The sequence below is a fragment of the Caretta caretta genome, chromosome 8 (assembly GCF_965140235.1).
Source record: "Caretta caretta isolate rCarCar2 chromosome 8, rCarCar1.hap1, whole genome shotgun sequence".
In the NCBI taxonomy this organism is placed as follows: domain Eukaryota; kingdom Metazoa; phylum Chordata; order Testudines; family Cheloniidae; genus Caretta; species Caretta caretta.
The window spans coordinates 73,229,221-73,517,578 of record NC_134213.1 but is presented as its reverse complement, the minus strand read 5'-3'; the positions used below and the strand labels follow the sequence as shown (position 1 = coordinate 73,517,578).

General features: G+C 41.8%; 2 long non-coding RNA genes across 2 annotated transcripts; one reads left to right on the top strand and one right to left on the bottom strand.

Annotated features, from left to right (window-relative positions):
- Nucleotides 1-76,867: 76,867 nt before the first annotated feature.
- LOC125641869 (uncharacterized) lies at nucleotides 76,868-283,381 on the top strand. The gene is made up of 5 exons (XR_007358176.2): nucleotides 76,868-77,080; nucleotides 189,365-189,534; nucleotides 218,874-218,951; nucleotides 219,486-219,607; nucleotides 283,103-283,381. It is a non-coding gene; the product is annotated as an uncharacterized LOC125641869 (long non-coding RNA).
- LOC125641870 (uncharacterized) lies at nucleotides 200,104-273,753 on the bottom strand. Its single transcript, XR_007358177.1, has 3 exons — nucleotides 273,611-273,753; nucleotides 200,726-200,972; nucleotides 200,104-200,201 (listed from the first exon to the last, which is right to left on the bottom strand). It is a non-coding gene; the product is annotated as an uncharacterized LOC125641870 (long non-coding RNA).
- Nucleotides 283,382-288,358: the final 4,977 nt, after the last annotated feature.

The window sequence follows — 288,358 nt, the reverse complement described above, 5'->3', positions numbered from 1 at the left end:
ACACTTGAGAGATGTTAAAGGACAATGCCTGAACAGTTAGCTTTGAAGAGTGTAGTGGGCTATGGTATGGGCACCTTGGTTTGAGGCTGGTGGGGTCGGACGGGCCACAGCGACAGGATCTCTTGAGGCAGTGTGCTTTGAGGAGAGCTTTTACCTCCTTCCCCTCCCCTCACACCGCCACAACTTGCAAAACTAATTTTAGTGCAGAAGGGCCAAAGTTGGCAACACAGAAAAACAAAAGAATTCTGGCAGTTTGAAAAGAATAGTTGTTCAGAGAAACCAGCCTGAGACAGGGACCCTCTAGGGTGATTGAAGAAGTTAAGCCTGCCTAGCTTACTATCAGGAGATAGTGTGTATATAAAGTCTGCTGCAGTTTCCACAGTATGCATCCGATGAAGTGAGCTGTAGCTCACGAAAGCTCATGTTCAAATAAATTGGTTAGTCTCTAAGGTGCCACAAATACTCCTTTTCTTTTTGCGAATACAGACTAACACGGCTGCTACTCTGAAACCTATCAGGAGATAGAAAGCCTGTACATAAGGTAGATGTGCAGACTGTTTATTTTAATATCCCTTTTATGCTTTGTTCCTACTGATGAAATAAACAATACTTTGGTTGCAGAAGGCTTCTGATCACCATACACCACTTGTCCCAGGGCCCCAAAGGGAGGAACCACAAGGATCTGAGCTTAGCTGTACCCTCAGGATGAGAAAAGTTGATACATAGGGTACTATAGCTCAGGTCCCAGTCTAAGAGTGGGAGAATTTGCATAATTCCACTCCAGGATAGATAAAGGCACAAGGCATGATACCTGAGAGAGTGCAGTGAGAGAGACCAGAATTGGGACAGAGGTGTAGTTAGCTCTGCAACTTTGAAAAAAGTGCAGAGATGTCTGAGAATAAGAGCATTCCAGAAGGCTCGGTAAAACTGCCTAAAGATGGAGGAAATATTGGGAGTTATCAGGTCAGATTGGAGTAGAGGAGATGTGTATGAGGAATCACTAATCAGTGGACTATTATTGGCATATTAGAATCATTTTCTTTGTCAGTGAGCAGACATGTTCACAACATCCTGGATTCTGAAGTTATTTAGTGTAGAGCAAGTCTCGGTGATTATCTTGTTGCACTTATTAATAGAATGGGACAAAACTTTCAACTGAAACTTTTTTGATGAAAAATGCAGATTTGGCGAAGCTGAAACATTTTTTTTCAAATTTGTGATATTTTTGCCAAATTGTTCATTTAAAAATAGAAATCCAAATTAAAATTCAGAAAAAAATCAAAACACTTCATTCTGACTGTTTCACAATGAACCATTTAGAAGTTTGATTCAAAACAATTTTTCTTTTGAAATTTCCTTTAATTATTTTGAAATCATTCATTAAAAAATCTTAACTGTTCAAAATTAAAATAAAACATTTTGTTTGACCCATTTTGATTGGAATTCCCAGTGAACTGAAAAATCTGTTATTTGCCCAGCTCTACTTCTTATTGTGAGTAGACCCATTTACTTCCTTGAACTTTGCCTGGTACAAGTGCTTGCAGAAGTGGGAACTAATGTTGCAATGGACAAAACACAGCACTTTTTGCAATGGGTCCTTTATCCCCAGTAGGATTGCTAGGCAAAAGGCCATTTGGAGGTATCTGGAAACCCAGCTGGGTGTGGGGGGAGGCAGCCAAGCTAATGGCTGGCGCCTTCTTGTGGCAGATGTTCAGTGCAGGTACTCCATAAATTAAGGCACAAAAGAACGAAAAAATGGCTCGGAAAAGGAATTAAGGAGAGGTGCTTGGTAATTGAGCAAGCTGGGGGCAGTTGGGGACTCCTATGACTGGTACAGCAGGGAGCCAACCCCCACATCATTATAGTCCATCTTAACCACCTTCTATGAGGGGGCATGGTCGGTAAGGTCCCAGCAAGGGAATTGCTGGAGGGACCTGGTCCCGGCAAGAAAATTGCTGGAGGGACCTGGATGAAAAGGGGGGGAGGAGGGGGAGGTGGTGAAAGTCCGTGTCCCCACCGCTTGGAATTGGCTGGAATTGGTAAGGTCCCAGCAGTGAATCTGCTGGAGGGATATAAATTTTGCACCTGCACTGCACACATTTTATCCGCCGGGTTAGTCCCAGACATCTGTCAATAATAAAGTTGCAGCCTGATTAAACCCATATCTAACATTTCCTGTCATTCTTTTGGCATAGCCAGACAACCAGTGAAGAGAGAAACTTTGCAAAAAGTGGAGGAAACGGAATTTGAAAACAAAGTTCAGGTTGTTAATATAAACACAAAAGTGTGAGCACATTTTCACTGAAGTGGACCATGCCAGCCATAACTTCTCTTTTGTATGTATACATTGAAGTAAATATTTCTTTACAGCATATGGTTTGTGATCATGCCATGTATAAAATACTAGGTTTTGAACTATTTGAGGGTGCATCTCTTATCACTCATCAAATTACATTTGCATTGTTCAGTAGTAGTTTTTCAGTTTTCATGATTTCATACAGCATTTTTATATGCGTACTTAGAGTATGTCTTTTGGACAATAATGGACTGATTCTGGTCCTACAGTGGTATAACTCAGTTGACTGAAATGGAGATACTTCTAAAAGTACACTTTCCACAGTATGCATCCGATGAAGTGAGCTGTAGCTCACGAAAGCTTATGCTCAAATAAATTGGTTAGTCTCTAAGGTGCCACAAGTACTCCTTTTCTTTTTGCAAATACAGACTAACACGGCTGTGATTCTGAAACCTTCTAAAATTTATGCTGGTTTGAGAGAGATCAGAATCGGACCCTTAATGCAGCTAAAGAAACCCAGTAAGGAGCTGTGTTGATCAGCTGACTTGGTCTTAAATTTTAAAATGTTTCTAATATGATTTGAAGGATGGACAAAGATATCTGCTGCTTATTCTAGTCAAACCATTTAGTCTCCCCCTAATTATACTCTATATGTGCAAATGGGAACCTTACATGGGAATTTTCCCACTCCTGTATTTAAATCCTCCGCCTTAACTTTTCATTAACAAATATTCTGTATGTTTAAGAATCCCTTAGATGTAGCGTTGCATCATCTCAACAGAACTACTTATGTATTTAGTCAATAGATAATTCTGTTCAGGAAGTATTTATTTTTTAATTGTACTGTAGGCTTAGCCTCCTTTTGAAATGACATAATTTTGCTCTCACTTGGTTGGGTTGTGTGTTGTTTTTTTAAATAGCAACAATTTCTGCAAAATTTTTAAAGCTAAATCATTCTTAGACCAATTTAAATAAAATAGTCTGAAATCATGAAAAAAATGTACCCCTCTAGAACATAGTTAATTGAGATAATCCATGTTGCATTTGGGGTTTATTGTTTTCCCAGAAAAAAGTTTGCATCTGAATTATCAATTTATATATCAAGATAAATCCAATTCAGATGGCTGAATTATAAGCAACATAAAATGGAGAAGGCAACAGACATTTAATTATAACTGTACTGGCAGTCACCAATATAACAAAAGAAAAAATGCTGACTTACAACACAAAGTACTGCCTGATACATTTAGTGTAATAAAGAAATTATATACAGTGAAACTGCATTATATAATTGGAAAAACTATCTTCTCTGTTTTTTCAGGAAAGGGTTTTTTCCAATTAACACACTTAATGGAAAAGAATAATTTTTATATGAACCTTTGATTCTGATCACAAGTTAAGAAAAACCCCACACACTTTACAGCAAAAAGATAGCAAGCCTTAGGAAGCTGATTCATGACACAGAAGAATGTATAATTGATGTGTGTGGCTGGTTGGATGGTAAAATAACAATACCATCCATTAGAGATGAGAGCTGTAACAACTCAGGCAGTGAGGCAGTATGTATTTTATAGGTCACCTGGGCTCCATTCAGATCTACAGGTTGCTATTCCTTCTCCATACTTGAAAGCATTTAATGGATTATTATAAAAGAAAAGATATGGTATGCAGTAATGGTTTAAATTGAAGCTCTGTGTGTGACTTCTAAATGAGTGCTTCACTTTTAAAATTCTCCCATGGCATACGTGAAAGTTTGCCAGAGCATCAAGGAATCAAAACAATGAATTCAGCAGCAGAGTAAAGGACACTGACTAGTGTTTTTGTTTACTTTCATAGTATAGACATATATAAATAAGGAAAGTTAATCAAGAAATAAACTATTCTCCCCACCTCAGAACTATTGTCTGTTATCTTTAAAAATGTTTTGCAGTTTAAACTTTCTTGAAGTATCAAAGCAAGAAAAAAGGGGTTTCAAAATGAAACTTAAGGAATCAAGAAATTACAGGCTGAAAGCTCATGATAAAATCATGGGCTGAAATCAGAAAATACCAGCTTGCCTGGAAAATACCTCCTTCGTACCAAAACTAATATAAGATGCAGGATGGAGAATCTTTTCTGCTTTGTTACTCTTGAGCCTAAGTTTTATTTCTGCCTTCAATAAGAAGTATTTTACAAATTTAATGAAACATAATTTTACCAGGTTTCCCTAAGGGAATGTCATAGCATGAATACAGTCCCATCAAATTTAGTATAATGCTTACAATATACAAGCAAATATATCTAGGTATATCTCAAGTTAGAGAGAGACTGAAATGACATTCAGACAATCACAGAGCAGTGCACATGCTGCAGAAAGATTTTGCAACAGATGTGCATTAAAATATCTGTTTCCTGCAGCCACAAATACCTTAAGTAGGGTGACCAGATTTTATAGGAACAGTCCTGATATTTGGGGCTTTTTCTTATATAGGTTCCTATTACCCCCCACCCCCTGACCTGATTTTTCACACTTGCTGTCTGGTCACCCTACCTTAAAGTGAATGCTTCTCTCTGGTATATAGACATGAACCCAAGTCCAATTCTCCTCTTTTATGTTGGTGTCAGTAGGTCTGAAGGCAATGGATTTACACAGGTGAGTTGAAGAGAAGCAGGCACAACCGTTTTTCCCTCCTAAGAAAAGGGCAGAACAACACTTTTGTTATGCTAACTTAAACTACTTCCCTTTTGAATCATTGTGTCCACACATGGCTGCACTCTTTTGAAACAAGCTGTCAGGTTTCCTTCCCCACTCTGAACTTTAGAGTACAGATGTGGGTACTCACATGAAAGACCCCCTAAGTTTATTTCTACCAGCTTAGGTTAAAACTCGCCCAAGGCACAAAGTCTTTGACCTTGGATTAGGTAAACGCTGCCACCACCAAGTGATTTAACAAACAACCAGGGAAAGGACCACTTGGAGTTCCTATTTCCACCAAATATCCCCCAAGCCCTTACACCCCCTTTCCTGGGGGGGCTTGAGAATAAACAAGATGAGCACAGACCAGCCTTGGATTTTTAAGACCCAATCAGATTCTTTAAAAACAGAACTTTATTAGAAGAACAAAAAAAGATAAGAGAACAACTCTGTAGATCAGAACAGAAGATAATCTTACAGGCAGTCAGTTTCAAAACATAGAGAATCCCTCTTGGCAAAACCTTAAGTTAGAAAAAGACACAAAAACAGGAATACACATTTTCTCCAGCTCAGTGAATTTCACAAGCCAAAACAAAGAAAACCTAATGCATTTTCTAGCTAGATTACTTACCAACTTTACAGGAATTGGAGGGCTTGCATCCTTGAGCTGTTCCTGGCAAAGGTATAACACAGACAGACAAAGTCAGAGTTCCCTCCCCCCTCCAGATTTGAAAGTATCTTGTCCCCTCATTGGTTATTTTGGGTCAGGTGCCAGCCAGGTTACCTGAGCTTCTTAACCCTTTACGGGTAAAAGGACTTTGCCTCTGGCCAGGAGAGATTTTATAACACTGTATACAGAAAGGTGGTTACCCTTCCCTTTATATTTATGACATGTCCCTCAAATCACAGATAGTGTTTGAGAGCTGGTTCCACACTGGCTGTTGTTTCTTCCTGGAGCTCTAGGAGAAAACAGAGTTAATAAGACACATACACCTTTAGATTCACTACTGACTATATAAAAACTAACAATATTTTCCACATCTCAAGGACGATTTTAACCAGTTGATTCTGGGAAACCTTCATGGGAGAGTGCATCAGCCACTTTGTCAGAAGTTCCTGAAATGTGTTGTATTTCGAAATCAAAATCTTGGAGAGCTAAACTCCATTGAATAAGTTTTTTGTTATTGTCCTTGACGGCGTGAAGCCACTTCAGCGCAGCATGGTCGGTTTGTAGTTGGAAACGCCATCCCCAAACATATGGGCGTAGCTTTTCCAGCATGTACACAATGGCGTAGCATTCGTTTTTGCTGATTGACCGGTGGTTTTCCCTCTCGGACAGTTTTTTTGCTGAGAAACACGACAGGATGGAATTCTTGATCCCCTTTATATTTATGACATAAGCACACTGCATTCTGGGCAGACATTCCATGGTGCATTGTTCTGCAACTAGGCTCTATGCATTCTGGGATTTTTCTTGCAGGACACGGCGGGATAACTACTGGAATTCTGGGACTTGGGGTGGGGGTCAAACTAATAAATTTGCATGATTGCTCTCCTAGTATCCCATGTAATTTGTCTTTCTCTGTGAGCCAGCACCACTTTTAAAGTGCTGTCAGGCAGCATAGAGGAAACATGTTGAGCACCATGATCCTGATGTTTATTAATATGAACAGGCTGATGCACATGTTTTGGCAGTCATAGAGCCAGCTGTCTTCAGATGCCTTGGGAGACAGCCCCGGCTATGCTGTAGTGATACAGATAAAGAAAGAGGAGGATGAAATCGAGCAGTTACTTGTGCATGAACTTTTTCTGGAGCAGCTTCATTCAGTGTAGCACTGCTTCTGGGCTCAGCCAACTAACACTGGCTGGGGGGACCAGCACTGGCAGCAGAACCTCAGGATGACAAAAGCTGTTTTCCTAGAAATCAGTGCATAGCACACCCTGGAGCTGCCGGGTTAGAACAAATACAGAAGAGCTGCCCTTCTTAATGACCGCAGGTTTCTCTATGCTATCTGGAAGCTTGCCACCCCTGATCACAACTCGTCAAGGCCTAACAAGTTTGGTGTTCGTGAATCAGCTGTTGGGATTCTGACCACTGTTGAAAGTCAGGATACTGGGCTAGATGGATCCTTGGTCTGACTCAGAAAGGCCATTCTTATGTTCTTATGACTGTTGTCATGGAGGTGTGCCTTAGTATCAAGAAGGTTCTGTTGCCTCAGGTCATGAATCTTAGAGGTTATTGATGGATTTCATAACTGGGGTTTCAAAATTGTATTGGGGTCAATGATGGTACCCATGTGCATATTCTTTGTCCCCACACCAGGCCTCTCAGTTCTTCAACAGAAAGAGGTATATTTTCATGATGCTGTTGAGCCTGGTTGATCACCATGGAAGGTTCACCAATAGTAATGTAGGCTGGGCTGGAAAGCTCCATGTTGCCAGGATCTTTAGGAACTCAGGTCTGTGTACTGCAATGAGATAAGGAACTTGTGATCCCAGGACCACTATGGACATTAATGGTGTGATTCCTACTGTCATTCTGGGAGACCCAGCGTATGCTTTGCTTCCCTGGCTTATGGAGCTGTTTACTGGACACTTGAATAGGAGAAAGGACTTGTTTAACTATGCCCTGAGTAGCTGCAGAATGACTGTGGAATGGGTACTTAAAGTCTGAAATAAAGGTGATGGTCCCTCATGACCAGGCTGGAGGCTGCTGAGCAATATATGTCTTGCGTGATAGCTGCTTGCTGCATTTTGCAAATACATCTGTGACAGCAAGGGAGAGAATGTCACTGATGGGTGGGAGGTGGAGAGACTTTCTGAACAGATGTTATGAACAGCCAGAAAGGTTGCCTCTATTGCAACTGATCAGCGGCACAGGGCCAGCAATCACCGTGCTCATACTTGGAGGCTAGGTTGTAGTTGAAAAGTGTGTGTGTGTGTGCGTGTGTGCAAGCACCTTTTTGCAAGGATTTTTTTATTCTTTTTCAACCAAGTAGTAAATAGAGTTGTAAATAATCTTTTTTTGACTATAACACAGTACAAACTAAAAACTGAAAGTGCTGAGTGAATACATATTTGTACTGATGAGGTAACAAACTTGGGTTGGTGGGGGAGCCATTCTCATTTTTTGGGATGTGGGACAGCGATGGAAGGTTCTGTCTCTTTTAGTTGTGCGGGTGCCCCAGTATTCATTGCTCTCCATGTTTTGAGCTGCGGAGAGGGGAGGCAAGGGCCTGTTGGAGAAATGATTCTCTCTTCACTTCCTTTCTGGATATCTGTCCGAGACTCATCTCTATGCACTGCTGATACAACAGTGGTTTAGTATTCCCTTGATCAGACCTGCGAAGGGTAGACCTTGCTAGCCCGGCTGGAGGCAGGCAGGGGCGTTTCCCAATTAATAGTTCTCGATTTTTCTCTTAAAGAGCCTTATCTCTAACATTGCTTTGTTTCCTGTTTGTTTTCCCTCAATAGCTCCTTTAAATGCAGTAAGGCTGGATAATATCAATAAACTGAGGTGCATATGATATTTATAAAAATAATACACAACTCCCTCTTTCTCCACAGAAGAGAAAAATGGAAAGGGATACTTAGGAGAGAAAAAAGGAAGGGGAAATGTGAACTGAGAGGGGAAAGAAGAAAAGATGAGCACAGAGGATAGAAGAAGTCTTACATACATTTTGGCAGGTTTCAGAGGAACAGCCGTGTTAGTCTGTATTCGCAAAAAGAAAAGGAGTACTTGTGGCACCTTAGAGACTAACCAATTTATTTGAGCATGAGCTTTCGTGAGCTACAGCTCACTTCATCAGATGTTTACCGTGGAAACTGCAGCAGACTTTATATACACACAGAGAATATGAAACAATACCTCCTCCCACCCCACTGTCCTGCTGGTAATAGCTTATCTAAAGTGATCAACAGGTGGGCCATTTCCAGCACAAATCCAGGTTTTCTCACCCTCCACCCCCCCACACAAATTCACTCTCCTGCTGGTGCTAGCCCATCCAAAGTGACAACTCTTTACATAATCAAGTCGGGCTATTTCCTGCATAGATCCAGGTTTTCTCACATCCCCCCCACCCCCATACACACACATACATTTTGGCAGTGGCAAGGGGAAAATTTGGGAGAACCACCCAAAATTCTAGTCAGTCAGTCACTTGTGTGTATATATTTAATAATTGTGTGTGGGTTTTTTTAAATATTTGGATCCTCTGCTTGTGTAAATAGGCATAACTCCATTAACTTCAGTGGAGCTATAGCAGTATACAGTAGCTGATGAGCTGGCTCTTGAGTTGTTATATAGTAATTTATGGGGTGGTGTGACAGTACATAACACGTGTATTTGCCGAGCAATGGAGTGAGTGAATAATTTCACAATAATTCATTCTCTGGAATATATTTGCGGTTAATTAAAAAGTACTGTATCTAAATGTATGTATGTGCAAGAGAGAGAGAGAGAGAGAGAGTGCTTGTGTATGTGACATAAAAGACATTTTAGTTTCATTGTCCTCAAGAACATTTAACAAAGTTCTGCCATTAGGATCAGGTGGACATGTTAATTTGACTTGGTATACTCTGTTTCCAGGTTCTTTGTTCCTATTCAATCATGGTAAAGCATACCACAAACTCTAGAACAGTGGTTCTTCAACATTTTTAATTCTGTGGATCAAATCATAAAAGTCCCTTTTCAAGACCACCTTCATTCCTAATCCCTACTCACGCCTTTCTTGGTCCTCAAAATCTTTCCATATGATAGCTACCATAATCACTGGCATTCCATAGACCTTAAGTTGAGAACCACTACTCTAGAATAAAATGGACTTTCTATGATATGCTATAGACATACATATATATGATATTCTATAGACATAGAGTGGTGGCATCATAAAATCTCACATTCTGAGTCACTCATCCATGTGATGGGTAATGTATGTCTCACATTATTTCAAAATAACGGCTCATGGTCAATATTTCACTGGACATCCTATATATATTATGAAATACTGAGATTTCTCCCTAGCCAGGGTGAATTTGTCATGAGTAGACCAGGATAATTTCTTATAATTTCTTTACTTTTGGGCAATATAACATTTTATGGGGGAGGGATATTCCTCTTTAACATTTTCCTTTATATTATGAATGAAAGTTCTCCAAGGACTGTTTCTTTAATTATTTTAAAATATTCCATGACTGTTAATTGCCATTGCCTCTGGACCATGCAGACTCTGATGCCATACATTTTAAGGTTTGAAATATTTGGCAACCAAGCATGGTGCTTATAGGGTTAGAGTCTCAGCTGAGGTAAACTGCATTCACTTCAGTGGAGCTACACTGATTTACACCATCTCAGAATCTTGTCTGTCCCATAATCCTGCAAGATGAGAAACTTTAAAAAATAAAATATCTCATCATCAAAAAATCTTCAAAAGAGATGTGATGTGAGCTGGCAGCCTAGGAGACTGTCCTTCCATGATCACACCAACTTTGAAAAGATAGAGGCTAACAGAGAATTAGATCTGCTGGGAGCAGCGGCAAAGCCAGAGAAGGAATTCAGTCACAAAGCAGAATTAGCAACTAAGATCAATAAACTGTATACTTTGAATAGAAATACAGGCCAAGGAAAAACATGATGGACAAACAGCAGGGCCTAGAACAAAGAAAAAGCTATAAAAACAAATTGGCTCAGAGGCTACTAAGTAGAAAACAGTAGAGAGCAGTATGGAGCCATCTTTGACACAGGAGCCCAGTTGATGAAAGCTAGGTATCCCAAAGAATAACACAGAAGCCCACATGCTGATGGAGGTCCTGATTTCTTGTTCTCTTCATGCCTGCTTTCTATTACCTTGTGTAGGCAGCAGGGCCAAACTTGCAAGAAAATACATAAAATAGTCAATAGTTTTATGATTTTCCATGTGTCTCTGCTTTCATTCTCCTAAAAGCTGGGAGCTGGGTCTTGTTTGAGGAAATATTTTTTGTCAGCTGAGAACAGCTTTGTGAGGACACTAAGTATGTTTGGTTTCATTTAGATTCTGTAAAGGATATATTAATCAACATTCCATTGCCTCAAATCCATACAAGCCCCAGTCAGAAACAGAATATACACTATATTCATTGTGGCATAGCTGCCCATTCTCCCTTTGATGTCTGGTTTGTTTTTAGAATCCTCTCATATTGCTAATCTGTTTTGCTGGATTTTAATCTAATTGATGTGAAGATTGAGAACTATTTAAAAAGATAAAATATAACACTGCTTTAGAGGACAAAAAGTGTCTCTTCTGCCACTGTACTATTGTCAGTAGATATCTGTGCCTTATTCTCATTAAAAAGTATGAAGGAAATTAGTCAGAACAATGTCTGTAAATGACACTCTGGTCCTGCCTTTATTCATCATTATCATAATGTAATACTGGCCTTCCAAAATTATTAGCCATAGTCACTCAGTATCAGTCACAGAATGGTGTATCTTTCCGAGAATCAACCCTTAACTTTAACAGGTATATAATAAAAAAAAGAATGTGAACACTGAAACACTAGAATCAATGTTTCTCATAGTTATGCTGGGTCCTTCTCTCATGCAGCATTTATTGTTCTTTACCGTGTCATTAAGGAGCAGGACTGTCGTTTTCTGGGTCTGAAGTTGAAATGCAGAAACCTTTAAATAACAATCAGGATTTCTCCTTTCTTAGAATGAGTTAAAGGTCATCCACTACTTAAGGCCACCTCTGTCAAATTAGCACTAGTCATCTTCCATCCCTGCATCAAGTGAGGTTTTTAGAATAAAATGGATATTCTCCTAAGACACATACCCCTGGGTATTAAAGAAAGATGCTATGATATTCTGTATCAGAAAGGTTAAACTCATAGGATTATATGTAAACATTCATTTTACCCTGGGTAACCTGTAAAGATTTCATTTTGCTTCATTTATCTTCTCTCTTACCCTATGCTAAACCATCCCTGGCTTCGATGAAAGAATCATGTCTCCATTCATTTCCTATCTTGCTGAATTGCCTTCACATTTCCTATCGTCTGCACATAATCCTATTCTCTCCATTATTGTCTTAATACCAAGTACAGCACAAGATAATGGATAGGCACTGTAATAACAGTGTGGCCTGTAGGAGCCCCTCGAGGGAAATATCTTTGACGCTGGTTGAATATTAATGTATCCCAGGTCCCTGATCTTCCTCTTTCACTTCATCTCCTGTTTTCTAAACTACATAATGACTTTCATATACATGACAAAAGCATTAGAACAGAAAAAGACTCATTGATGAGCAGCAGGGCAGTGTGATATTAAGAAGTACTATTCTCAGTTCTTTGTATGATTTTTGACCACCATCAGAGACTGTGTATGCAGGTAATTTCTGATTTGAATGATACAGGCATAAAGAAACATTATCATACTCTGTTAATCCAAATGCCCATCACAGGCACTGCATGAAAATAAATTAAAATGTAATTCTTCAATAATGCATCTGTCTACAGGATAATTTTCAGCAGATTAAAAACAAACAACTTGATATCACTTAGAATAGCTGGTGGATTGTTTCTGAGAAGCTTAATCATCAACAGATTATGAATGGAACAGTAAATCAAACCAGGGTATGTTAAACCATGTAGATTGTGTTGTAGCTACAATTTACTGCACATAATTTTTTAATAAAAGAGAAAGAATTGATTTTTATGAGCATAAACGTTGAGTCCTATGAGAATTTAGCTGCTGTTACTGAAAAGGTAAGGGTAAGGGTATTATGCCTGTCATGCAGTAGCAAATCTTTCATTCCCAAACAGAAGTTTGTTTCTTATGGCTTTACCTTAGGCAATATTATCCCCCTTTCATTTTTCTTTTTTTTCTTTTTTGACAGAACCCCCTTCTTTTGCTATAAGTGGCTGTTAACAAGAACTAATTCTAGTACAGAAGGTGGCAGGTAGGACATTCTTTCTGGAGCCTGAACACAAGGATTGTTTAGAAGGTTGGCCAAGTAGGGAGTAGCCCAAAAATTCCCCTCTTTTAGGAAAAAAAATTGACAAACTTGCTTATCCCCATGAATTCTCTTAATTTCTAAAAATGGAGGACTACTTGCAAACTTCACCAATTGCTTGTGTACATGAGGGATTTAATTTTTTTTTTAGTGAATCTCATGACTTGCAGGCTTCTGCAGAAATCATGTCTGTCTGCCTGCCTGCCTGATGTCAGCAGTGTTAGAAGGAACTCAGCTATTGACCATCAATCATTATAGATAATATCTGGAGAAATGATTTCAAATAGAGGCAGCTGAAAAAAAGAATTCAGGGGGTGCAGAGGAGAATAAGAGGGGAGAGAAGAGTCTGGGAGAATTTAGATCAAAAGCAAATAAATGACACTTTAAAATAACAATAAAATGAATTTTGGGGTGAACAGCAGAATCAGTGGTGTAAAAGTTTGAAAAGGCAGAATTATCAAAACACAGACAGGGATGAATAGAGAAAACCACTATAAAAATGCACAGACGTTCTGTGCCTCAAGAAAGCGCTGCAGCTTTTCCCTCCACATCTCCCAGTGAATAGATGCTGCCTAAGTACCTTTCCTTTCCAGGACCCTGTTAATTAGTGCTAGGTCCTTACTCAAGCTAGCAAGGGGCAGCAGTGGGTCCAAGAAAATGCCACTCCAGGGGAAGTGGCTGAAGCCATACTAAAAATAAATCTTCCCCAAGAGGAAAAGAAGAGACAGTCTGTCTACCCCTTTGCCTACGTTGTTTTGTTTTTATGCTTTAACTCTAAGATAATTAATTTGATTTTTTTTTTAGTTCTTATAATGTTCCATTTTGAAAATGTTGAGTAGTCTAATATTAGATTACAATGCTCCTGCATTTTAAACCATGCTCACAAAGAGAAAAAAAAATTAATATGAAACTACAAGGCATTGCACTATACATCAGAGATCAGAAGCTGTCCCTTTAAAACACTGTTAATATTGTTGCCAAGTCCTGTTGCTTTCATTATAAATGTGATGTTTTTATTTCACATATGTTTGCTTGCCAAGAAAAAGTGACACCCATTGTAACCCTGGTAGCGTGGGAAACCTGTGTAAGATACTGTAAACAAGAAGGGGGGGAAACCAGGGGGAACTTACTTTACTATTTTTAGAACTCACTCTAAAATTGTGGGGTCTAAATTTCGAGTATTTCTCAAAGGTTTTGAGATCAGTTTCATTTGTCTCTTGAAAAATGCAAGTCCTGGGCTACTATTTGTGTTATTCCTTATTTATTACGTTAGTTCTCCAATTGCCCCAGAGGTGAGGAAAAAAGTAATTTCCAAACAAGGGTCTATTGTTTACATAGCCTGTTTTAGGCACATAGCAACTGTTATATCTCACAAACTGCACAGGAGATAGCCATAGAGATGGTGATGTTGCCTGGTTCTCTCATTTTGTCTGGTCAGAAATAGAAAGGGGCAGAAAGCAGTTTTCCCATCCCAGGAGAATTTTAGAGATTTCAAAATTTTTCTCATCCTGACCTGGGACAAAAAGTCATAACCTTAAACATTTTCATGAACCGATAATCTGAAAAAAAAATCATATCAGAGGGACAAGGTGGGTGAGGTAATATTTTTTATTGGACCAGAATCTCCAATGAGAGATATTACCTTACCCACCTTGTCTCTCCAATATCTTGGGACCAACAGAGCTACAACAGCACTGCATAATTCATATCAGGTCAGTTAAAATGTTTCTTTTCAGTTTTGACCATTCACTTTTTTTTATTATAAATTAACTGAAGTTCTGAAACAAAAAGTCACTTTGCACCAAAATTGGAACTTTTGTCTGAAAATTTTCCAAATGAAACATTTTGACAATTTCAATTTTTTAAAATATTTAATCAGGAGATTCACTGAAATCTTTCCCATGAACAGTTTTGACAAACCAATATTTTCTAGAAAAAAGTCTAAACATCTTTCAGGATCAGAAAAAAAGCCCAGCACTGTGGTGGCTGCTCCTGGGGTCCCTGCATGTGGCAGTGATGGCCATGGCAGTTATGGGCTATTGCTGATCAATAGAATGAGCATGCTGCTGCCCAAAGGAGGCTGCTACACTGAGTACATTGCCTAGTGAAAAGAAATGTCCAAGAGGGGTAGCATGAAATTGTACAAATATCTTATTTCTGGGACTTAAAATGTAGACATTTCCTTCCAGCTGAAGAAGATTCTTGTCTACTGCTGTAACATTTTTGTAACTTGCTGTTGTGACCCAGGTAACTCTTGATGCCAACAGAGGGCATAATGGGAGCATAAGGGTTATAGGAATCCCATGTACCTGTTATGTACATTCTAGTTCACCAAAGAGTGTCATGTGAGGTCTCTAATAAAAACTGGTGTCACACTGGTCATCATGATAATTGTGAAATGTATGTATGTACAGATACTATATAAGGAGTTATATATATTTCTGAAAATTATATTCTTATGAAACTTGGGGGTTGGTTACCAGCAAAGGTAAAAATTGGGTTTTTCTCCAGGAGAGAGATGTTTATCCATCAGTCTGTTTACGTGTAAATTGCGTATTGTCTGGTTCACAGTGGGCAGCCATTAGGATTCTAAGTCAAATGCTAATGAAAAGCTGATGTGGGGGGGGGGAGCTTCAGAAGGAAACCTACAAGAAGAGGTAAACCTTGGGGGAGAAGGGGAACCCTATCTTGAGGTGCACATACAAGGTGTGTTCTGGTATATTTGGGGTACAAAGAGAACACCCTGGCATCCTGCACTGGGATGTAAGCGGAATGAAGTTTGCTTCAAGAAAAAGGGATCTCAGTCAGGTTTGGCTGAGAACGCTGGTGAGAACTTTGGGTGAGATCAGCTTCTTTAGGCAGGAGGCTAACTTGTTCGTTAACTGCAGTCTCCAGAAAGTGGGTTATGATTTTGTTTTATACATAAACATTTGTTTCCAATATTCTTACTCACTATCACTTAAATTTCTGTTCTTTGATAATAGTTATTCTTTTCACTATAAATCTATCTAAACATTGTGTGTTTAGCAGAGCTGTGTCCTAAGGTATAAATGATAAGGCGCGCTGTATTGTTCCTTTGGGAATAGCAGACCTGGTCATTCTGGGAGTGTCCAGTGAAACAAAGGTTGAACACTAGAGAGAATGATCAGCAGACTCTAGGGTTGTTGTGTGCCTATCACTAATCTGTACAGAGAGTGAGGCCTATAGAGGCCTGGAAAGTAGTGTTTGTGTTGCCAGAGGTTGATGGTTTCAAAGAGCTGATCCACAGCAAGCACAATAAGAGCAGGTGGTGATGAGGTGCCTCACAATCCATGGTACTGTGGTGCTTCCTATCAACAGTTGCTTTAGTCCACACGTTCACTTCACATCACTTTCATTTCAGTTTATGATGAACTCCACATGTGAGCACAAGGGTTGGGAAAGAAGCTCCTTGTAATTCTTCCAACTCCATGCACATCTTGCATGTGTGTTCAGAGAGCTGGTCTTGGCTCTTATTGTTTCATTTGTATATACCACATTTACCCCACCTGTATTATTACTATGAATTATTATTTGTAATATCGTAGCACATAAAGACCCAGGTAAGAGCAAGGTCCCAGAATGCTAGGTTTTGCACAAACACAGTAAAAGACACTCTCTGCCATAAAGGGCTTACAATATAAATAGATAAGACAGCAAAGGATAGTCTCTCAGGATGGACTGGGTCCTTTCAGAAGGACCTGCTCCAACCCACCTGAACCTTATTAACAGCCCCTTGATGGGAACTGATGGAGGGCATCTGGTCTCTTTAGAGAGCCAGCTGGAAACAGAAACGGAGAAGAAGCTGTGCTGGAGTGAAGCTGAAGAGAGTTTAGATGGCTCCTGCAGGCTGCTAGAGATCCTGAGACTTCCGTGATCAGAAGACTCCAGCCAAGTAGGACTGGGAGTGGCCTGCCAAAAGCAAGGGAAGACTGCAGGGGGGAAGGTTTGGGGGTGGCCCAGGAGAGAGGAGGATTCTTGTCTGGGAGAAACCCCAGAACTGAGTGTTGTTTTGAATTGTATATAAATAAATTAGATCCATAAGGGAAATGTTTCAAGGACTCTGGACTGGTGGAGCTTACTTAAGAAGGCCTACAGAGGGGAAACCAAAGCAAAGTGTTGCAGAACTATCCCAGGCCCTCAGGGGATGCTCGAGTGGTAGCTGCCCTGTCACAGGAAGGACAAAAGAAATATCCTCATTTTATAGATCGGAAACTGAGGGACAGAGATATGAGGGCCCCAATTCTGAAAACAGTCGCACATGCGCTTAGCTTTATGCATTTGAATAGCCCCACTGAAGCCAGTGGAACTACTCAGGAAGAAAGTAAAGCGTGCGCGTAACTGCTTCCAGGATAGGGGCATAAGTGACGAGCCAAGGTAACACAAAGGCTGCGGCGGAATCAGGAACTGAACTCGGGTCAATGAGTCCTAGTCTAGTGTGTTAACCACAAGACTACTCTTCTTTGTATGCATGCTAGATCAGTTTTAATGTCAATTAGAAATAGATGTATAGCCTCTTGCTTTCGACTCCAATACCTATCCTCTCTCCCCACCTTGGTCGGACTGAAGGGAGAATGTACTGTCCCTGGAAGAGACATGTGGGGGAGGAGATCCTGTGCCTGAAAAACACCTTCATCTGACCTCACTGGGTCTTGGGACAGTTGCAGGTTGGGCCAAGAGGGAGGGGGAAGAAAGTGCATGCTTCAGCTGCTCTCCTTGGGTTTCACTGCATACTTTGGGCAACCAGGAGAGGCGGGTGGTAGTGGATTAGCTCCCGTGCTCCACCCCTAATAATTTACATGTTTCCCTGCACTGCTCCAACCGCTGACCATTTATTTCCCCTCCCTGTAGCAATGGATAGGGAGCTGTATTTCCAGGATGCCGTGGGTCTGCCTGATCACCTGTTTTTCAGGAATGGGAGGGAATTTTTCTCTTTGGCCAAAATGACTGAGGTCCAATGGATTTTTTTGCTTCCCTGGCAACCTTGTGGAGGCACATCTGGGATTTAGAAGCCTAATATTAAAAAAAGAAAATAGGGAAATAGAATCACAACTTGTTGCCTGCGTCCACTGTGGATAAAGGTGAGAAGTGTCAGCTCCCAGAGTTAAATGATACCTGGGATTTTAACTGATGGACCTTGTATCTATAAGGAGGAGACAGAGGCCCCCTTTTGGGTGAAGGAGTTAGAGGAGTGAGCTGAGTTTTAGGAGCAGGCAAGGGCTCTACCTCCAAGTTATACGGTTATAGGGTAGGAGCCCTGTAAGTCACACTGTACCCAGTTTCAGAGTAACAGCCGTGTTAGTCTGTATTCGCAAAAAGAAAAGGAGTACTTGTGGCACCTTAGATCAGGGATCAATGATTCTGGACCATCATATTTTGCCTATCATGTCTGATGTATAACAGAAAGATCTTGTACATGGACTTCCAACAATTAGGCGCCACATTGCTGTTCAGAAATGGTTTTAGGAATTAAAATAACCTCAGTTTAAAAGCATTGGGTCAGATTTTAAAAAAAGATTAGATTCTGAATTATATGGCTGAATTTAGCAGTTCTTTATGGGAAACTTAGAATCATAGATGATTAGGGTTGGAAGAGACCTAAAGAGGTCATCTAGTTCAACCCCCTGCTCAAAGCAGGACCAACCCCAACTAAATCTGTCAACTAAATCATCCCAGCCAGGGCTTTTTTAAGCCGAGCCTTAAAAACCTTGCATCCGATGAAGTGAGCTGTAGCTCACGAAAGCTTATGCTCAAATAAATTGGCTAGTCTCTAAGGTGCCACAAGTACTCCTTTTCTTTTTGTTAAAAACCTCTGTGGATGCAGATTCTACCACCTCCCTAGGTAACGCATTCCAGTGTTTCACCACCCTCCTAGTGAAAAAGTTTTTCCTGATATCCAATCTAGACCTCCCCCACTGCAACCTGAGACCATTGCTGCTTGTTCTGTCATCTGCCACCACTGAGAACAGCCTAGCTCAGGGACTGGCAGCCTTTGGCATGCAGCCCGCCAGGGTAAGCCCCATGGTGGGCCAGACCAGTTTGTTTACCTGCCGTGTCCACAGGTTTGGCCGACCACGGCTCCCACTGGCCGTGGTTCACCATTCCAGGTGAAAGGGGGCTGTGAGAAGCCGCAGCCAGCACATCCCTCGGCCCCCGCTGCTTCCCGCAGCCCCCATTGTCCCTTGACACAAGACTGAAAAAGTGGTCTGTAGGAAATAATCATGCATTTGCAGGAGATAGATAGAATGATCTGATATGTCCTCTGAATTATATGATCCTATGTACGGAAGCATAATCATTGAATCAACAGGCTTTAAATTCTGGATTGGTGTGTACATGGTAACATGTTCTGTGAAACACATACCACATACCATGTGGAGCCACCAGACATACTATTGGACAGTACAAAAACTGCTCAGGTTTACAAATTGTTGCAGTAATAGGTTATATGGTGATAGTCAGATACTGTAGAAAGCTGTTGAATAGTTTGTGTTTATGATCAGCTTAATGAATAGCTTATGATTTATTAGGTGTGATTCCTGATTGATTTTCCTGCCCTCTGTTAATGGTAGTTGCTTATTCACTTGTCTTCTGAGACTATATGGGATACAAACAATTCAATTCTAGATCCTTTGGGTTTTTTAAATCTGCCTGTATATGTTTATATAAACATTCAGAATTCTTTGTGTTGTACAGATGACACATTAATTTACCACCACCAGTTTCCTTAGCTGTTTCCGTCTTTGTTTGTTCAAATTGTTATGAGCGATAAACATGTGAATGACATATTGGAAGTGAAACTGCTTTTGATGAATCCACAGTATAATGCTCACTCTCCTATGTACAACATTTTTCCTGTTTCCAAGGCTTTTCTACATAACCAGCATTATCAAAGGCTCTAGTTTAGTGAACTTATTTCTGCAGCCATCATATCAACCTTCCATTCCCTCAGAAATGCTGATAGACTGAAAGCTCTCCCTTCAGACAGTGATGCAGGATTATTAATTAATGTATTTTTTTTTAATTCCTAACCTGGAACATTATAACTTTCTCTCTAATGGACTTCTAGATTGTGCTATTTGGAGATTAAAAGAAATTCAAAGAACTCTGCCAGAATTTTCTTACTGGTACTCAACTCCACATTCAGGTTGTTCTCAAATCAGTCTGTAGACTCCCTCCTGGTAAAGCTTCAAATTATTTTTAAAAATGTGATTGGTCTCATTAAAAGGTTCAACATCTCTTTAATCCCGCCATCAAATTAATCCTGCTGATACTGTAAGTATTTTTGTAACGAAATGTAAAGATAAATAAAACTGCAATTTGTCCTTTTCAGAATTTCAGTACTGCTGAACTGTCATGCAAAATTGTACCAGCCATCATGCTGTCAAGAGATGCCCTAAAAAAGCTTTTCTACCTCATTATCAACTGGAACAATTGCTATGTCTCTAAATAATTTTAGGCAGACAGAAATGTCTGATTCTTGGCTAAAAAGCAGGGCATCTTACGCAGAATACACTTCTCAGGAATATGAACTCTTGTCTTCATGTTTAATGCCCTGTTGTTTACAAGCCTGAGATCCTCTTCTAAACATACACTTCCTCGCTGTGCCCTTGAACATCTCCAGAATTTAACACTGTACTATTCATGAACATGAATACTATATTCTTGCCTTTGTCAGTATTCAGTGCCCTGCTGTTTCTGTCTCTTAAAATAAACTCCTTTTTTTCATGTAAAAACCAAGAGGCCTGACTATAATTCTTGTACTGCTGCCCTCCTTGAAAGAATCTTTCATTTTGTCCCATAGCTCACATGTTCTTTTCTCAGAAATTCAAAATATAAACACTCTTACAGCACATCTCCTAAATCAGTGAATTACTGCACACAGTAGTTAAACTTTCATGGAAAAAAAATCGCTGTCAAGTGGGCTTTAAACAATAGCTATAAGGAGAGAAATTTGAAACTATGGATAATTGGTTTCAGAGTAACAGCCGTGTTAGTCTGTATTCGCAAAAAGAAAAGGAGTACTTGTGGCACCTTAAGGACTAACCAATTTATTTGAGCATAAGCTTTCATGAGCTACAGCTCACTTCATCGGATGCATACTGTGGAAAGTATAAAAGATCTTTTTATACACACAAACCATGAAAAAATGGGTGTTTACCACTACAAAAGGTTTTCTCTCTCCCCACAAACCCACTCTCCTGTTGGTAATAGCTTATCTAAAGTGATCACTCTCCTTACAATGTGTATAATAATCAAGGTGGGCCATTTCCAGCACAAATCCAGGGTTTAACAAGAACGTCTGAGGGGGGGCGGGGTAGGAAAAAGCAAGGGGAAATAGGTTACCTTGCATAATGACTTAGCCACTCCCAGTCTCTATTCAAGCCTAAGTTAATTGTATCCAATTTGCAAATGAATTCCAATTCAACAGTCTCTCGCTGGATTCTGGATTTGAAGCTTTTTTGTTGTAATATCGCAACTTTCATGTCTGTAGTCGCGTGACCAAAGAGATTGAAGTGTTCTCCGACTGGTTTATGAATGTTATAATTCTTGACATCTGATTTGTGTCCATTTATTCTTATAATAATATATAATTCTTGACATCTGATTTGTGTCCATTTATTCTTATAATAATATAATAATGCGTTGGAGGGGTTTTAGTTGGGGGCTGAAGGTGACGGCTAGTGGCGTTCTGTTATTTTCTATGTTAGGCCTGTCCTGTAGTAGGTGACTTCTGGGAACTCTTCTGGCTCTATCAACCTGTTTCTTCACTTCCGCAGGTGGGTATTGTAGTTGTAAGAATGCTTTATAGAGATCTTGTAGGTGTTTGTCTCTGTCTGAGGGGTTGGAGCAAATGCGGTTGTATCGCAGAGCTTGGCTGTAGACAATGGATCGTGTGGTGTGGTCAGGGTGAAAGCTGGAGGCACGTAGGTAGGAATAGCGGTCAGTAGGTTTCCGGTATAGGGTGGTGTTTATGTGACCATCGTTTATTAGCACTGTAGTGTCCAGGAAGTGGATCTCTTGTGTGGACTGGACCAGGCTGAGGTTGATGGTGGGATGGAAATTGTTGAAATCATGGTGGAATTCCTCAAGGGCTTCTTTTCCAGGGGTCCAGATGATGAAGATGTCATCAATATAGCGCAAGTAGAGTAGGGGCATTAGGGGACGAGAGCTGAGGAAGCGTTGTTCTAAGTCAGCCATAAAAATGTTGGCATACTGTGGGGCCATGCGGGTACCCATAGCAGTGCCGCTGATTTGAAGGTATACATTGTCCCCAAATGTAAAATAGTTATGGGTAAGGACAAAGTCACAATGTTCAGCCACCAGGTTAGCTGTGACATTATCGGGGATAGTGTTCTTGACGGCGTGTAGTACATCTTTGTGTGGAATGTTGGTGTAGAGGGCTTCTACATCCATAGTGGCCAGGATGGTGTCATCAGGAAGATTACCGATGGATTGTAGTTTCCCGAGGAAGTCAGTGGTGTCTCGAAGGTAGCTGGGAGTGCTGGTAGCGTAGGGCCTGAGGAGGGAGTCTACATAGCCAGACAATCCTGCTGTCAGGGTGCCAATGCCTGAGATGATGGGGCGCCCAGGATTTCCAGGTTTATGGATCTTGGGTAGTAGATAGAATATCCCAGGTCGGGGTTCCAGGGTGTGTCTGTGCGGATTTGATCTTGTGCTTTTTCAGGGAGTTTCTTGAGCAAATGCTGTAGTTTCTTTTGGTAACTCTCAGTGGGATCAGAGGGTAATGGCTTGTAGAAAGTGGTGTTGGAGAGCTGCCGAGCAGCCTCTTGTTCATATTCCGACCTATTCGTGATGACAACAGCACCTCCTTTGTCAGCCTTTTTGATTATGATGTCAGAGTTGTTTCTGAGGCTGTGGATGGCATTGTGTTCTGCACGGCTGAGGTTGTGGTGCAAGTGATGCTGCTTTTCCACAATTTCAGCCCGTGCACGTCGGCGGAAGCACTCTATGTAGAAGTCCAGTCTGCTCTCTCGACCTTCAGGAGGAGTCCACCTAGAATCCTTCTTTTTGTAGTGTTGGTAGGGAGGTCTCTGTGGATTAGTATGTTGTTCAGAGGTGTGTTGGAAATATTCCTTGAGTCGGAGACATCGAAAATAGGATTCTAGGTCACCACAGAACTGTATCATGTTCGTGGGGGTGGAGGGGCAGAAGGAGAGGCCCCGAGATAGGACAGCTGCTTCTGCTGGGCTAAGAGTATAGTTGGATATGTTAACAATATTGCTGGGTGGGTTGAGGGAACCATTGCTGTGGCCCCTTGTGGCATGTAGTAGTTTAGAAAGTTTAGTGTCCTTTTTCTTTTGTAGAGAAGCAAAGTGTGTGTTGTAAATGGCTTGTCTAGTTTTAGTAAAGTCCAGCCACGAGGAAGTTTGTGTGGAAGGTTGGTTTTTTATGAGAGTATCCATTTTTGAAAGCTCATTCTTTATCTTTCCCTGTTTGCTGTAGAGGATGTTGATCAGGTGGTTCCACAGTTTCTTTGAGAGCGTGTGACACAAGCTGTCAGCCTAGTCTGTGTGGTATGTAGATTGTAATGGATTTTTTACCTTCAGTCCTTTTGGTACGATGTCCATCTGTTTGCATTTGGAAAGGAAGATGATGTCTGTCTGTATCTGTACAAGTTTTTTCATGCAGTTGATAGATTTCCACTCCATACGGCTAAATGCAGTGACTTGCATAATGACAGGTTTCAGAGTAACAGCCGTGTTAGTCTGTATTCGCAAAAAGAAAAGGAGTACTTGTGGCACCTTAGAGACTAACCAATTTATTTGAGCATAAGCTTTCGTGAGCTACAGCTAACTTCATCGGATGCATACTGTGGAAAATACAGAAGATGTTTGTTTTTATACACACAAATCATGAAAAAATGGGTGCTTATCACTACAAAAGGTTTTCTCTCCCACCACCCCACTCTCCTGCTGGTAATAGCTTATGAAAAGTGATCACTCTCCTTACAATGTGTATGATAATCAAGATGGGCCATTTCCAGCACAAATCCAGGTTTTCTCCCACGCCCCCACCACACACACACAAACCCACTCTCCTGTTGGCAATAGCCCATCCAAAGCGATCACTCTCCCCACAATGTGCACGACAATCAAGTTGGGCCATCCCCAGCACAAATCTAGGGCTCAACAAGAACGTCTGAGGAGGGGAGGGGGGTTAGGAAAACAAGGGGAAATAGGTTACCTTGCATAATGACTTAGACACTCCCAGTAATCCAGGTTTTCTCCGCACCCCCCCCCCCCCACACAAACCCACTCTCCTGTAGCTGTAACTACTGTACCATTCACCTGTGACTATGAGAACCTTTATTTTTTAATGCTTTTTTTTCTTTTAGTGGGGAAGCTGTTGAGTAAAAAAAAAGTTGACCATGAGACCATAAAAGAAGCAATATATAGATTTGTAAAATGCCTGTTTTTAAAACAAGGGACTAAACTGTAGTCTCAGTAACCAAATGGAAACTGTATCTGGAGACACAGCATTCCCAAAGGCAAAAGCTGCAAGGAAATTATTCTCAGATCAAAATTGCCCTTAAATAATTCAGATTACTTGCTTTTAGAGGACAGTGGGTCTGCTAAAAGCAAGTACTAATTTTTGAAGTTTCATAATGCAGTTGCGTTGTGTTGTCCCAATATGCTATTATACCAATATATGCTATTGTGTCAGATTGTGATGCACTATCTTTCAGGTAATATACTCACCATTACTTGAAGTGATTATCTAGCACATAATGAAAGCAATGAATAGAAGTAGAGGAAGGTGTTATTAGTCAAGTAGCTAGCCACTTAGTGGCTCTTATTGTGGTTCTTTAACTTTTAAGGCATCTGTTATGCACCCAGCTGGTAGATCAGGAATCTATGGAACTTGCCAACGGGACATATGCTGACATTTGGGGGTGGGGGCAATATGATTGCATTAGCCAAAATAGCATCCTTTCCTTTGTTTATAACAGATAACATTTGTGGAGAACCAGCATACAAGAAACTTCTGCTTTTGCAGAATTAAAAGTCAAACCATGTAGAAAAATCTCACCAAATTCATAGAGATGAGTTGAAACTACTGTCTGAACTGCTCTTATCATTAAATAAAAGCTAGCCATTCTTTCTCATACAATAAAAAAAAACTGTGGTGACTTTAGGTGCCCACATCTAGGGACTACGAGCATGATACATTTGTTGTGCTCAGTGTGGAAGCACAGAATGAGTGATGTTTTCTTGAGTAGCCAGAACCCAAACTTTATAGGGTTAGTTCATGGAAGGTAGTCACTGCCTCGAATAGGGGTGGTGTGTAACTACTGTGCTCTGGAGAGAGCTCTGGGAGATGTTGGACTCCTTCAGCTTCTCAGTGTGCAGAGGGATGAGGAAAGTTGAACCATTCTCTTCCTTCGCCTTGCCTAGCTAGCTCTACTAATTGTCGTGTAGTGGGGGAGGACTGTGTCTATGATTCCCCTTAGCCTCTGCATGAGATACACAAGGGAGGGTGGGCTCCTTGTCTTTGCCTTCACTCCTGTACACTGGTACTATGTCATTAGGATATGGTTGCTGGAATGTCTCATGTGAATTATTATGTGATCGGTTTGGGATATAGACTGGCAACACATGATATTTTATCTCTGTCCCTCTGTACATACACCATATGTAGGGTATCTACATCACTCCAGTAATTGCATCCTAATAGCACTGTATCCTACTGAAATCAATAGTGCGAGCATCCTACTCATTCCAGTGCTGATGTAGATCATGTATTTAAGAAGTGTTTATTACAGATATATGTGTGGCAATTGTCAAAGTAAATATCTTGAGCCATCTGACACATTTTTTTCCAATATTCTAAAACACTAGGTAATACAGCCGCTGAACCTGTAAAACTTGGCTTTTCAAAACTCATTTTTAGGCTTTTCCTGCTGATCTTGGCAAAAAGAGGAGCATTTGAAAAAGAACTCGTTCTTTTTAATGCTCTGTTGCTCAGAATAGGTTAAACAGTCATAAAAATTTCCATATGCAGACTCGCCGTCTGTGTACTGAGCTTCAGAGAAATGCCATTATCATGGCCAAGATTTTGCAGTCTGGATTCTTAATGGGAATGCTGCTGACAAAAGTGTAAATTGTGAAAAAGCTTGTCTTTATTACAGATCAGCAATCATCAGTGAATATGCTGAAGGAGTTCTTCTTACCACATAGCTGGTACTAAAGACCTCTCATGATAATTAGGACTGTGTGGTTAACTTATTTTTTGGTTTACTGGAAGTTCTGAAAAATCAAAAAGGAAATTCAGTTCAGGTTGAACCGAAACTGAAATTTTTCAGAATTTTTGGCAAATTGAAAAAGCCAGAAACAGGTGTGTGTGTGCGTCTGTGTGTCTGTTCTGTGGGTTGAACAAAATGTTTAATGTGAAATTAAATATTTTGTTTCAGCATTTTAAACTTTTTAAATAAAAGCAGAGGAAATGAAGGATTAGATTCACAAAATTCTCTAGAGCAGGATCTTAAGCTCAGGTCTCCCTCTTCCCAGGAGAGAGCCTTAGCCACCAGGCAGTACGGTATTCTTGGGGGGGGCTCTTTCAGTCTCTCCTGTTGGAGCTGTTCTGCTGGGTAGAAATAATTAAATATTAATTAGGCCAGAGAGAGTGTGAAAATGACACTATAGCCTTGTGGTAACTGAAAAAAGAAGAAAAATCAGAAATGTTAAAATGAAATTTCAGAATTTTTTCCAATGAAAATGATTCGCTGAAATCAGCATGAATTGGTGAAATGTTTCAGTAAACCTGAAAATGCTTTTTTTCAAATAAAAGTTTTGGCTGAAAAATTTTGCCCTACACAATTTATAATAGTTTTTGCCCCCTATAGCATATGTGATTACTGAAACATTTTTCTACTATATGCTCTATTCCAGCCCTTTTCTTCCTTTTAGCATTGCTTGTGGCAGAATCTTGTGCATCCAAAGATGAGCCCCTTAGGGCTGAATCCTGCAAGTTTTGTCGTAGTCTTTAAAGGGAGCAGGATATGTGTCTTGCAGATTCTTCACCCACAGTTAGCTCTGTGATTCTGGCACAAGACGGTAGCTACTAAACTCAGATATAACTTCCATATAGCTATTCACAAAATTTTTCCAATAGGCCCCTGGACTATTGTCTTCATCTGGGTCATTTCCAATTTCCCATTAAATTCCTAGAAAGCAATTTAACTTTCAAAAAATGTTCACCAATTTCAATGACCCAGATAAGTACATTGTCTGTCAATTTTAGACTATGATACTACACATGTATTACCAATCCTAATAACATTTGGTATCAGTGGAAGAAATCATAATCTCACTTGGATTAAAATGTTGGACAAGGTCACGAGCCGAGGCCACTATAATTTTCCCCAGGTGTATTAGTAATTGCTTTTATCAAAAGATGACATTTAGCTAAAATGGAAATTTAATATAAAAGTATACTAGAGGCAAAATACAACATTTTATACTACCATTTATCTTTTAACACATGGTTTACTAAAAGGAATATAATATCTCTATGTAAGCAAAAATATGCATACAATATGAATACGCTTTCCTGTGGCTTAGCTGAGTGACAAAAGAAATTACTGCTTTATGTTGACAATGAAAATGGAATGAATCTCAGCTAGCCATTTGTGTAAGGTGAATTTTCCCACCCCAAAGCTATTTTTTCACTTTCAGTAAGGAGCAACACACTGTAACCTCACTTACAGCATAAATGATTGCAATGAAAGAGTGTTTTACTTGAGGGACCTTATGAATCCAGAAATAGAGAGAAAAGAATGGTTTGATAAGTAAACTTTCTATGCACCAGTCTAGCCTAGCTGGGTTGAATATAGTGAAAGAAACAGTTTTACAGATTGTAACAGAGTAACACTGAAGCAGTTATACATCTGTATCTCTTGCTGACCTCTAATAATTCATGAACTGAAATATATCGCTACTCAAGCTTGTCAGTACAATTTTAAAATGGGGAAAGAGTAAATAATTTGTTTGAACATTATAACAAGGTCACTTTAAATACTTTATCAGAATGATATTTAGTGGGATTGCATCATGCTCCTTAGGCCAAGCATTCCCTTAGATGTGACTGCCTGCAGATCCATCCTGATGCAGACCATGTTTATTGGAAGGAAGGAGGTGAATACATACATTATAGCATGGGAGTTCCTAGAATGAATAATACTTCCCAACTAGAGTAATCCTGGCTATGCCACATTACCCTGATGAAATCACTTACATTCTAAGTGCAGACTCAGAGCCCTGACCCTATTGACAGATTTTAGCTCAAATCTGTCTGTCACACTTACTTCTCTGATGCACTTTACTTTGTGAGCCTGAATGTGGGAAAAAAAGTTTTTGTAAATGACCTCCTTATGGTAGATTTTCCCTACATTTTTGTTTAAAACAAAGGCAGAATGCTTAATAGATTGTATTGAAAATATTTGCATCCTACTGAGGAAGCACAGAGAGAAAGGGAATCACTCTGTTTCTCATCAAGTGTAAACAGGAACTTTTCACAGTTATGTCAGATTCTTCAAGGGCTAGGATATTTAAACCAAAAAACGAGTGGTTTTGGCGTATAGCTGCCCTATTGGGCTGATGCATTAGATCCCAAAAGCAATTACACACTTACAGGAGGTGCTGGTTGGGAACTTGTGACAGGTTTCATTTCAGTTGAAAGTAAGTTAATCTCTTGACATATCTTAAAACATAAGCCTCCCTCGTGACTTTCCATTTTTTGATGCTTTACTGAAAAACTAATGTTACAATCTTGATTTAAAAAAACAAATAATTGGTCCAGCAAATGTATGATTTATTTACTTGACATAGCAGCTGGACTACTGATTTTCTCCTGGCTCATATGTAAAATCTGCATTTTCAGCTTAGTGTTTTGTTTTGCTTAATTTCTTGTAAGGTTAGGTGGAAACTAAAAAAGAGGATGTTTGCATGATGAATCATCTCTTTTTCATGTAACATCTTCAAATTATTTAACAACTTATTATGTCAAGACATCTCAAAGAACTTCACAAAAATGTGACAATTTAGTAATACAGTTTGTGACACTAATGCATGAAAGCAAAAGGAAAATAGGGGAAGTTTCAGTTTAAAATAAAGAATGAAAAGGTGGTTACATCACTGGGTAGAGAGTTCTAGAAACAAGGTGCTAAATTACTAAAGTAGTTCAATAATACTGTGTGGTATAGATGGAGCCTGCTGAGGCAAGTAGGTCAAACTCCTCATTTAAAAAAATCATACAAAAACAGTCCCAGAATACAGTAGCTAAAAATGAGGATCTCAGACTTTCCAACTTACATTAATGTTAGTACAATGCTTTCAACTATTACTGTGTTCTAAAAATACTGTTATTTTAAGGGTCGGGTGATATTATAGTGCCTTAGCATTTTGTACAAGTGGTGATGGTTTTTGATGTTAACTTTGCATGCGGGGAGAGCAGCTAAAAGGCATAGAAGAATCTAAATGGGACAAATCAAAGGAATGAATAAGAACATCCACACAAATCAGGCAGAACTGGGGACAGATGGAGACCAGTGTTTAAAGAAGAGCTAGTAATATGAGTAATAAATGGGGCTGGATCATTCATGTATTCAAGACCTATATTTAAAGGTCAAGGGGATGGGTAGTTCTTGTTTTATGTATGAATCTAGATATGCCAATGTCTAAAACTGTATGAGAATGAGTAAATCTGGATGCAACAATGGAACAAAGCAAGTGGTGATGTCAGCTAGATTAATGGTAAAAGCAGAATTCCTAATTGTATCTGTTTTTCTAGGGTGGAAGTTAGACACATTCTCCAATGGGAGGCAGGATATTATCACTATATCTACTGACCACTTACTGTACATGATAAGAGTACTAAAAGCAGCTGCAGAAGCATGTCTAATTACATACTTGTTACACTGATGAAAAACAATTTCTAATGTCTCTTAAGAACTGATAACTACTAGAGCTGGTCAGAAAGGGGAAAGGACAACCCTAAAGACAAAGAAAATGAAGATCCAAAGAAGCAGCACCGTATATTTATTAGACAGCCTACAGAATGAGGCAGAATAACCATCTTAACAAGCTTGGTAGGTCCAGTTGTCTATGTTGTCCTCCATTTAAAGCTGGGTTTCAGACTGAAATAAATTAGAAATATAGAAATTGTTATTATAGAAAGTATAAATTTCCATGATTCTGGAAGGGTGTTGCTGTAGCTAAAAGAGGCAGGATGTCCTGGAATGCCCTTGGAGTTAACTTTATGGCTCTTTCTTAACCTGGAGATAGTGCTGATTAACCTATAGTTGTAGAAGTGATTATGTGGGTCACTTCCAGGGCGTTGTTAGTAAAGCATGCATCTTTGTTGTTACTACACTTGCCTGTCTGTGCTCCTGGCTCCTGCCTGCACCAGACAGTGCAACATGGAAAACAAGGAATGCATCTTACATTTGAAAGCAAATGGAAAATGAAGGGAGATGAAGAGGAGTTGGACTATTGGAGCAGCAGGCAAGGCTGCTTTACTTGTTATAAATGCCTAATGTAAGAGTAAAGCAAAGTTTTTGTGCAGAAAAGTACAACTGATCTCAACAATCCTTGAGGTAATTCTATAGCCAGCAGAGCAGATGGTCAAGAGGCTACAGAAGGAATAAGTAGGGAGCTAGCTTTAAGCAAAGTGAGCTTTGCTACAGGCACACATTTCCAGCCAATGACTCTGACTCCTGTGGATGTCTAGCACACTTTGTTGTAGTTATGAGTTTTGGCTTTGGTACAGGAACACATTTTGGAGGAGACAGTTGCATAGGTAAGGGTCTCAGCAACAGGGGGAAGCAATGCCAAGTTGGTACTGAAAAGAAATAACATCTTCCAATCTTTAATTCAGTTCATTTGCTGTTCAGGAAAGTGAAAGTTTCCCCCAACAAGACCTACTCCTAAGGCTATAACTGAAGCACATTCTTATTGGAATGGGATATTCAGCATAGGATATTATTGATCAAGAGTTGTACACAGAGTGCAAAATATTAGGCACTGAAGTACTCTGTTTACTGAGATACTGACGTCATTCCAGGACATAATTCGTGGCACAGAAGATGTTATATAGAGTTCCCTGAAAAGTGCACTAAAAATAGCCTATGTTCTGGGGGGTGGCGATGTGGTGAGGTGAAACATTGATAAACACTATCCGTGGCCTGCTCCAACAATATTCTGTACCAGCTCTATGCTGGGAGAAAATTATAAGCTTTTTATAAGGTAATAAGAGAAAACAGAACAAAAGCAAACAGAATTCTGCCTTATCTGCTTCTGGCCTCTTCACTCACACAAATGTGTGTTGTGAAAGAGAAGTCCGAAATGGGGGGGGGGGGGAGTGAGGCGGGAAGGATTTTGATTGTTGGGGGAGGTGGTTTTATAGAGCAGGAGAGAAAATGATGAAAATCATGCTTCCAACATGATTCATGATGAAAAATAAAGTAAAATCCTCTGTTTCAAGCATAAGGGATGCATTAAATGAATGTTTAAGGGATGTAGTTGTCGGGTGCATAAGAAGTCTATACTCCTTGCAGGTTTTTACACATATCCTATTAATAAAATGTAGTAGCCTCTCTCGTAGGGCTTCAGGAATGCTGTTGGAAGGGGACCAGCACACAGAATAATAAATGCAGTTCAACATTACTATAAATTCTCATAAAACAAGGGAATGATAACTTTTGTTTCCTTTAAAAAAAATTATTAGAGGAAAGGTATCAAAAGGTACACAGGAAGTTCCAAGATCTCCAGTGAAGAACTGTTGGCTCCTTGGACTACTTACTGTAGGTTGACCCCAGGACTCTGACCCTGAAGCCTTATTCATAGCAGTAATACCAGAGAAGTTCAGGGGAATCATATACAGAATGTGTAGGATTGTAGGGTAGCAAACTGTTTCCACCATTTAGATACAATTCTGATACATACGTTTAGAATCATAGAATATCAGGGTTGGAAGGGACCACAGGAGGTCATCTAGTCCAATCCCCTGCTCAAAGCAGGACCAATCCCCAACTATATATTTATGTTTAGAAATATCTAACATAAATAGATAGGCATCAGTGGTTCCCTCCATTGCACTGACATGAATTTTTGTTCCCCAGGCTTTAGGAAAAAGAGAGTAAAAGTACTAAATAGACAACAGAAATGATACCATGATGAGGCCAAATTTTTATAAAGAGAAGATACATAAGGAACAAATATAAATGTATAAAGTCTAGAAAAGAAAAGTCTGTTAGTACCTTCAAGGTACTAACAATGTGAAAGAAAAAAGGGAATTATTCATAGTGTCCCATGGAGACTAGTGCAAAGGCAAGAAAAGTTTAGGATAAACATTAAGAAAAAATTTTCCATAGGGTGAACAGTTAAGTGGTTGGGTGGTAAGCTGCCAAGAGATGTGGGAAAAGCATCCTTGAAAAGATGTGACACTAGAAGGAATCTATTCTCCCAATGTGTTTATCTTTTGAAATCATGGGCTCTACTCCGGGTAGTGTTTTGCAACATTTTGGTAAGGTGAAACATGCAGTCTTGGAAATATTTATGAAAAATCATTTCATAGTAATGTGCTGCAAGGCTCTTGATAATCCCTTGATCAAAGTCCACTGCTAGAGTGGTGAGAGGGATAGGGTGACTTTCCTACTTCTAGTGAACTTTAATGCTTCTCTGGATAATGCTAAATCATCGTTGGTGGTGATAACTCATCCTGAGGCTTTGGAGCACAAAAATACATTTGAAGTGCAGATTTATAACCTGTGGATTGTGTAAGGCGTACATAGTATTTATGCAATGTTTGGAGCGCTTCCATTGTGCTGGGAAGCACTCCCTAAACTCCATAAGATATGTCATGCTCAGTTAAGGACTCCACAGAGCCCATGAATTACATGTAATAACTAATTCTGGTGTGGTCAAAAGCCACAGTTCTCAGAAAAACAAAAAGATTAACTCCAATGTGGGATTTGTAGACCAGGCCACTTTGGAATTATGATGAACCAAAAGAGTTAGGAAAGATGTCTTAAATAGTAAAATCAATTCACCTCATTTTTTAAAATGCTCCAATCTCCCAAATATCAAAATTTCAAGAAAAAAGTTGTCCTGCCCTAATATCATTAACGTAATATTTTTGGCAGATTAAGTTAGTTTTGGTGAATGAGACAAAATGAGGCTCATAAAGGAAAGTAAAAATCAGGTTTTCTTAATACAGTTGGAACTGTAGTTAGTAGAGTGTGATCCATGTCACATGATGGGATAGTAACGTCTTATAAACCAGACCAATTTTATGCAGTCAGGGCCAGGAAACAAAGACCTGTCTCTTACCATCCCTTCTGGGGACCACACTTTTACAGCAAAAATGTTAAAAAAAAAAAAAAAAAAGGTTAGAAAAAATGAATTCATTTAGTGAATTTTCCTGTCTCTAATATTTCTTCTATACTATAATTAAATACTAATGATGAAGGGCCATATGTTTCTCTCTACCTGTGATGCATGGAGGGATGCAGAATGGCTCCAGTCTTGCAGAGGAGAGTGAGACCGGGGGTGCCTGCAGAGGAAGAAAAGGTCCTAGGTAAGTATTATGCAGGGGTGCAAGGAGGGTGGTACTCTCCAATAAGCAGTACCGGCAAGAGATTTGTAGTGGATAGGGGTACTGGAAAAGCTTGGGCCTAGCTCCCTCCTGCCCCCACCCTTTAAAGGAGCAGAACGGGGCTAAGGAGGACATTCATTCTTTATATGGCTTTAACAGCACAATACATAGAGGTTAACAAACTTAAACAAAGGCTTTGTTTAAGTTTGTTAGCCTATGTTTTGTGTTGTTACATTGGTCAGGAGTCCTCAAGAGGGGAGAGGTGGCAGGGATGGAAGGTGTTTAAACAGCGTCTTTGATTCTGTTTCTCCCCATTGGTCTGAATTATCCATGACATCCATACTGCATCACATCAAGTCCAAATCATTAGAGAAATGCCTCTGCTTGCACTGACCAGACCATGTTTGGATTCTCATGTCAGCCCAGTTCTGCAGCCTGATGTGAATCAGGAGTTGTCCCCAGTGTACCTAGAATTCTTCTTTGCAGCCAAACTAGTCTAACATGCATTTTGTTAACTGGAACTGGAGCAGCAAAACAAAGGAAACAAATGCCTCATTTTCCAGCTTTGTGGGTGAGAGAACTATAAGTGAAGATTATAATGCCGGAAACTGTTGGTCTTAAACCAGATGCCTCAGGAATCTGCCAAGAACTTAGTTGAAAATATGTTTCTCATCTTAGCAACGGAGCTAAGACTTGTCAGACATTTGCCCACCTTTATTCATATGAAGCTCCTTCTGATCTGACAGCTCAGGCATTGTCAGTTTCATCCAGAACAATTTACAAACTTGGAACCTAATCCTGTAAACCCTTTATCATTTGATCAATCCTATTGAAGACAATGAGACTATTTGCGTGACTCTGGACTACTTTTGTAAGCTGGTAAGAGTTTCAGGAGTCTGTTCCTATAAAGGAAGTTGAATCCCCCATTGAAATACCATGTTTGGGTACAATACCATAAGGATACAGTTCTACTTAAAATTTGTCTTTTAATAAATCATACATATGCTGAAATGGCTCCTCACCCAACTCCCATATTCCATATAAACAGACTGAAGGCTACATATTTGGGGGGGAAAGTGAGTAGTTAAGCATGTTGATGTTTGTATATTCAAAGGGGGGTATCAGAGGGGATGGGGAGAGGGTGGGGGCCCCGGACTGGGGGCAGAGCAGGGAGAACTCACATGGAGGGTCACGTGGGGAGGTCACGTGCCCCCTTGTGTCCCTCCCATGTGTGCAGTACTGGCAAGAAATGATTTCTACTTGCACCACTTGTAATATGTTTCCCTCTGACTGCTTTTCCTTTGTAGCAGCTATGTAGGCACGCTGTGTCATGCAGCAGACATAGGAGGTGCCAGTGGGAGAGGTAAGTAAGTGGTGAAACTGACATTCATTCTATGCAGCATGTTCTCCTCTTAAAGGCACTTACTATGTACTTGTATCCGTAACCTCTCCAGAGCTTTCAAATGTCCAACAAGGTTTAGTGGCAGGGCCCCAGACATTGGCAGCATGGTAGACTAAGGGTAGACCAATATAGTCTGTAATCTGCTAGCTCTTCCCTGTGTATTCCCATGTCGGCCCTATGCCAGAAAACCTGCCCATGCTGCTTCCTGCTCCAGCCTATTAACCCTGAGTCGATGATGTCTCAGACACTGGTAGCTCTTCCAGGGACATGCTGCTTGGGAGATCTCCACTCAGTCTGTATGTGTTTGAGGTAGGCAGGGAAGCATATTGTCCCTAATTGTACCCTCAGATTCCCGTGTATTACTGATATGAACTTCAGGCCAATGCAAACTGTGAGTGTGTATGAACGAGTGATTTGGTTCTAAGTACTGCTGGGAGAATAGAATGAACACAGTTTGGTAACTGCTTCAGCACTATTAAACCAGCAGAGTGATCAAACCAGCCAATGCCTGATAATGTCATTCACCTGTTTCAAGGGTACATTTATTCCTCTGGTAGAAATGAATTCTGGCACTTTTTTATGTTGAGATTGTGCTGCATCAAGAATCTCCTAGAGAAGAGGGCTGGTGTTACCACTGTGATAGACCCACTGCATATATACGTGGGGTGGGGGGAGAGGGCAGGGAGGTCATTAAGATGTATATTTGTGAAAATGACTGTTTGCTGTGATAACTATGATAGTGAAAAGCTATCTGCCTTGTGTTCTTGTATAAAATGGTAATTTTCCAATAGTATGAGAAACTAGTTTAATGATTCCTGATGTACATGTTATTTTGAACTTGTTTGTGTTTAAGAATCACTGCACAAAATATATAGCATGGTTTTAGACATTGCATTTGAAATATAATTGTCCTGTCGCTAGTTTTAGCTTTCTAGGGGAAAATCAACACTATTTGCTGATTTTTATATTATTATTCATTTTATACATCTTTGATCATACTTGTCAGTAAAAACCCAGCAGCACAAAGCTGTGGCATTCACTTACAGTACTATAGTGACCAGTGGTTGGCAAAGTAGCAGTGTAAAAATAATTTGCATTAGAGCTAATAGCATACAGTGTGCTGGAAGAGACCCCAAAATGTGTTCAACAAACCAATAATGGTGTTGATTACACAGGTATTTTAGTCAGAGTAACTGGTTTTCATTTGAAGTTTTAGTGTAGTGTAATTGTAGACGGTAGTATTGCACCTATAATTTTAATCTAATATACTGTACAGTGTTTGCTTTAAATGTTAACATTTGTCAACAACTTTGCCACTCTGGTGTTTGAGACATTGCATTTCCCCCAAACTAGGAATAGGAAAATAACTGTAGTTCCCCCCTCCCCCCCCCCGGACTGTGTGGTAACTCTTGTGGTAACTCTTGTTAAATCGGACTCTCTTATTGTGACCACTGTAGGTGTCACTTTGGAGAATAAGCTATTTTCTTCATCTCTAGTGCTTAAACGTCTTTTCAGAAACCCACCAGGCGTAGCTCATGCTTAGAAAAGAAATTTTGAAGGGTGGAACATAGTACTGCTTGAAAAACTAAATGCCAAAACTATATTCTTGATTCCATCCCATTGTGAGCTTAATTTACCTGTTACAGAATAGTAGCTTCTTCAGAATAAAAGTGTCAGAACTGGGGAAGAAAATATCCCACAATACCTGGAAGTCTTTATAATGTATGCTCATTGTAAGACCATAAAATGGAAAGCATGCATACATTGATTTTACACAAGTGAACATGCACATTATTGTCATGTACAGTACACATTTGTGGGTTTTATGTGATGATAAAGATTGATTGGCACTTCTAATAGTATTGACAAGTAAATAACATCTCTTTTACAGAATCCTTGACAATACAAGTATTCTGAGTAGGATTATTATAGAGAAAAAGTTAACAGAATTTACATTTACTGTGAGCTATACAAGAAACAATGAATCAATCCATCCTAAGTTCATTTAACCATATTTTACATCTAGAACTGGAATTTTGTAGCCTACAAAACAATTTATATTTTATCTGTACCATCTAATTAATTAAATGGCCCCAGAGTACCAGACTCACAAATCTCGTTAATAGCTGAATACTGAAATAAAGGCTGTTCACCCCTACTAGAATAATATTTGCATATCCCCACCTGTGATGGGTAATAAGTACCTGCCACAAATCAGAATTATGAATTTTGTATGCCTAACAAAACCGCAGGGGAAATTATACCTCAGACATTCCATAATAATTGCAGCTAAGCTGTTTAGTGCCATCCATTTATTCTGCCTGAAGTGTTTAAAGCGGCAACAGTTGTAAATGAATTCAGGCACACATTCAAGAGAAAATGTTTTTAAAAGTTTTTCTGTCTTTCCATGTGTAATTATCTTTATAGAATGTTTAACTGTGAGTTAGTTAGAACACGCTCACATTTAAAGTTGCAAATTAAAATATAACTTCTTTTAAAGTACATTTTGTAAGAATTTTATTAATGAAATTTTGGCAGTAACTAAGGCCATAGTTGCTGTGTTGGTTCCCTAGAATGAGTGATGCAGTATATCAATAACCAGAGCTAGTTGTTTGATTTTTGCATTGCTTCTTTCCCCCAACATCCCAAATTCCAGAGGGGGGCATTAAATGTAAAATCTTGCACAAAAATATACTGCAGTGTAGATATTCTTTCATAGAACAGGGAATTGGAACAGTAGAGTAGGCTGCAGAAGTTGCCTCTGGCTTGTTTATTTTCATGAGAGGAAAGGCATCCATGTTTGTGGAAGGGAACTGAATGAAAGAGGTATGAAATGCAAGTGGTTTGTATTATATGTGCATAATAATGTTACATTTATGTAATAACCCAAAGGAACCCAAAGCACTTTATACAGCATGGGCCCTATTCTGCAATCCTTATTAAGAGTAAAAACTCAGACTGTGGAATTGGGTCTGTACATTATAAAGTGCTTTGGGTACCCTTTGGGATACAAGCTGCTGTATAAATGTACAACAATTATATTTGTGTGTGTGTGTGCGTGCACATATATTTGGCATATGTGACAGAGTGTTGTCGTGTGAATATTTCATTGATGAGAGGTGAAAGGCCTCTTCTGGTGGTGATCCAAAGAGCTTTAAGTAAAAAGACGGTTAGATTGTTCACAGCAAGTCCTTCAAAGCCCTGAAAACTTATTGGATTCCTGCCCGTGGTTAGCTTAGTATGTGGACCTGATCATTTAGCAGTGCTTACATGCCAGGAAATGACTTGATTAATGAATAGACCCACCAAGTCAATTTGGTAAAACCAGAGATACTCCTGAACCACACAGCTTGGATCTGGGTCCAAACTTCTCAAAGTTCTGAAGGTTTTGGACCTATGGTTTTGATTTGGGACTATCTCTATATCCCCACTGTGATGTGGACTAGCTTTCACAAGTGAGCCAATCAGAACTGCCATCTCTCTCTCTCTCTCTCTCTCTCAGCCAGGACTTACCCTGGTTATTTAATTTAGTCCCATCAGTAGACAACTGCAGCCAAAATCCTGGCAGCCATCTGAAGTTTATTTGTTTTTGTTATTTTAATAAAAAGACTCTGCCCCCCTCACCCCAAACAACCCATCCCATTGGCCTCCCACCGTTAGGGGACTCTCTACTGCACAAGACACTAGCTGCTAAATGTTTGCCTCCTTCCAGCCCTCTCCGCCACATCTGCTCTGTAAGCCCAGAGTGGAGCAGCTTAGACCTGAGGCAGGAAGGGGAGAAGCAGCCTCCTGCTTCCTGGCCAGTACAGTAATGTTGACAACATCAACCCAACCTCTCTTTCCTGCCTTCCCAGAATCAGTAACTCTCAACCACAAGGCTGAGGGGCGAAGGGACAAATGGAGGAGAGAATGGGGGATTTCAAAAGGGAGTAACGCAACCCCCTGTGTTTTAAGGAAATAAATGAAACCCATTTATGTATTTATTATTTAGCATTAGTGTATTTGACGAGCCAAGCATTAGCATTCTCAGTGACCAAGTGGAGCTCTCGGAGCCCACCATTGAATTTGGTTAGTGAGCACTCCTCGACAATGTGTATCATTGTTTGATATGAGCCGCAGCTGCAGCTTGGATTGTTTCGAAGACCCCAGTGGTGCTGGTTGGCTGCACAGTGGCTTTGCCCAGTCCAGAATCGGTTAAGAAGGGCCCACTGACGAAGTTGCAGGGTGAAGCCAGGCGGGTGAGCAGTAGGGTCTGTGACCAGGAACTGATTGGTGGTTGGTCTTAAGCACCAGCCTTCCTGCCACAGGGACTCCACTGTCACATCCTGGCGTAGCAGCCTCGACCGCAATGGGTGTTGTGATGAAAGATGTGTGACTGGTAGGTTAAAAAGGTCATTGAATAATGGCAAGTGTGGGCTGGCACATATCTTCTCAAGCAGTTTGCCAGCTGCAATCTCCCTCCTGATGTAAGGGGGAGCAGTGTGGCTCAGAATTGGAAGCCATGGAAGATGAGTTGGCCAGAGAGTTCCTATGATGATGCTCATTGTTGAGCTGAGTTGCAGGTCAACAAGCTTGGTGTGTGCCAGCCCACTCCATACTGGTGCACAGTACCTTGCTATTGAGTATGAGATGGCAAGGGGATAGCATTGTACTGTGTGTCATTTGTGGCTAGCAATTTGTAAAAAACAGATTTTTTTCCCCATATGCTGGAAATTCTGAAAAAAGCCAAAAACCTCAGCTTGTTTCAGTTCGACCTGAAACACAGACTTTTTGAAATGTTTGGCAAATGTTTCATTTAATTCTTGAGTGCTTTTTACAAACACCTGTCAGGGATGGTCTAGCTAATACTTAGTCCTGCCATGATGGCAGGAGACTGGACTAGATGACCTCTCGAGGTCCCTATGATTCTATGCTTGTTTGTTTTTTAAATAAAATTTTGAAATGAAATGTAGTTTTGAATTGAAAATGTCAAAACCCTTGTTTTGAAAATATTGAAATGAAATGGTTTGACTTTTATTTTATTTAATTTTTTACAAGAACAATTCAGTGAATCCTACATGAATTGGTTGAACATTTCAGTGTCGCCGAATCTATATTTTTTTTACTAAGAAATGTTTTGGCTGAAAACGTTCACCCAACTCCATTCATTGCATGAAACCACACATTTATTCAGTAGCACAGTCCTTTGCAGACCGTGTGCATTCTCTATTGATAGAGGATGCAGGACATTAGGCACGGAATCAAGGATGTAACATGGCCAGCTCTTGTTATTTGATTGCAAGTCTTGTTATATTAGGGGGTTTTTTTAATTCAGCTCCAGCTTAACATTAATACATGAAAATTTCTGCTTTCAAATATATATTAAAAAAAAGCTTCTGCCCCTCATGGTTGCGAGAATCATTTAAGCACCCTGAATCTGATAGGACCAGAAGGCAAAGAAAAAGGACCCATATTTTTTGTGTAAATCTTAGGATTTTTAAGTCAATCTCATGATTTTCAGGGTCCGACTCATGCTTTTTGAATGCTTAGAGTTGGCAGTGATAATGATCTCCCTTAAAATATAGGACTGGCAGCAGGGCCGGCTCTAGGATTTTTGATGCCCCAAGCAAAAAACTTTTTGGCCGCCCCCGCTTTTTTTTTTTGGTTCCCCCCCCGTGGCTCCGCCCCAACTCTGCCCCTTCCCAACCCCTTCCCCAAATCCCCTGCCCCGCCTCCTCCCCCTCCCCCAGATGTGCTACATTTACCCACCCCATTGCTTCCTGCGGCTCCTCCCCACAACCCCCTGCCCTAGCTCATCTCCGCTCTGCCTGCTCCCCTGAACACACCGCCACTCTGCTTCTCCCCCCTCTCTCTCAGGCGAGGGAGAGGCAGCGCGTTCAGGGGAGCAGGCGGAGAGGAGGTGAGCCGGGGGGGAGCTCAGAAAGTAATGGGTGTGGTAGAGGAATCGCTCCCCGACCCAGCTCACCTCTGCTTTGCCTCTGCTGCTTCCCCCGAGCATGCTGCTGCTTAGCTTCTCCTCCCTCCCTCCCAGGCTTGCCGCGCGAAACAGCTGCTTCACACGTGGCAAGCCTGGGAGGGAGGGGGGAGAAGCGGAGCGGCAGCGGCGTGCTCAGGGGAGCAGGCGGAGCTGAGCTGGATAGGCGGGGGCACATTTCTAGGGGTGTTATGACTGGTGCCGGAACGCCGCCCCTAGAAATGTGCCGCCCCAAGCACCTGCTTGTTTTGCTGGTGCCTAGAGCCGGCCCTGATTGGCAATCACTCTGGGCAAGGAGGAGATGGACCTAAGGGTGACAGTGGACGAGAAGCTGGATATGAGTCAGCAGTGTGCCCTTGTTGCCAAGAAGGCCAATGGCATTTTGGGCTGTATAAGTAGGGGCATAGCGAGCAGATTGAGGGACATGATCGCCCCCCTCTATTTGGCATTGGTGAGGCCTCATCTGGAGTACTGTGTCCAGTTTTGGGCCCCACACAACAAGAAGGATGTGGATAAATTGGAGAGAGTCCAGCGAAGGGCAACAAAAATGATTAGGGGTCTGGAACACATAAGTTATGAGGAGAGGCTGAGGGAACTGGGATTGTTTAGTCTGCAGAAGAGAAGAATGAGGGGGGATTTGATAGCTGCTTTCAACTACCTGAGAGGTGGTTCCAGAGAGGATGGTTCTAGACTATTCTCAGTGGTAGAAGAGGACAGGACAAGGAGTAATGGTCTCAAGTTGCAGTGGGGGAGGTTTAGGTTGGATATTAGGAAAAACTTTTTCATTAGGAGCATGGTGAAACACTGGAATGCATTACCTAGGGAGGTGGTAGAATCTCCTTCCTTAGAAGTTTTTAAGGTCAGGCTTGACAAAGCCCTGGCTGGGATGATTTAATTGGGGATTGGTCCTGCTTTGAGCAGGGGGTTGGACTAGATGACCTCCTGAGGTCCCTTCCAACCCTGATATTCTATGATTGCATAAGAAAGCATGGCAGCATGTGGTCCCGGTGTTTGCTGGCATTCAAGCAACATCCATTCTTTATCTCTCTGCGTTATCCTCAGGAGAGTGATATCATTCATGGTCACCTGGTTGAAATAGGGGAATTTTATTCAGGGGACATTCAGAGGTGGCCATTCCTGCTGGGCTGTTTGCCTGTGGCTGAAAAAAAAACCATCCCCGCTGTTAGCCACACGGTATGGGGTGGGGTGAAGCGATCATCCCAGAGAATTGGGTGTATTTGTGTGTGGGGGGGTAGTTGGGTTTGTGCTGCACATTAACCCGAAAACATCAGCCCCTCCTTTTAAATGGCCATTGTGACTTTTTCAATTTTAATCTCCCTTTTTTTCCTCCTGCAGCTGCAAATGTTTCAACGCTGCGACTAGCATCTCCATCCCAGAGGCTACTGCAGATAAGAAGGCAAAAAAAAACACACTCGCAATGAAATGTTCTCTGAGCTCATGCAGTCCACCCAAACTGAAAGAGCGCAGCAGAATGCGTGGAGGCAGACAATGGCAGAGTCCAGGAAAGCACAAAATGAACGCGAGGACAGATGGCTGGAACAACAGGGGAGGTGGCGGCAGCATGATGAAAGGAGGCAGGATGCAATGCTGAGGCTACTGGAGGATCAAACTGATATGCTCTGGTGTATGGTTGAGGTACAGGAAAGGCAGACTGCCACTGCAGCCCCAGTATAATCAACCACCCTCCTCCCCAAGTTCCATAGCCTCCTCACCCAGATGTCCAAGAACACGGGGGAGGGGGACCCTCTGGGCACCCAACCACTCCACCACAGAGGACTGCCCAAGCAACAGAAGGCTGGCATTCAGTAAGTTTTGAAGTGCAATGTGGCCTTGTCCTTCCCTCCTCCCCTCATCCACCACCCCACCCGGTGCTTCTCTCTTCCCTCACCCCTCCCGGGATACCTTGGCAGTTATCCCACTATTTGTGTGACGAATTAATAAAGAATGCATGAATTTGAAACACCAGTGACTTTATTTCCTCTGAAAGCGGTGATCAAAGGGGGGAGAGGAGGGTGGTTGGCTTACAGGGAAGTAGAGTGAACCAAGGGGGCAGGTTTTCATCAAGGAGAAACAAACAGAACTGTCACACCGTAGCCTGGTCAGCCATGAAACTGGTTTTCAAAGCTTCTCTGATGCGCACCGCGCCCTCCTGTGCTCTTCTAGCTGCCCTGGTGTCTGGCTACACGTAATCAGCGGCCAGGTGATTTGCCTCAACTTCCCACCCTGCCATAAACGTCTCCCCCTTACTCTCACAGATATTGTGGAGCACACAGCAAGCAGTAATAACAATGGGAATATTGGTTTCGCTGAGGTCTAACCGACTCAGTAAACTGCGCCAGCACACTTTTAAATGTCCAAATGCACATTCTACCACCATTCTGCACTTGCTCAGCATATAGTTGAACAGCTCCTGCCTACTGTTGAGGGTGCCTGTGTACGGCTTCATGAGCCATGGCATTAAGGGGTAGGCTGGGTCCCCAAGGATAACTATAGACATTTCAACATCCCCAATGGTTATTTTCTGGTTTGGAAAGCAAGTTCCTTGCTGCAGCTGTTCATACAGACCAGAGTTCCTGAAGATGTGAGCGTCATGTACCTTTCCTGGCCATCCCATGTTGATGTTGGTGAAATGTCCCTTCTGATCCACCAGTGCTTGCAGCACCGTTGAAAAGTACCCCTTTCGGTTTATGTACTGGCTGCCTTGGTGGTCCGGTCCCAAGATAGGGATATGCGTTCCATCTATGGCTCCTCCACAGTTAGGGAATCCCATTGCAGCAAAGCCATCCACTATGACCTGCACATTTCCCAGAATCACTACCCTTGATAGCAGCAGTTCAGTGATTGCACTGGCTAATTGGATCACAGCAGCCCCCACAGTAGATTTGCCCACTCCAAATTGATTCCCGACTGACCGGTAGCTGTCTGGCTTTGCAAGCTTCCAGAGGGCTATTACCACTCACTTGTGAACTGCGATGGCTGCTCTCATCTTGGTATTCTTGTGCTTCAGGGCAGAGGAAAGCAAAGTCACAAAGATCCATGAAAGTGCCCTTACGCATGTGAAAGTTTCGCAGCCACTGGGAATCATCCCCGACCTGCAACACTATGTGGTCCCACCAGTCTGTGCTTGTTTCCTGGGCCCAGAATCAGCATTCCACGGCATGAGCCTGCCCTATTGCCACCAGCATGCCATTCTCTCTTTGAGAGAAGTCTGTGTCCATGTCCTCATCACTCACGTCACCGCGCTGCCATCGCCTCCTCACCTGTTTCTGCAGGTTCTGGTTCTGCATATACTGCATGATAATGCGTGAGGTGTTTACAATGCTCATAACTGCCAGGGTGATCTGAGTGGGCTCCATGCTTGCCGTGGTATGGCGTCTGCAGGAGAGCAGAGTGGCAATGGAAGCAGTCGTTCACTGACGATGGTTTGCAGACCTACTGCACCATCTGCTGCCAGGACACAACAGCTGAGCGGGCTGCACGCTTGCTGTGTTATGGTGAGACAAGAACAGCCGAGCAGAGTTGCAGCGGAAGCGGCCCTGCGAGACCACCAGGAGAGCAGAGTTGCAGCAGAAGTGGGAGCCCATGAGAGACAACATGGAGAAATTTGCTATTGAGACAAGAGCAGGAGCGCAGAGTGGCAGCAGAAGTGGTGGTTCGATGATGACGGTTAGCAGTCCTACTGCACCGTCTGCTGAGAGCAGTATGGCGCCCGCACAGAAAAACGGCGTGAAACGATTGTTTGCCGTTGCTTTCACGCAGGGAGGAGCGACTGATGCCATGTACCCAAAACCACCCGCGACAATGTCTTTGCCCCACCAGGCATTGGGAGCTTAACCCAGAATTCCAACGGGTGGCGGAGGCTGCAGGAACTGTGGGATAGCTACCCACAGTGCAGCGCTCTGAAAGTCGACGGTAGCCTCGGTACTGTGTGAAATTTTTCCCTTTGCTTGGGATACAGGCTTCAGTTAGCTTCAGCAACTTTGACTTAAAGTATTTCAAAGTCTCCTCCACATTCAGATTCTAGAGTTCTTCAGTCCAGTCTACTTCCCTAACTATTTCCCTTAATTTTTTTAAGTTTGCCTTTTTGAAATCAAGGACCTATTATTGTTTATCCTCCATTTAATTTAAACTGAATTAGGTCATGGTCACTCAAATGAAGGCTATCCTCTACAACCAGTTCTTCTATGAATTCTTCGCTACTTACCAATACTAAATCTAAAATGGGATCCCTTCTTGTTGGTTTGGTGAGTATTTGATGAAGAAACCTGTCAGTTGTCACATCCAGAATAATTTGGGCCCTACCATTATTAGTAGCACTTGTCCATCTATATCTGGAAAATTTAAGTCTTCCATAATTGTACAATTTCCAGTTGTATTTATTTCATTAAAAATATTAGAGGTCTCTATCCATATCCAAATCGGATTCTGGGGGTCTGTAGTATATCCCAAACACTATTCCAGTGGCGCTTCTGTTAACTTTCTTCCCCAAAGTAATTTTTGACCCAAACAGATTCTGTTTTATTCATTCCATCAATTATAATTTCTTTACAGTCTACTTCTTCATTAATATACAATGCTACTCCACCACTTTTATCTTTATTTCTGTCTTTCCTGAAAAACACAGACCCTTCAATACCTGTGCTTTAGTCATGACTACTCTTCAGCCATATTTATGTTATCCCTATAATATCTGGCTTCACTGCCTGCACCAGTAGTTCTAGTTCCTCCATTTTGTTATCCAGGATCCTTGCATTGGTGTACAGATATCTTAGTTGTTTCTGCTTGGCTTTGCCCAGCTTCCTCGCCTGATTAGCTACAATCATTCTATTCCCAGCATTGCCTGCCTGGCTATTAGTCATTGTTATTGGCACTTTCTTTCCTATTGATGTCCATTCTCTTACCCTCTGTTCCTTTCTCCATTGCTGTATCCTCCTGATTTTCCTCTAGCTCAATGTGAGAATCAGGCATGGAGATTACATGAGCATCTCCCAGCCATCTCCCCCAAATTCCTAGTTTAAAACTCTTTTAATCAGTTATGCCAAATAGAATTATATGGCTCTGTGTGGTGTTACTGTCCCCCCAGTTATTCTGGGGGACCCTGCATAACCACTCCAAACATGGTTTAGGAAGCTGTACTCTGACATCGCCAATCCAAGAAAAATGGAATTCAACTATAGATTGAGTAGCTGCAGAAAGATGGTGGAGTCTGTGACTGCTTGTTGATGCTCGTGGACCCATCTTGATGCTAATGTAGCCAACATGGTTCACATTATCATGGCATGGTGTGTCTAGCGCAACATATGTGAAGTTAAACGGAACACGTCCACAGCAAGTGGGCATAGGACAGATCTGGGTTTCAAAGCACGTTGGCAGCTGGATCCTACCCACTTGCACATTGCTCCTGTTTCCTGGTGATCCAGGGAAATCTGTGATGCAATTTGCTTGCACATTGTGAATCAGAAGTCTGGAGCAAGAAGGTGACTTGGGATTGTGCCAATGGACACTATTGTGATACTATGGTCCTACATGGAAAAGCTCAATAGAGCATTACAACATACCTCCATGTGTTTTAATTCTCTGAAGCTAATGTTAATGTGCTAACTGAAAGCAGATAATTGAGTGAGGGCTTTTGAGGTTAACACCTTTTGGCTGTGGTTTTGTGCTGCAGACTATTTATATGCACTTTAATGTCATCAATGAGCAGTGTTTTTCTGTTATATGTTAACAACTCTGTTTCATGGTGCTTTATGGGGATTACTTAAGAATTGCCAAATAAATTTAAAAATAGTGCTTTAAGGTTTTGGTAGGGGCTTCACATATACCTTCTTCACAATGTTGCTCACAATGCTTATCAGGTGCTATGCACAAAGATCACTCCCATGAGTACTCCCAGAGTTGCAAGTGGTGACTGTGTAGTGAGGGTGAGGGAGGAGGGATTGTAAAAGCACTGTTCAGTGCCATTTATCTTCACTCTTAATGTCTGTTTGTTTCCTTTTTCTGTATTGTCAATTAAGTTGTTAACAGAGCCATAAAGACACTTCAGTTAACTTCACTTCTGATTTTTCATTCTGGTACCTCAGACAGCAATAGCTATTCCACAGCTTAGTTCGTTGTCATGAACTAGGGCTTTTTTTTTTTTTTTTTTTGGTAACAGTAGGAAATTCATAGTTGGGGTAGGGAATGGGACATGGGAAGGGTGGGAGACAGAATTCATTGTATTTCTTTGGCACCGTACATTTACAGAAACAGTCATGCTGTGAATCTTGCTGATCCATCCCAAACACATGAGAAATATAATTTTGATCTTACTCAGAAAGCAAAGTGCCACACAAATGAAATGAACAGCACTTTTTATTTGCAGACATACAATGAACATAGAGTTAAAACAGTCTGTGACAGGAATAAATGAACAAAAAGCCTAGACAAATTCCCTGAGAATTGGACAAACTGTAGACATGTCTCCTTGCCCTTCCCCTCCCCCTGCAAATTTAGATGTAGCCTAAGAGGGGAAACACGATCCTTGGATATATAAATAGGGAGATATCAATACCAAATATGGCAGTTATGAGGTACCATTACCTCTGTATTCCATATTAGTGGAATACTTTGTCCAGTTCTGGTGTCCACACTTCAAAAAGGATACTGAAATAGTGAATGGAGTTCAGAAAAGAGCTACAGGAATTATCTGAGGTCTGGAAAACATGCCTTATAGTGAGACTAAAGATTCTGAATCTATTTAATTTATCCAAAAGAAGGTTTAGGGGTGGCTTGATCAAGGTATACAAGTACCTATATGGGGAAGAGATTTTTTGATAGTAAATGACTCTTTAATCTAGCATTAAAAGGCATAACAAGAACTGATGACTGGAAGCCGAAGCTAGACAAATTCAGGCTAGAAATAAAGCACATGTTTTTAACAGTCAGGGTAATTAACCACTGGAACAATTTGTCTAGGAATGTGGTGAATTCTCTGTCACTTGAATTCTTTGAATCAAGGCTGGATTGCATTTTACAATGTGTATATTAGCTCAAACTGAAGTTATGGGCTTGATGCAGAAAGTATTGGGTGAGGCTCTTTGGTCTGTGTTATATAGGAAGTCAGATGATGCTAATGGCCCCTTTTTGTCTTACATTCTATGAATATGCTATACTATTCAGTAAGCTTTTCTGCTACTTTGTATATTGTGCTTAGAAGTGAAAAAATTAAAGATTATTGCAAGAGAAAAGGAATACCAGTTATTAATTCAAAATTTATATTTATGTGATAGCAATGGGATATAACTCCCCTGACACTGTCCCTTATGTAAGGGGTTAAAAGAAGCTGGAGTGCTCAATAAGTGCATCCAATTACACCTAGAGAAGGGGCCAGGATGAATTTGGGATGAAACCCCACTGGGTAGGGCTGTGTGGCTAAAAAATAGAGGAGGGAGAGGTCCCCGGGAAAGTAGGCCATGGGATTCTCTCTCCTGAGGGGAAGTGCTGGAAAACGGACAAGAAAGCTGGGTTGTAGGGGAAAGGTACATTCCTGGTCAGAGGGCCCTGAAAGAAGGGCATGACTGGTGAAAGTTTTGAAAAGGGAGTTAGGCCCTGAAAGAGGGGCAAGGCTTGGAAAGCTGAACTTTGGAAGAAGGACTGGATTAAAGGGGAAAGAAACAGTGGTGGGGCATGTAGAAAGGAGCTTGTACCCTGGTCAGTAGAATTGGAGTCAGAGGGAGTGTTATTGATGGGCAACTAGGTACATGGGAAATGTGGGGAGTTAGGCTGGAAGCAACTCAGCTGGATGTACAGAACAGTGTGCATGATGTAATAAAGTTCCACTTGGTCAACTCCACCTGCATTCAGGTTCCCTCAGCAAATGGAACACCCTGAGGCTGCCACTGCAGGGAGAGGGCAACTAGGGAGGAAGAGACTCCTAAGCCAGGCCTGGGAGAAGAGAACTCCAGGGAAGATGGCCTAAGGGCCAGTGGTTTGGGAGGAGCCAGGCCTCCATGAAGAAGTTCCTCAGAGGCAGCGCTCTGTGATAAAGTGAGGAGGAATTCTGCAGAGCCTGGGAGAAATTTGAAGAGTGTGCAGAGGACTGAGTTGGAAAAGGATAGAAGAACTTTGGTTCCTTTGAGTTTGGACATAATTATCCCAGAAGGGATTAACTTAAATTGTGACCTGGCTGGAGGGGCTGAGTCATAGGAAGAGGCAGACCACTGGAGGACCAGAGTGCTATTGTTAAGGGGTGCCAGAAAGGAAGAGAGCTGCTACCCCATACCTGGCCATGAGGAGATGCTGTCTCAGTGAGTCCCCTGCCTGCCCCCACAGTGATCATTAAAATAACTTGAAAAAAGGAGAACTTATGAATTGAGACATCTTGGGACCATCCCATCTTGTGCCCTGGAAAGATATTTTTCAGTTGCTGCTTGTGATGATTATAGCTTTGATTCAGTGATGCCTTCTGTTTTCTGTGTCCTACAGTTTTACATTTTGAAGAACATTCCCAATTCAGCAACCATCTCTAGGCTCCTTTGCAAGGTGATTTGTCCTTCTATGTACATAGTGCCCTACAAAATTTTATATTTTATTTTTCAATTTTTTTCTAATATAAACTAAAAAACCAGTGCCCACCTCTTAAGGCAAAATCTTGAGAAAGTTATAAGCCGCAAAAAACAGATTCGAATGGGAAGAGTTATGCAGCCTTCTCCAGAGCAGCTACTCTTCCTATAGTGCAAACTAGCTAAATGTTGTATAGCATTAGCAACACTGTAATATACATTTTATCCCATTTCCTGTTGTATTTGTATCAGTTTGTCTCTGCCTGGAAGGCAGACCAGAAGCTGATATTAGTGGGGTTTTTTCCATAAGCTATTATGCACACGATAATCTCTGATTGATGAGGTCATGCCCTGCTACCTACAAAGAAACACATGTTCCCCTCTTAGGCTGCACTTGGCAATCAGTCAGCAATTACTGGTTATAACTAGCAGGATTTTTGTTATGCTTAATTTTCTCTTATTTTTTTTTTGTATGCTACCTAAGGATTTCTGTTTATGCTTTTGAGCTATGAACTTTTTCATGATTCATCTTATGCCCTATTTTAAGATTTGGGATTGAAATCCTTTTGCCATGTGTTTCCTATTTATATTGTAATTTTGGTTTAAGCTTAGGCAGTCCATGTTTCATTTAAACCACCCCCAAAATCTATTCATTCTTATCAGATAGTAAAAGGCAATGTTGCTTTGATGAAATTTGGCAGGTAAGAGGATCTAGTTGAATCATCTCAAACCCCTGGAGTTTTGGGCTTCTAGCTATTCTAGTTGAGCAGCTATGAGTATTCAAAAATTGGTCCTTTGTTTGCACTAAATCTCTGAGCCATCTGTAGCACACAGAAGCCATAGCTCTCTATAGTTCAAAATGAATATTTAAAAGTTCAGTCTTAGTTTTTATTTGTAGCTTTTTAAAATCTCTTTATCCCATCTGTCTTGTCTGAGTAGTTATGTTAGACTTTACTGAAGTCAGCTCTGGGTCTAGAATTTGACATACACCTGTTTTCCCCTTTTTGTAATACATAGTTTACACAAAAATAATCAGGACCAAGGCAGATGCCTGCCTTTGAGCATTATGAAATCCAGTTTTATTTTTTTACACTAGTATTGTACTAATGTAATCATTTGGGCAATGAGTAGCTGCAGAAAACTGGATCCTCTCTTTTGAGTCCTGTGCTATGTTCTAGGAGTCCTAGCACAGATGTAATTTTCAGGATCAGGAGAAAGAAGTAATAAGGGCCTGTCTACTCTGGGACCTCCAGCAAAATTAATCCAAATTAACTAAAGGTATGAATTTGAAGTGGATTAGTTAAACTGCATTAAATCCCTGTGTGGACACTGTTGTTGAGACTTTAAGTGGCCTTAATTTTGTTTAGTTTAAACTGAATTAAAGCCACTTTAGTTCTAAATGACGGTGTTCACACAAGGGTTTAATGAAGTTCAATTGAGCCATCTCAAATTCACACTTTTGATTAACTTGGATTAACTTTCCTGGATGTCCCTGTGTAGACAAGCCCTAAGTGTGTGTGCATATGCTATTAGTTCAGGGTGGCTATGGCTGAGAGAGAGGGAGGGAGGGGAACTGTTTTGCTGGCCCCAGAAATTGAAGTAGTAGATTCAGTGCTTCTGGCTGACAGCAGGTGCTCTCATTTGGCCACTTAAGGGAGTGGGGCAGCACCTTGTGGGCTATAAAGTATCAAAGAGAGACTCTGAATAATGGCTGCCTGGGTCAGTCAGGAGAGACTTAGTGAGTCGGAGCATTCTAGTGAGTCAGTGCAGGCTGGCTCAGTCAGAAGGAGCAGGAGAGGCTGTAGGAGTCCTGGAAAGAACAATAGAAAATTGTTCTCAGAAGGTGGTTCCTTGGAGAAGACGGGAACTCAGCAAGAGAAGTTTGTTGGTCTGGCATAAAGGGGCAGGGTTGAAGGCAGGAGGAGGAGTGACAAGAGTTAGCTGCTAGTTCTAAGCTGGTGCTAAAGGGAGTAGTGGAGGAGTTTACCTGCTGATATCTCCTGGGCCAGAGACCTGGACCTAGAGGAACTGTGAGTGGGCCAGAGGGGGTGAGAGATGCTCCTAACAGAGGTTTTGGGGTTCCTTCTGAGAAAAATGCAGGTGCACTCCAGTTAGAAAGGCTGGGGTGGCTGTCCTTGTACAAGGACAAGATAGGATTGAGATAGTCCAACCATCAGTGTATGGTACACAGGGTGTCATGGCATGAGATGTCTTGAGTTTTAATTAATGCTTGTACTGGAGTGAGAAATGGACTATGTTTGGGACTTTTGATGGGGACTCAATGAACTGTTTGGTAATCAGCTGGCCCCAATGAGGCAAATTATTTAAGCAAGAGAACCTGAAGTGAATTTACTGGAGACTCTGAAAGGGAAAAGTGAGGTAGGCATGTTAGTCATACTCATAGGCACCAACTCTGTTGGTGCTCTGGGGTTGGAGCACCCAGAAAGAAAAATTAGTGGGTGCTCTGCAACCACCGGCAGCCAAGCACCCTGCCTCGGTTCCTCCCCTGAGCATGCCGTGTCCCTGCTTCTCCCTCCCAGCGCTTGCTGCCACTAAACAGCTATAGCAAGCTCCAGGAGGGACAGGGGAGGAGCGGGAATGTGGCCCTCTTGGGGGAAAGGCAGGGTCAGGGTGGGGATTTGGGGAAGGAGTTGGAATAGGGGCAGAGTTGGGCAGGGACTCTGGGAAGGGGTGGAGTCCAGGTGGAGTGGGGGGGGGGAGGTCGAGCACCCACTGGCACCAGTAAAAGTCAGCACCTATGGTCATGCTGCAGCCTGCGTGGGGTGGGGTGGGGGGACACTCCAAGTGGGGCTATCCTATGATCAGAATCTTCATGACACTAAATCCTGCTTGAGTCTTCACTGCAAACTTGTTGCTGCAGGTAAATCAGTGGGCAAAACTACCCACCTCTGCTTCCAGCTTTAACAGCAGCTATATGTGTACAGGTGCTGATCACAAGTATAGGAATACTGTTTAAGAAGCAGCCTATTGACTCAGGCTTTGCATCAATGCTCTTGCATTCCTTAGCTCTGTGGGGCCATGACACATGCTACAAAGAGATTCCTCCATCCCCTTCCTGTCCTGAGCAGGATGCAGCCTTCTAGTGAGGGTGAGGATGGGAATGGAGTGAGTTGCCTTTTCTATGATTTGGTTGTGGTTTTGTTTTTTCTGCTGATGCAAAACTAAAGGACAGAGGAAAAAAGCCTAGCATACTTGCTCTATGTCACAGGGAACTGGATGACACTCATGTGCTAGTTTATCGCAAAGGGGCCCAGGAGAAAAGAAATAGGGATGGCTTGATTTTTTTTTTAATATAGTGGGTATGTGTAATGGGGGGGAGCGGAGTACAGGCAACAGCAAGCTTATTCAAAGCACCAAATCATAAAATAGTAATTCAGTCTGGAATTTATTGTATACATTATCACCAGCTTGAGTCAGATTCAATATTTTACCTAAAATAGCACCTCAGATTAGAAAGATGATTATTAAAGCATTTCTCCATTCTGGTAAGTCATTCATCCTTTGCTTTCATGGTGTGTTTTGTCTTTGGTTGTGGTGGAATGTTTATTGGATTCCTGATGTCTAAATGAATCACTAACCATAATGGAGGTATTCTCTTGAATAAGTTATTACTCCCCCACCCCAAATCCCTGCCTGGAAAAAATGGCCTAAATAATCTCTTCTGTGGTGACTATTATAAGATGTCCGTTTAAAAAAATGTTTTCTTCATAGCCTTGAGTGCTTAGTCTGAAACCCCAGCAAGATGTACCATGTGGGGGGAAACTCTCTATCCCAACAGGGTATTAAAGTGTCACACACAAATTGTAAATTTACCATGTAAAATGCCTCCTGATATCCAATATTTCTGGATGAGGACTGAGATACTGGTTATAAGACATGATGGCAATACTGTAGGCCCACCACTTCACTTATTTCCCATGCGCCAAAGAAAATACAGAGTCATCTTGACTGATTATCAGATGTACATTCCTGAGTCACTAATGGCCCTGAAGTTATTGGTATTAACTGAAGTATTGGAGCCTATAAATCAGACCGGATGTAGTCTTAACAGCATTTTTTTTCTACATTTGTATAACCAGTAAAACTGAGAGGAGCAAGCAGAAAACTATTCAGGATTATGATGCCTTACTACTTCAGTACAGTAAAACATATTTTTCTATTTTATAAATATCTACAGTATTTAAGATTCTTACTGCTTGGATCTCATACTGTAGCTTATAGGAGTATGAGGTATTAATCAAGCTGTAACAAAAGTACAAGTAGGCTGTAGGCCCCAAAGCCTTCATATTGGGTATGTCAGCATAATTAAATGACAAAAGTGACCTTAAGTTGCAAGCTTAAGCATATTCGTAGACCGGCTAACTTGTGGGACACTGCAGAGCATGGACTTGAGAATTTTCAGGCATTTTTGGAGATGTGAAGGCATAGGCTCTAAGCATTGATCACAATAGTGGCATGGTAACAAATTGACTTATGCTTCATGATTGATACAAATGTTGAGTTGATGTAATCTACAGGAATTGGGGGACCCCACAGTTGTTAGGGCTTGCAGGCGTAGATAAGGCAAGGAGGTTGAAGTAATCCATTAATATGTATAAACTTCTGTACAAGGGCCTCCCCAGCTCAGATCTTTAGGGAATGTCAGGATGAAGGATGCCTGATATCTGTGACTGTCTCCTCTCACTTCAGGTCCCCCACCACAGACTGCATGAATAATGCCATTGCTGGACATTGTGTATTATCATTCTCTCCTTTTTTATGTAGCAGCAGGTGTATGTATACATATATATACACACTTTTTTTTTGCTTATTGTGGTAATAAAGTTAGTGTTTTAGAGCCTGTTATCTCCTCTGTACAGCCCCTGGGTTCGATTCAAATCACTTTGATACTATAGGCAGTCTGTGACTGAACCTCCTTGGACCACAACATGTTAAGTTCTAATCAATATAGATTAGGCTACAATACTCTCACTGAGTCAGAAAGCTCTTGAATATAGATACCATGCTTCTAACTTTCTGGAAGGGTGCTTACTGATAGATGCTCCTCAGACAATTTACAGCTTCCTAAGGAGGGGCATCTGTTCCATTGTTTTGTGCTAGCTCTTCATAATGAGGGCTGGTTGCTCCCTTGGGCTTCAGCAATCTTCAGTGTCTTATATGAAATTCTACAATCTACACCCATCTTTTCACTAACCTACTATGTCTTTCAATAACTTGAAAGAGCAGATGGAATAATGAAGAAGCTATTTTTCCTAAACTGAAATAAACCAGGGCTGGATTAATAATCGCTGCTGGTATTAATGCTTCAATCAGCAATGCTTATGGATCAGAGGCAGAGTTCTGGGCCTTTGCTTGCTTCTACATATTGTGAATGCTCATTCAACAATGATTCATACAAAGAGGTTCATTTGAGTGGGGTATTTCACATCTCACTGAAGACATGAGTCCAGCAGCAGATGTACATAATACAGAGAAAAGATAAACCAGACTTTTCTAGAAAACTATTGTCTCCTTGACAAACCATGTACCAACAAAAGCAAACTATTCCCATAACTTTACCATAGTTCTTTCCAAAAATCTCTCATGAAAATCAGAACTCTAATTCATTTACAGCCCTTGATTCTTTTAAGTTTTAGATCCAAGCAACTTAAAGCTGATCTGCCAAAATAATCACAAGTAGGCACTTGTTAACTGCAATTTCTTCCAAATCTGTCAGCTAACTCCATTCTAAATAAGTGCCAACTTTCTGCTAATTTTTCATAACCTTACTTTAATTCTGAGGCCTGATCTAAAGTCAATAGGAGTATTTCCAGTGATTTTAGTGGTTTTTGGATAAAGACCATAGGGCTTAGCTCAGCTGAGTCCTTACATAGCCCTTACCTAGGCAAAACACTGATTGAAGTAATTGGGGAATTTTGGCTGAGTAAGTGCTCCAGGTTTTCACCCATATAATGTAAAGTAAAAATGTAGCGAACATGTTAAGCTTCTGCATAGTGGGAGAAAATAGACTTCGCTTCCCAGAGGCAGATCCCATGTGCCGTCGTTGATCTGTGATGTGCAGAGACCATGATCTTAGTGATTGGTAGTGGGATTCAAGTTTACAGACACAAGGGAAAAATGACAGCAAATAAGGGCTTGTTTACCCCCTGACTGCAGCAAGTTTCAGTGCTGTAAAGCACCAGTGTAAACAGTGCACCAGCGCTGGGAGCCGCGCACTCTGTGCTTATAGCTACACCTCTTGTTGAGGTGCACTTTTTTTTTAAAGCACTGGGAAAGCTCTCTCTCAGCACTCTGCTGTGACCACACAAACCACATTAAAGCGCTCCTTTGTAAAGGCTGGCATGAATATTCCTCAAACGTTTGTTTGAGATTACATTCAGTGTATCCAGAACAGGGAAAAAAGGTAATGGTGTGTGGTTTTTGGTTTTTTATTTTTTATTCATTTAAATGGGTTGGCTAACATGTGGTAGGTCAGGCTTTGTCTACACTGCACTGATAATCTGGGTGATTGGCACTCAGGTCTGGACACTTGGGTTAGTCTAGTCCAAGTGGGAGCATCCCTACTGTAACACTCTAATTGTGTTTTGTCCTCACTGTTTCTGTGCTCATCTGTGTGTATTTGGGGGCATGGTCCCGTGGTTCTCAGTGCTGAGATGCTCCATAATTCTTTGCCTGTCAATTGTGGGAGAACTTCTGCCTTGGGGAGAATTGTGGGGAAGGGCATTGCAGAGCTGTTAATACGTGAGTGATTTAGCTTGCATCCTCACTAAAAAGTGGGTGGTTCCAGACTGAGTTAAAGCAAGGCCTTGACTGTAATCCACATCCCCAGGTGGGTAAGCTAGCCTGGGCTTAAACCACCTCTAAACCCAGGTCAGAGGTTTCTTTTGTGTGTGTGTGTGTGGACAGTTAGTGGAGTTAAGGTTCAAACCTGGACAAGAATGTCAGTTAACTGTGTGGTGTAGACATACCATAACAGGCGGTTAAATTACAACTGTCTTGTCCACACTAGTATTTGCACAGTTACCACCTGTCAGCTAACATGGTTAAATAGCTTTTCTGATAGCGAAGACAAGTTGTAGGTTACCCTAAGCAATCACTTTAAAAAAAAAAAAAATTCACACGTAAACATCCTGTGTGTTCGTTAGGAGGCAGGTATGCTTTTACAATGAGAGCTTACTCGTTACACAGCTTTCTTTTTTCTAGCGAAAACAAGTCTTCAGGCTCCTCACCAACTCTTAGCTTTGCACCTTCTTACATGAGTCCCTGTGTGTTTCTCATGCACTAAATGCTAAGCACTCTTTCAACTGAAACTCCCTCCTTCAAACCCTCTTTCAGTGCTATATGAAAAACAAACAATTACAAGTAGTTATTATATTGGGGGTGGGCAGGGGCAATGAGCACCTAGTGCTTGAGACCAAATTCTGCCTTTGCAAGCAGCACAGGTTCAGTTGAGCTCAGTGAAAATCTGTTAATAAAGGAGAGCAGAATTTGCCCTGAAAGGTTTTTGTTTAAATTGCAGATCACCTTTCAGATGGGGACTACCCAAATCAATCACATTTTAGGAACCTCTTTTTGTCATCCGTAACTATACACTGATGAACAGTGAAAAGATAAATGTTGTTTTATTTATCTTTAGTGTTTTCTATAAAGGTTACATCTTGCTAGTCTCTTGCATGGAAATGTGGAGTAAGTTTTGAATTTCAATTTGTAAAATTCAAGCTAGAAAACATTTAGGAAATGATTAACAAGTAGTACGTCAACTTTGTGTTCTTTGGGTAATTAAGGAAGCAAATGAAAAATAAGTTATGGTGCAAAAGAGGAATGAAATCTACTTTTCTAGTCAGTGCTTTCTTAAGGAGACTTTCAGAATACTGTTTAATAGGAAATTAGGGCAAACAGTTTTGTGACACAGTCAAAAGAGAAAATGCATTAATTTCACCATTGCAAAAATAGTAATTTTGCACCCATGAATTTCTGGGGGGAGGGGGGAATATAAGTAAGCCCTGGACCTTGCAGTTTCAACCCTAATGAAAACTAATTTGTTTTTCTTTGGGGGTGCTTCATACCCTCTAGGCTCTTACCATCCTACAATACCTCTTGAAGTCCCCCCAACTCCCTGGTGAGCAGCAAGGTCTCTTGACCCATCTCTGTTGTCACTGGTCTGACTAATAACTCCTATCAATCCACAGGGCTGTCTTTGTTCTCAAACTGTTTTTTGTTTTTTTTTGTTTTTTTTAAAGTGCTTTGTAAAACTCCCTTTCCACAAATACATGGCTGGCTGGTATGCTGCAAATCTTTGTTGAATGAAAAAAATTGAATCCTTTCACTCTAAATGTGTAAAAGGTGGTTTATCTCCTAGACTTTATTCATCTTCACTAATTACCTTTCATCATAGCAAAATACTAGGACAAAATCTCCACCATTGTACATTTGTAAGCTGATTGTCTTGTCACCGTGCAGGATTTTTTACACAGTTCTATTTGGTAGTGCACTTAGGAACGCCTAAGTTTGGCTCTAGGCCAAGGATTTCAGAAATGGGAGTCTAAAACTAGGTTCCTAAAGTCATATTTAGGCAACTAAAAATGGCATGATTTTCAAAATGCTGAGCATCTAACAGTTTCCACTGATATCAGTGGGATCTAAGCTACTGCAGCTACGTTGTTGTTTATACATGAGGTAGCTTGAGTAGGTGTGTTACTAAGGGAATCAAACAGACAGCTCGTAGTGTAGATGTAGCCACATGTACTCTTTTTTTTTTTTCCCTCCCTCTTATCTCTTATTCCAGGAACAAGCAGATAATAGTATTTTACAGCATGTACATTTGGGGGAGGGGGTGTTATACTCCACTTGCTTCAGTGCAAATCAGAAAAACTTTGTGACAATGTTAGTATTTGATATCTACCTAGAACAAGTGTTTGAAACTATACCAATTGCAAAATCATAACACAAGTTGTCTGTGTTCCCCACACCCCGGGGGGGGGGGGGCACAATCTAAAAGGGAGGACATGTGACCATCCCATTTGTCTCCTCTGCCCAGTGACCCCCACCACCCTGTGCCCAGCCTGAGACTGCCATGCTCTCCCTGCCCCACTTTCCCTCTGGGGGGACTCTGTCCTTCTCTCTCCCCCCGGCATGTTCAGCCGCTCTCCCTAGCAGCCAGGCGGGGAGTGGGATAAAGCTGCTTCTGCCTGCAAGAGCCTGGCTGGGAGACAGCAGGCTGCTCCCTGCTAAGGCTTGGCTGACTGGGACAGGGGCTGAGCATGCCAGAGAGGAAGCTCCTTGGGTGGATTTTAAGGAGAGCTGGTCAGATTTTTGACACAACTTTCTTCTGTTGGAAAAGGCTATTTCATCAAAATTGAAATGGTTTAGTGGAAACATCACTTTTGGCAAATTTTAGAAAAACATCCAATCTTGGTTTAAAAAGTCAATGATTGGAGAATCCACCATGTCCCTTGGTAAATTGTCCAGTGGTTACTCTTTTTTTAAAAACAAAACAAACAAAACTCAGAGAAAGTACTCCTTTATTTCCAGTCTGAATTTGTCTACCTTCTAGGGTTGTCAACTTTCTATTCGCACAAAACAGAACATGCTAGCCCCACCCCCTTCCTCAAGGCCCTGCCCCACACTACATTCCCCCTCCTTTGGTGGCTCACTCTCACTGGGCTGGGGCAGGGGGTTGGGGTGTGGGAGGGGGTGAGGGCTCTGGCTGGGGTGGCAGGCTTTGGGCAGGGGCAGTGCATAGAGCCCTGTGGGCCCCCCCATCTGGGAGTCAGACCTGCTGCTGGCCACTTCCAGGGTGCAGTGAGGAGCCAGGACAGGTAGGGACTAGCCGGCCTTAGCTCCGCAGCACCACCGATTGGACTTTTAATGGCATGGTCAGCAGAGCTGACCGGAGCCACCAGGGTCTCTTTGACCAGAGCACCCAGTCGAAAACAGGACACTTGGTCACCCTACTACCTTCAACTTTCATACACTGGATCATGTTATACTTTTCTCTGCTATACTGAAGAGCTCCTTATTAAATATTTGTTCCCCATGTAGGTATTTATAGACTGTAATGAAGTCATCCTTTAAATGTCTCTTTGTTACGCTTAAATAGATTTAAGGAGCTCAATTGCTACAAGACATGTTTTCTAACCATTTAATCATTCCTGTGACTCTTCTCTGAGCCCTCTCCAGATTATCCCCATCCTCTTGAAAATAAGTTTCATTCTGCACTGGAACAAAAACCAATCCCAAAATTCCAAAGCTTTTCATTAATCAGAATTGTTTGCCAGCCAGCCTGAATTCCAAGCTGCAGCTCATGATTTTATTTACTGAACTTGCTCTTTAGTGGTGTTTGCAATAGCTAGATCACCATGGCCACAGTTCAAATGAAGTTCAGCTTCTCTTTGGAAGAGAATACATGGCAGAGAATTTTGGGATGGCTTTTATTTGTTTGTCATATTCATCGATTGATAAGAAAACTGCTTTAAGATGTTATGTGATTTCAACACAGGTTTATGAAATCAAGACAGGAAGTACTTTGAAATATTTAGTTTTTATAAATATGAAGAGATTGGCTGCTGGTTTTAGTCTGCTAAACTTCTTGGATTTCACAGGTGTATGTGTGTACTAGTTTAATCTTTTAGAATGGGAAGATGTCATTAAAACATTTGCCAGCATGTCCACTGTCTCTTTTAAGTAGACCTTCAACATTACTAATTCAAATCTCCCTGCATTTGCATGCAGCACCTCAGCTACGTGGCTTTAATGCTGTTCTCTGTTTTGTTCTGCTGTGAAGTATTCAGCTATGGTGTCTTCTTCACTGAAGTATTTCTGTATTACAGCTCTGAGGTCAGATCTGCTTTGTATGCTCAAAAATTAGCTCTAGGACTTGGAAAAAACCTATTTTATATTCTACATTGGTTAATTTTTCATGTCTGTGGCACCTTGGTGAAGAGTAGTCAACACAGTTAACAATACATGTGCACCAATAAATATTTTATTGGTTAATCTGCACAATTTACAAGTTTGATTTTTTTCTGTGGGAGTTTAAATAAATCTAGGATTTGTAATATTTGGTGAATGCACACTTAATATGCTGCTCTAAAATCACCATGGAACAAATGACTTGCTCTTTAATAAAAGCTATAGACGTTATCTTCATTTTATCGTACACTCAAACTTTAATAAAGCTATTTTATGGAGGGGGGCGTGATTGAAGCAAGAAATATCACTGAGATTTCATAAGTAAATAGGAATTATCCATTATTCCCAGGATAGCATTTTATTTGAAAACTATAGCATATTCCTTACACATGATTTTCAGAGTGTTTTTTTTTAAGGATCTCTATAGGTTTATGTATGTTTTGAATTTGTGTGTTTCTTTTACTCTAATCAGAATTAATGATGTCATTTCTGGTATCTGAGTTTGCGGTTATACTATACTTCCAGAAAGAGTAATGTGTTACTTTTCCCTCCAATTTTTTTTACCTAGCTTGCATTCATGGCTTGATCTATAGGGACTGAGGGCTGGAAATTTTGTTCCATGCTTCAATATATCGGTAGTTCAGACTTTTTACTGTTGGGCACCCATGGAGGCTATACTTGATCAGGGGACATCTGTTTCCTTACTCATGGTAGAAATCTACCTTGGGTGTGTCTACACCATAGCATCTAAGCACCTCACAACAGCCTTGTGAGAGAGGGCAGTACTATTGCCCCATTTTACAGAGGGAGAACTGAGCCACAGAAAGACTAAGTGACTTGATCAGGATCACATAGGGTGTTTATGGCGGATAAGGAACTGAACCTAGGTCTCCTATGGGCCAGGCTAATCTAGCTACTGGACAATCCTTCCTTTCCACTTCAGGGGTTCTGCTCCAGCCCCATATACTGCAGTTTTATTAAGCTTGAATTAATTTCAGTTTAGAATTTTGAGTTCTAAACAAGGACATCATTTAGTCTGGTACCCCTTAAGGAACACTCTGGAATTAATGGCCAGAACATCTTGGGTACAATCAAGGAGTTCTCTGCTTGGGGCTGTGGTGCTACATAAATTATATAGTGTGTGTGCATGCATGCGCACTATTTTTTTTTTTTTAAACTAAAGCTGGGCGAGAGGAAAAAGAAGAGACCAGAAGCCCTATTAGCTGCTATGCAGAGTAGGCCTTTTCAGATTCCAGGACACTAGCCTGAGCTGTGCTTAGTCCTTTTTCTGACTCTCTAAGTTTGGTAGCTCTGACTCAAGGTTCTGAGGTAAAGAAAGTTCATAAGAACTTTCACGTGGATCCTTCCCTGTTCCATCTCCTAAGGGAAAGGAAGGAAGCCTGCCTACCTTCTAGAACAATAAGAAGTAGAAACTCTGACTTCAGTATCAATTTAGCAGTAGTCTTAAAGGGAATGCCATCTGGGTGGGGTGTGCAGGTGACGGGTGTTAGTTTTGGACACTGCCACTTCTCAATTCTTATACAGCTGCAAAATTCCCAGTAAACAATCTGTTTACCAGAGTAGACAAGACCATCTTTGCTGTTGACAAAGTATCCTTCCTGTCCCCTTTTTAACTCCACTCCTCTAAATGTCCTCATCCTTCCTGATGTTTTGTCTTTTGTATCTCTTCCTCTCTTAAAAACACTAGATCAAGTAACCACACTGAACATGAACAGTTCTTGATATTTCATAAACCCTCTTTTCCCATCTTGTGTGCTTAATGACTAGAACATCCTTAAAACTGCTTCAAAGATAAACCTCTTCCTGCCATGTAGGCTTTCTTTTGATAGTAAAATGTCTTTGCTTCTACTCCCATGAATCTCTCTGCTCAACCTTTCCCTGCTGTTTAGTTCCCCTCTGCCTCCTTTCTTTTTGGCCTTTTCTGTTCTTCTGCATTCTTTTTCCCTGTTCTTCCCTCCTAGTGTATAAAATATATAGAAAGTTGCCCCTCACTAGTCATAAACCCACCTTTTAGAAAGATCCACCTCTTCTCAGTATTTGAGGTCAGTAAGAGTTAGCCTTGTCATCCTTCATAAGAACCCCATCATTATCTATAGCCCCATGGCTGACTGCTGTATTGTTCAGAATGAGGTGTGCTGCAAAGACAAGAAATGCACTATTGAGTCTGTGCTTTGACAATTGGAAAAGAGAATGAGATTTCAGAATCCCAAAAGGCCAGAGTGATCAATGAATTCTTAATAAGTGAACTTCTGCTGATATAAGGGCAAAATCTAATTAGATCCTCAGCTGTATCTTGTGGATATCCACTGTCCTCTAGAAAATATACAATAAAAAGGTAATTATATCTGATATGAGAGACAGAGGGTCATTGTCATATTACAATAAACAATATAGCAATAAACCAGCTTTCTATAATATCAACATACTCACAAAAGCATGCCAATAAAGAATGGTTCTCATCTATATGTAAAATAGATGAAAATTATAAAGGGGAAAATTATTTTTGAAATTTTATTTCAAACAATCCTATTCAAAGCTCACTTAATGAAATGAGTGTTGGGGATTTGAGTTTTTTTATACTAATATGGCACCATTATCACATCATGGTGCACTATTGTGCCATGCGGCTGGTTATGGCTTAGCATTAATAAGTGACCAGTGCTGAAGATGTTCTTGGCTGAAGGAGCCCATTAGCAGAGCATTGTTTGTAGAATGCAGGTGGCTGCATGAAGGGGCTATCCCCAGAGCATGAGGCAAAGATCATGTGCACATCCACATACCCTGTTCTTAACTAGGCACATGAACATCCACAGGGTAGGGATTGGCATTGCAGTTGAAAAATGTTTGCCCTCCTTCCCTCATAACATCATCTCATTACATTCAGGATTTGACAGTTTTTGCCGTTGAACACCATATCCGTACCAGAGTGAATTTAGGTTCATCTAGTCTTTACATACAGAAAGTAATTCTCGGGGTACCTCTTGCTCATAATGAAATGATCTTGTATGCTTTTCTGTGGTAGAGACTTCACTGCTGTATCACATGGGATCTACTGTCTCTCAGCCAATGGAAGTGTACCCATGAATGAAAACAGTAGTATGTTTGTTTGTTGCTGTCTTCATTGTATATTGACACAAACTAACATAGACCCTAATCCAACAAACCACTTAAACAAGTCCTAATCTTTAAGTATGTGAGATAATCCTATTGGCTTCAGTAGGATTTAAGCCCTTTGTGGGGTTGAGGTAATGGTGGGGAAACAGGGCGGTAGTCAAAAACAATAGTTCCAGTTCTGTATATTTTCCTAACTAGCCCCATCTGTTTCTGAATTGAAAAGTTTCAGAATATTAATTTCCTTTTACAGAGGTGTTCTACTTGCCTGACAAATATCTTGTTTTAGCTTGTTAGCTAGCTAATTAAAACCCAGGCCTAGATTTTTTTTTAAAGGTGGTTGAGTGGTGCTGTGTTCAGTTTTGCAATGCCTAACTGAGTTAGGTCCCTAAATCTCATTTTTCAAAGGGGATTTAGGTACTTAAAAGCCTAAATCCCATTAACTTTCAATGGCATTTAGACTTCTAAATGCCTAAATCCTTTTTCTAAAAGAGATTTAGGTTCATAAATCAGTTAGGTATTGCAACAGTGAGCACGGTATCACCTCCATCCCTTTGAAAAGCAGGACCCTACTTCTTTATTTAGTGAGATGGAGAGTAGGAGTGGTCAGCCTCATCCACTATTCTTTCAAAGAAAAAGGGAGGGGCAGTTTCAGCCTGAAACATTATAATGTGCCAGATGGTGACCCCCACTGCTCTGACTTCTGCAATAATCCCCATTTATATGCAATTGGTGCAGAGGGTTGTAAAATACAGTGCAATCAATAGAAGATTAGGGTTGGAAGAGACTTCAAGAGGTCATCTAGTCTAACCCTCTGCTCAAAGCAGGACCAACCCCAACTAAATCATCCCAGCCAGGGCTTTGTCAAACCAGGTATTAAAAACCTCTGAGGATGGAGATTCCACCACCTCCCTAGATAACCCATCCAGTGTTTCACTACCCTCCTAGTGAAATAGCATTTCCTAATGTCCAGTCCAGACCTCCCCCACTGCAACTTGAGATGAGTGCTCCTTGTTCTGTCATCTGCCACCACTGAGAACAGCCGAGCTCCATCTTCTTCAGAACCCCCCTTCCGGTAGTTGAAGGCTGCTATCAAATCCCATCCCTCCACTCATCTCTTCTGCAGACTAAATAAGCCCAGTTCTGTCAGCCTCTCCTCATAAGTCATGTGCGCCAGCACCCTAATCGTTTTCATTTTCCTCCACTGGACTCTCTCCAATCTGCCCATCCTTTCTGTGGGGGTGGGGGAAACTGGATGCAATACTCCAGATGTGACCTCACCACTGCCAAATAGAGGGGAGTAATCAGTTCCGTCAATCTGCTGGCAATGCTCCTATTAATGCAGCCCAATATGCCGTTGGCCTTCTTGGCAACAAGGGCACACTGTTGACTCGTATCCAGCTTCTCGTCCGCTGTAATCCCCATCAATAGTGATGGACTATTACAACTATTTCTTAATTATTTGTGTTAATGTAGTGTCTGGGAACCATGATGAAGGATCAGGGCTCCTGGGGACTAGACACTGGACAGACATAATAGACATTCCCTGCCCCGGGGAGCTCTCACTCTGTACAACAGAGGAAATGCCATAGGTGGATGAAACAAATGGAATGGAGTGGCCGGGAACCAAAAAAGTAACAATAAAATGAACAGAGTTAGCGGAAAAGCAGAAGTTACAGTTCATGGCTTGGAACTCAATTTGCTAGAAGTAATACAGGGGAGCTGCATTGTCAGTGCTACTGCCTATGGACTGAAGTATTAATTACAGGAGCGGTAGGGACCAGGCAAAGATTGCCTTTCTAAGCAAACACTAATTAAAAGAAAAATTATGTTCATAATAGTTTTTTAGGCCTTAATTGTTTCACAATCAAACCGCTATTTCTCTTAGTTCTTTAGCCATCTGTTCAGGGGAGAAGGAAGGCTGAATTGTCCATCCGCATAATTAAAATAAACAGGTGCAGGTTATTATAACAAATATACTATGATCTATTTCACCAGTTTTTTCCAAGTGACTGGACAATATTGACAATAAGTTGTCCAGAAGAAAGTGTGTTCTGGATATCCAGAAATCTAGTAGCATTAGAATTAGTTGATATGGGTGGAAATGGAATAGGATGCAGACCCAGAGATAGCAGGGACCCTAGGAAGCAATGTGACTGTTCTTTCCTTTCCCACTTTCCAGTTAATTTCTTTATAAACTACTAGCCCATGACCATTAACCAGCAAGATGAGATTTCATCCAAATAATAAAACAAAAAAAGGACACTTGCAAAATACCAGCTTGTACTGGTACAGTAGATTGGTGTGGAGACACAGAATCTAAGGCAGCTTATTATGATATAGTGAATGGTCCCTAGATATTATAGTATATTCAGACCAAACATATTTTGCTTCAGTTCTTGTCTTAATTAGGAACTTTAAATAATTTTACTGTCATTGCTGTGCAATAACAATCAGGGGCAGGCATTGCCCCAAGTGCCTTGCCCTAAATATTGTAGCTCTAAATGTTCAAACAAAAAACACTTTCCCCTCTTTCTTTTGATTTGTTAACTTAAGATGAATGACTTTGCTGTCATAGCCTGTCAGTGCCATGCAATGAAAATGAAATCAATGGCAATGCCCTATGTGCTCAACCACTCAGTCTTTCTAGTCTTAGACATTAGAACAGAAACTTCAATACCAAAAAAAAATTGGTATTCATTAACTTTCTACAGCCTCTTGTCGTTGTGGAATCACTGCAGCAAGTTGAAAATGATGTATGAAAGGAAAAATCCTGCCTAGCTAGTGCAGAGAGGGTGGGAAAGGAGACAGTGCTGAGCAATCATTGCTGTGCTGATTCTAGCAATGTTTAGTGCAGCCTGTGAGAGGAAAACTCATCAACGCCAGAAGATTCAGGCACAAGAAGAAAACTAATTATTTTAAGGGTTTTTTTTCGTTTCTTTATGACTTTGCTCATTTTCTCCAGCACCCTTTTCCCCCAACCAACCAGAGTTATAGCTTTAGTTGGGCAGTGTGCTAACATGTATTTTTAAAGTTTTGTTATTCTTTAGAGGTCTCCTGGATTTTTACATCATAAATGAGACATTTGTCTTTCCCTTAGTCTCAAAATAGCTTCCTGAAGAGCCAGGAAATCAGGAAAGACCTCTCTATCATTTAGAACAGATGCTGTAGTCTAGGCTAAATCCATTTAGAGGGTGGGTGGGTAATAAAATATCTAACCATGGATAAATGGGTACCTCTGTATTGAGGTACTGACATGTTTAAGAATTGTGTAGGTTTGGGGAGGTGGAAGGGGGGAAGGGGGAAGCTTGTCTACCCTTGGAAGTTAATGCACAGTAAGCTAGGATGTGAATTTAAAGCGCCCTAGCTATTCTGCACTAACTCCCCATGTGAACACACTTACTGCATACTAAAGCCTGGTCTACAGTAAGTGGTTATTTTTGAATTAGCCAAGTTAATTCAAAATAAAACTGATTCCATCCACAAGACCAAACCATTTTTTTTTTATTTAAAGGGATCTTTAATCTGATTTCTGTACTCCACCTTGGCAAGTGGAGAAGCGCTAAAATCGAGATCGCAGTTCCAGGTTATAGGTACCGTGGCTGCAATTCGACATTATTGGCCTCTGGGAGCTATCCCAGAATGCTCCCTTGTGACCACTCTGGACAACACTCTCAACTCCAATGCACTATCCAGGTAGGCAGTAAAAGCCCTGGGAACTACTGAATTTCATTTCCTGTTTGGTCACCATCAGCACAGTCCACCATCACATGCGACCACGCAGTCCTGGATTCGCAGACGAGCTCCAGCATGGTCCAAAGGGGAGGTATTGGATCTCATTGCATGTTGGGGAGACGAATCCGTTATGGCAGAACTACGTTCCCAAAAAAAGAAACGCAAATACATATGCAAAAGTCTCCAGGGCCATGATGGAAAGAGGCAACTCCATGGACACAGAGCAGTGTTGTACAAAAATCAAGGAGCTCGGGCAAGCATACCAAAAAGCCAGGGAGGCGAATGGGTGCTCTGGGTCACAGCCCTATATGTGTCGCTTCTACCATGAGCTGCATGCAATTATGGGGGTGCACCACCACTGTCTGTGGACAACTGCAAGGGGGGAGTTGCACGGAGTGAGGAGGAGGAGGACAATGCAGAGGTGGCAAGTGGGGAATCCGTTTCTCCCCCCTAGCCAGGAACTAGTCTTAACGCTGGAGCCAATAGCCTACCTCCACTCCCAAGGCAGGCTCCCAGACCATGACCCTGGAGAGGGCACTTCTGGTGAGTGACAGCCTGATTGGAGCCGGAGGGTGGGGGGGAAACCCAGCTGTGCTGGGCTGTTCGCATTTAGTTTAAAGGGCTCATCCCTGCTCAGAGCCTCATCAGAGCAACGTGGTGTGTATGTGTGGTGTGAAGCTATCATCCCAGAGAGCCTGCAGGCCCTCCTTTTATATGGAAAACCCACCAGGAATTGCTTGCTATGGGAAAGGGGGCCTGGCAGTTTGAAAGCATTGAACTGAATGCAGAAGAAGTAGAACCCCGTGTGCCCCTAGGGCTTACCATGGCTGCCTGCAAGCTGAATTCTGTTGCCCAGCCGCATGTGATGGCTTACTTACGCCAAAGTGGCAGGCACTTCAGTATAAGAGGCAAAATGTGACCTTGTACAGAAAGAACATGTGCTGTGTACTATGAATTGCCTGTTTCACTGAGAAAGAGTGTCCCCTTGGTTCTCTAAAATGTATCTTTTAAAATACTACCCTCCCTTTTCCTCCTCCCACAAGTTCAAATGTTTCAACGCGGCCCCTATCTACTCCTTCCCAGAGGCCGGTCCAGATTAGAAGGCGGAAAAAATGAACTCGGGACGACATGTTTGCCGAGCTCATGTGGTCCTCCTGCACTGATAGAGCCCAGCTGAATGCGTGGAGGCAAACAATTGCGGAGTCCCAAAAAGCGTTAAATGAACACGAAGACAGGAGGGACGCGTGTGATGAGAGCAGGCAGGATGCTATGGTCAGGCTCATGAGGGAGCAAACTGACGTGCTCCACTGTATGGTGGATCTAATGCGGGAAAGGCAGCAAGACCACAGACTGACACTGCAGCCCATGTATAACTGACTCCCTCCTCCCCAAGGTCCATAGCCTCCTCACCTAGACACCCAAGAACACAGGAGAGTGGGGGGAAGGCTACGGGGACCACACACTCAACCCCAGAGGATTGCACAAGCAGCAGAAAGATGGCATATCCGAAATTTTGATTTGGTTTCTGGACTTGTCCTTCCCTCCTCTTCCACCCCGCTAACCCAATACTCCCCTCCTCCCCCGGTCTGTCTTCTGATTTCTCTCAATGTGTTGCACAACAAATAATAAAGAATGTTTTTTAAACAATTGTGACTTTATTTCCTTTCATATGTATAGGGGGCAGGTAACTTCAAGAGAAACGAACACAACTGTCACACCGTACCCTGGCCAGTCATGAAACTGGCTTTCAAAGCTTCTCTGATGCGCAGCGCACCCTGCTGTGCTCTTCTAATTGCCCTGTTGTCTAGCTTTGTGGAATTGGCCGCCAGGCGAGTTGCCTCAACTTCCCACCCCGCCATAAATGTCTCCCTCTTACTCTCACAGATATTGTGGAGCGCACAACAAGCAGCAATTACAGTTGGAATATTGCTTGTGCTGAGATCTAACCGAGTCGGTAAACTGCGCCAGCGCACTTTCAAACATCCAAAAGCACATTCTACCACCATTCTGCACTTGCTCAGCCTATAGTTAAACTGATCCTTACTACTGTCCAGGGTGCCTGTGTTCAGTTTCATGAGCCATGGCATTAAGGGGTAGGCTGGGTCCCCAAGGATAACTATAGGCATTTCAATATCCCCAACAGTAATTTTCTTGTCTGGGAAGTAAGTCTCTTGCTGCAGCTGTTCAAACAGACCAGAGTTCCTGAAGAGGCAAGCGTCATGCACCTTTCCCAGCCATCCCAAGCTGATGTCGGTAAAACATCCCTTGTGATCCACCAGTGCTTGCAGCACCATGGAAAAGTATCCCTTGTGGTTTACCTACTGGCCACCCCGGTGTTCCGGGGTCAAGATAGGGATATGTGTTCCGTCTATTGCCCTGCCGCAGTTAGGGAACCCCAGTGCATTAAAGCCATCCACAATGGTCTGCACATTTCCCAAAGTCACTACCCTTGATAGCAGATGGTCAATGATTGCGTTGGCTACTTGCAGCACAGCAGCCCCCTCAGTAGATTTGCCCACTCCAAACTGATTCCCGACTGACTGGTAGCTGTCGGGCGTTGTAAGCTTCCACAGGGCTATGGCCACTTGCTTCTCAACTGTGAGGGCTGCTCTCGTTTTGGTGTCTTTGCGCTTCAGGGCAGGGAACAGCAAGTCACAAAGTTCCATGAAAGTGGCCCTATGCATACGAAAGTTTCGCAGCCACTGGGAATCATCCTATACCTGCGACACTATGCGGTCCCACCAGTCTGTGCTTGTTTCCCGGGCCCAGAATCTGTGTTCCACGGCATGAAACTGGCCCAACGCCACCATGATCTCCCAATCGCCACATGCCATGCTTCTAGGAACGTCTGTGTCCATGTCCTCATCAGTATAGTAATCACACTGTCGTCGCTTCCTCGCCCAGTTTTGCAGGTACTGCACATACCGCTGGATAATGCGTTAGGTATTTACAATGGTCAAAACTGCAGCGGAGAGCTGAGCGGGCTCCATGATTGCTGCGCTATGGCGCCTGCACGGGTAATCCTGGAAAAAGGGTGCGAAACGTAGGGGAGCAGAGTGGCAGCGGAAGAGGTGCTGTTTGGTTTACGATAGCTGAAAAAAAGGCGGGAAATGGTTGTCTTCTGTAGCTTTCACGGAGGCGGGAGCCCAGGACAGACACCATGGAGAAGCTTGGTAGCACAGCAAGAGCAGGAGAGCAGAGTTGGCTGAGGAAGGTGTGCTGCTCTGTTCACGATGGCTGAGCAGAGTTGGCAGTGGAAGCGGTTGATGAGGAAGAGAAAGAGTAGATACTTATAGAGATTACATAGAAAGACGAGAGGAAATGTGAGGTGGCTTCAGAGTACCAGGAGAGAAGCAGTGCACCGTACTGCACCGTCTGCTGAAAGCAGTATGGCGTCTGCACGCCAAAAAGGTGCAAAACGATTGTCTGCCGTAGCTTTCATGGAGGGAGGAGCGACTGATGACACACACCCAGAAACACCCACGAGAATGTTTTTGCCCCACCATGCACTGGGAGCTTAACCCAGAATTCCAATGGGCAGCAGGGACTGCGGGAACTATGGGACAGCTACCCACAGTGCACCGCTCTGACATTCGATGCTAGCCTCGGTACTGTGGACGCACTCCGCCGAATTCACATGCTTTAGTGGGGACACACAAGACCGAATGTATAAAATCGCTTCTGAAAATTCAAATAGAATAATTTCAAAATAATTTTGTACTGTAGACGTACCCTAAGACCTGGTCTACACTAGGACTTTAGGTCGAATTTAGCAGCGTTAAATCAATGTAAACCTGCACCCGTCCACACGATGAAGCCCTTTATTTTGACTTAAAGGGCTCTTAAAATCGATTTCCTTACTCCACCCCGACAAGTGGATTAGCACTTAAATCGGACTTGCCGGGTCGAATTTGGGGTACTATGGACACAATTCGATAGTATTGGCCTCCGGGAGCTATCCCAGAGTGCTCCATTGTGACCACTCTGGACAGCACTCTCAACTCAGACGCACTGGCCAGGTAGACAGGAAAAGAACTGCGAACTTTTGAATCTCATTTCCTGTTTGGCCAGCGTGGCAAGCTGCAGGTGACCATGCAGAGCTCATCAGCAGAGGTGACCACGAAGGAGTCCCAGAATCGCAAAAGAGCTCCAGCATGGACCGAACGGGAGGTACGGGATCTGATCGCTGTATGGGGAGAGGAATCCGTGCTATCAGAACTCCATTCCAGTTTTCGAAATGCCAAAACCTTTGTCAAAATCTCCCAGGGCATGAAGGACAGAGGCCATAACAGGGATCCGAAGCAGTGCCGCGTGAAACTTAAGGAGCTGAGGCAAGCCTACCAGAAAACCAGAGGGGCGTACGGCTGCTCCGGGTCAGAGCCCCAAACATGCCACTTCTATGATGAGCTGCATGCCATTTTAGGGGGTTCAGCCACCACTACCCCAGCCATGTTGTTTGACTCCTTCAATGGAGATGGAGGCAACATGGAAGCAGGTTTTGGGGACGAAGAAGATGATGATGATGATGAGGTTGTAGATAGCTCACAGCAAGCAAGTGGAGAAACCGGTTTTCCCGACAGCCAGGAACTGTTTCTCACCCTGGACCTGGAGCCAGTACCCCCCGAACCCACCCAAGGCTGCCTCCTGGACCCGGCAGGCGGAGAAGGGACCTCCGGTGAGTGTACTTTTTAAAATACTATACATGGTTTAAAAGCGAGCATGTGAAAGGATTAATTTGCCCTGGCATTCGCAGCTCTCCTGGATGTACTCCCAAAGCCTTTGCAAAAGGTTTCTGGGGAGGGCAGCCTTATTGCGTCCTCCATGGTAGGACACTTTACCATTCCAGGCCAGTAACACGTACTCAGGAATCATTGTACAACAAAGCATTGCAGTGTATGTTTGCTGGTGTTCAAACAACATCCGTTCTTTATCTCTCTGTGTTATCCTCAGGAGAGTGAGATATAATTCATGGTCACCTGGTTGAAATAGGGTGCTTTTCTTCAGGGGACACTCAGAGGAGCCTGTTCCTGCTGGGCTGTTTGCCTGCGGCTGAACAGAAATGTTCCCCGCTGTTAGTCACGGGGAGGGGGTAGGGTTGAGGAGGTAGCCACGCGGTGGGGGGAGGCAAAATGCAACCTTGTAACGAAAGCACATGTGCTATGTATGTAATGTTAACAGCAAGGTCTACCCTGAAAGACTGTAGCCACTGTTTTATGAAATGTGTCTTTTTAAATACCGCTGTCCCTTTTTTTTTCTCCACCAGCTGCATGTGTTTCAATGATCACAGGATCTTCTCCTTCCCAGAGGCTAGTGAGGATTAGAAAGAAAAAAAAACGCACTCGTGATGAAATGTTCTCTGAGCTCATGCTGTCCTCCCACACTGACAGTGCACAGACGAATGCGTGGAGGCAAATAATGTCAGAGTGCAGGAAAGCACAAAATAACCGGGAGGAGAGGTGGCGGGCTGAAGAGAGTAAGTGGTGGGCTGAAGACAGGGCTGAAGCTCAAATGTGGCGGCAGCATGATGAGAGGAGGCAGGATTCAATGCTGAGGCTGCTGGAGGATCAAACCAGTATGCTCCAGTGTATGGTTGAGCTGCAGCAAAGGCAGCTGGAGCACAGACTGCCACTACAGCCCCTGTGTAACCAACCACCCTCCTCCCCAAGTTCCATAGCCTCCACACCCAGATGCCCAAGAACGCAGTGGGGGGGCCACCAGCCAACCAGCCACTCCACCACAGAGGATTGCCCAAAAAAAAAGAAGGCTGTCATTCGATAAATTTTAAAGTTGTAAACTTTTAAAGTGCTGTGCTTAAAGTGCTGTGTGGCATTTTCCTTCCCTCCTCCACCACCCCTCCTGGGCTACCTTGGTAGTCATCCCCCTATTTGTGTGATGAATGAATAAAGAATGCATGAATGTGAAGCAACAATGACTTTATTGCCTCTGCAAGCAGTGATCGAAGGGAGGAGGGGAGGGTGGTTAGCTTACAGGGAAGTAGAGTCGGGGGGTTTCATCAAGGGGAAACAAAGAGAACTTTCACACTGCAGCCTGGCCAGCCATGAAACTGGTTTTCAAAGCTTCTCTGATGCGTACCACGCCCTCCTGTGCTCTTCTAACCGCTCTGGTGTCTGGCTGCGCATAACCAGCAGCCAGGCGATTTGCCTCAGCCTCCCACCGCGCCATAAACGTCTCTCCCTCACTCTCATATAGATATTTTGGAGCACACAGCAAGCAGTAATAACAGTGGGAATATTGGTTTTGCTGAGGTCTAAGCGAGTCAGTAAACTGCGCCAGCGCGCCTTTAAACGTCCAAATGCACATTCTACCACCATTCTGCAGTTGTTCAGCCTGTAGTTGAACAGCTCCTGACTACTGTCCAGGCTGCCTGTGTATGGCTTCATGAGCCATTGCATTAAGGGGTAGGCTGGGTACCCAAGGATAGCTATAGGCATTTCAACATCCCCAACAGTTATTTTCTGGTCTGGGAATAAAGTCCCTTCCTGCAGCTTTTGAAACAGACCAGAGTTCCTGAAGATGTGAGTATCATGTACCTTTCCTGGCCATCCCACGTTGATGTTGGTGAAACGTCCCTTGTGATGCACCAGAGCTTGCAGCACTATTGAAAAGTACCCCTTGCGGTTTATATACTCACCGGCTTGGTGCTCCAGTGCCAAGATAGGGATATGGTTCCATCTATGGCCCCACCACAGTTAGGGAATCCCATTGCAGCAAAGCCATCCACTATGACCTGCACATTTCCCAGGGTCACTACCCTTGATATCAGCAGATCTTTGATTGCATGGGCTACTTGCATCACAGCAGCCCCCACAGTAGATTTGCCCACTCCAAATTGATTCCCAACTGACCGGTAGCTGTCTGGCGTTGCAAGCTTCCACAGGGCTATCGCCACTCGCTTCTCAACTGTGAGGGCTGCTCTCATCTTGGTATTCATGCGCTTCAGGGCAGGGTAAAGCAAGTCACAAAGTTCCATGAAAGTGCCCTTACGCATGCGAAAGTTTCGTAGCCACTGGGAATCGTCCCAGACCTGCAACACTATGCAGTCCCACCAGTCTGTGCTTGTTTCCTGAGCCCAGAATTGGCGTTCCACAGCATGAACCTGCCTCATTAACACCATGATGCATGCATTGGCAGGACCTATGCTTTCAGAGAAATCTGTGTCCATGTCCTGATCACTCACGCGACCGCGCTGACGTCACCTACTCGCCCGTTATCGCTCTGCCAGGTTCTGGCGCTGCATATACTGCTGGATAATGCATGTGGTGTTTAATGTGCTCCTAATTGCCAAAGTGAGTTGAGGGCATCCATGCTTGCCTTGGTATGGCGTCCGCACAGAAAAAAGGCGCGGAACGATTTTCTGCCGTTGCTCTGACGGAGGGAGGGGCAACTGACGACATGGCTTACAGGGTTGGCTTCAGGGAGCTAAAATCAACAAAGGGGGTGGCTTTACATCAAGGAGTATTTCAGGCAGGACTTCACGGAGGGTTCCAATAAGAAATGGTGCACCTAAGTTAACTCAGGTAACTCAGGAAAAAAGGCGCGAAAGGATTGTCTGCCCTTGCTTTCACGGAGGGAGGGAGGGAACGGGGGCCTGACGATATGTACCCAGAACCACCCGCGGCAATGTTTTAGCCCCATCAGGCATTGGGATCTCAACCCAGAATTCCAATGGGCAGCGGAGACTGTGGGAACTGTGGGATAGCTATCCACAGTGCAACACTCCGGAAGTCAACTCTAGCCTCGGTACTGTGGAAGCACTCTGCCGAGTTAATGCACTTAATGCACTTAGAGCATTTTCTGTGGGGACACACACACTCGAATATATAAAACTGATTTCTAAAAAAACGACTTCTATAAATTCCACCTAATTTCGTAGTGTAGACATACCCGAAGTGTCCTAAGGCTTACTGCACTTCAGGCTTGTCTACACAATCCCATAGTTCAGACTAGGGGTGTGTGAATTGCAGCGTGCCAAAGTGTTGTGCTGTAACTCCCCTGTGTGGATGCTTGTAGTGCAAACTAACAGGTACCTAGTTCTCATTAATGTAGTCCTGTCTGAAGTTCCTAAGGCACAGTGTTTAGGACATCAGGATCCCATGGAGCTACAGTGTACCACTGAAACTTCTTCATGCTTCTCACTCATAGATTATTCAATTTTTTTGTAAGATGCTTTTACTTACTGATTTTAGGGTCAGGCTTTTGTAATTTATGCACTATTTACCAGCTATGCTATTATTCATGTATAGATCAGTGGGCAGAAGCTGGTGGTTTTTCCTTTGTTTTGAGTAAAGGTAAATATTTTTTTTCGTCTCCATCTCTATTTCTATGTGATATATTTTAAGTCACTGTGATGCTCAATGTTTCTTCAGCAAAGGTAATCAACCTCCAAAGCAATTAACCTGCATTGCTTTACTTCCACACACAACCACTTTATTACATTTAGCATATCTAATACATGTTTGATGTTTTCACACAAATGCACTCTGTTGCTGAAGCCCAAATTTTCAGGCTGCTTTTTTGTCCTCTCTTTTTCTGAAAATGTTGTTTAAAACAAACTAAACAAAAAGCCCGATCTCCACCATGTTCCAGCCTCCAGCACTATACCTCCTGTTCAAACAAAACTCGTTTTCCTTTTTGATCTTCAGAAATCTACCTTCAGAATTTTTCAAACACTGCAGTGCATTAAATGCTACAGCAGATGGTGCTTTTTGATGATGTCTTTCTACATGAGGCAACATTTTGTAGTGTATGCTGCATTATCAAAAAATCAAACATGTAATTATGCAAATATGTATGCCTTTATAATAATCAAGTTTTATTGTAAATGGTTGATGCACATCAATTTGATCCTGTAGTGCTGCTTTAAGTGCAGTTTAAGTGGCTTTTCAGTGTACCCAGAGGCAACACAAATGCATCTCTGGAATATTAATAAAATCCTGAATCTCTGAGACTCCAACTGGTATAGTGTTGCTTATCCTGATTGAAACTAAATGCTAATCCTTTCCTTTATTTAAAAAAAATCCCCTTTGTTATTTAAAACACTGATATTAGTGTGATATGAAGGGCCATTTTATTTTAAATTGTATTGTAATGTAGTTGTTAAAATAATGCCTAATCATACTATATTCAGTTCCACAATGTAAATGTGATGAGACATGAATCCAATAATTTTACAGCCATGAATATACTGATCTATTTTAACATGTCCAGTTTTTCTAATTCTGTAAATTTATATAGTAAATGTCTGTTCAGGTTTCAATCTTGGAGGCTGTAGCCTTCTAAATAGCTGATTCCTCAATGTTCACTTGAGATGGGTTTGACTGTAAAATTTGTGAAGCTTAATACTTCTGAATAAATTTTTTCAACCAGGATTTCAACACCCATAATGAAGCACAAACTTTATTACTGGTCTGATCTGGCTTTTATACATTGATTAACATCATTGGTCTAATGACACCCAGCTCTATGAATGCACATGCACACATTCTGTTGTAGTTAAACCAAGCAGATGGACTGTGGATTCTGATAATCCATGATTGTAAATTCTGTTTTGCTTTTTTGTTCCGATGATGTGAAAGGCAAGATACAAAAGGAACAGATTATTTTGCTTGTGAGAGGAAATGGCTCTGTAATGTCCCTCTTCTCCTTCCAGGTCCTTTAGGCTGGATGTTTGCTTTATTTATTGGGTTTGCTATAAATAGAGGCTCTGCTCATCTGTATCCCTGCTTCATAAGGTAAAGAATGTATGCACTCCTTTCCTTGTGTTCTTCTGGCTTTCCACAGACCTCACCAGAGTTAATTTTTTGTATAGTCTGTGCAGCTTGATTGAGGTTTTTGTCTCCCTTTATTATGGATTTCTGCATTTAATTTACCTTTCCTTCAGTCTAATTCTCCCACTTCTCTTAACTGATATTTTCGCTTCATATTGCTAACTCCTGTGTTTCTACCCTGTGTCCCTGCCTTGTCTTCTCTCAACCCTATTTTTAGCTCCCTCTTTTGTGTGTGTTGCGACCATCTCCACTTTTTCCTGTCAAATATTTTCTTCCTTTTTTTCCACCCTTCTCTTCAGCTGCTGTTTTCCCAACTCTTTTTCCAATTTCCCCATTTAGTTTCATCATCTTGCCCCAAGTGTTTTTCTTCCTCAGTCCTACTTCCTTCTCTTTCCTTTACTGTATCTCTCTGTCTTCATTCTTCCTGTTGTTTCTTCATCCCCCCCCCCCCCCGTTTGTCTCCACTCACAGTAATTTGAAATATTGCAGGAATTAACTGCCCTGGTGAAATTTTATTGACATTGCTATGAGACATTGCAGCTGCTGACATGATATTTTCACTACCAAGTCATCCCCTAAACCTAGAGGATAAGAATTTCTTAAGGCATCAAAACACAGCTTTAGCATGCACCCCAGAATATTGACAAGCAAGGTCTCAATACAGAACACCAAATGATGGTGTCTAGAGTCATTTCCAATATATTTGGCAAGATCTAGGAGAATTCTCTTTCAAAAAGAGAGGATTTCCCTATCCCTAATTAGCATCCTTGTGCTTTGGGAAATTGAAACTGTGAGGACAAAAAGGTATTTGCATCTGAGCATACACTAGGCCCAAACAATTTCTAGGTACAGTTTTTTATATTTAACATGTAAAATCACAGAAACTTTGATTTTAAAGTGAAATGCCATAGTAATAAAATCCTGCAGCAATAAACTGCCTTCTCATACCAAATGGATAGATGACTCTGTGAGGTCAGATTTGATGGGGGAAAAAATGTTTTTCAAGGAAAAAACAGCTTTCAGGAGACCTAAAACATTAGAAAAGTTTCAATTCTATTTAAAAGCTATGTAAATAATTCGCTAAAAGTTTGTGTGTGTATGGGGGTGGGGGGGTGAGAAAACCTGTATTTGTGCTGGAAATGGCCCACCTTGATTATCATGCACATTGTAGGGAGAGTGGTCGCTTTGGATGAGCTATTACCAGCAGGAGAGTGAGTTTGTGTGTGTGGTTTTTGGAGGGGGGTGAGGGGGGGGAGAAAACCTGGATTTGTGCTGGAAATGGCCCACCTTGATTATCATACACATTTTAAAGAGAGTGGTCACTTTGGATGGACTATTACCAGCTGGAGAGTGAGTTTGTGTGTGTGTGTGGGGGGGGGGGCGGAGGGTGAGAAAACCTGGATTTGTGCTGGAAATGGCCCAACCTGATGATCACTTTAGATAAGCTATTACCAGCAGGAGAGTGGGGTGGGAGGAGGTATTGTTTCATGGTCTCTGTGTATATAATGTCTTCTGCAGTTTCCACAGTATGCATCCGATGAAGTGAGCTGTAGCTCACGAAAGCTCATGCTCAAATAAATTGGTTAGTCTCTAAGGTGCCACAAGTACTCCTTTTCTTTTTGTAAATAATAGAAACCACTTTTGTAAATATAAGCTGCCACTCTCCTTCAAACAATGCAATCTTTCTTCTAGTCTGTGCAATCTGGAAAGTGAAACTTACTGATCAGTCTCTTTTCATCAGCTGAGGGAAATGCAACAAATATCTTGAACAGTAAAAACTAAATTCAATGTTTAAAATCTCAATTTTAAAGTATTTTTAGCAAGGGTGAAGAATTTTTGTTTTTAAATGCATTAAAACCTGATAGTGTCCCTTTAAATGTATATCTTGTATATCCATAGTATTAAAGCAAATAAGCTGCTTGACTAACCTTGTTTGATTATGCAGAGAAGAAATCATCTAGATGTTTGAAGCTCAACAAGTGAGTGGCTTTTATCAGTACTCTAAATCTGTTTGTATCAGAAAAATCAATTGTACCACTGCCTTTTGATTGCGTTTAATATGTAAATACCAAACAGTATCCTGCTCAGCTTCTGCTTTAATTTCAGCCCCTGTGACATTTCAAGCTTAGTTTAAGGATAAAAACATAATAGTAATATAATCCACATCCAATGCCTTGATTTCAATAGCAAAGCAAATCATGCGATCACATACTTTCTGAAAGTTTTCTCATAAGATTTCTTCTATATCAGAGAATGCTACAAATGCAATTCACCTAGGTCCTATGGGTGACAAAGCTTTTATTAGCTACCCATAGTTTTCTAATGTGATTTTTGCACTTCTAAAAACAGAAATAGAGATCGATATACTTTCATAAATGCCAGTTGTAATTACATTACTGATGGTTTGTAGACTTCTAGGCTTTCCATGTAACTTTCTAAAGAATATGTTGATATTTGAAGGGGATGATGTCTGAAACATATTTTAAAACTGGAAAACATTATCTGTTCAACTGTCTTTAAATAAGAGGATGATATACAGAATTTCATAAAAGTGTTCATTTTCATACTGAAAATAAACCATATAGAAAGTAATGCTCAGTAATTGCCTGGTTCTATATATGAAAACATCTGATTAGGGAGGTGGCTAGCAATTTGCCAGGGATTTGAATGCAAGCAAACAAGCTAAATTTGGGCAAAATAGTGGGTTTACTACTTCCAACTTCTTGCATGGTGTATAGATCATGGTATCCCTTGGTTTTACTTTAAAATGTATCTCCCACACATCACCTACCACTCCAGATACTCTGATGGTTCACCTTAGTCCTTCCTTGACAGGCTCCAACCCTTAGAGCTGTATTTTTAAAAAGAATTGGCTTTAGGGTTTTTGAATGTCTTTAGAGATTACATATCCAGAACCCTGGATCCTGACCCATCCTCATTCTGATCTTCAGGAAAGTTCTGATATGAATTTCACGACTTTGACCCCATCACTAAATGTAATATTTCATAACAAACTCTTCAGCTAAATTCCCCAACATACCTCCAAATGAGATTCAGTTATCAAAATAATGATTTCATTTACATGCTATAGATTCTGCCATTTGTAAATATACCACTCTTCTTGGGATGATTCATAGACTCATAGGCATTAAGGTCAGAAGGGACCATTATGATCATCTAGTCTGACCTCCTGCACAATGCAGGCCACAGAATCTCTCCCACCCACTCCTGCGAAAAACCTCTCACCTATGTCTGAGCTATTGAAGTCCTCAAATCGTGGTTTAAAGACTTCAAGGATGCATCCATCTCCAAAGTCTGAAGCAATATCCACACATGTGCATTTACTCTGTGGTCAGTCGTACTCTGAAATAGCTTCTATGTTGAAAATAAAATCACTATTTTGGAAAACAAAGTTAATATTAGCAGCAGCACTGGATCTTTTCCACCAGCAAACTCTACCAAGTCCCACCATTTGCCGCTCCCTTCTTTCTTGAAATTTCTCAATGCAGAGGTAAAATTATAGGCATGCATCATATCTTATTCAATGTTTTCTGTTTTTTTAATATGTACATTACAAAACCCTCCTCAGCTCCCCACCTCCAAACCCCCCCACCACCTATTCAAGATTCTAACTCTTTTGATATTCATTAAATCCACAATCAGACAAACAAGAAGAAAACTGGAAGACTCTCATCACCTCCAAAAATGCAGAAAACATCAAATTCAAGTGTCAACAGAACTCCAAATTGTACCCCATCCTCTGAACAAACATGAGCCTTTATTCTAACGTAAGACAAGTATGGGCTTTTCTGTCTAATGGTCTACAGATTCTGGCTTCTTCTTCTTCTTCTTCTTCTTCTTCTAAGCAAGCGTAAAGTTTACACTGTCAGCAACTGCCCCTCTTTTTAATCAGAGGAGCTCCAACTTGAGCTCTGCATGGGGAAGAAGGTGGGTCTCAGATAGATGGGTTCAACACCTTAAATTTCACAATGGACAGTCAAATTTACAACACCCTCTTAAGTGTTATCTAGACAAATAATATATGAATATTGCTTGTTGCCAGGGATGTTTTTCTTATATGATGGTTTTATTATATGATCTTTGTTTATTTTTTCCCCTCAATCATTCAATGAGGAAACGAAAAACATACCATGTGATTTATGGAACCAATCAAAACTAACAACACAATTCATTTAGTGAGCCAGTGAGTATGTGAAATTAGAAAGAAGCAATTCAATAATTTTGAAAAAATCCACAGTCTGTTCTGGGAACAGAAAAAGAAAAATGTGATGAATAAAACCCTGATCCCACAATCTGCTTTGTATGAGTCGACCCCTGTGACTTCAGGAAGCCCCATCAAAATCAGTGGTATTCCTCGTAGGCACAAGGTTTTGGCTGCATGGAACAGGTTGTGGGATTGGGGAATCAATTCTGATTAGAAGTATGCAAAAACCAGCTCTTCTGGGTTAGGGTTTGGTTTTGAATCTGAAATTGTTTCCTTGTGTGTTTGAACAAATCCAAGTTGAATTTCAATGGAATCTCCTTCACATGACTGCTAAGGAAGGATTTATGTTTCTGGGTGGGAGCCAGATAAAATTTGGTCTTTTGGGTGACTACTTTGTGTTTTGTGGCTTTAATCTGACACTTACGTAGCAGGAACCCCAAATTTTCCAACACCGCAGAATTTCACATAGTCCCAATGTTCTGTGTCTTGTCTGGTAAAGGTTCCATTACAATGTATTGCCATTTTTGTGGTTGTTGCTCAGGTCTTGTCCAAACTAAGAGGAATCTATAGTACAGGGGAGTAGTATACTGTACTGTACTTTACAACAGGGCCAAAGAATATACCCACCCTAGGGTAGTGAGGCTAGCCAGAACTGACAATCAAATGTTAAATAATTAAATTGACTTAGCTATTAATTGTAAGTGAATGTTGTTTTAATTACACTTTAATAATGCCATGCCCTTTATAACCCAAATTAATGTTTTCTGTGTCTCTGTTTTTGAAGTACATGTCAGTTTAATTAAACTATGAATGGTAGACAGATTTTTAAGTACTTTATATTCTTCATTAAATTGTATCTGTTCAACAAGCATAAACAGGAAAATAGACTCAGTTAGAAGCAAATTCACGTTCTGCCTGATAAATCATTCATCATCAGATAAGATGATGAGGGGTGCTTGTTTTTCTGTATGCTCCCAGTGATAAACAAATCCACTTTTATACTATAATATTCATTGAAAAAAAAAACTATAAAGCTGCTCATTTTGAATGTTATCCACAGGCCTGAAAACTGTTGGTTGTGTTTCTGTAAAGTTAATGTTCAGACAGCAATATCGTCAGGGTCTGAGGGTTGTTCACACTTAGTCCATTTTTGTTTGTGGTGCTTATTAGAGAAATATTTTTGTGAACTAAGATATGATACTCTCGGGGCAAGGAATGAGGAGTATTTTTGTTAGCCTTGCTGTATTGCCGAATTGCAACTAGGATCTATTAAGATGTATTTGATTTGACAGAAATTTATATTTTTGTCAAGCAAATGTTGAACAAAGCCTAATCCTCAGTTGGATACAACTCAAGAGAACTAATCAATTATTATTCTTTGAAGATTAAAAAAGGGTGGAAGTGTGATGAGTACACTCCTTTACTGATGAGGTGTGCAAATTTGTAGCTCTTAATTGGCTAAGACACAGAATTGGGGAGAACAGGGCAGCGAGACTTCACTTACAAGAGAAATGGTTATTATACATTACATTGCATATAATATAGGCAGCCAAAGCTGTGACTTGTTTTAACTGAGACAACTATGTCCTTCCTTTGTATGGCAGATCAATCAATAGCTGGGCATGTGATCTTGTTCACTATTATGTTAGTAATGAAACCCTCGTGTGATGTGACAACTGTAGAATAACATTTGGTCACAAAGCTGGTGTTAACAAGCACAACTGGCACTCTGGTAATTAGACTGATTTCTGGTCTACTTTCACAGATTGTCGATAAATGCAGTAAACAACAGGCTGCTTTCTTTCAGAACAAGTTATATTAAGTCATCATACACTTGGCAATGGAGCTATTGTACCATACTCTTTCTTTTTTTATCAGACTAGGGCAAAGTGAAGAGACATTTCTTTTGTGACAAATAAAATCACATTCCCTAATAGAAACTTTGTATTCTGTATGCAGTGGTCACCTAATTAACCTCAGAATTTGTCTGTTGGAAAGGTAATTTATTTTTCAGTTGCACTTTAAGGTTAGACAGATGTAAGTGTTCTTCCTATAACCTCCAATAGTCCCTTGTCTGATAGAGCAACATATGGTACAGAGTGGGGTGTATTTTGTGGCCTGTTTGTGTTCTCCAAAAGCACTACACCACAAGTGGAATAAATATTGTTCGGAGGTAAACTGAGATTTTTGGAAGCTCTTCACATGTTGTCCAGAGACACATGCTTGATCACATTCAATAACTGTATAATTTATGCCATTAAACAAAATGTCCAAATTCAGGCTTTTATTGAACCAACTTCTGTGGGGGTGAGAGACAAGCTGGGACCGACATGTCGACAACTACATTACATAGTATTTCAGACTGCCTTGTTATATGCAGATGCAACTCCTCACTCACTTAGATAGGAGTTGTGCCTAGTTTCATCCTATATACCCAACATGTTCTATTTCACCCTCCTTATGAAAATACTTGAGAGATAGATTATCACTTGGTCTATGCACCTGTGCAGGGGAGTAAGGAGGAGTTAGGACACTTCCCCCCCCCCCCCCCCCCGGCCACAGGCTACCTGGGCCTTGGGTCTGTGCATATAAGAAGTAAGTGGATGTGGAGGGATAGGAAATGGCTGGGGCCTTGGCTCCATCTCCTACTCATTGATGAGTAGGGGATAGAGCCAGCTAATGTTTGGGGTGCCATAGCTGATGTGGTATATAGACCAACAGCAAATCACTGTATCCCCCTGTCCCTCCCACTCTGGAACAAGAAGGAATCCGGGGAGGAATTACAACTCATTGGCATGTGTCTGTGTCACAAGATTTCCTAGGGCTGCTTTTGGGTGCTTCAGCTTTTACATCAGTCTTTACTCAAAGCTGTGCCTAAAGTAAAAATCTAGCCCTAAATAGTTCCTCAAGAATTCTTGCTGCCACCTCTTGAGCAAAGAGTATCCATTGAATCACGCTGTCATTGCTGAGAAACCAAAATGAAAAATACCCGAAAGCAAACTTCAAAATATCGTCTTGACCATGGAACCATGCCCTCCAGAACAAAGGTGGCCTCATCCGCCTTGACACACATCCCATTAAGGCCTTGCCTAACCTTGACCAACCTGTTTGCTGACCTAATTTCCATACCCAGGATGGCTTCCTGATTTTTTTTTTAATCTCTGATTGTCAATTTCCAAAAATAATTTACAATTTGAAAATAGAAGAACCCTCAAATGTAAGTTGTCATTCAGTTTAAAAAATGAGAACTGTCAAACTGGGAGATTATGAGAAAGGAGACGCATCAGTGTAGAGCAGGCCAGAATTTTTTTCTCATAGAAAATGTTAAGAAAACATTAAAATATAAAGTATTTTTGAAAATTTCTTTGGAAAATTTTTCTTTTCATTGAAAACCTGAAAACCAAAAGCTTCCGGCTGAAATCCAAAAGCTGCTGATTTGGAAACTTTTTTCATTCAGAAGTTTTTTAATTAAAATGAAACATTTCAACATTCCTGAATGTAAACATTTCATTTTGGTCTGTACATCTGTGCTCTTTGAAATGGGACTAGCTCTAAGCATGTTAAGGAACTGTTAATACAGTTAATACAGTTAATACAGCAAGGACAGTTTGCCTGCAGCAGACTAGCATGAGGAAGATTCACACCCTGCCTTGCTCAGTCTAATTGCTTGTGGAAACAAACCCTAAATTTCTCGGGAGGAGGGGAAATGGTGCACAATGCCCAAATTAATTTATGGAAGAAGATAACTTAAGAAAATAAATTGGGATAGGATGAGAAACACAAAGGATATAAAAGGACTTTGTGCTTTTTTTTTAAAGTCTTCATAATAACAAGCTTCACAACTTTCACATGCAGAAAAAGTTTGCTTCAGCTTGTATTTTGCTCAAAGCATGTTTCAAAAGTTGTGTTATGCAGGGAATCTAATATTTCAACATGCATCCAAGTTAAACATATTGATCTAAAAGGAGAGTGTCCTTTAATCATAAGCTTGCTAGCTTACTCAGTATTGCGCTCTTCAAGAGTAGAAGTGCTTGTTTTTACCAGTTTATCAAATATTGATTTCAAGATGAGGATTTCTCTGCAGGAAATACAAGCTGAGCGAGGACTACTAATTCCACTTGTCTTTACACCACTCAAAACTTTTCATGTTGTAACTCTTCAAAGACTAGTTGTGCTATCAATACATGTTTCTTTGATAAAAGCTGTTTTTTAACACCTGTTTTTAACATCTCCTCCCCCTTCTTCTTAATTGTAGCCTACTGGGGAGAAAGAAGGACTTTCTTTGAGCAGATGCACTTGATATTCCAGAGGACTGGTTGGCAAAGAAGCTATAGCTTCTTGAGATCAGACAACAGGCGTGTTGCGAATTGTGTAGGCTTGTTATATTAGTCATAGGAATTCTCTATGAATGCTTGAGCACTGTTGGGTCTTCAAGAAGAAAGCTTGATCAGTTCATTTACAGAAACTCAGTATAAGAACTGTAGTTTCATAGGATCAAGTTAGTAGTCATGCCCTGAATTAGTTTAACTGTGTCAGTTGTAAGAATTATTTGAATATGGCAGTTCCATGAGAACACAATAAAACGCCTTATCCTGTAAGTTGCTGAGCACTATCAACTCCCATTAACTTTAGTGGGAGTTGAACGATGCATAGCAATTTGCAAGAGGATCAGGCCCCTAAGGAATTGCTGGTTACAAAGGACACTTGAATTAACAACCTCTCTAAATTTAATTTGTAACATTACCTGGCTTCATTATCACTATATCATTATAACCCTATTTCTCCGGTGTGTGTGTGTATGTGCGTGTGTGTGTGTGTATAACTTCAGTACCTGAAAAGATAATGGAGCAAAAAATCAAACAATCAATTTGTAAGTACGTAGAAGAAAATAAGGTGATAAGTAACAGTCAACATGGCTTTGTCAAGGATACATCATGTCAAACCAACCTAATATCCTTCTGAGATGGGGTAACAAGCCTTGTGGATGGGGACAAGCTGTAGATATGATATGTCTCAACTTCAGTAAGTCTTTTTTCATACTGTCTCACCTGATAGTCTCATAAACAAACTAGAGAATATAGCCTAGATGAACCTACTATACGATGGGTGTATAACTGATTGGAAAAACATAGTCAGAGTAGTTATCAGTGGTTCACAGTCAAGTTGGAAGGGCATATCAAGTGGGGCCCTGCTGGGAATGGTCCTCGTCCCGATTCTGTTCAATGTCGTCTTCAGTGATTTGGATAATGTCATAGAGAGTACACTTATAAGCTGGAAGGGGTTGCTTTGGAGGACAGAATTAGAATTCAGAATGATCTTGACAAACTGGAGAAATGTTCTGAAATAAATAGGATGAAATTCAATAAGGACTAACGCAGAGTACTGCACTTAGGAAGAAATAATCAGTTGCAGAAATACAAGATGGGAAATGGGAGTTATAGTGGATCACAAACTAAATATGAGTCATCAATGCAATGCTATTGGGAAAAAAAGCAAACATCATTCTGGGATGCATTTGCAGGAGTGTTGTAAGCAAGACATAATTCTTCCACTTTACTTAACACTGATAAAGCCTCAATTGGAGTATTGTGTCCAGTTCAGGGCATCACACTTCGGGAAGGATGTGGACAAATTGGAGTAAGTCCAGAGGAGAGCAACAAAAATGATTAAAGGTCTAGAAAACATGATCTACGAGGAAAGATTGAAAACATTGGTGGTTTTTTTTTAAGTCTGGAGAAGAGAAGACGGAGGGATACATAAGTCTTCAAGAATGTAAAAGGTTGTTTTTAAAGAGGAGGCTGATAAATTGTTCTCCTTAATCACTGAGGACAGGATAAGAAGTAATGGGCTTAAATTGCTGCAAGGGAGATTTAGGTTAGACATTAGGGAAAATTTCCTAACTGTAAGGGTAGTCAAGCATTGGAACAAATTACCAAGGTGGGTTGTGGAATCTGCATCATTGGAGGTTTTTAAGCACAGGTTAGACAAACACCTGTCCGGGATGGTCTAGCATGGGGTTCTCACAACCAAATTTTCGGTGGCCTCAGAGTGTGGCGGCCAACTCTTGCTCGTGGCCGCTCTGACAATTTTTCCTAAAATACTTAATAAACTTTGGGAAAAACAAATAAATATGCACATATACAAGTCCAAATCATTGTAATTTATTTATGTAGTAAGAAGGTGTTAGGAAGTAGAGCTCCCCGTTCAGTGCACCCAAACTTTGCTCCTATTTTTGTGCTCGCAGTGTGTCATGGAGTGGGAACCCCTCACCCTGCTGGGGAGCTGCCAAGCTCTGCAGCAGCCTGGACCCATTTAGCTACTGCGATAGCTACAGCAACTGTAAACCATGAGTGCGACTCCAGGTGGGGGAAGTGCCAACCTGTCTCTCTGTCCCTGCCTCCTGCAGCCCTTCACCGAGAGTCTACCATGGGGAAGGTGGGTCAGGAACTCACTGGCCACCTGCGGAGTCCCAGGCTCCCTGTGTCTTGACTAGGTGGGAGTAGGAGAGCTGCCCAGGGGATTGCCCTCATGACTGAATGCCGCAGTTGCCTCCACTGATGAGAGCCGCCTCCAGCACCATGAACTCTGGTGCCACATGTCTCCAGAGGCATTGCCCAGAGCAGCTGAGGAGGCTGCGTGGTGCAGGGCTCCAGTCCCTGCTGGTGGTGCCCGTGCAAACACCAATACGGTGCATCTCGCTGCCCTTGTTAACAGCCAGACAGGAGCAACAGCTGAGTGCTGCAGGGAGACGCCACTGGTTTGCCACATCCAATCTCCGCCCATGCTTTGGCTGCAAAATAATCCACTGGTAGCCACATTTGAGAAACGCTAGATAATGCTTAGCCCTGCCTCAGTGCAGGGGACTGGAGTAGATGACCTATCAAGGTCCCTTCCAGTTCTACATTTCTGTGATTCTATTATTTCATTTTTCTCTGTGAAAAATGTCTAGGAGACCTTGGCCCAGAATAAACTGCCCGTTATCATTTTGAACTCTACAGAGACACAACATGTGAAGTATTTGGCCATTTTGCTATTTTTTGTTTTATTTAACATGCTTTGTTTGGGTGCATGGCTCTGAGAAGCACAACACTATTTTTTTCCCCGTAGCTTAAATCCATTGACAAAAGGCTCAGATATATTGCTGATGTGGCATCAAGACTATGCTCAGCTGTCAATGGGAGTTCCTAAGGGATGAATCTTCTGTGCTGGAGGGTGGAAATCAGAAAATAAAATCCTAGTTGCTGCAGTAGACTGGGTTCAAGCAACAGTAGCTGTGGTAAATAATAAGTGTGTTCAAATAACACACAAGATGGATGGTTCAGCAGAGCAAATGTGAAAGAATTATACATTTGGAGGAACAATCTGTGCAATCTGAGAGTAGATGGAGAAACTCGACAAGCAGTTGCTTTTCCTTCTAGACTCATTTGTACTCCAGGCTTTTGAAGAGAGACATACCACACAAATTACTTTGTTACAGGATGGAGATTTGGCATGCTTCCAGCTATATTGCTAAAAAATATTGCATTCAGTTACATATAGTTATACAGGTGCAACTGCGAGTGTGTACAAATAGGTTTTATGGAGAGAAAGAGCATACCAAATTTATTTTATAAGAATATATATTGAATTCTAAATGGGTTTAAAATATTTTCATAGGTAAGATTAAAATGTATTTCTAGGTCAACAGTGAAATTGCTGCTGATTTTTAAAGAAACGAAAAGAGCAAAGTGCGGTGATGGACAGAGAAGTGTCTTTATAAATGCCATCCTGGCATTCTGTGATTATTTTCCATCAGTTACTTCCATATCAGATTTGTTCAATGTACAAGTCAACATAATTTTTTCTAAGTGCCTACACTGCCGCTCAACCTAGTTTCTGAAAATCAAGCTTACTTGTTTATGCCTTGCACTTAACTTTATCACCAACCTTCAGCAAAATGTACACATTCTGGAATCGGAATAAAGCCACCAATGTTGATGACATTGCATGAGGTGGTATATACTACATCTTACTGTTCCACACCCGTTCTGGTTCTTCTGTGCTAACAAAAAATAAAAAATTTGAGTTTGTTAGCAAGCTGAACAGGTATGACTCACAAGACAAAGGCCAATCTCCTACTGCAGGGTTTCCCAAACTTGTTCCGCTGCTTGTGCAGGGAAAGCCCCTGGTGGGCCAGGCCGGTTTGTTTACCGGCCGCATCCGCAGATTCGGCTGATCGCGGCTCCCACTGGCCACGGTTCACCGCTGCAAGCCAATGGAGGCTGCGGGAAGCGGCGAGGGCCAAGGGATGTAACGGCTGCCGCTTCCCACAGCCCCAGTTGGCCTGGAGGGGCGAACTGTAGCCAGTGGGAGCTGCCATCGGCTGAACCTGCAGACGCAGCAGGTAAACAAACCGGCCCGGCCCACCAGAGGCTTTCCCTGAACAAGCGGCGTCCCAAGTTTGGGAAACACTGTCCTATTGTTTCATGTGCCTAACTGCCATTAACATTAATGAGTGTTATGGACCTTTGTTGATGAGAGAACAGGCACTTTTGGAAGCAGATAAATGTAAGTAATAAGTTGACATTTTTATAGAGTCACTTTTCTGATTGTAACAATCAAGTAATTGAAGTTTTAGACTCCCTGAAAATAAAAACTGAATAATGTGTTTATATTAATAGCTGGTAAAATCTAGTAAGGAACATTCCATCTGTTATTCATGGAGATTGTCAGTATCTCTGTTTGGGAGAACAAGGTGCCATCATATCTCCGATGAGTAGTTGTTAGGCTTACGCTTAATAAAACATCTCTTGACCCCAGTTCTCTCACTAATCATCTCTCAGCTTTCATCTTTCCTGCAGAGAAGGTTAGTGAGAAAATTGTCATGAGGGAAACTCTGTCATTAGTTGGAGTCCTCTGATTTCCTTGACTCCTTTCAGTCTGATTTTTTTTTAAGTCTATGTGGGCATGGAAAAGGGATAGTGTGGGCCTTCTTGGTCAGTGATCTTGTAGTGACAAAGATGGTGCTGACTCTTTAGGTTTTTCAGCTATTTTTTGATAATTCTAGAGCATATGGTCTATTCTATTAATGTGGCTCATGGATGGCTCAGCTCCTACTCAAAGTGGTATTAAGAGGGACTTATTGCACTAAGACCTGTTTCACAAGGGATAACTGCAGTGTCACGCTCCTGGCCAGTATGCATCTGGGGGCTGCAGTGCCATTAATAGGCTGATTACTATTAGAAGTCATATTAATATTACATTAGTACCTCATGTCTCAGTCAGCTAGGTGCTTTAGAAATAAACAATAAGCACAATCCCTGCCCCAGAGATCTCTCAGTCTAGGCAGTAACACTCAGAGATGTACTGTACAATTTATCGGTTTTCCCAATTTCTCCCCCAGATTGGGATGTGGGAGGTAGTATCTGAATTTCCATCCAAATCAAGATGACTGGATTGGGAAACCACCCAGAGAAGATGGCAGCTCAGCTGAAAGATTCATAATACAGGCTCCCTGAGCAGTGTCAGGCTGCTTCTGGATTTCCAGGTAGCAGCTGGAGTCAAGAATGTTTTCTTCCCCGTTTGGCTCTTGATAGAGAGATTATAATCTTTTCTCCTGCTTTCGGCTGCAGTCACCCATCTTTTATCACCCCCACATTGGATTATTGCAATATGCTCTATTTAGGGCCACTTTTTGAGGAACACCTAGAAATCTCTGCCAGCACGGAGTGATGCTACACACTTATTTAGTAGTGTTTCTTGCATGGAACAGATTATTTGTGTGGTCCATAAATTGACAGCAGTGGTTTTCAATCTTTTTCCAGGTTCACTTTAAGGGGTTGAGTTTTTTATTTATAAATCGCTTTTCAGCTAGGGTTTAGTTAGGGCTTGATTAAAGAATAGGAACCATAGGCCCACGTATAACCTTTGGTGGGCTAGAATTTACTTTACAGTCCTTCTCTAGTGCCTAAAACCCCCCAACTCCCTCAGAAAAGCAAATGCAGACCCAGAATTCAGTCAATGAGGATTTTCAGCAAGGATTGCATAGGGTCAGCCTCCGCACAACCAAGTCCAAAAGAACAAAAGGAATGAATTTAAGAATTAAATACCAACTTTATAAAATTTTATAATGAAAAAACAAACACTAATAACTTAATTTATGCAACATAACGAGGCTACTTTATAATCCACATTACATTATTTTCAGTTATACATAAACATAAATAAAACAAATTAAATTTAAAAAGTTCACTGTGTTTCTGTGAGAACTGACAAGTAACTCAGAGTTCCCAAAAACGTAGCTTGAGTTCACCTGAGTCTCAGTTACAGTCTTTGATCACTAAAATCTGTACAGTCTACTGAGTCAAAAGCATGGCATCAGTATCTTCTCTCCTCTTGCTTGTAGAAACATCCAACTGGAATCTATGCAGACTCTTCCTCCTCCTCTGCTGAAATCACTCAGCTAATCAGCTCAGTAATTAACCAAATGCCCAGATTAAGTATATAAATAAAAAAACCTGTTACAAGAAAAATACAAAACTGAGAATAGCTAAATATAAATGACTCTTTCCCCATCATCACATTAAGTGTCATAAAAATAAAGGGAAGGCTAACCACCTTTAAATCCCTCCTGGCCAGAGGAAAAACCCTTTCACCTGTAAAGGGTTAAAAAACTAAAGATAACCTTGCTGGCACGTGACCAAAATGACCACTGAGGAGACAAGATGGAGACAAAATGACCACTAAGGGGACACAAAGGGTTCTCTCTGTCTCTGTGTGTCTTTTTTCAGGACCACAGCAGGAATGCAGGTCAGAACTCCTGTAAAAAATCAGTGACCAATCTAGTTAGATATGCGTTAGATTCTGTTTTGTTTAAATGGCTGATAAAATAAGTTGTGCTGAATGGAATGTATATTCCTGTTTTTGTGTCTTTTTGTAACTTAAGGTTTTGCCTAGAGGGATTCTCTATGTTTGGAATCTGATTACCCTGTAAGGTATTTACCATCCTGATTTTACAGAGGTGATTCTTTTACTTCAATTAAAATTCTTCTTTTAAGAACCTGATTGCTTTTTCATTGTTCTTAAGATCCAAGGGTTTGGGTCTGTGTTCAACAATGCAAATTGGTGAGGATTTTTATTATGCCTTCCCCAGGAAAGGGGGTGTAGGCCTTGGGGGGATTTAGGGGGAAAAGACGTTTCCAAGCGGGCTCTTTCCCTGTTATATATTTGTTAGATGCTTGGTAGTGGCAGCAATAAAGTCCAGGGACAAAAGGTAAAATAGTTTGCACCTTGGGGAAGTTCTAACCTAAGCTGGTAAAAATAAGCTTAGGGGGGTTTTCATGCAGGTCCCCTCATCTGTACCCAGAGTTCAGAGTGGGGAAGGAACCTTGACACAAGAAAAATAAAAAACTGAGAATAGCTAAATATAAATGACTCTTTCCCCATCATCATATTTAAATAAGAGAAGAGTTGGTGAATCATACTCAATGGATGAGACAATTTAACTAAAATAGTTTGGATAAAATCAAATGACTAGGACTGTCGACTGATTACGGTAATCACAGTTAACTCATGCGACTAACTCAAAAAATTAATCCTGATTAATTGCACTGCTGAACAATAAAATATCAATTGAAATGTATTAAATATTTTGGATGTTTTTCTACATTTTCAAATATATTAATTTCTATTACAACACAGAATACAAAGCGTACAGTACTCGCATTATATTATTTTTATTACAAATATTTGCACTGTAAATGATAAACAAAAGAAATAGTAATTTTTACTTACCTCATACAAGTATTGTAGTGCAATCTCTTTATCGTGAAAGTGTAACTTACAAATGTAGATTTTGTTGTTCTTACATAACTGCACTCATAAATAAAACAATGTAAAACTTTAGAACCTACAAGTCCACTCAGTCCTACTTCTTGTTCAGCCAATCACTAAGGTAAACAAGTTTGTTTACATTTATGGGAGATACTGCTACCTGCTTCTGATTTACAATGTTACCTGAAAGTGAGAACAGGTGTTTGCATGGCACTTTTGTAGCCGGAGTTGCAAGGTATTTATGTGTCGGATATGCTAAATGTTCAGAAGCCCCTTCATGCTTCAGCCACCATTCCAGAGGACATGCTTCCATGATGATGACACTCATTAAAAAATGTGTTAATTAAATTTGTGACTGAACTCTCTGGGGGAGAATTGCATGTTTCTGGCTCTGTTTTACCCGCATTTTGCCATATATTTCATGTTCTAGTACTATAGTCTCGGATGACGACTCAGCACCTGTTGTTTGTTTTAAGAACACTTTTACTGCAGATTTGACAAAACACAAAGACGGTACCAATGTGAGATTTCTAAAGATAGCTGCAGCACTCGACCCAAGGTTTAAGAATCTGAAGTGCCTTCCAAAATTTGAGAGGGATGAGATGTGGAGCATGCTTTCAGAAGTCTTAAAAGAGCAACACTCCGATGCGGAAACTACAGAACACAAACCACCAAAAAAGAAAATCAGCCTTCTGGTGGCATCTGACTCAGAGGGTGAAAATGAACATGCATCGGTCTGCACTGCTTTGGATTGTTATCGAGCAGAACCTGTCATCAGCATGGATACATGTCCTCCAGAATGGTGATTGAAGCATGAAGGGACATGTGAATCTTTAGTGCATCTGACATGTAAATATCTTGTGACACCAGCTACAACAGTGCCATGTGAATTCCTGTTCTCACTTTCAGGTGACATTGTCTCCTGAAAATGTAAACAAACTTGTTTGGCTGAGCAATTGGCGGAACAAGAAATAGGACTGAGTAGACTTGAAGGCTCAAAAGTTTTACATTGTTTTGTTTTTGAATGCAGTTTTTTGTACATAATTCTACATTTGTAAGTTCAACTTTCATGATAAAGAGATTGCACTACAGAACTTGTAGTAGGTGAATTGAAAAATACTATTTTGTTTTTACAGTGCAAATATTGGTAATAAAAATTAAATATAAAGTGAGCACTTTGTATTCTGTGTTGTACTTGAAATCAATATATTTGAAAATGTAGAAAACCTCCACAAATATTTAAATAAATAGTTTCTATTGTTGTTTACAGTATGATTAATCACGATTAATTTTTTTAATCATGCGATTAATCACGATTATTTTTTAATCACTTTATAGCCCGATAAATAACATTTGAATATACAATTAAAATAAAAGCAATTATGTTTCCCTTCCAATTTCCCCTTTCTTGGATTAATACTGTATGGGCTTGTTAGGGTTAACCTTGGAGCGTTAACAATATCACTAATCTGCTGCAAAATGCTTCCGGGGAAGTGGGCGGGGGAGAAACCAGCTTGCATTCTATTCCTGTGGCTCAGCTTCTCTCAGCCCACATAGGAGACGTGGCCTTTTGTAAAGCAGCTGCCCTGACTACTTTCCTCAGTGGAGTCTGAGTCAAGCTACAGAGGACCAATTGAGCATGCCCAAACTACCCACCCAATTCCAGAAATTTCTGGGTGTGGAGTGCTGATTGTGCATTTGCTCAGCAGCAATGACCCAGGCCAGGCACAACTTATTCCTACCACATTAAAGTGGCAGTGCTTTAATGTGGCTGTGTAGTCATGGCACCAGTGCTGGAAGAAAGACCATCTCCATGAGGGGAGAAAGTTGCAGTGCAGTAAAGTGCCAGTGTAGACAAACCCTATGTGACAGCTCCCTGTTAGGCACGTAGGTTACACATGCATCAGACCTAACCTCCTGCAGTCATGTGATTGCATCGGACACTAACCTTTTATTTAAAAACTAACTTTCTAGACCTTGTGGTTGTGAAGAAAAGCTTGAAAAATGTGACTTAAATGTAACTAATGCAGTGGCATCTGCCTGAGTCTGCAGACAGCCTGAAACAATAGCTCTAAGAGAGGTGAATTTCTCCATGTCTCTCAAAGGGGGGTATTACTATGATGAACTGTTTGAGGGTCCCCCTGCCAACCACCACCCAACAGAGGACTGTATGTGTGCGCCAGGTGCTTGGGTTAGCATTGCAAAGCCTCTCTTCTGTCACTTTTGCCTCTTTGGGAAAAGGATGGGGCCTCCTCCTGCTGTCCCACCTGCTTCCAAGGGGAGAGAAGCCTCCTGCTCTCACTCCTGGTGGTGGTGGGTGGAAAGCGGACCTCTGTGCTGCTGCTCTTCTGAGTGGAAGAAGGTGACGCTGCTACTCCAAGTGGAGTCAGGGCCCTGGTTTACAGGAGAAGCTGTGGTGGCAGAGCTATGGGAGGGTCCTGCGTTTTGGTGTGCCTACAGCTGCCAATTACTTGAATCTGGACCTTAGCCCAGGCTGTTTTGCAGAGTGCCTCACTCCCTATGTTCCATCCCAAGAGCTGAGATCAACTGGGGTGTACTCATTGGCAATCCCTAGATATGTCTGGTGTGGATGGAGGGGGAGCAATGAATAGGCCATTTTCCACAGAGTGCCCTTGCCTCTGGAACTTGCTTCCCACATTCTTCTGACCCAGCCTTAGATACATGACCTTCTTTGCAATTTGCAAGGTCTGGCTACTTACCCAGTCTTTCTCCTGTGGGGGTGGATTTCCTGGCATGTTCCAGACATTGTGTCAATTTAGTTAAATTTTAATTTTTGTCATGTTCATAATTGTACTCAAGTGCCAAGAGGTCAGGATAGGTAGCTTGATAAACTGAAAATGCTAACAGAAAATCCAATCAAGTGAACATCCTTTGGTTTTTGATGGCTTTACCTCTCCTTGTTTCAAGCCCAGGAGGCAGCCTTAAAGCTGATGAAAAGATAAATTCAATTACACTTAAAACTGACTTTGGCTGTTAGTATTCATCCTGCCCTCACCTAGCTTTGCCATCCATCCTATTGCAATCGTTTAAATTTGCTCCAATAGGAGTTTGCCTATTAGCTTTGCTAATGAATTTACTAGCGCAAAAGACCACTTGCAGGGCTGCCCTAAACATAATGAATGTAATTATTTAGCACAAAACCAGGGCAGCCTCTCTTTCTCTCTTGACAAGAATAATTCTTTGTTCTCTCATTAGCCATGTGCCTTGGTCTCAGTAAACTAGTTATTGACCTGCTCATTTAAGGAGCTTCACTCTAAATGCTGCTTCCCTTATTTAACTCAGTTAAGTTCCTATAAATTCTCCTTACCATGCAGTACTAGCATGTAAAAAGTAGCCATTGCTCATTTGTTGTGAAGAAAACTAGAAGACAGAAAGCGATTCTTAGATAGATGCTCAGCCTCCTGAGTCCTGCTTGCTTTCCCCTGGTTATAATGGATACAAAACTGTATGGGGCTTAGTAGACATCATGTAAACACTATAGGAAATCTGAGCCAATGAATCATGGAGACAGACCCCTACTGAGTACTGTGTGTCTGAACAGACTGCAGATAGAAAACAGCTTAAGTGTCTTTCATATGACAAGAATACATAAATTAGAAATGAATTGAGAAGGTGTGACTCATTTTTTTAGGCATCTTAGAACCACAGAGTACCACTGATTGTGATATATAAACCACTAATTACTCTCAATATGCTGAAGGCCTATATAGAATTATTTTGTATGTGCATAGCTTCTGTCATCATTTACTTTTTTAAAGTCACTTCACATTGGGTCACATTGGTCCTGATGTCTTTCTGTCAGGTAGGATGTGATAAGACTTAGTAAGATGAGACTTGCATAATGTGAAACAACATTGGATGATGTGTTAGAAATGAAAAGGAATCCGCAGTGTTACATCCATTGCCTGGCCCACTCCACTGCAGAAATTCAGTGCGAGTTACACATATCCTAAGAAGGAAGAATAGGGACACAATTTGAATCTTTCTTTCTTTTTTTCTTTTCTTTATTTTATATATATAAATAAAACAAGTAAGAGTTAAAATCGAGTGTCCCTATTTTTCCTTTTTAGGATGTTTGTAACTCTCACTGAAAATATATGCACACACACACACACACAAATTTCTTTAATAGAAAAGCTTTTAGGGCAAGTGTTTGCTATCAGAAAGTTTACTTTGTAAGATGCTGGTATTTTTCCACTTCTCCTAGGTAGATTCCGGAAATAACTGCTGTATTTTAAATTTAGCATTTGTCTGTAGGAATTTAATTGTGCTGCAAAAAGTTAACAATAAACACCCCAGTTTGGGGAAACCTTGCTAACATTTTTATTACATTTTTATGTTTGAATAATGATGCTTTAATATATATCTTTCTTGACTGCAATTCCCAGAGTCCTTATAAGAGTAACTTGGCTTGACAGCTCAAGAATTCTAAGCTAAAGAAGAGACAAATTAGAAAGGAGTCTATTGGGGGAAAACAAGATGGGATGAACTACTAAGTATGGTGTGATGTGTTCAGAGGCACAGCCTTCAGCTTGAGATTGAGGACTTTCTGTGGTCCAATTCTGCAGTCTTATCTATGAAGGCAGACCCCCCCGGCAGCCATGTGGATCCCAATTGTTTTCCATGGGACTTCATGCAGTAACAAGGCTCTGCTCATGTGTCTCAGACTGCAGGATCAGGACTTATATTCATACCCACAGTTCATACACATACACTGTATATGAAACTCCACTAAAGTCAGTGGAAATATGCCAGTGTAAAACTGGTGTACTAAATCAGTGAATCAGGCCCAATATTTTTCAGATTAGCAGGAGGTAACAGGGAGGCTTGCCTTTAAGGGCTAGAGGGGTTAGAGTTAGCCTACCCAGATTATGATGGAGATGCACTTGGGTTGGATCAGGTGATTCCACTAAAGGCCCACACTTACCTTCACAGACCCAAACACACCAGAAATCAGTTATCTACAGCCAGGCACTCAGATACCACAGAATATCCTGCATCTTGGCAGGGGGTCAGACTTAGATGACTCTTGGCCCTGGTCTACACTAGGACTTTAGGTCGAATTTAGCAGCTTTAAATCAATGTAAACCTGCACCTGTCCACACGATGAAGCCCTTTATTTCGACTTAAAGGGCTCTTAAAATCGATTTCCTTACTCCACACCGACAAGTGGATTAGCGCTTAAATCGGCCTTGCCGGGTCGAATTTGGGGTACTGTGGACACAATTCGACGGTATTGGCCTCCGGGAGCTATCCCAGAGTGCTCCATTGTGACTGCTCTGGACAGCACTCTCAACTCAGATGCACGATTGTTTGCCGTTGCTCTGATGCAGGGAGGGGCGACTGACGACACGGCTTACAGGGTTGGCTTACAGGGAGCTAAAATCAACAAAGAGGGTGGCTTTACATCAAGGAGTATTTCAGGCAGGACTTCACGGAGGGTTCCAATAAGAAATGGTGCACCTAAGTTATTGTTCTTATTGGAACAAGGAGGTTAGTCTGGCCTCTGATTGATACATGGTTAGATTTACCTCGCTGCACCTTCTCTGTGAGTGACTGCAGTGTGACCTAGAGGAATGAGTCCCCTAGATGGGGGGCGGAGGGGGGGGGGGTTGCAAATGAGTACAAAACAAATCTGGTCGATTTCTTGTTTTGATAGGCTCCATCTATCTTTTACATCTTTGGCTGGCAGCAGACGGTGCAGAAGGACTGCATGCCATCCACATCTCATGGCTGCTCGGCAGAAGATGGTACAATAGGACTGCTAGCCATCCTCATCTCTTGCCTGCCCGGCAGAAGATGATGCAATAGGACTGCTAGCAATCCGTATCACCTGCCTGCTCACCATAAGATGGTTCAATAGGACTGACTGCAGGACTAAAGAGAATGACTTGATCAAGTCACTCCAAATTTAGTCCCTGCACCCATGTCTGCCCAGGTGCTCCTGATCGACCTCACACAGGCGACCAGGAGCACCTCGGACATGATGATGACAGCTACCAGTCCTATTGCACCGTCTGCTGCCACAAGACAATGGGTTGCTGCTGCTGTGTAGCAATGCAGTACCGCGTCTGCCAGCACCCAGGAGACATAGGGTGACAGTGAGCTGAGCGGGCTCCATGCTTGCCGTGGTATGGCGTCTGCACAGGTAACTCAGGAAAAAAGGCGCGAAAGGATTGTCTGCCCTTGCTTTCACGGAGGGAAGGAGGGAACAGGGGCCTGACGATATGTACCCAGAACCATCCGCAACAATGTTTTAGCCCCATCAGGCATTGGGATCTCAACCCAGAATTCCAATGGACAGCGGAGATTGCGGGAACTGTGGGATAGCTAACCACAGTGCAACGCTCCGGAAGTCGACGCTTGCCTCGGTTCTGTGGAAGCACTCCGCCGAGTTAATGCACTTAATGCACTTAGAGCATTTTCTGTGGGGACACACACACTCGAATATATAAAACTGATTTCTAAAAAACCGACTTCTATAAATTCGACCTAATTTCATAGTGTAGACATACCCTCGTTGTCCCTTCTAACCCTATGGTTCTATGATTCTAAGAGCAGCAGGAGGCTACAGTGAAGGGGTGGGGTTGTTGTGTTGCTTGCTGAGATTGCCAGAGGCGCAGGAGGCCTGGCAGGTAAGCTGGGAAAGAGAGGCTCTGTTCTTTGGGCTCTAAGACCCACATGATAATGGCTGTGTTGTTTTCAGTGTTGGTTTACTGCTTTGGGAGAATGAATAATGACTAAAAGCCTGGTCAGAAGGGCCTGTGAGACTATTTATTTAGTGAGAATGCAATAGGAGCACCTGAAGAGGGGAGAAATTGTTAGCAGGGCACCAGAGAGTGACCACAGGCTGTGGGGGGGTGCAGAGGAGGTGGCTGACCATACTACGCTGAAAAACTGCAACCATCTCCCCCGTATAAATAAACACCGAAAAAACCACCAAACAAAACAAACCCTCATAAGATTTTGCTACAGAAGACGGTAGAAATTCTCACTTGTAGTGGACTGAATATCTCTTGGAAGGGATGATTTGTTTGGGGTGCCATCCCTTTTCTGATATAGCATTGAGTCTTATTTGAGAGAGGAGCAAGTGATGCCAAGGCTATGCCGCACAGCCCTTTCCCTTGTTCCTAGCACAGTGGATGTTAGATCTTGATTTCAAAGTGATAAAAGGCATCACATATTTCCTGTTTACTGATATATTTCCGGATCACATAGTTGCTCTCTGCAGATCTAAGCTAGCAATTTAATGTGAAGCACATCAGTAAGTAAAGAAAATAAGACAACTGTAATCCTTTAATTCTATTCCCATATTTCTTCCAACCTCTAATAGTCATTGCTTTTCTATGGGAAATGATTTGGCACTGAAATATTATAAGTTGCAAGAAGATGATTAATACATCTCATTTTTTGCCTGGTGTTCCCATTACATCATCAGTAACTAAACTTTGTAGTTTACTTTTTGGATATTTATTACAAAAATCATATTTGAGGCTAGTTTGAATTTAGACAGAGAATCCTATTAATAAACCATTCTTTTCTAGGACTGTCCCTAATGGTAGGTTTATAAAGATTTATTCAGTTACATTTTAAACCATAAATTGCAGATAAGAATCCAATATGATATTGTGATAAAACTGAATATCAGTATATTATTTATAATATATTTGATACTTCCACAATTAGATAAGTGAGGAATGATGCAAAACATGGTGTGTATGATATGAGACAGCTGCAGACTTTGAGCTTAGTTATGCCTATGCCTATGCATATGCAGAGGCAGACCTGTGCTGGGGCTGGAGAGAAGTGCGTTATCTAAACCTTTTACTTAAAAATTGAATAAAAATTGTTAAGGTAGCAGTGAGAGACATAGAACCCCACAATGCCCTTTTTACAGTCACTTTTTAGATTAGAACTTCACTGTAAAAGGGATTTGGGCCATGGCTTCCTCTTCATTCTTGCCTTCAACTAGCTTCATTAGGCCACTAAAAAAAAAAAAAAAAAGGCACTTCTATGATATTTTATAGGCTTTTGATTACAGTATTTTAAATTACCCTTCAAGAAACCATTACTTATTGCAGCTTGTTGAGACTTTGGGGAATTTATAGCTGGAGTTATTATTTTTACTATTATTTATTGGTAGAGAAGTATCAAGATTGAGGCCTCAATGTACTAGGGAACACACAAGAAGACGTAGCTTCTGCCACAAAGATCTTACAATCTACTGGGAAGCAAAACAATAGGAAAGAAAGGGAGAGGTGGGAAAAAGAAACAGTGATTTCAGAGTCTAGATTTCATAGTCATAGTCTACAATTTGATGGATTTGAAAACATTTTTTCTTTACTATAAATACATAAATAAACATAAACTAATATCCTCAGGCTAGGATGCTAATTTTGAAGCATTGCAGCAGAAGTGGGTCTTGAGAGATTTGAAGGAGGAGCCAAAATCATGATATTGTGTGAAATATAAACACTTAAGAGTCTGTAAATGAATGTGATGTATTTTGCTCCAGTGTTCATCAAACAGAAGGGAGAATCTGTCTCAGCATGCTGTAAGATTATCATTAATTTTTAATAGTATCAATGTTTATTAGTGACAGATGATTGACTTTAAATGCCACCTAAATAATAAATAATGATGTGGATTTCTGGTGTCCGCCTTAGATTTGTATGCAAGGCCAGTGGGAGTAACCTTCACTCTTTTAGAGGGACAATGCATGAATTCCTGGAGGTATGCTATACTATAAGCTTTAAGACTTCTCACATTTTAGCACTGAGAAACTTGCAATGATTTTTGACCCTTTCTTAGGCCACATAGATTGTTCTGAAGCCTCAGGATGACGGGAAGTTCATCACCATTCTTTTGGTTAATCCAGGACTGCTGGAAGGTGCATTACTCACTCTAAGGCCCTGTTGGATTTCATAACACTTAAACACCTGTGTCCATCAAATAGAACACACAGGATCTCAGCCAGAGCTGTTCTTGACTTTGTAATTTCATTGACTGACAGTTTAATATCTATTTATTTTCACATCTGACTCCAGTAGAGACAGGCTGGCATCCTGAATGTCAGGCTATTATGCTGACAACTGTGTTTCTTCATTATTTTAGAGAAAAGGGTTCTTCAAAAGTAAAGAGTTCTTTTCAAGCACCGTAACTGTAATAAGGACCAAATTATAGTTCATATATAATTGGCAGTAACTAGTGATAGGTTACCTGTATTTATATAAGAGGGGGGCATACAATTTTAGCTTAACTAATAAAACTAACTCTTACTTCTCTACTTCGAAATGAGGTGTATAATTATATTCTTTAAATAGCTGGAATAGCTGCCATTGTTATGGTATTTTATAAACAATGTTTTCTTTGCTGAAATTAAATGTTTAGAATAGGATTTCTTATTTTGATCAAATTTTGTTCAGCCTCTAAACAGAAACAAGTGGTTTTTTTCCATCCAGATTCTGTAATATTGAAACTACTTAAGAAAATGTTTCAAGAAGAGTGAAATATAAATCAAATCTTTAACCAAGGCTGTGATGGAATTCAGAAGGAGAAAAACAGAGCATAAAAATGCTTGGGCACTGGCCAAAAAGTAATGATTCTGTAATAATGTTCTCCAGACGTTAGGCGGCTAAACCAGTCCAAAACTGTAGTTGCTTGTATACTGTCAATCATTCTATACTATATAAGCAGAAAACTGTTGTTTTTAGTTCAGTGGGTTGTGATTAGTACTGTAATTATTCCAACCCCCCAGAACTTGATAGACGTTTGTGGGTTCTCTCATTATAGCAAAAACGGGTAACAGTGTACATTACCACTGATTTACATGGTGCATCCACTGAAGAACAGCCCTGTTATTACACACCGTTGGACAAACCTACTTCATTCCCTGAACTACTGTGTTATTACAACTTGTAAGAAAGAAACCAACCTGTCTTTGTAAAACACTTTGAGATACTCTGAGTATGAAATACAAACTCCACTCTATTCAGAAAATAATTATTCACAAAATTAACATCTTTACCTTTGTAGTATAGCTCCATGGAATCGTATTCACTTCAGTCTGGCTTCTTAGCAGTTACAATGTAATTACTATCATTGATTTTAAGATTCCTGAACACAGTAGTTTTGGAGAGTTTATGAGGTAGTCTTTCTTAGTAGATCATAAGGGCCTGATCCCAGTGCCTGCATAGCCTGGCTATATGAGAATCTGAACTGAGTGCAGGGTAGCACAAAGATGTGCTTTGGGGGTGAGGAGCATAATCTTCCATCTTTACCTGGGTGCAGAGTTCACAGTATAATAACCTACCCGGCAGCACACTATATTTGATGTTAGGCTACTGTATCTATGTAAGTGTGGATGAACTTACCACACATTACCCCTTGCCTGGCTCCCACCTCACCCCAAATTCCCCCCTGCATCTGCTCTATCTGTACTTGGGCTCTCTCCAAATAGTGCAGCTTTGCACTTTGCTCTTACTGCATTCAGTGCCTTATAGCACCTCTTCCTTGGTAGAGAAGCTTTAGCCCTGAAAATGTTACAGAGAACTTTGGTATTTCTGTCCCATAACATCCAACAGAATTGCACTAATTACACAAGATGATATAAGTCAGAGGACACATCTCAAAACCAGAGATGATGCCATTTACAAATGGTTGTGATACAAATGAAAGATCCGATGGATTAGTTTTTTGTGTCAACTTGGATAAAGTAAGTGTTTTTTCTAGCTCTGTTCTTAACATTTTGCACACCATCTGAGAGACTGTAAGGCAAAGACATTTCCTTGCAAACTAAAAACATTTAGGAGCAGATTTTCTAAGTTATTAGGCACCTAAAGATGGAGATAGGCACATAGGGGGATTTTCATAAGTGTCTAGCTCACATAGAAATCAATTTGAATTAAATGTCTAAACACTTGTGAAAATCCCGCTAAGCACCTATCTGCATCTGTAAGTGCCTAAATACCCTTAAATATTTGGCCCTCAGTGGGCTAAGGCATTATTTGAATTCAGTGCATTCTGCTATAAAAGGAAGAAAGAAAGTACAGTATCTTAAAAACAAGGCCCTTGGACCATGCTTGTGATGGAAGAAAAAGAGAAACAACACAAGCTGTCGTAATTGCATGATCAGCATTGTGAGATTTTTGCATCCTCAGATGAGAAAAGGTGTCTGTACAGGGAGGTGAAGGGGCAACATTTTAAATACTGGTGAATGATTGGTATTTTGAATGTGTTTAGCATATAGTCAAGAGTGCGGCAAGGACAAATGGGAATCTTATATGGTGATAATGTTTCTATTTATATACACATAAAATAGAACAGGATTTTAAAAGCTAATGCAATTTTCTATTATAATGACACCCTTAATAACAATGTGGTTTCTCTGCAGAGATATGAACAAACAGAATACAAAATGAGATAATACCATAAAACAGATGCTTTATTTGTAGTGCACGTGCCTTGAAACATATACCAACTTTAAATAAACAGCAATAAATGCACTACAAAAGTTTGTTTCCTTTCTTACATGGATATCTTTTATTGTGTAATTCTCTTATTGTTACAAAAATAATTTATAACATGATTCATGTTTCTGTAGCCATATGTAATATCTGACCTAGAATTTACCATCACTGATTATAAATATGTAGAAATTGGGAATGAGATGGTGGGATTTATTTGTTAATTGAAGCTGTAGTACTGATAAAGTGAGCATTTACAGAATGGATGGTCGTTGGCATTAGATGTTATAGTCATCTCATGCATTTTACTGCAGTCTATTGCTTGTATTTTGTATGTATGTTGCTGTTAGCTGAATTAAAATGAACTTTAATATACGATTAAAAATTAAGTTTGTCTCCTTTACAGTACAAATGGGCAAAATAGTTCAGCAAAAATAAGAGCTGACCTGAACCTGTACCCAAAGCTCCAAGTAAATTAAAGCTAAAAAATTGTTTGGATTTAAAGAAATAATATAGGTTTTATTTACGTACTTTGTCTTCTAATTACTTATTATTTATTCATTCTTCTTGCATGTCTTTGCCTTTCCTCATTTCAGATTACAGTAGGAAACACTGGAATTCTCACAAGAGTGACTTTTCTCAGACAATTTTCAGTCTAGTTTTTTTTTTTGATGTATGTGTGTATTTTTAAATCAGTATTAAATTTGTTGACTCCTAAATGAGCTTGCGCTTCCATTCTGAGAGAGGATAAAAAGGAGTACTTCAATGAATTTCTCTACACCATTCATTATATTGCATGTCTTGATCATGTCCCTAGTTATCCATCTCCTCTATATACTAAGGGCTAGATTCTTACTTCTGAGAAGCTATACAGATTTACACTAATTCAAGAGCTGGCACTAATATTTTAAATGTTTCTTCCTATGGCATTGGAAACATTTCTAAGCCTCTCATAATTTTGTTGTCCTTTACACAATATCATTTTTCCTATCTCCACCATTTGCACTATTCTGCTCCATCTCCCAGCACATTCTGTCCCGTAAGCCAGTGTTTCTCAACAGCCAGTCTATGGCAGCATCCTTGCTGGTCCCTGAGATTTCCCTAATACAGAATGTTAATATTTAAAATGTAAAGTTTTTTTGTACTTGCATTTTACATCACTGTATTAATTTAATTATTTCTGAACATTAACTTATAAATAAACAGACTTGGTTGCCATGGTGCTGATAGGCAAAGCATCTTTGCCTGAATTTGTTGGAAGGCAGTGTTAGTAGTGAGCGAAATTTAAATTTTAGTAAAACTTTTATTTAGTTAAACCAGACAAGGTCATTGTCAAAGCAGTTACCTCTGGATCCATTCTTTAGAACTCCAGAAGTTCAGAAAAACATAATAGAAATGCAAGTGACTCTGAATGTGATAAAGAAGAAGGGTTAGAAAAGAAAAGGAAATGGTTTGTCCCTCAATCAAAAATATGATGAGTCTTACATTAAGTATGGTTTTGTTTCTTTGTTGCAAGTGAGGACGTAGAATGCCCAAAACCTCTCGGTGTTGTGTGTGGCACGACTCTGAGCAATGATGCTATGAAACCTTGAAAAATGATTTGATGCTTTGAAACCAAACATCCGAATTTAAAAGAAAAGCAAGTGGAATTCTTCCAATGGACGCAAGATGAAGTGAAGGGGCAAATGAAACCTATTGCACACCGCTGAAACATCAAATGAAGGTATATTAAAAGCATAATTTCTGCTGTCCCTATGCATAGCTAAATGCAAATTGCCATTTAAAGTTGGTGAAGAACTAATCATGCCTTTAGTAATAGATGCCTGTCGCAAAGTCTTGGGTGAGGCAGCTGCCAAAAAAGTGAATTGCATTTCACTGTCAAATAATACTGTTCCACATTGAATCACTGATATTGCAGAAGATATTGAAGCTCAGTTGGTAGAAAGGGTGAGAGCATTAAGCTGTTTTGCAATTGATTTAGATAAGTTAACAGACATTTCTAATTCAGCAGTTATTATTGTTTGTGTGCTATGTCTATGAAGACACATTTCATGAAGATCTACTCTGCTGTAAAGAACTGCCACAAAACACAGCAGATGCTGAAATCTACTGAGTCCTAAATGAGTATGTGACAGGACACGGACTTCAGAGGGACCCCTGCATTGACATTTGCATGGATGGAATGGTTTCAATGATAGGAAGACATTCAGGTGTAATGGCGAAAGTGATGGAAGTTGCCCTGACTACTCAAGCAACACAGCTTTATTCATTGAGAGGTCTTGGCAGCCAAGAAATCATCTCCAGAGCCTAATGATGTCCTCAGTATAGTTGTTAAAATTGTGACTTTTGTGAAAGCAAATGGACTCAATTCTTGCCTCTTTGCTACAGTGAAGAAATGGGGTTTGAACACGCCACTTATTCTTACAACCTGAGGGGTGCGGTGGTTATCCCATGGCAAAGTATTCAACTGAGTCTATGAACTGTGATGTGAACTTGAAACCTTTCTATCTCAAAAGAAGTCTCCTCTGGCAGCATATTTTCAGGATTTACAATGGCTTGCCAAACTTGTATATTTGGCAGATTGAGCTGATTGAAATGATCAGATATATCTCTCTAAGTGGCAAGTATGTCGAGTGTCTTTGTATTAGCTGAAAAGATCACAGCTTTTAAAAAAACCTAAACAAAACTCCAAGTCTGGAAAGAGAGAGTCAGATGCAACTATTGTGACATGTTCCCATCTTTTGCATTTCTGGCTATTGATGACAGAAAGGTGTGGATGTGCCTCTCATATGTGAAATAATTGCATCACATCTAAAATCAACTCTCCAAAAGTTTGAGGACTATTTCGCATCAGACTCTGATCCATGGAAAGGAAAGCAATGCATTTGTGATTCTTTCTCCTCTCTAGAAACTGAAACTTTTTTGTCACCGTCATTGGAGGACAAGTTGCTGGAACTGTCAAGTGATGAGGGTCTGAAATTACAGTTTCATGAAGTGACTCTACCTGTTTTCTAGATGAAAGTCAGAAGTGAATATTCGCAACTCAGTGAACTCGCTGTCAAAACTTTGCTCCCGTTCCATTCCACATACCTCTGAAAAATTGGATTTTCATTGATGATTGCAATGAAAACCAAATACCGCAAGTGGCTCAGCGTTGGAAAGATACTCTGAGTGTCCTTGTCAAACATTCATCCCTGGATTGAAAGACTTGTGTCTACAAGACAGGCACAAACATCTCATTAACAGTATGGTGAGCAAATCCATCTGATTTTTTGAAATTTTAAAAAAACTAAATCAATCGAATTATCTCTAATGCACAAAATGAAGTATACTGTTGTAGAGAATTATTGGTACCCTTCATTGAAACAATATTTAAAAATCAGGTTAACATTTTTGTATCACACAACTGGTCGAACTGGACTTTATTTTAATAAATAAACAGAACTGGAGTAGTAGCCCTGTGTTGGTTATATGGCTGTCCAACACCTTGACAGATGGTGGTGCTTAGCAATGGTATAGGAAAGGAGCCCAATGTGCAAGCAGGAAATCTTCCCACAATGGCTACAAGTTCACTTGCCAGATGGAAGTTGAAGCGTACTCATCTTCCTGGACCACCTGCAGGCCTCAGCCTGGGCTCCCTGATGGCTTGCTCTCTATGGTGATTGTACCAGTCTTAACCCAGCTTCTCCAAACTGAACGATTGTGGGTAGGATTGTCCCAGTTGTCACTGGGAATGCTGAATTTCTTGAGCTCTTGCTTGACCTTGTCGCTATATCAGAGCTTTGGCTTTACTCTGTGTCACAGGCAGTTCTTAAGCTGGCCATAGAACACAGCCGTGGGCAGATTATCTTGAGCCATGAAGTCTGGAGCCATGGTATTAGAGGAGCTCAGCTTTCATGGAGAAACAAAGTCAGGGTCTTACACAGGAGTGATAAAAGCAAATTGGGTTGGTAAGCAAGTAAAAAATGCTTTACATGCAGATAGTACAGAAAAGAAATGCCTGGCAATATTGGAAAAAACAGCAAGAAGTACCAGTGAAACACTCTCTTCCTTTTTTTTTCCGTCTTAAGTGATCCATGACAGTTTAGGAAGGCAGCAAGCTGGTTCCTGGTATCAAAAAGGTTGAGAAACACTGGCATAAGCCATACTGGGTATAACCAGCTCGCTACTGCCATCCAGTCTTCAGCCTCAACTCTTCCCAATCCCCTATGTAGACTTAGTCTCCCTTTGTCTTGGCTTAAGCATAGATTCACAGATTCTCTTTTCATGTTCAGCATCTCCTATTGCCCTGCTTCCTCCCCAGCAGATGAATGGGATAGTTGATCTAGGATGTGTGTTGCTAACAAGTTGGACAGAACATCAGCGTGGAAGCTGAAGTCACTGAATTTGAGTGTGTAGAATTTTAAAGAGAAAGAGAGCAATTATTTTTGCCTTTCACTTTCACTGAGTGATCCCTTGTGTTCTGCTTGATTTTAAGGACCACAGAAGTTGGCTCCATATAGGAAATATTTATTTCCTATTGTGTTTGGCATTATTTTAAAATAATTTGTGAAGCTGAATGAATATGGAGGTGAGAGTGGAACATTTGGTGAGGGTAACGAAGTTCATATTCAAAGGAGATATACTGGAGAATTAACATACCTGCATTTGCTGCAGTATCTATGTCCCACATTGCCACATACTATGGAATAATTCTGATGCTCCCGTTCTTTTATTTCACAACTGATCAAGACAGTGTACCACAGATGTTCCCCTTATTGTTTAAAAAAAAAAGGAAAAAAGCAGTTTGATATGTCATTTATCAGGCTGAATACCTCTTTGCCTTACCCAATGCAGGTTTAAATCTTGAACAGGGCACATAGTTCAAACTTGCCTTGAGCATAGTAAGGAAGTAATTACTCAGCTGTCGAGAGAAATCCTAATATCATTACTGATAACCTGAATGCCCAAGCAATCACTGGCTATTATTTTAAACGGTTTTAAAATACATTTTAAAAATCTTAAATTCAAATCATATGGAAATAATTCAAGTTATCATAAAAGTGTTTTGAGATAATTCAAAATGTCAGTGTAGCGTATTTTTGACTAGTGGAATTTTAAAGAGTTGCATAATATCTTTCATGAAGTAAATGTCATTTTGGTAAACTAAAAGGGACAACAGTATTGAATATTGAAAGGTCATTTAAAGTGGTGGGTTGGTTTTAGTTACTGTTATTAAAGATCCAACTTTATTACCTTTACACAACATTATCCCACCAAACCCTATAAAAACTGTGGCAGCAAAGAATGTCTGTTACACACACACACACTGCTCTCTCTGTCTCCATAATTCTGAGATCTTTGATTCTTTTTTTATGAGTACCAATTTCTCTGGTGACTAGCACTAGATGATCCTCACTCTGCTTCTGCTACAGTGCATCCAAAAGAGTCATACGTTACAGTTGCTGTCAATGCTGCGAACTAGAAAGAACCTCTCATTTCTGCATTCCATTTCTGCCTCCCACATATGACATATATTACTTTGCAAACAATTGTTTAATAGTTTTGAACTGCTTAGGAAATTGGCAGCTTATTCCATTTGTATAAAAGGAAAATTAACAATACTGTGAAGTGTCTTGTGCAGTTATGATAGCATCTTGCCTTTGTTTTCAATTAAATACAATCTCTCTATCCTCCCTTTCTCCGTCCATCCATCCATCCATGAATGACCTAATGGTATTAATATTCTACAGACTGGACGGATTCATTTAGGAGCAAATATATTTCCCCTCTCTCTGTAGTTGCAGAGGCTTCCCTTGCAGCAGGATCAGTGCTGGGTGATGATGGTGGAGGGATGAATTCTTGCGGGGGTTTGGAGAGATGTATATACCCTGTTGTGGCACAGAGCTCAAATTTTCAGTGGTGCCCTGAATGTTTGCAGAGGGGTCGGGGTAGGTGAGTATGGGACTATAGGAGGAGCAGGCAGGAGCATTCACTGTTATGGAAAATTTTCCTTTTTTCACAACGTGTAATAGCAGAGGGCGATACTGCTCTATGGCCTGGAGGAGGGTTCCTCCCCCGCAATCCTCTGTTAAACTGTCTGTTGTATAGCCCAGTACTTGAGCTGTGTGCTGCCTGGGTATATTTGGCCCTTAATAACTGAGCCACCTACTCACAGATGTTAACAAATATTAGTAGTAAAAGAATGCAAATTAAAGCAGCTAGCCAGGATTTATTTTGGAAGCTTGCCTGAAATCAAAGCAAACTTTAAAGAAGAGATGAGGGGTAGTTTGGCAGATTTTGCTCTTTGTTAATGTTTTTCACTTAGCATCATGACGGTTCCTATGCTCACACTGGAGTGTATACATGCTTCTTTTCTATTCATTTTCAAGACCAACTTTATTTCCAATAGATCTAATAAAAGAGGGCCAACTGTTATTCCTGTCTTGAATTTGCAGACTGGTTTCAGGGTAGGGTTCCCTTTAAAGTGCACACCTGTGGCGCGGCTGCATGCACCTTTTAGCAGTCTCTGCACTATGCTCTTCCAGTGGCGCTCCCCTTGCTGTACCTGCTACAGCATCAGAGCCTGGAGTATGAGGGAAGCCCAGATGAGAACTACAGCTCTTCTACAGAACTTCCAGCTCTTCCTGAAATTGGGCAGGTCTGGGGAAAGCATGCTATGTGTGAAGATTCTGATAGCATTCTCCCATGCCGTGGAGGGGGAATAAACATCCTTTGCCCTACCCTTAGGTGCGGCAGTGGGAAAATCATCCTGGGCCCTCCACCCCCATCTGCAGGGTTTAAATATTACAGGAACTTGGTGCAGAAGGGTAGGCTGACTTAGAAAGGGAACAATGGAGTAGACTCCTCATCCTGATGGAAGGGAAAAAGCCTAAGGGCTGAAAGACCTGACAGCCATTGATCCTTTAAGGGGAGGGAAGTTGGGAGCAGAGGCTCCCCACTACAGCTGGGTTTTTTAAGTGGGGGAGGAAGGGAACAGAGTTGTCCATGTGCTGCTTCTGTTATCTCAGGAACAGAGGTGGGGGCCAAGGAGCAAAATGAGACAGCAAGCAAAATAACCCCTGGATGCTGTTCTTTCTTAAGAATGGGAAGAGGAGCTAGAAAGTAAAGTGACCTGGGAGCTCTTTTAGCTAACATACAAGGAAGGTATCCCAAAATGAGCCTGTGTACGAGGTTTCATGTGGAGGGGGTGGTTGAACGTGTAAGTGGGTGCATGGAGAACTAAGTGTCTTTGTGCTCAGAAGAATCCATTTTGCATTTACTGTATCTGTCTCCTGTGTCTTCTCTGTGGTTACCAAATGCAACTTTTTGGTTGCAAAATTGACAAAGAAATTGCATGCAGATTTTCAGGATGAGTTTTAAGATAATACCAGTTTTGTCTTTGAAAACTGCCTTATCCCTTTTAGACAACTGTGTGTGTGTGTGTGGGGAGGGGAACATGAGGAATCTGCAGAATGTTTCTCTTTTCACAGGATCAGGGGGGAAATGTAATTTTATGCAAATTGTATGAATTATTTTGCACAAACTAAAACCTGACTAGAGCAGATGTGTCCAACTGTGAAGTTTCTCACTAGCATGGCAATGGAAAATATACCACTTGTGGTGGCTGTAAAGATCGACATAATGGAATATTAATATTGGAGTAACTACAACAATGTCTGTGTTAAGCCTCTGAGCATGCTCAGTGCAAACTAGATGTTTCTAGAAGCCTGAGCAAAATCAGGCCAAAACTTGGGCTATGGTTTAGCTGACTTGAACAACATCCTGATGTCAGTGTAGCCAGCCATAGGAGAATCATCCAAGTGAGGGAGGAACCTCAAGAGTCGTCATGACTTCTTTCCCATCATCCTCCTGGCTCCTCGCAAGGAGGGAATGGCAGGGGAAAGGGGGCATATCTGCAGTTTCCATGTCTACCTGCAATCTCTGATGCCATGTTGGTCCCTTGGAACCATTGTTAGGTGACAGATTAGAGCTGCCTAAGGGAACCGGCCCGGTAGCCTAGGATTATGTTAGCACAAAGATGGCTCAAAGCTGCAGCCAAGGATGTGGGCCTCAGCTGAGTTCAGTACTCGGACAGTTAACAAATGTGCCATGTCTTCACTTCAGCCAACCTGTTTCCTGAGTCCTTTCAGTAGTAATTCCTGATGGTCAAAACATATGCTCCTTATACGCACAGTAGTGTTAAGAATCGATTCTCTGACAGCAGTGGGACAGTCAGGTACTGTAGGGAGGTGGAAGGGCAGCTACATTGGAATGAAGTTCCCCCTAGCCTTTTTTTATAATCTAGACAGGCCTAGAAATCCAATGCCCAGGACTAGAGCTAGCAGGCTACTAACAAAACTTGGCTTTTAATTGAAAATATAACTCATGAAACTGCAGAGTGACAAACTGAATTTTATTTTTCTGTCAAATGGAAATAATGACATAAAACAATTCAATTTACTGGTTTTCTTAATGCTGTGAAGTTTTTCACAAGCTCTATGTAAATGTTGTAAGAGTCTCTCACAAAACTTAAGTCAAAATATTAAATATTTCCTTACTTATGGCTGGAGAGGCCCTTTTCAGAAAATCTTAACTTTCTCTCCTGACATTTGGATGAAAATCCCAAACCTACAAGCACTTAAATTGAGAATTTACCTTTCTCCTCTCTGGATATCCCTGACTCTTCTTGAATGAAAGATTTTTAAAATGCTGTTTTCCATGCTGAATATTTACTCCTCTGTGAGTCAGGGCCACTGATGATTTCACTAATCTAATGTTAAGCTTACCTCACACACATTAAAGTAAAATTGTGCAGTGGCCATGAAGATGAGCAGAGTGTTTCTTTGCTTTCAGCAGTTCTGTTGGTTCCATGATTGAAGCAGTTTCTTCCCTAATAGTTCTGTGCTCTGATGTTTAGGCAGTTTTAGATCTTGGTCTTCCTTGGAAGCCATGGGGGAGCATCAGAGCTGTCATGATCTTAAAAACTGACATTTGCAAGCCCCAACGGGGGCTTCTTTGTGGCCCATGTGAATGTGCTAGGAAAGCACGTGTTTTGATGCTCATGATAATGAGACATAGGCCTAGGTTAATAGAAAAGAATATTTGTACTCCATTTTACAGAAAATAGTTTTTACTTATTTATCAATTTCCAAATTTTAATTAATAGTAGAGTAAAATGAGATTAAGTGTGACCGTGTAGAAACACTGTCCCAAACTAACAAAAAAATAAACACAAAGCCCATCCATGTGAGCTATTGGAAATGTGTTACAGTGCTATGAAAAAAGCCAGGGTTTGATTTCCAGCCTCTCCTCTCCTGGACTAGTAACCTGCTTGAGAGTACTTGACACTTTGCTTTTAGGTGGAGGGCAATGCTTCACATCCCTTTACAGTGAAACCTTTGGTGGATCAAGGAGTGGCAATGGCAGGCTCTGAAGAGAAACTCCATCAGTCCCCTACAGCTGGAAAGATGATGGCTCTTCCACAGTTCCTTGAGGAAAAGAGGACATTAAGGTGGTGATGATGGAGGAGGAGGAAGATGATGGTGCAGTACTTCAGGTCTCTATCAGGGATGCAGGGGACTCCTTACATTAAGAAAACATTTCAAATCTGAAAGATAGTATTTCTACCCATTTTTCCTTTTATAAATATTCGGTACCATACACTCTAAATGTGGGGCAGGGAATATGACTAAAAGAGTTGAAATGCTTTTATTACTTAAATATCAGCTTTGTATAATATATATTCAAAAGCAGATACTCATTTAAAGGTGATATTTAATATAACACTGTTCGGTTTTTTAAAAATTTTCTTATACATCTTACCACTGTCTGAGGCAATGCTCCAGTGACTACTGAAATATAATAGCTGCTTTCTCTCTCAGTACACAATTTGACAGCATTTATTCTTTCCTTCAGTGAACATAATTACTTCACATATGGAATCTGTGATAGCCTACAGGCATCTGAGAGAAACCAGAATCATACAATCTGTCCCCTTTGTGAGCTTAATTTACATTCACAAGTGTCATTTTAACAGTGCTGGCAACATGTAGGATAAAAATTACAGGTCAGCTGCAGCATGTCACAGGGAACTGTGCTTAAGTCAATAACATGGTATTATTACATTCTGGATAATTTTACAAGGTAAATCTCACAGGAGGAATTTGACCCCTATTTCTTAGTTTTCTGCTTTTTGGTTTCCCCATAAGGTAATTCATTTAGAAATGAATGTTGCAGAGCTGCAAACACACTAACAGTTGGTCTGCAGCAAATATTTGTACTGTGTACCATATCCTTCAGGATAACTTTGTAACATCATTTAAGGTCAGAGTGAAGCTGGCATGTTTTAAAGTTTGCACTGTACACTCTTGTAAGTGATTTTTGTTCTGATTCATGTAATCAAAATACTAAACCCTGTAGCCTTCTGCCCTTTAATTTTGCTCAGTTGACAGAGAGATTTTAGAGTATTGTGTGACTGACCCTTTTTTCTGGCTGGCTAAGATAGCGCAATACCAGACATTGTGTAGTGTCTCTTGTAAAAAGGAAAATTGGTGTGAGAGATGGGGAGAGATGGTGTGTATACAGGTATAAAAAGAGTATGCAATTTCCCCTTCTAGCACCAGTAATATAAATAGAGATGCATCAACTGGGCTGTTTAACTGCAGGTGAGAATATCCATATATGGGTTGTGACAGGGTCAGGCCAGATGGCTACAGGAGAGTGATAGAAGGCAGATATATTAGCCCCAGGTTAAGTAGGTCCCTTTTCCCTGGGTAAGGTAACAGGGAAGGTTCCAAACAATCAGGAACTTTCTGGGAACAATTAAGGCAGACAGGCTGATTAGAACACCTGCAGCCAATCAAGAGGCTGCCAGAATCAATTAAGACAGGCAGGCTAATCGGGGCACCTGGGTTTAAAAAGGAGCTCACTTCAGTTTGTGGTGTTGTGTGTGAGGAGCTGGGAGCAAGAGGCACAAGAAGCTGAGAGTGAGAAGGCGTACTGCTAGAAGACTGAGAAGTACAAGCATTATCAGACATCAGGAGGAAAGTCCTGTGGTGAGAATAAAGAAGGTGTTGGGAGGAGGCCATGGGGAAGTAGCCCATGGAGTTGTAGCTGTCATGCAGCTCTTACAGGAGCCACTGTAGGCAGCTGTAATCCACAGGGCCCGGGCTGGAACCAGGAGTAGAGGGCAGGTCCGGGTTCCCCCCATCCCAACTCCCTACTTGATACTGAGGAGTTGACCTGGACTGTGGGCTCCACCAGAGGGGAAGGTCTCTGGCCTGTTCCCCTATCCACTAGGTGGATCAGCAGAGACTGTGGGGATCGTTCTTCTTTCTTTTCCCCATGCTGGCCAGTGATGAGGCTAACTGAGTGAACGGCAGATTTGAGTCACGAAAGTGGCCAAACTGAGGGCTGCCGTGAACCTCTGAGGCGAGCAAATCCGCCAATAAGCGCAGAACCCACCAAGGCAGAGGAGGAACTTTTGTCACAGGATATACACTCTTGGATACTGCTACCTACCCAAAGTTATTCTTAAAAGGTAATCTGGGTTACAAATGACACTTAAGTAAATCTGAAAAATCAATTACATATTATTGTTTTTTCATAAAAGTAGTCTATTACTGATTACTAAATAAGTCATGACCTCAAAAGGGTCCACAGTTTGTTTTGAAGAAGCACCCAAAAGTTCATATGCTTAACTAAGGTATTTGTAGTCTTCAGACCAAACACATACCCCTTCACTTTCTCTATCCAGCACTCATTCCTTTTCCCCTTGCAATAAGCACCCCCTTACGTGCTGTAAGTATTGTTTGTTCTAATAGCACAAATTGAAAAACTCACATTTGTAATGATTAGTTTCCATTTCATCAAAAATGCGGGTCATTGAGTGAAAAATGAGGGTGATTACAAGTGAAGATTACTTCTGCCAAACTCTACTTAGTGTCCTATGCTAATAAAGACCACAACAAAAGGGGAGTAGAGGGGGTAACATTTCCTGTGTATATTGGTAAGACCATTGCTGAAATACTGTGTCCCATTTAAAGGATGCTGAAAAATTGGACACAAATGATTTGAGGATTACTCAGGTCATCAAAAACTATTGTCTATAAGTACCTATATGGAGAGAATATTTCTAATATTAATGTAGTAGATCAAATGACAATGGCTGGAATTTGAAATTAGACTAATTCAAACTGGAAATAAAATGCAAATATTAAGTGAAGGTAAATAGCCATTGGGAAGTAGTAGATTACCATGGGAATAGTAAATTATCTGTCAGCTGAAGTCTTTCAGTCAAGACTGGATGTTCCCATACAAGATATCCTCTAGTTCAGCCAGAAGTAATAGGCTTGATAGAGGAATTCTGTATGAATTCTATAGACGGTGTTATGCAGGAGGTCAGACTAATCCATAATGGTCCCTTCTGGCCTTAAATCTATCGAGCCAAGTCCTGAAGTCTTTATTCAGCCTTTTATTAGGAAAACTCCCATTTAAGTCAATTGAAATTTTCCTGAATAAGGACCCAAAAGATTTGGCTTACAAAAGAAAATAACATTCCAAAACCCTTTTTATCTTAAGCAGGAGTTTTCAGTATTGCTTTTACCCGTTAAATTATTACATGCTTGAAAGGCTATGTCAGGAAGCAAAAGATATGGAAGGCAGCGTGACGATATTCTTTCTGCCCCTAGAATATTATTCTCTATTTGTAGTAAAACGTCTGTCACTGGGGAAGACAGCAATGTATTTGCAAATATAAACCTAATGATGCCTCTTAATAGGCATATGAAAAATCTTACTGATAAGCATACAAGGTGGATTTTAAAACAAAGGTGATACTGCCATAGCAACACCACATTCACTGGGATACCCAGTGGCTAACCTATCCTCAGACTCCAAAATTAATACAATATTTGCTTGTGGAATGAGAATGATCTTTGTGCTTTTTTCATATAAATTGACAGTCATAGTCAAGTTCTGACCGGACTGATGTTCCTACCTCTGAAAACATTTCACAGTTGGCACATCTTCCTGACAGTAGCTTCAGTGGTGACCCATTGAATGAGCCACTGAGACCAAACTGCCTTCTCAGATTTAGACCTGGACCCACCCTCTCAGCCCTAGTAACTGATCCCTTCTTGTCAGGTACAAGGCACATTGTGAGGGTGCTCCATGGAAGCTTTCGCTACTGCTGCCTGTTTTGTGGATACACGTTGTGGAGGTCTCCAGTACTGTCAAGAAGGCATCACCTTTCATAAGACACTAAATTAACTTTAAAGAAACAAAAAGTTTATCCATGAAAAGTGTATGGACTTCTGTATTAATGTATTAAGTGAACAATCCCACAGCCAAAGCATAATTAGCAAATTTTAGGCACATTGCTAGTTCCCATCAACAATGGAATTACAGTATATTAAATTCCATCTCTGGCATTCAGTCAGCTGGGAGGATGTAATTGGGAAGCCAGCTAGTCCCATCAATGTCTTATAATGCTCAGGATTCCTAAAGTGGTTTCTGCCAGGCATTGGGGTTCTAAATAAACCTTTTATATTCTCTGCAGTTTAGTGCCCATAAAAAGTGACAGACTGGAAACCAAAGCCCCATATATATCCACATAAAAACTACATTCCTCAGCCCTGTTTGAGGATGGATCACTTCTGTGGGTGAGAGTGGTTTGGCTTCCATGTCCAATCAATGTCTTTGTTCTCTGCTGAGACTGTTAACTCGGTGGCTAGATGCTACTGTGCTGGCAATTAGTGCTAGATTGGCTGAGGTTTTTGTGAAGTAGATGGATACCTGTCTGCTAGGAAGTACACTGAGATCACCAACTGATTTCAGATTAGCCACTGGACAGCTATCCGGTGGTAATGACTTTCATTCATATGGCTTGCATCAGATTAGACTCTATGATAGGCTTTGGACATAAACTGTCAATTTTGCTTTTCCAAAGAAAATCAAAACAAAACGAAACCCAACAATCCAGTGAAATTTTGTACAGGTGAGTTTTTCTTGAGTCAAATGAAAATCCTGCACTAGACTGGGAATTGGCCTTGACTTGCCTGACAATAATTGCTACTGTTTCCTTACATTATCCACAATCCAGCCCTCAGAATACATGTTCTTCACTGTTTTAGAGTCATTATGACAGAGAGAAGAACCCTGATTTAGATCAACCAGTCTTCCATGCCTCACTTATAGAAAGCTGAGTAAAGAAAAATCTACCGATTATATATGTGCCTTTTTAATTTACCACTCAGAGGATGAGGCTGAACAGTAATGGTGATTAACGTGATTTTAACATAGATGAAGTGCTTTTTCTTCTGAACTGTCATTTAATCTTATTTCTCCTCCTCCTTCCTTAAAAAAAGACGTCTGATCTCTGGTTTGTTCATAAACACAATATCAAACACCTCCTGTATGACTCAGACGTAAAGCACAGCTGCATATTTGCCACTGCTGAGTCACCTGTAGAATGCTCTGCCTGACAGTTGGTTTACACAGTATGGGTTAGCAGAGGAATCTGCTAGAGAGAAAGGCAGAGTCTACAATGTAATTAAGAAGATTTCTGCCTTCCCACTGCTCTCTGTTGTCTATTCTTCTTGTCATGTTTCCCCTGGCTTTTTACCTTCCTGAAATAAAAGTTTACTTGGTGAGAAAACAAAGCTTCCACTCCAGTCATTTTTGGGGAGCTGAACACCAGACATCCTTTTTAAAGTGCTAATTGCCTGAAGATTGTTCACAAATATTTTGTTGCTATTAGCAGGTGAAATGGTTTTGACTCCACTGTATCTCAAGAAACATCTTCAGCAGCTGTTAGCTCTGGTGACATGTTTTAGTGAGGGCATATTAGTGATACTCCAGTGTCATTGCTGCTTGCTCGCGTTTCTATATTTAAGATTGATTATATATATGTATGTTTGAGTGTGTGTATCTGCTGTATGCTTGTGTGTATGTATGAATGAGAGAGAGCAAGAGATAGAGAAATCGATTTTTAAGTTGATTTTTCCCAAAGTTTGGGAGGGAGGGTGTATTTGTGCCTTATAAAATAGAACCTTTAACTTTGTTTCCATGCTATTAAAATTAGCTTTTTGTTTATACATGAAAAAATCTTTGAAGGCCTTTTCAGAAAAGATGTGCAGTATGTCTATCTGCCCTAAACTACAGCTTTGCAAAGTTTTTTCTCTGTGAATTTTTTTTGTTAATGTTAACTGACTTAGTAACAGAAATCCTGCACGTATACAGCTACCCATCCCACTTTTACACACACTTCTACATTGCTCTCTCATTTTCCATCCCCATATATAACCAGTCCCTTCCATTCACTCCTGCTTATTCAATACATTCATCTACACATTCTCATTCCACCCAACCGTTACACCACATACACTCAAACACACACCTACACTGCACCCACTCAATTGCACATCCATCCTGTGCGTGTGCATACACACATTCTGCATTCACCTATGCACTCCCATTTGTCCACGCTTACATTGACCCCCTACACTTTCACTCCTGCATTCACTGACATTTACACCCACATACCTACTCTTGTCCGTGGGCTTGCACATGGCCACACACAGTAACACACCCAACTGCTCATGCATCAAACTCCCATCAACTCACATACTCTCTCATTCATTATCACTCACTCACCCACCTGCACTTTGTCACCTATATTCTTGCGTACGCCACATCCACACATAACCTTGCCCACACTCTGCCCAGAGGACTGGCAGGGAGGGAGGAGTTCTCAGCCCTTTATTGGCAGGATCATTGGAAATCCCTTTCACAGTCCTTGTTTATTTATGTCTATAGCAGCGTTTCTCAAATGCAGCCATTGTGGCCGCATGCGGTCATTAGCAGATTTTTTTGTGGCCACGACAGCCTCCAAAGCATGGGTGGAGATTTGGGGTGGCAAAGCAGCAGCTCCTCCCTACAGCACTCAGCTATTGCTCCTCAATAGCTGTTACCAAGGGCAGAGAGATGTACTGCCTTGCTTCTTGCAGTGGAGCCACCAGCAGGGATCAGGGTCTTGGTGGCTCTTGGCAGCGCCTCTGGAGACTCGTGGTGCCGATGTGTGCAGAGCCAGAGGCGACTCTCGTGAGTGGTGGCAGCTGTGGTGTTTGGTCGCTGAGGCTCTGCTCCCACTCACCTTTCCTGGGGCAGGCTCTCACTGACGGGTGGGGGGAGGTAGGAACAGAGAGATGGGTTTATCAGAGTGGCCATCAGCAAGAGCTGCTAAGTGGCACCTGGAATAGAGCTGCAAAGGGGGCTGGCTGATTGACTCAGGGAATATCGGGGCAGCACTTTGGTCCTGCACGGTTGCCAAGTAGCACCAGCTCTAGTGTGGGGCCTCAAGTCCTTCGCAATTTTTAATTAATATTTATTTCTTTAATATGGTACTGTTGCTGTTCTTAAGAGCTGCCTCTTGTAGCGGGTGATGTCAGACTCTAGCTACATTTCAAATGTTGTCCTGGTGTGTAATTTGGCTGGAGTCTGAGAGACATAGAAACCTTAGACAATTTATAAAAAAATGTTAAAAGGAGCCATTTTGAAGGCCTTTTTAACAAAATAATTGTTTAAGGTTCTTAGAACAGACAGCGTGTGAGAATTGTAGGTAAACCTGAAGTCTGAAAACAGGAGGATTTGTTTCTTTATCAGGGGAAATTAAAAATATCAGTCTTAAATGGGCATGCTAACAGCAGCAAGCCTGTCATTTCCCCATCATACTGAGACTTTCTTCTGTAATTAGGAGGAGAAGACAAGAGGACGTTGGCAGCCTGTTTCACTAAACCCTTCATGAGGCATAAGTTAATACAATGAGCTCAATGGGAATTGAAGATGGTCTCATCTCCCAGAATCAGACCCCTAATCTTTTTTTAATCTGTAGATCACAATCCAAAATGAAGGCAAAGTCACTTACCTTAAAGGGGTCCTTCTTTGAGATAGGAAAACATGCACAGGGCCGGCCCTAGATCAAATGATGACTCAGGTGTGGAGTGTCTCTGGCGCCCCCATGCTTTATTTGTTAAACTTTTGAGTACCTTATTTTTTATTGCATTTGTAGTCCGTTTTATGATTTGCATGCATGATTTGTCCCTGTCATATAAGACGATAAATTTTCACACTTGGATCTGTGAATCTGTATTTATTCATGCCATATATAAGCAAATAAAAAAATGTTCCCTCTAAGCTTATAGAAACTTTGTAATATTAAGAATAATTGAAATGTATTAACATCAAGAAATTGAACTGTGCACCAACAATGGGTGGACCAGTATTAAATAGTGTTACAGAAGGTGACAGCCTTAGAATGTTACCCCTTCAGATTTGCCCTTGCTGCAAACTAGATTGCAATTGAGCTTTTTGCTTCCTATACTGAGCCCCAGAAGGCTTCTTTGGGGGAATCTTTTATTTTCTACAGGGGAAAATAGAGTATTAGGGAGAGCAAAAGTCTATGTTCCACAGTCTTAGAAAGTCATCAAACATTACATGTAAAGCATGGCAAAAGAGCAGTATTTTTTTATATTGTTAAGTAGATAGGGGTTTGATAGATATCTCTGGAATCTCATAAAATATGTTTTTTATTAGTCACTACTTACACTCTTCAAGTCTTAAAACATAATAAAACAAGGTTCATAATATAACAGCTGGGCTCTCGCTTAACCTCAGTTCGTTCTTATATTTCACTGACTGACTGGCAATGCCCCACCCCTTATATATATGCGCATATATATATGCATGGGCATGGCTGACAACATTCTAGGAGGTTTGAGGAAAACATAGTTCTCATACAGTCTGGAAGGTTCCACAAGATTCTACACGGGTCCAGAACATCCTAGAAGGTTATTGAAAAATGAATCCACATACGGAATACCTGAAGCATGTTATTTCAAACATTCTATTTTCTCTTTTGTCGCTAACAACAAAAACGGCACCCTGAGCCTCGAACCTCAGCCCATTGCCTGAGTCGCCTGCCCATAAATCCGGCCCTGAATGTGCATATTCATTATAAAACAAAAATAGTTTCATTATAAAACAAAAAAAAGTAGCTTATGTTAGGGCCACCTGGGAGCCTTTGTGTGGGTTTTGGCCATTTAGTCTTCAATAAAACATGAATGCTTGCCATAGCAACCACAGAAGCGCATGGTATGTATGCTACCTCTGAGACACAGATTGCTTTAATAAAGACAGACACTTACTGAAGAAAGTCTAGCAAATGTGGACTTTTTATAGTGTTTTATCAGAAAACAATCTATCTTGAAGAAACATTTATGGTTGACTAGTAACTATTTAATAATTAATACAATATGCTATAAGGCTTTCTTTTTTCCCGTACACACGTGCTATAGGAGATTGTTGTTTGAATGGAATGAGCATGGTGAGTGGCTATATTGCAGGCAGAAAAGCAATGCTGATGGGCATTCAGTCCTATTCCCCTTTTGTTAGTGCAGTGGACTACAGGAAGAAGTAACTTTCTTGAGTAAATCTTACTATCAATAATGGGTCTGGGCAAAACCAGGTGTATCTTACTTTCATATTTTGATTTCTCTGCTGTTAATGCCTACCTTGACCTTCCCATCGTTGTGCTATGCATAGTATTTACTTAATTTATTTTTATTTAGTGCACGGCTCACACACGTACAAGGCATATGCAACCACTTGCCGTGGAAGAATCCTGTAATTGCAACTGGTGTTTTTGAACTGAGCCCTTCAGCTTTATCCATTTAAACATTATAGGTGACCAGACAATTTTGCAACAGATTTTTTTTTCTAAGTCCCAGGGGCTAAATTAAGTGGAATATCAGCAATTTGCACCATGAATGAATTTGGCCCATTTCTTCCTACTTAAGAAATATTGCCAAACACTTCACAAAAATTAGAACTTTGAATTTAGAATGCTAGGGAACTGCCTCCTCTACTATGTACAATTTCAAACAAAATATTTATTGTGAATGTATCCGATTAATCATGTATATTAATTATAATTGTCAAGTATTATTCATCTGTTATAAAACAAATTCGTTACTGGAGAATCATACCAAAATAATGCTGTTTTTCAAACAGAAATAACTTAAATTGAAATAAGACCCTCTAATACCACCATCTATGCAAGTAAATTACTTTCAAAGTAATTAAATATGCATATCTGGGCTGTGTACTGTACAGAGGAACCAAGTTTTATTGTGGCAATATGCTTATAAATCCCTTAGGTATTAAAGATGAAGAATCAATGGCATTTTGTATTCGTACAACCATGAATAAGAAGAAAAATGATATTTTGGCAGTTGCATAATTTTTAGGAATGTATATTTTTATTAACTTTTACTAGTTAATTAGTATTTTTGGCAAATAGAAAATACAGTCACCATATCTATTATTCTGACATTTCACAGAGACTTAGCACTCCATAAGATATTTTAATGTTGTGTATGTGTCTGAATTTATGACCGTGACACACTCGCTTATCTTCTGCAGGTACCTAGGAAACAGAGCAATGCTGAGAAACCAAAATCGTTATGTTGAGTGAATTCATTATTGTTGGACTCGCCCCTCCATGAAATAGCACTATGCAGCCAATTGGAGTTCATGGTCACTTTATTGGATCATCAGGGTTTATAGTCCATAACAAATACAAATACAGAACGAAACAATAACAATATGCTACATCTGACCTACTATTCCATTTTATGAGATTTTGTCTCTGTCATGTATGCCAGAGTACAGTGACTGGCTGACTGTACCCTTTGTTAAGAGGCAGCCTGTGCCCTGCCTATGGATTTCAGCATTCCATTGCACCAAAATGGAGCAGTCACTTAGGATGCAGAAAATTGCGAGGGACATGCTGGCTAATTGAGGTAGGATCTCAAAAAGAAGTACTGTTGGTTATGTCCTAACATGAATATTAGCTGCTGCTATATTTATTACATCAGTGACTTGTTTTTATAAGACTCTGCTTCCTAGAGGTGTGTAGAAGTTGAACTGGGACTGCTAAACACTACTGAAATGTTCAGCTAAACAAAGCTGTCACCAGGAGGTCTGTTTTCCAAGATGAATAATTTAGCCCAATTTTCAGCAAAGGTACCTTAAAAGAAAGTTGAAATTTCTATATTTGGACATTCTAATCCACCCTTTAAGAAGATAATATGGCCATTTATATGCCGACCAAATTGATCATGGAAATGCAGGATTTGGCCAGTCCATGTTTGCAAATTAGCCTCTCATACTTCACATAGAGATTACTCCTTAAATATTGCAAAATGTTCTTCTATTAAGCATCTAACTTCTTATAAAATCCACATTAAATTCCTGTTTGAGATACTCCATTTTAAGCTTTAGCTCACATGCAGCATTCTCCAGAGGAACCTCACATTCAGCGTAACCCCATGAGATCAGTAACAAACACAGGGCATTAGATCAGTTCTTTGGTGTCTCTTTATATTTAACCCCAAAGCAAACACCGGTGAACAGTTGGCAACAAGGGCTACATTTCTATGGTTTAAACTTTGTGCTCATATATGTGAACCTGCATGGATGTGTCTCATTTAAGATCAGCCACTGCCACCCACCTATATTACCAGGTGGGAAACTTGATCAGACCTGCAGTGTGGACAGCTTCAGAGGGAGGGGGGGAGTTGTATGCCTGGGAACACAGACATGGGCCCCTCTTCTTCCAGAAGGAGATGGGAGCTGATTGGCCCCTCACTGCCCTCCCCTCATTAATTTAGAACTCTGCCCAGGCTTTTCCTCCCTTTATCTGCCCCACCCTTCCTCCTAATAGTTGTAATATAGAAGCTGAGTTTTTAAGATGCTACGCGTTTGACTGATCACCTGTTTTCGAGTCAGGAAGGAATTTTTCCTATTGGGGCCAAATTGACAGAGACCCAGTGGGATATTTTGCCTTCCTTGCAGAATCATGACACACAGTTGGTCAAATAGCATGAGGATTTAGAAATTAATATTAGTAATTTGTAAGAATGTGGTTTTTAAAATTCATTGCAAAGTGTGGCTGGTGTCCAGTTTTAAGGCCAAAAGGGCCAGGTTTCAGGCATGGGCAGCAGGTAACACAGGCTTCCCCAAACAGCCTGGCAGGGCCCCACCCACACTTCGTCCCCAAGCTCCCTCCTGCCTGCTTCCAGTTCCCTTCCTGCTCTTCTGTGGCGGAGAGACTTAGGCAGGCAGGCTAGGGCCAGTGATCAGAAGGCCCGGGGCTGGGGACGCTGGGGCAGGCAGGCTGGTGCTGGTGCTTACAAAGCCTAGGGCTGGGGGCACTGGAGCTGGGCCAATGCACATGTCCACCTGGCACTGAGGGTGCTGGGAACTCAATGCTTCCCCTGCACTCCAGGGCTGGGGGTGCTCCAGCCACATGGCCTGCCTGGTGCTCCTGGGGCTGGGGGTGGGCTGGCAGCCGCAGTGTGGGTGTGTGCTCTGTGGGCTCCAGCGGGAGAAGGGCAGGGCCTTGGGCAGAGGTGAAGGAGCCCAGGGCTAGCCTGCCCCATCGGCGCATTCACAAACCACCCATGCTCAGCGGTGAAAGAGACTTGAGATTTTACTGGTGGACCTGGAGTCTATGGGAGAAAGGGAAAAGTGAAGTCTTCACAAACCAAGGTTGTTTTCTGATACCCTCTATCCTCGTGGGGATGAGAGGATTCAGTGAGCTAAATCGTAGGGTAGGCTGAGGAGAGACTCCCTTGAGTTATGGGTTATATGGTGTGAGCCCTGGAACCCTTGCACTTGTCCCTCTTAAATGTCTGGTATGTAACAGACGTGGAGGCAGGGCATAAAGCTGTGTGAATAGCTGATTGCTCCCATCACTGGAAGCTCTGAAAACATTCAGTCCAGGTCTAACTGAAACTGAAATTTTTCAGAAGTTTCAACTAATCAAAAAAGTTTTTAAAAATGTAGTTTCAGGTCAAACAAAACATTTAGTTCAACCCAAAACTAAATGTTTTGTGTTGGACATTTTTAGCCTTTTTTACTAAGTCAGTAGGAGAGAGAGAGAGAGAGATTCTGTAGTGAAGGGATGAGGGCATTCACCTGGGAGGAGGACATGCACACTCCAATCTTTGCCCCAGAGCAGGGATTTTAGCTTTGGTCTCTGACATCCCAGGTAAGTGCCCTAACTACTGGGCTATAAAAAGGCAGCTGCTGCTGCCACCTTCTCCTTGGTTTTGTGGATGGTGCCTGTATCTTCTTGTGAATCTAGCTCAAAAAAATCAAACACTTCATTTTGATAATGTTGATCTGTTTAGACACATCTGGATTTTTTTCATTTCAACAGAGTTTGCCACAGTTGACACCAATTCACAAAATATTTAAGTTTAAAAAAGTTTTAGCCAATTTTTTTTTACCCAGTTCTAGTATAAAGCTCCTCCCCAGTATTCAGTTAATAAAGTTGTAGCCTGCTGCTTAAATCCATCCTTGTGTCTGTCTTCATTCACCTGCCTATCCTGGTCAGTGTGCTGCTGCTTTTATACACTATCACCTACTTTAGAAGAGAAGGTTTTTGATTTTTCTTAATTAATTGACACTCCAGCAAATGTAGTCAAAGTTTGGGACAACAGAGTGTATCATCTGGTAGAATTAGGCTTGGCAGAATTTGATTTTTAGTTTTTATAATTTTGACAGATAATATCAATGATGATTATTAAACTTTTTTTATTTATTTTTGATTTAAATTTTCACAGTTGTGGGAAATTATGGGGGTGGATCTGTGACTGGGTGGGACTCACCCCTGTGGCCCCTCCTGCTGGTCGTCCAGGGAATTATCATTTCCAGCCTCCGGAGCGCTCTGTGCAGGCCGGTGTCGCGCTTGCTGTTGGGCCCCAAGACCCTCCCGGACCCTTTCACGCCAGGGGGCAGTAACCCAACAGATCTGGGTCTCCCCCACCCTGAAGGAACCCCCACCCTCTATCCCTGCCTTGCCTCAGTCTTTGGCTACTGCCAGTCACCATCTAGCACCCGCTTCCTGGGGCGGACTGCAATATAATTGCCACTCATCATCAGCAAGGAAGGTCTGGACCTGCTGTTTCTGCCTACCTTTGGGCTGCCCTCTGCAACCTCAGTACCCTTTTCCCAGGCCTTCATCAAGGCCTGCAGCCTGGGGGTTTCTAAGGCTGGAGCTCCCCAGCTCCTCTGGCTTTTCCCCAGCCCTGCTCCACTGATAGGTACCCTGCTCAGCTCCCAGCAGTCAGGCCCCTCCCTCTCAACATCTAGAGAAAGTGTCTCTGTGTCCTCCTGAGCCACTGCCCTCTTATAAAGGCCAGCTGGGCCCTGCCTGGGGCGTGGTGGCAGCTGTGGCTGTTTCCCCAATCAGCCGAGGCTTGTTGCTTTCCCTTGCAGCAGCCCTCTCGCGCGGCGTCCACCGACTCCCTTGACGCCTTTGAGGAGTGGTGGGCGCTGTCCGGGGTTCTCTGCTCGGTGTCCCCGTCCGGTTCCCTTCGTTTGACCCTTTGACCGCACTCCCGTCCCTGTTTTTCATTAGTTGTCCCCCGTAATTAGTTGGCTCTCCAGTTCTAAAAAAAAAAAAAGAAAGCAGCCCTCTCGCAGTCTCAGCCCTCTCCTAGGGCTTATTTCAAGCCCTTCAGGGCAGGAGCGGGTGACCACCTCACTACAGGATCATGTAGTTATTATTTAATCATAGTAGACATTGAGATTCAAAAAGTTAAACTTCATAACCATTTAAACACACACTGTCAACATCACGTGTCAAAATATTCAAAGTAAATCGCCTTAAATCAAACTCTAAGTTCTCATGTAGCATTTTTCTTTCTTTGCCTCTCTGTAAATTTTGATGGATATCAATGGAAATAGTTTTTCTTTGGTTTGTGTGTATATGGTGACACTGACATTTTTCAACAATTATTAATAAAAAATGGAATCCTTCCAAGCCTAGGTATAATGTAGCAATACGATGAAGGGTCCAGCAGTATCCTGTGTATTTTCAAGCACCGTTTATGCTAGAGATGGTTGCATCTGTCTATGTCCACTACTAATTCTGCATCCGTCTATGTTCACAGCCCTAATTCCCATTACACAAACACTCTGTGACTTGGGAGTTTTAATCCTTAACCAACTGATTCCCTAAGATTTGCATCTGGGTGAGTGACCGTTGTCTACATGTGCTGCTGAACCCCACCAACTTCTGCCTAGCCTACAGAGCACTGCACATGTATGTGCTTTACTTCAAGGGCTCCTCTGCCGCAGCTATCTGCAGAATTCAAGTACATAAAAGATTGTTACAAGGAGGAGGGAGAAAAATCGTTTTTCGTAACCTCTGAGGATAGGACAAGAAGCAATGGGCTTAAATTGCAGCAAGGGTGATTTAGGTTGGACATTAGGAAAAACGTCCTAACTTTCAGAATGGTTAAGCATTGGAATAAATTGCCTAGGGAGGTTGTGGAATCTCCATCATTGGGGATTTTTAAGAGCAGGTTGGACAAACACCTGTCAGAGATGGTCTAGATAATATTTAGTCCTGCCTTGAGTGCAGGGGACTGGACTAGAAGACCTCTCAAGCTCTCTTCCAGTTCTGTGATTCTATGAATTCCTCAGCAAGGAGGGTTCCACAGTATGCAGGAAAAAGCTGCAGCAGGATATGGAAGGGAATACCTCGTCCTCTGAGGTATTGGCTTTTTGGAAATAGGTAGTGGGAACAAGCTCTACAGGGCCCTACAGGACTCACAAGTAGAGACGAATGTTGAGACAAAGGTGTAGTTTGTCTCATTATAGATGTAATCTCCTCTGGATATATATTATTCTAGACTCTAGGGGACACAGGCTGGACTATAGCAGCAATGACACAGAGGCTCAGGACTCTGTTACTCAGCTTGTCTATACATTGACGATAGAACCAATCATAACCCAGAATTCAGAGACAAACAGGTTTCATTTTACCTTTGGTTTTAGTTGTTGTTGTGTTGGAATGGAGCAGAGAGAGAGAGAGAGAGAAGCATCACAGCCTGGGAAGTCCCCATTAAACTTCCCATACCTACCCAAAAAGCAACTGAATTCTGTTGACAGTTACTGGGTTGTTGAAGGGTATTAGCCCAGCAGAGACCAGCAGCCCAGGAGGCTGAGGACTGGTTCCAGGTAAGTCTACCAAAAGCCATCCTAATTTTCCATTTGACTCCAGACCAGGGAACCTCAGGATGATACTGCTCTTTTCGGGTGAAGACCTCCTAAGAAATCCCATGTCTCGTTATTTTTTGTGTGAGTTTTAAGTGAAATTTAAATATATAAAGACAGCCAACAATTATAGCACTGCAACACTCAGTACAGAATTTATTCTTAACTCTCTATCTGCTTAGGCAGGTGCTGAGAGGAAATGGGGTGGTAAATGTTGGAAGGGGGAGGGTTTAAGGTATTGTTGCTATTTTATTATTCTAGTGACTCCTATTCTTTCCTTATCCCTTATCCTTATCCCCATACCTAATAAAGTCCCCCTTGTTGCTGTATTGTTACTTTGGACATTGTGATAGTTAGTTATTTTATTCCATATGGATTGGACTACACTCCTAGTATATTATTTGGTTGTAAACATTTTCTGAAAGGGCAGCAGGCTGACTAGGTTGCCAAGATACAGAACGCAGGACCCATACCTCTTGGTTGAGAGAGAAGAAGCTGCTCCAAGCAGCAAGCAACAGGGAGAAGGCTTACGCCACACTACAGGGTTGGGGTCACATTGGACAAGGGGCCAGCAATGAAATTTAGACCTGGATTCAGATTCAGATTCTGAATGCATGCATAATACATGACCCCAGTGCAAAATATATGTATATATTAGAGGAGTTCAGAAGCAGAGTTTTGGTTCAAGCTCAGGCTTTTGTTAAAACATTCACAAATCAGCACTGTTGGTGCTGTAGCATGATTTCCATTAATTGTGTCATCCAGAGGTAATACATATGGAAGTGACATCACATCACAGGTCATTCATTGGGTATCCTGTGTTATGTTAGGGGTATTCGAGTTCTCTCAATGTATAAGCTCTATCTCCCATTTATACTTTCTTCCCCCCCTCCGCCCCCCACACATCTAGTTTCCAGTTACTTAGACAAAATTGAGTAAAGAAGCGTCTACCTGAAACCTTTTTGCAGGTCGTGGTGCTTTTAAAGCTTTAAAAGCTTTTTTTGCTGAAAAGGTGCCTATTTTCTTATCATTTTTTTTTTCTGGAAAAAGGACATCATTTGAAGTTCCTTTTAGGCAGCTACATTTCATTGTAATACATTATGCCAGGGCACATCACTCACATGAAGATTTTATGGAGGGAAAAATGCCCTTTTCAGATGCCCCCACTCACCCCAACCTTTGAAATGTGGTGGTTTAACAAAAAATCCTACTTTACCAAAAGAATTATGATACTTGAAAAACTGTATAATGATTGCATCTGCCTCGATTACATAAATGTTACTACTTAAGGAGGAATAAGAACTTAGTCATTCTATAAAATACCCTGATGATTTTCGCCTTTACTGGTGTGTTTTGAATTTTTTTTTTGGTTTTGTTTTGTTTGCAAAATGGTCCTGTGCTATTTCTTATGGTTTCTGTAAGATGAGAAATGGGCTGAATTTAAATGAAAATGAGGTGTCTAAAGGAAAGTGAGCTTCAGGTGTCACATAAGAAGCACTGTACATTTCCATTTTCTCTGATCCTCCAGCATGCATACGATTTCACCTCTTCACCTTTGAACAAGATTGCACTAACTTTGATCTTTAGTTTTGTTCAACTCCACAGAAGGAGCTGCTTGAAACGTTATCATTTTAGATGTTCTTTAAAAAAAAAAGAAAAGAAAAGAAAAGAAAAGAAAAGAAAAGAAAGATGATTGAAAGCTGTGCCCTGGACTAAAAGCTGTAGATTTTGACTTGAACAGGGGCTTTGAAGCTAATGCATTATCAAGAGCCGTTTCTGTACATAACAAAACACAGATGTTTAATTATTTTCACGGGCTTTTTAACATTGAATTCCACTTTATTCAAACATTTATCTGTAGTAATGTCATATTTAAAATATTTTGCCCTTTCTCTGTTTTTATTCAGACTTCTTTGCTTATATACTAAGACTGCTATTTGAGCCTCGGTAATATCGTGATATTAATTCATGATACTGGTATTTAATCTATTATTATAATTGCTATCTAAGCAAAACAATAATTTAGGTTCTTGATTTTTCTTCAAGATCTAGGAACAGGTAACAGGACAAAATGTGAAGTATCAGATTGTCAAGAAAGCACTCTTAAATTAGCAAAAATACAGATAATGCCAAAATAGAGATCTACTCATTCATTGGCATGGTTGTTATTATCCTACTACAAGCCAAATATTCACCTGAATATTTAGGTACTTTGAATCACAGGTAGCATTGTTTGGAGATATTCCTCCTGTCTCTTGCTGTAGAGTGGTTGCCAGAGTCAATTGTCCCGAGGAAGGTTTGATTCAAGCTTAATTCTAGGAGTGGGCAAAGGTTTGAGGTTGTGTTAGGGAAGTTATTTTATTCTAAACTGGTTTACCCAAAGTTATCTCTGTGGCCCTGTATTGAATCAGAGTGGCCTCCCGCTGGACTCGATAGCAAAGGAATGCTACCCTTCCCCTGGTGGGCAGAGCCAAACCCACCCTACCCTCCTCACTGGAGTACCAAGGTGGGACAGGAAGTATCAAAGGAGGGCCCTGTATATATCTACATCTGTAAGTCATTCATAGGTTGGACATATAGCATCCACCTCCATCCACTCTTGAACATCAGCTATCCCACTTTGAGCCATAAGTTCCCTGTAGACTCATTCTGCCTCCATGGCCTCTTCTTCCGTAAAACCTTCAAAGTTGTTCTCATCTTCGTCTTCTTCCTCATCTTGGTTGTCATCGCTTTCAGTGACAAAAGCACTTTTGAGACCATGATGCCAACATTCCTCTATCATTGACAGTGTGATTCCTAGCCAGGCTGTCTCACCTAACTTAAATACATCCAGCAAATTCAATTTCTTGATTACATCCATTATGCTACTGTTGTCCTCAACAATTTTCTTTACTAAGGCTTTACGATAGTTCATTTTAAATGTGTCTATAATGCCTTGATTGAAGGGCTGTATTTTGGACATCGTGTTCTTAGGAAGGTAGCTCACCTTTATCTTCTCGTCTTTGCTGGTTAAGGTCTCAGCTGGGGGTGGGTGGGACAGTTGTCAAGTAGGAGCAATGCCTTTGGCTCCAGGTTTTGTTTGCGTAGGTGGCTCCAGACAGCTGGTACAAAATATTTATTAAACCATTCCTCGAAAATATCCTATGTCATCCAGACATTTTTTGAATGGCGATAAATGAATGAAAGCAAATCCATGTTCTTATGCTGGAAAGCCCTAGGTGACCTGGATTTGCCTATGCACAGAGGTTTAAGTTTATGTCAACCAGTTTTATTCACTCAGACAAGTATTGTGTCTCTCTCTTTTATCACCTTAAAACCTTTGGCCTTTTGTTCTTCAGACCTAGAAGCAAGTGTTCTATCTGGCAGCATACGGTAACATAAGCCGGTTTCATCAGCGTCATAGATTTGCTCCGGCGCATAGCCACCCTCGATGATGATCTCTTGTAACTTTAGCGGATATTTGTCACAAGCTTTTATATCTGCGGAGTGCATCTCTCCTGAAATTGTGACTTTCTGAATGCCATGACATTTTAAAAAATGATTAAGCCATCCACCGCTAGCTTTAAATTCATTACCTTGATGTGCAGAAGCGTCCTCACCCGAGCGTCTAAAATTGAGATCCTTCTTCAATTTCTCCGCTCATTTCCTTATAATGTCACTGGAAATTGGCGTGCCATCGAAGCATTCTTGGGCAAACCACGTAAATACTGCTCTATCTAGTTGGTTATCCTGGGCAGTTTTTAGGTGCTTCCTTTCCAGGCCTTCACTTTCATCCATTTCAACTAGCATTGATCAAAATTTTTCCTCATCTTTGATCTACCCTCTTAATGTTGATTCCCCCACTCCTAGTTCTTTTGAGACCTTCGCTTGGCTCATTCCTGATTTCAGTTTGTCCAGAGCTTCCAATTTTTCTTTGACTGTCCATGCGTTTCGTTTCCATGGCTGTGAACTACTTGCCATCATGTCAATGGTATTTTAATATTAATGCTAACAATTTTTTTCAATTGTTTAGAAAATGTCAGTGCAGAGTTACAATGTTTCCAAAAAGAAAAGGAGTACTTGTGGCACCTTAGAGACTAACCAATTTATTTGAGCATGAGCTTTCGTGAGCTACAGCTCACTTCATCATTCCAAAATACAACTAGTGAGGCAACTTAAGCTTAGTCTATACTGCACACAATTTAGAAATGAGACTAAAATAGGTGGGAGAGATGAGAATGCCTAATGGGACCATGGGCAGGCAACATACGTTTACCCCTGCCTTCTCATTGTTGCACATTCGTTCTACCACTTTGATACATGCACATTTGTACAGACAATGTACTGTATGTATGTAATTTGATACAAGCCACATTTTTAAGAGCTGAGGCACCGACCACAGATGGTTTTGTAACGACTTTAAACTGGCAAGGCGGCAGCAAATTAATCAACGATTAAGTTAGACTGAACTCTCCTTTTTGATAAATTAGTCATGGTTATAAATACAAAGGCCGTTTTTCTTATAACGGTCGTTGAAAATTAGCTACCACCTCCCATATGGTTTTGTTGTCCGTGAAACGAATTTAAACTTTCAATGGTTTTAAACTATCAGTGGATTTAAACTGTCAATGTTATAACTTTAATTAAGACTTGCAGACAAGACTGGTTTTTATGCAATGAAGATCGGAGTGAAAGTTTAAAAATGCTGTAAATGCGCTCAGCTTTGTATTTCGACTTTCGATCCAAGGCAGGCTTGTAAAAACATACATACTGAATATGAACACAGTAATCATTAAATGTATAAACTGGGATTAAACAGAATAAAAGTACTGTATGTTGTAGATGAGACAGAAAACCATTTTTGCTTTACCGCGTTAGATCCAAATTCGTGTTATATCGGATCATGTTATATTGGGGTAGAGGTGTCCTGGCCACCCTAGGCTTGTATTAAACTTGCAAGGTTACAGCTTTTCTCTGACCTTGGATGGGTAGATGCTGCCACCACCCAAGTGCAAAACCCCTTTGAGATCTCAGGAAGGTGCACTTGGGAATTCCTTCCTGTGGGGTACCCTCAACCGGGGAAGAGCTGAGAAGAAAAACAAAGGAAATCAGCTGTTGCCACCAGCTAATTAAACAATATGTGCACAAACCTCTTAAGACACAAAAATCCAAATCTGTTCTTAAAAAAGGTAAATTTTATAAATTAAAAAAAGAAGAAAATACATCTGGGACTTAGGCTTTTGCTAGATTTTAAAAAAACAACAACTAAAAGAATAGCTCTCTTGAGGTCCAGCTTAAAGGTTACCAGCAAAATAAAAGCAGTTGGGGTTAGCACAGAGAAGTCCACAAGCTATAAAGAAATAAAAAGAGATAAACCATAATTGCGTCTTCCTAGACATTCCCTGATCTACTTACATATCTGGGGTTTCAAATAAGTAGTTTCTAGGTATGCTACTGATGATTTTTCATACCTGCACAAGCTTCTCGTAGCATAACTGCTCCGTCTGCCTCTCCCTGAGAACAACAACAGAATAGACAAAAGGGGAGTCTTGTTTCAATTTTTAAAAGTTCTAGCCTTCCTGTTGCTCTTTTGGCCAGGTGCCCACTCACTTCTTTTTACCTGTGCATAGACTTTTTAACCCTTTACAGGTAGAGCAATTAGAGAACAGCTACTAAGAGGGATTTTATAGCTACTGGCTGGCTGGGTGTCCATAAAAGGGAGCTACCCCTCTTCCCCCGTCATTTACCACAGGAGCCACACAGGCTGAGTTGGGTAGGAAGTAGGCCGGGAAACCAGACTTTGGTCCAGTTGTACTGCCAGGAAACGAAGCAGCGTGTTTGTGTTTCCCTGCTGATACAATGGCGGGACTACCCGCCACTAACAGGGCCTTGGGCTGGGACCCGGGGGAACAGGGTGGGGCCAGGTCCCCCAAACCGTTCTGCCACTGACCCCCCTGCTGCTAACCCCACACCTGAGTTGACTGCACACTTCGCCTAGCCAGAAGGCCTGTACCTGTTGATTGCTGTCTGCTCCAGACAGGGGTTTGTGGGCTATAGACTGCTTGTTGCTCTGTCCCAGCCACTGGGGCCAGTGAGTCCATCTATTGTTGCCTGCAGTAGTGTGGTGGAGTTGTCTTCCTCCTCAGTTGAAAGTGAGGGACCACTACAGACCTATTCTGTCCTTGTCCACTCTGAGTCTACCACCAAAAGTACCTATTTTGAGTTTGATTTTAGTACTAAGGATGCCCATCACCACAGTTAGGGTCAGTTGGCAGATGCTGTCACTAGGTTCCGAAGTCTCCATTTCGTGACCTGTGACAGTGTTTTCTCAGGTGGGGGGCTCTTCCCATGCCATTCACTTCCCTTGGCAGCTGTTAAATCCAGATTAATAGCCACATTAACTTGGTTTAGCATTTGATTCCTCTTGTTTTATTCCAGATTAATAGCCACATTAATTTTCTTTAGCATTTCATTCCTCTTGCTTTATTCTTAGCTTTGCTATGCAAACAGACTTTCTCTGCCATGGCCTCTCATTTTCTCTTAATGTAAGTATCATAAAGATTTTTACCTCAAAAAAGTTTAAAACTCAAATGACTGAAATTAGGAATTGCAGAAAATTGATAAGAGAAGCAAAGAGACATAAAGAGAAATCTATGGTCAGCAGAGTTAAGGACAATAGGGAGGAGTTTTTAAAATATATTAGGAACAAAAAGAATCCTAACAATGATATTGGTCCATTACTAGATGGAAATGGTAGAATTATCAATAATAATGGAGAAAAGGCAGAAGTGTTCAATAAATATTTCTGTTCTGTATTTGGGGGAAAACAGATGCTATAGTCTCCTTGTAAGTAATTATAACACTTCCCATTCCACTAGTATCTCTGAGATGTTAACCAGAAGCCATTAAAGTCAGTCATTTTTAAATCAGCAGGCCCAGATAACTTGCATCTGAGAGTTTTTTAAAAGAGCTGGCTGAGGAGCTTGCTGGATGATTAATGTTGATTTTCAATACATCTTGGAGCACTGGGGAAATTCCAGAAGATTGGAAGAAACCTAATGTGCATCTTTTTAACCCTTTTTAAAAATTTGATCTTGGTAATTATAGGCCTGTGAGCCCGACATTGATTGTAGGCAAGATAATAGAGTAGCTGCTACAGGTCTTGATAAATAAAGTATTAAAGGGGGGTAATGTAATTAATGCAAATCAACATGGGTTTATGGAAAATAGATCTTGTCAAACTAACTTGATATCTTTTTCTATGATGAGATTACAAAGTTTGGTTGATAAAAGTAATAGTGTTGACATAATATAGCTAGAAGTCTGTAAGGCATTTGACTTGGTACCATGCAATGTTTTGATTAAATAAAACTAGAATGATATAAAATTAACATGGTATACATTCAATGAATTAAAAACTGGCTAACAGATAGGTCTCAATAGCTAAGTGTAAAGGGGGAATCATCATCAAGTGAGTGTGTTTCCAGTGGGATCCTACAGGGGTTGGTTCTTGGCCCTACACTATTTGACATTTTTATCAATGACCTGGAGAAAACATAACATCACCACTTATAAAGTTTGCAGGTGACACACAAATTAGGAGAGTGATCAATAATGAAGAATACAGGTCACTGATTCAGAGTGATCTGGTTCACTTGGTAAACTGGGCGCAAGCAACCAATATGCATTTCAATATAGTTAAATGTAAATGTATACATCTAAGAACAAAAAATGTAAGCCATACATATAGAATGGGGGACTGTATCCCGGGAAGCAGTGACTCTGAAAAAGATTTGGGGGTTGTGATGGATAGTCTGCTGAACATGAGCGCCCAATGTTATGATGTTGTCAAAAGAGCTAATCAGATCCTGGTATGCATAAACGGAATCTCAAGTAGAAGTAGGGATGTTATTTTATCTCTGTATTTAGCACTTTTATGGCTGCTGCTGGAATACTGTGTCCAGTTCTGGTATCCACTATTCAAGAAGGATGTTGTTAAATTGGAGAGGGTTCAGAGAAGAGCCCTGAGAATGATTTAAAGGATTAGAAAACATGCCTTATAGTGATAAACTGAAAGAGCTCAATCTGTTTAGCTCAGCAAAGAGACGGCTTAAGGGGTGACTTGATTACAGTCTATACATATCTACATGGGGAACAAATATTTTATAATGGGCTCTTCAGTGTATCAGAGAAAGGTATAAAATGATCCTGTGGCTGGAAGTTGAAACTAGACAAATTCAGGCTGGAAAAAAAGTGTACATTTTTGACAGTGAAGGTAACTAACCAGTGGAAGAATTTATCAAGGGTCATGGTGGATTCTTCATCACTGATAGTTTTCAAATCAAGATTGGATGCTTTTATAAAACACATACTCTAGGAATTATCTTGGGGAATGTATTGCCTGTGTTAGACAGGAATTCAAACTAGGTGATCACATTGGTCCCTTCTGGCCTTGGAATCTATATTTGCATGAAAAAAAAACCTTTAAAAGAAATGGTCTGCATATCATATCTGGTCTGAATTTATGGAAAATCTATTCTACATAGACACTATTCATGTTGTTACTTATGAAGTAAGAAAAAAATCTTACTTTTCTCAAGTGTCCATCTTCTTCCCAGCAATTCCTGTTCTCCCTTGAGCCTTTTGCCGGACACCATGCCAAAGACCTAGTCTCCAGTATCAAGGGTTTCATTTCATCCTTCCCCTTTAGTCTGCCTGGACACCATCAGTTATACTTTTGATACTTGATCTGTTTCCCACCGTTCCTCACTATCAAAGGTATTTGCACAGATATCCATTCACTGAAGGATCTGATGGTTTCTTATTAAGTGTAATGCCCATTGCATCATGCCCAAATCCATTCAGGACTGGTTTGCATAACAGGTTAGGTTCTGTTTTTCCTGTCCCACTGCTACTCACAACTTATTTTGAAAGTGTTCTTGCTATCTTCCAGTCCCACATTTCCCTCTTGTTTTCTCTCACCAATGAGCCTCACTTGTGAACTGCTTCCATGCTGACCAGCTTCTCTTGGTGTCTGATCCATTTATACATAGTTGTTCATAATTCATCTATCTACTCTAGATCTACAATACCTGTTGTCAGGAGCTACCAGCAGGTTTCAGCTGACCAGCAGCAGATTACAAAGGTCAGATTGCCTTCTGGGCTGGGGTATTGGCAGTGGAGAACCTTGTCAACTGCAACAGAAACCAGTGTGTTTACGGTGGAATTTCAAGACATCTCACTGAGCCAGGAATTCCCCAGTACCACTAACCAGACCCAAGAGAAAATCAGAACATTGGGGATGATCTACAGGAGGACAAAATAGTAGATATGGGAGGGCATCAATGTATTGTCAGTTTTGTGAGTAAACAAACCACATTATGAAAGACTCTCCTAGTTCATGTCTGCAATGTTTAGTGGACACAATCTTGGTGCCCAGCATTGTTATGTCCAGAAAATGTCTTTGGAAGCCAATGAGACCAAGGCTGCCACATCCAGAACCTCAGGTCCCAAAGAACTCCTCTCAAGTGTCAGGACCTTTTCAGAGACATGCAGCCTGATCCACTCTGGTAGGCAGTGCAGGTAGAATTATGACCAGGCAGAGCTAGAAGAGCACCAGGCAGTGGATTCAGCATTAGACACTGTAGCCTGATAAAACCAGTCTGGTTATTGTGAAACATTTTCTGATGGGCAGTCCCTCCACGAAGTACTGCTCTTTCCATTCAAAGATTCAGCAATAGTGACATATCTTAAAATTCATGAGGTTTGAGATTTTCAGTCTACATACAGGGCTGGCATCTATTGGGCAATGTGGGTCAGTCTCCCAAATTAAATAAGATTTACTTTTCTTTTTCAAGGAAAATGCAAAGCACACAACATTTAAATTGCTACAATAATGATTACCAACATTAGCACAACATAAACTTATTTTAAATGACAAATTAAAATACATTAGAATATTAATTTCCCCAAGTACACACATGATTTAATATGAGATGCAAAGATCCACTTGTAAGAAAATAGAGCATATTTTGGCAATCAGTGATCATATTCCCATAAATTATTTCCTTTAAAACACTATTATCCATAATTTTAAGAGTAGCTGGTAGTTAAAAGCTGTCATTGTTATACTAAGGAAGTGAAATCTACACTTGTTATACTCTTATTTCATCCTGTTTCCCATATTCTCACCTTTTAGCCTTCTCTAACTCTCATGCCTGTAATGAACTCCATTTAGCTTCCCTGAAGTAGGATCTTGTCTTTATTAATCACTGACCTCAGCAGCATGAAGCTGCACAGGAGACCAGGTTAAATTTTTTCCCTTGGGTTTTCAACTTACTCCTGCAGTTATAACTTCTAAGAAACTGCAGAACAAACAAGTATAAAAGATCAGGAAGATAGACATCTTTTAAACATTATTTTTCGAGCTAATTCATTGTACTCAACTTTCCACGAGCTGCCAACTACAGACTGACAGGTGAATTCTTAGGAAAACGTTAATGAGATTAAATCTTTAGATATTGATTGTCCAAGGCTATGTTCTCATTGACCAGTTAATCTTTTTTGCCGTTTCAGTAGCTGTGGACAAACTTCTAAGGGTGAACAGCTGAGACCTCGTGGCTAAAATCACATTTAAAATAACTGGAAAGTTCTACACCTTGATCTAACATGCAGCAGAGTAGCTTCCCTCACCCAGCCCTGTTGTGTGACAAAACCTTTTTCTCTACACATGCTTTGCTCCACAAAAGAAGAGCTAGCAGCTTCCTGTTATCTACTCATTGCCTTTCTTCATAGTTTGATGCAACCTATTTTACTGCAAATGATTCCTTCTCTTAAAAGTTCAAGTTTGTTTTCTTTCTTTAAGAACTGTTATTCCTGGCATTGTGATTTACAGCTGGGTTCTTTCCTTCAAAGTAAAAAAAAAAACAAAAAACTCTTTGGTTTATTTTGTAGGATTTTTTAAAACATACTTTAATAGTGGCATTAAGCAGTGTCAGGGTATGGGCATTTCTTGGGTGCTTGAAGGCATTAGAGCTTTCCCCTCTGCCTTGCCCTTTGTTTAGTCATTTATACCTCTGCAAAGTGAGTGCAAAATAGGTGTAAAATCAGAGTGGGAGCATTCTACACTCACTTTGCAAGGTGTAAATGACCACACAATGTACAAGGGAGGTTTTGAGTCTGCAGTGCATGTCCCACAAGGTATACAACGTACCAGCAATGTACCACGGCCAATTAATGCATCTTGTGTTGTGACTTATTGCCTGTCTGGGGAAGATGAAATGCTAGTAGGCTCCATGTTCTGTTTCAAGTCAATTAAAGGCCATTAGACCACTAGAAAGTGATAGTCACTCCAGTGGAGGCTTCCTGACATTCCCTGGGAACCTGCAGAGAGAACAAGAACTTTGGTACATTGTTTCCTGCACTTGAATCCCAAAGAAATTGTTGAATCTTTGGGATGGGGTGCAGGGAATGGAATGTTTTCAGTAGGCACGAGGATAGTGGAATCCCATGTAGAACTGAACGGAATTCCTTAGTTTTCTGTTTTCTTTTCCATATTTAATATCATGCAAATATCTGCTTAAAAACATGCACACAGTTTGCCATGGATTGTCGCTCTGGCAAGGGTTCAGTCTTATCCTTCTGTCACCCAATCTTTTCTTAGGGGAATACATTAACATTATCCTGCACTGCACTCCCTTCAGGCACAGCCCAGCATGGTTCTAAACTGACAAGAAATATAATTGTGAAAATGGTTGCAAATTCTATAGGGCTCAATCTTGCGAGGTGCTGAGCACTCTGGCCTCAAGCTATGATTCAGGAAAGTACATAAGCATGTGCATAACTTTAAGCACGCCCCCATTCAAATAAAGGTGACTACTCATGTGCCAAAAAGTACATGCATGCTGAAGTGTTTTGCTGGATCAGGGCCAGGGTGCTGAGCACCTCACAGATTGAGCCCTTAACAAAAGCTGTAAAGAGAGAAAAGAAAACTACAGTCACTCCTGGTTACTCAGAACACAAACTAGCTTTTAAAAAGCTGCTTTGGATAATTTAGGCATTTTGTGTACTACAGCAAGACATGAATTATAAAAATGCTAATAATAACGTAATTTAGTCAGGGTACCCTTGAAATTAGACCCCTTCTGAGAGGCTGCACTGTATCATGATAGTACTCTGCCATTTGTTTCACACATTTAACACTTCAAAATGGGAAAATTTGTTTAAAAAAAACCAAACAAACCCCAAAACTACCAGATGTTCCAGTGACCTGAATGTTGACTTTAAAAGAAGACACAACGGGATATTATGTCAGGGTCAACAGCACAAATTAATCCGTGTTATTCTGCTGTCACATTCTGCCTCATCCTATAGATGAACAAGACCTATGACTTTTGCATTGTTATGATGCAAGTATTTTTCTACATGGGGGAGCTTTCAGGGTAGAGGTTTTGAACCCACTGCCACTAATCCTCAACTCACCCTGAAGTAATTAGATTCTTGCTTGAGTAATTTGAATGAAAAATGCTGCATTTTTATTGGGCTGGGGAATGGGAATTAACATATTTAGAGCACTGGTAGGAGTAGAAAGAAGAGGGGTCTTGATAGCAAAATAGAAGTATGTTCGGCTGTTAATTACATCTCCTGTGCATTTAATGACTTAAACAAACAACCCTCCTCTGTATATTTGTATTCATTATGCTTTTGCATTTACTTAAACATATTAGTGATCAATGTGACCCAAGTTTACAAACATTGAAAACTATTTCAAGTGATAATTTACTCAAAACCGTCTTTTTGTCTAATTTTAAATCCCTTCTTTTTTGCTCCTTGACTTCTGTTGCAGCTGCAAAGATGGCGGGATGACAGTGACCCCAAAATTGAACCTGTGATTTGTTTTTCATTGATTTATGGGCTTGTAGTCAATAAACTTTATAAAGGAAAGTATCAGACTGAGCAATCAATCAAAGATAAGCAGATTCCTGTACTTTAAAAGCATTTCACCCCAGTAAGAGAGAGCCTCATTCATCTTTTGCAAGCACTCTTGCAGCTTATAATTGAGAGAGAATTCATTGCTGACTACAGGCAGTTTTGCAACAAAACTAGTGTTGCATATGAGCTGAGATTTTTAAAATTCATGACACCGGTAGCCTTCACTGCCATTTGTAAATTGCCATATCATTTGCAATCTCAAAAATGCTAGGCTGTTTCTTTGCAGATTATTGCGAATTGTTTCTCTCTCTACAGTGTTTTCAAGGCAACATTGCTGTTTTAAACTCTCACAGGTATAGACTGTCGTTCTGTAAAATTAGCATTTGTCTTCTTTTATCAGTCTACAAAACAAAATATAAAAAAGACTGTGTTCCCATTTGTTCTTATAGTAGAGTCTGAATTTTCTCTACAAATAAGGCAAGTGTTATCATGCATGTTTTGCTGTCAGTAGCACAGATGGTGTGCATATGCAGATTGGTGATTTTCTAATCCATATAGTGGCACTTGGGAATATATGTAAGTATTGTAATAATGCATTAGTCAGGAGTGATGTTGTAACACACTGAGATCATACACATAAATCTAAGACACCATGTCTAGACACTCCAGGGAAGATGGCATGCCATGGGTTAGAGCAGGCATTAAGGGAGTGCAATATTTCAAATATGATGGGAATATAATGCAATTTGCAGACTTTAATAAAACCACTGGGGAATTAATTTCAGTAAGGGAACATTCTCTCCAAAAACATTCATATTCTTAGTTTGCTTCATAGATAATCAGAATGAGAAACTCTTTACCTGTTATCTCAGGCATAAGCACAGTATGATATCTGTGAATTGTGCTAGATCTTTAATGTGCTGAATATGAAAATAATCCCTTTATAGGTAGTGCTTTTGCAGTATAAAACTGCATTATGCAAACAATTCACAGACAGCATAAACCTTGGGGATTCAGCATTTGAAGAGTTTACAAATTAATCTTGTAAGTGTTGGTTTGAGCATGCTCAGAGAGTGCACTCCGCTGTAAAACCTGACCAACTGAACCTGCAAAGTTTTAATTACTAGCTTTTTGATGATCAAGTATTAAATTAGGATATGGAATTTATACTTGTTTTGCATATATGTCCCCTTTCTGCTGAAAAGTTATAGATTTTTTTTTAACTCCCTTTGCTACCTTGGCTGACTCTGGCTATTTTGCTGCCTGAATCGCTCTTGGCATATAATTTTAATCAACCAACCTCTGTTTAAATTTCTGCCAGTTGATAGCTATTCACAAGCAAGTAACTTGCCGAACCATTCCAGCAATGCTGTGATAAAAATGTCAATTTAAACCTGGTCAAGGATGACAATCATAAGTATTTTCAAGCAGCGAACTCAAATGGAATACATAACGTAATAAAAAGAGTTTGCTTTTGGCCAGTGAAATTTGGCCAGTGGCCATGTTGGAATTTAAGAAATTCTTATAACAGTAGTCCTATCAGTTAGATCCCCACTTAAAAGTTGTCTTCAGTAATAGCTCCATCAACACAGCTATGCCATGTCATTGGAAAGTCGAACATAGAGCCTTTAACACACCTGAAGATTTTAAATTAAAATTAACACACTCCTGGTCACACTACCCAGTGAAAGTTTGTGTTCCCTGCCCCCAATACCACCACATGGTTCTAGTTTCTGGGGAGACTCTACTAGGCTTTGTTAGGTGTGGCTCATTCACACATCAGTCTGAATGATGTTTTTACTCAACCCATAACAAGGTTTCACTCAGCTCATAACAGTACCAATGAACTAGAGGGAAAATACTTTGGAACCTACAGCCATGTCTACACATGCAGAGCTGCAACAGTGCAGCTGTACGAATACAGCTATGCCACTGGCGTGTGTGGTGAAGATGCTATATGCTGGTGGGAGAGAGCTCTTCTGTCGTTTGGCTGAATGTCTTTCAGTCAGGATCCCTCCCCTAGTCCAGTGCTGCTTCCTTGGTTCTTCAAGGGTTGTTGATGGTGTAGATAGAGAGAGAAATTGAGGCATCTGCTCTCCTCTCTTATAAATCTTTCTCTTCCTTGAGAATCATCTCTAGCTGAGGTTCAGGAGACAGAAAGTTTGTGTAGAGAGGAACCCACAGATGTTTCTTTGTCAAGATGTAGATTTTGCTCACACCTTCTTTCCTACCATAGAATAGCCACTTAACCAGGTGATGATCCATTTGATTTTGTTGGCACCTGGATGAGGCGTCAGCTAGCCTTTTGTCTCTGGGGAAGTGGTTTGTGACTGTTCTCCAGACTTGGAACATGTCCTAATAATATCATACAGTAGAATCTTATAACTTTACATACAATACTGCCACACATATTTTACCAGGTCAATAATGATCAGCAAATTATGAGTTTTCAGATGATACCCCATACAACATACTTTGTACAAAATTTATCATAGTCGCGTAAAAGGGTGAACATAGGGGTATAGACTATCACAACTTGTTTCACTGGAAGGATATCACTGGAAGGTGCTGGGAATCCAGAATTGCAGTAGAGCCACAGGGCCTCCACATGGATAGCAATGGCTTCTTGTTAATCTCCTGGGATCTTCAGGGATTCTGGGTGGTCCCCATGGTTTTTTCATTGGTGAACCTATTCTTCCCATCTCCCCCAAATAATAATGCAGGAGAACCACCATGAGGGGATCCTCATGGATATTTCCTTGCTCTAAGCCGTCCTTTACCAATTTGGCTCTTTATTATGATATTTGCCCTCTTTTTGTTTCTTCCTTACATCCATCTGATTCTATCTATGCTTCTTCTTTACTTTGTTACATATTCATTTCTGTGGCTCTCATCATCACAGTATCTATGGGTTCAATAGCATGTTACTGATCATTATTTAAGCCTACTTTTTGCTGTCAAGGCCAGAAATGTATTTTTATCTCAAAAGGTCCTTTTCCTTCTATCTTGCCTTACATTGGCACTGGATGTTTCCTGAAATTCTGCTCTGCTCGTGCTGAAGTTTTTATTCCACCTATTTTGAATATTGCCTTTCTCTCTTTTATGGTCTTCCTATGTCCTTACTTTCGAAACTTAAGACTCCGGACAATCTGAAATTTAATCTGCAGTATTTAAAAAAGAATATGTTAACTTGTTAGTTTTGGAATGCATTGCTAATACCAGTTCTAGTAAATGAACTGCACCTCTGCTTGAATTCCATTAAATATGACATTTATGCCAAATGCTAATGATCATAAGAACCAAATCCGCAACCCAGGTTCTACCATGAGTAGTATGCCCAGGCTCTGGGGTCAGGGAAAGGAATTCTCTTCTCCATGGAGGCTACTGCAGTCTATTGTCTAGTAGCACCTACCTATCAGATAGATCTCTGTAAGGGGAGGATGGGAGAATCCCTAAAGCAGTAGATCCTGTAGTCTGCCCAGGCCTCCCACCCACTTCACGCTTCCTCACAGAGAGATTGCACAAAGCTTGGCTCTATGTCATGCAGATGTATTCTTTCTCTGCATCACTTCCCTCTGAATCCAGCCCTTTTTGTCTTGAGCAGTAGAATCCCACTAGTTCCACTGTCGGCGGCTCTCCATGGAGGAACTGACATGGAGTGAGGGCTGGATTTGCCCCTCTCCCTGATGTTTATGTATCTAAATATATTTTGGAACAAAGGCATTGTATGGGCCCAATTTTCTTCTCATGGTGTAAATCAGGAGTATCTCCATAGCGGCCAATGGCATTTTACCAGTGTAAACCTGGTATAGGTGAGACTAGACTGAAGCTCATAATAAATCAGTGCAACGTAATGTAAATGTACAAAAGAGTTGGAAGGTATTGCTACTGTGCCCATTATCTCCTGCCCTTTGGTGCCCACTGTCATTGTGCAGTTATCCCCAGATGGGAATACAGCCTTCATAGTCTTCTCTGAGGCAGTAATTCAAGTTTTTCCATGCCCTATATGACACTGCACTCCATATTCTTCATAGAGATATTATTATGATATGATTATGACATAGTTATGATGTGTTTTATGCAAGATAAGTCATGTGAGATGTCACTGGAAAAGTTATGATTTGCTGAATATGATTATCCTATTTGTATGCATGTATCATTTTTGTATCTGAAGTTATAAATATTGACTGTATCTGTATCTCACATGTAGTTACACCTGGGTAATGCCTACTAGACAAAAGGTTCTCAGTCTAGATGGTTGGCTGGGAAGGACCCATTCAAGTTAATGAGCCATTAGAGAGAACAATAGGCCTTAGGAGAAGCTTATCTCCAACCTGGGGAGCCTTCCTGAGGACACTACTGACAGCCTCCGAGTAATGGAGGCTGTGACACTACAGGGACATGTGACCAGGTTACCTGGTGCTGGACTCCACCTTGGGATGTCAGTATTTTTCCACTGAGTGGTGTGGGAACCAAGCTTTGAAACAAAGGGTTCCTGCCATATGCAAAAGCTATATAAGGCAGGGGAGTAGCATCATTGTGGTTCTTCACTGACTCCCCCACCCAAAGAGATTCCTGGAAACACCCGAGGAACAAAGACTGAACTCGGGAAAGTGCTGGACCCCGGCTAAAGGGATTTTTAGCCTTAGAATGGAACACCTGGGGATTCCAAGGTGTAAGCAAGTACAACTTGCAGCCTCTTTGTATCATCACTTAGGGTGAGAATCTGCTATTCATAGCTGATCTATGAAGTGTATTAAGCTTAGTTTGTGTTTTTGTTTATTTGATAGGTAATTTGCTTTGATCTGTTTGCTATCCCTTATAATCTACATCTGCATGGAACTGCAGCTGGGTGTGTCCCTACCTGTATGTGTGCTGGTGAAAGTGCAGGCTGAATCATAGGGTTGGAAAGGACCTCAAAGCAGGACCAATCCCCAGTTTTTGCCCCAGATCACTAAATGGCCCTCTCAAGGATTGAACTCACCACCCTGGGTTTAGCAGGCCAATGTTCAAACCACTGAGCTATCCCTCCCCCAGTAGTATGGTGTAAAAGGGAACTCAGGCTGGTGGGTCTAGGGGCTCAGTGATATTCCAGTTCCAGGTGGCACCCCGGAAGGAACTGTCACACCCTAATCATGAGGAATGCAGAAAAGCTAAATGAATTACCATTGTCCTCCTGCAGACATCTTCCTGTAGACCAAGAATGCCACAAAGTAGTCACCTTAACCTTGCACTTGGTCTCTTGCCTGATTAGATGAATTGCAGTTTTATTGTTGCTCCCAAACCTAGAGCTCTTACATGATGGCGGTACTATGTACCTGAACTCACCAATGCTTTACACATTTTATCAATATTGTTTTCTCTATTTTTAAGAAGCTAGAAATGTTAGACCTGATATCATATCCTATGAATAATATTGATTCTGTTCAGGCTGAAAAACTATTTAATTCCACATCAGCTCACCTTGTTATTCAAATACACTACTTCGGAAATTCAAGGTATGATTCTCTACTTCATTATACCAGTTTTATATGGTGTAAATGTAAAACTGATGTAACTAGTCAGGAATCAGATCTTCTGAATATAAATGACATCTGACTTCCTACTTTAAAATACTTTTCAAATGTCTGGATTAAATTGACAAATACACATAAAGCTGAATGTAAGTCCTCATCTTATCTCAGATATTGCAGATAATATGGGACAATATAATATGAATATGGAATACTACAAAAGCCTTAAATAATGCCACGTGAGCTGCAGTGTCTAGGCTGAAAATAAAAAGTTAACAATGGATTTTCTGCCAAAGCTCTGAATAAACTGGTATTTTTCAATTTAAGTCTCAGTGACTATCCATTTACTTCTGATTTGCTCCTTTGGACAATTTTATTTTATTTTCATAAATTATTTTTTGGAAAAAATAAATAATTTTTAAAAATAATTGTTTATCAGATAAATGTGTCCTAGACAATGCTGTTCATAGACATTTGCCTACTGATGGACTGAAATGGCTTCAAGCAGATGTGGTTATTTCATAACAGCATGGTTTTTCCGTTTGTTTTTTAAACATCCTTCCTGCACCGATGTTGGCGCACAGGGCAGAAAACAGTCTCTTCCATTCCTCTCCATCATTTACTGCTGCTTCCATTTGGATAACTTTTAAAACCATATAATTTACTCGCTAGATTTCAATGGTTTATAAGCTGTTACCTAAATTTGTGTTAACATAGTGAACTTAAAGTTTTAATATATTTTTTCCTGAACTTTCTTTCGTAATCGATAAGAAGTACAAAGATCATGGTACAATGATGTTGTGTTCTGAAATGAACAATAATATTATAGAATAAGATGAAAAAATAAAAAGCTGAAGGTCAATGTTCCATCCTTTACTTGCTCCATTGTGTTCAAGTGACATTATACTACATATCTATGAGTAACCCAAATCTCAAAAGTTAGTGCCAAAACCAAAATCCTGTGTTTTCCGATGAGGCAACATTTTGAACGCATTCCACAGTGTCCAGCCCCATATTTAGAACCTGAAATCAACGTTTGGCTCATACCATAATGTGACAGATTCAGACCAGAAGAATATAAGAGAGTGCCGGAAGGCAGGTATATCAGCCTTCAGAATGAGCAGACCCTTGTTCCCTAGAGAGCCAAACAAAGGCTACTCCAGGCCAATTAAGACACGTGAGGCCAATTAACCAGTTAAGGCCCTTAGGCTAATGGAGACAGCTAGAACCAATCAAGGTCCCACTTATACTGTTTAAAAGCTCTCTTTCCAGTGCCCTCCAGGAGGCTGAGGTGAAAGGAGCTGGAGGAGAGGAAGCATTGCTGAATCCTGAGGTAAGGGTGAACCTAGGAAAAGGGGACCATGGGGGAAGTGGCCCAGGGAATCAAAGCGGTGTCAGTGGTGAAGGGAAAACCACCAACAGCTGCTACCATTATGGTCCCCGGGCTGGAACCCGGAGTAGAGGGCGGGCCCGGGTTCCCCCCCACCCCATACTCTACAGAGATCCCCTGGAGAAGGGAAGCAGGACTCGGTCCAGGCAGGAGGCCAAACTGCGCCTACTGAGCTCTACGAAGCAACAGAGATTGTGGGATATTCCCCCTTCCCATCTCCCATACTGGCCGGTGATGAAAGTAACTCAATAGGCTATGACTCTTGCTGCTACACTGAAAAAGGGAGGTCACATTGGGGCCTTATCGAGTTTCTGAGGCCACTGAAACTGCCCAGAAGCACGGGACCCACCAGTACAGGCTTGGGACTTTGTCACAGTAAATTTTTATTTTATGTGCTTAGGTGTCAGTTTGAGCATCCAAAATTGAGATTTGGGAATGCTTTTACATCAAATCTGTTTGAAATTTTAGGCCATGTGTAAAATGTCTGATATTAGATCTTGTATGGTCTAGTATACAATGGATTCATTTCATTTATATATGCAGATGCAACAATGAAAATTGAGGGTGTTGCTTCTTAATCTGGGGTATATTTTATATAAATGATAATGAAAATGCAATTGTTATTCTCAATATTTAATTTCCAAGGTTTTGTAGGTTTGTGTAACATTGCTTACATGTAACTTTAAAAAAAATTGTTAATTACCTTCACATTATCACGAAGTCAAAATATCACATTGCTCAATTACATTTTATGGAGGAAACACTGAATAACAGTTACAGGAAGATAAACCTGTGGATTCTTAAGAAAATTATGATGAAAGGCTAAGCATCTCTCATTTCTAATTATGAAAATTAGATTTTGCTAGTATTTTTCCTTCAAAATCTGTTTCATCTCATGGCTGTTAAGCTATGTATATGTAAGAAAAACAAATGTATTTTGTATAGAACCTAGACAGAAAGTACACATGTTTGCTTTTCAAGGGAATGCCCATCAGAATTTGTGGTAGGCGTCTAAATGTGGAGGTAAGTAATAAGCAGGTATTGACTTCTGTTGAGATCAATATTGAGATTTGTTGACCTAAAGAGGTTAAAATTGACTGAAGAGTAGGACAGTAAATCTTGTAATTGACCAAAAAGCAGAAGTCAATATATGTATTATTATAAACATTTTTCTTTTGGTGGAGATAATAGGGGTGGAATGGTTTTAAGATTTTAAATTTATATGGCCATGATAAGTGTATTGTTTGTTATTTAGCCAACTGACATAGAATTCCTGCCTTCTTTTGTAATTATAGCTTCACCAGTCATGTTGCAGAATTAAAGCTCATACCAGCTGTCTAATCATAAACTCTTATTTTCATTGTTGTATAACTCAGCAGTAAAAGATTTTCATCAGATTGAAATTTGACATACAAGATCTCTGTGTAGGAGTCATTTTTATCCGAGAAGGGTGCAAGAAGAAATTTGGGGATGGAGGGGGGAAAAACACTTTGAGTTTTAAAAGACTAAAGAAAAAACTATTTTTAAAATAATCTTTGATGCTCATATAATTCAAAATTACATTTGTTTTGTTAAACTTTTGCAAACTACTTTCACACTACATCTATCTTTGTTTCTGTACAAAGCAAGGAATTACTTGATTTAATAAAATGTTGGTAATGCAAAAGTATATGTTCAGTTCTACCAAACATTACTAACCTTAAGTCAGGCTTGATATGCTTCCATTCTAAATATATTTTGTTCTGCATGCTGTATTTTCTTTTGTGTGCTTGCATTTGACTATCCATACGTGTTTTAGATCACCCATTAAATTTAAACTCTGCCTGCTCACATTTTAGTCAATACATTAGAATTTAGTCCAGTGACTGAAATATCATTCACGGAGTATGCTTTTAAAAACTGAATAAGAAAACTGAAATCTAACACCCTGAAAAACATTTTAAAAAATTAAAAGAATGTCACCATTGTGATTTAGGACCATAAAAGCCACAATTATGATAGAATATGAGCAATATCTAACACAACATGATACCTCGTTAACCAGCTTTCCAATGCATCTGTTGTGCCTCATCATTGGAGAACACCCTCTGTGACCCATTTCCCACCATAACTATATATTTTTTCATTTCAGTGCTTTTCGTTTTTTGGCTAGTGAGTTACATTTACACCTACTTGTGTCTTTGCTACCAACACCCATGCTCCAACTTAACTTTGAAATTTTTATTGCAAACTCCTTTCCTCCATTCTCCCTGATCCCTTTGTCAGTCCCCTCTGGTCTATCCAAAATGCTCTCACCAAAATCATCTTCCTTATCCATCATTCAAACTATGTCACCTGCATCTGAAGGCCTCATCCAAAGCCCATTGCAGTCAGGGGAAAAACACTCACTGACTTCAGTGGACTTTGGATCAAGTCCTGGCACCCTCCCTTGTTTAGTATATCACACTGAAACTGTTTGTACTCTCATTTCAGGCCCTGCACAACTCTTTCCCTGCCTACATGTTTGATCTCATCCTGGCTCCTGTCATGTTTCTCCCCACCTCCTTTGCTTATTCAGTAAGAATGACACCAACCACAGCCCTACATCAAATTAATTTACAGTTTCCTTTTTTGTTCTTCTAGTGATGGATAGACCTGAATTTGGAAATAGTTTTGGTGCCCCCAAAATACATTTTTGGAGAATTAACTATTCACCACAAGAAAATTTCCCAGCACTACATGGGGGCCCTAATAAGCAAGAAGGGTTTAACTGGCAGTTCTGATCATTTATGTATTTGTTGCTGAGGTATGGTACAGGACTGATTGAGAACACAAGAAATAATTCACTTTACACTCCTGAGAAACATCAGCACCACTTATGCGTACATAATACCCCAAAGAGCTTTCTTATTGATTCAAATAATGTATCACTTATACATTATATGGAAAGACAGGCAGGGATGTATTTCACATTAAATGATTAAATATCCTGGTTTGGCCAGGAAAGCCTGACACTGAATGATGTAACTTGAAATCCAAATATAGACAGCCAAATTCCTGCAGTGTTCTAACCTGTCCTGTCCTTGTCAGCCACTCTAGTAGCCTCTCAAAAGCTGTTTAAATATTCAGAGGCAGAATACTCTGAAATTGCTTTGTTGAAGCACACCCAACTCTGGGAAAAAGCTGAATTTTCAGAAACCACAGCACACAGTTATTTTGCTGCTCACCTTGCCACCATTCCCTTCCTTTGTCTTTGCTAATTCTTAGGTCAGTTCTAAATATTCTAACAACTTTTGATGCTCAAAATCTTCCAGGGACACAAAATATCCACATAATCTCCAGTCTACTGAAACTTCATGTGTATCTTCTGTAAAGACAATTTCCAGCCTTCCCCTTTGCCATGCACATACTATTAAATAACATATACTGAACTACATTTGTTGCAGTGTGTTTTATTGGGTAGCACCAAGGTGATGCTGGGGCTGGGAGCATCTTAAATATATAGTCATGATGTGGAAGTAATATGTCTGCTCCAGCTCCCATTAAGTGAATAATAAAATTCCTATTGACTTCAATAGGAGCAGGCCCATGGATACTGAGGGACTGTTACAAACTGTAAATTATAATTCTCAGATCCCATGTCTAACTCACATGTGATTATTACAGGAAAATCAGCTGCAGTTAGTTTTATGAACTGCCTAAATGACTGCATTGCCTGTGGTGGTCTCCATGTACAAATGTATTCTCAACAAGTGAGCTGTAAAATTAACTTTGCCAAGTAAACAAGCAAATGCTACCTTCAGTAATGTGCTTTGCTTCAAAACCAGACTGGCGCTCTGTCTCCTGCCAACTGAGACATACCTCATTGGCTTGGATGTGGTATTTAAGTAAAGTATTTGCAGATAATATATATTGGCTTGTCTGAGCTGCTAAAAATTGGATTGAATGTTCCATCTGAAAATAATACATGGTTTCCGGTTGGAAATTAGTAAATCTGTGACTTCTCCAGGAGTGCAGCATGTTACCTTTTCTGATCACGATGAGTCATTTTGGCTTGCAGATGGGATATTACACAGATACAATGTCATATAATGCCACGTAGACATATTAAACATGCCTTTAAAATGTGCTGCAGTGGTCTGTGCTGTGTTCTAGTGTTAGTGTCCATAATGTTCTTGAACCAGCAAACCTCATAATCAGCCAGCCAATCATAATTCTACTCTTTAGTTGTCTTTGATATCAAAGATTCTTCTACTGCTGCAGAATCATTTTGCTTGAGTTAGGGATATAAATAACTGATAATAATAATCTCTCCATTGTTTACTTCTTGCATCAGAAAATGGTTGACCGTAGAACAGTGTTGAACCAGGGAAAACCAAACTGCAACTAACTTACAGTTACAAAAGGGTGTGTGGATAGTGAGTTGTGAATATGGAAATACTTCCAGCTTCATTAAGCTTGTAAGCCTAAAGCAAGCTTTATTAAAGTCATTGGAGGATGTTACATAAGAGTGGCCATACTGGATCAGACCAAAGGTCCATTTAGCCCAGTATCAGGTCTTCCAACAGTGGCCAATGCCAGGTGCCCCAGAGGGAATGAACAGAACAGGTAATCATCAAATGATCCATCCCCTGTCGCCCATTCCCAGCTTCTGGCAAACAGAGGTTAGGGACACCATCCCTGCCCATCCTGGCTAATAGCCATTGATGGACCTATCCTCCATGAATTTATCTAGTTCTTTTTTGAACCCTATTCTAGTCTTGGTCTTCACAACATCCTCTGGGAAAGAGTTCCACAGGTTGGCTGTGCGTTGTGTGAAGAAATACTTCCTTTTGTTTGTTTTAACCCTGCTGCCTATTCATTTCATTTGATGACCCTAGTTCTTGTGTTCTGAGAGGTAGTAAATAACACTTCCTTATTTACTTTCTCCATACCAGTCATAATTTTATAGACCTCTATCATATCTCTCCTTAGTTGTCTCTTTTCCAAGATGAAAAGTCCCAGTCTTATTAATCTCTCCTCATACAGCTGTTCTATACCTCCTAATCATTTTTGTTGCCCTTTTCTGAAGCTTTTCCAATTGCAATATATCTTTTTTGAGATGGTGCAACCACATCTGCACGCAGTATTCAAGATGTGGGCATACCATGGATTTATATAGAGGCAATGTGATATTTTCTATCTTATTATCTATCCCTTTCTTAATGATTCCCAACATTCTGTTTGCTTTTTTGACTGCTGCTGCACATTGAGTGGATGTTTTCAGAGAACTATTCACAATGAGTCCAAGATCTCTCTTGAGTGGTAACAGCTAATTTAGGCCTCATGATTTTATATGTATAGTTGGGATTATGTTTTCCAATGTGCATTACTTTGCATTTATCAATATTGAATTTCATCTGCCATTTTGTTGCCCAGGCACCCAGTTTTGTTAGATCCCTTTGTAGCTCTTAGTTAAATCCAAAGCAGATTGCAATCTTGAGTAGTTTTGTATCATCTGCACATTTTGCCACCTCACTGTTTATCCCTTTTTCCAGATCATTTCTGTTGAAGACAGAAGAATTTGAAGATCACCAATGAAAATTGATTCTAGCTGTTCTATGAGATTCATGGGAAGGCTGTGCTTCAATTTTTTCTCTCTAAAGCACAGTGCACATCTCTGGCACTATATACAATGATACATAATCATGAGAATATTGTTTTGAACTTTCTCTCTGACTGCAGCCCAGCCTACCCTTTCAAGAAAGCAGGTACGCCTTGTCTGTTGGTGGCACACATTCATCAGTTCCTTGATAAAATGTTACAATAGACATGTAGTTTGTGGTTCTCACTCAGAGTTATATGCAGGGAGAAAGAGACTCACTAGCAATCCTCCCATAAAACAAGTTCAGTGCTCAGACCAGATCATCATCTTTCTTTTCCTCCCTCACCTGCAGTTTCTGTTATAATCAATAGTACTGTTTAGGGTCCTAGCTCTCTGCTGCTTGTTGCTCAGGTATATTTAAAAGAGGATTTCAAATGGCTATGTTTTGTTACTTAATCCCTGCTCCCCTCGCCCCACAAGCTCACGAGCTTGCTGGTTCGCTAGAATTAGCAACCAAGTAAACATTTTTGCAGCTCTAGTTATGGTTTGTGCCTTTGAGAGATGACTGTTCATTTCAGACATTTGAAATTCAAGTGAAGTTGCAAGTGGAAACTGGTGGCTCATTACATTATGAGTCTGGGCAAATAGAAAGGTGCAGAAAGTGCCTACATATAATAATTGGAAGATATTGACCTTTGCTGAGGTCAAGATCACAATTTATTAACTGAAGAGGTAAATATTGACTGAAACTTTGGACAGCTCCCCGCTCCCTCCTTTTTTCTTTTTTTTACAGCCAGACGAGGTTGTAGAGAACATGCTGAATGACTCAGTTGCCATATAGTGAGTTAGAGACTCACTTTTGCACTTTGCCTGCACTTTTTGCTCATTTTGAGTTATGATGCTTCTGAGGGCAAAGAGATTTACAGTGTATTTTAGAGGGATATTTAAAATAATGCTAATTATTGGGGATTTCATTGATTCTGTTATTTGGAAACCACAAGCCTTTTACTGAAATAGTTTTCTGATCCTAAGGGCTTTTACAGTCTATTCCAACCTTAAACTGACTGTACTTGGTTCTTTACTTTCCCTCACACTCTCTCTGATATCTAAGAATCCATTTTGTAACATCTAAAAACACCATGGTATTTTTAGAAGTGGTGACTCCTTGTGCCACTGACAGCCTTTTCACTCTTGAGAAAAGGCTTTTTTAGTTGAATTATTCACCAGCCTCCTTACTCAGAGAGCTCTGTTTAGCTAGAATTGACATCTCAACACTATACTGCTGTTCTGCCTAGAAAAACTAGGGTTTGTCAGATTTTACTCCACCCAACAGCTGTTTCATCCTGCTGATGGGCTGTGACATACTGTACAACATCCAGTGGTAGCAAATGTGCAGGTACACAACCAGACAGGCTCCTTTTGTACTTTACCGTTTCTACTCTTTCAACAAACCACTGTACTCCTTGAGCAAACCCTCTTACGGTTGGGGTTAAACTTAAATATTATCTATTGAAATATATATTTCATAACGCACACAAAAAAACCTTCCACCAGAGAAAGTATGTGCTTTTGCTAAGAAACATATTTTGGGCTCCTAAGATATTTGTGATGCTATTCTTTACAGCCTGCCTGATAACTCTAAATTACAATTAATGCCCATTCCAGGTATTTGGAGATGATTTTGAATTAGTTGTCTGTAAAAACATATCACTGCAGCTTTTGCATTTAACTTTTTAAAAGATTTGTTTATCCTTATTTGCTGCTGGTACTGATATTTTTATGGAGCACAATAATGTGCTCAGTGCTTTACAGACAGACAAGAAGAAATGATCCCTGCCCCAGAGAACTTGCAATTTCCAGGAATTCAGAAATACATAACTTGGTTCAGACACAAATGACTCACTGCGTACTGAGCACCTTCCCTAAGCAACCAGCCCAAGGTAACGCCAAACATTTTAAATTGTTAAATTAACCTGGATTCACAACCTCCTCTCCAGCATAACTAGAGATTATTCAGACTTGGGTATAGATCCAGCTGCACTCTCTTCTGTGGGCTTCAGTGCTGTTTCTCGTATTTAATTTCTCTGGGCCAGCTCAGGCCCTCCTGACACATGCATACGTCTCCCCTGTTCTACTTGGAAGGAAGGGCCTGTCAGCCACTTCTGTAGCACATCCCTCCTTCAGCACCCGGTGCAAAAGCCGGAGTAAAGTTAGCACAATCACAGACTATAATAACTTTGCTCAGAAGCCCCCTCCTTTGGGTTCTGGAGGGAGCTTGCCATCAGAGGCGCCATATGAGGCCCAGAGCTGCTGTGGAAATACAAGGCCCCTGCATGTATGGCCCTGTGCTACCCCCATCACTGACCACGTTAGGTTTGTGGCCGGACTCTGCTTTCTTCCACGTAGGGGTGTGATCAGGCACTCTGTTTTAACTTTTATTTTCCCTTTCATTCTAGTCTTTTCCCCCCTCTGTGGATATGTCTACACTGCTGACTCTGGCCTGTGGGGCTCAGGATAAGAGGCTGGAGCCTGAGCTGGAATGTTTACAATTAAACAGCCCCGAAGCCCAGGCCCTAGAAGCCCAAGTCATCTGGCATGGGCTAGCTGCAGGTGTCTAATTGCAGTGTAGACAAATCATATGTCTTTGTGTGAGTCTAGGGAAGTTCTAGTTTGTTTCTATTCAATGTTTTCCCTCACCTTTTCTTATTCTTCTCTCATTTCCTTAGATGATAGACTCATTTCTTTTGTTGTGTTGTTGCGATTAGGAAATTGGTTTGTTAGTTTCTGAATATACCCTTGTTAATTTTTTCCCCCACTGTTAAATACCTCATTTCCAATGGGCAGTGCTGGAGTGCAGTGCGGTCCTATGTATTTTTAAAAATTACAAAGTAACTGAAGCTTTTAGCATGCCGACGTTACTTAGTGAGAATCAGAAGTACTCTTCTAAAGCAATTATTGGATCATGCTGGAAAATCCACCTATGAATAGTTATATTTAAAAAGTGAAGTCATAGCTAATTCAAATAATTTATATGTTCCAGGAGGACATAAGTCTTTAGTACAGATGTATGTTATAACCTTGCTGTGCTTTGAAAACCCCAAAACATAATAACTTAAACTGATTATGGAATTAAGGTTTCCCTGTCTACAAAATGTTTAAATGATTTTGCAGAACTGGAGCATTCATTCCAGCAGAGCTACAATTTAGGTAAAGAGAGATTACATTTCATATTGAATATTTAAGAGGGATTAAATCAATCTGGCATAGTGCCTCATATATGACCTGATCAAAAGACTCACATAGACTTCAGTGGGCTTTGGATGAGGCTCAGGGCATGGCTACACTTGCAAATGTAGAGCGCTTTTAGTTAAACCAGCCTTTGGAGAGCACAGTGGGGATAGCACTGCAATCTGTCCATACTGACAGCTACAAGCGCACTGGCGTGGCCACATTAGCAGCTCTTGCAATGGCCACAGAGAGTGGTGCATTGTGGTAGCTATCCCAGCATGCAAGTGGCTGCAACATGCTTTTCAAATGGGGGGGGGTGGAGTGTGGCAGGGAGTGTGTTGTGTGTATGTGGGGGGAGAAAGAGTGGGTTGGGGGGGCTAAGAGTATGTCAGCATGCTGTCTTGTAAGTTCAGACAACAGCAGACCTCCCCTCCTCCCCTACCCCTCTCTCTCTCTCACACACACACACACACACACAACATTCCACAGTAATGGTTGCTTTGTCTCGGAGCAGATAAGCATGTCAGCTGTCAGAAACGCAGCTTTCAAAGGGCATATCCACATTCCTGCAGCAATTCCAGAACAATGACAAGAGTGGCCACTTGACTTAAGGGGATTAGGGGACGTTTCTGGAGGCTGATCAGAGCGCAGTAATGCAACACCTCTTTCACACTGCCACCCAGGCGTTTTAGCCAAGGCGCAACAAGCATTAATCTTCTCGCCGAGGTGGAGCACCAGGAGCACTCTAGCCGTAGAGTCAGAGCACTCTACGTGCCTTGCCAGTGTGGACGGGTAGTGAGCTAGGGGGCCCAGGGCTGCTTTAATGCGCTCTAACTCACAAGTGTAGCCAAGCCCTCAGAAAACACTTTTTGATTTGGGATTACAGCAAGGTAAACATGCAAAAAGAAATGAGTTTGAAGGTCTTAGCACAGTTCCCAATGGACACAAGGCCACATCACAAAAATGTTGTATGGGCCTGATCCAAAGCCCATTGAAGTCAATGGAAGTCTTTGAATCAGGTCATACATGCTGCTCTACATACAGCTTGACATAATTTAAAGTGATTGGCAGCTTTAGGAGACTGCTTTATATGACTATTTAAAATTGTCCTTTGCTTCAATCTCTTCCGTGTGTAAAATCTCACCTGTTTTGGGCTGTGGTTCGAATGATAGCATGTAAGAGCTACAACAATCTACCTTCTATTCAGTGCCACCGGACTCCTCCTTGCTTCTATTCAGAATGACACCCCTGCCCATTTAACAAATGCATTCACTGTATTTAAGTTTAAATGGTTCACTTCCCTTTGCTGTCTACCTGTCAGCTGCAGAGTTCTCCCCCGGTATCTCCTCTGTGGTTCAATATTAAACAGTTTTAAACAAGGTTCAGACTTTGTTATACAGAGACTTCAGCATGCTTAGTACCACGGAAAATACATCATGAAAAATCTTTTAAACATTTTTTAAAGATACAGAAAAGAGAGAAAAATAGTTATAGCATTTGAATGTAAAGCATTAAATAAGGCTTTCATTTAAACAACATCCCTTGTTCCTCTTCCCTTTAGCTGTAGAGTATTTGGAAGGGGGAAAAATCATATTGTTTACAGTCTCTCAGATAGTAATAACTGTCCTTTTGGGGGGAAAGAGGAAAAGTTGGGCTGGAGCTATTGTTATTGCTGCTGCCAAGGCCGGCTCTAAGCACCAGCTAAGGAAGCTGGTGCCTGGGGCGGCAAATCAGAAGGGCGGCACTTCGGCCATTCTTGGGGCAGAACTCCGGAGTCGTTTTTTTAAAATTTTTTCCTTTCTTGGTGGCACTTTGGAGGCAGCTTTTTTATTTTTTCTTCTTCGGTGGCCATTTTTTTTTTTTTTTTGCTTCGCAGCTTGGGGTGGCAAAAAAGGTAGAGCCGGCCCTGGCTGCTGCTGTTAAAGTCTGATCCTGGTTCCCAGAAGACAAAACAAGACAAATGCACATGAGGGGAGAGAAAGGAATAGTCAAGGGAGAAAATGCAGCTTCTGTCTTCGGTGTTGACGCTCACTTGCAGTCTTACTGTGGGAGAGAAACAGGCACAGCACATAGGTTTATCAGACACTCTGAGATATGGCAAACTTGTAGCAGCATTGGGAGGTTTAGGGCACTGCTTTTAGTTGTCTTTCTGGTCACAAGCTTCCAGCAGTGTTTGACCAGCTTAGCCAGATTCTTATTAGACAGAAGGTAAAAGGAGAGTTCTAGGAAAGAGAAGAAATAAGGTGGGGAAAGAAAAGGACAATTGTGTGTGTCGGGGTGGCGGGGGAAACAACAAAGGTTCACATCTCAAGTATTCAGGATTCAGCCAGACCCAGTGGAGGTGGCAGTATCATCTGGGTCCCTCTCTCTGGTCCAGTCTGCTTATCGTAGCTCTCAGGATCAGGATGACAGAGGCCTAATAATGTCATGGTGGATCCTGGGGTCCCAGGAGATGGTGGGGTGGCAGCCATAAGGATAAAGCTCACTTCTTCCTCCTCTTGCAGTCAGCAGTTGTTGAATTCTCTTAATTCCCCACCCACCTCTTTTCTTTTAAGGACCCCAAAAAGTGAGTAAAGGGAGGAATAGCCCATCCCCTTATTATTCTGTTCACAAGTTAGGCCTAGTTTCTGATACATCAATTTTGGTTTATTGATTTCTGGGCCCACATTTCTCTTGTTTACCTGCCACTCTCTTAACACAGGCCTTAAATGTATCAGTAGGGTTTTGGTTTTTTTTTGGACTAATTTAGTCTTTCTATCCCACTTTTGCACCTTTTCCTGTCAACATTTATTGTTAAAATTATGAATTTTTTTTAACTTCTACTCATTTCTTACAGTTGAGTTTACAATTAGGGTAAATCTGTAAACTCCCTTATTACAACAGGTCATGCTCTCCCTATTTTGCCTCTTCTTAGTAGAGTCATGGGCAGCGCATGAACTGCCTGAGGCCCTGCCCCTTCCAAGCCCCCCACCAGAGGAGCCGCCCACCGCAACCACCAGCTCCCGCCCCAGGCTAGAGCCTCTGGCCCCTGAGTGACCCCAGCCGCCCCCTTGAGCACCCAGAGAGTGAGTAGCACAGCCCCCGTCCCCGAGCACCAGAGGGGTGGGCGGGCGGCACAGCCTGAGACGGACCCATCCCTCCAGGGAGACTGGAGCTGCGCCAACCAGAAGCAGGAGGGGGCCTGGAGGTGGAGCATGGGCGGGGCCACACTTGGCTGTTTGGGGAGGCACAGTCTCCCCCAGCCTATGATACCCACCACCCATAAGTAGATTCAATGGACTGTCTCCTTGTGAGGAAAATCCAGCCCCCACCTCCACAGCTGTGAGTGTGCCTTTGGAAGTTGTGACAGGGTGCTGTTAGCAGCTATACATAGGACCCCTTTTGGGAACCAGCACCTGGTCACTTAGAGCCTGCAGGGCACTGCGTAGTTAGATTAGGAAAGAGTTAAATAGTCTGTGTTTGGAAGGTTAGTGGGGATGACTTGCACCGATAGGAGTCTGATGAGCTAATGAGGTAATTAATGCACCAGCTGGATAGCTCAGAGAAGAAAGCAAGCAGTATAAAAGGCTGCGTCAGGGAGCAGAAGGGAGGCCGTTCTGTCTGCTGCTATATTTTGTTGTACCTGGAACATAAGGCAAGAAATACTAATAAAGACGCTTGGTGAAGGTATCTGGTGGGGTGCATGTGCTGCTTAATCATCGGAAGGGCTTGCCAACCAGAGTTTCCAGGGCTGGAGGTAGAACCTGTCTTGGCAGCTGAACAGACGTAGTTGGTTATTTGTTACATGGAGTTCAGCTGGCTTGGGAACTTGGCTTTAGATATCTATCATACATAATAATTAAGAATCCAGTTTTATATGTCACAAGAGATTTAAATATATTATAATTTATTTGATTATGGAAACTCCATTTAAGTGCATCATCTGATTTTTAGCAAAGTCCTGCACATTTTTACCTCAGTTTCCAGCTGCGTTGAATGGTACATAAAGAGGTCATGACTCCAAAGGTCATGCTATAAATCAGTGGTTCAGTGTGGATTGGAGCCTCGTCTGATGTAAACTGTCACAGTTCTACTGAAGCCAACAGAGTCATGACAATTTACACCAGCTGAAGATCTGCCCCAAGAGTCTGCAATTCCCCATTTATTTTTATTCCAACCACTAGACCAATCATATAGCTTCCTGTAATTTTAGAGGTTTATTGGAAGTAGGGAGATATTATTAATGGTCTTCTAACAAATTTTCTCCAACCACTGCTTCAAAAGTGAAGCAGTGTTTTACTTTTACTTACTTTTAAAACATACACCTTCACACTTTATATATACACCACAGACAATTTAGTTTAATTTAAATTTAGATTTTGCCCTCACCAGAGAGTGATGTGCCCTGTATTTTTTTAACTGCCAGATCATGATTTACTAACACCATTTTGGGGGTTAAAGAGTGCATGACCTTTCTCCATATTAATATTTAAAGCTTACCTTGCACACACAATCAGATGCTGACACAAATCTCACAGGACTAAGGTTTCTAACCTTTCAAAGAAGCAATGCCACATTGAAATATGTACAGTATTACTAAATTCAAAACAGAATATGTAACAAATGTCCCACTAGCAGATATGAGTCTGCAAATTTCATTCTGTGCAAGCAGTTTCACAAAAATCTATTTATTTAAAAGAGAATTGCAGTACCACGAAGGCCAGCACTTGACATCTTAGCAAAGGCCAACAGCATAATGTGAGGCACAGCAGGAGCAAGAGTAATTTTACCACTCTGTCCTAAGTACAAGAGCCATTTAGTGCCCTTTTCAAAGTAATACATAGATTTTGCTCTTTTTAAAAGGTGAGCATTTACTTATGTTTTTGTACGAATGCAAATTACAATAATTAAGAAACCAGGTGATTGTTTTTGCAATTGAATCAGCTCAAAGTGCGAATACCTCGCAGTTTTACCAGCTAACACAGCTGATGGAAAAAGAGACCAGAGTTATTTAATAGAAAGCCAAGTTGTTGATGATTAACCTGTTGTAGTGTAGTACTAATCTGAAGGCATTTATTTTTCACAATTTTAGCACGCATGTAACTTGTCACTGTGAAAACCAAAATTATCTGTTGGGCATCATTTGTAAAGCTCTAACCCCATAATATCTAAGCACTACACACAAATTAAAAAACATGAATTAAAAAATGGAATTGGCTAGGTGTGGGGGGTGATCACTCAGTTTCACATCCTGTTCTGGGTGTATTCAGACCCCCTGTTTGAGCATAATGTTAGTTCTCCATCATGCTAAAGGTCTAATGTGGGGCTAATTTTTGAGTGTTCCATAGAACTGCCTTCATTTGAGGAATGCAGTAGCAAATAAGGCTACATAGGCTTGGCAGGATTTGATTTTTATTTTTATAATATCAGCGGATATTGATGTTTGTTTTAAAGAAGGGGTAGGCAAACTTCAGCCCACGAGCCACATCCAGCCCAACAGACCATTTAATCTGGCCCTCAGCTCCAGCTGGGGAGCAGGGTTGGGGGCTTGCCCTGCTCTGTGCGCTCCCAAGAAGCAGCTGGCATGATCCCCCTCCAGCTTCTACATAGTACACGGACGTGTGGCCAGGCAGCTCTGCATGCTGCCCTGTCCACAAGCGCCACCCTCACAGCTCCCATTGGCCGCAGTTCCCGGCCAATGGGAGTTGCAGGGGTGGCGCCTGCGGATGGGGCAGCGCGCAGAGCCACCTGGCCACACTTTGGAGCCGGAGTGGGGACATACTGCATGCAGCTCCTCGAAGTAAGTGCTGCCTGGAGCCTGCACACCTGAGCCACCACTGCACCCTAATCCCCTGCCACAACCTTGTTCCCCCTCCCATCCTCTGAACCCCTCAATCCCAGCCCAGAGCCCCCTCTTGTACTCCAAACCCCTCATTCCAGCCCCACTCTAGAGCCCGCACCCCCAGCCAGAGCCCTCACCCATCCCTGTGCCCCAATCCCCTGCTCCAGCCCTGATCCCCCTCCCACCCTCCGAATCCCTTGGTCCCAGTCTGGAGCCCCCTCCTGCACCCCAAACCCCTCATCCCCAGCCCCACCCCAGAGCCCTCACACCACAATCCAGAGACCCCTCCTGCACCCTGAACTCCTCATTTCTGGCCCCACCCCAGAGCCCACACCCTCCATCTGGAGCCCTCACCCACTCCTGGACCCCTACCCCCAATTTTGTGAGCATGCATGGCCCAACATACAATTTCTATACCCTGATGTGGCCCTCAGGCCAAAAAGTTTGCCCACCCCTCTTTTAAAGCATTTTAATTTTTGTATCTATTTAAATTTTCATGGGCGATATTACGGGAGGGTTAGATAATAGTGGGGGGTTCAAACAGTAATTATGTAATGATAGGAGATGTTGAGATTCAAAAAGTTAAAGCTTTATAATAGTTAAAACACAAATTGCAGGAGGGGGCTCCAGGCTGGGACCGAAGGGTTCGGAGGGCAGGAGGGGGATCAGGGGTGGAGCAGGGGGTTGGGGTATGGGGCAGTGGTGTGAGGGCTCTGGCTGGGGGTGTGGGCTCTGAGGTGGGGCTGGGGATGAGGGGCTTTGGGTACAAGAGGGGGCTCTGGGCTGGGATTGAGGGGTTTGGAGGGCAGGAGGGGGATCGGGGCTGGGGCAGGGGATTGGGGTGCAGGATGGGCTCAGGGGTGCAGGCTCCGGGTGGCACTTACCGCAAGCAGCTCCCGGAGGCATGTCCCCCCTCCAGCTCTGAGGTGCGGCCAGGTGGCTCTGCACGCTGCCCCGTCCGCAGCCGCCACCCCCGCAGCTCCCATTGGCTGGGAACAGGAGCTGGAGTGGGTTAATGCCGGCTCCTTCTTGGGAGCCACGCGGAGCAGGGCAAGCCCCCGACCCTGCTCCCCAGCTGGAGCTGAAGGCTGAATTAAATGGTCTGTCGGGGCAGATGTGGCCTGTGGGCCATAGCTTGCCTACTCCTGCTTTAAGTGCTGATTGCATGAACTACTGTTGCCAAGTCATTGTCTGATGAAAGAAATAGATAGAATATTCTTGCAAGGTGGAAGGGTGAGGTGAAGAAAGCCTTTTAGCGATGGCAGCTATTTGGTTCTCTAAATCTCAGTGGTGAGGCATTCCAACAGATACCAAAGCTGCATGGGTTTGGAAGGAGCCCAAGGCATGCTAGAGATTTTGGCTTAAGAGTAATAGTGCTACTGTAAGTAGTGATTTGGAGCCTATGAAGGTGACACTCACAGATACTGATCATTACAGTCTGTTGTATTCGCTAGCTGTTAGTGAAGAGCCAGAATTCGGGTAACCTCTGATCACTCTGTCTGCCCTTTATCCTGCCATATACATACAGTAGCTGTAATAAGAAAGAGGATATGGGGAAGGCTGTTTGGGAACTCTGGGCCTTGCCAGAGTTGGCATTGTAGAGGAAATAAAGCCCTCACTTCTCTGACACACTGTGCTGCTTGCTGGGAGCTCTGTAGGCTCTCCGTTGAGCACATGTGCTGCCTGGGGTGGTGGTATAAAAGGGTATATCCCTCTCTATCCGATCTTGACTTGTGGTGTTTCAGGCTCAATAGGTTCAGGTTGGTCCTGCACCTGGAAATATAATGTCAAATAAACTTTACCATCTTTGCAAGTGATGCTGGTTCATCTCTTGGGTTTAGTCCTGCACAGCCTCAAAGAGTTTTAATATTGCTTTTCTTGCTGCTTTCTACCCAGGCATCTTTATCCCAATAGACTTTCTAAGGTGATCTCTTTCATCTTCTTCCTTTTTCCTGACTATGTCCTCTCCAATCCCCTAGAGGTGGCATGAGATAAGGAAGAAAGCACAATAAAGTATTTATAACTTATGGTTAGTCAGCAATGATAAAGGGAAAACAAAGATGATGTGAATGCTTTTGCTCTTATGACAGTTCTATACACTTTGACTATCTTTGTTAGACAGGTTATACGATCAGCTAACAAAGAATTTTCCTCTAAATCTGTAACTACTGGTGCTTCTAAGAAGGAACTATATTTACTGCAATTTATTCTTTGCGAACAAGGTTTGATCCATTTGATTCTAAGTCAAATGCTGTTTCACTCAACGACTAATTTAGAACACCATATTGATAAATCTCAGAAAGGTTTGAGTGAGTCACAAGCGTAACTTGAGAGTGTGAAATCACTCACAGGAGTAATCATTAAAGACAAAATAATATTATAGTGAGAACTTGAGAATCCGAAACATTTTGCAAAATCGTACAATATTCATATTTTAGGTATTCCTGATAACGTAAATGGGACTGAACTAACTGATAAGCTTTCTCATCTACTGAATTCACTTACTGGTTCGCTCCTATTCATATTTTAAACTTTTTTGCATTCCCATTAAGTCCCCTTAAATATTCTTGTTACTGGTTCAATGCTGTCAACCAGCATTCTCATGACTTCTTTAGGATCTACACTTGATCATGAATGATTCATAAATTGAGCTTGGAAAACTAGGGTTAACATCTCTTTCAGTGTTGAGAGAGTGAACACCTTTCCTTGCACTAAAAACAATTCCACCGATAAGAAAGATGTCTCATTTTAAAATTTGATATTCTCAGTGTATCTGTTAGGTTTCCAGCTAAACTCAGACTCATTAGGAAATGACAAGATCTTTTAGCTATCTGGGCAAAATTTTTCAGGCACCCAAAATTATTTTTTCACACAATTTTTTGAAATTGCCAGTGAACTGAAAAATTCATTATTTTCTCAGCTCTATTCTTTATCTTGTATACATGATCAGACTAATAATAAATAATATAAACCAGAGCACTGGGATATTGGTAGCTGTCTCCTTCTTCCTCGACCCTCCAAACTCCGTCAGCATGCCTGGGGAGATGGAAAGGCCCTGATAATTATTACCCTTTGGGGACATTATTGTGTATGTTTGATACAGATGATGCTTGGTGCCTCAGTTTATGTATTGGGGGTAGTATACATACATTCCTCTTTTGTGAAGTGCTTTGAAACTACATATTAAAAGTGCTATATAAGAGCTAGGCATGATGATGATGCACTTTGTTTTATGTAATACACAACTGCATGTTTAGCATGTCTTGGCACAGTGGGAGGAGGGGGGATATTTGGTTATGATGGAGAAAGGTCAACACAGACTGAAGAAGTAGGTGCTAGACCCAGGATTCCCCTTTGGCCATTCCCCGTCTCCTGTGCTAGCACTGAAAGAAGATGAGATTTTACAGCATCTCTTCTGAGTAGGAGGTAGGATAAGGGCCAGCATATGGGGACATCTGCTGAGAGAATAAAATACAATGAATACCAGTATAACAGGATGAAATATGTATTGGTTTGTACAGCAGACATTGATTATTCAGCTTGATCTACTGCAAAAGGAAGTCTAAACATAATTGTAAATTAAAGTCAAAGCACTTGCTCTTCTTTCTCAACCTCAGTCTTTTATTTTTTATTTTTTGACAGAAAAATCTTGATCTCATGATTAAACTGTGAGAAATTTGGCGGGGGGAAAGTATTTTTTAAATGAGGTCTACCAGGGTGTCCCATAGGACTAAAATTTTAACTGAGCTTGTGTTAATTACAATTGCACTTACTGTTAGGCCAGCTCCATGCTGAGTTAAGGGCATGGGGCTTTTATCTAACCCTCCCTTTTCCTCGGTTTGTTCATCATATAGGATGATAAGAATCCCTACAGTATGCAAATGTATAATGCATTCTATTCTTGTTTCTTTAGACATAAAACATTTTTTTAAAAAGGCGAGTTGAAGATATGGGAATAAAGATGTAAATCTTCAGAAACAGGAAAACTACATTTCCTCTGACACTTCACAGATGAAGCATGGTTTTCATAACGAGAAGTTTGTTAGGAAACCCATGGAGATCAGAATTTCCGTAATTTGCCAGGGAAAAAATATGTAACACATGTCACTGTATTTTCTTCAGAACTGCAATCCCTATGGGACCAAAGTCTTTACTACTTAATCACTGCGGTAATTAGAGATGAGGTTGGTGAATGTTAGTTGAACATTGTGTCACTTTAAATGTTAAAGCACTTTCACATTATTTTCCCATTTCCTTCCTTCATTCTCATCTGACCACTGTCTGATTAGATACTAACAGAGCTGACCTTTTCTCTGATGCCTGGTCAGCTTTGCTGTTTGTGTATTAAGAGCTGCAATGGTTTGCACTGATATAAGGAGAGAGTAAATTACTATCTTTATTATTTTTACATTAATTTTCCAAAAAACTAATACAGTGGTTAGTACACAAGATATGTTATGTAAAACAAAACATTGAGAACCATACAAAGAATTCCACTGACATATAACATACAATACCTTGAAACCTACAAAATCTATATGAGATTTATTACATTGCGGGATCAACGATTGCTACGGTGATATAAATGGTAATGATGAGCCCTTAAAACATGCTAAAAATCCACACACAGCAGTATGATTAAATCATGTCTGAGTGAAGTACACATCTATAAATCCAGAATAATTTAATTGGATTCTGGGATCAGATCAATGTATAATGCAGGGAAAGGTACAGAACTTCCCTGTTTCTGAGCCCCCTGAGGGGCTGCTCGAACTGAACATGCTGTGTCTCATGGCCACCTCTGGGCCCTGGGAAGCAGACAATAGCTGTAGCATTCTGCAATTCAGCCATGTCCCCTCCACACCTATGCTCTGCTCTGACCACTCCTCCTTTCAAACTCAGAGCATGGCTAGTGTAGAGAGCCATTATTTCAGGTGTGCAATGACCAGGGAGGCTCCCCATGCAAGGGGTATTCTCAAGAGTTGTTTTTGCCCCCTTTATGTTGCCAGTGCAGCATAAAGATGTCTCAGTGCTTTGTAGCTGACAGTAAAGGAGGCAACCAAGTGGCTAGCCAAAAGCAAAAGTCATTGCAAACCTCTATCAGAAGAGTTCTTTTTAAATATAATCTTTTCACAGATATTATGGTTTTTTGCTTCCTGACATCTCAGATATCTGCTTGTCAATTTTTTTAGCACTATTTAATAAAGGTGCAAAATAAGTCTGACAGAAGTGGCTGTAAAACTGAAAACTAAGTATGCAAGTGTCATTCACTTGCCTAGTATCAAATATCACAAACTACTTTAAATGACTTATCAGAGGCTGCAGTACACAATGGAAGATCTCTGTGGCTCTTCTTTTAAACTGAGACTGTCCTTTTACACTTTTGATCTTAATCTTTATTTTTCAAAACATCAACTCAAAGTTGTTTTTTAATGTTGCTTCTTGAATAGCCTTTGATGAAGAGATGGAGCCTTTCAAAGGTTAGATCTGGACAACCGAGCAATGGCACAGCTATGATGCATCTTAAATCTCTCTCTCCTCCCCCCGGCCACTTCTTGAACTTACATGGCTTGGAGTCCTTCTTGATGTTCATACTGTTGAAACTGGCTGAACTGTCTCTCAGGATCTGCTTTGGTCTTTGCCAAAAAGAAGCTCTAAATTCCATTCCTTGCCCCAGACTCATTTCTTACAGATAGAAGCAGAAAATCCGTGGGATCTAAAGTTCATCTTAAATGACAAGTTTTATGACTAAAGACCTCTTTTGAGAAAATGTGACAGATTATAATGGCTTTTGAAATGCTTTAAGAAGAGGGAAATACACAATAAAAATTACATGCAAAGAAAGAGAAAAATATAATTCAATAAGTATGTTTTAAGTACTAACAACAATTATGCTTCTAAATACTTACTGCACTTTGGACAAATCTTTGCTTTGAGTCATGCACACCATATTGCTAAGAGAAAATAATTTTAAGAGTCAATTATGATTGATTTACTGCACTATTATTTTAAAAAGTATGAAATCTGAAAGATGCACACTAAAAACATCAGCAAAATAGACACACAGGCGCAGTAGTGTAGCTGACTGTGTTAATTGTTTGTTTGTATTATGGTCATTCCAAAGGGTTCCAGTCAGGGATTGAAGTGCCATTATGGTAGACACAGTACAAACACTTCTTCATGTGACACTCCCTGCCCAAAAAAGTTTATTGTTTAGATTACAATCCTAATCATAAGGATGTGCAGTGTAACTCTTCTACAGTTCACTGGAATTCTACATTCATCTACATACAGACATACTGTGTGTGACAAAGATCTGGTTAAAATGCATAATACAATATCAAAAATAACTACTGTGCAATAATGATACAATCAATTTTATAACTGACGCCAAGGCTTTGTTAGGGAAGTAATAGTAATACACATGTACCAATTTCTGATTTTCTCAGATATGAGAAATGCACACACAGGTCTAAGTGAATGAGGAAAATAATTAATGTATTATAGAAACCTATAAAACTTGCCAAAGTAGCTTTCCTATACAGAATAATATTAAAGTTTTAAGGTCTGAAATCTGTAACATACTGTAGATGGCCCCCATCGCCATAGTATCTGAGCAATTTACAATCTTTAATGTACTTATCCTCAGGTTATCCCTGTGAGGTAGCAAACTGCTATTATCTCCTTTTTACAGATGGGAAATTCAGGCACAGAGAGGCTAAATGACTTGCCCATGGTCACGCAGGAAGTCTCTAATGGAGCAGAGACTTGAACCCAAGTGGGAGTGTCTCACCTTCCTCAGCAGCACATGGGCATGGATTACATGCCAGATTATCCGGGTATATCTCATTTAATAATTTCCCTGCCATTGCAAGGGCCTTGAACACTGGTACACCCTATTCTGTCCCTCCTATTCTTTTCCTGTGGCACATAACAATCTAGTTTCCTGTGGGCTGTAATACTTTGGTCTAACTTTGGTTGTTGGGATTAGTGTGTGAATGATGGGTGGTGTGGTGGCCTTTTATATGCAGGCGGTCAGTGTAAACAAGTTCCCTTTGGGTGTTCCTCCCACCTAGTTGGAACCCCTGGACTCTCACAGTTATGAGTACTGGGTGGACCCAGCACAGGTCCCCCTATCTTGGGTCTTGCAATGGACCCCACCCTTTCTGGGCCTTCTTATATTTCTTTCTGTTGGGGATCAAAAGGGAAACAACTATTCCACTGCAACTGAGGATGAACTCTTCCTGGAGCCAACTCAAAAGAGAAACAGCCAGTGGTATCTCCTTACTTCAGGAGTATGGTCTAGCAATTTTATAGGGGTCCTTTTGCTGAGTAGCTGAATTGGACTCTCCCTGTCAGGCTTATCTCGGGAGTTCACTGTACTCCTCATATGGTTGGGGAGTGGGGATCTCCAGTATGGGAGTTTCTCCTGCTGCTCCAGGAGCCACTCCAGCCACTTGTGGTTCAGGGGTGTCCTTCCCCCTTTGCTGACCCCAGCTTCCTCTTTTTTTAAAGGCCTCCTTCCTGCCATGCATGATATGGGAGGCAGAAGGGTGGGGCTACACACAGACCCTTCCCTATCAGTATGGTACACCCCGTCACAGTCAGACTAGGTGATCTAGTGGTCTCTTCTGGCCTTAAACTCTAGGACTCCTAAATTCTAGGCTAGTGTCCTCTACTGGACCAGCCAATGTACCATTGAAAAAGTTTCTCTTTCCAAGGGTGTACAGCTCCTATTTTGAGACTTGGCAGGTCACAGAGTTACCAAGCCTTGAACCTGTTACTGTTGCAGGACTGAATATTGCCTGTGCCAAGGTAGGATAATTTAGAGGGGAAATTCCACAATTTGCGTTTGCTTTTTTCCTCCAATATTAAGCCTTCATAGATTTTAAAATAATGATACAAAACTATGCATAAAAATCTCAAATTATGGACAAGCAACAAACACATTATAAAAGAATCCAATTATTTTTCCATTTGGTGAGCCTAAAAAAGAAAAAAAGATCAAACTTACGTGGGATAATTTATAATAATGGCATTCCTTCAATACAATGCACTTGTCATTTTTTATTAATCTTTATAATTAATACTAATCTCATACTGTAATTTGTAAGAAATCTCTCTCTCAAAATTGTGTTATATTTATAAGTGTATTTCCATGGATACAAATAAGGAATAATTTTAAACAGGTTTCACTATACAAAGTCCAAAGGGCTCAGCTATTTAAACCCACCTTTGCCCTATAATTGGGCACAGATTAATTAACAAAATGTTTTCCCCAAAATACTCCTGCACCCACATTGTCATGTATGCAACCAGGACACACAGCAATATGGAAATAAAATGTACCTTTCAACTTTATTATGGCAACATATTTTACTATCGTGGTTATTCTTGCAGCTGTGATAAAATAATCCCCAAGGAAGTTGAAGTTTGCTAATTCCATAGCTTGTCTGTTACTTTAGGAGTAAAGCCTTGCAGTCGGCCAATCAGATTACATCTGTCATAGTGCCACACAGCTTTATTGTCTCAACCTCTGGAGAACCTAATTACTTAAGTATTTCTTGAATAAATTTAAGGAACAGTCACAGTCCATTTGTAAAAGAACATGTATTACCTCTGGTGCAAAATGCTTTGGCAGAGGTTGGGATAATAAAAGCTGCATGAATGTCAATCCTATTACTAAATGGCCAGGAGACAGTCTATATGGGATGTACTAAAAAAAAAAAAAAAGTAAAAGACAAAACCTGAATGGCTAAAAAACTGGATCAACACTGAAAGGCCTCGTGACTAGATGTGCACTCAGAGAAGTTTGCCTGAACACTTGCTGCTGCATTTTAGTGAGAAATTCAGTTCAAACTTTAAACTAGGGCTGAGCCTTCAGGGTCCAAAGGCTGCCAAAAATAGTGGTAATTGCGGAAAGCTGAATATCTTGATATTTGAATTGTTTTGTTTTCACAGGTTTTAATGAGTCTCAGACCAATTTATAGGGGCAATATAAAAAGAGGTCTGGTCTTCTCATGCTATTTACATCCTCTAGGAACTGAAACGTTATGAGAAGACTAGCTCTCATATTGTTTTAAAATGTGTCTTTCAAAAAAGCCAGTGAAAAATGTATACACATATAGCATTTGGAGTCACATTCTGCTCTGATACACATCCTTTGTAAACTGATTTGGTTGCATTGCGTGTACACAGGGACAGAATTTGAACCCAGTACAAATCACTCGGTCCCAACCATGAGCCTTGTCTAAAAATTTGTTCCATTTAAATTAGGATAGCAGGAGGAGTTACACACCATAAATTAAGAACTAAATTCTGGGCAGCAGTATAGTACCAAGTGGTACTCTGAGTACCTACTCTGCACTATTGCTTTACTCTGCTTTAACCCTCCTTATCATAGACCACTAAAGTTTTGTGCTTGGTTTGGTAAAGTATTCCTACTTTTTTCAGTTGCAATGACAATCCAGTTGTGAAGTTTGGGGCACGTGTTAAAAATGAGCCTTGTCAGAGAAGAGACAAAACTGCTAACATAACAATCCCTATAGTAATGAAGATTCAGTTATTTCTGATTTCGCGATGCTCTCCATCTCTTTCTAAACACAGGATGTAATTTATCCTGGCCTGTGAAAAAAAAATCCTTTTCTCATCTGAAATAAGTAACCCTTTATCTCTCTCTGAGACCCTCAAGCTCCTTCTTTCCCCCCAAAAGCAAAGCATTTGGTTTCTGCAAGAAAGGGAAAAGACAATTGTGAAATATACTCTTTCATTTGGTGATTTTAAATCCACAGGGTATTTTAGACATTATTCTTGCTGCTGTCAAAGGAATTCCAGTGTGTTGGAAAAAAGCCACAGACTATAAAAATAAGCTTTCCTTTCAAAATCCATGTCACAGTAAACTGTGATGGAGTGTTTTATAAAAATATGAAATTTCCATATTTTTTTCAGAAAAAGATAATCACTGGTGAGATAGGTCTCTCACAAAGTTCTGAATTTCTGCTTGTGGTTCCAGACCAAAGGAAAAGTACAAAACTGTAAATGTTTGTCCTCTAAAAACAGCTAACCTCCTGCTCTAAATACTCTACGTATTTTAAATGTACTTTACATGAACTTATAATGTATCCAAGTGAGACATCTCCAAGACATGTTATAGATTTTAAAACACAGATTAAGGTGGACACACAAGATTCAGCTAAAATTACCAACCAAAAGAGAGATTCTTTGGAGTACTCTATTTCTCCCCTAAGTGGGAGTTATACATACAGAAATAGAGGGATTGATGTATCCAGAGCACAGGTTCAAGTGCAGCACAGGTGAAAACTGCTACCAATTGTTTTGTGGCCTATGGCTATGTAAAATGAGTTTGTGCCCTTGGTCCAGTTCCCTATGTCTAGTTCATAAATACCATCACCACAACTGTCCCCCGTGTTCGCAGTCTTAGCAGAGAGGTCAAGGACTGGATGGGTATGGAGACTGAGTTATCGTCTCAGTCCTTTGATGTACTTTACTAGATCTGTCTCTGTTACCATAGTTTCCATTTTGTTCTCTTGATAAGAAAAAGAAGCATTTTAGTGTGTGTTTCACAGAGGCCTTGATCAGTCAATTGACATAGGTTCCCTGCCTGCAGTGAGGTTTAAGGGAGTGTGAAGTGACTATGCTGAGGCCTGTAGAGTGGAGGTAAAAAATCAGTCTTTTTTATTTTTGTGCTTGCTTTTTAGGCTTGTCTCTGTTGCTTGATAGCTGCTGTGCGTTATAGTCACATGCAAGGGAAAGGACAAGATCTCAGGATAAAGTGTATAATTTGTGACTCATTTCAGAAGCTCGTAAATGTTGTCTCCATTAATGTGCCTATTAAGCTTTTTTGCTGCAGCATCTTTAAACAGTGTCCCACTAACATTAGCTTTTTCCCTTCTCCCTGGTCTCTCAATTCCATTTTAAAATTTCAGGGCTGCAAGGACAATATCTTTCCTTTACCAATGCACTTACAAGTCATAAAGGCTTTGTGTGCAGTTAAAACCAAATAATAATAACCCTTCTGTACAACCAATGGCTGACTTCAACATTATTGGTTGTTTTTTTTAAAGATCCATAACTGCCTTAAAATCACTGCTCCCTCCAGCACTAGAGAAGCTATAAAAATTTCAGGGACAAGCCTTTACTGTCTATCACTACTTCCTATTTTATTGTCAGTAGCAATTTCAATTCATTTTATTTCTGTGTCAGTGTCACTCCAACTTCTCTCCTCAGCTCTATATTGTGGCCAGAACTCAGCGGTAATGCAGCTATATAAAAATAATATTCCCTGTTTCCACTCCTGTTATTTTAATAAATAGGTGCCACAAGCCCATCTGCAAAAATCCAGCACAACAAAAATTCTTAAAAGGAAGCATGTGTTTTCTCTTAACCTATTTGCTGTCTTCTGCTCAAAGGGTAGGGAACCCTTTTTATTTTCTGTTTTAACCTCCATACAGAGCATGACAAAGCTTGACGACTCATGGTGTTTAAGTCATTACATTACCAGTCTAACTTCTTCACTCTCATATCTGTTCCAGAATTATACAACTATTCACATACAATCATAGACATGTAGGGCTGAAAGGGAACTTGAGAGATCAGCTAGTTCCAGCCCCCTGCATTGTGGCAGGACCAAGTATACCTAGGCCATCCCTGACATCTGTTTGTCTAACATTCTTAAAAACCTCCAATGATGGGGATTCCACAGCCTCCCTTGGCAACCTTTTCCAGTACTTAGCTATCTTTATAGTTTTTGGAAGTTTTTCCCTAATATCTATCCTAAATCTCCCTGGCTGTAGATTAACTTCTTATTGCTTGTTGTACCTTCAGTGGAATGGAGAACAATTGATCACCGTCCTCTTTATAACAGCCCCTTGTGACGGGTTCAGGCACAGAGACCCCTTGGGACTGTCACCTGGTGAGGAATCTGAGGCCTCACCAGTGCTAAGTAGAGTGGGACAATTACTTCTCATGTCTTACATATGACACTCCTGTAAATACACCCCAGAATGAAGTTAGCCTTGTTTGCAACTATATCACATCATTGGCTCATACTCAATTTGTGAGCCACTATAGCCCCCGGCTAACATGACTAACCCAGCTTGTTTTAATGTACTTCTAAACTGGTTTGTATATGTTAATGTTTGGGGCAAACTAAATGAGAGCAAGAAAGTTTAGCTGCCCACATAAAATCAAAAGGCTTGAGCCTACTCGGAGATAGGCATGGGAGGCTACCATTGAAGTCAACAGGAAACCGTGTGTGTGTATATACAGGGGCAAAATTTCAGCAAACAGTCAGGCCACATCCAATGGTACCAACCCATATGTTTGCCTATTGGCTGATCTAATAGTCTGTCATTTAAATAATGACCCTAAGGAAAGCCTGAGACCCACATTCTTTCTATGGCATAATCAGTTTCACATCCTGTCTGCCTAGAAACAGTGATCCAGTTTTGTGCAACCACTCTGAAGAAAAGAGGCCCTTTCAAGCATTCTAACAGACTGATATATGGAGGTGAAGTGAATGGATGACAATAAGACAAGGATCAATGACTCTTTGAGGTTTACTTACCTGTTTCTATAGAGATAAAAGCTTGTATTATGAACTGCTAACACACAGCTTCTTGCATTCCACCCTTCCATTTCCTATCAGCTAAATGAATGTGCAGCAGATATTCTGCTGGGACTATAACCCCATCCTTAAATTCTGTTTCTGTGGCCTAAGCCTATTTTTCTGGGCTCTAACATTGCAGGATCAAATAGGCTTTGTCTTTCTCTTTCCCTTGAGGATTTTCTGCCTACCTAGAAAAGGTGCCTTAACACTTTAAATACTCAGCTTCCAATGCTCCAATTCAAAGCAGCAATATAATGGACCTGAAAGGGACTGTCTTAAGCTCTGTCTTCTCTCTGAGTTTTTCATGGCTCCTCTTGTGCAACCTGACCCTCTACCTGGCTCCTTGAAGTCTATAGGCCATGTTTTGTGCTCCTGTTACTTTCTGGTTCTTTACCATTAGTTCTGTTTCTCCTTAGCTTCTTGGCCTCTCTTTCCATCTATAGCTTAATGCAATGGGCCACAGGAGACCCCTGTCATCACAGTTTAAGGCTTTTACATCTACCTCATATAGGGTATGAAGAACTTTCCCTCTTAATGTGGCTTTCCTCACTTCGTGTTACAGCACCGCTAAGAGCTCACTCATATCACCTTGATTAAGTAGGCTACATTGAAAGTTGTGTAATACCCATCTTTCTGTACTACCAGTATAACTGAGGCTATGTCTACAATGGCAACTGAACAACAACTATTGTCTTTCAGAAATGTTAAAAAACACGCCCCCCCTCCCAAAAAAAAGAGACAAAAGTTTTGTCGATGACAAGCACCAGTGTGAACAGAGCTTTGTCAGCAGGAGCTTTCTCCTGCTGACAAAGCTAACCCCACTCAGTGCGGGGGGGGTAGTTTTTTGTCAGCAGGAGAGCTGACAAACAGCGGCTACACAGCGTGCCTTTTAGTGGCACTGCTGTAGTGACACAGTCATGTCGCTAAGAGCCGTGTAGTGTAGCCATAGCCTAAGACCTTGACTAACTAATATTAGTTTGCTTTAATTATCTAACCTCGCACACCAAGGAAATGGGGCTACCGTGATAACATGGATCACACTGCTAGATACACTGAATATGCTATGTTACTGAATAGACTCTATATTGTTGTTACCGAACTCACTTTGCACTGTACCTCATTTTTTGACTTTTGAGAAATGTAGAGCCTTATATTGTGCATTGTAAAAGCCTTGAGATAGTCACTCTTGTTGCTGTATTTCCAAGAATTCTGTGTCTCACTCTGAACAGTGAGGAGGCTTTTCTCTCTTATGATTAGCTTCAACCATGAGCAATGCAACCAGCTGATTTGAGCTCTGTGTTGTGCAGGAGGACTTCATGCCCATGCAATACACTGGCCAGACTCCCTGTTTCCAGCTCTGGGAACTCTCTGCTTGATCTCCTAGTCTAGTGACACATAACAGAGAGGAAGGCAACTCACCACTTGGCTCAGTCTCACCATTCAGCAGCAGAAATGGAGAGGCAGCTCTACAGTGTTTCCACCTAATCTCCCATCACCCAGTAATAGGACTGAGAGATCAGGCACCTTTCTGCCCAGGTCCCTTCCTCCTCTGGCAGTAGGGAAAATAGGGAAATGTGGTCTAGATGAAATTACTATAAGGTGGGTGCACAGCTGGTAGAAAGCAGTGTTCCCTCTAATTTTTCTCATGCTTGTGCAGAATGAATTTTGCTATGTGCTATTTTTGATGTGTGACACATCACCTCCATATTGGTGCACATAACAAAATTCATGTGGTGGGGGTGCAGCCGAGGGGATCGGAGTGTGGGAAGGGCCTCAGGGCTGGGGCAGAGGGTTGGGGTGTGTGGGGGGGTGAGGGAACCGGCTGGGCGTGTGGGCTTGGGGTAGGGCCGGTGATGAGGGGCTCATGGCTGGGGCAGAGGGTTGGGGTGGGGGAGTGAGGGCTCTGGTTGGGAGTGCGAGCTCTGGGGTTAGGCCGGGGATGAGGGGTTTGGGGTACATGCTGCCCTGGGGCTGTGGTGGGGAGAGAGGACTCCCTCCAGTTCTCTCTCCCTGCAGCAGTAACTTTGCTGGGGGGGGAGTGGCGCCTCTCTCCCAGCTGTGGCAGGTCCGGGATGGGTTGGGGACAGGGGAGGGGCACCTCTCTGCCATCCGTGGCAGGCCCAGGGCTGGGGGAGAGTCATCTCTACCCATCGCAGCCTGAGCGCCTGCACAGAACTTAATAGGCTGCTGTGCAGCTTAGAGGGAACTTCGGCTGTATTCAAAATGTAGTTATCAATGGTTTGCTGTCAAACTGGGAGGGCTTATCTAGGGGGATCCCAAAAAGGTCAATCCTGGGTCTGGTACTATTCAATATTTTCATTAATTACGTGGATAATGGAGGGGAGAATATGCTTATACAATTTGCAGATGACAATTTGGGAGGCATTGCAAGCAATTGGGAGGACAAGATTAGAATTCAAAATGACCTTGACAAATTGGAGAATTGGTTTGAAATGAACAAGATGAAATTCAATAAAGACAAGTGCAAAGTACTACATTTAGGAAGAAAAAATAAATGCACAACTACAAAGTATGAGATAATTGGCTAGATGGTAGTATTGCTGATCTGGGGTTTATAGTAGATCACAGATTGACTGAGTCAACTATGTGACGATGCAGTTTGTGAAAAAGACTAATATCTTTTGGAGTGTATTTATAGGTGTTTTGTATGTAAGACATGGGAGGTATCGGTACTCTACTTGGCAATGGTGAATACTTGGCCTCAGCTGGAGTATTGTGTCCAATTCTGGATCCACACTTTAGGAAAGATGGAGAGCAACAAAAATTATGACTGGTCACATTTTCTAAACCTATGGGGAAAGATTAAAAAAAACTGGTCATGTTTTAGTCTTGAGAAAAGAAGACTGAAGGCAATTTGATAGCAGTCTTCAGATATCTTAAGGGCTGTTATAAAGAAGATAATCAGTTGTTCTCCATCTTCACTGAAGGTAGGACTAAGAAGTAATGGTCTTAATCTGGAGCAAGGGAAATTTATGGTAGATATGAGGAAAACTATGAAAAGAGAAAGGCAACTCACAGCTTGATTTCCTCTCTCCCTGCCTTACCTCCCCAATCATGAAGGCTGGCCCTGATCTTTCCCATACAACATTGCCTATGTTGATGTTTTTGTACCTTGACTGGAAAGGAGAGAACTCTTTTGTTGGCTCTGGGGTCTCCCTCTGATGAACAGTCTCCTGATGGTGGCAGAGAGCTTTAGTTTGAGTATAACTTCTTTAACTTAGACAGTATGCTCCCAGTCTTGCAGTTGGACCTGTTTACTAATGTATTGGGAAACAGGTGATGACACAATTCCCCCAAGATGGTAAAAGCATAATTCAATATTAGTGTTGTCTGGGCCTAATTGTGTTTAGCCATGTCCCCAAACCCAGCAAACACCCTTGTGCAAAAATCCTTGTGCACACTCCTCCACGCCAATACAACTGCATATGTAATTTAGCTGGATACTTTAAAGGGAGGTTTCATTTACTTTTCTGCTATATTATTTTAAAGGGTCTCTTCTGGCCTTAAAATCTATGAATCTGTATGTTTAGGGACTGATTCTGCTCCCATGTTCACAGTTTTGCACCATTGACTTTGATGTGTAACTCCACTGATTTCCAATGGATTTACTTCTGGTGTCTCTCTACTAGTGTAAATTAACTACTGGTGTGAATATTAGGGAACAACCTCATGTTAAAATTCTCTACCACTCCTTCCCCCATTACAATGTCTAGAGGTTTATAAGTATTACATTTGGATTTGACTTTTTCCTAATTGTATTTCCATTACTGAAGAAAACGGACAGCACTCAAGACTGTCCATTCTTTTCCATGTCCAAACCCTTCTCCCTCTGCATTGCTGCTTATTAGTAATGCTGATGGTCTGGGAAGTGCTAACCTGGATCTGGATTCCTTAGCTTTTATCAGCCATAAAAGGGACACAAGTATAATATGAGGTTCGTGGTGATTTCTTTCCTAAGTGCAGCATGTTCTAAGGTGCCCAGTAATGTACAGTATATAGAAAATGTCTATCTATTAAAATATAGAGAATGCTACAGTGTTCTGGGTACCTTACACCAGTGGTTCTCAACCGGAAGTCCATGAGCCCTTTCAAGGGGGCCACAGGGCCCCGCGGCTGAAGCCCGATCCCCGGCACCGCCCGCGGGGCTGAAGCTGAGGGAGGCACAGGGATAAAGCCCGATCCCCAGCGCCCCCTGCGGGGCTGAAGCTGAGGGAGGCATGGGGCTGAAGCCCTGATCCTGGCACCCCCCACGGTGCTCAAGCTGGGAGGTTCTAGGCTTAATCCCGGAGTCCCGAGCCCTGATGCTCCCTGCTGGGCAGAAGCCCTGAGCCCAGGGTGGGCAGAGTTGGGGACACAGAGGCCATTGCCATTCCTGCCCCAATCTGCAGCGCAATATCAAGGCAGTCCCTGGGGCAGCTCCAGACCTCCCCCATCTCTTCTCCCCACTCCCTGGCCAGGTTGGAGGTGGGAAGCCGGAGCTGGGCAGTGTGGGACAGCTGCTGCTCTGACTGGTGTCATGAAGCAGGCAGCCTCAGTGTTCCTTTCTCTCCTGCTCATGCCCCAGGTTGAAGCTGCTTCTCAGCTCCCAGCCCCCTTTGGTCCCCAAGAGGCAGCTGGTAAGAGCCCCCCAGATGGGGAGACCCGGCTCTGTGGCTGAAAGACCCCTCTGGGAACAGGGACCGCAGGGGAGTCCTCAGAGCACTCAGCCCCTAATATCCCTCTCCCTAGACCCTGAGCTACGTCCTCCTTGCACCCTGAGCTACCCCCTGCCCACACAGCCCTTAGCCAGCCCCCTCTCTGCACCCACAGCCATTCCATGTGTGTACACAGCCCCTAGCTACCCCCTCCCTATACCCTAAGCTGTTTTCAAACTTTCTGAGCTAAGCCCTCCCCCCGCCAGCTTTTGAGTTATAATTTAAATATATAAACTCCCTCCCTGGACCCCACCATGTGGAGGTGGCTCAAATCCTGCTGACCCCACCCCCGAATAGAAGTCAAACTACGCCTATGCCCAAGGCCCCTGCCCTGAAGTCCTTTCCCCACCCTGCCCCACCCCTGCCCAGCTGGGCCCTCAAGTTTTTATAGTATGTCGAGCAGGGCGTCAGAGAGAAAAAGGTTGAAAACCCTTGCCTTACACAGAAAAAATATGGACTTTTTTATATTCAGTTCCTAGGTGCCAAATTTCCTTGATTTTCCCCCTTAAGTTTTTCAGTCTGTTGCAGTATGTCACAAAAGAAACTTCAGACATTCTGCCTGCTCCTTTCCCCAGTTTCATGGGATACAGGAGAATAATTCACTGACCTCTCACCCTCATGGAAGTACCTGTCAGGGACTTTCCCCAGGCTCACATTTTTGGTTCAAGAACAAGTTACAAAAAATAAGAGTTACTGGAGGTTTTAAAACCCATTTTCTTGTTATCTAGAGTTCTGTTAAAGCTTTCCTCTTAAGAAGCTTACAATAATATAAATAACCTACAGAAAAACTGGTCTTCAATCTGTTCCTATAAACTCCTACAGGTCCACGGGTTTCAGGAATTGTATATTGAAACCATCAGCACCTGCAGGCCTCAGAGTCAGAGATAACTATCAGACAATTCTCTCCTATCAAAAATACTCTGGTATATTCAAAATGGAGAGTGGAGATGGGGGGGAAAGGGAAGAGATGAACCAAAGAAGTGCACTCAGAGCAAAGAAAGGGAGCAGGTGCCCCAGGAGTATGGGCTGAGGAAAGAGGCCTCTGTGTCTCATAACTCCAGTAGCTGAGCTACAGTTAGCTGCCTCTACAGTGCCAATGACCATCTGGCTTAATGAGTTCCTTGGCTGCCTTTCTCTCTGTACACATCTTCCCTTCAGTTTGTGAGGGTCCAGGCCATCACTTCACCTTCTAGGGCCACTTTCGCAGAAGTAGCAGCCATTTTAGCAACAGCAGCTAAGCTAGGCATTCTCCTTTGCAGATCATTTTGGATTTCTCCTATTTGGTTGGCTTTGTACTGGTACAGCTTTTTGGCTGATAGCACTGAAACACCACTGTCAGGACAGGCTGTATACTGCAGTGTTGTACCTCCCTGGCTTTCAGAGATGCGCAGGAAATAATGAGTGAAAACTAATGAAGAAAAACGGAGTACAGTAGGTTCAGCCAGCTGCATCAGAGTATGAAATGGATCCATTGTAAAACAAAATAAAACATGGTACAGTGGCATTGCAGGAGCTCCAAATTCTTAAAGCGATACTGTCAGATTTCCAAGATACCAGAGAACAAATATACCTACAGGACTTGTTAAAATGTCTGGAATATTATTAATCATGTTTATTACAGTAGTTCCTTGCCCAGCCAGGATCAGGGCCCAACTTGCGGGGCACTGTACAAGACACAGACTAAGACAGTTCCTGCCCTGAAGAGCTTACAATCTAAATAGACAAAACAGACATGGTAGGGGAAAGAAGCCAAGTGATCAATGTGATGGCAGCAAACATGTTAGTTCCATAATTTTTGAGAGTAAGGAGCTTAATTAGGAGGGGAAAAGCTAAACAGAAAAAGGAATGGAGAGGGTTGAGAGGAACAGAACAGGTGAGAATGGGAAAGATAGCAGGGACAGTTGTGGAATGAGGCTGAGGTGAAGAGGCTGAGATAGAGGGATGAAAGCGGTTGGAGCAAACAGCCCATCAGTACTGGATAGAGAAAGAACACAGAATAATTGGGCAGACTGAAAAAATATCCTATGTGTTCAATCCAGAATTCATATAATGTAACACAGCTGTTCTCAGCCGGGGGTCTGCAGCTCCCGGGGGTTGCAAGCACTTTCAAGGGGGCCACAGGGCCCCGTGGCTGAAGCCCCGATCCCCGGCACCGCCCGCAGGGCTGAAGCCGGGGAGGTACGGGGCTGAAGCCCCGATGCCCGGTGCCCCACATGGGGCTGAATCCTGGAGCCCGAGCCCTGATGCTCCCTGTGGGACAGAAGCCCTGAGCCCATGGTGGGCACAGTTGGGGACATGGAGGGCATTGCCCCTCCTGTCCCAAACTGCAGCACAAGATCAAGGAAATAGAATACATTGGTCTCTAACAATACTTTATTAATCCAAAGTTCTTAAAGCCTGTCTGGTCAACTTTACTTTTTTTGTTTTTTTTTAAAAAGCCATTTTAAGTTGAAGAATTCTAAAAATAAAATAAAAGAAAGTGTGACGGGTTGGATCACAGAAACCCTTGTGGCTGCCAACTGATGTGCCAAGACTACTTCCGCCCCTGCCAGCTTGGGACTCCAGAAACCTGGCTGGTTGTGCCAGACACGATTGCCGGCCACAAACACAGACCCAGGTCTGAACCATCTCCCATAAACTGCAAGGTTAACTGAAAGCAGCTTAAGAAGTGTTCCTATCTTTGACACTCAGATGCCCAACTCCCAATGGGGTCCAAACCCCAAATAAATCCATTTTAGCCTGTATAAAACTTATACAAGGTAAACTCATAAATTGTTCACCCTCTATAACACTGATAGAGAAATATGCACAGCTGTTTGACCCTCCCCCAGGTATTAATGCATACTCTGGGTTAAATAATAAGTAAAAAGTGATTTTATTAAATACAGAAAGTAGGATTTAAGTGGTTCCAAATAGTAACAAAAAGAACAAAGTGAATTACCAAGCAAAATAAAATAGAACACACAAGTCTATGCCTAATACAGTAAGAAAACTGAATACAGATAAAACCTCACCCTCAGAGGTGTTCCAGTAAGCTTCCTTTTACAGACTAGTCTCCTTCTAGTTTGGGTCCAGCAATCACTCAGACCCCCGTGGTTACTGTCCTTTGTTCCAGTTTCTTTTAGGTATCCTTTGGGGGTGGAGAGGCTATCTCTTGAGCCAGCTGAAGACAAAATGGAGGGGTCTCCTAGAGGTTTAAATAGACTTTCTCTTGTGGGTGGACACCCCTCCCTCTCTCCCTGTGTAGAATCCCAGCTACAAGATGGAGTTTTGGAGTCACATGTGCGAGTCACATGTCCATGCATGACTCAGAACTTATGGGTTGCAGCCATGGTTCACATGCTACCTTGAATGTCCTCAGGTAGACTTCTTATGTGGTTTGGAGCCTTCCAATCTCCATTGTCCATTAAGTGTTTCTTGATTGGGCACTTAACTTGCAATTCCTTTCTAAAGAAGCTGCCCAAATGCCTTACTAAGGCTACTTAAAATCAAACCAGTACACAGCCAGTATTCATAACTTTGAATACAAAAATGATACATGCATACAAATAGAATGAATAGATTCAGTATATACAGAGATATGTTACTTGGCATATGTAGCATAAAATGTATTCCAGTTATGTTATATATACATTCATAAGCATATTTCCATAAAGCCTTGTGGGGTGCAAAGTCACAGAAAGTACACACTAAAATAGGTCAATTTAATCTTTTCCTTGCAATGCTATAATTCACAAAAGAGTCAAATGAATTGTAGTCAAAATGAATTAAAAAATAAAGCCCTGAAAAACAATGTTCACTTTGGACTATCTGATAGACCATGGAATGGAAAATACTAACAACTTCCTATTGTAAATGCTGGGGGAAGGGCATCTTGAATACTTAGCAGCAGAAAAAATCAGGACAGGCAGAGGTACTCTAAAATAGACTAGAAAATGCCTGCACGATAATAGGATTGGTACAAGAATAATGTGTTTTCTTTACATCTAAAATCATGATGCTAATTTGTCTTGGTTTTACTGGGGTTCTCTCTCCACCCCAACTTTTGAAACAAATTACTTTTATCAGGAACATTAACTGATACTTCGCTGTTAAAATGCTTGCTAGAAATATCCAACACCTGCAGAGAAAATTATCTCTAAAGGTTAACACAGTGAGATTCATACATAAAATGTCAAAGGACAGCTCACATCTTCCCTTTCTCTCCCCCCCACCCCTCAAAAAAAATCATTCAGTGGCTGTCAGAGACAGTAATCAAAGCTTTTAAGTACTGGGGGCACTACCAGATATCAGCAGTACTCAGTGGTGTTAGAGCTGCACAATGTGTGCTGTGCTTCTGCAAATGTGAGAAGCAGAGCTGTGAAAGCTTGAACAAACCCACCTAACCGGCAGGATCCTGTTTCTTTCAAAATAATCCTCCCTGAACTCTTCAAGACAGACAGCCTAAGATGGGCTCAATTTAAATCAACGGATGATCTGAGGGTGGAAAATTGAGGGTGGAAAGATACTAGAACTAAGAAAGATACTAGAACTTAGTCATAGAAGAAACATATAGGACTCTGATGCCAGTCATTATTATTTGAAGGATGCAATAATATCTAGCAAGGAATGTCTGATACAATGAGATCTGCAATGAGACATTATGGGCAAAGGGGAAGGCCCATTTGCCCTGTAATGTTGCAATACAATAATGGAGGATGTTAGAGTGCATTTGGTCAGTTGCTTCATGATTTACAGGGATACAAAAAAATTAGCTCCTCAGGCTTTGATAACTTCATGTCAGTTATACTGTATTGTATTCCCTCACATTCATAATTATTCTTTCTTTCCCTAAAAAGAGAGACGTGTTGTAACAAACCGGTAGTTAATTAACTGTTCCCAGTCATTGCAATATGTGGGCACTAGATTACCAAGCCAGAAGGTCAGGGCAGATCAGAGATGCTACAAGATTTATGGCCAGATTGGATTTTTTCACTACAATGTAGCCTTTTATTCTGAATGGATTCTATACATCTAACATCACAAACATCATCAGAAACTATGGGCCTTCCTTCAAACAGTTTTGCATGTAACTACTCACATGAATAGTCCCACTGAACTCAATGCACTGCTCATGGGTGCATGTGTTTGCTGGATCTGGCTCTATTTCAGCAGTCACTGGAGCAGCAAGGAAGATTCTCCCTCTTTACTGCAAAGAATATCTATCAGTCATTCTCCACATTGTGGTTTTGCTTACAACTGTTTGTTGCTTACGAACATTCCCTACTGCATTCCAGCTATAGGCTGGAGAAACTGCAGCAGATACAATATAATCAGGACAGGCCACATGTCCAAGTCTTCTCTTCCGGTCATCTGAATCTCACAGCTACTCTGCCTTATAGAATTATCCAGCCTGAACCTTTGAATGAATTCCCAGATTTATACCACAGAGATGCAAACTCCTTGCCTTGTCTGAAACATGGAAGAGAACCTCTTAGGTGCTGAGCACACACACATGTTAACCCCCACTAATTAGTGTCACACACTATGAATGTACAGTGGCAATGTCCCTACATGACAGTGGTTTCTGCCATCTCTCTCTCTCTCACACACACACACACACACACACACACACATGCTAGGGCACCACAATAGTCATCTACTATATTGTTTAATGGGAATTAGAAGGAAATGAGCTGTTAGCCACTTCAGTTGCTCTGAGGTTTATTCTAACATGCAGCAGTCATGGGTCTTTTGTATGACAGATGTGCTTTTTTCATTGTCAAACGTAGCACATACTATAAAACATCCACCAATCTCAGGGCCGAAATTCATCTTTTTTAATGTCCTGTCTGCAGGTATTTGTCAAAAGACTGATAGGCCTGGTTTTGCTTGTTTTTTGTTTTGCTTTTTTTTTCTGTTGTCTGATGTGGCCTCTTTCCATGGTTCCTAAACTTGCCACAAGTGCCCAACAAAATTCCAAACATACACAATGGTTAGATGTTATAGCAACGTCTCTGCTTTTCCTGTTGTGCATGCCCCAGTGTACATGTATATGGCCTTGAATCACACAGGGAGAAGTCTCTCTCAGTCTGGCATTTCGTATCTCAATTTGTGTTCGACTAGATTTTTTTCCTATATGCATTCTACAGCCTTTCATTTAGTGACTTTAATTGGTGCAGACGTTTTGCATCTCTAACACAGGATGTTAGTAAAGTGGCGCTCCTTAAGACAATCATATACTGTGTAAGCTAGTTCAAGCAAGGTGCAGTTCATGCATATGTGTTCATTTTCTCCCTCACATTGTTTTTATATCACTGGGTCCACTGTCAGTGATAAAGCCATGGAGACACTTTGGGAGTGAAGCAAGACTATTAACTGTTCTTTAAGCTTTGATAATGTGTTGGTAAAACCTGCACACAGAATGGAGGTCTTGTACACCTCTTCTGTCATTTATAGTGGCTGAAAGCTATATATTGGGATGTTTCTCTTTTTATCCATATAGCCCAGTGGTTCTCAAACTAGGGGTGCCACTTGTTCAGGGAAAGCCCTTGGCAGGCTGGGCCAGTTTGTTTACCTGCCGCGTCCACAGGTTCGGACAATCATGGCTCCCACTGACCGCGGTTCACCGCTCCAGGCCAATGGGGGCTGCGGGACGGGTGGCCAGCACATCCCTTGGCCCGTGCTGCTTCCCGCAGCCCCCATTGGCCTGGAGCGGTGAACCACGGCCAGTGGGAGCCGTGATTGGCCAAACCTGTGGATGCGGCAGGTAAACAAACCAGCCCGGCCCGCCCTTTCCCTGAACAAGTGTCGTCCCTAGTTTGAGAAACACTGATATATCCTATCAGTTTTCATGTTTATATGGTTATAGCTGCTTTCTGGCACTTGGCTTTATTCTGTTTGCCACTTTACTGTACAGGTGCAGCATTGTTACAGTTGCAAAAAAAAAAAATCTCAGATGATACATGAAACTTTGGTGCCATGACAAGCAAAATAATTTAAGGCCCCTTTTGTTCATCTAAGTGCATAACAGGAAACGATGAATCTTAGGTTCATAAGACCTGGATTTTGGGGACTATCAAGCCCTTAAAGCCTAGTTTTGGAGGGCCCACAAATGTAAAGGAGATTCTCAGCTTTCATTTTGTTACAAACAAGTTTCTATCCCTCTCCCGTATGTATCACCTTAACAACATGAATTGATATACATCAATGTAAAGCCATCACTGGGGTTGAAGGTGTGTCACTATTTTTTTCCTAAAGATAAAGTTATTCTCAGTCCCCAGGGCAGCCTCCCAGGGCTAGCCATTAGGCTGTGTGAAAACTGAAGCCACAAGTTCCTCCTTTTTTGAGAAGACCCCAAATCTGTTTGTGGCTGTGAAGTGCAGTGCTGCCTGATTGCCACAGGAAGCCAACTGGGAGGAAGCATATGGCAGGCATAAAGCCATCAGTGGCAGAGTCAGTTGTTCTGCTGACCAGTCAATGTGTTGTCTGCCCCAAAATGGGGCAATTTGATGGCATGAGAGGCTGCATGGTCTACTGGACAAAGCCTACGACTGATAATTAGGGGTTCCTGTATTCCTGTCCTAGTTCTGACATACGTTCCCTTGGAAGTCTTGGTAAATCACTTAATTTTTCTCCTTAGTTTTCCCCCATCTGTGAAATAGAAGTGAAGATAAATCCATGAATATTTTCGAGATGCTCAGATACTATAGTAATGAGGGCCATATGAGAACCAACCTAGACAGACTACTGTCCTATTCCCTGTTCTTAAAGTGTTGAGGAGTTACATTGGTTTGTGAACATGCTATCTTTTCTCCAGTGTAAGATCATAGCATTGTTAGGCTTCACACCTATTTTTATTCCTTTGCAGCACTTTCTGAATTAACCATGAAACCAGAAACACCACTATATTGATCCAGCCAAGGATATTATTGGGGATCCTGATGACTGATGGAGGATAAAAATAGAGAATACTAGCTGCCATACCAAGCCTCTCAACTGACTCAACTTCAAGTTTTAAGCTCAACTGACAAACCTTGTGTAAGTGTTATTGCATTTGTAGTATTTGTGAAAGGTGTTGGCTTAATAGCCTCGGAGATCCAAGACCTAAATGCAAAGAATAGCTGTGTATGGCCAGCAGCTTGGTGCCTCAAGCTTGACGTGGAAGGATTATATTTAGGACTGAGATGATAGGTCCATACATTGGAGGCTTTTAAGAACAGGTTAGACAACTGCCTGTCAGGAATGCTCCAGTTATTATGTAGTCCTGCCTTGAGTTCCGGGGACTGGACTAGATCAGTGGTTTTCAAACCATAGGTCATGACCCAGAACTGGGTTGTGGAATGGAAGGCGCTGGGTCGCAGTGGCTCTGGTCAGCACCACCAACCAGGCCATTAAAAGTCCCATCGGCAGTGCTGCCCGGCTAAGGCAGGCTAGTTCCTACCTGTTCTGACACCATGCTGTGCCCCGGAAGTGGCCAACAGCAGGTCTGGCTCCTAGGCAGGGAGCCATGGGGCTCCACGCGCTGCTCCTGCTCCGAGTACTGGCTCCAAACTCCCATTGGCCAGAAACAGGCGAATGGGAGCTGGAGGGGGTGGTGCCTGTGAGTGAGAGCCACACAGAGCTGCTTCCGCACCTCCACCTAGGAGCCGGACCTGCTGCTGGCCGCTTCTGGGGTGCAGCGTGGTCTGCGGTGCCAGAAGAGGCAGGAAGCCTGCCTTAGCACCCTCCGCAGTGCTGCTGACCAGGAGCTGCCAGAGATAAGCCCATGCCCCAACCCCACGGCCCAATCCCCTGCCCCATCCCTGACCCTCCCCAAACCCAGAGCCCCTTCCTGCAGCCTTAACCCCTCATCCCCAGCCCCACCCCAGAGCCCACACCCCCAGCCCAGATGTCGTGAATAGTGTGAATGTTGTGGCTCGGGCTTTCAAACCCACCTGGCCTCCTAGGCTTGAGAGCCCAAGCTGCAACATTCACACTATTTTTCATGCACTAGCTGGAGCCTACTAGTGTGAATCTGTCTAGCCAGGTTGGGAGGCATGCTTCCAGTTCCAGTGTAGACATACTCTTATCAGGAAAAGGCTTCACATTATATGGATGGGGCTTGCAGGGGAGCCAAATGAACACAGAGCAGCTAAACTTGCAGCACTCTTAAAGCTTTTTTGGTCATTCCCACTTATTAACAAACCACCCATCACCATCACTATTTTCTTTACAAGGGTAAACTGTGATGGCTGAGATTTAAAACCAAGCTAGCAAAAATGCCTAAAAGCAACTCTAAAATGCCAGCCAGGACTATTTCCAATCCAAAGAGCAATGCTTATGCTGGCTGGAGGTCCAGTGATAATAGAAGAGTCACAGGCGAGATAAACCCTATCAGAAGTAAGCATACACACAGCAGGCCTCTATAATAGCAATGCTAGAAGACAAGTTTGAAAGGTCAGAATTATTAAAGGACATTAATTAGCAATCAGACTATGTTCAAACTGCCTTAGCAAATTTAGGCACTATGTATGGCCACATGCTGAAGAAGGTGCAGCCAGCTGAAACATATTTGTATACTTCAAAACAAAATGTGTCCTGCTCAGAACAAAGCTTGAAGAACATAATGAGAAAACCATGTGACTTCCCACAGATTGGATGTGGTGGTGGCAGTACATAAGCTACTGCAGAACAAGGTATTAGCTAGCCAGATGAGAGCAAATAAACTCAGAATCTTAGGCTCCCTATCAGGGAAGGAATGAGAAGAAGGGGAATCCTTTTCTGAACAAACGCTACAGTGTCAGAGAAACGAGGAGTGCCTACAATAAGAGAAGGCTACCAAAACAGAGAATGAGTACAGGTTTTGGGTCCTGATGTGAAATCCACTGACGACAATGGTGGTCCTTCTGTTGGCTTCAGTGGATCCTGGATTTGGCCCTTAGCAAACCAGTAAGGTAGTCATTTCTGTCATGGATTTCAGGTATAGAGACAGAATCCTGAAACTGACCAGCACAAAAGGAGAGAGAGAAGTTAGAACAGAAGCAGTATACTGATTTCCCCAGTGCTTGGACCAAATGTGTAATCTAAGAGAATGGCCAACCAGAACATGGAAGCCTCTGTGTTATAGTAGTGCAGTTAGACAACAGCATTTCACCTGTAGGTCAAATGTTACTGCTTTGAGATGTATTCTGTTATAGGGGCTAGGGAAATACCTGCTCAAACTGGTAATATCTTACCTTTTAACATGATAAAAGAAAGCTATTAGAGAAAACTGATTCACCTACGTACATTGTTTTAAGTTCCTTGCATTATTATTAGAGGTGGGGCCAGAGAATTCAGAGCTAAATCTGGATTTAACACCCCAAATTATGAAGGTGTTTGAATTATGGTTTTAACTTGGTGTATTATAGATATAAAGGCTGTCTGTAAAATTTGGATCTGAATTTGGATTTGAATTCTAAACACTGAACCTGCCAAAGCCTGGGGATCTAATTGTTAGATTTCTTCTCTCTCTCTCTCTCTCTCTCTCTCATTGTCATTCTTTTCCCCAGCATTGGGCCTCAGCAGATTAAGCAGTGCATTACATGTTCTACACATAAGGTGCAAAGACTTTACTGAGTGTTATTAGCCAAGAGCCTTTAATTTGGGGATGTTTTCTTATGCTATATATAAGAGGTTGAAGTACAAACAATACAAATTGGAAAAATAATAGCAATAGTGGGTATGTTTTTAACCTTGTGAATAGCTCGGAACCCCCCCACCCCCTTCCCCAAGGAGGACATATCTTAGAAACAGAGAATCTCCAGCCCAAAGTCAAATGTATTTAATATCTCAGCTATGGATTTCAATTGGACTGGCTCAACATCCACTGATAAAAACAGCATAAGACTTCTATTTTTGATGGGGTCATGTAGATTGAGGTGAGAACTCTCCAAAGATTATCTGCTGAATGCCAGTTTTTAATGAATCCCATTTGTCTTTCTTTATTAAGTCTGCTATTATCCCTGTTTAGTCTTGTCACCAGCCCATTAGCTAGAATGTTCATAGCACAGTTTAGAAGAGAAATTAGCCTATAAGAGCAGCACTCATCATCAGTCAGTTTGCAGTTTATTTAATATAGTTTATAGTTTATGAATTCAAGAAAATGTAGGCTTCTATTTGGAAATGAATAACTGCTCTGTACAGGGCAAAATAAGGGTGTTGCATTCAAATGAGAAATGTGTAGAAATAACACTGTGTTGTATATATATGTACAGCTATGTGGCTATTCCAATGAATCAGCATACCTACAAGCACAGCTATTTCAAGCCTATAACTTGGGACCAGGAGGTTCTTTAGTAATAAGTGGATCTGGGTGACATTTTTTTTGGCCAATAGTTTTTGCATTGAAAAATGCAGTTTCATGTTGACTGACACTGTTCATGAATTTAGGTAAAATTTGGCAAATAGTTTTCAGGTGAAGAAAAGAGGAGGGGTAGAATTTGAAAATGTCAAAACAAAATGTTTTGACTTTTTTGGAAATGAAATGTTTCAGCTTTTCATTCCGAAACAATGTTTTATTTCAAAGTTTAGCTCTATCTAAACAATCAAAACAAAACAAAAGGGTAAAAAACACCTGGATATGAAACAAAACATTTAGTTTCAGGACAAACAAAACGTTCTGTTCAACCCAAAATGAATATTTTTTTCAATTCTTCGGTTTGGCAACTGAACCAAAAAGTCAAACTATTCACCAAGCTCTAGTTAGTAATAAGTGATTCTCCACAGATTTGGCATCCAATTTCAATAGGATAAGCACCCAAAAAATTATTCAAACCTGTTGGGTGATGGGGTATTTAGATACCCCAGAGGTGGTTAAACACCATGTAAATGGGGTAAGTATAAAGCCTTAGAGTAGGGTTTGCAAAATGACTTGATTTTGTCCAACTTGAAAATACTGTGAGAAGAGCCTTTCTTATGACGGTTATGTATTTCCATTTTTTTCAAAACCCAAAATATCAGGCGTACAGCTGTATTAAACATGCTCTTAAAATAATATACCAACATTTTTCAAAATTCCAGAAGATTTCAGTTCAATGTCATTGCTGAGTGAAGATTTGGGCAGTGGCAATCAGCCTTACAGAGCTGTACAGCCACTTCATCAACGAATGGAGTCACAGAGAGCCATGAATTAATCATGAAGTGATGCCCTGGCATTGTTTTGTGATGCTCAACATGACTGCACCATGTGTTGATGTAACACCATGATGCAAATGTTGCAAATATTTGGACACCACATCATGATTATTTTGTGTTATCCATTCAACACCATCTATTTTTTTCTCTCTCTCTCCTTCCCGCTTTGCTGCTTACCCCCATCCTAGTTGATAGGCAGGAATGTTGGCATTTCTTTTCTTCCACTTTCTTTTCTACAGCTACTGAGATGCAGAATTAAGGAGGGATCCTCATAACTCCATTCTGTTTGCTTAGTGCTCCCACATCAACTTGCGGAACAGTGTGAGGAACCCTCCTGTGACCACAGCAAGCACAGCGCCAATCACATCCTTCTGTTTCACAAGAGTCTCAGAAGATGCCCAGAAGAGTTTCATGTAGCTCTAGGACCACAGGGTGCTATGGAGAATCCCATTAGGTAATCAGGGTTGATTAAATTGACTGAGCTATGAGAGAGCACCATCCCCTCTCCCTCCCCAATGTTGGATAGGATTGCAAGGAGACATTTCCCTATCCATCTGAAATTCAGCTCCCTCTTGAATTTTTTGGATAATTTGTTAAACTCATAAGCTACCATGTTAGCTTCTCATTAAGGATAATTTAGATGAAGTAAATTCATCTCTTGCAAACTACACCTTTCTAAAAAAAAACCTGCAGTTTTCCTGTATTTTTTCTCTAGCTCAGACACCTTTTTCTTTTCTTTCAGGAGAATGCACTAGGACCCTTTCACCCTCCATTCCTTCAGCCACTCGACAGCATGAGTCTCTAACAAGGTTAGGGGCAACCGACAATTTAAATCTACTCTCAGCTATGGCTGAAAAGTCTATTGTAGATGCAACCTTGAGTTTTAATTCTATAAAGGTCTGCTCCGTTCTTACCACCCACACAACTGCTACAATTTCTGTCTGTACTTCCCAGCTGCCTTGGAAATCTTTTATTCTGCCCCATCTAGAAGATGTATGCAGTCATAAAATTCTATGGCTCATGTAACATGCTATTTACATTGGTGATAATGAGGATTGTGATCAAATTGGAGATGGAAAATTTAAGCAGTCTAATTCCAGGTTGTTCTTCCTGCTATTTTACTAGAATACACAAGAGGCTGCTGAAAGCCAGCATTTGTTTTGGGATATAAGCTAATGTTCTGTTTTAAAAAATGTTCTTTAAGGGCTGTAGAATGTTAAATAAGGTTGATCAAGGTCTGTCCTAAGTTGACATAAACAAAAGAAAAATTATAGATAAAGGGATGTTAATTCTTTGTGGTTTGTTTGAATTAGGATGGTAATAATTGAAAATTGTTGCCATTGGATAGTATTTCAGTGGTATCTCTTTCCAGTGCCTAGTGATCAGAATTGCACAATACAAAAACTACCCCCATAGTTGACATTGATGCCTATGGTTTGACAGCTCTGGAAATTAAAGTTATCTATCCAAAGAACTAGTACATACTTCCCTAAAACAGCCTGGCAGCATGCCTAGTCTTGGCATGCTAAATTTCAGGGGTGAATGTAGTACATTATCCACATACAGTCAGGCCCTTCTGCTAAATGTGCCAGCAGGGTGCCAAATGTGAGAATGCGGACATAAACAAGAGAAGCAGACTAAGACTAGAAACTAATTTCACAATTAATTACTGAATGGTATTACTCAGATAACTTTGGAACACTACTAACCTGAGCCAAATATAAACCAGTGACTTGGAGGTGAAAAGCTACATATACTTTTTAGCAGTTGCCTGAGACATACAGTCCCCATCTGCTAATAATAGACATCAGTATCTATTTTGTCGTGCAAATATTTGTTCAAATGTTTAGTCTGTTGTTTAGTGTAATTGTTTTTATTGTTGTCATTAGCTTTCATTTTCTATTTAGGGATTCCTTAAATCCTATCTTGGAGCCCCAAGGATCATTGTGCTTCCATTCATCTGCCTTCACTTGTCCGTTTCTCCACATGCCTTCACCAGCTCCCTCTGCTAGAATGCTACTACTAGAATCACCGGGTGAGACACTAGAAAACAATGTCAGGCATGCCTTCTGTCCTACCCCATTGAATCCAATACAATGGAACTGAAAGGGGTATAAATTGGGGCAGAATTTGTCTCACTTAATATTATTTATATTACCGTAGTTCCTAGAGGTCCCAATCAGAAATTAGGGTTGCACTGTGACCAGCATTGTACAAACAAACGGCAATTCCACATCACCTGTAACACGGCCAGGAATGGAACTGAGCTTCTTGGACATATATGTGGGGTTCCAAATCTCCAGTCTCTTACTGATAGGTAGGCTCCCTTTGTCTGGTGATTTTAAGAGGAATTCATGAACTTTAAAATCTGATACTGATGATCTTTTTTGGACTAGGGATATTGAATTCTAGTTTATCAAAGTAGACAGAAGACGACTTGATGGTTGATAGCTAGATAGATAGCTAAAAGATCCAGATGCAGAGCTATACTAAAGGTTTGACAGTCCCTAGAAACGGATTTGTGATCTCAGTCCTCTTCATTTTGAAAACGAGACACGTAAAAATGACATGCATTTTAGAAAACTTTGTAGTATATTATTATCTAATATAAAAATCAGTTAATGAAATGCAACTAAATGAAAATAGCTCAGGATATTAAGTAGAAACAAAATATATGTTCTCTTTATGACACTAATCAATGGTATCTGTGAAGAAACAATAATAGTACAGCATTATTAGCATTAGGAATATTTTGTAACATTTTATGGACCAATCCTGCAGTTATATCTGTATAGACTGACTCCTCTGTCAGCTCAGCCCTCTTCTTCCTACCCAAATCTTTTTCATCTTGGAAAAAGTCCCATTTCTAGGAGGCTTGTGATAAGGCCACATGGTATGGACCTTTGACTGATTAGCAGTTATATAGCAAGGTCCCTTTATGCTGCCACAGAAGCAAGAAAAATTAAAAAGTAAATCACAGTTAATGTATTGCATTAAATAACACAATGTGGCTTCCCAGCTGCCCTCATAAGTCACCAGAAAACTTTTTTAAAAAAGCAAAGAAACCTTCCACTTTTTGAACCGTTTCCCTTTCAACAGTATTGTGCAATTATGCCTCTTCAGAGGCAGTTAATTTGTAAGCAGAATATCAATAATTTATAAGCATATTAAGGGTATTGATCAACAAGAAGAGAAACATGCTTGATTTCTTTCTTCAATCCATAAAAAAACCCTTTACTCTTCAAATATAAGGCAAGCAGAGTATGGTTTAAATACATATTTAGCAATTGTTTTCCTATTTAAAGTGCAATCATTCATCACGGAACTAGCGGTAACTTAAAAGAGCTTTGTTGGGATTGAAATACAAGCATCTAAAATAAATGACTCTTCTTCCTACTCTTGGTTTCACACCTTCTATCATGCTATCCCCCAAGCTTTGGAAGAGCCTCCCACATCCGTGCATCAAATGCTCACTTTCTCTTCCTCCAAATGCCTCTGAGAAACCCATTTCTTTGGAGAAGCTTTTGAAGTTGATTCCAGTAACTATGAGCTTCACCCAGTAATAAACGATGTGGATCCCTACTGAAGGCAATGAATTCCATGCATATGTGGAGCTCATTACTGTATTAGGGCCTTGATCTCCACACCTGCTCATGCCCAACCATTCCCCCGTTAGAGATAGACTCTGACCTTCAAAGACTTACAGGTGTGTTTAATTGTAGACATTGTGAGTAGTGCTATTGAAGTTAATGAGGATCGTAGTGAGTGCAGGGGTCTACCTATGTAGAGCTCACTGCATTATTCGGGCATTATTCTCTTCACCTACCTGAACTGTTCCCCCATGTTGTCAGAGTTGTCTGACTAAGGCCTTGATCCTCTGCGTCCTCAGTGCAGGATCTGGCCTTTAGGTTGTAGGATCTTTGAGGTAGGTGGGGACATTGGCTTTTTTGAAGATGTACACAATGTAATTTACATTCCTCTCTTTCTGTGTCAGAGACAGGCTCAAGAATTATATAAATCAGGGAAAATAAATGATTGGTGAATAATTTTATTAATCAGATTCCTTCTGGAACACTGATCGCATTATTTGTTTGCCAGGCAAGCTTCTGCTAAATCTAGTCACAATTAAAAAACTAAAGCAAAAACAAAAAACAAGCAAATAGCATTGAACTGAGCCATAATTAGGGCAGCTGAGAAAGCCTTGTATAATTAGCTGGGCTTTGTTTATAATTATTCCTGATAGTTGGAATTGGTTTCCACATGTAATGGGGCAATAGCCGTGGTAAAGCTAAGAACCTTTGATTTCCAGTTTAATAATGAATGGTCCAGTCTTGCCATGTTTACTTGTGTAAGTAAGAAATACTTGTGTTAACAGAGCCATTGAAGACAATAGGAATTACTCATGTCAACTAGTGTTACTCACAGATGAAGGCCTTCCAGAATCAGGTCTATTAGTGTAGAAATAAATGTTTAACACAGGCCATAAACACTTCCCCCCACATAATTCCGAGAGCATGTAATTTAGAAAACATACAATCTTGATTTTAAAATTGTCAGTCAGTGATGGAAAATTCATCCTTTGTAAATTGTTCCAATGGTTAATTTCCATCACTTTTGAAAAATTATGGTTTGTCTAGTCTGGATTTGTCTAGCTTCAACTTTCAGCCATTGGATCATATCATCCTCATTATTAAATATTTGTTCCCCATGTAGATACTTATAAACTGTAATCAAGTCACCCCTTAACCTTCTCTTTAAATTAAATAGATTGAGCTCTTTAATTCTATCACTATACGGAATAATTTTTAATCCTTTAATCATTCTCAAGGCTCTTCTCTGAACCCTCTCCAATTGATCAACATCCTTTTTGAATTGTGAGCACAAGAATTGGACACTGTATTCCAGCAGCATTCATACCAACGCCAAATATAAAGGAACAATAACCATTCTACTCCTACTTGAGATTCCCCTGTTTATACATCTCAGGATTGCATTAGCTCTTTTGGTCACAGCATCACATTGGAAGCTCATATTCAGCTGATTATGCACCATGACCCCCAAATGGTTTTCAGAATCACTGCTTCCCAGAGCAGAGTCCCCAACCTGTAAGTAAAGCCTACATTCTTTTTTCCTAGATGTATACATTTATATTTAGCTGTATTAAAACACGTATTGGTTGCTTGTACCCAGTTTACCAAGTGATCCAGATCACTCTGAATTGGTGACCTGTCCTCTTCATTATTTATCACTGCCCCAATTTTTGTGTCGTCTTCAAATTTTATCAAAAATTTGTTTTGTTTTCTTCCAGGTTGCTGATAAAAATGTTAAATAGTGTAGGGCCAAGAACCTAGCTCTGTAGGACCTCACTGGAAACACCTAGCTCTGTAGGACCTCACTGGAAACACAGATTTCTGCAAACAGGAAGTGAATCATACAAAGTGGAGACTTGCGCTAAGGGTTTGCCCATACACATCTTGCTTATTTATTTTTTTATTTTAAAAACGTCTATAGGCAAGAGAATATTGCTGCTTGTGGAAGTATTGTGACAAATTATGATTACAAAAATATCATGTGGCCACCAGTTTACATGGCACTGCCATATGGCTTTTCTGTGAAAGAAACTGGAAAAGACTGGGAAGGTAATGCTGCAAATATGAGAGAGAGCAATTGATTTTTGTTTTCAGAGTATCACCACTTCCCACTCCTCCCAGTTTAATTCCTGTTTAGGGGAGTACTTTAGAAAGCAGTGTGTGAGAAGGATACCTACACATGATATTACCTTCTGCGTCATGTATCCCAAATCCTTCATACATATGTGGCAATAAACTCCAGAATATGGTTTCTTTGGAAAGAGGCATTTGCTAGATCGTTGATTCTAATTTCAAGAGAACTAATATCTGCTCTAATCTAGGAAAATAATAACTGTTACAACTTGAGGTTGTTTGGAATTCATTATGAAGCTGTGTGAAAGAGCATGTGGGTTAAACAGGTTCAGTGCTAATTAATACCTAGACTTCTAAGGAAGTAGCTTCTTGCTCCTGGGGTTAGGCAGTGTGTGAGAAGAACAATAACCAGGGAGTTGTCTGCAGGCTGTTTCAGGAATGAAGCAGAGAAGAAGTTCATATAAACTTTAGGAAACAAAGCTTCAATCCTGTTCTGTTTCAAGTCAATGGGCATTTTGCCAATGACTTCAATGGAAGCAGGATGAAGTGTACACTCTCATTCCCACTGGTACCAAGTCAGTGGGATTACAGCAATATCATTAAGAACATAATTTGGCCCTAGATCTTCAAAGTTTAGGAAAAGTTGCCATACAGTGTTTTCTGTCTGAGAGGTCTTCAGCGTGAGTTGTTCTTTCCTGAGAGAACCTGCATTATCTCATTTTGCATTCAGGCTAGAAATCACAGAATGAAAGCTACAAGAATTTCTTGACTAACCTCTCTGTCCGTCTCTCTCTCTCTGGGAATGATTTCTCTTCATCAGCTCAGTTGCAAAGACTTTTGTTCATTTGGGTCATTGTAGCTGGTCGCTCCGGTGTCTGTTGGTGAAGTCTAGATTTACATGAAGCACAAAGTTTTAACAATATTTGGAAAATGAGTTCCCAGGATCACTTTTCTCCAACATTTGATGTGGAAGGCAGTGATCACTGATGCCCTAATAATCAGTCTCATTTTCATAATATTCAAGAATCAACTGAACAATCATCTTTGCTCATTTTATTACCATTAAAGAATTTCTAATAATTTTAATCATTGCTGAATTACTTGCAGCTTTCTTTAAAGTTTAGTCAATAAGAAGATTAAAATATAAATGCCATTAAATGTGCTTTAAATATCAGTCCCATTGAAATACTTCCAGGTCCTGTATCCTCTTAAAAATAATCCCCATTCAAAATAGAGAGGAAATGTCATTCATATGAGTTTCTTCTAAATTTAAGCTCTGATTATACAAGGAATTATATACAGTAGCTTTGGAAATCTGACAATTAAAAAAACACATACACAACACCAGATCCTTTTATTTATGACATTTTAAACCCCCATCACATTAAGGAAAGTTTTCAGCATTGTTGTACCTTGTGCTGCCAGCCTCGCTTTTAAGGTTTCACTGGGCAACTTCATATGAATTGACGGTCCTATAAATACGAACTTAAATTCAATCAAGCTGTTATTTGAAGGTTATGTGAAGATAGGCTGGGAGTATCTTGGTTCTCAGTGTAAGGGACTGGAGTGTAGGCAGTCTGTCCTACAGGTCACAGCTGGGCTGGGGTCCACACATCAAGGACTGTAGTTGGTGAGCAGGGGTCAGAGGGATTGCTAGAGCTGAGTTCAAAGAAGCAAGAGTCAGGGTTAGAGACCAGGCTAAAGTCAGGAGGCAAGAGTCAGAGTCAGGCTGGGATCAGAGACTAGAGATCAGGAGATGAGGTGAAGTCTGGAGTCACAGCAGACCAGAAGTCTGTGTGGTTGTCCAGACAACTTCCTGGACTACCCTCCATGGTTAAATAGTGTTCTTGGCCAATCAGAGGGCCACAGGGTATTGTCACTCTGGATCCCTTGGGCGGTACTTCCTGCGGTGCCTACTCTTCACAGTACTCCCTGGCTGGGGATCTTCATGGCCTCCTAGTGGCATGGTGGGAATGTCAGCCATCCCAGGCTCTGCAGACCCGACTTCTAGTCCACAGATCCTTACACTTAGTCCTTCCTCCCCTCAGCTTTGCAAGGGAGGAAATAACAGTAAGTGTTCTTATAGAACTTTACATCTTCACAAGGCTGTAGAAACATCAGCTAGTTGAATTCTCACAACACTCTTGTGTGGAAGGGCAAGTGCTATCATCACCACTTTACAGATGGGGAAACAGAAACATGGAGGGGAAATGATCCATACCTGGCTCCAACTAACTCAATAGCAAAATTCCAGTTGTCTTCATTGGGAGCAGGATCATGCCCTAAATGACTTGCTCAAGGCCACACAGCAAGTCAAAAGTGGCCATAATAGGAGAATGAAGTGGGCTTGATTCCTGTCTACATTAATTCCATGTAAAAGGGCTTAGAGCCTTATTCACAAGGGGGTTTAAGCACCTAACTGCCCTTTAGTCACCTAAATCCAACATTTAGGCACCATTGGCATTCAAAAGCCCCCATTCAGCTGCCACCTAATCCTGTAGGTGCCTTAATTCCCTAGGCACCTAAGTTTCCCCTGATAATGTCCCCTAGGTACTTAACTTTCTGCTGATAGGCATGCACCGAGCTGCCTCAGTCCTGACACCACTCAGCAGCGTGGCCTCACACCTTCATTCACACCTAAACCCCAGCAGGTTCACAAGGTAGGGTCCCTCATCCATCTGACCTCCAGGGCCCGATCTAGTAGATGTGTCTCAGAGACAGCTTTACAGCATGTCTACCAGACCAGGCCCCACACAATACACAGCAGTGGAGTGGAGCTAGGTGCTGCCCTCCGGCCTGGAGCTAGGCACCTAACTCAGTCTGAGGGGCTAGGCCTTGGCATTTCCTTCTGGCTGGCTTAGGCAGTTCCTTACTCAGTGTGCTGAGCATCTGTGAATTCCTCTTTCAGGCACCCAACTTGCCCCATGCATTAGACAGGGAGCCTGGGCACCTAACTTGGAGCTGTGAATTCCACTTGGAGGGAGGGCACAATACAAAGCCCAAGCTAAGTCCCCCTTGTGAATCTGGCCCTGGTAAATGAGTCTCAGTGCCAGCCCCAGGAGTTCCTGTGGCCCACTTCTGTGCTTGCTTCATTAGATGACCACAGTGCCTCCTCACTGAAGTCTGTGATAAGTTTTGTAGGTCTCAGGTGTTTCAAGCCAGTCACCTAGGTATGCAAGGTAGAAAATTGGGCTGGAGAGCTTTAGGGACACTCTTCCCCCATGTTCTATGTTCTTAGTTTCAGCCTTTTCATAGACAAAACCTGGAAAAGCCTCAATGGTAACTATAAAATCTTTTAGCTAAACAATAGTGTGGTGTTGTTCAGTGATCACTCAGTGCTTGCAAGAACTCTGCTTAGTCTGTGTCTGGTTTTAATTGGCTGTACATAACAACTAGAGCTTCACAGTGCCCCACCCAGGCTCCGTGTCTGGAAAGCTCAGCCCTTAAAGGAACAGTCTCCAATATCACAGTGTGTGTAATGGGGGTTGGCCCCTGGGGCTCCTGAGATGCTATCCAACTCAGGAAAATTACCAAATACAATCAAATAAAAGAAATTTCAGGTATATATGTTTAAATGAGTAGAATAGCTCTTCCAGAGAAATAGGCCCTGTGGGGGAAGCTTCTCAGTGCCCCAGATTGTGTCACTCACATGCCAGTAGGGGGCTGCAAAGCAGCAGCAGGACTTCAGGGATGATGCCTGCACTTCACTGAATGGCTCAGCTGTCACAGCAGAGAACTGAGGGGTACTTTGAAATGTGCTCTTAGGTAGTTAGAGTATGTCTGTGAGAGATCAGGGCTCATTACCGTCAGGAGGAAAAAGTTTCTCGGCAGGACCAGTGAATGTTTGCCCCGTGGTTGCAAATAGTAAATCTTCACACCTGGTAGGTGATGTGCAGCATGCAAGCAGCTCGAGGACAGACTTTGGGAAATGTGCCCATTCCATCATACTGTAAAATCGAGAATAGCAATGGGAAGGAGGATGACATTGGGCTGAAGAAGAGAAGGAACGACTAGTCATGGCTTAACAGCTGGATGAAGGGTTATGATATGAACACAGGGTTCATATGATATGACCAAGGACCTCTTGTGCCAACTGGCAGAGGGACAGGGGCACATAAATGTTACAGGGAGCCCGTGTCTGCTGTTTACATTCTAGTTCACCAAAGTGTGTCATGTAAGATTTCCGTTGAAAACCTGTGTCACACAGGTCTTCATAATCTTTGCAAAATGTATTTGTGGATAGTATGTAAGGAAATGTGTGTGTGTACAAAAATACAAAATTATGTTCTGAAGGCTTTGTAGTTAAAGGCAGGTCACCCCCCAGAGGTAGCGTGGCTTAAGTCAGATTCTACCTGACAGGCGATGGGAGATACTTATCTCCCTTGCTGACCATTGTATATTGCATGTCTTACAATGGAAGTTGGTTTACCTACTGAGCTCAGTGGTTTGAGCATTGGCCTGCTAAACCCAGGGTTATGAGTTCAAACCTTGAGGGGGCCATTTAGGGATCTGGGACTTAAAACACTGCATCAGTCCGTTTGCACTGGTCCAGTTGTACTGTATCAGTCCAGTTGCAGCAATGCAACAGTCTTTAATGCAGCACTTTAATGAAGAGGCTGTATGCTGGCAGGGAAGAGCTCTTCCATTAGTGTAGTTAATCCACTGCCCCTAGAGGCGGTAGCTATGCTGGTGGGAGAAACCCTCCTGCCGACATAGTGCTGTCTACACGGGAGGTTAGGTCGGTTATAACTACGTCACTCCGGGAGTGGATTTTTTGCGCCCCCAAGTTACATAATTATACCAATATAGGTCAGTAGTGTAGAACAGACCTCAGTCAAATGCTAATGAAGAGATTGTGGGGACTTCAGAAGGAACATTAACAGGAAGAGGAAACAGCCAAGGGAGAAGGAGGGAGACCGATCCTGTTTTACAGGTAAAGAGCAAAGGACTGGTCTGGTATATGTAGAAGGTTGCCCTGGTACCTTTCATCAGGTGGAGGCAGGTTAACAGTGGGCTTTGGCTCATAAAAGGAAGGCCTTAGTCTTCCTGGTTGAAAAACACTGTAAGAAGGACTTTGGGGTAAGCAGTACATTAGTAGACAAGAAGGGCTCTTATTAATTGAGTTTAGGCTCTAGAATGCAATTTATTTTATATGAAACCTGTTGTTTCCAGTATTTCCAGTATGAAACCTGTTGATTCCATATGAATCTCTGTTCTCTGCTAAATAAACATATATTCTCTAGAAACAAATCTAGGTGCTGTGTGTTAGCGGAGCAGTGTTTGAAGGTACAATTAGGAAATAGCGATGTAGTGTTCCTTTGGGAACACTGGGCCTAGTAATTCTGTGAGTTTCCAGTGTATAAGGGTCTGGACATCATGGGGGGGATGTTTGCTTATGTCTAGCTTTCATGAGGGACAGCGGCGCCCATGTGGCCTGAGAGAAGGGTGCTTGTGTTGCCTGTGGCTGGGAGAGTCAGGGAACTGACCCCTGTCGGGTACAGAGAAGGTTTCCTCACGCTAAGGGCAGGTGTAGCCTCACAACTATGGATATCCCTGCGATGCATCACATGGATTGAATCATAGGCTGGATAGTTTGAAATGAAGAGAATCATACAGGCTCATTTGAAAGGAGGGAGCATTCATGAGTAAGGAGTTTCAGTTAAAGTTTGGAGAAGTTTCTGCACTTCTGGATGTATCTCCTGAATAAAATGAACTTCTGATCCTTTTTAAGGGTCACCTATCACTAGGTCTAATTGTGGATCTGGACCCAGGTTTTCAGAATGCAACCCTAGTGCACACAGTGCATTAACCAACTGTACCATCGAGGCTCTTCCCTGGCTTTTATTTAAGTGGCTAATCCAAAGTGCCCAGACTGGGGTGGGGGTGGGGGAGAGAGAGTTTATGTTTGTGAGTGAGTGTTTGGCTTATCTCTAATGGAAATATACAAGTGGTTGCATACAGGTGGTCCCTGATAAATATTGATTGTGGATTATACCATAAATGTGTGGTGAAGCTATGAGCTAATGAGAAACACTGAAGCAAACATGTTTAGGACAGAAACTTTAAAAGCAGGCCAAGAGAATTCTCATTCCAAAAACAAGTGACATGCATCTATTCTTTCTCCACTTGGCTAAGCAACAGCAGGAATGTTTCCTACTAAACAGCCTCATTAACATAAGCATAACTACAGGGTAAATTTTCAAGCTCATTCCAAGTGAATTCAAGGGGAAGGGGGGAAATATTCTTTTAATATGCGCAATTCATGCAGACAATGATATGAAGCTAATTCATTTCATCATATTATCACCATATCATATTAACTTAAAAGAAATAATAATGCAACATGGAAATGTTTGCATATTAGAGACAACTCTCATTGTACCCTATTAGCACCATATCGTATTAGTATTGCATTAGGCTATTATGCTCCAGTGCTAAAATGATGAAATCCCACTGTGAAAACTGATATTGAATTCTTGTAATGTTTCAGAACCATTTTTAGCACTGCATATAAATAATTCATGGGAGCAGATCTAATGAATTGATGTGGGGAAAAAATCCCCTGACATTGTGAGAGTATTTATGAATGTAAAGTCATGAACGGGATTTTTTTTTTAGTGGAGATGGGCTGGGACTGAAATATCTGGCTTATCACCATCCCCTGCTTATGCATTAGGCATATAATGCTGGGGTGGGCAGCCATGTTTATATGTTAATCCTGCAAATGTGGTGTCTTAAAGGTGACTGTGTCACAGTGTGGGCCGACGTGATGATGATCCACCAGGAAATTCTGCAGAATGGTGTAGCTCCGTGAAGCATTAGAACATGGTGGCTGAGTAAGCAAAAGCCCAGCATACGCAAGTCCTTTGGAATATCTCTGCGATCTGTGCTACTTGTCTGGATCACCTGTAGATTTTTGCTTGTTTTCTGAAAATGAGATTTTATGATTTTCCAGTGTTTGTCTGAGAAGCACCGAGCTCGGCCTTTCAAAACCACCTGACCGTTGATTGCTTGCAAAGAACCTCTGAATTAGAAAGCATTTGGCTATGCATGCAGAGAGGAAGTGGTTGTGGTGAAATGCAGAGCAAGGGCAGATGACCTGCTTTCAGTTGTTTGAATGGCAGATTGATCTTCAATTTACTCCTTTGTTACAAGACTCTGGGGCTCACTCTGCTTATGCTTGAGTTTCCTCATGTCCCACTTTTAACTGCCTGCTTAAATGTCAGATCCCACAATCTATTCTAGACCATATTTCCAAGCAGCATCACCTTACAAAGCTGCAGAACTGGATAATAACCAGTTGGTTATTAAAACTAACTTGAACCTGAAAAGTCAGTTTCTTTTTCTTAGGCCGTGAGAATTTAGAGCCCAATTCTACTCTTAGGTACATTGGTGCAAACGCAGAGTAATGCTATTGACTTAAATTGATTTAGTACATATTTACATAGGTGCACTTGAGAGGAGAGGTTGGCCCATTGTTTCAGTAGCTTTTGGAAGTTTGGCAGAGTACCAATATGGTGCCAGGGCATATAGTAAGCTTAGATGGACAACCTCCTCTGGGATCATGAACACTATATCAAAAAAATTTACCATTCCCCATGTTTACTTTTCTTTATTACAAGCCTGAATGCACCCACTGAGCTTCCACTAAAGATCAAGGAAGCAAGCTTAGGGAAAATATTTGCCCATATGCACAGCAGGTAACAATTTCGCAGAAAACTTCTATAAAAATCAGTGGGAGTCATGCGCTGTGCACTAGTTTGTACATTTAAGGTCTAAATTTTCACTACTGAGCCACAGTAGTTTCACAGTTTGGGTTTCACAAGAGCCTGGGAGGTGTCACTGCATCATGGCCATATTCATAGCATTTTTTTTATTTTGAGTGAAAGAGGATTTGGTGAAACAGTCTTGAGATCCCAGTAATGACTAAATCAGAGAAAGAGTATATTAGGGAGATGCAAAATTTAAAAGTTCACTGTGATCTATTTACAGAACTTACCAGTTGTTTTCTTTAGGTTGGGTTGGGAAGGAGATCCAGTAGAGAGAAGGGCCACCGGAACATTTTGGGAAAACGTTTGCTTTCCCTCAGCTTACCGTTTTTTCTCTCCACGTTCAATTTTAATTTTTCCACCCCTTTTCTCCAGAAGATACTGCTACAGCTGCTGCAGCAGGTGCTGTTACAGCTCTACTTAGTTTTCAGTTTTCATGTCCAAAACATGAACATTTTGCAAAATGTTTCAGTTTTTCCAAATGATTCCCAAGGTGAGATTGTATTCTATTTGCCAGCAGAGCACATTGGTTTCTTTAGTGAATCAGAAAAATGTAACTTCAGCTCATCAAAAGGACAACTTTCCACAGATTACAAACTGCTTTTTCGTTTGTGCCTGGGGAAGATATTTAGGGGGAGAAAGCATTTTATTGTGGATGAGCCTTTTTTTGTGCTGAGCTCCAGATCCTAAAGTGTAATGATAGTATCCGCCATGGTGTTAATTTACGTTGGACTGGTTGCTCGTGTTTGGGGAGGTTTTAGTAGGGTTGGGTGAACAGTTTAGCAAAAAGACCAAGCTAGTTCTAGGAACTGAACATTGCACCACACACCAGGCCATACTGGTTTCAGAGAGTTCAGTGCTGGAGCATGAGGAGGAGGTCAGCTGCTTCCCCATAGCCAGATCAAAGGATTGCATGTTCTGGTCTTAGAGCTTCTCAGAGTGCTGGCTCCTAAGCTAGAACCACAATGGGAAAGTATTTACCTCATGACATGAAGACCATCACACAGTGACACAATTTGGGTTTGGCAAAATTTGAACTTTAACCCAAATTTGACCTAGCTTCTCCCTGTTTGGCCCCTCCTAATTGTCACTTGTGAGGGCACGTGTACTGTGGTAGAGAAAATAATTTGAATGCTGCCTGGAGTAAAGATATAAGGTGCCATAAATAAATGATACTTCAGAGAGGATAATTCTTGTGGTATCCCTTCCTCCCTCTAATATTAAACAGTACAATAAGCCAAACATAAACTTTACATCTATTTATAAATTATTTACAAGAGACCATTTTCTCTGTGGTACTGCATAGTTTTCATGCAGGCTTGAGCATTTGTGTGATCTATACCAAAAAGTAATGGGTGTGTTAAATTTTGGAGTATGACCCAACATTGAACTATTCTCCTGAGTGGCAACATTATATTTCATTGAATTCTTTTCATTAATCTTGATGGGAAAGGGACCCTAAACAGTTAAAACAAAATTGGGCTGTTTTGGAGACTGTTTTGTTCAGCCAATGTATTCTTTCAAAGGATTCTATCATCCTTTTGTGGTTTACTAAATTTGTTTATACAGCTTGAAAACACAGATCAGTACAACCTAATTTTTTTCCTGTTGCTGTTTTTCATGGATAGTTACTGTGAATTATTTTGGGTGAGTATGACAATAATTACTCATGAGTAATTGCATAACTATAAATCTCAAACTTGCTTATCATAATTATGTATCATTGAATATAATGACATGATGGTAACGCTAGTTATTAATGAATACTGCACTGTACTTCTTTTTTAAGTGTGAATTTATTGCTGGAGAAAGGTGCCAGATTGGTGTCTTGGGAATGAAAATCCTCTAGGCAGACACAGGACTGATGATAGCAGTGCACCCTCCCATACGTTTTCCCACCAGTTCACTTCAACCCTGACCCATGAAACCATCACAAAGGCCTGGTCTACGTTTAAAACTTAGTTCAACATAGGTACAGTTCTCAGGGGTGTAAAAAATCCCCACCCCTGAGCTCTACAGTATGCCATCCTAACTGCCCATGTAGGTGCACTGAGGTGGATGGAAGAATGCTCTTGTTGACGTAGCTACTGTCACTCGGGTAAGTGGTATTCCTGCACCAATGGAAAAGCCCCTTCTGTCACTGTAGGCGGTGTCTACACTATGGGATTATGCTGACATAGCTATGGCACCATAGCTATGTCGCTATAGTCCCCGTTGTGTAGACATGGCCTAAGAGTGAGAGAGTTGTTCAACATCAGCCACATTCAGTCCTTTGTGCCTCTGATCAGATTGCCAACAAGAGTACCTCCTGTGGTGGGTTTTGGATGCACATCTCCTGGAATCTGAAGTGAGATCACAGATTGATTTCCTATATGCCACAAAGCAACCATCAAATGGTAATGACTTCTGATCACTACCAACCTGGGCTGGATTTGCATGGTCCAATGGTGAAAAGCTTTGTATTCCACTACCAGTTTCCAGAGCCATGCAGTCCTTCTGTGCTGTATAGCAGCATTTTCTAAAGTTTTGAAAGCTAAACTCCCACTCCAGGAAGATAAAACCAGTTGCACCCTCTGCCATCTTTCCATGGGGAAATTTGCCTTCCATGATCCTTTCACTACTCCGTAGGTGGCACGACCCACACTTGGGGGCAATGATGCTGTACATTAACAACTAATGATTAACAAGTGTTTAGTTACAGATTTGGCAATAATTTCACGCAGACATTTAATATGAGGTATTATTGCAAGTGAAAACATTTCATTGTTGGAATTATATTTGAAATTTTAGACATTTTAAAAACAACCCTTCCAACTGCATATAGGATTTCAAGCAGTGATCTCTATTATGACAGTATATTTTTAGCTATGTCTAAATTATCTATTTTTCCCCCTGCCTTCCCCCCCCCCCAAAAAAACCCAACTAGTTAACATAGAGTTTAGAGGCTAGATTTTGGTGCAATTCAGGAAGAGGGTGAGCAGAGGTAGTTTTACACTACCATCACATTTGCATGATTATGACTTGGCTCCTAGTATAAGTTAGAGCAGCCCCAGGGCCTGCTCTAACTTGTGGTCCACCTCTGTATAGTTGTCTGTGTGCTGCTCTGGAGCTAAGAATCCCTGTAACTCTGAGCACTATGAAGATACTCCTTCCCGTCCCTTGCCCTGCTCCCAGAGCCTGTAAGAGGCACAGGCTACATCAGCTAACATCTGTCTTGTGTAGGGTGACCAGTCGTCCCGATAAAATCAGGACTGTCCCGATTTTTAGGTCTTTGTCCCGTGTCCTGACCGATGCACGGTTGGGATGCCATTTGTCCCAATATTGTGCCTTTGGCCACTCCGGCGTTTGTTTGTTTTTTTTGCTTCGGCAACTCCGGATGCTTTTTTTTTTTTTTTTGGCTTCCCCCCATGTGTCCCGATATTTTCTCCATTTAATCTGGTCACCCTAGTCTTGTGCTGCTCCTGCACCAGGCCCATTGTAGCCCCCCTTTACATGGCTGGGAAGTATGTGGGGGAGGAGGGGCGGAGCTTGGGCCAAAATCCAAACCTAGATTGCTAAACTACAAGTAAATTAGCAATTAGATTGTGCAGCAATCTATCTATAGTCTTCGTCTTAACCTTTCACTTCATCACTCTCCAAAAATGTAGCCTTCACTACTTTGTGTCTGTTTTCACTATATTTACCAGAATCAAAATCTGAAAATATACAAGATTTAAGATGTGCACACTCATATGAACGGCTAATTTGTCTTTTAATGATTTAATGTCTCTTAAAAACAGATGAGTTTGACTAACAAATCTCTTGGAGGAGCACTAGGTGACTTCAGCAAATCATTTATCCCTTTCTAATTGTTATAGGGTTCTCTAAAATTCATGTGGGTTCAGCTCCAGCTTATAGAAATGAGCCAGAGCTGCCAAGTTCAGATCCAGATCCAAACCTCCCCAGAGTTTGAGGGACATGGATCCAGTGTTCTGGTACAAACCCATCTCTAATCAAAAGCATGAGGAGAAGTGCAGTTTCAGCTCAGAACTTGCTGCATAGCAACATGGAGAAGGGAGGGGAACTATCTTCATAGCAACAAAGAAAACAGCAGCAACAGCAGAAGCAAGTGCTTCAGCCTTAAAGAGACAAGTGACAGCTCAGTAAAAGAACCATCACTGCCTCTTTTAGATGGGAAGAAACAGTATAATTCTGTAGGAGTTGCTTAGATGGAGGTTATAGTTATTGCAGAGAAGTTTGGTTTTTGGAAACACGGGCAGCTGGGTCAAGCGGATCCAGAAATCTGAAATATTCTGGATGGCCTTTGGTTTAGTAGTGTAAAGAGAAGATTATCATCTAAGTCTGCTGTTCTGTAGCATGGCTGATAAATCGGATGACACTCCAAATGAGCTACCTCATGCGGCTAGATTTCACTAACCTGATTCTCCTTTGTTGCTCACAAAAGGGCAAAATTTAACAGAAGAGCTGCTATGTTAAGTAGGAAGGAAGAAGACTAGTGCCAGGTTATGGGGCAAGCACAAAATGGGTTTGTGGGAGACTGAAGATTCTACACTGATGGTAGATAACAAGAGCAGAATCAGCAAGACCCCAAGCCATGCCTGGCAGCAATGCCCAGGAAAAGAGGTGCAGGGCAGGAAATAGAAACACAGTGAAGCTGCATGATGGTTACGAAGAACTGTTGGAGCTGTCTAGGTGGGAGTGCTACTAACAGAGGGATCCGGGATACCATCAAAGGAACAATCTTGTGGTAAACATAATAGACTAACAGTGAATGGACAAAACCTTGAATTTGAAGTGGACAGTGTAACAGCTGTTAGGGTAATTTCAGAAAAGAACTGCAAGGATGAGGCTCTGCAAAGAGCTGAATGAGATCCTGCACTGTTCAGTAACTGTGCATTGGCTGCTGGTCTCTTTCATGTTCAAAAGAATGCTAGAGAAAGAAGAGAATCACCCTCAACAAACAGGACATGTAATAAAGGGTTTTGAAACACCACTACTAGGGCTGCAAGTGGTACATGGCCTGCACCTAAAGGTCTTGGAAAGCTGTATAGCGTCTTTGTTCAAAAGGGAGCAATACAGAAAGTATAGCCACAAGTTATTACTGGCAGTGCAGTACACAATAATGCTCCCGTCCTGCTTCCATTGAAGTCAACAGCAGAGCTCCCCTTGATTTTAACCCCAACAACTATGATTCTCTTTGCTCTCATTCAGCACCACAATACACTCAGACATCCCTTCTGGGGAAAGCCAAAGAAGAATTCAAGAAAATGGACAGTACTCTGGTCATTTCCAAAGAGAGGACCCCACCAAGCAATACAGCAAAGCTGGCTGGTAAGATATGGCCCTCACACAACTGAACAGACACATGTACAGAGAGTGCATCCTGCATTTGGCCAGATATCAGCTATGTAGTCAAAAGCCAAGTTACAGTCAAACCTTGCTCATTTGTACCAGTGACTGGGGACCCTCTGAGAATTACTAATTTTTATCAAATTACTGAGAAATTTGAGCATTATTGTCTAGCACACTTTCTGTCACTTATAAATAATTAACATTCTGTATTCACTTACTTTGACCAGGGTCTTTTTTTAAAAGTAAGAGAGTTCTCCATCGCTGACTAGTTTGTACTGTAGCGTGTTTTGTAAAAACAAGGATTGCTGTTAATCTAGCCCTCTGTTATTAAATCTTTTCTAAGACATAGGCAGGGAGTGCCTTTTATTTTTTAAAATGTAAACTATAAAAAGCATTGATTGGTGAGATTCCACTGTAGTCCCAAAACTAACTGACTCAGCAGCAGGCTTTTGGCAAATCCCTTCTGCGAAAGTGAGAATACCAGTAACTACATTTGTCAACCTATTCTGGAAGTGCTGTTTTAACCAACTCTCATTTGACATAATATCAGCTCTGGACATTTTTCAAAAGCAAAATCTCTCAAATCATGATAAAATTATCTTTGCTACTGAAGATATTCCGGACATGGTGGAGACCACACTGAAGGTTTATTATTTTTAAAATGTTCCCAGTATGCCTGGCACTGAGGTACTGCCTTTAACATGGCCTCATAGTGAATAAGCAATACAAATTTGGGGAAAAGGAGATCATATCTGTAGGTCAAAAGTCCAGCAAAAATGAGAAAATTCAAGGCAAAACTGAATGCCAAGTGTAAAGGGGGGTGAGGGGAGAGGTGTCATTATTATTGCCCTCATTGCTTTTTTTGATTCAGATGCCTATAAAGGCAAAGGTTTGGCTCAGTTAATGCCATGGACTCTCCATGCTGATAACAAACTTGCCCTGCTCTGCATATAGGCACATGGCCCCCGGATGCTGGAGCCCCAAGTCCCCTCTCACGCCCCCACAGCCGGAGGAGCTCCGGCCTGCCCACCTCAGCTGTGCCGGCCGCCCCCCCCCGCAAGCGCCGGGCTGGCCCCAGCTCCTGGTCGAGCCACTGGCCCCAGCTCCTGGACAAGCCACCAGCTCCCCCAAGCGCCAGGCTGGTCCCAGCACTGCCCCAGGCAGCCAACTCCAGCAGCAACCCAGGCCACTGACCCAAACCCTCGCCCGTCTGGGCCGGCCTAGCCTGAGTGCTGCCTTGGGTCGCCCCTGGCCGCCCGCGGCCTGAGATCCAGGTTGCAGCCTGGAGCTGAGTGTTCCTGCTGGTTTAAGGGTAGAGGGAAAGAGGGAGGGATCTCGGGGCACAGAGTGGGTGGGGTCAGGGGAGGCTTAGCCTGCTCTGGCCTTCAATACCTGCCACCATATATAGGCAATTGTTTCCTATATTAAAACAAGTGATCTGATGTTCCAGTAGCATGCTTACAGATACCTATATCTGACCAGGAACTGCTTGTAAATCTATAATTAGTTATCATAGTTTAAACAGACTGAGAAAGTAACTGGAGCCTTTTTGAATAAACATAATTGTCAGTATAGCAAGCCCCCTGCATTATGAATTCCACCATTATTGCTGTTGCAAAGATGGCATTAGACGAATATCATTTTGTGAATTAACCTTTTTCAATTCATAGTTTATTATAACCTAGAAGAGTCAATTTGTGAAGACTTTTTTTACATGACTCTTGCTGCTTTAAACACTTATTACTTGCTCTTTACCCTTTGAACATATTTGGTTATACTTGCCTGGCATAATGTATAACCCTAGGTCACAAAGCTGTAGCAAACCCTTTTAATTTATGGAGGGTTTCATTTTCGCCTACTATTATAAAGATGGCAAAATTGCCTAAATTTCTGACAATAACATCAGGCTGGCTAAGGACACAAAAATAACTGTGTCCTGTGACCAACGACTTTACCATCATTTAAGCTTTGATTACGTAACCAGCAGTGCACCCACTTTTCCTGACTAATTAATAACTTAAAAAGTACTCATCACCCAGTATAATGCTCTGAATAATTACTCTGTAATAACTGAAAAGCACCATGTCAAACTCAACATATCCCAAAATATTTTTCTTTCCTAATTATACTTTACTATTAATACAAGGCATAGTCAATAATTGATTAAAATAATATTATGATGAGATTGGCTGCTTCTACAAATAAAGTTTGTTTACACTATACTTAGCAATTTCTATATTGATGTTTTTCCACTGAAAGAGAAAAAGAATACTACCTATTTTAAAATTGGTATAATATCACAAAAACTGTTCCCTGAACTCTCTCTATATTTTTAAAATAATACTTCATTGTTGAGGGGGAAAAAAGCAATAATTGCTATTTATGGAGGACCTACACAAAAACAATATTTTAAGGTTAACTCCTCTCTTCATTGGCTTTGAAGCAGCAGTCAGCTAACAATACAACTTGCCCTTGCTGTGCTGACAATGAGTCCAGTGTGCAAAAAAGAAATTAAACAAAAAAAGACATTTTAATTTCAAGGTTCACTGGAAAAAACATGGAAAAAAAATCAATGTTTGCCAAATTGAAAGACAAACTCAGAAGGGAAATAAAAAAATTTATTTACAAGAGTGAGGGTTTTATAAATAATGGGGAGTTGAAAAAAACAAAAAGAAAATATGTCAGTCTTAGTTCTGGATATCTGTGTAAAATTTCTGATTATTCATGTATAATACAAGACACCATGAAAACAGACAATTATATTGTTAGCAGTTCCATATTTATTAGAAAAAATTATAATTATAAGGCTAGTCACCAATGTGCATGAATTTAGAGTGAATGATACTGCAAGGTATTTGGAATACCCTACTCAGATCATATTGCTTGTGGCTCTCTTCCTTAGAATTTTTCAATCTTCCACTCTTCTTTTATTCTCTCTCTCACACGAGGCAACTATTCTTTTTAAATTCTTCTCCTACGTGGAAAAAAACACTCTTTTCCTCCGCAGGCCCTCCATGCTGCTGTCTAAATAGAGCGAAGTCCTTGCAAGGACTTCTGAACACAAAAAACAATGGTCAGGTCTAGAGCTGGATGGTGAACTAGGTTTCTGGTTTGGATAGTTTTCACTCTGAATAATAAACACGTGACTCTGCCTAAGGAATAGGGTGATATGTGCTTTAGAAATGCTGATGGATCAGTGAGATAGAATCCATTTTGTACACTGTTACTTTTTCGCTCCCACTTCGCTATCAAATCTCTATGTGTGGGTACCACTAAGAAGGGTCCTGGATTCCTCTGAAGCTAAACTGTTTATTTTATTATTACCATATAGCAGCACATGTGTGCCTGGTGCTTTACAGATAAGTAAGAAGACAAGGTCCTTGCCCTGTTGAGTTTAGAATCTATCTTATATAGACAACACAACAAAACTGATATCATTTCTGGAGGTAGAGTAGGGTCATCTGACAACGTAGTTGTCCCTTGATAAATTTGCCAGAGAATGATTCCACTCCTTGGCGAGCCCCGTTATACTGCTGGAATAATTATTGAGCATACCCCAGGGGGGTAGGCAGTTTGCTTTGGCATGTTGCCTTACCACTAATTATTTAATATTGGCTCATCTCCAGTCCTGATATATGGTCTGTGTGGGTTTTTTTCAGTTCTGGGGCCACTGTTTGTTTTTAAAATGGGGAATGAAGACTGGCTTTTCTGAACAATACTTTGTAAGAGCTTGTGCTAACATCCTGCTATTCTGATGTTTTCCATAAGGGGGCATGAGTGTAACTGGACACTGCAACTACAGCGCCAGCAGCGTAATTCTCAGACTCAGTCCTAATGACTTTGGAGGGCTTTACGAATCTAGACAGGTAGCATCAACTGATTTATTTCTTTTTTCTTGTTATTTTTCTCTCCATTTGGTCACTAAGTTATTAACCACAAACAGAGAGAAAAGATTAAAAAACCCAGACACTTCGATAAGAAGATGAAAATGTCTCTCAGTGCCAGGGCTTTCTACTATACCACACAGATGACAGTGTAAAGCTTTCTCTTGGACAGAGAAAATCATGGTCAGAGAGCGCGCAGCCAATGAACCCTTTGGGACCGATTTTCTGTTTATGACATTCTGGCTCCTGTTAGGCAGTCTCTATAAGGAAAGCCTGAAGAGAGAGCTCAAGCTTCACCTATGCATAATATTCCACCCTCCATCCCCGCTCCAAAAACCCTCCCAAACCAAACAGCCCACCAGCCCACAGACATTGTTTTAATTTCATAACAATGGGTAATTCTAAATAACTTTGGTATTTAGTATTTTATCTAGATTAAAAACCTAATTTCCATCCGTGTTTTTAATGAGCCCCAGTTTAATCTAGACAGGAGAGGGAAGGCAAGAAAAACAGAGAGAGAACAACAACTGATTGCTTTTGTTCTGAAATGTACGTTGCCCCTTCTTTTTGGAAGGGAGGTGCATAAGGTCAGGGATGGAGCTATTGTTTCTTTGGTGCCATCTGGAGCTTCCAAAATCTGAACAATGCCTGTGAGCACAAAACAAACACACACACAAAACAATTCCTCCAAATTAACCACCAATATTTTTAATTAGAGTCTCCAAACACATGGTCTCCTCTTGCAAGCCCTTATGTGAATGTATAGTCCCTGTGAAGGCAGCTGACTTTTCATATGAATCAAAGGTTACAGGATCAGGCCTGTATTTTCCATCATATTTGGAAAGCCCTTTCTCCCTATTTGTCATTAGACAGTCAGATACCAGAGTCATCTATAACAATATTTATCACTTACATTTTGTTTCTAACATTCAAAGCACTTTATAAATTTTATCAGTTTAATTCTCACAACAGCTGAGAGAGGTAGTATTAGTATCTTCACTGTACAGCTGGGGGAAAGGTGGGATGAGGAGGTTAAGAGTTATTCAAAACCAGAATGGAAGATCTAAGATTAAGAGATCTAGGATTAAAACTCAGGCTTTTACAATAACCAGCCCCTTACTTAGTCACTAGACTATACTTCTCTCTTTCCTTCTTTGCTTTCAGTATAATAGTAAAGATTTCCCTTCTTCCGGGCTTCTTATGAAGTCTGCAAACATTGGGCTAGACCTGCTGAGTGGTACCAAAAACATTGACAAATTTTATAAATTTAGCCAAGTTGCCACCCCTACATTGTACTAGCCTGATGACTGCAGACTATGCTGGTGCGTTATAGAATTTGTCAATCTTTTTGGTACTATTCAGTTGGTCTGCAGCTTATTCCAGGAAGATTTTAAAACTTGCAGGGACATGGCTCAGCTCCTCATCTTATGTAAATCAGCACGACTCCACTGACTTTAATAAAACTATGCTGATTTACAGTAGCTGAAGATCTAGCCCAGTGTCTGCCAATATGAGAAGCAGTGAATGAAGTGTCAATAGATAAGACTATAATCACAATTTTGGGAGAGGAAATCAACAGCTACTGTACAAGAGGATTTTCAGTCTAATAAATTAAACTAAATGAGGCTGCCACACTGAATGGTGGCATAAAGCCATGGTTGCTGGCATGATATAACATTATCACATAATAGGTGAATTTGACATGGACAGTAGGTGTTGATTTCCTCTCTCAAAATTGTGATTACTGCCTTAACTACTGACACTTCATTCACTACCAGTTCCTCAGCTCCCTTCTCCCATGCTGACAAGAAATAGCAGGTGACCTAAAATTGTAGGCCTTGGAAGGATCATGTGAACATACTGAACACACTGATGATGATTAATTGGTTTCCTTAGCAACTGAGAATTCTGAGATTATATTCCCTTGATTATTGGTGTGCTCAGTGCTAATGTGAATAGTGGAGAGGAACCAAAGTAGAAGTGTAGCATCCATTAATTGCGTGCACCCACAAGGACCGAAAGAATACCCACTCTCAGCAGACTACCTGACCCACAACAATGAGATGGTGCTCTTTAAAACTCGAGCCTAATAACAGACACAACCCTCATTTTGTGAAAAAGCAGGCAAGAGCCTTTATTATACGGAAAGAGTTTGAATCAATATATATAACTCAAAGAATGCCAGCTCTTATTCATGGGGGGGATCACCTTTCCCACTGGTATTATGCCACCTTGTTAACATATGGGGCCTGATTCTGCACTGCCTTACAGCTTATGTAGTCATTTATACCTGTGCAAAATGGGAATACAAGGTTACCACATTAGAATTTTCCCTGCACTTATACCAGTGGTAGCAATATACATCCATTTTGCACTCACTTTGCATAGCTGTACATGATTACACAAGGTGCAAGGCATTAGCGGGTCAGACCAATGGGAGGTTTTGGTGAGCAAGGAATGCAGGCCCTTGATGGAGCAAAATAATGTCAGTTTCTCTTCCCCAAAGCCACCCAGTAACATTCACCTTCAATATTCTGCTTTCTCTTCACATGCAGGAGATGCTACTGAGATCAAGAGAATGATCACATGTCGGGAATGCAGAATATGAGAGTTGAATACCTCCGATCCTCATGGTAAGAAACTTTCCATAGATCTGTAAGTACAAAGATGTTAATGTCAGGCTTCCAATGGGGCATTATAAACCATGAGGGGTGCACAAGTGTGTTGTTAAAAAAATACTAATATAGCTTTAAAAAAATAAAAAATCAGAGAGGCCAGTACACTTGGATATTTTGCTTACAATTATGGTGCACTATGAAAGGAAGGTATTGTTCATATAGAACAGTCATAACAATTCTCCTGATCATGCAACATACAGCTGGAGCCTCCTGCTAGCACTTGGACACGAAGTAAGAGACTACTCATTTCAAAGTAAGCTTTATACTTTGTTCTCTTACAGGAGGTTTCTTTCCCCCTCCACTTTTTACTGATTTCTGTGTAAGCTCATAATGGGCTAGATCAATAATGGGCTAGATTCTGCCCGCGCTTACCCTCTCTGTCACATTACTAAGACCAGTGGGGTTAACTGATGGCAGCATTGGGCCCACTGTCCTACATTTATTTCACAATTTGTGTTTTGTTAAGTATACTCTCTCTAAAACATGTAGACACAAAATTTCAGGTCATCAGAGAAGCCATTTTCCTGCACACCTCTGGCTGCGGTGCTGCTGATACAGGAGACAGCAGAGTTTGAAGGCAGTGGAACACCATGGGACCCACTTGCAAGGAAGTGAGTATGCTGAAAGAAATAGCAGATGGGTTTATCCCTGAACATATTGGAGAAAAGGAGATTGCTGACTAAACAGGAGAAGCTTCAGTTCAACACCAAACATTCGTGTTTCCTTTTTTAGTTTAGCTTTTACTGCTGCTTAGGTGTGAGTGTGGCTTACTGAATCAATACTACTGGGTGACTCATTTACAGTCAGGAGAAGTGGCACAGGAGCAAGCAAACACAGCAGAAAACAGGGGAGTTTGAGAGGGAGTTCTGTGGGAGGTGGCAAGCCCCTGTTACTTAGGGGCAGTGAGTTCTTGTGTGGGTTTTATTTTTCAGTTTGCAGAATCTGGTAGGGGGCAGTGTGCTGTGAGAGAAGCAGAGCCTTTGATCACAGTAGAGCCTGGATTAGGGGGCAGGGCTTACTTGTTTTGGGCTCTCATAAAGGCAGTGAAGCAGCCAGTCAGCAGCACAGGACCCAGCAAACAGAGCTGAAAACAGGGAAGTTTGAGTGGGAGTTTGTAAGGGGAGCTTCGGGGAAAGAGTGCGGTGTTCAGGTTTTGTTTTGGCATTGGTTTGGGGTTTTCTGTGTTTTGCTTTCCTTCACAGGAGTTTAGGCAGGAAGGCTATGACAAATGCAGAGGCAGCAGTGGTAGCGACCCAAGGAATGGAAGAGACAATGAAGATGACTGGCTATGGAAGCTGCGGGATGTACGTTGCTCTGGAGTGGATACCCAAAAATAGTTTTGTTTGCTCGACATGCCGCCTGACAGAGCGGATGGAAGAGAAGATGCAAGGTTTGGAGATGCAGGTGGAAACTATGGTTGAATTTTGGGGGAATTCAAACAGATTATAGAGAGGCAAGAGGAGACTGAAGGGAAAACTCAAGACTTGCAGATGCAAGCTGCACTGGAGAACTGTGAAGGTAGACAGCCGGAGGAGGAAAGTGGCCAGTGGAAGCATGTGACTATGGGAACCAAGCAGAGGAAAAGACCAGCTAGTGAATGAGAAATAGAGTTCAGGAACAGGTTTGCTGAGCTGGAAAATGAAGAAGGGGCACAGCAGGCAGTAACACAAGGTGGGAGGGCAAGGAAGAAGAGAAGAGCGGCTAGTCCTACAAGAAGAGGGGAAGAGTCAATGGAGATAGCCAGAGTTCTGAGTCCCAGGAGGACAGAGGCTGACTCTCAGAAGATTGCAAGTGAGAGCAAAAGACAAGAGGACTTTCAGCCAGAAAGACCAGGAGAAAGATCAGAGAATCACTAACACCAGGAAGAGGCAGGCCTATGAAATTGGTGACTCCCTATGAAAAAGAACTGACAGTCGAGTCACCTGAGTTGATCTGGAGAACAGAAGGGTGTGCTGGGAGCTAAGTTATGAGATGTGGACCTGAGGCTGAGGAGGATCCTAACGGGAGCAGAAAAAAATCGACTGATTGTCCTTCACGTGGGATCAAATGATACAGCTAGATTCTCATTAGAATGCATCAAGGGAGACTATATCAGGCTGGGGAAGATGCTTAAAGAAATGGAGGCTCAGGTGATTTTCAGTGGGATTGTACCTGTCCCAAGAGGAGGAGAATGAAGGTGAGACAAGATTATGATGATCAACAGATGGCTCAGGCAGCGGTGCTATAAGGAGGACTTTGTTCAACCACTGGGAGGACTGTTCTCATGGACTCCATCTGAGTAGGGAGGGAAACAGACTTCTGGGATGGAGGTTGGCACAACTGATTAAAAGAGCTTTAAACTAGGAACTTGGGAGAGAGGGTTGGAAGATGCTCCTGATTCTAATATTGACTGGAAAAATCAAGAAAAAAAGAAAATACAACAATGGAGTAAGGAAGAGAAGTGGGTAGGAGAATGGACATTAAGAGGAAAGATAGTGCCAATACCAATGACACTAACAGTCAGGTAGGCAATATTGGCAGAAGAATGACTGTACCTAATCGGGTGGAATCCGGGCAAAGCCAGGCAGAAACAACTAAGATGTTTGTACACCAATGCAAGGAGCCTAGGTAACAAAATGGAGGAACTATAATTACAGGTTTAGGAAATGAAACCAGATTTTATAAGGATAACAGAAGAAACATGGTAGAATAGTAGTTATGACTGGAGTACAAGTATTGAAGGATATGTTCAGGTTGAAGGCTGTTCAGGAAAGATAGAAATACAGGTAAAGGTAGTGGAGTAGCATTATATATTAATCATGAGATAGACTGTAAAGAAACTAGAAGTGATGGATTGGATAAGAACGTCTGATTGGGTCAAAATCACTTTGGGGAAGAAAGTTACTAGTGACTCAACTGTCATAGTGCTTGGGGTATGCTACAGACCCCCAGAATTTGATCTGGATATGGATAGAGACCTCTTTAATGTTTTTAGTAAAATAAATAGTACTGGGAATTGTGTAATTATGGGAGATTTTAACTTCCCAGATATAGATTAGAGGACAAGTGCTACTAATAATAGTAGGGCCCAGATTTTCCTCGATGTGGTAGCTGACAAACTTCTTCAACAAATAGTTGCAAAACCTACAAGAGATGATGCCATTTTAGATTTGATATTTTTGAGTAGTGAGAACCTCCTAGAAGTATTGGTTGTAGGGGACAACTTTTGTTTGAGTGATCATGAGCTAATTCAGGTTTCAGAGTAGCAGCCGTGTTAGTCTGTATTCACAAAAAGAAAAGGAGTATAGTGGCACCTTAGAGACTAATCAATTTATTTGAGCATAAGCTTTCGTGAGCTACAGCTGATGAAGTGAGCTGTAGCTCATGAAAGCTTATGCTCAAATAAATTGGTTAGTCTCTAAGATGAGCTAATTCAGTTTAAACTAAATGGAAGGATAAACAAAAATAGATCTGCAACTAGGATTCTTGATTTCTAAAGGGCAAACTTAAAAAAATTAAGGGAATTAGTTAGGGAAGTGAACTGGACTGAAGAACTCAAGGATCTGAATATGGAGAAGGCTTGGCATTACTTTAAATCTAAGTTGCAGAAGCTAGCTGAAGTCTGTATCCCAAGCAAGGGGTAAAAATTCATATTTCAGACCAAACTGGATGAGTAAGTATCTCAAACAGGTTATTAAGAAAAAGCAGAAAGCCTACAAGGAATGGAAGATGGGAAGGATCAGCAAGGAAAGCTACCTCTTGGAGATCAGAAACTGTAGGGACAAAGTGAGAACCTCCAAAAGCCAACTGGAGTTGGACCTTGCAAAGGAAATCAAAACCAATAGTAAAAAGTTCTATAGCCATAGAAATAAAAAGAAAAGCAGGAAAGAAAGAAGTGGGACTGCTACACCCTGAAGATGAGGTGGAGATTAAAAATAATCTAGGCATGGCCCAACAAATAAATGAATGCCTTAGTTTTGAATAAGGGTAATGAGGAGATTAGGGACAGTGACAAGGTGGCTAATGGAAAGGAGGATATGGAAGCAGAAAATACCATATTCGAGATGGAAGGCAAACTCAAACAGCTTAATGGGACTAAGGCTTGGTCTACATGCTGGAGTCATGAAATTGACAAGAAAGGCGGGCTGTCACCATGGGATGGGGGTGGCCCCCCATGCTCCCCACTCCCAGCTTGGGCTGCGCCTGCCCCGCTTGGAGCTGGGCTGCCCCTGCTCCCAGCCCAGCTGCTTCCTGGGCTCTTCACTCACTGAGCTGGGCTGCACCCACCTGGCTCCCTGCTCAAACCTGGACTGCTGCCTGGGCTTCCGCTCCCTGCTGGGAGCCCAGCTACATGGATGGTCCCGGCTCCCTACTAGGAGTCCAGCTGCATCGATGCTCCCCACTCCCCTCTGAGAGCTCGGGAGCCACCTGGACTGCGGGTACAGAGCTCCCCGCTGGGAGCCAAGGCAGCAGATGAGGTGCCGAGAGTCTTTGGGGGCAGCCGGGTTCCCAGCAAGGAGCCTGTGAGTCGAGCTGAGAGGCTAGGCTCTCAGCCCTCCACACTGCCCCTCTGAAGTCGGTGGAAGCACTCCTGGTAAGGACATGCACCACCAACAGAAGGAGGGTAGTGTGTATATGAACCACTGCAGTGATTACTGTGGTGGTTGTAAGTCAATCTAACACAGTCATCTTAAGTTTCTAGTGTAGACATGCCCTAAATCAGGGGGCCCAAATAATCTCCATCCAAGAATATTAAAGGAGCTGGCACATGAAATTGCAAGCCCAATAGCAAGGATTTTTAATGAATCTGTAAACTTGGAGGTCATACCCTATGACTAGAGAATTGCTAATCTAGTTCTTATTTTTAAGAACAGGGGGAAAGGTGATCTATGAAACTATAGGTCTATTAGTTTGACCTCAATTGTATGAAAGGTCTTGGAACAAATTTAGAAACAGAAAGTAGTTAAGGACATAGAGGTAAACAGTAATTGGGATAAAATACAACATGGTTTTACAAAACGTAGATCGTGCTGGACAAACCTGACCTTTCTTTGATGTTTTAGACAAAGGAAATGCAGTAGATCTAATCTACCTGGATTTCAGTAGGGCTTTTGATACAGTCCCACATGGGAAATTATTAGTTAAATTGGAGAAGATGGGGATTAATATGAAAACTGAAAGGTGGATGAGGAAGTGGTTAAAGGAGTCATACTGAAAGGTGAACTGTCAGACTGAAGGAAGGTTACCCATGGAGTTCCTCAGGGATCAGTCTTTGGACCAATCTTATTTAACATTTTTATTAATGACCTTGGCACAAAAAATGGGAGTGTGCTAATAAAATCTGTGGATGAAAGTTCGGAGGTGTTGCCAACATGGAAGAGGACCAGAATATCATACAAGAAGATCTGGATGTCCTTGAAAACTGGAGTAATATAAGTGAGATGAAATTATTTGTGCAAAGTGCAAGGTCCTGCACTTAGGGACTAACAACAAGAATTTGTGCTATAAGCTGGAGACTTATCAGTTGGAAGTGAGAGAGGAAAAGGAAGCCCCGGGTATATTGGTTGATCACATGATGACTATGAGCTGCCAATGTGATGCGGCTGTGAAAAAAGGCTAATGCAATCTTAGGATGCATCAGGCTAGGTATTTCCAGTAGATATATGGAAGTGTTAGTACCATTATATAAGGCACCTCATCTGGAATACTGTGTGCACTTCTGATCCCCCATGTTTAAGAAAGAGAAATTCAGACTGGAACAGGTGCAGAGAAGGGCTTAGGATGATCAGAGGAATTGAAAACCTACCCTGTGAGAGCAGACTCAAAGAGCCTAACCAAACTAAATCTGAGCGGAGATATGATTGCTCTCTATAAAGACTTCAGAGGGATAAACACCAGGGAAGGAGTGGAGTTATTTAAGTTAACAGTGTTGACACAAGAAAATGAATATAAACTGGCCATCAACAACTTTAGGCTTCAAATTAGATGAAAGTTTCTAACTATCAGAGTAGTAGAGCTGGAACAGCCTTCCAAGGGCAGTAAAACACCTAACTGGCTTCAAGACTGAGCTTGATAAGTTTATGGTGGGGATGGTATGATGAAACTGCCTACAATCAGGGCCGGCTCTACCATTTTTGCCACCCCAAGCAGTGAAAAAACCTGTCACCGCCGACTTGCCGCCGTGGATGGCAGGAGAGAGAGGAAGCTGCCGCTGAATTGCCACCATGGCTGGAGGAACAGAGAAGCTGCCGCTGAATTGCCGCCGCTGCGGAAACTCTGCTGCCCCTTTCTGACTGCCGCCCCAAGCATCTGCTTGGAATGCTGGTGCCTGGAGCCAGCCCTGCCTACAATGGCAGGTAGCTGATCTGTGACTGCTAGTAGGAAATATGGCCGGTGATGAGACACTACATGGGAAGGGCTCTGAATTACTACAGAGAATTCTTTCCCAGATGTCTGGCTGTTGGGTCTTGCCAAAATGCTCAGGTCCAACTAAGCACCATATCTGAGGTCAGAAAGGAATTTCTCCCCAAGTCAGATTGGCAGAGACCCTTGAGTGTGGGTTGTTTTTTGTTGTTGTTGTTGTTGTTGGAGTTTTTTGGCCTTTCTCCACAGCTTGGGGCACAAGTCACTTGCAGGTTTAAACTTGTATAAATTCTCTGTAATTTGAAGTCTTTAAACCATGATTTGACGACTTCAGTAACTCAGCCAGAGGTTATAGGTCTATTACAAAAGTGGGTGGGTGTACTTCTGTGGCCTGAAATGTGCAGGAGGTCAGACGAGATGAACATGATGGTTCCTTCTGACCTTAAAGTCTATGAGAAGTTCGGCTGGGTGGTTTTGCTTTGAGGAAAAGCCAAGAGTACTTAACACTGAGTAATAATTACTGACCCTGCCCCCACACATTTTTGCCATTATGGACCACATTAATTATATTCCCATTTTCACATTCTCCTTAAGAAACAAATAGTGCTGCCATCGTCACTCTTACCCAGTAAGATTTCTATATAAAAATGACCAGCTGCTATGTTATAGAGAAGTTACTACTATTGCTGTTGAAATGGGGAATGTATCAGAAATAACCAGACTGACCTGCTACTATTATCTCAGAATCAAATTGTGGACCAGATCATTCCCACATCCCCAGCTTCACATTATCCAGGCCCAGAGGAAAGTCTCCATGCATGGATCTCCTCCCTACTGCACAGGAGGAGGTGGATTTATGTGGAGGTGCCAGCTATATTCCTGGCATATCTGGTCCCTCATGGGTTTAGGCTCTGCACTGAGGGCAGAATAGGAACTGGTAGGGCAGTAGGGATGCTAGGATTGTACCCATTGCCCCGCACCCCTGGCTGTGGAGAGACTCCCTGGGAAGAATAATGTAACAGTTTCAGGGTAACTGCACCTGGATTTTCCCCTCTGTGGTCTCTCGAGGGCACTCACTTAGAGATTTCTGGCTCCTAGCCATAACCTCTCCTGGGTGGAAACTTGCATTTCACTTCCTTCTGAGCAGGGGTTTTAAGGCTGCACATCTCCCTGCTCTACACTGCAATATCCCCAGCAAGCCAGTCTGCCTAAAAGGCCAGTGCCTGTGTTTTGCTTTCTCTCTCAGGGCTATGAACAGTGTATTGCCAGCAGTTACAAGCACAATTATCATTAAGGTAAAAGCATTATAGCGAAGGTATATAAAAAGAGACATGCTGAACCTACAGACATGCTGAAAAGCTTACTAAAGGTCACCCCCAGAGCCAATATAGGAATCTAATAGGTGTCAGTCCTTCAAACCCCACAACTGTGTTTTCCCTTTGGTTACAACTTTATATCAGTCTTTAGATCAGAAACCAGGACAAAGGCCGCAAGTCAGTTTAATCTCAGGCTGTTTATCCAAAAGTCCCTTTTTCTTGGTGTCTGGAGAATCCAGTTTCAACCAGAATATGTGAACTTCCCCAAGAGATGGCAACTCTCTGGAGGTGTTATAACCTGAGTGATTTGCCTTAATCATACCCTACTATTTTCACTTCCTGAAGGAGATGTAGAATCCCTCCCTGCCATGGAATACACATGGTTCCTGGCCCACAATGATACATAATACATACTTAATACAATATGGGCTTCCAGAGATACTGCAGGAAGTTGCCCATCTGTTACAGATAATACAATATTATTTTTTCTGCCAAGTTCCCTACCAGCAGCTGTGAGCCAAGCTCCAGGGGAACTGTACTGGGAGGGAGCCAAGCTCCCTCAGGAGCCCAGAGATGGGGCAGGAGGAAAAAGATTTCCCTGTGGCTTGCCTTGGCCTCTTGTAGATTCCGTAGATCTGCCAGCATGGGAGCAGGCCCCATTCCAATATCCATGGGTAAGAGTAAGTCCATACTGCCAGAGATTTCCTCCTTCCTGCATGGGGGTATGTTCTGGGCCTCTGTGTACTACATACTAGACCAGCGGTTCTCAAACTGTGGGTTTAATGGGTTAGCCGGGCTGGCTTAGACGTATTGGGACCCAGGGCTGAAGCCTGAGCCCCTCCACCCCAAGGTCTTCAGCCCTGGGTGGCGGAGCTCAGGTTACACGGCCCCTGCCTGGGTCTGAAGCCCTTGAGCTTCAGCTTTGGCACCCCCACTCAGAGCAGTGTAGCTTGCGCTTTGTCCCACCCCCCCTTCCCCCCGCCCCCGGGCAGTGGGTCTCGGGTGGGCTCAGGTTTTGGTCCCCCCTCCTGGGATCGTGTAGTAATTTTTGTTGTCAGAAGGGGGTCATGGTGCAATGAAGTTTGTGAACCCCTGTACTAGACTTCGAGGGCTTTTCACTGGTCCTATTGTAATGTGGAATTTTCAGCTCTTTTTCTAAATATCATTTTTGTATCATCACATTTCTGTTCAAGGTGCCTATCAGTAAACTCTGTCTGAGCTCAAAAACATGTAGCACTACTGTCCAAAGGAATTCTACATTCATATCAAAGACATTAGGTGAATTACCCTTACTCTCTTGTTACAGCTGCATGAGGTAGCCGGGATGAAGTCAAATCATAGTAACACTTCCAAATATATTATAAACCCAACACAAATGTCCTTAAAAAGAAAAGGAATACTAGTGGCACCTTTAGAGACTAACCAATTTATTTGAGCATGAGCTTTCGTGAGCTTCAGCTCACTTCATCGGATGCATCTGATGAAGTGAACTGTAGCTCACGAAAGCTCATGCTCAAATAAATTGGCTAGTCTCTAAGGTGCCACTAGTACTCCTTTTCTTTTTGCGAATACAGACTAACACGGCTGCTACTCTGAAACAAATGTCCTTAGACTCTTCACAAATTGAACTCTCATATGCACTTACTGATATAGTGCCACCATATTAAAGGTGTTGAAATACACATTGTGTAAGCCTGAGGGGAAATACAAAATTAATGCAGGGAATACTGCATCTTGTGGACTCTGTAGGCCATATACACAAAATAGTATCTTGAGGCCTTAGCACACCATTTTCACTGCTATCAAAGCTAACTCTGTTCCATTCTATGCTAGTATAATGTCATAATAGTAAATAACTGAATAATAGCTCCGCACTCCTAGCTGGGCACTTCCATACTAGGAATCTTTAGATTTGCAACTATTGACTTTTAGCAATGCCTTGAGACGATTGGTTTTGAAACTGGACATTTTTGCACAGACTTCCTAAATGTAACTTGTCTTTGGGCCTCCCTTATTTAAAAATATAATCATTTGATATGGTTTTCAGAGTATTAACAAAGCTTATTTTGGTTATAGTGTGTACTGTAAGCCAAATTCCAATGGAGCCACATTAATTTACACTAGCAAATAATCTCTAAACCTGTCCTTGTCCCTTCAAGAATTAGGGAACAACTAAGGTGGCTATTGGCAGAGTCATTTTGTAAAAGCTGCCATGGGATTGCCTAATTCTCCCCCTCTCCCAAGAGATCTTTTTAGAAATGAATAAACAACTATCAGATAAAAACATATTTACCTGATGTAAACATCAGCGGGAATATTGCTGTTTGTGAATGCTATTCTAAAACAGTAAAAAGAACAGGAGTACTTGTGGCACATTAGAGACTAACAAATTTATTTGAGCATAAGCTTTCGTAGGCATGCATCTGATGAAGTGGGCTGTAGCCCACGAAAGCTTATGGTCAAATAAATTTGTTAGTTTCTAAGGTGCCACAAGTACTCCTGTTCTTTTTGCAGATACAGACTAACACGGCTGCTACTCTGAAACTATTCTAAAACAGTGTATTCCTTCTGTTTCCAGCACAGCATAAACAAAGAACTAGTGGCTTGATAGATTGTTTTTGTCAAATATATGATAACCCTTTTAAGTTACAGAATTAAAACCCCTAGGTCAGCCCTTCAGAAGCTTCTCCCTGCCCGAGACAGGAAATGAACTGAGCTATTGAGTCAGGTCGGTGCTCTTTATACAGGGAGCTGATGTCATCAAGCTTTTAGTATGTTTTTGTCTCCATCTGCTGGTCGGAGATTTCATTATCCATTCTTTGCATAGCAATATTTGAACAGTGGAGAAAACGAAATTTGAATAGAAAATATTTAGTCCTGCATGAGTGCAGGAGACTGGACTAGATGACCTCTTGAGGTCCCTTCCAGTTCTGTGATTCCATGATACTGTTTTTAAAACACTTCACAGACTTACTGTTGCTGCCTTTTTAAGCTCTTCCTATTTTACAAAGGGAAAAGGATAAACTCAGTGATATGAAACTAACTAGTTATATTTGAAATATTGATGACATACATTTTCTGAAATATGGTAACAGGGTATTACTGGATGCTGTATGCATGTTTATGCTCTCTGTAATGTTTGATTGATGTGCACCTAATCCTTCATTCCGCTAATAGACCATAATATATCTTACCAAGAGATGGATTATCAGACCACTGGTATTAGTGGTTTAGAGAAGTCCATTTATAATGCAGCATTGTCAGCTACTGTGTCTTCAGCAAGTAATTCTTGCCTAGAAAGCTGTTTCACTAAAAATGACTAATTTTGCCAATTTGATTTTTTTGCTTTGAATATGTTTTTCAGAAGGCAAGCTAATCTATCCTAAAAGACTCATAATATTAGCAAAACATAAATGGAAAATAAACAAGGAAAACCCTTAAAAATCTGAACTATATTTGTCCGAGACTTTGAATTTAGACATGCAAATGATGTATTGGTAAAAAATTAGAGTACTTGACTGATCCATGCTACTCTTTGTTGCAGAAAATAGATGCTATTTATACGTCTTTTTGTTTGGCATTCCATTTTTCTTTCAGGGTTGTCTGTTGTATGCCATCCCTAATTTTCATCATTTTCTATATAAAATTGTTTTGAACCATATCACTTTTCATAATTTCTCAAAGTTGCTTAGTTAAAAAATTCTGCTAATTATCTATATAATAAGATTCCCGGATTGTCACTCTGAAGCCTAGAATGTCTATTGTATCAGTAGGAAGTGATGGAAACAGCTACAAGCATGGTCGAGAACTCTTTTTGTTCAGCATATTACCAGGTTCAATCATCACTGGCATAGGTCCATCAATGGCTATTAGCCAGGATGGGCAGGGGTGGTGACCCTAGCCTTTGTTTGCCAGAAGCTGGGAATGGGCAACAGGGGATGGATCACTTGATGATTACCTGTTCTGTTCTTTCCCTCTGGGACACCTGGCATTGGCCACTGTCGGAAGACAGGATACTGGGCTAGATGGACCTTTGGTCTGACCCTGCATGGCCATTCTTATTCACAGTCTGTTACCATCCATTTTAAATTCTTTGCCCTTTCGATTTAAGAATTACCCTGTGTGATGTACAGCTAGAGTAAGACATGTATCCATACTATGCAGAGAGTTCAAAACCCTTGTGATGTCAGATGTCAACCAGTCACCATCCTAACTGTACAGCTAATTTGCATGCACAAATTTCATTGATGATGAAATATGGAGATTTAGCAGTTTTCCTCCTGGAGCCTGTGGACAGTAACAGTATGCTGTGACATGGGCACATATTGGTACACATTGCTTAAAGAAGTGGATTTAAAATAACAGACCTATATCCATATTTTCTTACCCATGGCTGGCATTCCCCGTGAGCCCATAGGATAGACCTGATTTAGCCATGGTGCTTCTCTGTTCTCCCTGGCCACCATGTTACAGCTTGTTTGCTGCAGTCCTCTGACTCTCAGGCAGTCCCTATATGTGTGTCAGCCTCAGAGGGGGCTGACCACCTCTCCCTCCACCTTTGTAGGGCAAATCTTTTAACAGACCATTGTCTTATGATCTCCAGATGCTTAGCCTTGGCAAACAGCCCTGTTGTCAGGGTTGGGACTGAGGGAGTCCCTCTTCACAGCTATAAACCTGGCTATTGTGTTGGAGATGTTCCTTATCTAGGACATTGTTTTGCCTTTCCTGCCTGGTTTGTTTAGCAATTACTTTTGATCTAACTATGCATTCAGGCAGGGTAAAAATCACACCAAAAATCTGATGAGAATATACTATTTATATCAAAAAACCGCAGCCTTTCTCAAGTCTTCACCATAATAACAACCGTTACCCTTTGTCTGTCTTGTCTATGAAGGCCCTGATCACCCACAGCGTTTAAGTTTAGGGGTCTCCTGCACGGAGTCTGCACTGAATTCCAGGCTCAGACCCTTAAAAGTGGAGCCGTCAGGAGCACGGACTTTTCTTAGTATGTTTTGCACAGCACAATGGGGCAACTAGACGCTATCATAAGGCAAACAAAATAACAATTTACATAAGGCTTTAAAGTTGATAGGCTCTAATTATGACTCTCTTGCTCACACAAGCATCAGTAATTTGGAATCCCAAGCGTGCTGTGTTTGTCATGTGCCTTCTATAAATATTTGTGTCCAAATTCTGACCTCCAATCTGCACAAGGAAAAAATGACAATTTTGGGGTACCCACTCAGAGATGCCTTTAAAAGAATCTGACAGAGGGTGAGGGCCCTGCAATTTCTGAAGATCAGGTCCCTTAAAGGGGTCTCAAGTTGGGCACCCAAATACTGAGGCATCCAATATTACTGGCCACTTTTATAAATGTAGGCTATGACTCCCACTGAGTCCATTAGCAACTGTGCATGAAGGCAAAATTTAGCTCTTTGGTTTTACAGTGGTTTCAGCTTCAACCCATGTTGCAGGAGGATGACAGTCTTTTCAATATTAGATTTATATTTTCCAGGTAAATTACATTTAGGGAGGTAGTAATATGTATCTGGCATCTGTCAACCTTGACAGATAGGAGATTTTTAAATGCACTTCTATATATCTGCAGAATACTGACCTATGTTTCCTTACGAATTACAACTCTCTGAACTGTTTTAATACTATTCCTGTTTGAATAAGGCAGTGGTGGTGCACTCTTTATGGCACTGAAGCCCTGACAAAGGGTGAGCTGGGCCTTTAAGTGAGATTCCGCCCCCTAATTGGCCTGTACCTGCTTCCTCCAAGGTCACAGGACTAGCACAAAGCCTTCTGGAAGAGGAAGTGGAAATAGATGCTTAGCCACTTTCTCGGTGTAGAGGTATAGTTAAAAAGCTTGTGGGAGGTCCTCTGTGAGAAAATAATCAGGGCCTGGGTAGGGTCTATAATGGGATTCCTGTTGAAAGGGAACTGAGAAAGAAAACAGTAGGCGGGACTGGGAAGTTGGCCGGCCAGGCTAGGAATCAAACCTACTTGAGGCGTAAGAGTGAAGTAGAGTATTTTGACCCTGGAGCAGAAAGCTATTTCTCTGCAGTTTGCTGGGGTAAAGAGAGGCTACTCTGTATCTCAGCACTAATTACTTGGAGATAGTGAGTGGAAAATCTGATTAGTAAACGGAGTGAAGGGGCCTGTTTGATTTGTCTGAGCTGTCTGCTCACCTTGGAAGGGGGGGAGTTTTGTTTTTGACTAGAGGCCAAAAGCATCAAGCTACCAATGACTACTCGAAGCGAGGAGAAGCTGAAATAGCAGCCACATCTGATAATACAGTAAGTAAGTACACATGTCAAGGTGCCACATTAGCAATTTATGAGGAGTTCAAGGGCTGCAGTTAATTTGCATGTACTTATCTAGTGCTAGGGCATTCTCCTAGATGGAAAAACTAGATAGGGACAGGAGGCTCCAAGTGGTTCTACTAAGGAAGTTCTATCTGGTCATACCAACAAAAAAACTCACTTTTCTTTCTGATGACTAAGAAATGTGTGCAAACCTCCAAACCTTATGATGTAGCCCTGTCAAACCCAACTCTTTGTGCTAATGCTCTATGTTGGAAAACTCCCCAAAACTTGTGCCTTCTCCAGAGGTCTGTGTTATGAAGCACCTAGCTCACTTTGGGAAAGAATAAATTAATGGCCCATATCCTGAGCTGGTGTAAATCTGAGTAGCCCCATTGATGTCAATACTACATAGACTTACATCAGTTGAGGTTCTGCCCCACTATTTGCAAGAGAGGAAGGACAGTTGTTAGTATACAGTGGGTTGGGTTCAACATAAAAAATCAGTTTGCTGTTTATGAATGCTATGGAATGTGCTACAGAGGACAGTGTCCCACCCACTTCCTCATTTCCCTGTGTTGAAAGCTGCACTATAAATAGGATGTAATTTACTAGGAAATCATTGTATTTTTAAAAGACAATATACTCAATAAAAATATTATCAACTTTCTACCATGTTCCAGATTAACAGAGGAAAAAACACCATGGAAACACCAAATGGTACAGATAAGGAAGTTCTGAAATACCTAGACCTCCCTTAATGCTAACTTAAAATTCATACATTTTTTAAAAAAAAAATATGCCCCTCTTTATTGTGTTACTAATAATATCTTGATTGAAACCTGATTTGTTTGAAGGAAAGGAAGGTTTGGTAGGGCATCCCCTACACCCTGGTGATTTCTGGCTGCTGCATAAACTCCTTAGGGCTATTAGCGTGCAGAGAAAGTCAGAGCAATCCATGGAGAACTGGTGTGATACAGAGAAGTACCAGGACTGGTAGAGCACAAAGGCAACTTAGATCCAAACCATCCTCAACTATGCTAAGCACCGTTTGGCTGCAGCTGAGTATCTGGGCTCTGATATCTAAAGCAAATGTCACTAAGTAACAACTCTTACTCCTAAGGCCCCAGCTTTTATAAGATTATCAAACATGTCCTCTTTCTCATTTTGGACTGAGTTTGTGGTTTTTGTTTTGTTTTTTATTGCGACTTTCTGGCTACTCAAACAACCACAAACTGTTCCAGGGTATAGGATCATGACAGCACAAATTTAGAATTAGTGTGAACAACAACTAATTAACAAGAGTAGACTGCACCCACTGAGGAAATAACTTGACTAATCAATAACATATCAAAAGGAAAGCCCCTGTAAGGTAAACACAACTCTGGTAAATTGCATTGATTTCAAGGTTTGTTTATATGTGACAACAGCTCTTGATAGCCAGCAAAGTTTCAGGAAAAGCCTGAAAAAATTCAAATCTCATGAGTTACATTAGAGCATAGATGTAAATAGTGGAGTGGCAGAGAAGTGTAAAAGGTTTCGTTCTTTATTTTTTTATCTTTTACAATTTTGTTGTAAGCTTGGATTCAGTGGGCCAGATCCTGCTGTCACTCATGCCACACTAACCCTATTGAAACCATGGGTATCAGTGGAAGCTGAAGTTGGTCTAAGAAGCCTAGATAATATTTTAAGGGAGTGTGTTGGGGTAGACTAGGCCCAGAGGCCTGCTGCTGGAGGCCTCAGGGTCCTGCCACACCCATACCAGGAAAAGAGTAGTAGATGAGTTCTCCAAGTTGCATAGAGAGGCTGCATGGGACACAGCCAATCAGGGGGAGGCTGCAAGGAGCAAGCCATTCAGAGGGTTGCAGGTTAGTATAAAAGGAGCTGCAATGCAGACTACTGTTAGTTGTTGCTTGGAGTCTGAGGAATGATGGTGGTGCTCCTTGTGGGCTGAAGGACCGCAGTGCAGGCAGGACCTAGGGGAGTGAGGAAGAACTCCTGGATGGCTGCTGGGCCTGAACATAGAAGGGCCCAGAGCTAAGGGTAAAGTATTTGTGAAGGTTGGGGGGGAAGTGACCCAGGGAACTGAAAGCAGATTAGTTAAAGGGACATGGAGGCACATTGCTGCTATTCTTAGGGTCCATGGGGTTTGAGCTGAAGTGGTGGGTGGCTCTGGCTCCTTCCCTCCCTCCCTCCCCATAGGCCTCTGGGGAAGTTGCCTACTATTGGACAGTGATAAACCCCCAGAAAGGGACCTGAACTGTTTAGAGGCTCAGCTGGAGCCAGAATAGACCAGAGTGGGCAAAAAGCCTCTGCGGGGAACCTTGGCCACCTACTAGGGCCAGGTGCATTTAAACACTTTGTTGGACTAATACCCCAGAAGGGGTTTGTTTGAGCTGTTTCCATACAGACTATGTGTGACTTGGCCAGAGGGCTGACTCACTAGAAACTGCCAGAAGGGGTCACCACAGATTGAAAGAGGTGCAAACACACACCCGAACAAGGGGATGTTTGAGAGGTGGGTGCCATGCCATTACAGGGAGTAAAACAATCAATGTCTCTAATGTGTGGAGAAGAGAGGGTGAGGAGCAGTGATAGCATTGCAGTAGCAAGCAACTTGATGTAGTGGAGTAGAAGACTAGCTAGCAGCATAGAATAATGAAAACTTTCTTTCCCTGGAAATAATAGATTATAAAAACAAGAATGTGGCAGTTTCTTGTCTCTTCCATCCATACTGATCTGTGCCACTTGCTTTGACTTTGGAAATAACTTTTTAAGTCTGCAGTCATGCGTCTGTGGGTGTATTGTGTCACTTCTCACAGATTAAGAAGGGTTGGGGTAGGTCAGTACACTGATGGGTAACCCAAGACCTGCTCACTGAGCGATATTTAACACTGTTAGACTGAGGTATGCTTATTTCACTGTCTTCATTTGGTTATTCTCTCTGGGTTGTGGGAAAAGTTATGGTCAGAATAATCAGTATCTGACATCCCAAAGAAAGAGAGTGAGTGAGAACTTAGTACATGTGGTGTTCCCATCAGTGTAGTGCCTGAGTATTTGGCTGATGCCATGTGCTGTATTAGAAATGTAAAGCCAGAGTCACTCAATCCCCTGCAGCAGCCTTCTTAAAAATACTGAAAACAGAGTTTGGAACATGATACTGTGTGAAATTTGACATCAGCATATACAACATGAGTGTCCTATCAAGAACTTAAGGGTTGACTCCTTGGCTTCTGCTCTGGCTCTGTTGCTGAGGCAAAGCAACTGAAAAGATGCCCTTAAGGGACAATTGAGGACTTCCCCACAAGGTTCATTTCTCCCCTCACGTAGCTTCTGCAGACCTGAGGCAGCTCCAAGTTATATCAGGGCCACTTGGCTTCCGAGCCATCAGACCAAGATCAGAGAAGCAGATTTTTGTTCTGCTTTTCTCAATTGTGCCACATGTAAACTTGGCAAAGCTGTTTTCAACCCTACCATTCAACCTCCCACTCCTTTCTGTGACATTCTAGAAAAAGTTATATGCATAGCGATTCTAGTCTTGGGCTCCAACACATAGTCTGATAAATAGAGTGAAAGATGGACCAATCAACCATGTTCTGAAGTTCTTCCTCTAAAATATGGCTACTAGTAAAAGAGCACTGTTATCACAGGAAGCCATCTGAAAGGGCTTATGTAATAAATCTAGCTTCTCAATTGGAAGCTACTTTTAAGTGACAATGAAGTAGTAGTAGTATAGAATGCTCTTGCATACTAGTGTCTGAAATGAAAAGTCTGTCTTGTAATCTGTCAATCATTTAGGATGTTCTCAGTCCAGTGTTTATTCAGCAATCTGTTTTGGTGCAGCTGGAAATGTTGTTACCAACTGATGAGCAAATTTGAATGCTGAAAATAAGGAATGTCCTTCATTCTTCAAGGTAAAGGGGGAGACTCTTCATCCAGTAGATGCTGCCACTGCTACAGCTGCTGTTATAGCTTCTGACGCCGATAGTGATGAGTGGTGCATAATGTCAATACAAGATGAGAGGCTACATAACAAAGTGAAAAGGAATCCTCTGAACACGAATCCCATGACACCCCAGTAGCACTTAATAGCCATGACTTTCCTGGCTAGACATAGGACTAAAAAGCCAGGCATTTGTATCAATTAAATTACTACCCAACTTGTAAATAAACACAGCAGCTTGTTAATTAGTAGGATGTTTTTTATTCTATTGACTCTCTAGTAATTTGTATTGCCTTTCATTTTCAGTAAGTGCATTACATGGTGCTATTTTCCCTTTTTAGGTTTATATTTTTTTCTTCAGTTAAATATAGTAGATATTTAGTGAGAATAATTTACGGCTGGACCAGGTTTTCAAGTGCAGTTATAATCTTCCACTATAAACAGGGAATGTATTGTTAGGATTAATTCCCACCATCAAATTACCACGGGTGCATCTCTGCCAGTGGTGGTGCAATAATGGGAGCTACCCAGAAAAAACTAGTATAGACAAAGCTCCTGACTGAATGCAAAGTCTGCAGTTGTGTATTCTCTGCACACCTCACAGGGGTTGAGCATAATCTGAGCCTAGGGATTCACCATTGCCACAGCTCCTCATTAAAAACTGCTTTAGTCTAATAAGAGATAAAGCACCTGCCCACCCTATTGTATGTAAATGTTGCTATTTAGTATGTATCTGTCCAGGTTTTTAAAACAGATGCCAGAGTCCCAAACCATTGCTCCCATCAATGCCAGAGGTAGAAGAGATGAGGGGAACCCCACACTGTGTGTGAGATGGCGACAGACCCCCTCATTGTACAATTTTCATGGCTGCATGAACGTCCCACCAACCCACACTGTTGCAACTCTAGTGTGTTCCAATTTAGTTTAATCCCGCAAAACTAGACTTCTGAGATGCCGGATGGAAAGTGGGACAGACTTTCTCACCCATTTGCTAGTTTTGCCAGATGGAAAAAATCCCTTCCAGACTCCCAGACAAACTCTAATGATCACCCTAGCCCCTGATGTTATAAGAGATTAAGCTCATTAGGTATGAGTGAGGCTGGAACAAAACCGAACTGGCAACTCGCCAGCAGAAAGAGCAAGGAGAAGTCACCCCATTCTCCCACCCTGACAGGTGAGAGCCAATCAGCTAGCCCCTCACAGCCCTGCTATCCAATGGCAGCAGGAGTAAGTGGGTCATGTTCAGTGCAGTAGTTGGATGCCATATGGGATAGTGCCCAGCGGGAGGGAGGGGAAGGAACAAGAAAGGACCAGCGCCCTGCTCTCCCCTATGCACATGCTGTGGGCAGGGGGAACTAACAAGAGTGCATGGAGTGACTGGGGCAGCGCTACCACTTGGGAATCTCTTTTCTCCCCGCCACCCAACCAGATTTGGGAAATGTCCTCCTTGCCTCTGACCCCATCAGAATCTCTCACTGGCAAGTGAGGTGAGCATTTCTCTCTTCCGTTGAGCCAGAGCTGATGGAGGAAAAGATCCGAGGTTTGGAGATGCAGATGGAAAGTCTGGTTGAGCTTAGGAAGGGGTTTGAGCAGATTATGGAGCAAAGACATGAGGTATCTGAAGGGAAAAGCTCAGACTTGCAGATGGAAGCAGGACTGAGGAATTATGAGGGGAGACTGGGTGAGGAAAGTGGTCAGTGGAAGCATGTGGCTAAAAGAACCAGACAGAGGAAAAGACAGGCTAGTGAAGGAGAAATAGAGCTCAAGAACAGGTTTGCAGAGCTGGAAAATGAAGAAGGGGCTCAGCAGGTAGTCACTGAAGGTGGAAGGGCAAGGAAGAAGAGAAGAGCAGCTAGCCCTATAGGAAAAGGAGAAGAGTCAATGGAGACTACACCAAATATGAGCCCCAGGAGGATACAGAATGGGTTGAAGAGGATTACAAGGGAGAATAGGAATGGAAAGAACTTGCAGCCAGAGGGAACAGGGGATAGACTGGAGAATAGCACTGTCACCAGGAAAAGGCAGGTCTATGTGATCGGAAACTCTTTACTGAGAAGACTAGACAGGCCTGTAACCAGAGCTGATCCAGAGAATAGAGTATGCTGTGTTCCAGGTGCTAAGATACGGGATGTAGACCTGAGGTTGAAAAGGATCCTAAAGGGAGCACGAAAGAATCCCCTAATTATCCTTCATGTGGGAACAAATGTGATGGCTAAATTCTCGCTGGAAAGTATTAAGGGAGACTATGCTAGGCTGGGGAAGACGCTTAAGGAAATCGAGGCTCAGGTAATCTTTAGTGGGATTCTGCCTATTCCTAGAGAAGGGCAACAAAGGTGTGACAAGATTATGACTATCAACAGATGGCTTAGGCAGTGGTGCTATAAGGAGGGCTTTGGGATGTATGGCCACTGGGAGGCATTCATGGACAGAGGACAGTTCTCTCGGGATGGACTTCATCTGAGTAGGGAAGGAAATAGACTTCTAGGATGGAGGCTGGCACAACTGATTAAGAGAGCTTTAAACTAGGAATTTGGGGGAGACGGTTGGGAGATGTCCAGGTAATCTCCACACTGGATTTTAGCATTGAGAGGGAAGAAAAAGTAAGAAAGGATACAGCCATGGGTAGGAGAATGTATATAAAGAGGAAGGGCAGTGTGGATTCCAGTCTAATAGGTAATACTGGCTGTAGAATGACTGTGCCTAATAGGGTAGAGAATGTGAGTGAGGCCAAACAGCAAAAATTAAGATGTTTGTAGACCAATGCGAGGAGCCTAGGTAACAAAATGGAGGAACTAGAAGCTACTGGTGCAGGAAGTGAAACCAGATATTCTAGGGATAACATAAACATGGTGGAATAGTACTTATGACTGGCCTACAGGTATTGAAGGGTATGTGCTGTTTAGGAAAGACTGAAATAAAGGTAAAGGTGGTGGAGTAGCATTGTATATCAATGATGAAGTAGAATGTAAAGAAATAAGAAGCTCTGGAATGGATAAGACAGAGTCCGTCTGGGCAAAAATTACATTGGGGAAGGAAACTATTAGAGCCTTGCCTGGGATAGTGCTTGGGGTGTGCTATAGACTGCTGGGATCTAATTTGCATGTGGATAGAGCCCTTTTTAATGTTTTTAATAAAGTAAATACTAATGGAAACTGCATGATCACGGGAGACTTTAGCTTCCCAGATATAGACTGGAGGACGAGTAATAGTAATAGGGCTCAGACTTTCCTAGATGCAATAGCTGATGGATTCCTTCATCAAGTAGTTGCTGAACTGACTAGAGGGGATGCCATTTTATATTTGGTTTTGGTGAGTAGTGAGGACCTCATAGAAAAAATGGTTGTAGGGGATAATCTTGGCTCAGGTGATCATGAGCTAATTCAGTTCAAACTGAATGGAAGGATTAACAAAAATAAATCTGCAACTAGGGTTTTTGATTTCAAAAGGGCTGACTTCCAAAAATTAAGGAAATTAGTTAGGGAAGTGGATTGGACTGAACTTATGGATCTAAAGGCAGAGGAGGCCTGGGATTACTTTAAATCAAAGCTGCAGAAGCTATCGGAAGCCTGCATCCCAAGAAAGGGGAAAAAATTCATAGGCAGGAGTTGTAGACCAAGCTGGATGAGCAAGCATCTCAGAGAGGTGATTAAGAAAAAGCAGGTTTCAGAGTAACAGCCGTGTTAGTCTGTATTCGCAAAAAGAAAAGGAGTACTTGTGGCACCTTAGAGACTAACCAATTTATTTGAGCATGAGCTTTCGTGAGCTACAGCTCACTTCATCGGATGCATACCATGGAAACTGCAGCAGACTTCATATACACACAGAGATCATGAAACAATACCTCCTCCCACCCCACTGTCCTGCTGGTAATAGCTTATCGAAAGTGATCATCAAGTTGGGCCATTTCCAGCACAAATCCAGGTTTTCTCACCCTCCACCCCCCCACACAAACTCTCTCCTGCTGGTAATAGCCCATCCAAAGTGACAACTCTCTACACAATGTGCATGGTAATCAAGGTGGGCCATGTCCAGCACAAATCTAGGCTTTCAAGGGAGGGATCAGCAAGGAAAGCTACCTTCTTAAGGTCAGAACATGTAGGGATAAAGTGAGACAGGCTAAAAGTCAAGAAGAGTTGGACCTTGCAAAGGGAATTAAAACCAATAGCAAAAGGTTCTATAGCCATATAAATAAGAAGAAAACAAAGAAAGAAGTGGGACCGCTAAACACTGAGGATGGAGTGGAGGTCAAGGATAATCTAGGCATGGCCCAATATCTAAACAAATACTTTGCTTCAGTCTTTAATAAGGCTAAAGAGGATCTTGGGGATAATGGTAGCATGACAATTGGGAATGAGGATATGGAGGTAGATCTTACCATATCTGAGGTAGAAGCGAAACTCAAACAGCTTAATGGGACTAAATCGGGGGGCCCAGATAACCTTCATCCAAGAATATTAAAGGAATTGGCACCTGAAATTGCAAGCCCATTAGCAAGTATTTTTAATGAATCTGTAAACTCAGGGGTTGTACCATATGATTAGAGAATTGCTAACATAGTTCCTATTTTTAAGAAAGGGGGGGGGGGAAGTGATCCGGGTAACTACAGGCCTGTTAGTTTGACATCTGTAGTATACAAGGTCTTGGAAAAAAATTTGAAGGAGAAAGTAGTTAAGGACATTGAGGTCAATGGTAAATGGGACAAAATACAACATGGCTTTACAAAAAGTAGATCATGCCAAACCAACCTGATCGCCTTCTTCGAGAAAGTAACAGAATTTTTAGACAAAGGAAACGCAGTGGATCTAATTTACCTAGGTGTCAGTAAGGCGTTTGATACCGTGCAACATGGGGAATTATTAGTTAAATTGGAAAAGATGGGGATCAATATGAAAATTGAAAGGTGGATAAGGAATTGGTTAAAGGGGAGACTACAACACGTCCTACTGAAAGGTGAACTGTCAGGCTGGAGGGAGGTTACCAGTGGAGTTCCTCAAGGATCAGTTTTGGGACCGATCTTATTTAATCTTTTTATTACTGACCTCAGCACAAAAAGTGGGCATGTGCTAATAAAGTTTGCGGATGATACAAAGCTGGGAGGTATTGCCAATTTAGAGAAGGACCGGGATATCGTACAGGAGGACCTGGATGACCTTGTAAACTGGAGTAATAGTAATAGGATGAAATTCAATAGTGAGACGTGTAAGGTGATGCATTTAGGGATTAATAACAAGAATTTTAGTTATAAGCTGGGAACGCATCAATTAGAAGTAACGGAGGAGAAGGACCTTGGAGTATTGGTTGATCATAGGATGACTGAGCCGCGAAATGTGATATGGCCGTGAAAAAAGCTAATGTGGTCTTGGGATGCATCAGGAGAGGTATTTCCAGTAGAGATAAGGAGGTTTTAGTACTGTTATACAAGGCACTGGTGAGACCTCACCTGGAATACTGTGTGCAGTTCTGGTGTCCCATGTTTAAGAAGTATGAATTCACACGGGAACAGGTACAGAGAAGGGCTACTAGGCTGATCCAAGGAATGGAAAACCTGTCTTATGAAAGGAGACTCAAGGAGCTTGGCTTTTTTAGTTAGGCTAAACAGGTTGAGGGAGATATGATTGCTCTCTATAAATATATCAGAGGGATAAATACCAGAGAGGGAGAGGAATTATTTAAGCTCCGTACCAGTGTGGACACAAGAACAAATAGATATAAACTGGTCATTGGGAAGTTTAGACTTGAAATTAGACAAAGGTTTCTACCATCGGAGGAGTGAACTTTTGGAATAGCCTTCCAAGGGAAGCAGTGGGGGCAAAAGATCTATCTGGCTTTAAGATTAAACTCAATAAGTTTATGGAGGAGATGGTATGATGGGATAACATGATTTTGGTAATTAATCGATCTTCAAATATTCATGGTAAATAGGCCTAATGGCCTGTGATGGGATGTTAGATGGGGTGGGATCTGAGTTACTACAGAAAACACTTTCCTGGGTATCTGGCTGGTGAATCTTGCCCATATGCTCAGGGTTCAGCTGATTGCCATATTTGGGGTCGGGAAGGAATTTTCCTCCAGGGCAGATTGGAAGAGGCCCGGGAGGTTTTTTGCCTTCCTCTGTAGCATGGGGCACAGGTCACTTGCTGGAGGAGTCTCTGCTCCTTGAAGTCTTTAAACCATGATTTGAGGACTTCAATAGCTCAGACATAGGTGAGAAGTTTTTCGCAGGGTGGGTGGGTGAGGTTCTGTGGCCTGCGTTGTGCAGGAGGTCGAACTAGATGATCATAATGGTCCCTTCTGACCTTAGTATCTATGAATCTATAACATTTCTTGGCTTCTCCTGGACTGTGCTTTTCTACCTCTTTTCCCCCACCCCACCCCTGCCCTAACATTATGGACCTTAGCCTAAGACTTCTTTTTTATCAGTTTAACTAAGGAAAACTTTATCTCTAGCTTTCCATGGAACAGTCTCTACCTGTGCTTCATTGCATCTTCCAAACTGACATCTTGCATTGTAATCCCATGACCATCACTTGCTTATCTTCTTATTTCCCATGGTACTATAGGGCTATCTCTATCTATACATGACATCCCATAGTAACTATTAACCTATCAATGGTTCCTTGCCTGATATACATTTGTGAGGTGGACATGTTCACTTTGGAATGAATATATTGTGATTTTGGAACTGTCATCATCTGGTTCTTTGGCAACCATATTAAGTTAATGGCTTTGTGGGGTACCTTTGAGACCTATTAATTGGAAATATGAGACCAAAGTTTTCAGACAGGTCCTGAAAGATAGGAACCTAGATCCATTGTTAGAGACTCAAATGAAAGTGACCTGCATTTCAGAAGCACTAACTGTTCATGGCCTCATTAATGGTTTTCTGAAGCTTCGCCTCTGGAAATGCGAAAATGCTTATCCCTTTCAACTTGCCCCCATTTTTCTCGCAGGGTAAATATTCAGACATAAAGGCCAGAACATTCTTTCACTGCTGTGAAGGACAGCAGAGCACTTTTACTTCTGCAAAGCTTCAAATAAGCCTTCCTTTTACTGAAAAGAGAGATTTCAGTTACAGAATCAGTTGTCCATCATACAAAGTGCCCTCAACCTTGACTCTGTCTTGCACTCATTAACTTAGACTACATCAGGCCCTGCTCAGTTTCTGCAATTTGGAATAGGTGTCAGACAAATGATTTAGAATCATAGAATAACAGAGTTGGAAGGGACCTCTGGAGGCCATCTAGTCCAACCCCCTGCCCAGAGCAGGACCAATCCCAACTAAATCATCCCAGCCAGGGCTTTGTCAAGCCTGACCTTAAACATCTAAGGAAGGGGATTCCACCACCTCCCTAGGTAACGCATTCCAGTGTTTCACCACCCTCCTAGTGAAAATTTTTCCTAATATCCAACCTAAACCTCCCTCACTGCAACTTGAGACCACTACTCCTTGTCCTGTCATCTGCTATCACTGAGAATAGTCTAGATCCATCCTCTTTGGATCCACCTTTCAGGTTGTTAAAAGCAGCTATCAAATCCCCCCTCATTCTTCTCTTCTGTAGACTAAACAATCCCAGTTCCCTCAGCCTCTCCTCATAACTCATGTGTTCCAGTCCCCTAATCATTTTTGTTGCCCTTCGCTGGACTCTCTCGTAGTGTGGGGCCCAAAACTGGACACTACTCCAGATGAGGCCTCACCAATGCTGAATAGAGGGGAATGATCATGTCCCTCAATCTGCTGGCAATGCCCCTACTTATACACCCCAAAATGCCATTGGCCTTCTTGGCAACAAGGGCCCACTGTTGACTCATATCCAGCTTCTTGTCCACTGTCACCCCTAGGTCCTTCTCTGCAGAACTGCTGCCTAGCCATTCAGTCCCTAGTCTGTAGCAGTGCATTGGATTTTTCCATCCTAAGTGCAGGACTCTGCACTTGTCCTTGTTGAACCTCATCAGATTTCTTTTGGCCCAATCCTCCAATTTGTCTAGGTCCCTCTGTATCCTATCCCTACCCTCCAGCGTATCTACCTCTCCTCCCAGTTTAGTGTCATCCACAAACTTGCTGAGGGTGCAATCCACACCATCCTCCAGATTATTAATGAAGATATTGAACAAAACCGGCCCCAGGACTGATCCTTGGGGCACTCCGCTAGATACCGGCTGCCAACTAGACATGGAGCCATTGATCACTACCCGTTGAGCCCGACAATCTAGCCAACTTTCTACCCACCTTGTAGTGCATCCATCCAGCCCATACTTCTTTAACTTGCTGACAAGAATACTGTGGGAGACCATGTCAAAAGCTTTGCTAAAGTCGAGGAATAACACGTCCACTGCTTTCCCTTCATCCACAGAACCAGTTATCTCATCATAGAAGGCAATTAGATTAGTCAGGCATGACTTTCTCTTGGTGAATTCATGCTGACTGTTCCTGATCACTTTCCCCTCCTCTAAGTGCTTCAGAATTGATTCCTTGAGGACATGATCCATGATTTTTCCAGGGACTGAGGTGAGGCTGACCAGCCTGTAGTTCCCAGGATCATCCTTCTTCCCTTTTTTAAAGATGGGCACTACATTAGCCTCTTTCCAAACTTCCGGGACTTCCCCCGATCGCCATGAGTTTTCAAAGATAATGGCCAATGGCTCTGCAATCACATCCACCAATTCCTTTAGCACTCTCGGATGCAACGCATCCAGCCCCATGGACTTGTGCACATCCAGTTTTTCTAAATAGTCCTGAACCACTTCTTCCTTCACAGAGGGCTGGCCACCTCCTCCCCATGTTGTGCTGCCCCGTGCAGTAGTCTGGGAGCTGACCTTGTTTGTGAAGACAGAGGCAAAAAAAGCATTGAGTACATTAGCTTTTTCCACATCCTCTGTCACTAGGTTGCCTCCCTCATTTAGTAAGGGGCACACACTTTCCTTGGCTTTCTTCTTATTGCCAACATACCTGAAGAAACCCTTCTTGTTACTCTTAACATCCCTCGCTAGCTGCAACTCCAGGTGTGATTTAGCCTTCCTGATTCCATTCCTACATGCCCGAGCAATATTTATATACTCATCCCTGGTCATTTGTCCAATCTTCCACTTCTTGTAAGCCTCTTCTTTGTGTTTAAGATCAGCAAGGATTTCACTGTTAAGCCAAGCTGGTCACCTGCCATATTTACTATTCTTTCTACACATCGGGATGGTTTGTCCCTGTAACCTCAATAAGGATTCTTTAAAAAGGACTCTCCTGGAGTCCTTTCCACCTCATGTTATTCTCCCAGGGGATCTTGCCCATCAGTTCCCTGAGGGAGTCAAAGTCTGCTTTTCTGAAGTCCGGGGTCCGTATTCTGCTGCTTTCCTTTCTTCTTTGTGTCAGGATCCTGAACTCGACCATCTCATGGTCACTGCCTCCCAGGTTCCCATCCACTTTTGCTTCCCCTACTAATTCTTCCCGGTTTGTGAGCAGCAAGTCAAGAAGAGCTCCACTCCTAGTTGGTTCCTCCAGCACTTGCACCAGGAAATTGTCCCCTACCCTTTCCAAAAACTTCCTGGATTTTCTGTGCACCGCTGTATTGCTCTCCCAGCAGATATCAGGATGATTGAAGTCGCCCATGAGAACCAGGGCATGCGATCTAGTAGCTTCTGCGACTTGCCGGAAGAAAGCCTCGTCCACCTCATCCCCCTGGTCTGGTGGTCTATTATTTTTTTAATCAGTCTTCAGTACTCTGGCTTGACTTGCAACCTAGCACTTGTCTTCACTGCAAACTTAACACAAGTTCCAACTTAGGTGTTGGTCCAAGCTTGAGTCCTGTCCCCACACACATTCTTTTAATGAGAATGTGGTGATGCTTTTACTAAAGCTGGTCAGAAAAACTATAACATTTTTATTGACAAAGGCAAATTTCAAGCTAAATGTTTTGTGGAGATGGCTTCACTCAATGAAGTTCACTGGAGCCTAGCTTTGGGGCAGCCTACCAGGCAAATTGCCTCAGGGTTAGGGACACCAGGGCTTCCAGGGCGTGAGATTCTGGGGCTGTCCACCAGGTGGGAAGATGTTGCTTTTGGCCACATAAAATGTCTCCTAAATAATCACATTCCTTACTGGCAAAAGCCCTAGTCTACATGCAAAAAGAAAAGGAGTACTTGTGGCACCTTAGAGACTAACCAATTTATTTGAGCATGAGCTTTCGTGAGCTACAGCTCACTTCATCACTACATGCATCACTCATCACTTCATCACTACATGCAGTTACACCAGCAAAATAGTGTTTTTGCCAATACATTGTCATATCCTATAACTGTACAGACAAACCTTTTCTAGTCTAAACCTAGCTTAGGTGTCTCCTTTCTTTTTATAATTGTCTGTGCTTTATGCTTAATTGGCTAGGACCTTCAGTATCACTTCTGAAGCTTCAGGCTGATGGGGAGTGGAGGGATTTATTTAAAAAAAAAAGTGCTCCAGTTGTCCCTCCACCCCCCCCCCATTTTATTTAAATCAGCCAACTCTATCTGTCTAATATTTTCATATGAATATGCTTAAATTAGTGTAAGTCTATTTTTAAAATGAAAACTAATCAGCCTGGCCCTGTCAGAAGCAGCAGTTAGGCTTGCATTTGTGAGGCTGTAACAATTAGGAGACCATCTCCTTCCTAAAATTGAATTAAGTTTTTGTTTTTGTTGCAGCAACAAGGAACAAAACCGGGACTTTATCTTATTACAAGGCCTACTCTGGCTTGGTTGGTAAATTTCAATTTTTATTTACTTTTCTACACCCCACTCTCCCCTAAATGCCTACTTTTGAATTCCCTGGCTGCAGTCTTATTGTTTGCAAGTCTTTTATTCTTCTTCAGAAGACAAAATCAAGTCACTAAGTTTGCAAAGCTCTGAAAGTTGCTAAATGGCCCATTTTGGGGTTGGTTGGAAAATGGAACTGTTGCTTGTTTTCCTGGCAAAAGCAATGTTTTGGGACAACTTTGAACCTGTTATGTATCTGTGTTCTAAACAGAGGTCTATGGTGACTAGAGAGAGGAGATTTTGCAGCAAACTGAGGCTCAGCCTTTTGTATGCTCAGCAGCACACTTAGGCCTTATTGACAATAAAAATGCTTTGCTGGGACTGGTATTCCAGCATAGCTAAACTGGCTGAGCCCCTTAGTATAGATGCAGTTTATGCTAACACAGAATGGATTTTTCTTTTGGGTTAATAACATCACCTCCCCAAATGACATTAGCTCTGTCAAAAGAAGCAAGTGTCAGCATATTGTATCTACACTGGTGGTTTTGCTGACATAGCCTATGTTGGCTAGGGGTGATTTTGTTTTGTTTCACACCTCTGACCAACAGCCTTACTCTTTAGTCCCACACCCTTGCCCTGAGACGACATTTATATGGCTAGGCCCATCCTCTTCCACTTTGACTGGCAGCTCTGACCTGTTGCTCTGCTGAGCTGCTTCTTTCCCCTACTCCTTTGCTTCCCACTCGGCCTCCTCTCTGTCAGTATAACTCATGGCTTTTGGCTCTGGAGGTCCCCAGTTCAATCCCTGGTGTGTTGGTCAGGAGGGCATACATCACAGTGCTACTGTGTCTGACATTAGACATACTCCCTGTAGGCATGAAACTTGCCATTTTTTCTTGGCCAGATAGCAATTTTACTTGTCCTGGACTTCTGGACAAAACTTTCCATCCTGGGGGCAGGACTGTGCCGCTTGTGGAGCGTTAGGTCCATGTAACCCATCCTCTTTACAGTGTGTTTGTAAAAAGTCAGGGGCAGCATTTAGCAATCAGAACTATAGCAGAAAGGACTCTGGGAAGATGGCTGGGTTGAGAGGATGGGGTGAGGATGATTCTCTCAGTTGACTGGAAAGACCCTTATTTAAAACCTTTTCTTTAGAGAGTGGCTGAAATAAGCTCTGGTATTTGGCCCTTAACAGAACAGGACACTTTTTATATTGATTTTTCTGTTTTACAGTAAAGCACATCACAAATGTATTTAAGCTCTGCCTAGATGTGGAGAATCTTTTCCTGATTCTGACCAGCCTGTCACAGTTATGGACAGTAGAATCCTACAAAGAGACCCGATGAAACTTGACTTTGCTAGCCTATGGTATCCCAGCACTCAAAACAGAGCAAATGTTCTCCAGAAATACTATTTGCTGATCCTACCAGTATGTCGGAACATATAGGTCAGGAGCACTAAGTCATAAAAGAAAGATGTATGTGTTAATTTCCAACTGGTAGTTTGGTAGTCTATAAAATTGAAATACTGTATCATTATCTGAGTTTTCTTTACATCATTTTTATATTGAACTAACACTACATACTAAATTCCCAAAGTGAGATGGGGGAACAAGGGCTGTAAGTCCCACTAAAAACCCTCACAGTGGCAGGAAATGTGTGTCTAATTCTCCACCTTCTGTGCTGAACCTGTAGTGCAACACAACAAGGTACCAGTGCTGGAAAACTACAAAGACTTCAGTCTTCCCTGGGAATCCTTAGGGCATAGTTTAAGGAAACAGTGTCATGTGTTGGACACTGTGTCTTGTGTGATGGTGTCATTATCTCTTATGTATTAGCAGGCTACTAATGCTGACATCTAATTAGCACCAAGAAACAGATTAACTCTCAATAGGGTCAAGGGAGAGAACTAAAATAGATCCTGATGTGAGCCATTAGGTCTTATTAAATAAATTAAAATACTAGTGAATCTAAGTTCATTCTAGCAATATTATTTTTGTCTGTACTGCACACTGATGGCAGAAACCATGATAAAATTTAAATAGTGGATGCAACACTACATTAACAGCCACATAATCAAAACAGATAGCATAAAACACCCACTTGAGCTTTGTCTCATGGACAATTTATCATGGAAACATATGCATTCATTAGGAAAAAATTGCATTCAAATATCAGTAAAATAAATGGAGTCTGTTCAGATTCCTTGTTTCTGTAATTGGGATGTTCTAGACTATGGAAACTAAGTATATAAAAGATGCTTAAATACACCCTCATAATATGCTAGACATTTGTTTATTGTCGTGTTTTTTTTTGTGGTTTTTTTTTTTTTTGCAAAGTAGTGTGAACAGCTTATAGATGGCAAATCAGATAAACATGGAGCGGTCAGCCAGTAATATGTTTTTATGTGCCACCATTGGCCAATTAATTTCTCTCCTATTTTTAATAGGGCAGAAGTTTCTTCAATCTGAGATTGTCATGTGAAATGTACCTACGTAGGCTAATAAAGCCAGTGCATTCAACCAAGCCTAATCTGCATGCAGTTCCCCTACATATATTGTAGTAAGGGGTTGTCTTTTCGTGAATTAGCAGATCTCCAAATCTCACTACAAAGATGAGAAGCCCATGTTCTATTCTCACATGCTCAGTGTGGAGCGTTTGTTAATTGGATTTGTTTAAATGTTAACTCTATTTAATTCAGACTCCTTTAACGTAGTGAGGTGAGTTCATGGCAGATTCCTCTAGACGTAGTTACATTTTAAAAAGTTTGGAGTCTGGTTTGGTTAAGCACCAAAAGTCTGGATCCATATCCCAGTTAATTTAAAATTATGGAGCTTCCTCCATCTCGCTTCCCTCTGACTCTCTCCACTGGGCCATCCTCTGTTTTACAGACCTCCTTCACTATTCCTGGGATTTAAAAGCCCATGTTAGACTCAAGTATATAAATTGAAAAGAAACTGCACATTTTCTTTACATTTTAAGGGCACAATTTTGTAATGGTCTCTGTAATTCACAAGCAAATATTGTGGGTACATCCTATTTGTAAGTAGAAAGCCTTTGTTTTAATACACAGTTTGTGTAGACATACAGTTACCTTATTTTGTCACACCAACAGGCATTTATGAACTGCATGTGCGTCCTTTGTGGGAATGTTGCTGGAGCCTTGCAGGAAATTTGGGCCTTTAAAAGGAACCATTGAAAAACAACTTGGCTGAAGGAAAGGCTACTGGGTCACTCTATTGCTAGAAGGAAGAGAAGTCCAGCCAGCCTCCCTTCAAGCCCCAAAATACATGACTAGAAGATGGAAAGGTTGCTCAACTTTTCTACAAGCCTTGTGGGTAGACTTAAGAAGGGGTTGGCTGCCTGCCTCCTCCCCCATGCTCTGATGAAGTAGTAGGCACTTGCAAAGGCATCTCTGGGTTGTGCAAGCTTCAGCTAAACTAGACTGCCCTTTGCAGGGGTATCCCACTGCTAGAAGAGTAGGGAATGTCTCACTAATCCTCTCTCCCCAAGAGGCATTCCTCCTGTGGGTCAGATTTGGAAGGAAGCTTGCCCTGAACCCATACTAAACCCAGTTTATGAACAGGTTCTCTTGGGTTTTCATTTGAATGATGGTCAGAGATGCAAAGAGTAGGGAAATTTTGGTTTTTAAGCAAACCAGCTCACGTGACTATCATGAAAATATTCCTTATGAGGATGACCATCTAAGGCTTTGTCTACACTAGCACTTTTGTTGGTAAAACTTTTATCAGCCTGAGATGTGAAAAAAACCATCCTCCTGACTGACATAAGTTTCACCAACAAAAGTGCTGATGTAGACAGCGCTATGTCAACAGGAGAGGCTCTCCTGCCGACATAGCTAACGCCACGTGTTGGGGGTGGTTTAATTATGCCAGGAGGAGAACTCTCTCCTGCCGGCAAAGAGCAGCTACATGGGATACTTGTATAACTGTAAGGTCTATAGTGTAGAGATAGCATAGCCTATCATTTGATGCAGCAGTCCTCCTTACCTGGTTTGCTTGCAGGGTATGGAGTTAATTCATTTGAAATAGACAATTTTTAGCAAACTCAGAGGCTAATTTAATACATTTATTAAATCTGAACATTCAGGATTTTTTATTTTTTGCTTTGTACTCTGTTATTGAGCAAATAAATGTGAGGGATCCGCTAACATGCAAAGCATTAAAGCAGTGAGAAATTTGCCTCAGTACTTAGCATTAAAACACTTGGGTTTTAAACCATGACTTGAAAAAGTTGTCATAAACACTAACAAATGCAAAGCAGCTTTCAAGATGACTTTTGTTATAGGCATATTCCTGAACTATTCATCTGTATTAAATGCATTTTGCCTTGAATCATATGTCATGTTGCCAGAAAAGAGTTGTTTCCATGCCAACTTCTTTGCAAAAAGGGGGTGGAGGGGGGGATCATAGCTACTAACATCTGCAAGTTGTCGATACTGACATAAGCCACTTGCAATGAAAAACACAAGACTGCGGAAGGGTTTGCCAAATAGACACTATATATAGGGTAGAATATCATAAACTATTTCCATTCCTTTTTTGGCTGCAGTCTTGATCTAATCTCCTTGCCAGAAAAGCTTTGCAGCAAAAGAAACATCAATACCTTCCCAAGTGCAATTCTCTAGCAGGAATTACTGACTTTTTTTTTAGTCAAGCACTTACAAAAGCCACTTAATTTAAAACACATAAGAACTAGTGTAAGAAATAGCTGCCTCACTTTCCATATTTCCTCTCAATTCTTGCTGCGGCCAGGTCTCCTTTTGTAAAGACCCTATTCATTAGTAAGATTAATGAGACCTGGTGTCTGAGACTGTGGATTCCATTTCATAGCCACTACTATCTCCACATTCCCTTTTTTCATATAAAATAAGATTGGTCATTTATTACCTTAGTATCATGAAATGCCATGGGCTACAGCTCTGAAGCTTGAACAGTTCAAATATCTAGGTATATTTATTTTTGAGATTATCAAGGAGCTGTTCTATTGCTAGTGCAGTCAGAGGCAGCAGGAGCTTTTTGGCTTGAAGGTGTTAAAACAGGTCTAATTTTTAAAACCTTCCTAAGACGCACAGGTAGAAATCCATTATATTTGTAGAGTATTGTTTGTGCTTAACTTGGACGCTGCACTGGATATATGCTGTGTATATCTCCCTATAATTACACACTATTGCAGTTGCAATAGTAACTTAGTTACTATTGCAACTTCAGTTTCTAAAACAGCTTACATGCTAGCCCCTTGTTTTCATATGCTCCGGTGTTTCCTAAACATTCATCTTTGGGGATGAAATTGTCCACGCTTTTGGCAAGTATAAGCAATAGCCCTTCAGCTATTTTTACGTGTAGAAGAGTGCATGTATATGACTTTTTTTTAAAATAACATTGTCACATGAACAGGCATGGATTAACAGAAATAGGGTAACTGTATGTGTACACAAACTGTATTTAAAAACACAGGCTTTCTGCTTGCAAATGGGATGTATATCCACAACACTTGCTTGTGAATTACAGAGGCCATTACAAAAGGAAAAATTAAAATACATTTTTTTGAACAGAGCTACAGCAAAAACAGCTGAGTTTGAAACTCTGGATATGGACTATATGGTTTGTAAACTATTTTAGCAATGCTCAGGGAAGCCCTGTTACTTTTGTGATACCAGCACTCTTTCTTTCGGCACAGCCTCAAAGATATACAGTAGGGACTGTTGCTGGAGCACTTTGCATTAGGACTAAGTTCCCAAACTGTTGTCTGTGAAGCACTTGCTTGTCATGGACAGCTGACATGGTCATATGGTGCTGACTCTTCTAGCTGTTTCTGATAGCGAGTGGGAAGGAGGTTGGTTCCACTAGACTAGTGGTCACCAACCGGTCGATTGCGATCAACTGGTCGATCCTAGAGGATTTCCCGGTCTATTGCAATCTCTAGCGGCAGCGCACTGTGGCTGCCTAAGGCTACCCTGGCCCCACACTGCTCCTGGAAGTGGCCACTGCAGTCCTGGGGGGCAGGAGTCTCCCTCCATGCACACTACTCCTGCCTGCAAGCACCACCCCCGCAGCTCCCATTGGCTGGGAGAGCTGCGGGGGTGGTGCTTGCAGAGAGGGGCAGCATGCAGAGCCACATGCCCCCTGCCCTTTCCACCCCAGGGGCACCTTGGCCCCTTCTGGAAATGGTAGGCAGGGAGCCTGTCTTAGCCTCGCTGTGCCTGCTGCTGACTGGGAGCCACCGGAGGTAACTACTGCCTGGTGGGAGGCTGCACCCCATGCCCCCTCCTGCATCCCAAGCCCCCTCCGAGAGCCAGCACCCCATGCCCCCTCCTGCACCCCAACCCCCTGCCCCAGGCTCAGCCCAGAGCCCACACCCTTTCCCAAACCCCTGCCCCAGCCCAGTGACAGTGAATGAGTGTGGGAGGTGAGGGATGGAGAGACAGGGGGTGGTGGTGGAGGGGATTAAGTGAGTGGGGCCTCCGGGAAGGGGCGGGGTAGATCCTTAGATTCAAAAAGTGATCTTGGGCATAAAAAGGTTGGAGACCACTGCATTAGACCATTCCCCACAAAATGCTGATTTGAAATCTCACTGAAACCCCTGTGGCAAAATCCTCTCAAAAGAGGAGGCCCTTAATATCAAAGACAAGGAAAACATTGTGGTAGGGATAGGGAGGGAATCTTATAGAATTTTTTAGGGTATGGCCATAAATTTTGGCTGCATTTCATAATCTAAGATTTCTGATTTAAAGACGTTTTGCTGTCTTGGATACAAGCATCACAATGTAAACTTTTAACCTGCCTCTGTTAATCCAGTTTACAAAAAGCTGTCTCCAACTAACCCATAACAGGAGCAAAGGTGGACACTTGTTTGGGGTTTTTTTAACCTCATTATTCACTTCATTGAGGTTTGAACTTCAGACCACAATTGGGACCATTTAAATGCTTGCATAATTACAGTAAAAGATACTTAAAGGGAAATTAAATGCTGTAATCCTTGTTATACAAAGGAAAGTTGTGAAATAGAGAAGTTAAGCTTCCAACAGCAATGGCCCTTTCACGTATTTATTTTATATTTTTGTTTTTCTGGTTAAATGTGTGGCTTGCTATATATCACTCATATTTTAAAATATATACATTTAACCAGAAAAACATATAATAGAACATTGTCTCTTAACTGAGGGTTACTATCAACATAAAAAAAACTCACTTCTGTATGAGAGTACTGTAATTGAAAGCGATTAGAGGGGAAAAATTATTTTCTGCAATTTTTAGAAGTATATTTAACATAGTATGGTCAATCAATTCTTCTTTTTAATATGGAGTTTCCACATAGGAGGAGAGAAATATCTTTAGAAATAGGACAATGTGATTGAGTCCCAATGCCAGTTTCTATAGTTTTACAAAAACCTGAGACAATTTCAAAAATCAAATTAAAAATAAACTCAATTTCAAGTTGATGTTCTTACTCTGATGTTAATGCTGGAACCATAACTTAGTACTTTGATTGTTCTATTTCTCTTTGCTTTTCTGCAAGGGGGGCGGTCTGCATGTTATGTACACTTACTAATATTACAAAGAAATAGACTGCCCTTGAATAGGTGGGTATATTTTAAACTGGGGGACAGTGTTAAATTAACAGATAACGTTTTAATAAAATGGCTGAATAAAAAGTCTCAGTTCAAAGTGAGAACCTGCTCTGAGGATATGTGGGGAATGGTCCATGTGTTGAATGTTTTACTCATTACTCCCTCCCTTACTTGTAATCATGGAGTGTGCCAAGCTCTTCATCTTTATAAAAAGAACAGGAGGACTTGTGGCACCTTAGACTAACAAATTTATTAGAGCATAAGCTTTCGTGCTTCATCAGATGCATAGAATGGAACATCTAGTAAGAAGATAAATTGGAAGTTGCCATACAAACAGTGAGAGGCTAATTAGTTAAGATGAGCAGGAGAGAAACTTTTGTAGCGATAATCAAGATGGCCCATTTAGACAGTTGACAAGAAGGTGTGAGGATACTTAACATGTGGAAATAGATTCAATATGTGTAATGACCCAGCCACTGCCAGTCTCTATTCAAACCCAAGTTAATAGTATCTAGTTTGCATATTAATTCAAGCTCAGCAGTTTCTCATTAGTCTGTTTTTGATGCTTTTCTGTAGCAAAATTGCTACCCTGAAGTCTTTTACTGAGTGGCCAGAGAGGTCGAAGTGTTCTCCTACCGGTTTTTGAATGTTATGATTCCTGATGTCAGATTTGTGTCCATTTATTCTTTTGCGTAGAGACTGTCCAGTTTGGCCACTGTACATGGCAGAGAGGCATTGCTGGCATAAGATGGCATATATCCCATTGGTAGATGTGCAGGTGAATGAGCCTCTGATAGTGTGGCTGATGTGATTAGGTCCTATGATGGTGTCCACATATCTATTCAAGGGACACAGTTGGCAACGGGCTTTGTTGCAAGGATAGGTTCCTGGGTTAGTGTTTTTTGTTGTGTGGTTGCTGGAGAGTATTTGTGCTTACAGACAGCCTGCCCCAACCTGAAGCAAATACTCTCCAGCAACCACACAACAAAAACACTAACCCAGGAACCTATCCTTGCAACAAAGGATGGCAATTTTGCAACAGAAAAGCTTCAAAAACAGACTCCAACAAGAAACTGCTGAGCTTGAATTAATATGCAAACTAGATACCATGAACTTGGGTTTGAATAGAGACTGGGAGTGGCTGGGTCATTACACATATTGAATCTATTTCCCCATGTTACGTATCCTCATGCCTTCTTGTCAGTTTTCATCTTTATATCATTCAGTCTCTAATAACGTATAATGTCGGGGAGGTCAGGTCACTGTCATGACCACTCACAATGGTAACTTTTCAGCAATAAAACTCAAAGTGGACATTGTGAGATAATTGATCCAGTTGCACAATTAGGCTCTCATAGGATATGTATAAGCACATAACATAGCCTACCAAAGGGGCTGATCATGTCATGTTACCCCTTCAAATGCACATTTAATTTAGTTTTTGATTCCCTTTCTGGATTGCGTTGCTATTTGTGATAGACCCAGACCAGTTGGGTACAGCAAACTAGTCTTATATCCAGGAAGTGAGCATGGCTCACATGCACAAAAGAGGGAGGACCCCGCTCTGCAAAGACTCGGCCCAGACAGTAACTAAGTCTGGGCTGAGGACGTCCCAGAACGCGCTGTAGAACTCCATGGTCAGCCCGTCCATGCCGGAGATGTATTGGTGGGCATGCAGCGGAGGGCTTCCGAGAACTCCGCCAGAGTGAGAGGCAGCTCTAGCCAGTCTCGGTCGCCTGCGCTGACCATCGGGAGTTCGTCCCAGAGCACTCTGCAAGCGTTAGGATCGGTCGGACCCGGGGAGAAAAGGCCTGCGTAGAAGGCCCTGGCCCTCCCGCACATCTCCACCGGATCCGTGAGGGGGTGCCGTCCTCTGCGAGGAGGCAAGTGATGTGCTTCTTGGCCCCCCTCTTTTTTTCTCCAGGGCGTAGAAGCGGGAGCCGCGATCCATCTCCTGAAGGAGGCGGATGCGGGATCGAATGAAAGCACCCCAGGCCCGATGGTCCTTGAGGGCCCGGAGCTCTTCCCGCTTCTCCCGGCACGCTCCGCAGAGGGATGGATCCTCAGGGCTGGCGGCCAGACGCCTCTCCAGCTAAGACCTCCCGTTCCAACTGCCCCATCACCGCATCCCTCTGTTGGCTGGCGCCCCGGGTGTAGTCACGGCAGAAAAGCCAGGCGCGCACCTTCCCTAGGTCCCACCACTGCCGTGCCGAGGGAAAGGCACGCTGCTGCCCTCGCCAGGCCAACCAGAACTCCTGGAAGGACACCACGAAGCCCACGTCCTCCAACAAGCTGTTATTGAAATGCCAATAGGCCGGCCCCTGCCTCTCTGCACAGAGACCCCGTCACGGTGGCCAGGTGATGATCGGAGAATGGGGCCGGCCGGATGCTGGAGGAGTAGGCCTGTGAAAGATGAAAACGTGAAATAGATGCAGTCCAACCGGGAGTGGCGCGATCGACGGGCCTCCACCCGGATAAAGGTGAACGTCGAGGTGTCGTCCGGGTGGTGGTCGCGCCAGACGTCCACCAGGGAGTGATGGTCAACTATCTCCCAGAGGACATCCGTGGCGGCCGGGCACTGCTCGGTCCCGCTCCTCGAGGGTTGTATTGAAGTCCCCGCCCAGGACCAGGCACTCGTGAGGATCCAAAGCGCCGAGGAAGGCGGACGCCTGCTGAAAGAAGCGTAGCCGCTCCGGGCCCAATGTCGGGGCATAGATGTTGACAAGATTGACCACAAGCCCCTCCAAACGGACCCGGAGGCGCAGCAGGCGGCCCGGCACAGCCTCAGCGACCCCCAGTACCTCGGGCCGTAAGTCAGGGGAGAATAGGGTCACCACTCCAGCCGTACGAACTGTGAGATGGCTAAAGTAGACCCTGTCCCCCCATTCCAGTCGCCAGCTAGCTTTGGCGGCCGGATCCGTATGGGTCTCCTGCAGGAAAATCAGAGTACCCCCCCTTCTCCCAAAGGAAGGAGAGCACCTGGCACCTGCAGAGACCCATCCTACAGCCCTGGGTGTTTAACGTGATGATGGTAAGAGGTTCCATGAGGAGGGCTGGGGGGGATCCTCACCGGCAGGGACGCTCGTGGTTCCCAACAGGCCGTGCCACAATCCATGACCTACCCTGTAGGTTATTAGGGAGTCACGGAAGAGGCAGACCCGCTGTTAAGTCATGGCAGCCTGCTTCCCGGTCCTTTTACCCTCCCCCATGAGGGCCCTCGCGGCCCGGAGGATGAGATGGAAATCCCCCCATCGCTGCAGGGCGAGCTGCACCTTATTACGGGAGCCCCGGACGTCCTCAAGGAACTCCCGCAGCTCCTCCCGCAGCGCATGGGGGGCCGGGGCCACCAGCCCCTGGCTGTCCTCCAGAGGGACTACTGACACAGCCCTGTGGCCCACCAAAATGGGCAAGCAAGGGGCAGACCCCCGACGTGGAGCCTGGTGGACTGGCACCACGCGGCCCACCTCAACCCCTGGCTCCAGTGGGGGCGGCGGAGGAAAAGTAGCAGCCCCTAGTGAGTCAGGACTGGGGAATACAGGAGCCGCTCCCTGGGGGCTATCCTCTTGGAGCGAGGAGATGACAGCCCCAGGGGCGGCAGTGACAGCACGGGAAGTAGGGGGAGCAGGGGTGGGGTTGACATTAGGGGCAGGGCAGGGATCCTGAGGAAGGGCAAGGCAGGGGTTGGGTGCAGAGCTGGGGTGAGGGGCAAAGGTAGGACCCTGGGCCCCAGGAGCCAAGCCGGTGGAAAATGGCCCCTCTCGATCAGGCTCTGGGAGGTGGGGATGGGGCAGGGGGCCCTCCAGGATGCTGGGCTCTGGCACCACAGCCAGCATAGTTGCCACAGCACCATCAGTGGGGTCCCCACCTGGGAAGGAGGTCAGTTGCCCCACGCCCTCGAGGGGCAACCCGTGGGGCTCAGGTCCCAGCCGCAATGCACCAGCAGTCGCCTCGGTGGGTTTAGCAGCTAACCGCAGGGTTCCACCCACTGACGGGCAGATGGAGGAGCCCTGGGAACCCTCTGAGGCGGGGGCAAAGGTGGCCCTTAGGGGAAGGGGACATGGGGAAGGCAGGGCCGGGGTGAGGTCGCTCAGATCGAGGCCCGCTAGCAGAGGGTCGTCCTCCCCCTGGGTGACTGGGGTCAGACCCAGGCCCTCGATCTCCTCGTATATGGAGGGGAGCTCTCCTTCCGCCACCCCGGAGGTCTCCCCGCTAGTGCCCGGAGCGACACTCGCCCCGAGGCTCACAGGGGTTGTGGACGGTAATGGGGCAGGTGGGGCTCCATCGGGGCCCTTCAAGGGAAGGGACTCGAAGGGAGGGACAGCACTGCCCTCCCGTGCTGCCACGTTGTCCCCAGCCGGCACCAGGGGATGGTGTGCACCCGCAGGCAAGGCAGAGGGCTCGGCAGCAGCGGCCCCCCTTCTGGTCTTCCGGGGGGCTTCCGCACCGGTAGAAAGGGGTGGAGCTCGAGCCTTCCGTTTGCCCTGCTTCCCCTGGACTAAGGCCCAGCCCTCCATGGCATCATCGGGGGGCTGGCTAACAGGGGTCAGGTCAGGGGGCAAGGATGATGGCTCAGGGACCGTGGGAGGCAGCGATGGGGCAGAATACGGGAGGTAAGAGTCCCCCTGGGGTGGGCCCCCTCCCACGCTTGGCGGCATCCCTGCCGCTCCCTCCTCTGGGGGCCCCGCCTAATTGCAGGCAGCAGAGGCAGGGCTCTCCCGCTCGTCTGGGCGTGCTGGGGGGAGCGCCCCTCAGGCCCGAGCGGGAGCAATGATGGACTGAGTGGGAAGAGGGGCGTCTTCGGGCAGCCAGGGGCGCCAGCGATGACGGGGCCAGTGCCCTGCTGGGGCTCGGGGGTCCCAGATGCCTCTCCCTGCCGGGCCAAGGGGCAATCCTTCCGGACGTGCCCCATCGCCCGGCAGAGGTAGCACGGGGCCTCCCCCATGGAATAATGCACCTGGTAGTGGGCCCCCTGGTAGGGGATCAAAAAGGACCCCTCAAGCGCCTCTGTCGTGCCGCTGGCGGCAGTTACAGCTGCACTTGCCGGCGCAACGAGAGGACGTGACGGAGAGCGGGGTCCTTGCAGCCCAAGGGGAGAGGGCTCAGAACGGAGATGGGCTTCCCCAGGGTAGAGAGGGCAGGTAAGAGGGCGGCATTAGGAAGGAAGGGAGGGACAGAGGTCAGGACCAGGCGGACGCCCAGGTCGTCCAGCGGCTCAAGGGGGACGAACACGCCCCCCACCGCCAGGCCCTTCTCCACCACCTCCTGGGTGGCGGCCTCCGATGCCAGGAAGAAGACCACCTTCCCGTACATTTTGGAGGCTGCCACAATGGCCGTGGGCCCCACCACCCTCGCCAACGCCCGCACGTACGTCTCCACGTGGGGCGAGGCGGGCACCAGGAGGCAGCGGACGCTGTGCTTCCTGGTCATAGTGGGAAAGGGGCCCTGGCCACTATAGCTGGTAGCGGAGGCGGCAGAGATAACGTAACGGTAGGCGGGGGGGCTGCCGCCACCTGGGCGTACGCCCTGGGGGCCGGGATACCCGCAGAGCTGGTGGAAGGAGCAGTGGGGTGGGAGGCCACGGCTGGTGGCGGGGCCATGGCAGTGAGGGCAGTCCCTTCCATGGAGGGCCTGGACTTTTTAGCAGGGCCCTTCCCCTTCTTCCTACCCTGGCCCTTCCCTCCGGCTGGGGGGACACCCTCAGAATCTAAGGGGGGGGGAACGTGGCAGCAACAGAGGTCACCCCGCTGCTGCCGGCGCCCCAGCAGGGGCGGTAACAGGTGGTTTGGCAGCGGTGGCTGAGGTAGAGGCTTGGGGGGATGACTGAGGGGCAGGCGCGGGAGGGGTAACCAGGGCTATTGGAGGAGCCCCACCCATCATATCCCCCGCCATAATGAGCGGGGAGGGAGGGAAGGACACCAGAAAGAGAAGGGGGAGGCAGGTCAACCACTCCTCCCCGCTAGGCTGCAGGCAGGGGAGGAGGGCGCCAAAGGGGATGGGCTGCACAGGGGGGCTTTCGAGGGCTTGTGGGGGACAGTCACCGACTCAGAGTAGAAAACCGGCTCCTCTAGTTGTACTAGGGGAGGGGGGTCATAACATTCAGGGAATGCAGTGAGATCGGGGCAAACTCAAACAGGGGAAGGGCACAAGCGCATGGGAGGGGGCATGGGTGCACTGAATAAGGGGCCTAATCAGGGCAGAGGTATCACATGGGGTGGGGGGAGAACCAGGCTGGAGGCAGGACAGGGAACCTAGGGGCTGGCTTCAGAGGCAAGGGCGGGGCAAACAAGCAAAGGCTGCAGAGGGAGAAGGGCGGGGCAGGCAAACAAACTGAAGCCAGCGAAGTACTGGGGTAAAGGGGAGGGCAGAAAGGCTGCAAGGGGAAAATGGGGCAGGGAGCCAGGGACAAAGCTGGGGGCTGCTGAAGGGGGTCAGTCCAGGATGGGGCGGGGGGCATGTGCGCCCACTTGTGCTTGCAAAAAAAGGTCAGTGTGGGTTGGCTGCTGCTGCAGGCCCCAAAGGTGGTGAAAGAGGGCAGCAGGCCAAGCAAGCGGTGGAATCCCAGAAGCAGGAGCTTGAGGCAGATGGTGAGTGTCCACTGGGGGTGGTGGAGGGGGCAACGCCGGTGGTGGTGGTAGGGGAGTTGGGGGGGGGGAACACACTGATGGACTAGGGCGCAGGCTCCACGCCACACCCCTTGTGTCCCCACAAACACAGTCAGCACTCCCACCACAAAAGCACAGTCCGAAAGTTACTCAGCTTTCAAGCCCCCTCCACAGTGGTCTGCAGAGTCCTTGTGTGCTCCCCCAGCAGCAGATGGCCTCGTCCCCTCCTCCTTCGGGGTCCGGCAGCTCTCAGGCAGCAACAAAGGCAGCAGCAGCTCCAGGCAGCAGCCCGGTGGCCAGGCAGGCAGAGAGGACCCCTCACAGGTGGTGTTGGTGGTATTCACAGCAGCGGTAGCAGCAATGGCTGGGGTAGGGGTCCCTCACTCCCCCCCTCTGGGAAGTGGGCCAACAGCCCCCCCCAAGGGGCTGTAGTTGGAACAGTAGCAACAGCACCCAAGGGTGGGGGTGGGGGGGTCCAGCAGCTGGCCAGCAACCAGGTAGGGGAGATGGCATCCGGCCCGGCCAGGGGAGCAGCTGGAGCAGGGGCAGTGGTGGCAGCAGCAAGGGCCCAAGGCCCAGCAACAGGAGCAGCAGTCTCCCTCCTCCCTCCAGGCCAGTCAGGTTCAGCAGAGGAGTCAAATGCAGGGCTACTGGATGAGCAGGTTTCTGTTCCCTGACTGACCAGAGCAGGGGCTGCTCCAGGCTAAGGAGAACACCTAACTCTAATTAACCTGCAAAGAGTCAGGTGAGGCTGTTAAGCTACTGTGAACATCTGACTCTAAGGCCCCTCTGATACTATAAAAGGGCTCACTCCAGTCAGGCCATAGAGAGCCAGAGGAGAGGAAGCTCAGCTGAAGGGCTGGGTAATGAAGGCACCCTCAAACCACTGGAAAGGGAGCCCTAAGGTAAGGGTGAAGAAGGCGTTAAGAGAGAGAAGCAAGGGAGCTGTGGGGAAGTGGCCCAGGGAAATGTAGCAACTCTGGCAGTGAAAGGTTGGCTGCCAACACCTGCTGCCATTAGGGTCCCTGGGCCGGAACCTGGAGTAGAGTGTGGGGCCTGTGTTCTACCCCCCCCCCCCACCACCACTACAGAAACACCTCCTGGGAGGGGAAGACAAGCCCCTGTCAGGACAGAAGGCTAAACTGCTCTTGAATAAGCCCATAGAGACTGTGGTGGTTCTCTCACCAACCTCCTTGCTGGCTTATGATGAAAAGGGCTCAGTAAATTGTATCCTGGCCCTAGAGAGAGAAGGGCTATGTGGAGGGTCACAGTGAGCCTCTGAGGCTAGCATAAACCACCTGGAAGCATGGGACCCATGGGGACAAGGTTGGAGCTCTGCTATACATTATAAAAATTTAGTTTTGATCACATACCTTGATATTCTGACCCCATCCATAGGGACACCACTCTCTCTACATGTTCGAACGAATCCATAGGTTGCCAGCCATTTTTTCTAACTGGCTCCATGCCCACCCTTGCCTATGCCTACCTTCCCCCAACCTTCCTTGGGTGTGAAAAATTCAGGAGTGAGGATCTGACAGACTAGGGCTCCCTTCTAGTAAACCATAGTAAGACAACCACCTTAACAAGCTGCTTTCACAATGGAGTGACAAACGTCAATTGTCAGGCAAAACTGCCCCTCTCCCTGCTCACTTCATGCCCCCTGTTGTTAATACCTAGCTCTTATATAGTGCTTTACAAAGGAGATTAGCATCACCATCTGCATTTTACAGATGGGGAAACTGAGGCACAGAGCAGGGGAGTGACTTCTCCATGATCACCCAGGAGACAAGTGGCAGAGTCTGGAATAGAATCCAGGTCTTCTGATGTTCAGTCCAGGGCTCTATCCACTAAGAAATACTGCCTAGACTAGGATATGGTTGGAGGCAGCAAAGAATGGAAAAGAACTGTGGGCAAAGCTATCTGAAAAGTGGAAAGCTTGTTGCTTTGCTGCAAGGCAGGGGGATTTTTGTATGAGAACTTTCCTGTGGTTCCCCAGAGGCTATTGATTTGAATAAGCTTCAGACTGGGCCCAGGGCCCACTCTGACGCACCCTATCATGCCAATCAAACTGGGACCTCCCACTGCTGAAACTACTTATGTTCAAGGGATGAAGCATATTGGAAATAAGGGGGAGGAGCTAACAAGGGCTGTAGCCAGGGACTCTGGGATAGAGACTGTGCAGGGGCAATTTAAATGTTGTTTGGTCACTTAATCTTTGGTTTTGTTTTTAAATTATTTTATTGAGGATTTTGATTTTATGCAGTAGTCTCCCTGGCAATACACCAGGTGAGATCTAGATCTTATTAGTGGATACTGGCCTTTGGCTAATTTTATACTAGTTAAGATCACAATTCAGTTCATTATCTGATTTCAGGACAACTTTCATTTCCACAATGTATAACCACCTTCTATGACAATCACTTGCTTGAATTTAGTGATTATTAATAAGAACAGTGTCTTGAGCTACTATTGGAATTTTGGAAATGTCTTCATTAGTCTAGGCTGGCAACTGAACTGGTTAGCTTCCAATATGTTTTACCTTGCTAAGCTATTTTTTAGTTTTGACTGAGTATTTGATTCAAGCTTTTAGCTACAAGTCTCAAGGTCTTTGACGCATCAGTATTTTTGCTTGTTATAATTGCTGCATTTGTTATCATTTTTATAAGAGTGATAGACATTGACAATTTCTCCTGTGATGATCCTGGGGTTGAAACAATTGGGAAATTCAGACGCTCCAGTTCTTACATTAGGCTTAACATCTTTGAAAATACATTGGTATTCAAACCACTTGAGCGTGTTGTTCTGACTTTGCTATGCTTTCAGTGCAAGATTTAAGAAGATCCTCTTCTGGGGTTTCAACCTGATAATTCAAAAGAAATAGTTTTTAAAGTTGGAAATTGGTCATTTAGAGTGAAACTGAAAGTGCTTTTTATTAGATCAGTCAGTACAATTGATGACAATTTGTTGTTTTTGCTAGGCTTCCAAGGTTCCACAAGTTAGTTATTCTGCACTTACATTTCTATAGGTTCCTTTTTGGTGCTTTGTGAGGAGGAATTATTTATTCCATTTTCACCATCACAATGTGCATATACTTCAAGGTTTAATATTGTGCCTCTTGCTGTTTTCACTACCTATTGGTGCCATTTGTTATGTTCCTGGCATTCACAGGGAGAAGTTAGATAAAAATATAACCTTCCAGAAAGAGTATTTTGTAATATAATATTATTTTTATTTGTAGAATTCAGAATGATAGCACACAGGAACCAAAAATCAGAGAGAGGCAAGGAAGGATGCTCCCTAAGAGAGATGCATAATTCACCCCACCTCATTATAGGCTGTCAGTTGGCAGACTGACTACTACTAGACCCTGATTGCATGCTTCTTCCTTGCAGGCTAAGGGGTTCTGCAGGGACCAGGAAAACTCCCTGAGCATTTAAAGTGAAAGCTTACTGTTTTTAATACACTGCCATCTTACTGAATCTGAGATTTGCTTACTGCTGTTGGCTGAAGATGTCAGGATGAGAATTTCAGTCTTGACACTGAGATAATATCTGTAATCTTATCTTAAAAGTAAAAGATTATATTTTATGATTGTGTTAAAAACATTAGAATTTTTTCCTGACTCCAATGGACAGAATTAGCATTCAAATCCTGATTCACTTCACTATTATAAATAAAATCCTATTTCTTTAAATCCTGATCCAACCCCTATTCTCTTCCAGGGTTTGGATTGGGCCCTTAGATATGGAAAAGTCCTCTTTTTATTCTGATTTTTCTCTTAGTGCTGATATTGGGATATTAGCAACAGCACTTCATACAGTTATTAGCAGCCTAATCTTTCAAAAGGATAAAAGGGCTATTTGAATGTGGATACAATTTGGTCCTTGGCCCTGTAATTCCTCCATTGAACTCTTGTAACAGTGTTTTGGCTCATCTTCCTGATTCTTCAATCTCTTACTTATCTTCATATTTCTCAAGTGGCTCATCTCCGACTTTGTTCATCTCATAATGTGCTCCACTGTGAGGGCCCGATTTTCCAAGAGCACAGCACCTACAATTGGGGCCAGATTTTCAGAAGAGCTCTGCCACCATTTAGGCACGTTTGTTTGTTTGTGGTAACACCCACAATGTGCTAGATGCTTTCCAAACACTTATGCACAGTCCCTGCTCTGAGAAGCTCACAATCAAACATGCTCGGCAGCCAGCCACTTAGCCCTTATTTAAGTGCCTAAATGGTATATGAGGGCACTCGATGCTTTGCAGGAGGTTGTTTGGCCTTTGCAGAATGGAACCAGTACGGACTACAGTTCTGTTCCACCTGCCTTAATTAAATAACACAGCAGCCTTTGTGTGGTTGGTCAAGACAGGTTTCACTCATAATAAAAATGATGTATCAGATAAGTTGAATGAATATAATCCATTTAGGTTGTACTCAATGCAGGGCATGAACAGTTAGTTATTTTTGTCTTAAATAATTGCCCCTCCACGATGCTGCTGTGTTTAAATTAGGGTGGAATGTCTGCAAGTACTCTATCTTTAGACAAATGGGACATCTCCCTGTGCAGATGCTAGAATAGATAATGCTCTCATTTTTACAGAAGTTTCCTCACAATACCAAACAGCATTGTCCTCCAGGGATACAAAAAGCCCTGGCTTTGCTTCAATCATGTAAAATAAGCATTATGTAATTATGCTGCCTTTTGTCCCGATAAAGTCTCTAAATAAGCAATGAACGCTATGCACTTTCCAGCTGTAAATAGAAATGCATCTGCTTTGATTTCTCCCAAACTTTGCATAATTGCTTTGATCTTTATCGTGAATTACATTTCAGCACATATTAAGTTTCATGGTCTGTGTTGTCAGTTTAAAATTTAGGGTTTGGGAGACAAAATCGGAGGAACAGGATCAGAATATATTCTGCACTAAAGTAGCTGGTCTAAACAGCAGCGGTACTGATGTACATAGCATCTTAAAGAGAGAGATCACAAGTTACATCACTTTGCTTTTGAAATAGGCTTTATAAATTCTATTTTTGTAAAAGCTTGGGATAATCAGTGTTGCACTTTAATACTCAAATGGGGGAATCATTCTGTAAGCACATTTACTGGTTTCAATAGAAGCTGCACTGCAAACTGGGGCTGTGCAACAAAACACAAATACATAAAATCTAACTCAACCTCTCTAGTAAAAAGTGATACTATATAATGTACTCCAAATATAGGATTCATTTCTGGAGCATGGATATTAAGTTTAAAAAGCCCAACACACATACTTCTTTTGAAAAGTTTAGCCTGGTCATCAAGAACCTTATATGAGGCCATTAATACTAAAAAAAGAAATCTACTGTCAAGATATTGCAATAAAGGACTAAATTGAAAGTAGAACAGGAGAGTCTTATTGCTACACTGTGCCAATTATATTACCACTTTGTTTCTTCACTGCAAGACTGATAAGAATCTACAAGTGCCTAGAGCCCAAGGGACTTGAACATGTCTGGTGAAAATTGGAAATCAATAGGAGTCTATAATCGCAAGCAAACTGCATCATTTTCATTGGGGTGAAAGATGACAGGCTTCACGTTGATGCTACAGAAACTGTTACGCCAAATGTATTTGTGGAAGCTTTCTCATCATGAGCAATACATCACTATTGCACAATACAAGCACCTGTTTTCTTATTAAAGGATCTCTTAGTGAAGTAAATGACTTGCCTTTTAAACAACAAAGGCTGACACATTATTAGCCTTTCCATTAAGAAATGAATATTTTGTAGGTTAAGATAGAAAGAAGATTTATTTTCTGAATATAGTCTGTATTTATTGGCAATCCTTGTGAATGGGCAGATGTTCTATAGTTTTTTGTCAGTATACCACAAATTCCTCTTAATTCTAGCTTGAAGCAAACTCCATCTCCAAAGCTGAGGTAATTTAGTCTCCAGGGTTATTTATTCAGCATGGACTTTTGCTTAAGCAAAGCCTACCAATTCAATGTGACAATGAGAATCACTATCCACTAGGGGCCAAACTAAAACCACCAAACATTCGATTTCATTGCTGAAACTCTTTTATTCTCCCTCCCCAGTTGGAATTACATACATCTTTATTTTCTTTGATTTTTGAGCCCATTACATGGCACATTCAATTCTACACTGTCCTTGAGCTTTGTAAATTTTACATTGAAACTAAAAGATACAGTTTAGTTCTATAAAAATATGCCGTAATTATGAATACTATGACTGGCTATGTCCATAGGGCAGGCAGGATGCTAAAAGTGAGCCTACAGATAATAAACGTAACAAAGATGTCAGTTTCTAGACATGGGGAAAGAACCAGTATCAGTTGAGGGATTTGAAAACACTTAAAGTTAGCTTGCAATATTGCAAAAACCAAATCTAGTCTACCTACTCCCATTGAGGTGGGGATTGTGGGTGCATGATGACCACTCTCAGCAGAAGTTTAGTTTGTTGAAGGCCTGATCCAAAGCCCACTGAAGTCAATGGAAAGACTCTCAGTTTGCAATACTTATCCTGTGGTCTTTTTGGTAAAATATACTTCTTAGGCTGAATTTTCAGAAACTTCCATTAATTACTTCCTGCAGTTTTTTCGCAGTAATTTTGTGAATGATCTGAAAGACAAGTGTTCTCAAACTGCAAGGTAGATTTATTTATTATTAGCCCCTTGACATTCCTGCTGAGGTGTAAAAACACATTGTAAGAGATGATACCTGAGTAAAATTTTCAAAAGTGACTTTGAGGGACTAGATTCTAACTGCCTTGTTCTTCTTCAAGAAGAGTCTCTGGGGTGCTCCACTTTAGATGAATCTGCATCCCTGTGCCTGCAATTGGAGAATTTCAGCAGCAGTGTCTGGTAGGGTCACACACGCGCTGTCCCCATCTTGCAGCACCTCTGGTGGTTACATAGCTGTGTGTGACTTAACTCTTCCCCCCCCACCCCCCATTGCTTCTCTATCACCCTTGGCTTGAGACTCAACAATGGGCAGTGTCTCCAAGTTTTGCCTTTATCTTAAGAATCAGATTTAGTAGTTAGCTACCTTTCTCTTCCCCATTTATTTTTCTTTAAAAACATTTTTGTTTCCTTTAGATTAAGTAAAAAGAAAAGGAGTACTTGTGGCACCTTAGAGACTAACCAATTTATTTGAGCATGAGCTTTCGTGAGCTACAGCTCACTTCATCGGAGCTGTAGCTCACGAAAGCTCATGCTCAAATAAATTGGTTAGTCTCTAAGGTGCCACAAGTACTCCTTTTCTTTTTGCGAATACAGACTAACACGGCTGTTACTCTGAAACCTTTAGATTAAGTATTATTTCTTATACCCTTTAGCATAGTGTAGATACCCTCCCTCATGGAAGAAACATTATTCTAAGGGGCATGCCTGGATCCCCTGATTTGAAATGCTGCCTAACTTTCCAGGAGTCAGTCCCAGTCTCTGACACACTTGCAATGTGTCCATTGTCTCAGTGAGACACACATTCTGCAAAAGTGCTCCCACTGCCATAATAAGATTCATGCACCAGAAAAATTGTAAACTAAAACTTCTCTTGGTGGAGAAGTCTCTGCCCAGTGTCTAATCCGGGATCACGGACCCCTTCTGGGCACTGCTCTCCAGCAGCGGCATCTGACAGACATTCACCACAACCCTCCCACAGAAAAGAGCACGCTGCTAATAAAGGTGGCAAAAAAAATGGACTAGGACTTCTTCTCAAGAATATGCTAAAAAGAGATGATCCCTGACCCAGATGCTATCAGTACCGAGCGCACCATGGCAGACTACTTCTGAAAAGGTCGGACCCTCTGGTACCGTGACAACCAAAGATCCTAAGCAGGCGGGCTCAGAAATTTACCATCCTTTCTTCAGCACTGCCAGAGCATCTCAAACATGCGGTGCAGCAGTCTGTGATGCCACCTTCTGCCTCTGTTGCACACAGCATGCAATCTTCAGTACCGACAACCACTGTGATTTCATCTGCCACAGTGGCCCTACTTGGATCCATGGATGGCATGCTGTCACCACTATTCTGAGCCTCCCAGTACCCACAGGGAAAGAGTGAGACATTCTCCATCACCTTCAATACCTGGGCTCTGAACCTCCGGATGAGGCACTTGGAGGACTGGAGGAGACTTCTGGTCAGGAGGTTACCCCAGCTACCAATTTTTTCCTCCTCTCCCCAGACAAAGGCATCCTGTCCTCACCACCCATGATGCGTGATGATTTTAAATAATTCCAAGAGCTGTTTAAGTGGATTGTGGACCCATTAGAAATACCATTGGAAGAAGCTGCAGTCTCTCAACACAAATTGTTGGACATTCTGCACACGTCAACTTCATCCAGCATTGTTCTCTCTATATCTGAGGTGCTCATGGACCTGGCCAAGACCATCTGGCAGAGCCCAGCAACAATTCCACCCACTTGTAAAAGAGTGGACAAAAATATTACATGCCCTCCAAGGGAATGGAATTTTTGTTTTCACACCCCACACCAAACTCTGGTGGTAGAGGCCATGAATGAATGGGACAGACAACATAACTCCAGATCCACTCCACATGATAAGGACTGGAAGCAATTAGATCTCTTTGGACATAAGGCCTACTCATCAGCAACCCTGCAATTCAGGATCACCAATTTGAGGCACGGATGGCCAAATACAACCACTTCAATTATTCAAAGATGTCTGAATGTATTGATTATCTGTCTGAGGACAAAAAAGGAGCAATTTAATGCAGTCATCTCGGAAAGCCACCGTCTAGCTTGAACAGCCTTACAGGCCTCTCTCAATTCGGCGGACACAGCAGCACAATCCGTCATCACAGCCATGGTCATGTGGCAATCTTCCTGGGTCTACCTCTCTGGTTTCCCCAAAGAGGTACAATCCACCCTAGAGGATGTCTCATTTGAGTAAATGAAACTGGTCACAGCTAAGACTGAGTCACTTCACACCCTAAAAGACCCAGGGCTCCTATTCCCATTATTTCTTAACCCAGGAAAAAAACCAGGATGGAAGACCATTCTCAAGCTAAGGACGTCCAGTAAATTTGTGAAGACCAAACAGTTCAGGATGGTCATGCTAGCAACAATAATCCCAGCACTAGAATAAGGACTGGTTTTTGATCTCTTGGTTGCCTTGATCTCCAGGATGCCTATTTTCACATTACAATACACCCTTCACGCAGAAGGTTTCTCAGATTTGTTCTGGGACAACCAATACACAGTAGACCCTTTCGGACTGTCTACAGCTCCCCGGGTGTTCTCCAAAGTTCTTGTGGTGGTGGCTCACCTCTGCAGAAAGGGGGTTGTAATATTCCCCTACCTGGATGACTGCTTACTCAAAGCCTCTACCTGAAAAGATGCCTTAGAAGCTACCCAAAAGACAATAGCTCTTTTCACATGACAAGGTCTACAAATAAAAAAGCAAAAATCAACGCTTATACCTGTACAGAGACTAGAATTCATTGGGACTTACCTTGATGCTCAGGAGGCCACAGCCTCTCTACCACCACACAGATTTGTCACTCTATTCAATCTGATCACTTCAACACAAACCAGCCCAAAGACATCAGCCAGGACCTGCCTTCAACTATTGGGCCATATGTCAGCAATGACATTTGTGGTGAAGTATACCAGGCTACACGTGCATTGCCTTCAAGGCTGGCTAAGGACAGTTTTACATTCTGCACAGACACAGTGTGACGTTGCACTCCACATGTTTTATGAAAATGTCTAAGTGTGAATATAATGTAACTGGAATATGCCTTATGCAAAAGGCCTCTTGTAAGGTATCATTACAAAGCTTATCTACTGAGTGTGTTCATCCTATTTCTATGAATGTATCATTCTTGTATCTGAAGCTAGAAATATGAAGTACTCTGAAGTCCTACTGTAATTATGCAAAGTGTGGGCCATTAATGGTGGTTTAGAATCTTGATGGCTCCCATTGACCAGGACAACTGGTTGTAAATGGCTCTGTTTACTTGTAAGCCTTCCTGTGTTTCTGTGAGTCAGGCTGGAAAGAATGGAGGCTTGGGGTCTCACAGGACCTGTGACCCAGTCACCTGGTACTGGAATCCATCTTAAACCTGGTGCTTTTCCATTTAGAAGGATCCAGAGAGATACAAGATTCCCACCTTGTGCCAAAGCTAACAAAGGGGGTTGCCAGTCATGAGAAATCCCCTAGTTGCCACCTGAGCTGGGACTAACAAGAACTGTACAGGAGAAAGGATTGGGCCCAGACTAAGAAGGAATCTTAGTCTGTGAAAGAAGCTTATTGGAACATCTGAGGGTGAGGTTTACCTGTATTCAGTTTCTTAAATGTATGAGGCTTAGACTTGCTTGTCTTGTTTTATTTTGCTTGGTAGGTAACTTTGTTCTGTCTGTTATTACTTAAAACCACTTAAATCCTACTTTTTTATACTTAAAATCACTTGTTTATTAATTAACCCAGAGTAAGTGATTAATACCTGGGGGAGCAAACAGCTGTACATATCTCTGTCAGTGTTCTAGAGGGAGGACAACTTGAGTTTACCTTTTATAAGCTTTATACAAAGTAAAATGGATTTATTTGGGGTTTGGATTCCATTGGGAGCTGGGTGTCTGGGTGCTGGAGATGGGAATACCTGCTGAGTGGTTTTCGGTTAAAGCCTGCAGCTTCGGGGTCGTGGTTCAGACCCTAGGTCTTTGTTGCAGCAGGCTTGCATGTCTGGCTCAACAAGACAGGGTTCTGGAGTCCCAAGCTGGGCATGGAAAATGGGCTCAGAGGTAGTTTCAGCAGGTCAGGTGACAGTCCCAAGGAGATCTCTGTGATCGAACCCATCACACGCAGTATAAACAAGTGCCTTATGATGACAATCCAAATAAACTCTAAACCATGGACTCGACCACACAATGTTTGTGGAGCAGTTCTCTTCACACAGACCTCGTCTGTCAATGATACTTACAATGGATGTTTCTTTAATAGGTTGGGGGGCACACTTACACAATCACACAGGGCAGGTTGTCCCCCTCAGAATCTAAAACTACTGGAACTATGAGCAGTCTGCAAGGCACGCTCACACTTTCTGCCCATGATCAGGAACAAAACCATAAAAGTGTTGATGGATGACAATGCTTGTGTATTTTATATAAAGTAACAAGAAGGGGCACAATCGCACTCCCTATGCACAGAAGCAATGAGATTATGGAACTGGTGCATCATCTCCACACAACAACTCCACCTCCTACCAACCAGGATGCCAAAATGCCACTGTGTATGCATTGAGCAGAAAAGTCTCTCAGGGCCATAAGTGGAAAATAAACACCAAGGTATTACAGAGGACATTCAAATGCTGGGGTTCCCCAACTATAGACCTCTTCGCTACAATCCAAAATGCCAAGTGCCTACACTTTTGCTGAAGAGCAGGCTTGAGACCCCAATCTCTGGATGATGATTTATCATCAAATGGATGCACCTCTACTGCAGGCGTTTTTCCCCCAAGCCCTGTCCTATCCCTGGTCATACACAAGATAAGGACTGAAAAATCCAGAGTCATTTGATAGCTCTCACGTCAACAGATAAATGTGGTTCCCTAACTTGCTGAAGATGGCAGTGTGCCCACCATGTACTCTTTCCCTTCTTCCACATCTCCTGTCCCAGGATGCAGGCCAGGTCTGCCACCCAAATCTGGAAATATTCCACCTGAAGGCATGGTTACTCCATGGTTCCAAGGCAATGAAATGTCATGCTCAGGGGAGGTAAGGGCCATATTATTAAACAGCAGATAGTCTACTACATGATATATTTACCTGTACAAATGGAAGAGATTCCACATATGGTGCCAGAATGGACAGTGTTGACTCCTTCTTTACCAATGGTATTAGAACTCAAGAAATCAGGCCTCCGAGTACATCTTGTGGCAATCATGGCTTTCCATCAATGTTGACGAGTTCTCAATCTTCAGTCATGCTACCACTGAATAATTCATCAAAGGTGTTTGTAACGTTTATCACAAAATACAAGCCCCGTACTCCCCCATAGAACCTTAATCTAGAGCTACAATGCCTCACTGTATCCCATTTGAACCCTTCGTGATGTGTTCTCTTCTCCACCTGTCAGTGAAGGTGGCTGCTTTGTCACCATCACATCCATATGATGAGTCGGAGAACTTGGGGCTGTTGTGGCACACTCCCTTAAGAAATATACTTCAAAAACAAGCTAACTCTAAGGCCACATCCAAAATTTTACCTAAAATTAGTTTTCTCATTCCATCTCCTGTCGTTCTTCCCAAAACCTCATGGGAACAAACAAGAAATGATGTTCCACACCCTGGATGTCAGAAGGGCACTAGCATTTTACACTGAAAGAACTAAACTCTTCAGAAAGTCATCAAAGTTAGATCTTTCTGTCACAGAAAGATCCAAAGGAGCCGCCGTATCCAAGCAAAGGCTGTTAAAATGGATCTCTGAATGCATCGACCTTTGCACCACCAACAACTATAATCCCCACCTGGGCCCCCCGCACATGCCACCAGATCACTTTCTACATCAATAGCTTACCTCAAGAATGTACCCATCATGGACGTCTGCAAAGCAGCAACCTGGGTGTCAGCGCACACATTTAGAGCACCACAAAATAGAGTGGGACTTGACGTCAGATGCTGTGCTTGGAATTACTGTCTTATCCATCACAAATGCAACTCTGAAACCCCTTCCTTCCAATAAAGGGCACTGCTGTACAGTGACCTAAAGGAGGAGATGGGTCGGTGTCCCAAGCTCCCCAATAGCCCAGTGGTTAGAGCACTCACCTGGGATATGGGACACCCAGATTTGAAGCAGAGGCTTAGAGTATTCTGGGGAGAGGGGTGTCTCAATCTCTTCTGTCGGAGGATCAGGTTCAAGTCCCTGCTGCCATATCCCAGGCAAGTGTCCAAACCCCTGGACTATTGACTATAATGAAGTCTGTCTGTTCTGTCTCGCACTCTCTCTGCATCTTAGCCAGGCCAGCCCAAATTCCAGAAGAGGGCTCACAGTTGAGAATCTGGAGTGCAAGGAAACACCTCACTTCAGCCCAAAATGAGGTGCCTAATTACCTCAGAAGGCTCAGTCCTCTCCTTAGTATTTCCTATGGGCTACCTTAGACAGCTCCCTGCTGAGCTTGCTGGCTTCTCTGAACCCCTCTTCTAGGGATTCAATGCATGGGGAGCCTGTGTGCCTAATACAGAGCTATGAATTCCACTGGTGCTAAGTCACTTAGGTGCTATTGAAAATCTTATACTTGTCCGGAAGATTTTACAGCTTAAATAAACAAGATGGACAAAGTGTGGAAAAACATTATAGATGAAGAACTGAAGTACAGAGAGAGGAAGTGACTAGCTCAAAACCCATTAGTGGCTGTCTTAATACTTGCAAATAGCAAATAATATTCACAAAATAATGGTGAACCAAACTTTGGTATTTCATGAAACTGTTCACCAATTATTTTTTGTATTAGACTGCACATAGGACTGTTCAAATATCTATCTAACAGGAAGACTGTACCAGGCCTGGGAATTGAACTGATGAGAGTCATAGTCTAGGGCATTAGCCACAAGACCATCCAATCTCTTTAATAATTGGAATTGTTATTTTTGTATGCAAATTGCATCTTTTGGAGGCTACCATTGAACAAAAATCAGGTGTACTCTATTAATGACTGATTGCTTTTGTTCTAATTCCATCACACAACAATGGGATTTTATAGCAACAGCAAAGAGTTGGAAGTCAATGCTGTGAGTCTGTCCTGACCCAGAGGGTCAGGGTGGGGATGGGGCTGTGGCTGGGGGAGGTAAGGAGCACATTGAGCACCCACTAGATTGCTGCTGCTACTGAGCTTAAGTATTGTTCTGGTGACTCCTGCAGCCAGTCAGGTGGCTCAGTCAATCAGACTGCACATAAGTAGGACATGGATCTGAATTACTCCTGGTTTTGCAAGACAAAACCCAAGCTGATTAGATTTTTGCAAGACCAAAACCACCCTTTCAGTTCATACTTCATTTTAATTGAAAAAGAAGTTAGCTAAAACCAGAACCCAAAGTTCCTGAAATTGGAAGATTTGAAGAAAATGAGATCTGAATCTGAAACAACCCTGCTTTTGGACTGGCAAAACCAAAACATAACCAACACGAGGGAGGGGAAGTCTTCTCAGGAAAGATGGACTCAAGCCACAAAATTTGTTCCCCTTTTTTTTCTGAAGATACACAACATTTTTACTGGGGATAAAATGTGTTGTGTGCCTGAGATCTATTTAGATAGTTTGAATTATAACTGCTATTAAACTTGGCTGAATAACACAAGAAGTGATTTGTGAATATTTTCATGAACAATGGTACTGAGTGTGGTTCACCATTATTTTGGGGATAATATGATTTGCCAGTAGCAAGAAGACAGTTGCCAGCAATTTGTTAAAATGCTAATGACTCCTAAAGATTTTACAAATTTTAGCATAAGTAAATTTAATATGAATTTTTGGATGAATAAATTGCATTGCTCGGTGTTTAGATTAAATTTTCTAAGCAGGAGAATAATAATCAGACCAGGAACAATACCATGTGACCAATCACAAGCACAAAAGTAACACTTGAAGTCAACCCAACCTAAATTTGTTTGCATGAGTTATTTGGATGCTAACAAATAACAAATATATTTGCAGGAACTGAGATCAGCCTACAAATGGAGAGAGTGGGGAGTGCTAAATTTGCAATAAGTAGTTTGATCAGCGCTAACTACCGTGTGCACTGGTGCTAAGTAGCAGAACATCCAGGAAAAACGGATTCTTTTCTTTGTCACAGCTCCCTGATTGGTTCTAATTCAAAGGACTCTTACACACTTAAATCTTTTACTAACATATACTAATTTCCCACAGAAATGGATGAGCAAGATCTGCCAGATTTGACCCCCTAGGGGAAAAGTTCAAATTTCTACCTTTTCTGCTGGTGAATGGAAAAATACTTTTGCTTCACAAGTACTGATTTCATGTCAAAATCCCTAAAAGCATGGAATTTTAAACCCTCAGTCTTATTCAAAGAGGTCTTTCAACTTCAGTCTGAATCTACATCAGTGGTGACTCTGAATCCTCTGAAGGTCATTATGGAATGGCTACATCAGGGAAAATTAGGAGTTAAGTTTAGTTGGAACAAACAGGAGAAATGCTGCAAGTTGCATGGATTTTGTGATGTTCCTTTTACTCTGGGTGGTAGTTCCAAATAATGGAATTATGCTGGTATAATTATCCAGATATTATGGACCTGTATCTAGGGGTTTTCCATAACAAGATTTCTTAGAAAATCATTGATATAGTTTGTATCCACAACAAGTTTTGGTCACCGACACATCCACCCATTCAGCAATTTGGTAAATCTCCTATATACCCACCATTTGAAGAATAGGGATTAATATATTTAGCTTGTAAAACAATGCAGTCAGTCTCTGAATTGCAATAAAAATTTATACATTAACTATCATATATGCTAAATAGTTTGTAAATCAATTCCTTAAGCTATTAGACTAGAATTTTATCACCTACCACTTTGAAGGCTATCGGTAGTCTGATGTTGGTAGTGCAATCAGCTGCCAACTGGATTTGCTGGAGGAAGTTGAGAAGTGAATTCTCTAGCAGAGAGATTCCGCTTTGGGGTGGAGAAGAAGCTTTAACTTGCAAACAGCTTCCAGAAATCCAGTAGAGGTATTTGGAGAAACCCCTTAATCGTTGATCCATAGAAGTCTGGAAACAACTATTCCAGCACAGATTGGAGTCGTAGCTTAGCTAGAATGTTGATGATTATAAATCTCTATTCTTCAGATGTGCACAGGACTAATAGGTAATTATGCTGCATGTTTGATGCATTCTGCACTATGTGCTGGAAACCCTGTACTAACTCCACACTTAAAAAAAAAACCCTACTAGTTACAAAGGGGAAAACACTAGCAGCCTTCAAATATAAATAAATAAAATCCAGCATTTTAAACTCCTAAATGTATGTGACATATATTTATAGGTTAATAGTACCTTTGAGGACATAAAACTGTCAGTGATTAACAATATATTTATTTTTTACAAGAGCTGTTATAAAATTCACACATTTCTTATCTCCGAAATGATAATTAATCTGCTTGTGCACATTGCCTATCCCAAGACTTCTGCTGTGCAAAATTGGCATTTCTCATTAAAAATGAATCCTGGAGGCACTTTGTTTGTTTATTGTTTAGACTGTGAGAATTACAAACTTTTTTTTTCACTCCATGTGTTTTATAAATGTTAAATGTAAAAGAATAACACATTAATAATGCATTCTATATCACAAAAAAAGTAAAATTGCTGAATGGCACTTGTATAAGATGTATCCTCTTTTAAATCTTTATAACAAAGATATGTCCTAAAAGGAGAGAGAGTATAAGCTAGAAGTCAACTGATCCTCTTTTCATGTGCAATTCAGTTGTGCCTTTCTACAGTGCTTTAAGGGGTTATTTCAATAGCATTCTCGATGAGAAGGCTAGGAGTAACACAACTTTCAATTCTATCTTTGTTTGTTAAAATGCTGCCCGTGATAAAAGAACATTTGTATGTCTTTTATGCATCTCTTCCCTCATGTCACAGATAATTTTTTATTAATATAAACCCTGCCAAGAGGATTGGCTGTATCAGGAGTAGAGCAGTGAAATAATAACCTAATAAAATTCTACCAAGGCTGCTCTTGTCAGATGGCAAGTTGAGAGAACCAGTCGTTGTATTTTTGTCACACACTAATTCCTAAATTCAAGCACAGTTTTTTTGTTTAACTGTGCTAAGAACATAAAAACAGGCTTTAGCCATTCCATTGGGATAGTCTCTCTTTCTGTTAATTGATCAGAGAGTTGATCATGTCAGTAGTGCTCTACGTATATGCCTATAGCAGTTCTTCAGTATTTACACAATGATGAGGATTATGGTTAGTGAGGCTGCTGGTAGTTGTTTAAAATCAGCTGTCATATGAGTGAAATGAACAGTGTAATACACATCGGGAAGATTTGCTCTCCTCCCCACAACTACATCAGTGTTATGTAGGGGCCTCTTACATTTTCCTCCTCGTGTTCAGAATGGTGATGCTGCTACTACTACCATGTACATGGTATATAGCCTATACATAAACACATTAAGCAACATCTTGGCTTAATAAATACTGGGCTTCACAAGGATGACTGAAAGGTTCATGCTTGCATTTGGCCATTTGTTTACATTTCTAGCCAGATATTCATCAGAGGACTGGCCAATATGACGGTTAAAAAAAGTTTATCTGGAGCATTCCAAAAGAAATGGAAAGCTTTGAAATTTAGGAAGCACTTTGTATAAATACAAATTGTGTGATTCTAAACTTGCAACTACTTTATCAGTGAGGAATTTGAATGATTTTTTTTTCCCTCAAGGGGCAACGTGGGCCCTGATCCTGAACCTATAGAACCTTTCCGTTGACTTCACAGTGTGGTTTTGGTTAGGCCTTGGTTAGGCCTTTTAGGAATATCAGTAAACTCTTAAAAAACATACATATATAAAAAACTTTGGATGAAAACACAACCGAGATACATGAATCTGGAGAGCTAATGTGCACTAAGTCAAAGGTAAGAAAAATTAAGTTAAAGCTAACTCATGAAATGTGCTGAACCCTCTGTCTCTGGCCCAGCAAAGCTTCAGTGACTTCAGTAGGACTACTGGTGTTTAAGCATGTACTTAAATGCTTTGCTGGATCAGAACCACAGCAACTTGTAGAATCAAGCCCATGTTTATCTCCTTTTAGGAAAAATTGTTCATGGTGATCCTTACTGTGCTTTCAGCTTCTGATATCCGTATCTTTATGCTTTCCATTTACTACATTTCCATTTTAATAATCCCTCAATATTTCACAGAAGTAACAACCCTGCAAGCAGCAGAAAGACCACTTTCCTGGTGTTTCTCCTCTAGTGTTCAAATGTTGCATTTACTCTGGCAAAACCTGAAGGGAATTGTCTGCAGAATTATAGACTTTGACTACCACAGAAAATAAATGCCATGTTCTATGAGCAGGAACCAACAGGGTTTTTTTTTTCTTTTCATTTATTTGACCAAAGAGCCTCGTCAAGGAAAACTTAGTCTGCTCAAAAACTGACCAGCTTGTCTCAGCTTTGGCTTAAAAGAAAAGATTGTCTTTTGGAAAGAGAAATAATCATCTTTTTCTGATCAGAAGATTATTTAGTTTGGAGTGGACTGTTATCTCAGAATAAATGAGAAACAGCTAAAGTAGCTAAATGAAAACTCCAAGACAACTTTTGCTTTGTACCAAAAGTGATGAGAATATTATACAAATGGATGTATTTTCATTGACTCAATTTGATGGCGCTTCCAAGCTATGAAACAGCATAAATTCCCTGCTTATTTGATAGCCATCAAAGTCCCCACAAGGAAATACATTTTCAAATGCCTTTGAGTGTTAATGGTGTCCTTCATGTATGTGGGACCACAAAAAATACAGTGGATAAAACAAAAATGTCCTATTCCAGTTGTGTGTAATGAGTTCCTACTGCAAATAGTTGGCAGTTTATTTAAATCCTTTGCAGTTTGGGAGTGAATGAATGTGAATAATTGACAAAGTTGTTTGAATAGAATAACTGAAGATGGTGACAGTCTTAAAGTGTATCAAGATTCCTTTGCAATGGGATTCTAAAATGCGTAGCCTGCTTGGTTTCAAATGAAAGCTAACATCCTCCTCAATCATTCAGCAGGGAGGACAGTGTAATCCTCAAACTTCTTAGTGATTAAAGATTGGTTGGATCACTTCAAGCATCAACTTCATCATGTGATATCTTAAACTAACTAGCAAGCCATTGGCCTCTCCAAACCACCCTACCTGAACCAGAGGAGGCCATGCCATTTACTTGATAAAAGCGTCCCCTGTACCATACCTTAAACCACATGCACATTAGTTTGTAAAGTAAAATTTAATGAATTCCTTTTTAAAATGCCCAGTGGAAAATCAAATCCTTCAGTTCAGTTTCCAGAAAAGAGGAAAATTATCCTTGAACTATTTAATTTAAAAAGCACAAAAAAAAAAAAATTGGTCACATCCCAAACAGTTACTCAAATATAAACGTCTGGAACTGTTTTAGTAGATTAGACTCTAATCCTTCTTCCCTAAAGTGGAAATGTTATTTGATTAGGCTAATTAAGACTGGATTTCTGACACACAGTATTAGTTTAGAGTGTAGTTTCCTAAAGGGTGAAGAAGGTGCCAACATAGAAACAACTCTATTTTATTCTCATTATTAAAAATAGAAACAAGGAGAGAAGTTCTAAATTTAGCACCAAAACTGTCTGTTGAATTGAATTTGCCTTCAAAAGCAAGATTAAATGTTTAGTAAGTAGGCTATTTCTGCAATGAATGAGCTGAAAATCAATATCCTTCAATAAGCTTTTGCCCTGCATGAATAGAGCCTGATCACAACTGCCTGTTTTTAGTTAAGACCTGTTTTTTAGCAACTTCTGCTTCGAGAATAAAACTAATAATAGCAATGAGATACCACTACACCCCAAAACACAGGTTTAACTACATAGAATGTTCTCTGAATCCGGGAACCATCTGTATTCTTCTTAAATTATAGAATACAGAAATAAATTAATCCCTCAGTGTTTTGACATCACATTAGAGAAATATTCAGCTTGGGAACTTATACTAACCAAAAAAACAAATATGAATGTAGTTACTTCACTTTAATATTACACAATCTGGCTTATGGGAAGTAAGTCATTCCTACCGTATCATAATTCTCTTGTTCTTGCCAGCCACACTTCTATGGGTAGATATTTGGTTTTTCTACCATATTGATAAAATACATTTGTTAGGGTGAGGTTGCAAGGATTTTAAAGAGGTAATCTGTCTTTGATTAATTTCTTCTAAACATTCATTCGTTCACTGCTGATGTGGGCTGGAAACATACCATTTACTTGGATCTGAAAGACTCTGATCCCATTACAAATTTCCTGAACTATTTGTTTCGTGGTGTTTATTTTAAATAATTTTATCTGATGTCTCCATTACCAAGGATTGAGGTACAGGTGCTGGAGATCTGAGTTCTTGAATTATGCTTATGTCACAAATGAAAATAAATTTGATAGTTTCATCCTAGGCTCCATTTATCACAGAAATATGATCTCCACATATCAGAGAAATGCCATGCAGTTAGGCATGACTGGCAGTCCTCTGCTCAAGAAAGACCCAAGACTGAAGTATCAGGGATGTTGCAGGTTAGAATCAAGATGCACTGGTAAAAACAGCGGGACAGTTTACATCTACACTAACGTGAACTATGAGTCCTGCTTCTATTGTACTCACTGGAAAAAACTCCTATTGGCTTTCATAGCGCATGGCCAGGCATAGTGCCTGATCCTGCTAGTTCGATTAGCACTGAAAACACTGACAAATTTAAAAAAATAACAAAAGGGAAAGGATCCTGCCTCATTGGCTGGCAAAAAAAAAAAAAGATGTGCTGGTAGTTCATAAAGGAATGAGAGATCGCTCAAAGTGAAGAGGTTGGCTTCATCAGGGGTTGGCTAAACTGGGTCCTATGTGAGCACTACGGATGAACCCAGTGATTTTCCTGATTTTCTTATTCATATGGCATGAACTCAAAATGCTGCTTTTTTTTTTTTTGTTTGATTTCAGGTTGTCATGTATTTGAAGTGTGTTACAGACTTATTAAAATTTCAACTTATTTCCAGAAAAGACAAATTTCATCACTGGCAAGGAGTGTTCATTTTGTGTTTAAAATTTCATGTAATTCTGCATTGAACTTCTATACAGCTTACAAAAGTAAGATATTCTATCTACCACATTTATTTTTCAACTCCCCAAATTAAGGCAATCTATACAGAAATATTCATTTATTAGCAACTGGTGTTTGACAGTTTATTTCATGTAAGCCTCCAGCTTTCTTTGGCAAGCTTATTTGCATAATGTGTTATTATGTCTAAATGGAAAACTAAATGCCTCCATGTGGTCTTTAAATGACAAGTGCTTGTCAGCTTCATGCAATATTCAGAAGTAATAGATCCAAATCACAACAGCACTCACTGAGATGTTTAAAAAAAACTTCTTGTGTATCCTTCCTTGACAAATTTACACTTTGGTACAGAATTGTCAATTAGAGTTTCCATGTGTTAAACAGTTCAGTTCAACTGTGAAGGAATTTACTGTAGCTTTATTCTGCAGTGCTTTGAGTAATTACAATTCACACTCTTTCTTTCTTTCTTTCTTTCAGGCAATGCAGCTCAGGGAATAATCTTCAGATGACCTTGTCAAGATATAGCCAAGAACTTTGGCTTTAATTATTTTTGAAAACAAGAATGCTCCATGACAATGGTTATGAGATCCCTGAAATATCTCTTATGAAGTTCACATTTTAAATAGTCCTTGGGTATGAAATTTTAAAACTTACACATCTATGTATTGAACTCTGATTTCTTAAAATAGAAAACTGGCATTTTGTATATTGTTTCAGGTTACCAAGGGCTTCATAAATAAAAGGAGGTTTACATTAGTATTGATTCTTAGTCATCTCTATTGCACATGTGTCCTGGGTATCTACAGAGTATTAACTACTCTCATAAAGTCCTGCCTTAAACTTCCACCATGTACTAAGCACATTGTAAATCCTGAAATGGAGTCCTTAGGTTGGTGGTGGCTTTTTTTTTTTTTTGGTTGTTTTAAAATCTGGGGGTATGGGGTATCTGTTGTGTTGATAAGGGAGGTTGAAGGTTGTCTAGGGAGATGTTAATGAAGTTGTTGTTCACTGTTACAACACTAAACAGTTAAGTGTGGTCCAGGGTTTTGTGTCAAGTTATGCCAGCTTATTTCCATCGTAACAACCACCGTTAATTTTTTAAATTTATTAAAGATACAGAAAAAGAAGAAAAACAGTTTTAAACATGTGAAATGTAAAATATTAAGTAAGACTTTCAATTCAATGGCATTCCTTATTCCCTTTTCCTTTTTGTTGTTTAACATCTTTTGTCGGGGGAAACCTGCTGTTTGACAGGCTTTTTTAGATGGTATCAAAGATACTCTTTTATTTTGGGGGTAAAGTGAAAATGTTACTTGAGATGATCTGGAGCTCATCTAGTACAGTTGTTGCTGATGCTGATCCTCCCTTTTTTTTAAAAAAAGACAAAACCAAAGAAACACACAAAAAGGCAAAAAGAAGAACAGCAAAGAGTAAATGCAGCTTCTAGCCCTGGTGCTGACTCTCACTTGCAACCTTGCTGCTAGAGAAACATTGACACTCAGCACATGGTCTTATCAGCCATTCTGAGACCTAGTAAACTTGTACCAGAGTGTTGCTTTAGCTTCCTCTTGGTCAGAGGCTTACAGCAGTGTTGTAAAGGTGGGCTTGTCTTGGGTGGCTCAACCACATTCTTATTACATGGAATACAAAAGAAGAGAGAGTGGAAAGAGGAGAAATAAGGTAGGGGGTGTTTTTGGACATTTATCTGGAGGTCACTAAATGGGAGGCGTTGGGGAGAATAAGAACCCTATCCTTATATCCCAAGTGTTCAGGATTTGGCCAAAGCCAGTGGAGGGGGTGATGTCAACAGTTTCCTCTTTCTTGCCTGGTCTAGTTAGGATGCCTTTCAGGATCAGGATGGCAAAGGCCTATTGGAGTCATGGTGGATCCGAGGGTCCCAGGAGATGGTGGGGATGTCAGTCATGATAGTAAAGCTTGCTGTGTCCAATCTTGTCACCCCTTTTCCATTTAGGTTGTGACCCTTTCCTGGATATTGCTTGTCTGAGGGTCACTAATCTCACTAACATTAACCATTCCAGACACATTTTGGTGCTTTCAATTATGAATATTTCTTCCCATTTCTAGAATCTTTCAGCTCATTGCCATGCCAACCTATGACTTTACCTGCCTTACAGAACTCTTCTTGCAAGTCCCTTTAACCTAAGCAGTCCACTTTGTACCCATCTGTTTGTCTTCAGCTTTCCTTGATGTTCATAAAAAATGTTATGTTACTTTGGACAACTTAGAGTAAGGCCTCTGCACAACAAATTGTCCAGTGATAACCCGTCCCCGTCCCCACCAACATCTATCTATCATTTTAAGCATAAAGAAAACCTGGCTTCTGTTTGTGGTATGTACAGTAGTTGTGGAAATGAATTGGTAACCTTTCTGTTTGTTGAGAGTGTTGTGCATTATCACCAGGAGCATGGCTTGAGACATGACACTTAGACTGAGCAAGGTGCCCAGTTGTGATACACTAAAAGAGACAGAAGACACAGGAGTTGCAAGCTGAGCCTCCGCAAGATAGCTACTTGTGTTCTGCATTTTGTGTAAACTTTTAAGGCTGAAAATGTGCAGTCGCCTTTTTTCTCAGTGAAAATCTGTCCAACACTTTTAATTGGTCCTCAAATTCAAATCTTAAGGCTGAGTACCATGTTGGCTGACTTACTCTGCACCCTCTCTCTTCTCTAAGATAGATGTTTAAGATGACACTTCTTGTTTTCAGGACAGGCAAGGCAATGTTGACAAGAAACCAGAAGACTCTCCCAAACCTGAATGAATGGGACTCATTCCGATGCTGCATTCATTCTGTATGTTAACTTGTGAAAGGAAATTAAATCTGATGGTTTCATCTGACTCATCAACTTATTAACCCCAACCCCTTTCCTTGCATAACCGCAGTGTAGTCAATGCCTTGCTAGGAGATTCTGCATTTGAAAAGTCTTTCGTTCAGAGTAATGTGTCTCTACTTCATTTGTTCCAAAGACCTGTTCATGAATCTGGAAGTGATCTTCCCAAGAGACCAAAACTGATAGTTCTTGGGATTTCTTATTTTCATGGGATTTTTTTTCTGCTTTCTCATGTCACATTTTTTTAATACATATTTCTTATCATACACAAACACTGTATGGAAATACATTTTACTGTGGAAATAAGTATTCTACTTTAAGCTTTCATTAGGACAGTTCTTTAACGGAATCAAAAGCAACTTGAACCCTCTTTGGTAGCTTTCCAGTGATCATTTACATACTACACAATTGACCTGTGCTAGCAAGAACACCCTTCGCACCATTTGACAAGCTCTGATGCAAAACCTACCCATTGCACAATACAATTAATTAATAGGGAAGCCTATCAGAGTATGTATATAATGCATCTGGGAGCGAGCCTCCCAGCCCAGTCCACAGACTCACGACCGTGCACTAAAAATAGCTGTGTAGATGTACCAACTCAGGCAGAGCTTGGGCTCTCAAGCGCATCCCATCCCCCGGGTTTGAGAATTCAAGCTCTAGTCTGAGTCAGTATGTCAAATGTCTACACAGCTATTTTTAGTTTGCTAGCCCTAGCCCCAGTAACATAAATCTGTGACTGGCAGACACATTGCATCTGGGGGTGAAAGACAAATGCTAAGTCTTCAAGTACAATACTTTCATTAAAGAGCTGAATAAAGATCCGGTCTGAAAGGCAACAGTGTGATAAAATGTGAAATTCCTGAGGGCTTGCAGCAACAGGCACAGATTCTGTGCTAGATTCTGCAGTGCATGGCTGAAAACCAAGTGATGGTTGATGGAGCCGAGTGTTTTTTAGAACTAGAGCTTGGTGTGTTTTCAAAACTGGTTGGTAATCTATTTAACAAGCTTTGTTTTGCAGCTTTCTGTCAGGGTTGGGAGCACACCTGGAGGGTTGTGAGTTATTGTTAATGAGGGACAGACCTGAATCTGGTGTAACAGTGAATCCACTAAAAAGGAAGACTGCAAACAGGCAATTCCCTGAGGGAGTTCAGAGAGGCAATATAAAATAATGGAATCGTTCAGCAGTTTTATTAAAAAAGAATAAAGTCCTGAGTTCTGACTACTCTAGGGTATTTTGCCAAAAACTCCAGCCAGTGCAACCAGTGATTTAATTGAGACTAGTGCTAAAATCCCTGGCAACCTTATTGTAGACAATAAAGCTAATTAAACTCACATTTATGAATTGTTTTGGTCACCCCAAATCTGTGTTATTTGGCAAAGAAAAAAAAAAAGGCTTTGCATGAAAACTTTCATCCAGCTATTCTAGTGACCACTGGGCATGGATCTTTACCTTCCCAAAGGCATTCTCTTTTCTGCCTCCTAAGCAGCCACTCTTTGTTATCTGTGGCGTGTGGCTGTATAGTTTCTATTCCTTGAGAGAATTCAAACAGCCAAAATCCACAGATAACCAAACGATTTGTTCCCATAAAGTATTCATTGAACATTTTGTGAATAACAAACATGTTAATAAGAAAACTCCAGTACTAGTTAGCGAATAATTCACAAATGGCAATAAGGGTTCAGTTTGTGGGAGAATTTATTCACAATGAATAATTCAATCTGCTCTAGCTAACTGTACATTAACTTCTGTGAGTGGATCTGAAAATTTGAAGTCTGGGACTTTATATTCAGTAATGTCAAGAAAATTCTGCATGCCAAGTGGCATCTTAAATCGCCTCTTTGGCTGTAGTTTCTCAAAATAATGCACAGCATCAAGTCCATATGTTGTTTAGCTTTCTCTGTTTTTTTTTTTTAAGTTTGTTCAAAAATAAATAAATTAAGATTTATAGTTTCATCTTAATGTGCAATGATTTATATGTTCAACTCCCTGTGCATCAAAATGAGAATTAAACCCCCTGGTGTCTGAAACTGTGTACAGTTGCATCAGAAAGCTTTTTATTTCTGGTAATCTACCCCTGCTGAAAGAATAGATTTAATTATCTGAAGAGATTGCAATCAGAATAGATCTTAAGGTAAAAGAAAAGTAGCTAGCAATATGAAATTTTAAAAGCATTACTATTAATTTTTTATCCTATTACAGAAAAGGGTTTTTTTTTAAATAAAAAAAATCACCCTTCTTATGATAACCTTATTTAAGATTAATTATGCATCTAGAACTCTCAATGAAGGATGCAACATTCAAGGAAACCATGTTGAGTTCCAGTAATTTCTAAAGTCCAGTGATATTAAAATGAAATGGGACCCTCAAGCCAACTTTGGGGATGGGCAATTATGACACATTACTGTATGAATCACACACTGTGATTAAACTGATAGGAGGTACTCAGCATTAGCACTTGGTTTGAAAGGGGCACTGATTACCATTTGTACTATGCATTTTGGTAATCAGACATCATTTTAGAAAATACTACATTAACTGAACAAATATCCCCCTAGCTGCACTAAATTTACTGATCTTACCCCCCCCACACAACTAACGTTATGCATGTAAAATTACGTTTTCCTACATGGTATTAGCACTTGATCAGGTACTTAGCTCACCAAATCAGTGTTCTGTCAGAGGAAAGCAGGACCATTGTATTACAGAACAAATACTTTAAAATACCTCCAATCTAATTTTTTAACTTTGATTTTGAGATTGGCTGCAACCACACTTTATCAATCAACAGTCACTTGTGATTCATAAAACTAGTTTTATCCTCTCGTATGGTTAACAGGAAGTGGCATTATCCACTTTAGAACTCCTGACTTATTTCTACTA